Source organism: Drosophila biarmipes, chromosome 3L, assembly GCF_025231255.1.
Source record: "Drosophila biarmipes strain raj3 chromosome 3L, RU_DBia_V1.1, whole genome shotgun sequence".
NCBI classification, from domain to species: domain Eukaryota; kingdom Metazoa; phylum Arthropoda; class Insecta; order Diptera; family Drosophilidae; genus Drosophila; species Drosophila biarmipes.
Window position 1 is genome coordinate 24,830,732 of NC_066613.1, and position 283,440 is coordinate 25,114,171.

The 283,440-nt window shown below is 41.6% G+C and overlaps 22 protein-coding genes and 1 long non-coding RNA gene across 58 annotated transcripts; 11 read left to right on the forward strand and 12 right to left on the reverse strand.

Annotated features, from left to right (window-relative positions):
- The first annotated feature begins 5,263 nt into the window (after positions 1 to 5,263).
- LOC108035296 (uncharacterized) lies at positions 5,264 to 6,687 on the forward strand. Its single transcript, XM_017110864.3, has 2 exons — positions 5,264 to 5,419; positions 5,493 to 6,687. The coding sequence occupies exon 2, from the start codon at positions 5,543 to 5,545 to the stop codon at positions 6,281 to 6,283; it is 741 nt and encodes a 246-aa protein (XP_016966353.1). The 5' UTR covers positions 5,264 to 5,419; positions 5,493 to 5,542; the 3' UTR covers positions 6,284 to 6,687.
- A 58-nt stretch (positions 6,688 to 6,745) lies between these two features.
- On the reverse strand, positions 6,746 to 11,089 carry LOC108035295 (adenosylhomocysteinase-like 1). Its single transcript, XM_017110863.3, has 4 exons — positions 10,779 to 11,089; positions 10,019 to 10,717; positions 8,357 to 8,806; positions 6,746 to 8,294 (listed from the first exon to the last, which is right to left on the reverse strand). The coding sequence occupies exons 2-4, from the start codon at positions 10,538 to 10,540 to the stop codon at positions 7,701 to 7,703; spliced, it is 1,566 nt and encodes a 521-aa protein (XP_016966352.1). The 5' UTR covers positions 10,541 to 10,717; positions 10,779 to 11,089; the 3' UTR covers positions 6,746 to 7,700.
- A 299-nt stretch (positions 11,090 to 11,388) lies between these two features.
- On the reverse strand, positions 11,389 to 12,887 carry LOC108034538 (uncharacterized). The gene is made up of 3 exons (XM_017109464.3): positions 12,250 to 12,887; positions 11,936 to 12,135; positions 11,389 to 11,877 (listed from the first exon to the last, which is right to left on the reverse strand). The coding sequence occupies exons 1-3, from the start codon at positions 12,793 to 12,795 to the stop codon at positions 11,439 to 11,441; spliced, it is 1,185 nt and encodes a 394-aa protein (XP_016964953.1). The 5' UTR covers positions 12,796 to 12,887; the 3' UTR covers positions 11,389 to 11,438.
- Positions 12,888 to 13,268: 381 nt separating this feature from the next.
- LOC108035180 (autophagy-related protein 2 homolog A) lies at positions 13,269 to 20,349 on the forward strand. Of its 4 annotated transcripts, none has more exons than XM_050885896.1 (2): positions 13,269 to 13,433; positions 14,236 to 20,349. In XM_050885896.1, the coding sequence occupies exon 2, from the start codon at positions 14,368 to 14,370 to the stop codon at positions 20,080 to 20,082; it is 5,715 nt and encodes a 1,904-aa protein (XP_050741853.1). In that variant the 5' UTR covers positions 13,269 to 13,433; positions 14,236 to 14,367; the 3' UTR covers positions 20,083 to 20,349. The 4 variants fall into 4 exon arrangements, with proteins under 4 accessions (XP_050741853.1, XP_050741854.1, XP_016966140.1 ...); XM_050885897.1 differs by having other exon boundaries at positions 13,275 to 13,440; XM_017110651.3 differs by lacking the exon at positions 13,269 to 13,433 and adding an exon at positions 13,979 to 14,145.
- A 381-nt stretch (positions 20,350 to 20,730) lies between these two features.
- On the forward strand, positions 20,731 to 21,929 carry LOC108034530 (28S ribosomal protein S35, mitochondrial). The gene is made up of 2 exons (XM_017109456.2): positions 20,731 to 20,958; positions 21,025 to 21,929. The coding sequence occupies exons 1-2, from the start codon at positions 20,838 to 20,840 to the stop codon at positions 21,885 to 21,887; spliced, it is 984 nt and encodes a 327-aa protein (XP_016964945.1). The 5' UTR covers positions 20,731 to 20,837; the 3' UTR covers positions 21,888 to 21,929.
- A 199-nt stretch (positions 21,930 to 22,128) lies between these two features.
- On the forward strand, positions 22,129 to 25,990 carry LOC108034791 (N-acetylgalactosaminyltransferase 6). Of its 2 annotated transcripts, none has more exons than XM_044095068.2 (4): positions 22,129 to 22,296; positions 22,665 to 23,407; positions 23,581 to 24,346; positions 24,886 to 25,990. In XM_044095068.2, exons 2-4 carry the CDS (start codon positions 22,833 to 22,835, stop codon positions 25,546 to 25,548), a joined length of 2,004 nt encoding a protein of 667 aa, XP_043951003.1. In that variant the 5' UTR covers positions 22,129 to 22,296; positions 22,665 to 22,832; the 3' UTR covers positions 25,549 to 25,990. The 2 variants fall into 2 exon arrangements, with proteins under 2 accessions (XP_043951003.1, XP_016965264.1); XM_017109775.3 differs by having other exon boundaries at positions 22,129 to 22,286.
- LOC108034792 (DNA N6-methyl adenine demethylase) lies at positions 25,977 to 125,513 on the reverse strand. 4 transcript variants are annotated; one of them, XM_044095066.2, is made up of 11 exons: positions 124,923 to 125,513; positions 115,841 to 118,657; positions 115,302 to 115,442; positions 109,763 to 109,780; positions 96,043 to 96,180; positions 36,864 to 37,250; positions 32,823 to 35,436; positions 32,490 to 32,694; positions 32,258 to 32,421; positions 31,631 to 32,144; positions 25,977 to 31,299 (listed from the first exon to the last, which is right to left on the reverse strand). In XM_044095066.2, exons 2-11 carry the CDS (start codon positions 117,602 to 117,604, stop codon positions 28,560 to 28,562), a joined length of 8,685 nt encoding a protein of 2,894 aa, XP_043951001.1. In that variant the 5' UTR covers positions 117,605 to 118,657; positions 124,923 to 125,513; the 3' UTR covers positions 25,977 to 28,559. The 4 variants fall into 4 exon arrangements, with proteins under 4 accessions (XP_043951001.1, XP_016965265.1, XP_043951002.1 ...); XM_017109776.3 differs by having other exon boundaries at positions 36,864 to 37,247; positions 115,302 to 115,592; XM_044095067.2 differs by lacking the exon at positions 109,763 to 109,780.
- A 4,183-nt stretch (positions 125,514 to 129,696) lies between these two features.
- On the reverse strand, positions 129,697 to 131,166 carry LOC127010841 (uncharacterized). The gene is made up of 3 exons (XR_007763661.1): positions 131,078 to 131,166; positions 130,573 to 131,021; positions 129,697 to 130,061 (listed from the first exon to the last, which is right to left on the reverse strand). It is a non-coding gene; the product is annotated as an uncharacterized LOC127010841 (long non-coding RNA).
- A 1,219-nt stretch (positions 131,167 to 132,385) lies between these two features.
- On the reverse strand, positions 132,386 to 149,055 carry LOC108034804 (protein spaetzle 5). Of its 2 annotated transcripts, none has more exons than XM_050886111.1 (6): positions 149,035 to 149,055; positions 140,234 to 140,380; positions 140,023 to 140,177; positions 135,465 to 135,728; positions 134,558 to 135,085; positions 132,386 to 132,699 (listed from the first exon to the last, which is right to left on the reverse strand). In XM_050886111.1, exons 2-6 carry the CDS (start codon positions 140,294 to 140,296, stop codon positions 132,531 to 132,533), a joined length of 1,179 nt encoding a protein of 392 aa, XP_050742068.1. In that variant the 5' UTR covers positions 140,297 to 140,380; positions 149,035 to 149,055; the 3' UTR covers positions 132,386 to 132,530. The 2 variants fall into 2 exon arrangements, with proteins under 2 accessions (XP_050742068.1, XP_043951093.1); XM_044095158.2 differs by lacking the exon at positions 149,035 to 149,055 and adding an exon at positions 142,958 to 143,261.
- On the forward strand, positions 139,113 to 139,812 carry LOC127010840 (probable G-protein coupled receptor Mth-like 7). Its single transcript, XM_050886113.1, has 4 exons — positions 139,113 to 139,230; positions 139,287 to 139,461; positions 139,526 to 139,720; positions 139,777 to 139,812. The coding sequence occupies exons 1-4, from the start codon at positions 139,152 to 139,154 to the stop codon at positions 139,793 to 139,795; spliced, it is 468 nt and encodes a 155-aa protein (XP_050742070.1). The 5' UTR covers positions 139,113 to 139,151; the 3' UTR covers positions 139,796 to 139,812.
- LOC108034802 (potassium voltage-gated channel protein Shab) lies at positions 146,267 to 204,772 on the forward strand. Of its 26 annotated transcripts, XR_007763660.1 has the most exons (15): positions 146,663 to 146,794; positions 148,557 to 148,754; positions 175,622 to 175,990; positions 176,143 to 177,571; positions 184,681 to 185,524; positions 186,536 to 186,619; positions 192,147 to 192,283; positions 193,118 to 193,549; positions 194,038 to 194,061; positions 196,848 to 196,961; positions 199,518 to 200,667; positions 200,760 to 200,953; positions 201,012 to 201,288; positions 201,685 to 201,824; positions 202,267 to 202,320. XR_007763660.1 is itself a non-coding variant. In XM_017109803.3 (14 exons), exons 4-14 carry the CDS (start codon positions 176,150 to 176,152, stop codon positions 202,467 to 202,469), a joined length of 4,881 nt encoding a protein of 1,626 aa, XP_016965292.1. In that variant the 5' UTR covers positions 146,267 to 146,328; positions 148,557 to 148,754; positions 175,622 to 175,990; positions 176,143 to 176,149; the 3' UTR covers positions 202,470 to 204,772. The 26 variants fall into 26 exon arrangements, 25 of the variants coding, with proteins under 25 accessions (XP_016965292.1, XP_050742049.1, XP_016965298.1 ...); XM_017109803.3 differs by lacking the exons at positions 146,663 to 146,794; positions 201,685 to 201,824 and adding an exon at positions 146,267 to 146,328 and having other exon boundaries at positions 202,267 to 204,772; XM_050886092.1 differs by lacking the exons at positions 146,663 to 146,794; positions 201,685 to 201,824 and adding an exon at positions 146,439 to 146,456 and having other exon boundaries at positions 202,267 to 204,772.
- Positions 195,053 to 196,787, reverse strand: LOC108034805 (uncharacterized). Its single transcript, XM_017109831.3, has 3 exons — positions 196,332 to 196,787; positions 196,099 to 196,275; positions 195,053 to 196,042 (listed from the first exon to the last, which is right to left on the reverse strand). Exons 1-3 carry the CDS (start codon positions 196,357 to 196,359, stop codon positions 195,174 to 195,176), a joined length of 1,074 nt encoding a protein of 357 aa, XP_016965320.1. The 5' UTR covers positions 196,360 to 196,787; the 3' UTR covers positions 195,053 to 195,173.
- Positions 204,773 to 205,929, reverse strand: LOC108034472 (uncharacterized). Its single transcript, XM_017109356.3, has 3 exons — positions 205,515 to 205,929; positions 204,931 to 205,457; positions 204,773 to 204,868 (listed from the first exon to the last, which is right to left on the reverse strand). The coding sequence occupies exons 1-3, from the start codon at positions 205,915 to 205,917 to the stop codon at positions 204,821 to 204,823; spliced, it is 978 nt and encodes a 325-aa protein (XP_016964845.1). The 5' UTR covers positions 205,918 to 205,929; the 3' UTR covers positions 204,773 to 204,820.
- Positions 205,930 to 206,666: 737 nt separating this feature from the next.
- LOC108034695 (odorant receptor 63a) lies at positions 206,667 to 208,537 on the forward strand. Its single transcript, XM_017109635.1, has 10 exons — positions 206,667 to 206,797; positions 206,857 to 206,953; positions 207,007 to 207,151; positions 207,213 to 207,407; positions 207,486 to 207,590; positions 207,649 to 207,814; positions 207,901 to 208,006; positions 208,079 to 208,183; positions 208,260 to 208,415; positions 208,481 to 208,537. Exons 1-10 carry the CDS (start codon positions 206,667 to 206,669, stop codon positions 208,535 to 208,537), a joined length of 1,263 nt encoding a protein of 420 aa, XP_016965124.1.
- An 11,962-nt stretch (positions 208,538 to 220,499) lies between these two features.
- Positions 220,500 to 223,199, forward strand: LOC108035554 (carnitine O-palmitoyltransferase 2, mitochondrial). Its single transcript, XM_017111223.3, has 3 exons — positions 220,500 to 221,681; positions 221,742 to 222,536; positions 222,654 to 223,199. Exons 1-3 carry the CDS (start codon positions 220,618 to 220,620, stop codon positions 222,796 to 222,798), a joined length of 2,004 nt encoding a protein of 667 aa, XP_016966712.1. The 5' UTR covers positions 220,500 to 220,617; the 3' UTR covers positions 222,799 to 223,199.
- A 4,639-nt stretch (positions 223,200 to 227,838) lies between these two features.
- On the reverse strand, positions 227,839 to 229,186 carry LOC108034730 (probable G-protein coupled receptor Mth-like 7). The gene is made up of 6 exons (XM_017109669.3): positions 229,122 to 229,186; positions 228,827 to 229,000; positions 228,519 to 228,767; positions 228,288 to 228,444; positions 228,028 to 228,222; positions 227,839 to 227,967 (listed from the first exon to the last, which is right to left on the reverse strand). The coding sequence occupies exons 1-6, from the start codon at positions 229,144 to 229,146 to the stop codon at positions 227,907 to 227,909; spliced, it is 861 nt and encodes a 286-aa protein (XP_016965158.1). The 5' UTR covers positions 229,147 to 229,186; the 3' UTR covers positions 227,839 to 227,906.
- A 7,785-nt stretch (positions 229,187 to 236,971) lies between these two features.
- LOC108034667 (actin-binding Rho-activating protein) lies at positions 236,972 to 237,989 on the forward strand. The gene is made up of 2 exons (XM_017109605.3): positions 236,972 to 237,110; positions 237,173 to 237,989. Exons 1-2 carry the CDS (start codon positions 237,096 to 237,098, stop codon positions 237,695 to 237,697), a joined length of 540 nt encoding a protein of 179 aa, XP_016965094.1. The 5' UTR covers positions 236,972 to 237,095; the 3' UTR covers positions 237,698 to 237,989.
- A 5,907-nt stretch (positions 237,990 to 243,896) lies between these two features.
- On the forward strand, positions 243,897 to 254,687 carry LOC108035612 (FMRFamide receptor). The gene is made up of 2 exons (XM_017111298.3): positions 243,897 to 244,446; positions 251,297 to 254,687. The coding sequence occupies exon 2, from the start codon at positions 251,549 to 251,551 to the stop codon at positions 253,196 to 253,198; it is 1,650 nt and encodes a 549-aa protein (XP_016966787.1). The 5' UTR covers positions 243,897 to 244,446; positions 251,297 to 251,548; the 3' UTR covers positions 253,199 to 254,687.
- A 3,024-nt stretch (positions 254,688 to 257,711) lies between these two features.
- LOC108034553 (prominin-like protein) lies at positions 257,712 to 261,764 on the reverse strand. Its single transcript, XM_017109481.3, has 12 exons — positions 261,657 to 261,764; positions 261,204 to 261,604; positions 261,001 to 261,148; positions 260,809 to 260,937; positions 260,562 to 260,749; positions 260,315 to 260,479; positions 260,131 to 260,261; positions 259,731 to 260,066; positions 259,553 to 259,662; positions 258,487 to 259,417; positions 258,120 to 258,259; positions 257,712 to 258,055 (listed from the first exon to the last, which is right to left on the reverse strand). The coding sequence occupies exons 2-12, from the start codon at positions 261,478 to 261,480 to the stop codon at positions 257,845 to 257,847; spliced, it is 2,766 nt and encodes a 921-aa protein (XP_016964970.1). The 5' UTR covers positions 261,481 to 261,604; positions 261,657 to 261,764; the 3' UTR covers positions 257,712 to 257,844.
- A 987-nt stretch (positions 261,765 to 262,751) lies between these two features.
- On the reverse strand, positions 262,752 to 263,920 carry LOC108034657 (glycerol-3-phosphate phosphatase). The gene is made up of 2 exons (XM_017109595.3): positions 263,133 to 263,920; positions 262,752 to 263,023 (listed from the first exon to the last, which is right to left on the reverse strand). Exons 1-2 carry the CDS (start codon positions 263,873 to 263,875, stop codon positions 262,843 to 262,845), a joined length of 924 nt encoding a protein of 307 aa, XP_016965084.1. The 5' UTR covers positions 263,876 to 263,920; the 3' UTR covers positions 262,752 to 262,842.
- A 154-nt stretch (positions 263,921 to 264,074) lies between these two features.
- Positions 264,075 to 265,219, reverse strand: LOC108034684 (glycerol-3-phosphate phosphatase). The gene is made up of 2 exons (XM_017109624.1): positions 264,393 to 265,219; positions 264,075 to 264,313 (listed from the first exon to the last, which is right to left on the reverse strand). Exons 1-2 carry the CDS (start codon positions 265,160 to 265,162, stop codon positions 264,121 to 264,123), a joined length of 963 nt encoding a protein of 320 aa, XP_016965113.1. The 5' UTR covers positions 265,163 to 265,219; the 3' UTR covers positions 264,075 to 264,120.
- A 407-nt stretch (positions 265,220 to 265,626) lies between these two features.
- On the forward strand, positions 265,627 to 266,913 carry LOC127010854 (probable G-protein coupled receptor Mth-like 12). 3 transcript variants are annotated; one of them, XR_007763678.1, is made up of 6 exons: positions 265,627 to 265,685; positions 265,779 to 265,955; positions 266,017 to 266,214; positions 266,269 to 266,457; positions 266,520 to 266,714; positions 266,770 to 266,913. XR_007763678.1 is itself a non-coding variant. In XM_050886164.1 (6 exons), exons 1-6 carry the CDS (start codon positions 265,661 to 265,663, stop codon positions 266,807 to 266,809), a joined length of 792 nt encoding a protein of 263 aa, XP_050742121.1. In that variant the 5' UTR covers positions 265,633 to 265,660; the 3' UTR covers positions 266,810 to 266,913. The 3 variants fall into 3 exon arrangements, 2 of the variants coding, with proteins under 2 accessions (XP_050742121.1, XP_050742122.1); XM_050886164.1 differs by having other exon boundaries at positions 265,633 to 265,685; positions 266,301 to 266,457; XM_050886165.1 differs by having other exon boundaries at positions 265,633 to 265,685; positions 266,319 to 266,457.
- A 7,654-nt stretch (positions 266,914 to 274,567) lies between these two features.
- Positions 274,568 to 276,516, reverse strand: LOC108034621 (protein lin-9 homolog). Its single transcript, XM_017109557.3, has 3 exons — positions 276,346 to 276,516; positions 276,035 to 276,250; positions 274,568 to 275,971 (listed from the first exon to the last, which is right to left on the reverse strand). The coding sequence occupies exons 1-3, from the start codon at positions 276,444 to 276,446 to the stop codon at positions 274,642 to 274,644; spliced, it is 1,647 nt and encodes a 548-aa protein (XP_016965046.1). The 5' UTR covers positions 276,447 to 276,516; the 3' UTR covers positions 274,568 to 274,641.
- Between the last annotated feature and the right edge of the window lie 6,924 nt (positions 276,517 to 283,440).

The window sequence follows — 283,440 nt, forward strand, 5'->3', positions numbered from 1 at the left end:
GGAGAGTTGCTCATTGGTCAGGTATTACGGGTTCTACGATCGTTTGGGTTTCGTTTCTAAGTGGGTTTCTGGGTCAAGGCGTGTGCCTGCACTTAGTCTATTATTTTTTATGGGTTCAGTTACGAAGAAATGCGTGAAGGTCTCTCAAAGGTTAAAGATGATTAGAAAGTAAGCCTTGGCTGTCACAAGACAACAATTAATGGCTTTTTAAGTGGTACATAGTATATTTTCCGGCGAATATTAAATAGTAAATTAAATATTATATAAATATAAAAATAAAATATATTACACCACTAAAAGTAGGTAAACTTATAGTTTAAGGACTGAAAACCCTAGGATCTTGGCCTTCTTAATAATGTTTCTTACCAAACAAAAACATTTCATTAGAAAGTTTTTACTTAAAAGAACATATTTAATAAGTTGGAAAATTTAAAGCATCGTTAAAAAATAAAAACCAATTTGTCTCAAGCTTGTTCGCTTATATAAAATAGGTGAACAAAAGAAAACCTCTTAGAGTTCAACGCATCCTAAACGAATTCGAATTCCCGAATAAATATAGCCTTAGCACTTTAAATGTATTTTATTTATGACTGACTTCCTAAAATATATTTGCCCATTTCATTTTTCCAGTCCCCGCGACACCTTTCTTTTATTTTCGCTGCCCACATATCAACATATCAGGAGGAGCAACAAAAAGATATGCCAAATGAAAAATGCGAAAAAAATAATATTTATTATTTGGCCAACATCCAAAGCAGAGATCTTAACTGCAAAAATCCTTTGCAAACAATCCGACGACCTTGAAAAGCAACGTCTCTGAAATAACTTTCGCCAGATCGCAGCATAATTTTTTGCCAATAAACAATTTCACAAATTGGGCAATTGGACGTTGGGGAATCGATTCAAGATATAAAATCTAATTTATGATGGCTGTAGAATATCTAAACACAAGCCGAACTGTGAATTGATTCGATGTCGATCCTGGTGCTAAGAGAACCACCTGCATGACTAATCCCCGATCCGTAACCCCTCCGAATTTGCTCTTTCGATTGATTTTGCGGCCGAGGAATGCAGGCAGAGGAAAATCAAAGTAAATTGCAAATATAAATTTAGAACACCGACAACACTAATTGGGGTAAATTTAGCACAAACATATATATATATTTTTTATTATTCGCAAATAGAAATAAACATTTAGAGGAATAACATAAAAGCACATACCAAAAGCAGCAACTAAAAATAAGAATATTGACTCAGCACGGAATTCGGTGGTCGTTCGTTTCAATTTAGCGACACAAAGTTCTTGCTCTGCCCGACTGACGAGTGCAGAAAATGTTGTAGAAAATCATTTTTCAAATTTATGGCCAAATTGGGCGCAAACGTCAAAAGACTTTTCAGCCCCCCAGGGGAAAATGGGGCGAATGGGCGGCAGATTACCAGGCATCGTCTTCGATTGTGTCATGGCTGTGGGCGTGATTTTATGACGCCTTCCGTCCACAACTATTCCCAGCCCCCGATTACAGTGGGTATTAGACATAGTCTATAGATATGCCTCTCACTAACATAGTACCATTTATCATAATATCATGATAGAGGTTATATTAGCCCATAACACACGAAGAACATGACATTTATTTAACACTTAAGTTATTCATCTTATAATAGGAAAGTTTTTTTAGGTACGCTTATTATTTCAACGCACTGTACTTGTAGTTGAAACTTGTTTGCCTTCGATTCCTCAATTCTTGGCCTTTTTGTGCAGTCTTCAATTTAGAAATTGTCATAAACAAAGCGAACCGTTTTTCTAGGGAAAATATCGCCCATTTGAATTTTCCATTTGCTGCGTGTGCAGTCTTGCCATTTTCCCATTTTCCATGCTGCAAGTGCAATGTCAGGGCCAAACAAATGCACCGAAAAAAAGGGAATTTATTTGCGAATTTCGGCATTCACACACTTTTATAGTGCACATGCTAGAAACATAAAAAGATATGTGTGCACTTCCATCCAAATTTAATTGTTGCCACTGTCAAGCACCTCGCCCAGGGTCACAGCCGAATAGTTGGGCCTGTGAGTTATGAGTGGGCTGACTTTTATGGCCCACTGTGCACCCACTTTCCGGCAGAAATGCTGCGAAAAACCATTCCATTCCCGATCGTCTTAGTGCAGGCATTGCTTATTTATTTGTTGGATTTTTTGTGCATAAATTATAAAGCGGGTAGCATAAAAAATATGGGAACAAGGCACCAAGACAAACACAAATCGAGCGCGTCAGAATTTTTGGCGTGGGCGAGAAAAGTTCTTCTTCTTCTTTTTTCGGGGCAGCAGCAGCGGCGGAAAATTGAAAAACATTTTTCACCGTGCGAAAGTTTCTGGTGCTTTTACTTTGACGTCGTTTCATAATGACGAAACGGCATAGCGAGCATTTAGTTTTAAAGCAGCTATAAACAAAGATCATTCGAAGACAGCGGGAAATCTCAAGAGATATTCTTCGTCAAATCGGAAAATTGTATTAAAAAATATGGAAACATAAAGTCAAAAAAAAATGTGCACTTTCTAATCTAAGTTATATTTATTTTTAAATTTTGCATTTATTTTGTATTACCTTTTAAATATTAATACCACTTTTTTTTAGTTTATATAGTAAAAATTATCAATACAAAACCTAAGACTTTTAAACTGTTGATTCTTTAAATATTCTGAAGTTGATGATATGCCTTTTCTCTCTCTTATTAGATATGAAAAAGAGCGATAACCGCCAATATTTTTCATCTGTCATTAATAAAAAGACCTTTCCCCAAGGAGTCAAGTTTAATACAAAAAACAACTTGAGAAATAGCAGCCAATTTCATAGGCTGATTTCATAATCATGGATAATTTATGTGATTACTTAAATGAGCAATGTTAGATCGGTCAAAATAAGAAAAAACTATGCCAAGAACATCTAATTGGTTGGAAAGAAGACAAAAACGCTGAAATATTAAATCTGTCTCGCACACTGCCAGCGAAAAGTATGCTTTTACTTTGTGGGTGGCACGTAGCAACAGGTAGAGGGAGTAGACTTTCGGCCGGCACTGTGGGGCGACAGCAAGCCACAAAATAAATAAAAAGGCAAACAAAAAATACGAAATGAATGCCTGACAACACGGAGCACAGCCGCTGCAATAAATAAATATTCAAATCGGCTAATAAAATTACAAAATACACACCACTCTGTGTAAAAACAGCTTTGGAAATAAACGAATAATGCTTACACTTTCTTAAGTGGACCAATTTTTAAGGGGCAACTAATTCACTATTGAAAGATACAGAAAAAACATTCGAAATAAATGTAATTTTTTGTTATACAACAAATTCTCGCCCTTCTTATCTTGAAGTACAGTGAGTTGAAAGACATTTCTTATCAAGTTCTTATATGTACATATGTAAATACAGCTCGGAACACATTTTTATCGAATCAACGGGGTCTTTTTACAGAACTTATAGAACTGATGCCTATTTGTGGTTTTCAGATGAAAAACACAAATCCATAAAATGTAATGGGGAGACTGAAACCTCAACCGACGCCCACTTTATAGGTATTGTATGATGTTTCATAAGACAGGTGGGCAAGTCTGTTTTTATTGTTACAGACAAACCTCTATAAATCGAACCATTATGTGCTTTTATCTTATGAATACTATAACCTGTTTATAATTGGGTGTTGCTTATATATAGAATAAATAAAGACATCTTTAGAAAGACATTATTTTTTTTAGTTTAATTTAGATTTTTGTATTATTTTTAATGTATTGGTTTTGAACTCTATCATTGTTGAATATTTTTTTTAAATGTTGATCATAGCAAGGTTTTACTGTAGTTTCGCTAATAAAATCAGGAAAATAGAGGGACACCCCACGATTGCTTTGCAATATTTAGGTGCAACTTACATTTATTATATTATTTCCGTTTATCAATCAGAAATCTTTGAAATTCGGGGGAGAAAGAGACAGAGAAGTTCCAATTGGAAAAAGGGCGTTGCAATTTCGAACAAAAGGAGACAACAAAATCGAAACGCCGGCAAAACAAAGACGCGAAGCAGCGGCACAAAGCGGAGAAGCGAAAAGCGACGAAGAAGAGCCACAGAGAGATGCGAAAACTTTGTGAATCTCTCGCAAAAAAGCGGATTAAAAGCAGCCAAATAGATATACATAAATGCAATTAACTAAAGGGGCCTGCATGAAAATTGCAGCAGAACTCAAATTTAGACGGGAATCTCACGCACCCCACACGCACACCACCTCTCAAGCACGCACATTTATATAAATAAACAAAAATGAGCATAAAAAATAGCAAAATTACCTCAGCGCACGTTGTTGTTTTTGTTGCTGCTATGTGAGTGTGTAGTTGCTGGTATTTTTTATAAGATATTGTTATTGTTGCTGCAGCTGCTGAAATATCAGTGATTTTCGCGACACGTAGACGGCCGACGAAGACGCGACGAACTTATTGCACATTGGAAAAGCGTTTCGAGGCGCGGGGCGAGTTCTAAACAGTTGTTAAATAATGTTTATATATGTTTAACAATTTTTAAGAAATACGCGACGTTTTGCTTGTTCTTTCTTATTTACACGAAAATACCGAAACACCAAACGGTCACACTCAGAAATACGTTCTTGGTCGTGGGATTTCATTATCGATAAGTTATATCGTCCGGTACTAAGAAATACCATTTTCAGTTACCCAAAAATACTGAACAATTTCAAACGGTCATACTGTATAAGCAACGATTTGAAAAGTTTATTACATAACTATAGAAACGCAGTCCATATTTACGGGCACTTTTCGAGCAGAGTAGAAGAAGAGACCTCGTGGTGTGTACTGACTTTAAGGTTATTGTACTGTCACAATACAAACATTTCCGGGGTAGCAGATTATGTTCCTTAAATTTGAATGTAAATCGGCTTCCCGCCAAACTCGCTGCACTGAGCCTATCTCTGTCTCACTCTTGCCGCAGAGGGGTCCGCACCTGTGCACCTTAATTTTAAGGGTGACCAGAATTTAACAGGTTCCAATCATTACATCGATTTTAAATGCATTTTTGAAATGTTTTAATATTAGTTAAATGGAAAAATGTAACAATTATAAACGACATATGGTTAATTATATATACTCAATATTAAGTAAAATAGTAAATACATGTTAAGTCGCATCTTAACATTTCCGCTAACAGCGAGCGACAGAGAGCAGCGACGCCGTTAGTGATGGCCTATCCCGCGATAGTCGATACACCATACACATTGCAAAGATTTCAAATCGACGTCCCCCCACCCCTGTCATCAAGTTGCAACCCTAGAGACGCCGGACTTGGTGTAGAAAAAATTCTTTTAGCCTGTAAAGTTACCCCGAAAACGTGAGAAGACCGCTGAAAACGGAGCCCCTGGTAAGTGTAAGGTGGCGCCGAGCGCCTGGGTTCAGAGCTTGATAACCGAGAAACCCCTTGCTGTGACCCCCAGGCCGAACGACCTACGTGTACCGCAGGAAAACGAGGAATACTACGAACAAGATGTCGGACATCTCCAGCGAGGACCTGCGACGCGAGATCCAGGCGGTGTTAAAGGACGCCGACTTGGCCACCATTTCCGCGAAGAGGGTGCGCGAGCAGGTGGAGGGCAAGCTGAACTGCTCCCTGCTGAGCCGCAAGAAGGAGTTCGACAAGATCGTGATGGAGGTGATCAACGAGCAGCAGGACGAGGAGGATGAGGACGATGACGAGGGCAAGGACCCGGACGCCGAGCCCGACGAGGAGAGCGAGCCCAGCGAGGAGGAGGATCCCAGCAGCAGCGAGGAGGAGGCTCAGAAAAAGAAGAAGCCGGGTCCCAAGAAGAGGCCACAGCCCACCAAGCACAAGGCCCCCAAGAAGAAGCGCAAGACCCTGAATGCCGACGATTCCGGCACCGAGAGCGATGCCGGCTCGGACTCCGACTACGAGGTGGTCAAGAAGCCGGCGGCCAAGAAGAAGGCCGGCAAGGCAGGCGGTGCAGGTGGCGGCACCGGGCGCAAGAGCACCGGCTTCACGCGAGCCTACAATCTCTCACCCGAACTGAGCGCCCTCATGGGCGAGTCCTCGCTGCCGCGTCACGAAGTGGTCAAGAAGGTGTGGGCCATCATCAAGGAGCGGGATCTGTACGACCCCAAGAACAAGCAGTTCGCCATCTGCGACGATGAGCTGATGAAGGTGATGAAGATCCGCCGGTTCCGCACCTTCGGCATGCTGAAGCACCTCAAGCCGCACTTTCTCGACTAAGTCCGCCCGCCGATCCTCTCCAGATGCAAATATATATGTGTACGCCTCTCAGCCCAGCCTGGTTTACTGATCCACTGTAACTTTCGGCTCCGCTTGGATTTGTTTGTTCTCACACACACACACCTTTGATTAAGATTTAGTTGACGCATGTGTTTAGCATTAACCTAATTAGGATGGGTTTGATATGCACTTTACGGCATTTTAAGATGAAGTTCATACCGGAAGCGGTAGATGAACGCAAAAATTATATAAAAAACGATTGTAAAACATAAAGTGTATGATTTTTTATAACAAACTCGTGTAGTTTACATTTTATAAAGTATCAAAGAAAAACATAACAAGTTTAAGGCAAAGTATCGAGTAATAAAAGAGAAATAGACGAGTGATGCATCTGAATACAAGAAGTGTGGCTTTCTCTGGGTTTGCTGATGGGTGAAGAAAAATCAGTCATTCGAACGTCGCTTATTGCTCAATAAAGAATTCTTTTTTTATTGTTTTGCGTTTCTCACAATTTCTTACAAACATTTTTCACTTTTCTCTAATATACATATTAGGTGTATATGCAGTGTATATATATATAATTCTCGATCTGATATATATGCCAGCGTGTATATAATTGAAAAAATGGAATTACTTTGCACTGCATTTCAATCAACACTCTCCGGACGAAACGAAAGTACAAAAGTGCCATAATCAAAAGCGGGGGCATAAACGATTAACAAATTAAGTACGTAAACAATACGAGAGGTTAGGTCGATCTCTTTGACGCTGCTATAGCTCAAAAAAGGGATTAATGAGAAAGTTTAGATTAAAAGGAGCACTGATTTTTTATAAAAAAGTGGAAGAACTTTCATGCATAGATTGTACAAATATGTTTAAGCTCGCATTCGAGAACAAACGTAGCTCTCACAGGTTAAAAATATTAAATACGACATTATAAAAGGAACAACTAAAGTAAAGATATCAAGAATTCCTTGAGCTAATCGCATCTTTTGAGCCATAACAGTCTGAGCAATCGAAATGTGTAAAATAAATTCAAGTAACCGGCTATAAAAACATTTTAAGGGGATAAATTCTTGGGGCAAGATTAGTTAGGGCTTAGAGAGTCATGGGGGTTAGTTAACAGAGAGAATACTCCGGCGGCTAAAGCGAGTGCTAAATACTATATCGAAGACGTTAAATGCTAACGAAAAGCAACCAAGAATTCCGCTCGAGCTAAACTAAGCAGTACAATGGTAATAGTAACTTTGTGTTCTCCTTTCCATGTCCTTTTGTGTGACCTCTGTGTGTCTGCGCGTGTGTGTGTGTCAACAATTGTTTTAAATAGTTTTACTTCTTCGCAAAGACAATACTTTCGTTGGCGTTGTTGTTTCTCCTAATTGCTGGTGTTATTGTCCGCATCCGCGCACCCTCCATCCTAGTAGCGGTAGTAGTTGGGCTTGAAAGGACCGGCCTTGTTCAGCCCCATGTACTTGGCCTGCTCGTCGCTCAGCTCCGTCAAATGGGCATCGAAGGTGGGCAGGTGCAGGCTGGCCACATACTCGTCCATCTTCTTGGGCAGCAAGTAGACGTCCGACTTGTAGCGTCCGGGCGGGGCATTAAAAAGCTCAATGAGGGCCAACGCCTGGGTGGCCGAGGTGATGGACACGGCGAACGAGGGGATGCTGGAGCAGCTCAGGTTAACCAGCCTACCCTCGGCCAGCAGGATGATGTACTTGCCCTCCGGCCAGATAATGTGGTCCACCTGGGAACGCACCTTCTCCCAGGTCAGGTCCGGCGTGCGCAGCCCATTAACATCGATCTCAGTGTTGGAGTGGCCCATGTTGCACACGATGCAGCCACTCTTCATCTTGTCCATGTGCTCGCGCACCACCACGTTCTTGTTGCCCGTCGCCGTCACCACAATGTCTACGTTGCGGATCACCTCGTTCAGCTTCACCACGCGGAAACCGTCCATGCTGGCCTGCAGGGCGCAGATGGGATCGATCTCCGTGATGTACACAATGCAGCCCTGTGGGAAGAGGGTGACAAGTTAGTTAGGGTAGTGGCTTCATGCTTGAATGAGATCCATACTTGACCCTTTAGAGCTTGAGCGCAGCCCTTGCCCACATCTCCATAGCCGCAGACCACCACCTGCTTTCCGCCGAACATCACGTCCGTGGAGCGCTTGAGGCTGTCCAGGATGGACTCCTTGCAGCTGTACAGGTTGTCGAACTTGGTCTTGGTCACCGAATCGTTCACATTCATCGCCGGCACCGTCAGCTTGCCGGCCTTGGAGAGCTGATAGAGTCTGTGGACTCCGGTGACGCTCTCCTCCACGATTCCCTTGACCAGCTTGAACATGGTCGGGTACTTCTTCAGCATCAGGTGCGTGGCATCGCCCCCGTCGTCCAGGATCATGTTTGGCTGCCAGTTCTCCGCGTTCACGCAGCGATCTATGCACCACCAGAAGTCTTCCTCCGTCTCCCCGCGCCAGGCAAAGATCGGGATTCCGGACTCGGCCAAAGCAGCGGCCACTTCGTTCTGAAAAATAATGGAACATTAGTGAGTTTAAAGCATAAAAAAGAACAGCTCATTTTATAAGAAATCTCTAGACTTTTGTTAAATTTATTCCCTAAAACGTCATTGGTTGTTTCTTTATAAGCCTTTTAATTGTTTTTCCACTAAATATTTTGGTATTATAGTTAATAAATAGCAAAAGTCATTGTTTTTGCATGACAACCATTACACAAAAACGTAAATGAGTTTTTTCTCCTAAAGCTGTGAATAATCATCACTTCTAAATTGCTGTTCAGCTTATAATAAAACAGGTTGATAGCCTAAAATATATTAAGGTGGTAACAATTTTCAGTATTGAAGGGAACTAAAATATGGTTTTTATATGATCAGTTTTCAGAGGTTTTGAAAAGTTCTAATGGAGTGAAAATGCTAGAGCACTGGAAGGTTATTACACCTATTCCTAAACATTTTAAACCCCTAAAGAGCCGTGATAAATCGAGCCACCCTAATGCGGTGTAAACATTTGGTAATATCTGACTTATATCGGGCTGATAGGGAATCGGGCTGCACCCTCGCTAAGCACGGCACTCGGAGCTCGGCTGATAAGCCCCAGGTGATACAGGTGAATCAGCGTGACAGGCTGTCGGGGGCCCATGGGCGATAAAAGTTTCGACGGCTGGGTGCATAAATGGGCAGGGTGGTGCCCGCGCACTCGGATCGCTTCATTAGAGATGCCATAAAGTGTTCAGAGTCAGCAGACTCGTGATAATTGCATCAGCTACGCCGCAGGACTGGGCAAACAGCCGAATCGATGCTGGAACTGAACATGAAACTGCGTCTACGAGTACAACTTCCACTCCGCAGCGATGTGGCGACCCAATTCAGGGCACATCAATTACTCAGCGATTGCCAAACACTTGAGCCGCGGGCGCTTAATTGATTAACATGGCTTGATTGATCATTTGTTTGCGCCGCCTGGCGTGCCAACAATTGTCTCCAAGCGAGCAGCCAGATCAAGTGACCGAAGTCGAATATAAATGTGAATTTAAATAAATACTGGGAAATTAGTTTAGATATAAACTCGGGAAAATTCGACTCAGTGCATTTAGCACTTCATAAAGTGTGGTTTTCGGCACATGACATGGAGTAATCAATGTATAATACAAAAGATGGAAAAGATTAAAGCTTAATAATAGATAGATAGATAGCTTAAAATCCTTAAATACGTGGACTCACCTGCGTGGAGTAGATGTTGCAGGCGGCCCAGCGCACACTGGCGCCCAGCTCCACCAGCGTCTCGATGAGCACCGCCGTCTGGGCGTTGATGTGTGTGCATCCCACGATCTTGGCGTCCTTCAGCGGCTTGTCCTCGGCGGCCCTTTTCTTCAGCGCAATGATGCCCGGCATTTCCTGCTCGGCAATCTCGATTTCCCGCCGTCCGAACGCATGTTGGGCGGCAATGTTCCTCACACAGAAATCGGAGCTGCCCTTGGTGTTCTTCTGAACCTTCTCGCGCGGCGGCACATCATCGCCATCTTCGCTGCTGCCCGTATAGCTGGCGGAGCTGAAGGAGTCCGTGGAGGAGGCACTTAGCGAGCGGCTCCTGTAGCGGCTGGTCTTCTTCAGGGCCGAGGATTGCTTGGTGGCCGGCGGGGGAACCACCACGCTGGCATCCTGCGGCGCGGGTCCGGCCTGCTGCTGCTTGTCGCCGCCTCCGAATCCAGGATCCACTACCACGGTGTCGGCCAGGTTGTTCATGTTGGAGGTAGGGGGTTATCTGGGGATTTCCCTGGGATCCTGAGAAGATGAGATGCTCTCTGGCTGCTCCTGTACTCCAACTGCTGCTCCAACTTCTCCAGCTGCTGAATTTCCACTCCAAAAGCAATCCTTAGCAGCTCCTCCTTCGAAACGCCCGCCTTGGATGTTATGTAAAGCCTGAAATCCAAGCAGGATAAGCCGAAAGTAGTTGAATCCCTGGTTGGGGGACTATGCTAACCAGAGAATCACGTGATATATGGACGTTGTGTCGCCCACAAATTGCCAATTTAATTGTTCTTGGGCTGCGTCTCCTTTGTTTCACCTCTCCACTATTGTTGTTGTTCTTCTTCTTCGACTTTTTGCGGGGGCTACGCACTTTGGATCCGGGCTTTCCTGGGCTCTCCGGGAAGGGGTAAATGATATAGCCGTCGGCTCTCGGGCGACGTTGTTTGTGTGGCGACCAAGTGGGGATCGTTTGGCGATCGTTTGTTGAATTTGATTTTTATCTGGATAAAAAAAACCGAACCGAACTGAGGGCAGTAAGCGAGAAACGCGAAAATACCACAGGAAGCAAAAAGGCGTTATGCTTTTAGTGTGTTGCGTTCACACTGAAAAACTAAAAAAGTAACGTCTTTTTAAATATTCGTATACAAATTTGTTATTTATTTGTTAATCTGTATACATATGGACATGCAAAATAATTTTCCACCTACTACGAAAAAATATATAAATACACATTATGTTTTATTAAAAACGTTGTGCCAAGTAAGGATTTTCACACACTGGTGTATCACTCGTTAAATTTCTCCGGAACAATAACCAACGAGTTATATTTAAAATAAAGCAGATTCTTAGATAATTCGAGTTTTATTTAAAACAAATAGTTAACATGTTGTCCCTACATTTCCTCCTGCAGGTAGCCGCACACCTCGTAGTCATCCGCCGTGGTGACCAAGTGGGCTTCCGTGAGCAGACCCTCCTTGTAGGTCTGCCTTTTGTCCACCACCCGCGACATTTCCTCCGGAGCAAGGGGTCCCCGCTTGGCGTGTTTCTGAATGAAGTCAGCCGCCAGTCGCCGATCCACGACGGACATCTCCAGGCTGCGACTCCAGGCCAGCAGGGCCAGGGGACGCTCCGGACTCAGAGTCTGCGAGGGAGAGATCAAATGGCGATACAGGCAGCCGCCCAAGATGTCCTGCAGCTGCTTCACTTGGCCGGAAAAAGCGCAGGGATGGTAGAGCATCACAATGGCACCTTCGGCCAGGCTGCGAAGGTATCGCTGTGGCGGCAAATAGGTGTAAGATCCATATTCAGCGGGTATGGGACGATAGGGGCCACTGAAAAAGAGGCTCAGGTTTATCTCACTGCGGGAAGTTATAATAGCAATCAGCTCACTTAGTGACAGGCAGGTGGGAGTAACTTATGGGCTCATTAAGGCATTTGGCCGGTGGCAAATAGGCGCTGGGCAGGAAGTGTTCCGTGAGAATGGCCTCCCTGGTCGGGTCCGGCTGGTACGAGCTGCGATTGCTGCTGATGCACAAGTAGTTCAGGCTATCACGGATGTCGGTTGGATCGAAATCCACTGCAAGGTTGCTCTGAAAAAAGAGTAATGGAAATTACATATATAATAGGTCGAATCATAATCATGATCAAGCGGTAATCCCTAATTCCTAAATACTCTTTTATTGGGATTGCATTGGTACACTCACCTTGCCATCATCGCAAATGCTTTGTTTGCCCTGCGAAGTATTCTCCGATTTCTTCCCATCAATGGGCTTCTTTTTTACCAAGTGGGGTTCTCCAGGAGCTTGGGGAAACCACTTGCCCCGCCAATTATCCTTCGTTGTGGAGTTGTCCGATTGGTTCTGGTCCTTTGGAGTCATCATAGCCCGGTGTGGTTCCCCAGGGGCTTGGGGAAACCACTTGCCCTGCCAATTATCCTTGGTTGTGGACTCTACCGGAGGAACTCCCTCTGTGGTGCTCTTTTCATTAGATTCCGCCGTAGCCTGCTTTTCCCCTGGAACATGCGGAAACCACTTGCCCTGCCAGTCATCTTCTCCGGGAGCAGCCCCCAAGGGCACCTGCACACGTTGCACACCATTGGAAATGTCTGGCGGGGGCTTCCCCATCCTCCCCAGCTTCTCATCCAGATCAAAAGTGGGCTCCAAGAGGTTAACATGCGATTTCTTGATGGATTTCGCCTCGTTGGAGGCGAACCACAGGCACATGAGTGTGAAGTATTGCCAAATAAACATAATAATAGTTAATCAAAGGAAAACAAAAGAGGAAAACAAGCAACAAAAATATAATTAAGAACTTAGCAAACAGCTGTGGAGTTGCGTTTCCCAACACTGGGCAAAGTATGACTTATTTTAGCAGGGTATCAACAGGTGGTTTTGGTTTTAGGGCGTATTCGACCACAATTAAAGCGATTTTTTTTTTAAATTGCGTAATAAAGCGCATTTAAAATGGATAAGTGCGTAAGGAAAAACCAAAGAAAACTAATTATTTAAAATAGGTAAAGAACGATGGTATAGTTTCTGGGTTTTAAAAAACAACTTTATACTTTATTTATTAAATGTGTTCTTCTTAATTTTTTCATATAGTTTCTGACTATAATTGGATATTAAAAGTAGCTGAAAGTATAAAGTTAAATTCATTTTAAATTTAATTTTTGAAACCCACCTTTTCGAACCTCCCCTGCAGGGCCCTAAGCAGGCGTTATTTTTCGCCCACTACGCACCTGGTCACACTGCGCAGAGAAACAGAAAAGAGGAAGAACAAGGGCCAACTTGATGGTCACCTAACTGCGCTTTATTAATTCATTATTTTCCAAAATAATGCACACTTACGCCCGCCCCCAGCCGCCCTCCGCCCCCGCCAATCATAAAATGTGAGTGGTAAGCACTTTCCCCCGCGTCTTATCAACAATTTCAGCCCCAATTCTCAACTCTTCCGTTTCCTTGTTTCTTCGCCCACCCAGAAAACAATAACAAAGGTCTGTTATTGTTGTTGCTGCTAATTAAGAACTTAGCAAACAGCTGTGGAGTTGCGTTTCCCAACACTGGGCAAAGTATGACTTATTTTAGCAGGGTATCAACAGGTGGTTTTGGTTTTAGGGCGTATTCGACCACAATTAAAGCGATTTTTTTTTAAATTGCGTAATAAAGCGCATTTAAAATGGATAAGTGCGTAAGGAAAAACCAAAGAAAACTAATTATTTAAAATAGGTAAAGAACGATGGTATAGTTTCTGGGTTTTAAAAAACAACTTTATACTTTATTTATTAAATGTGTTCTTCTTAATTTTTTCATATAGTTTCTGACTATAATTGGATATTAAAAGTAGCTGAAAGTATAAAGTTAAATTCATTTTAAATTTAATTTTTGAAACCCACCTTTTCGAACCTCCCCTGCAGGGCCCTAAGCAGGCGTTATTTTTCGCCCACTACGCACCTGGTCACACTGCGCAGAGAAACAGAAAAGAGGAAGAACAAGGGCCAACTTGATGGTCACCTAACTGCGCTTTATTAATTCATTATTTTCCAAAATAATGCACACTTACGCCCGCCCCCAGCCGCCCTCCGCCCCCGCCAATCATAAAATGTGAGTGGTAAGCACTTTCCCCCGCGTCTTATCAACAATTTCAGCCCCAATTCTCAACTCTTCCGTTTCCTTGTTTCTTCGCCCACCCAGAAAACAATAACAAAGGTCTGTTATTGTTGTTGCTGCTGCTGCGCTGCGCTGGAAAAAACAGATTCACGAGGAAATTTAAAACGCACAAAGGAAAAATCGGAAATTTCGGAATTGGCGAACCACCCGGGCAAGATGTCGTGGTTCAATCCCTGGGATGGCCTCAAGACGAAAATGTGTCGCTACCTGCTGCAGCGATATTTGGGCCAGTTTTTCGAGAATAACCTGAACCTGGAGCAGCTGAAGGTTGATCTCTACAATGGCAAGGCGGTGGTGGAGGACATATTCCTGAAGGTCAACGCGTTCAATGACCTCTTCGAGGATCAGGGCTGGGCCTTCGAGGTGGTTTCGGGCCACATTGGTCGCCTCACAGTGGTTGTGCCCTGGAACGCCCTGATGACCAACGACAGCAGTCTGGAGATCCACAATCTTACGATCACCTTGAGGCCAGTTACCCGCTTTCAAAGCGGCACCACCATGCTGGAGTCCATGTGGTCCTCAGTAAGCAGCTCCATGCAAATGGCCGAGGAGTGCATGAAGCAGGTGGACGAAGATGTGCCCTTTCTGAATCACAATAACGCCCTGATTGGCCTGGAGAAGTTTGCCGAAACCATTGACAACGTGCTCAATCGCATACGGGCCAAGCTGACGAATACCACTTTAAACATAGAGTACCTGCTGCCCAGATCGGACAGGAAACTGGTGCTGTCCTTCCAGGCCAGCCATGTGGAGTACAAGAACAAAACGGGCTACGAGATGCCCATGTCCACCTCCCAGGACACCGAAACCGAAGAAGATCCCAACAGCAGCTTCAATGCCCTGCCCATGATAGCCAAGCACAATCTGGTGATCGAGGGACTCAGCTTGCACACCTCCGAGGTGCTCGATGTGATGGACCACCAGTTTGGACCCACTCCCTACGAGCAGCTCTGCAAGATTGTGGAGCTCAAAGGCGCGCAGAACATACAGATCAACATCAAGCAGACGGAGAACATTGTGGGGCCGAAAGTCAGTCTGGAACTGAGTCTGGATGACATATACTTCATGATCACGCCGCGGCAAATACACCTGCTCATCGAGCTCTCCAAGGGCTTCAACAGCGGAGGCCAGCAGGAGAGACCCAAAAAGGGCAGGAGCCTCAAGTCGGCTCCACCCAGTGAGTATCAGATGCAAAATCAGCAGCAGCCCACCAGAATGACCGGAATTCTGGGTCAGAATGCAGATTGGTGTACCGGAATGTCCGATCCAGAGCCCTCCGAATACTCTGGCTATGGGAATGCACCGAGGAGCGCTTACTCACGCAGTCGGAAGATGAGCGAGTCCACCAACAGCATGCTCACCTCCTGCACAAATACCCTCCAGCAGGAATTGGGCTACACAGAGAAGTCCGGCGAGATACTCAAGTTTAAGGTACAAATCTCCAAGATCTATGGAGTTGCTCTGCATCAGGATATTCTCATTCAAAACACGGCCAGCATCGACAGCGGCTGCACGGTTTTCGATCACGCCAGCTACCTTCGCTACTCGGACACTGCCAGTGGTTTCTTTCTGGGCACCCTCCTCGATAACCACATGCCCCTGCAGCAGCAGCAGTATCTGCTGCTGCGAGCGGCCCCCATCATCGTTGGTGGAAGCCAGCAGCGCTACTTCCAGGAGCTCACGTCTAGAACTACACTCTCCGCCACCGCGGTGGATCTCTGCGAGGTTTTGGACAACTCCATGGAGCACCTGCTGCAGTTCGATCGCCAGCGCAACTGCCCGGATGGCTACCACATCCGACCGGAAATTGTGATCACCCAGAGCTCCTCGTTTATGTTCAAACAGAACCACAATCGTTGCACCAACAAAATCGAATGCAGTTTGGACGAGTGCACGGCGGAGTTGGATATATCTATATACGACCGCTTGGGAGCACTCTTTGGTAGCTCACCTTTTTCCAGGGATTCGGCTCCTTCAAATCCCTATCCAGATGATCCCAGCCAAACGGAGTTCAGCGTAAAGTGCGAGAATCTGCGTCTTCACTTGCGCTTTCCCGTTGTCGATGGCAGGGCCGCTAACGATCCGCAGAAGATTCCCTGGTGGAAGAAGAACGTGCGACGGGATTTCTTGGCCTTGGAGTTCCGGTCCTTGGTGGTCAGTTCAAGGTCTCAGATCAGCATCGTTTCGGATGAACTGGATGCGTTTTACTGTGATGCAGATAAACAGAGTGCGGTGCACCTCGTGAAGTGCCAGCAAAGAATGCAGTCGAATAAGAAGATCCAAATTGACATACTCCAGCTGAAGGACACCAGTGATAGCCAGAAGAAGCCCCCAAGGAAATCGCCCTTTAGCTCAAAATGTACCTTTGGCTACACTTCCCATGTGGAGGGACTCGATAGGAGTGTGGACAAAACTGATTCCCTTCTGCCGGGCGAAACGGAGGAAATCAATGAGTTCTGCGATAGTTGCACCCAATCCTCAAAGCTGAAAATCTTTGTCTTTATCCCACTCGTAAAGGTTGTGCTGGAATCCAAGAGCATGTATGAACTGATATACAACCGGCTGAATGGAGATCTCTTCATGTGGGAGCCACGTTCCCCGCATTATGACAACAATCCGGAGGAGGAAACTGGAGAGTCGAAGACCCTGGACGCGGAGCCCCAGTTGGAGGAGTTCAGGAGGAACCTGCTCCTCAGCACCAGTGCAATGGAGAGCAGTATTTACTTCTCGATGGCGGAGCCAACGGTTTCTGCCGCACCGGTGCCACCTGTCCGAAATGAAGCCTTCTCCTTTGAGCTATTCGTGGAGCAGGGATCCTTAATTCTGTTCTCCCACTTTCTGGATCCCGAGAGCAATCAGCGCTCCAAGGAGTGCGGCAAGTTCCAGGTGAATGTCAAGGAGCTGCGATTGTTTACAGTGAATGGTTTGGATAATGATTCGACCAGGAGTTTCTTCTGCATCCAACTGGGCGAAATTGAGGCTTTGCATTGCGGAAATACTCTTCAGGATTTGGTGCTAGCCTGGAGTGATTTGCCTGACGAGAACCTGCTGCCCACCATCTATAATTTTTCGAATGGACAGCAGCAGCAGGATAGAAAAAGAGCGGAGGTATTATCGCTTGTGGCCGAGATAAAGAAGCAACCGGAGCAGCGCATCAAGAGGATGAAGATGTCCTTTGGAATAAGTGGCGCCATTCTGCAGCATCACTCCTGCCACTCTGAGCACACGTGGCTGAATCAATTAATGGACTTTATGGACGTAGCTGATTTTCCCATCGAAGAGTACGAACCCTTCGCCCTGGTTTCCGAGTTGCAACTGCATGTGTGGAATGCTGGGATCGACTATCGCCCGAAGTTTTTCCCTCAGCGCGCCTTTGTCGATCTGGGTTACTGCACCCTGAGCAGCAATATCATATCATCCATGAGCGGCTGCACCCTGCGACTCCTGGCCGAGGATTGTGTTCTCCAGCTGGGTCTGGTTAACGAATCCAACGACTCTTTGATACCTGTGTTGAATCTTGGACTGCTGAACATATCGTTCAGGTTGAATGCGGAAGGAAGCGGACAACCGCGAGTGGATCTACGTTCATCCATCCACGACATGCATCTGAAGACCTGCTACGATTCGGCGGCAGCTCTGGCCCAACTGATAGCCTATGTGGCCAACGACAGGGACTTGTGCCCGCCCGAGGAGCCCATCTTAAATGAGGAAATCAAGCCCGCAGAACCGAAAGCGAGTGAGGAGCAGGAGGTGAGCGATCACACCCAGAACCATGTGAGCAAACTGATGGCCGACGCTGTGATGGATGTACAATGCTCACCCAATCCCAAAGCTGTCAAATCTCCGGGCGGAAGGGAGGAGGGCATCGAGATCTTTTACTTTCCGGATGAGCCGAAGGAGAAGCGAAAATCCACACCAGCCAAACAACAGACCAAATCCCTGATGGTGGAGAGCCCCTCGGTCATCGGGGACATCCTGGATTTTGAGTCGAATGTGATCTTGCAGTCTTACTATCAACAGAGTCAAGTGCACCCGCCGGCAACATTGGTCTCCGAAGTGCAGCTGGAGCTGGGATCTCTGGGTACCGTGGAGGAGCGTGATTTTGACATTATCCACGACGAGGAAATATCACGCATGGACAAGTTTGGCATCAAGCAGATCTACATCTCGGAGGATCCGCTCCAGATTGTGGATAACCACTTTGAACTGCCTCACGAGAAGGTGGATCTGCTGAGGCCTCCAGCTAATTTCCCAGTGGCCGAGAGCAGTTACACTCTCTGTGAGATGACCTTCACCTGGCACCTTTATGGAGGCCGGGATTTTCCGGATGAACCTCTCAAGAAATCCTCTTCATCTACTACCAGTGGTTTTGGCATGTCGGATACATACAAGTATGGAGTGTCCCAAGCTCAAGAACAGGAGAAACAGGACAGAAAGGGCTCCAAGAAAACTGAGCCCAATCAGCCAAAGGGTTCCAAGCGCAACTTGGAGGTTCTAGTGGAGATACAGCTGTCCAAGATTCGATTCTCCTACGAAACCTATCCATTGACCTCCATGTACTCCTCCCGCCAGGTGCTGCTTGTCTCGGAAATCGAAATAAGAGACAGGCTGCGCTCCTCGGACATCAACAAGTTTCTGTATCACCCAACGGGCAACAATTTGTCCCACAAGCCGGACGAGAACATGGTGATAGTGAAGGCCCTGAATGTGCGCCCTAATCCACAGAAGAGCTCCGCGGAGGAGTGTTCCTTGAGAGTTTCCATTCTGCCCATAAAACTCAACATTGACCAGGACACGCTGCTCTTTCTGGAGGACTTCTTCTCGGGCATGTTCCGGAATTCTGCAGGAGCTACAGGTAGCAGCAAAACGGAGAGCAGCGGCTCGTCCGCAGCGGATATGCCGGTCATGTCGGTAAGCAAATTACCGGAAGATCTGTCCGACGAACTGCCCGACTCCGAGGTCAAGGAGATGGTGGAAAGGAATCTAAATGTGCTGATTGAAGAGAACAGCGTGGATATCGAGTTGGAAGAGGATCCGGCCACGGCTCCACCTGTGTTCTTCCGCGAGGTAATATTCAGTCCAGCGCTGCCCATTTGCTTCGACTATCATGGCAGGCGCATTGAGCTCTCCCGAGGACCAGTCACCGGCTTGATCATGGGTCTGGCCCAGCTGCAAGGATCCGGAATTAATCTGAAGGAAATTGTCAACCGCAGGGGCATCCTGGGGTGGAATAAACTCTTCGAGTTTCTGGCCAAGGAGTGGCTCAAGGACATCAAGCGGAATCAACTGCCCAATATACTGAGCGGCATTGGTCCCACAAATGCAGTGTTGCAGCTTTTCCAGGGTGTCTACGATCTTTTCCGGCTGCCCATCGAGCAGTACAACAAGGATGGTCGGATTATCAGAGGCTTCCAGCTGGGAGCGCAGAGTTTCACGGCCCGCACAGCACTGGCTGCCTTGGAGATCACCTCCAGGATCATACACCTGCTGCAATTCACGGCTGAGACTACTTTCGATATGCTTTCTGCAGGTCCGTCCATGAAGAAGCGGAAGGGCGGCCGGCAGGGCAAGAGGAGGCGCCAGGGGCGACCCAAGGACCTTCGGGAGGGCGTGGCCAACGCCTACACCATCGTGAGGGAGGGCATCAACGAATCGGCCAACACACTCATCGAAGCGGCCATCACGGAGCACGACCAGAAGGGCTACAGCGGAGCAGTGGGCGCCGTGGTGCGCCAGATACCGCAGCTCGTCGTCTGCCCAGCGGTGCTGGCCACCCAAGCCACCACCAACATCCTGGGCGGCGCTAAGAGCTCACTGGTTCCGGAGGCAAAGCTGGAGGCGCGCGACAAGTGGAAGCAGGAGATCCACTAAGGACGCTGCTTCCCCAGATCGGTTAGGTTTACGGTAGCTTTAGTTCGAGGGGCTTATAACATAACGTAATGTTTTCTATTGTTTTACTAATAATAAACAATGTACATAAAAGGAGCACATACACAACGAGGGGAGACGAGGGATGTGGGATCCCGAACGGCGATTCCGGAAAGGGTGTGATTGAACTTATCCTTTTTAGCCATACTACAGTACATGAAAGTTATATTTTTTATTATTTTACCCAAATAAAAATGTATATAAAATGAATTTGCAGTTGTATTTGTTTATTTAGTAACAAACGGCATTAGGTATGTATCGCTGTCGAGTTTTGGACACGTCCTTTTAAGTATAAATACTCAAATGTTTTTAAAAAATATACTTTTTACTTAGTTCACTATAAAGCAAATAGCATATTTTTCATATTCAATCCGTGTCACAAACTTGCAAATAGTAAGTGTGTAAAATGCTAGGATGTACAAGTGTCAGTATTTCTTTATTGAAAAATGTTCCTCAAAATAAAGATTTAAATTCAATATTTTTACCGATTCAAATAAATTCTAACCGTTATTATTTAACGGGATTTTCGACTACCGATAAGTCATCATGTGTGAATGGCAGCTGTGGGGACAGCTGATATGGACTGCTGTTCGGGGCGAATGCCAGTTAGTTGGCGCATGGTTTACGTAAAAGCCGCACAAATTGCTTGGTTTTTTAATAAAAAATACATTTCTAAGTAGAAATTAAAGTGCAAAACCATGTCTGCCGGCTTGACTCGCTTGTGGGAGCGCCTGCCGCTCAAAAAACAGGCGGCCCAGAGCAGTATCCGAGTTTTTTCCAACCAGGAGCAGCAGCAGCCAGAAGTGGAAGACGATGAAGGTAAACAATAGGGTGTTCCTCAGAAAATGCAGACATTAATGGATTCGTCTTCTCCTACGCTTATAGAATTCCGGGTGCTGAGTCTGCGGACAATGAAGCAGCAGTTCCAGCGGCGCCAGCAGGTGCGCAGGGATCCCATCACACCTCCTCGTACCGGTCGCATGGCGGTGGATCAGGATTGGTCGGCCGTTTGGCCAGGACCACGCTCCTTCCACCCGGCCAGTGTGCCTCTGCCACTTCGCCAGGGATTCACCGAGCGAGGAGCAGCCGCCCCGTCGAAATACGCCAACGCCGAGCTGATGAAGATACCCAACTTTTTGCACTTGACGCCACCGGCCATCCGGCAACAGTGCGAGGCCATCAAGAAATTCTGCACGCCGTGGCCAAAGGGTCTGGAGACGGAGGCCAAGTGGCAGCGCCACTTCCCCGTGGAGGTCACCACCACGGACTTTTGTCACAGCTTGCCCACGATCAGAAATCCGGAGGCCAGACGAGTCACCATTTCCCTGAAGCTATCTGATCTAAAGTTCGATGCGCATGCCCGGGATAAGTTCCTGCGCCTGGTGGGCGATCGTTACAACAAGGATACGGACATCCTCACCTTCGTCACGGATCGGTGTCCGCAAAAGAAGCAGAACTACGACTACGCCCTGTATTTACTGACGGCTTGTTACCACGAATCCTTTGTGACCGAGCCCTGGGAGGCAACCAAGTCGGAGGCCGACATGGAGGTCTATCTGTTCGAGAGGAACCGGTCCAAGCTCTCCGCCGAGGCAATCCTCAACTGGAACGCCAAAGAGGGTGCTCCCAAGGTGGCTCCGAGTAAATCATATGCCAATTGTGTGGAGCAACTGATCAACGAGGGGGAAAACGAGTACAACTTGGGCAAATACAAGGAGGAGGTCAAGAAAATGTTGAACATTGCCTAGAGAAGAGTTGTTGAAAGCAATAAAGCGAGATGTTATAGATGGGACTACCCTAATTTTCTTTTTGAATACCACATAAAGACATTTTTAGTAGACACCATAATTGATTGTAATTATTTTTGAATATTGCATTTAAAAATCAATTTTAAATTTAAGGAAACCATAATATACGGCCCCTTTAAACAACGCCCTTTATTCCGGGCGAATGCCCGAACAGCTGTTCTTGCGGATGGTGAAGGCGTTTCCCTGTGACTGGCATCAGAACAGCGCCAAGAACTGCCAAAAAAAACCGAACTTCAGCGGACGTGGAAGCAATCTTTTGTTTCGCTATGCTAATTAGTAGTTATTAGTTTATTCAACCCAGCTCGGATGGACGTTTGAGGGGAGTATACCTTACACCAGGTGAGAATAAGTAAGCTGCCAAAAAACAAGGTAAACCTCTGATAAGAATTCGCCCGCTGATGACGTTTCACCTGATTAAAAGTCATAAAATCTGATTTTATAAACAAACACAGTCAATTGGTAAATAATAGGCTGCGGTAATCCTAATTCTTGTATCGTACATCGTAAATCTTTATAGAAATACGAGAGATAAATGTAAATGTCCAGCGGAAGTTCTTCTACCATACTTGTGTAATTTCTTTATCTCAACTTTCAATTCGGAGAAATTGTCCCCTTATCTTTTGGTTCTTTTTTGTATGTGACACTCACAAAGTATATGTATGCATATGTGCTTACGTTCTGAATTTTACTACTTTTCTTCTTTTCCTTTCGTCGTAGGCAAGGTTCTTGAGAAAACCACGTTGCAGCGCTAGATAAAGAGACAACCCAGCAAACACTGCAAAACACCTGAGCCAACAATCCAATATCACCGAGGTGTTCTACCCACTTTAATGGTCCACATAGAGACCCTTAGAGCGGACACGTAGCCACGGATTTCCGACAAATATGCGGCGACCCAATCTCAAATGGATAGTGAAGGCCTCACTGCTGCTGTTGGTCTCGCTGACTCTCTTCATACTGATAACCAGCTGGATCTCCTCCAGCCCGTACACCAACAAACCCGTCCATCTTGGCGGCGTGGAACCTATGCCTGAAAAGGCTGGCCTTTCCGGCGATGTTCAGCCAAGGATGCCAGCTCTTAGACAACCAGAGGCTAGGAAACCGCCGGAAGCCGACTTTGAAGAGGAGCCCGAGCTGCAAAAGGTCGATGAGCCGGAACCGGACGATCAGGAGGTCCACAACCCGCGACCGGCGAACGATGAGCCGGAGCAGCAGCCCCAAGAGGAGCTGCAGATGGCTCCGCCAGCGGATACATCGGTGAAGAAGGATTGGCACGACTACACGGCCATGGAAAAGGACGCGAAGCGAGTGGGTCTCGGAGAGAGGGGAAAGGCCGCCTCGCTGGACGATGAATCCCAGCGGGATCTGGAGAAACAAATGTCCCTGGAAAACGGATTTAATGCCCTGCTCTCGGATTCCATATCGGTCAACCGTTCGCTGCCCGACATCCGCCACCCTCTGTGAGTTCACATATTTTCGGGTAACAGCAAAAAAGATAAGGCAGTGGGTGTAGCTTTCTTATTATGTGGCTTGAGCATGCTCCGCATCACGTTTATTGTGATAATAATTTAGAGCCTTTATAACACTATGGGATTTTAAAACTTATATTTTATTCATTTATCTATTTTTAAAGATGTCGCAAGAAGGAGTATGTGGCCAAGCTGCCCACTGTCAGTGTTATCATCATTTTTTACAACGAGTACTTGAGCGTGCTGATGCGCTCAGTTCACAGCCTGATCAACCGCTCGCCGCCGGAGCTGCTCAAGGAAATCATTCTGGTGGACGACCACAGCGACCGAGCTTATTTGGGTCACGATCTGGAGGCCTACATTGCGGAACACTTCAAGTGGGTCCGCGTGGTGAGATTGCCAAGGCGCACGGGTTTGATTGGAGCCCGAGCGGCTGGAGCTAGGAATGCGACTGCCGAGGTGCTCATCTTCCTGGACTCGCACGTGGAGGCCAACTACAACTGGCTGCCACCGCTGTTGGAACCCATTGCCTTGAACAAGAGGACGGCGGTGTGTCCCTTTATCGATGTGATTGATCACTCCAACTTCAATTATCGTGCGCAAGATGAGGGAGCCCGTGGAGCCTTCGATTGGGAGTTCTTCTACAAGCGGTTGCCTCTGCTGGAGGAGGACCTTAAGCACCCAGCCGATCCCTTCAAGAGTCCTGTAATGGCTGGCGGCCTGTTTGCCATATCCTCGGAGTTCTTCTGGGAACTGGGCGGCTACGATGAGGGTCTGGACATCTGGGGCGGCGAGCAGTACGAGCTGAGCTTCAAGATCTGGATGTGCGGCGGCGAAATGTACGATGCACCCTGCTCTCGCATTGGTCATATATACCGAGGACCTCGCAACCATCAGCCGAGTCCGAGGAAGGGCGACTATCTGCATAAGGTGAGTAGAAGAAGGGTGATAAAATTGAGGCATCAACTGTATGAAAAATACAGGTGGTTAGTATAACTTCTAACCAAGCTAATAAAAAACCCGTTCTTGTAAAAAAGCAATATATTTATAGCCAGCATTAAGAGTTGCGAGCATAATTCTTACTTTTGTCAGAAAAACAAGTTTCCTCTTTTTATTACGAGCCTTGTTAAGGTTCATTGCTCTGTAGACATGGCTTTTATCAGATCCTATTCTCGTAAATAGTTTGCTTTAGTTAATGTCTTCAACTGCAAGATTTCAAAAATTTTTAACCACAAAACTTGACGTGTTACTGCTAAATACAAAAGCATATATTAACTTCAATATAGTCTTGGAGAAATATCTTTATTTGTTGGTAAAGTTTACTCGAACATTTGGGTCAACAAACTTGGCACTGAGTTGTTAAAAGTTATTTTAAACAATGCAGAAAGATTCCTCACCATAAAACATTCTACAAACCACAATTTGAATAACAAAATCAATAAAATAATAAACTTTTTATCATTTTGCAGAACTACAAGAGGGTGGCGGAGGTTTGGATGGACGAGTACAAGAACTACCTGTACAGCCACGGCGATGGACTTTACGAGAGTGTGGATCCCGGAGATCTGACCGCGCAGAAGGCAATCCGCACCAAGTTGAAGTGCAAGTCCTTCAAGTGGTTCATGGAGGAGGTGGCCTTTGATCTGATGAAGACCTACCCGCCCATAGATCCGCCGGCATACGCCCTGGGCGCCATTCAGAATGTGGGGAATGCGAACCTTTGCCTGGACACCATGGGCAGGAAGAAGCACAACAAAATGGGCATGTACGCGTGTGCCAACGACATTAAGATCCCGCAGAAAACACAATTCTGGGAGCTGAGCTGGAAACGAGACTTGCGACTGCGGCGGAAGAAGGAGTGCCTTGACGTCCAGATCTGGGATGCCAATGCGCCCGTGTGGCTGTGGGACTGTCACAACCAGGGTGGCAACCAGTACTGGTACTACGACTACCACAGGAAGTTGCTCAAGCACGGCACGGAGGGCAGGAGATGCCTGGAGCTGCTGCCCTTCACGCACGAGGTGGTGGCCAACAAATGCGACCCAAACAATCGCTTCCAGCAATGGAACTTCGGCACCTTCAACCAAACCGCACTGGACAACTACTCCCAAGACCTTGTCCTCAGCCTTTAACCGCTGCACAGCGATAGTATCACTTGCCATGTACTTAAAAAGCTTCGATGTAAATAACTAGGCTAGATAGGTTGTACGGCCATTGGGCCAATTTACAATTTACCCCGACTCAAGCGCACATTTCCAATGCTATATTAGGGACTTTAAATGCATCTCTTAAAATGGTGCATCTCAAAGCAATTCCGAATGATTTGTGACATACTTTTGGAATTTTGTTTGGTTTTAAACAAAATTCTAAGTTAACATATTATTAATAACAAATTTATAGGGAGCGTAAGCCTTGAAATTGTCGTAAGTTTTGTATGACTTGTACTCCAAAAAGTTTGTTTTCATTAAACTTAAAAAAATAATATTGGGGTTCCTAACTTCACTGAGTTTGTTAACCCCCAATGATAGACCCATTTTTGAACCGTAAAAGAAAAAAGCAGTTTGGCGATTTTAACTTTGTTTTCGTTTTATTTAATATTAATATCTGGTTGCTTTCCATGCGCGTACTTTAAATAAATATAATTTATGTTTTTCTCATCCATCGACCTTCGTGCTTCACAATCTGTATATACGTTCTCGGTTTGTGTGTATCGTTTTACAATATGTATGTATCATCGCAATATCGTATCTCGCTGATTTCGCACCTGAAAGTCGCTAGGTCAGGTGCGTTATCTTTGTTCTCTTTTCTGATTTCTAATTTCTGATTTGCGCTTATTACTTATGCTGCTCAGTGTTACTTGGTTTTTGTTTCTGCTTTATCATATGCCAATACGTATAGTTTATATATAAGGTGCACGCCGGGCGCCCCGCGAAACTCAAAAGTCGTTTGGGGTGTGTAACTTAATGATGGCAAAGGATTTGCTTTTATTTGAAAATGATAAAAAAGCATTTACAAACTATAATAGTTGTTGGCTTGCGTAATCAGTTAATCAATTATCATAAGTTATATTAATATATATATTTATATAAACATTTAAATATTTATCAAAACATGTTTTTTCTTGTTGCTCAAAAGTCTTCTTCGCTGCCTTACATTTACATTACATTACGTACAGTTTCGTCAAATTAAAAATCGTATTATCAATAACCGTTTTTGCTTAACCTTTCCTTGTTTTATTTTGTTTTTATTTTTGTTTTGTGCAAAATATATTTATATGTAGACTAATTTGATTTGAAATTCAGTTGCGCTGCCACATTTGCATTCTAATCTTTATTTTTTATTTTAACTTTTGGATGGATGCAAATTATTAATTGAGTTTTATACAACAATTACAAATGGTAGGCAAATAAGTTTAGTATTAGTTGTTGGTTGTTTAGTGCTTAATACTTGATTGGTTTCGAGTCTTTTTGGGTTTTTCAAACTAAATCTTGCAGAAATAATAATAACTAGAATTAACCCCTTATTTGCCGTCGATTTGCGCATAAATAAATATATTTAACTTTCGTTTGTGTTGCATGTGTGTGTGTTGCTTAAACTTAGTTTAAATTATGATTAAAGTTTAAAAAATGTCTTGCTGCCTTACATTTTCATCGGTTCGTCTCTTTCTCACCGAGCGTGTGCCGCTCTGCTTGTCTCTTTCTCACTTGCTCAAAAATATTCAAATCTTCTCTAGTTGTAGTTCTAGTTGTCCTGCTCGCACCATTTTCAACTGTCTTGTTTGTGGTCTGGTTTATCTGTATATCAGCTGAGCATATGGAAAATTTCTTTCAGTGTAAAAATCCTTTTCGACCTTTTTCGTGATAAAAATTTCTCATTTGCTCCTTTAATCAATTTAAATTCGTTTGGCACTGCCACTCAATTTCGAGCCAATCCCAAAGGACAGTCAAATTGTTGGAAAAATTGGGTATTTAACTAAATTTAAACTCTTGTAGTGTAGTGTAGTTCTTTTGTAAAAACTGTTTTCCTTTGTTACCAACTATTTTCTTTTGTTGTCTTGCGAAATTCTTTACGTTTTTCTAGTTGCTTGTTAAAAAATGGTTTATTTGTACTTTTGGCAATGATCTTTCTTTTTTCAACTTCCACTAACTCTTAATATGACTTTTTGTTTTTAAGCAAAAATTTCTTTATTAGTTTTTGTTTTAGTAGTATTCGTTTTTGTTGTTCTGTAGTTTTGCATTTTGCTTGTCTTTAAAAAATATGTAACTCATTTAACAGAAATTGTTTTGTTGCTGGCTCTTAAGAAACTAAAGTTAATAGTTGATTTTAAACTAACTGCATTATCAGTTTAGAAACTTGTTATTTTTCTGGTTGATTTTTGCTGAGTGAAAGGTGTGATGTGTCTGGGCGTTCTTTTTTTGTGGAATGGTGACAACTCTGGCCTGGCAGCGTCAACTGTACTTTTTTCAACTGCAACTCCTTTTCCGGAATTTTCATACTCTCCTCCTATGGCACACGAAATCAAACGCATTTACAAAAATAATTAATTCTTCTGTCTCCGTTTCATTTTCTTTGCTTTGAGTGAATTTTCAGTCATACAACCCTGCTCTTTGATTTCACTTTGATTTTTATGGGTGGTTTTCAATTTGTTTAATGGATTTGTTCTGTTTTTCTTAATATTCAAGAACAATTAAAATATATTGGCGTTAGAATTTTTTTGAAATTTTTTGGTGCTCGAAATTAGGCTGATAATTTCGAAAAACAACCTACCACATTGAAATATTAAAAAAAAATTTTTGGTTTTTAATCTAGCTTTTTGGGAGAACTCTATAACAAAAGATCCAGAATATCTTGGTTTTAAATCCGTTTAAAAAAATTATTTAATGGTTTCCAATTTATTGGAAACTATGTTTTTGAACTTCAAATCCTCATAACTCCTTGTTGGGGCATTACTGCAATATTTATTCTTTCCAAAACCATTGCTAAATATTTTTGAAACACAATCCATTGAATACTCTTGGAACCACCTTATCCCAACGAATGTGAAATTCGGAACAGGGCTGATTTGTGTGGGTGCTTAAGATTAGGGCTATCCAGCGGACTCCGGCGGTCGGTTACCAGTAGTAGCCCCTCAGCCTGAAGAGATTCAGGTCTGCTGCTGCTGCGGCAGCGGCAGCTGCTGCTGTTGCGGAGTGGGCGGTGGCGCTGCTCCGGTGCCAGTGGGCGTGCCCGGCGGCGGGTGGGTGTGGATGAGCCCACTGCCAGGCGGAGGAGGCGGCTGCTGCTGCTGTTGGGCGGGGCAACCACCACCGTTGGGCGCGTTGTTCGTGGACGAGGTCGGACTGCTATTGCCCTCCGGATATTTCCCCGAAACCACGCACGGATGCATGGGGAACAGGGTCGTCCACGACGTGGTCGTCAGTGTTGGTGCGTGGAGGGCAACCTTCTCGTTTTTTGACTGCTCGCTGGCATTTTGGGATTTTTTGGAATCACTGCTCTTCTTCTTTTTACTGCCGCTGGCTCCGTTCTTCAGCTGCTGGCCATTGGCGGAGGACTCCTTCTTCACGGGCGGCGGGTCGTCCATGAGGGCATCCTCATCCAGATCGTCCAGATCCTCACCAGCCGCCTTCTTGATCAGTCGCTCGCGTTCCTCTTTGGCTTTGTTGTCCAGATCCGTGTTGATCTTCTTCACCCGCATCTTCTCCTCCCACTCATCGATGCCATGGCGACACCGATTGAGGTTTCGGTGCTGGTAGAATATCAGGGTCATCCGCGTGGGATGATGACGGTCTGGCCTTCGCACCGCCGTCGTGGCGTGCATCTCGTGTTTGGCACACTCGATCAGGACACTTCCGTGATTCAGGGCAATGGCCACACCGCCCATTTGGGGATCCTGGAAGGCCTCGATGTTCTCATTGATCTCCGCCACCTCGCCAATGGGTTCGATCTTGCTGGTATTCGTGCTTCCCGGCGAGGCAGCAGGCGGTGCCGTGGAGGCTGCACTGGCCCCACCCGTGGGTGTTTGGTTTCCTGCGGGATTGCCTGAGCCGGCATCGTTGCTAGAGGATTCGCCAGTGGGCGTGGGTGTGGCTACTGTATCGGAGGTGGTTTGGCCATTACTCAGGTCGGGTAATATCGTTTGCGGCGCTTCCTGTTGCTGCTGCTGCACCTGCTGCACCTGTTGCACTTGCTGTTGCTGCAGCACCTGCTGCTGCTGATGCAGTGGTCCTGGCATAGGAACAATGGGCTTCTGAAGGCCCACGCCCGCCGGAGCCACTGCACCATGGGTGGCTATCAGGGAACCGGCTCCCGCTGCAGGATTGGCACTACCATATCCAGAATTCACAGACCCCGTTTGATGGTGACCATACATATTCCAATTGGCCGAGGGTGGAGGAGGCGTCGGCGGCGGCGTCTGCTGGGGATACATCCCGTAGGGTGAGTAGGCCTGGTGATACCCATAGTTGTAGTTCATATTCTGATAGGCATCGTAGGCGGAGTATGCCGAGTGCGGTGGCGGCGGTGGAGGCGGGTACATCTGGTAGTTGTTCGGATACTGAGCCGTATACTGGGCCGTATAGTCGCTGGGCGGTGGCTTCGGCTTCACGAATCCCTCCTGCGGATGATGATGCGAGGTGGTGAGCGGTGCGAGGTTCGTCATCGGTTGCATGGCCGTCAGGGCGGTTAACTTGGTCTCCGCGAGATTGTGATGGTGATGATGATGGTTCACCAGGGTGGTTGAGTCCGGGTTCTCCTCGCCGCTGATCAGCCGGCTCTTGAGGTCACCGGGAGCTCCTCCTCCGCCCACCGCGGGCAGGCCACCGGGTAGGGATCCTCCCGCTAGGGCTCCCTGTTGCTGTTGGGTTTGCTGATGCTGCTGTTGCACCTCCGTGTTCACTCCACCGGGATTGGCTAGATTCGAGGCGGGATTACTGACCAGGGTTTGATAGCTTCCCGGTCCGTAGCCATTGCTCGTCTCCAGTTGGGTAGGAGTGGACGAAGGAGGTGCTGTGGCGGGAAGTGCTCCTGTCGCTCCTGCACCAGTGGTGGTTCCACCAGGCACCGAAGTCGCCGGTGGAACGCCCAGTTGTGGCTGAGCCGTGGGCGTGGTGGGTGTCAGTGGTGGCACTCCGGCCACCGCCGCTCCTCCAGGACCTCCTGCTGCGCCGCCTCCTGGTCCGCCCACCTGCGCCTGCATACCCATCGCAGCGTGGGGCGTTGGCCATTGGCCATAGTAGTTTCTGGAGTCTATGTAGGAGCCCGTCTGGTAGTCATAGGAGTACGGGGAATCCAGGACAGTGCTTGAGATCTGGTTGGACTGCAGTTGGGCATCCGTGAACGTGTCGATCATGGTGGCCATGTTCATCAGACTGGAGTTGGAGCTCATCAGTTGACCGGGCTGATTGCCCGTGCCCGCGGCTTGGCCTCCATTGCTCTGGGGATTGGCATTGGAGCCATGGACCGGTGGTGTGCTGAAAGCACTGCCCGCCGGACTGGGATTGTTCGTCACGGGAGTCTGACACCTGGGCGAGGGCGTCGACGGGGGCGCTGACCCCGGCGTGGAAGCACTGGAGTTATTGGACTGGTTGGATTTTCCCTTGCCCTTTGACTTGCCACTCGCTCCGTTGGCGGCCACTCCTCCTCCTCCGCCGCTGCCGTTTTCCTTCTTGATGTGGGCCGTACCCATGGCTGGCGGACTACTCTGCTGGTTGTTGGCCTGCGTCTGGGACTGGGCGCCATTGCTGGAGCTGCTCTGGCTATTGGCATCCCCGACCGCATCCTGGTCTCCGTCCGGGGGCACCGCATCGTCGCCATCCTTTCGCTTCTTGCCATGCCTTCTGCAGGGTATCAACGGTGTCGATCGCACGCGTACTTCGCAGGGGAATCTAAGGAATTGGGTTGATAAATTGGGGGAATATATTAGCAAAGTTCGGGAATACATACACTCGGAACCAAAATCGAGGTTCAATTGGGGAACTCGTTAAAAAACATATGATAGTAAAACAATTTGAAAATGGAAAATATAGTTAAAGCAAACATTTGTCATATTTATTCTAGTTTCTGATCTTATTCCTTTTTAGGCTGTACGTTGACTCTCTGCATTTTAAATAGATTTTTAAATGTAAAAAATGTTTTTTTTACGATTTCCCTATTTTAGGGTCGATTTCCCTTCCAAGTGCCTGGGAGCTGCTGCTCAAAACTCAACGGTACACTCACTTGTCCAGCATTTGCACCGCCCCGGTGCGGTGCTTGTCCCTCTGACCCTCGACGCTCTCGAACTCGTCCGTGCCGTCCATCGTGTAGAGCGGCAGGACGTGGAACTGCTCGTCGTCTGGGAGGCGGGTGTCGCGATTTCCGGGCTTCAGCAGCGCCACATGGACCGTGCAGCCATCCTGCATATTGTGCAGATCCCTGTGCGAGTGGGCGCAAAAGTCCAGGCAGGCGGTGACTCCGGAGAAGGGTTTGCCCGGCTCCAGACCCAAGCGACAATCGCTGGCCTCGTGCTCGTACTTCGTCTGGTTGTCGTAGGAGCGCGGACACACCTGCTTGAAGACCGGCGCCAACAGGGTGGCGATGAGGTTCATGTGATCCTCGATGGCCGCCTCCTCGCTCTTCACCGACAACCGGAACTTCCTCACCGTCTTGGAGCGGGCGTACTTGCAGCCATTGTAGTACATCGACCAGGAGCAGCCGAAGGAGTACGAGGCACCCGACGATTCCGGATCGAGTCCTGAAAAATATTGTAATATACATTCGATATAAATATTACGGATAAAACAATAAATGAATTTTTTGTAAGCTGTTGGTGGCCGAAGTCCATTCTTAGTGGAAATGTATATATACCTTGACAGGCACAAGTGCGATTCTCATTGGTGGCACATCTTCGCGTCGTGGGCAGACCGTACTTGTTGAGTTTCGGGATCAGATTCTTGTAGGCATTATCTGCCTCCAGACGAGGCATTCCGTCCCAGGCCACCATGCAGACTACAATATAGGCAGCTATGCATCTGGAAATAGTATGTTAAGAGAGTTATAAAACCATGATAGAAATTAAAAAGTAACTTTAAAACCTCACCTGTGACCTGGTCGTTTCTTGACCACCACCAGAATCTTCTCTTCGAGATCAGCTCTTCGGATTACCCACTTGGCCACCGGACATCCCTGCGAGGTCTTGCCCTCCTTGCCCGTGTAGACAATCTTCTCGATCCTCAACTGGCGACCCGTGAGATTGCAACGCTCCTCGAATTCTCTTCGCAAGTCCATGAGGGAAGAAGCCGTGCCTGAAAATGCAATTTATTATAATTAGAAGATTTATAATTAGAGGATTTAATATATGTACTTCCTCATTCATAATTTTAAACCACATTTAATATAATAAATTTGAGATTTTTTGATAAGGATGACTCACCTAGATGCGTGTAGTAAGTACCCGGTTCCGGCGGATTCTTGTCGGACTGGAAGCACTCGCACTCGGGGATCTCTGTCTTGTTGCCCTTCTCCAAACGATCCGTGGTGTCGAACATGGGATTGATCTTCTCGTGCTTGACCACAATCTCTGGGATTTCATCCGGTTTCTGCTTTCCCTTGGCCTTGCCCACTCCCACCAGGGGTTTGAGGCCATTGCCATGGGAGTCGATCAGCTCATCCTCGTCGATGAGTTCCTCCTTGGGCTGAATGCCCAATCCCAGGCACGTTCCGTCCTTTAAGTGCTCGGCGGTGGGAGGACGAGTGCCTCCCTGTCGGCAGCAGGAGAAGCCATTGTTCAAGGGCTTTCCCTCACCACCCAGATAGGCGTATCCGCCGCCGTGCCCCAGCATTCCCATGTCCTCGATCTTGGGCTCCAGCATCCCGTGGTGACTCAAATGTGGTGGAGCTCCGTGTCCCAAGGCATAGCGGTGCGGCGGAATGGGATATGCGGGTATATCCTTCTCGTAGTTCGTGGGCAGTGGTATGATGCTGTTGGTGTCCGGCTTGCGGTCCAGTTCCATCAAACTCTGACCATGTCCGTGGATCTGATTGGCTGGGGGCTTCCCCCTTCCCCCATAGGTGGAGTGCTGATAGCCGGGGACAAAGTTCTGCTGGAAATTCTGCTGAAAACTACTGGCTCCGGCGCCGTAATAGGCGGAATTGTGATGATAGCCGGCGTAATCCTGCTGCCCGTGACCATGATGCTGCTGCACCGGCTGTCCCTGACCATCGTTTTGGCAGAAGTCCGCATACTGAATGAAGTTCTGGTAGTTCCGCTCGTAGCCCTCCATTTTGTTGGGCTGCGGAGGTCCCAGCAGGCCCGGCTCAGTTTTTATGTACTGCGAGTGGTAGTCCTGACCAGGTGGCCCTCCGGGACCGGCATGTGGATGCGGGGGATAGTGGGCACCCAGCGGTTTGAGACTACCGCCTCCTGGATCCGTGGAGTTTCGATCGCGATCGATCTCCGCCGCTGCCTCCGCGGCCGCCGCTGCTGCCGCGGCTGCTCTGCTGGCTTTGCTGCGACTCCTGGACTTCTTGGGCTGAGCGGTTGGAACTGGAGGATGTTGTTGTTGCTGTTGTTGTGGTGGCACCACCACCGGTGGCTCCACCGAGTGGCTGATGGTCGTGTGCTGTCCTGGCTGGTGTTGCTGCAACTGCAGCTGCAATTGGGCATCTTGACCCACTGCTGCTCCTCCTACTCCTGGGTAGCCACTAACCACGCTGGGCTTCTTGAACGAGTTGGCATGGTGTGGCTTCCAGATGTGATCGCCACCACCTCCGATCGGCTCGGCGGCCACTGACCCACCAACCGCCTGCTGTTGCTGCTGCTGTTGTTGTTGTACCTGCTGTTGCACTTGCTGCTGCTGTTGCTGCTGCACTTGTTGCTGCTGCAGGTTGGGCAATGGGTGGGTGGGCGTGGCACTGCTCGGTCCGTTGGCGCTCAGCGCCGCTTCGGGCCGGAGATGGTGGCTATACGATAAAAAATGACCGGTCTGCTGTTGCTGCTGCTGCACCGCCGACTGCTGCTGCTGTTGCACCTGCTGCTGCTGCCCAGGCTGCTGTTGCTGCTGCAGGTCCGGCGGCGGATCCTTGGGATCGCTCTTGCGCATGATCATCGACTTGATGCGGGTGTTGAGATGGAGTCTCTCACCCTGGGGATAACCGTCTGCACCCAAAGATTGCTGCTGCTGTTGCTGCTGCTGCTGCCAATTCCAATCCTGCATGGGTGGCGAGGCAAGGTGTTGCTGTTGCTGCTGCTGCTGCTGGGGTGCCACATAGGGCTGCAGCCCATTGCCCGTGGGCGACTGATGCTGCTGCTGCTGCAACATGTTGCTGCGCGTGGGCGACTGGGGCACCGCCTGAATGGGTGGCTGCATGGGCGAGGAGGCGGGCTGGGCCACAGCAGTGGGTGGTGGAGCTGGTGTGGTGGTGCCACCACTGACCACTGTGCTGGCGTTCGTGGGATTGCTGTTGCTGGTGTTGCTGGGGTTGCTACTGGTGTTGCTGTTGTTGTTGTTGTTGCTGTTGGTGGCTTGGGAACCGCTGTAATCGCCTGAATACCCGTTACAGTTGAGTGAGCGCGGCGGCACGCTGCTCACCCGCGGATATCCAGGCGTGTCGTTTCCCGACGACATCGTCTTGTTGAGGTCCGCTCCCAGATGTTGCTGCTGTTGCTGTTGCTGCTGCTGCTGTTGTTGCTGCTGCTGCGACGGCGGCACTGGAGCAGCGGACACCTGTCCGGCGTAGCTCGGAGCGAATCCCGCCACACTCTGCAGACCCACCTGGTTGATGGCCGACGGAGCCGTGGACAACTGCTGGCTCTGGAAGTCGTAGCGCTGCACTGGCGCCGCATATGGCGACCGGCCGTAGTTCGGATCGAATCCCAGTCCCGACTGGACGTAGCCGTTCGAGGGATACGCGTAGGACTGCGTCTGGAAGTCCAGCGAGTTCAGCGACGTTATGGCCGGTGTGTTCTGTGGTATCTGCTGGATGAACTGGTTCTGCCAGCCCTGCGACGGATCCGCCTGCCATGTGGGGTAAAAGGCCATGGGAGCCTGGAAAAGAGGATACAGTCTTAGATTAGTAATTGCACAAATATGGTTGTCAAAGACTGAGTCACAAACCATGCATTTTATAGGGAATCTTAAGGATACAGATGATTTATTGTAAACGAAAAAGTTCTCTCACTAAACTGCATTTCTGTTAAATAATTTACCCACCTAATTTGTCCTACCTTTTTATAACCTTATTAGGCCCATATCCCATATCCTTCCCATAATTCCTGGTCTAGACTCTAGACTCAACCCAAACCAAGCTCTATGCCACTAAGTACTCCACCCCCTACCACACCATACATAAATAAACATTTTGGTCGTAAAAACAGTTCAGAAACTGACATGAATTATGTACCCAAAGCCGGGCTGAATTGGCCAGCAGTCGTAAATCATATTTTGTGTGCCCTAATTAGGCTCAGTCTAATTGGTGGCGGGCTCCAGACCCCAGAGCAGAAATTTCCTTTTTGCCCAGAGTTACAACTTCCGCGGCGTGTACACAAAACACCACTGTTAATTAACGCGCCTCAAATTATGCAACATTTTTTGTGCGCTGAATAAACAGGAAAACCCCATGAAAAGAAATAAAACGAAAAATATAATGGAAAACAAGCCAGGAAAACAAAGCCAGACTGTCGGCCAGACCCAAAACTCAACCCGTTTTCATTTGCATTTTTACGAGCGTCCGAAAAAGTTATGAAAGTGAAAGTGAGGAGCACTGGAAGGGGGCTACAATAAAATCCAAATAAAATGAAAATAAAATTCAAATAAAAACTCAAACCGTTTGTACACTAAGAAATAAAAATATTGCTTTTCTGAAGTTAATAAAAATGTTTCTTGATTTAAAAAAAAATTAATTGATTTTAAAAAAGTAAAAATGAATGCTTTGGTTGTATAACAATTGATGGTCTATATACTCCGTTGCCTTGCATTTTTTTTTAGAGAAGGTTATCCTACAATCTATAAAGCGATGCTCGTTTAACCACACTTTTTTCGCAGTGCAGGCCATTTCAGTTGCCAGGCAGCTGGCTTCCTGGTCTGGAATTTATCTGCACCTGGCTCACGTGTGTGCGTGGTGTGTGGTTTTGTTTTCAAAAGCATTTAGCAATCATTGATAAAAATCGACAAAATCTTTATGAATGAATGGGGGACTATATCTACTATATATACATGCGATGTCTGGCTCGAGTGTGTGTGTTTGCACAGCTGCAATTGATTGGGCCCGGGGCCACGTGACGTATACGCAATGTGGCCGTGCGGATTTATGGGTTTGTGTTGTGTTTTGTATTTTGTATTTTGCATTTTGCAATTGGCTGCCTTGAAACGGAAAATGAAATGAAAAGCAAAGCGGATTGACTAGCAGGGGCGGGGGGAAAAAATGGGAAAGGTCAATGGCATTTGAGGGGGGAAATCGAAACCGATTGACTCACCATGGGCTGCTGCGGTTGATCCTTCATGGTTTGGATTTGTGCGGTTATCTGATGTTGCTGCTGTGGCAAATGTTGCTGCTGTGCGTGCTGCTGCTGCTGCTGCAAGTGCTGCTGCTGCTGGAAGTGCTGCTGTTGCTGCTGCGGCTGCTGATATTGCTGTTGCTGCTGCGACAGGAGTTGCTGCTGCGACAGAAGTTGCTGATGCTGCTGGAACTGCTGCTGCTGCTGTTGCTGCTGCTGCAGGTTGCCTGTTGCTGTTGTGGTATTTGGCGATTGCTGCGGCAACAGTGTTGCTGCCGGCACTGGACTTAGACGAGGCGATGTTGCTGATGCAGCGGCTGCATTCAGTTTGTTTGCTTTGGTGGAGTTTTTGCGGGGGCGTGACTGCTGGAAAACAGGCCAGAAATAAAAAGAATCTCCAGTTAGTTGGGGTTATTTATGAAACAATCTGTAAACTTATGATAAACTGGCTTGAGGATAGTAAAGGCTCTAAATCAAATTCAATAGCTAAAATCTTACTTGTGTTTCTGCTATTTTTTCAGGATTATATTAAAAATTTATAATATTTTCATATTTATATTTGTTAAGTTAATTCTTTTTCGTTGCGTTTTGTGTTATTATAGGTTTATTTGTGGTTGTATGGCCTTATCGGAGCTTTATTATTTAAACACCGATAACTGCCCATTAAATATGACCCACTCTTGTTTGCTCGTTTATTACAAACTTTACATTCTGTTGATTTCACTTTTGCCCAGTCGTAATTGCACAGTTTAAAATATTTTTTAATTAAGGAAATTTGTTAGTTGGCACAAATATTTTAATTGCCTCCCCATCCGATCGCATAAATTATGCCCGCTTCGCTCACATAATTTCAACTTGTTTTCAGTCTGCAAACGCCGGGGCAACATGTAAAATTTATGTTGCCCACGATTTATGCGCAATTTATTTGTGCAGCCAAATCCGAAAACAGAGGAAAAATGTTGCAAAAATTCGTAGCAACAGCTGCGGTTGCCATTTGTTGTTGTCGTTGTGGCCGCTCGCCATTAAAGGCTTTCAAAATTTATGTTCATAAAAGAGTTGCCGTCGTTTCTTCTCGTCGTTTATAAGTTTTATTTTTGGCATTTTTTTAGTTTTTTCCTTGGCCAAAGGTTGCAAAGTCTAATAGAAAAGGCAGAAATAGTTTTCCGCTGCTCTTGGCAGGTCAATCGATAATGTCAGGTCAGATATTTTTGCATAATGCTAGAGAGTTTTCTTTGTGGGCAAACCGCACACAACTTTTGCATTAGAGAAGCCCAGAAAATTTATTTTTGATTACCTATTTTCTAATAAAGATTTAAGTATTTACTTTTTTCTTGCATTACATTTTATTTATTGCTTCATAAACGTATTCACCCAATTAATGAAGCATTGCTGTTCAAATATTTAAAATGCTGGCTGTGCAAATATGAATTTCCACAAACTGTACAACTTTTATCGAGTAAATCCCAGGAAGAGGAAGGCGTATAAGTAAACATTGTGTCTGTCGTAAATTTCTTGCAATAAATCAACAAAACTCCTTGGGTCCAGGGCAAACAAATATTTCTCGAAACATTTCTGCTAATTGCGAAAGGCACAAATCAAAAATGGCCCAAAAAGGCAGCATCCAATTAAAGTGGCTTATGTGGCAGGGAGTTTTGTGCAGACAATAAACACAATTTGCATACATGGCCAACAAAATGGCAGTCAAAGCAAATCGTTTGTGCAAATTGGCTGCAATAAAGTGATTTATATTTTACACATGTGTGAAATAATATTTGCCACCTTGGCTGGGCATTCCCCTCCCTCTACACATATGTATCTACATATTTTGTATGGAGTATGTGTGGTATGTGTCGCATAATGCTATGCAAATAAATCCAACAATGCGAGCTGGTAAATTCGAATTCCTCTCCTTATCTCAGGGACCAGGTGGCAACGAAGCAGCCAAATAACTTGGACAAACACCGGCCTGGAAAAAAGGTGAGGGGCGGCGATGGGCTTCCCTCTTTTTGCTTTCTAAAAATATTTGCATTGCAAACATCGATGGAGCCGGCGAACGCAGGTGCAAAATTAAAATAAATTTGCACGCAATTTCCAATTGAAAATTGCCAATTATTTTTGCTCACATTTCCTTTTTTGCATTCTAAGTGCAAACAATCTCAAAATAAATAAAGCTACAGATGTGGGCATAGTAATAGGGCGGCAGTAAACCTGTTGGTGAACAAAGTCGACATGAAAATAAATTTTTTTCAGCACATAAAATTATTTCGCAAGCAAATTTCAATGATTTTAAAAATGTACCTAAAAATACAATTTATGTAAAAATAATTTTAAAGAAAATTATATTGTATTATTTGTAAACATAAAAGTCCCATTTAACCATTAAAAAATGCAATCTGACCATATTTTTGCCCACCTAAGTCCATGCCAAATCCAGTTATACTATTTTCCTAACCTCCGCTGTATATTAGTTCACCATAAATATTAGCATTGAAGTATTAATTAAACTTTTGCAAACACTGGCGAAAAACATTTGCTTATACATCGGCAAACAAATAAGCAAACACGGCGCAAATGAAAAATCGTAAAGAAAGTAAATAGAATGTATTTTCAGACCCGAGGTCTTGTGTAAATGTTTTTCTAGTTTTTCTGCGCTGCGTTTAATGCATTTTCTCCACTATTTACCCAGTTCATAAAAGTTAATTAAATTTTTATGATCGTCCGTTTGCATCGCGGCAACTATTTGTTTCTTGGTAAAATAAATAAACGTTAAGGAAAGATGGCACCGCCAGAGATATAGTTTGTGTGTATAAGTGAGTATCTTTGAGAGTGTGAGATAGTGAGAGATTAGTGAGTTGCAGTTGACACAGCTACAACGACAGCAAAAACAACGAGAGCCGCGGGCAATGGCCCTGAGCGTTCTGTGTTTTCCCCCCCACTTTTTCTCTGAGTGTTGAAAAGAAAATTGCGCGCTGAGTAAACAGCAATTAGTTGTGTCCCTGTGTGCGTTTATCTCCGAGTGTGGTTGTGAGTTTTATTTTAATGTGTGTTTTTTATGCCTGTGTGCGTTACATCGCCTTGATAAGCAGCAAACGAAACGCAGCGAAATAAGGTTAAGTAAAGGTAAAATCAGTGCTAAGACAGCCTTAAGATACTCTACCTTAAAAACATTCTTCTGCTTTGATCGTTGCATACTATTAGGCACCTTTTTAGACGACTTTAAGTCTTGATGTATTTGAAAATTTTTCAGTTTTTCAGCGTGTTTTCTTTTTATATACAAGTGTACAACTGTCAAAATAGTTTAAGTTCATTAAAAGAATTTCAGAATTTCCATGAAGCATTTTTAATAACACAGATTATATGCTTTTTATAAACAAATTTTCACCCTACTTTTTATATGCTAATTTCGCTATTAACCCGGCCTAATATTGTTGCCGAGCACTAACTATTTTACTAGCTCCTCGTCCGCCCGTCCCACATTGACGCTGATAAGAGCCGTATAACACCTCTCTCGCTATTTGCTTTTTATAGTGTGCCAGCACGGCCGTCATAAATTACACACATAACAGAGTATACAATATAAATTATTTACATGTCCCCAAAGTCAAAGTCTGCTGATAAGGCGTAGGTACGGAGAGGAATAAAAAACAAATCAACAACCAAGGAAAGGAAAACAAGGTAAAAGACAGCGAAAAAATAAAGAAAAATGCAGCGGGTAAATTGTAAATAAATCAAATATTAGTTATCGTTAGCGCTGGTGTGGGCTCTTATTTACTTTTTGGTTTATCAGTAGGTTATTTATCTACAGTCATGACGGGTGTATTTTTGGAAAATGAAAAAATATGTATGGTAAAAGTTCTTGAGCTTCGAGAAAATTCTAAAATAAATGTAAAAAGATAGATAGATTTTAAGAGTTCCTTTTTAATTATTCCTTCCATATCATTAAACAGAATAGAAGAATGGTCCTTATGTCAGAAGAATGTATGAAGTTATACCTATACGATTATCCATCACTTCTTACTGAAGAATCTGATTAAATGTCTACAGTTCGGAGTTCAAGAGTACGGATACACATCTCCCATTTTGGAGTAATGGCCAGCAATTAAAGCAAATCCTTATCGACCACATTTTGCTTATGCGGCAGTATACTTCATTTTGGACTCGCAAGCACCATTTGCTCTAACGGCAAATGCAATTTCTATGATTGCATCCAGACATCTCGTACTCGCCTGCATTTTCCATTTTCCTGGCACTGGTTTTTCGGTTTCGCCCCGCTCTTAATGCTCTATTCTTATGCTCGTTCCGTCTCTCGCTCGCTTGAAACACCTTTGGGCTGCTCAAATATTTAACTTGTATTTCGTATTCATGCTAATTTTGCATTTTCCACAATTTTCCCGCCCACCTCCACCATCGCCTTGGCCCTCTTTTTATGTGCACAGAATGTTTCTTCGCCTGCCCGTCGTTCTCTCCTCCGTGTCCTGCTTTATTCCATTCCATTATCCTGCAGCATTTTGGAATGGCTATGCTGGTACAGAGCGAGAAAAGAATCCTTTATATGCTTTTTACCATTCTAACCATTTTTAAAATGGTATATTTCACATAATTATTTTTTTCAAAAGGTGCCTAAAATATGCGGTGAAAAACAGAAAAGCATTTTATTGCCTACTTTTAGACAGATATTTAATTGGTTTAAAAACTCAATACTTTAACATATTTCTCCAAGTGTTCTACAGTTTCAAGCTCTTGAGATTCTTGCGGACTGTCTGGCTATCTCCTCTCAAACACACACACACCGTCGTATAAGTAATTGCAACTGCATATGTGTGTGCGCTGTTCAGTAATTGTACGTGTCGAGTGTGCGCCGTTGAGCAGGCTACACTTTTTTCTCCCTTTTTTGCTGCTGCCTTGTTAGCATGTGTCCGTGTGTCGAGGGCTTGTCCTCGGATCTGTGTCCGGCTGTGTGTGTGTTTTATTCAATTTAGCTTTCAATTAGGCTGCAATTGTTCGTCCATCGCACGGACAGTTGCATTCTTAAGCAGCTCGCTTCTGCGGCAGCTTAACTAAAATCGAAATAATCCACTGGCATGACATTTGCCCCCAAGAAATGCCTGACTAATTCAATTTACGCCTCCTGAATTATTAAAGTTTCAGTTAGTCAATCGAGGGGGCCTTTCATCGGGCCTTCATTGATTGCATTCACTTCCTCTCACATCATCATTTTGATTGCATATTTGCGATAAATTAAATTGGAAAAGGGCGGTGGCAATGCACAATTACTGGGGGTTTGAGTGGGCGGGCAGTTTATAATCAGTGATTGAAAAGGTACTGTTTATATTTGACGTTGTGAGGTAAAAGGTAAATATGTACAAACAAATTAAACTAGGTAAGGTACTTGTTAGGCATCAAACAGTGCTTAAGGGCTTGGGGGTTTTACTTTATTAGAATAAACTTGTTTATAATTTTAAATAGTGCAGGGGAGTGGTATAAGATGAGATGTAGAAAACGTATAGTACAAAAAAGTGCCCCAATATATATGTAAAGGTACGTTAACCTACAGAATTTCCATCACTGGAAATAAAATGACTGGCTGGTAATCAATAGAGCAAATGTTTGCAAATCGCATCCGAAAAAGCAGGTAAGCAGACTTTACATTTCGGAAAGTCATTTGGAAATGGATGGAAATGCTTGTTATATAATACATTTCGCTTCACTCCGCCCCCGCTGCTTTTTTTGTCAGAAAAACTTGTTTGGATGCTCTGTCCCTGTCTCTTTCTTATTGCCTCCATCTGTCTCTGTCTGCTCTTTTTTGCAGCGTCAGCTTCGTGCTGCCTTGTTTTTGTTTTAATTATTGCCAGGCATGCCATTAATTTTGGCATGTCGAGTCGTTAACGAATTCCTTGGCAATTCTTTTTTGCTCTCCTCTCTTTTCTCTTCCTTTCCTTTCCTTTATTTTATTTTATTTTTATTCTTATTTTTTGGCACGCCATGAAACCTCTATTGTTCTCCTTTTGGCTTTAATTTCTGTTGCTGGCTTTAATAGGTTTTTAAGCTGGCGTTGCTAATTGTTGCATATTTAAGAAATATTTGCTGTCATCTCGCAAATAAATAATTACTTATGCATGTTCACCTCACAGAATGCAGTTTCCTTCGTTTGTGTTTGTTTCACATTCGGTCGAGAGTCCTCGAAAGACTTTGGCATCGTCGTGACAAAAGTTAATTACAAAGTTTGCAGCGCGGAAACTGCCAAATGAACACGAACAAAGCGAAGCCCCCAAAACGGGGATAGCATGCAACATAGCAACACTGTAAGAGAAATTGCAACTGCAACAGCAACACATTGGAAACGATACTTAAGCATAGGTGCACGGGGAAAAATTTGTTTTTGATTTTGATTTTTACTGTATAAATACAAAGCCTCTTGCCCTATAAAGCTTTAAATAATTATGAAGCTAAAGAATTCGCGCAAATAACATTTTGGCGCCCAACGTGGGATGTAGGGGTTCTAATACTGGCCTGGTACACGTAAATTCGTATTGTATTTTAAAATATGAATACAAAATGTAATGGGCATTATGCAACTTGAAAGGAATATGATACTGAAGAATTCGCGGGTACAAATTTTTTGGCGCCCAACGTGGGATGATTAGGATTTTTTCTGAGTGCAGTACCAAAGAATTCCCAACACCAACAACGTCACAGGCAGTTAGGCATCGCAAACACACACACACGGGCGGCAATTGGCACACACGCATACACACTCTGCCATTCGGACCAAAAACAAGTGACTGGATCGCATTGTACAATAGAAAGTTAGCACAGCTCGTTGAAACTCGACTTTGAGGCAGGAATGGGAAATGGAAAATGGGTTTTGGGAATGGGAATGGGCACTCCACTCTACTTGTTGGATTCACAGGGAAGATTGTGTACATCCGACAGCCGAAAGCGATCGTACTTGTCGGCATTTGACACTAGTGTGAGAAATTTGTCAAGAGCCAGTCTGAAATGCAGTTAAAAAGGTGGGAAAAATGATCACATAGAGGGAAAGAGGTGTGAATAACGTTTAAAATGTATCCAATTTATAGATGCAATATTGTAGAGAATATAAGTTATTTGATATACGCTTCTCTCTCTATCTCAAACTTTTGCTCGATTATTAATATTCCACCACTTGTGCCCAATTTACCTAAATATTTTGGCTGCCAAATTCATGCTAATACTGTCTTAACGCAAAGCTTGAATGGCAAATTTGAATTGTCTTTGATTAGCCATTTGTTTGAATAGAAAACTCATTAAGTGCGCTCGAGTCGAGTGGAATATTACAATTTATGTGCCGAAATGCTTTTGGCTTAATTACTTGGCTTACTAAATACTGAGATACAAAGTAGCCGAACTGCGAAGAGGCGTTGCTTTCGTTTGGCAGCTGCTGCGAAGTATAAACAATTATGCTAAAATGCAATATTTACGGCCTCGTCGACTGTTATGCTAATCACGTTGTTTATGCTGCGAGTGTGTGTGTTGTGTGTGGCAGTATTGTCGATTGCATTTGCATACAAATTGCAATGTAGACGAAGAAGCAGCAACAAAAGCTGCAAAAACAGCAGCCACAATGCAGAACAAGTCTCGCATAATTACAAGCAGAAGGAGAAGATTTTTCGCAGGCCGCCACACTGAAGCGAAAATATGTCTGCCGTTGCACTTTATATTTGCATCATTATTGGGATTTTAAACCATATTTTTATGCACTTAATTGGGCACTGAGAAACGATCGTAAGGCTCTTGAAGTGTATACTTAACATAAATATGCTTGTTAGAATTGGTCAATCATAAATGGATGTTTGTTTATGCATATTCAGGCAGTCCAAAAATTATTATTTATGCGATGTAAATATGAAATATATTTTAAAAAATTAAAATGAATACATGCCACCTTTTCAGATACTGTTGCTAATAGGGAATTCGATTATCGTAATTTTTAATATATAATAATTTAAAATATATAAAAAATAAAAATATATTTTTAGACAGATATCATTTATGGTTTGTTGCTAATATATCTTCGTAATTTAAAACTATTTGTTGAGCACCATCATTTTGTAAAATCAATTTTTTAAAATGGTAAAATTTAGGGTTGTCATGTATTTTTCTTCATGTGCCCTTTGTGTTCCCAGATAAACCATTTTAACCGAGTGTTGTCTGCGATAAGTAAGCCAACAGAAATGGATTCAATTCGTGTGATTGGAAAAAGTAAATTGCAGGCAGCAGTGGCTGTTTTTCCTCACTCGATTATTTATCCTTTTTAGCTGCACGCGATGATTTAATTCCGTGTGCCACTTCATATTCAGCCTGTCCTGTCCTGGCCATATTTAAATTATTATTATGCCAGGCCATAACAGACACAACAACGACAACAACAGAAAAAACAACGGCAAAAACATAATTAAAAACTTGTCTTCAATTGCCATAAATTCACGTCAAAGAATCTCGTTACTAAAGTTGCCAAATACAATTTTTTTCCGAGCTGCTCTACTCTGCTTTCGTTATTACTTTTTTACAACAATCTCTTTGCCAGGCCGTCCTGAAAATTGAAGTCATTATTATAATACTAGTTTGTGTTAGTTTTTCTTTATTTTTTTTAAGCAAACTAGTTTTGTGGCTTGGCCGCGATTTAGCCAAGTGGAAATGTAAGTATTTGCAACAGTTTCCCCGCGGATTTCCCACTTGGGTTATTAGATCAACTTGGCTAATTGCCGGCAAATAAAGATACATATGTATCTACAAAGATACATTCGTGAGTCATGAATGGGGAAGCTTTTAACTCATTGGATACTTTTCTTCGAACGGAAATACCAAGCTGGCAGCACTGTGTGAACGTTTCTTTTTTCTAGAGGTAACTAAAATTTTATTTTATACCCCGACTGCTGAGCAATTTGACACCATGAATCATTTTTATCTGATTTGTTTATTTATTTTGCGTGTATCTATTTTTTACTGCTTCGGCGAATGGCATTTATATTTTGATGAGCTGCGAGCGTTTAGTCACTTAATGAGTTAATTGCTTGGCACATCAATTGGAAGTCAAACTAAGTGTTTTTCTAATGAATCGAGTCATTTGCATATTTTAATCAATTAAAGTTGCCGGTCCAAGAACATAATATGTTATTTTATGCTCGAAAATTGCTAACAAGTCATAAAGTTGTTCTAGATTCTTTAAGTTGTTTCCAAGTTTTATATATGTTTTCTGTTTATGATTGTAAATGCGTCGTAATAATATTTCATTACTGGGTTTAGAGTTTTTAACTAAAAATAAAACTAACAACTAACGTTTTGATGGTTTATTTACATTTTTACCAGGTAGTCTTGTTTAATATTTACTGGGCTGCTTTTAAAGACTTGTTCCAGTTTTATTTTTACTTTCCCAGCATTTCCTCATTCGTTTTTAGCTTTTGCCAACAATTTTGCCAGTAATAAACTGTTCAAACAAATTTTGCCCAATTTGTCTTCATTTATTTAGCATTTTTGCACTTCCCTCTGCTCGATTATTGATTTACACTCGCTTTTACCCCACTCAACATTCATTTTGCACACCTGTGTGCCGCCCTCGATTGGCAACGTCATCGGTTACCAGGCTGGGCCATAAAAAATAAACAACGAAATCAAAATAAACTTTTTCCCTCGCTTTTTTGCTTGGCAACGCGAGAACGTTGAAAAAAATGACCACAAAAAAGACTACAATTAATTTGTATGGGCAAAAAAATGACAGAACCCAAAAAAAAAAAACTAAACAAATAAATATCAAAAATTTAATACAAAAAAAAAGGGGAGAACGAGCTCTGAAAAAATAACAAGAACGGCACGCGAGTTGGTGTATCAATGGCCAGGGGGCTTCAAAGCCCCCCAAACCCCTCTCGAAAAGCAGTGGCCTTAGGCTAGGCAAATACAACAAAAAATGGAAAACAAAAAATATCTCTAAAGGGTGAAAAAAGTGCTTTGAAAGTGTTGATGAATGAGTTTTTGGTTGATATTGCTGCCGTTGTTCATATGTTGTCGTTGTCAAGTGCATAACAAAAAATAACAATAACAAAAAAAAGAGTGAGAAACAACGACAACTGGCAACTACAACCAAATGACTCAATTTACAATTGTAAAAAAATGAAAAAAAAAGTTGTAAAAATCCGCGTAGCGCTGTTGTTCTCGTTGTTGCTGTTGTAAAATGTGCAAAATGTCAACGACAACAACGACGTCACAACACAGCTTTTTGCATTCTTTTTTTGCCATTTTTTCCCCTCTTTTTATGTGAATGTTAAATTTTTGCAGTGTGCGAGTGTGTAGTTTAAAGTTTTGCTTGTATTTTGTATTTGGCGCGCTGTGTGTGCGTTGCGTTTATTGAACTCGCGACGCGGCATGAGGTTAATTGACCTCGTGCTTAATGCAAAAATAAATATAATTTTGTGCGGCAACAAAAGCAAAAAGCAGAAAAAAGCAGGCAACGACAACGAAAACGAAGTCAAATGAAAAAGGGTCGCAGTTGCCGTGTAGTTTGTGTAGTAAGAAGTTTAAAAAAGAAGGTAAAGAGCAAAGCAAACAAGTCAAAATGAAAACACGTTTAAAGTGTTTAACATACAAAGTGATATGCGCCAGTGTGTGAGCAGTGATATGGGCCTGACGAGTCTAAAAATAGGGGGTAGTATGGGGTTAATGGGGCAGGCAAAGAGTCTTGATGTTGGCGTAGTATCTTCAAGTAGGTATTTCGATTTTTGTTTAAATTTTGTCATGTATAACAGGTGAAATATAATGAATAAAATCGAATAAAGGGGTAACAAATAGTCTACTCTCTCAAAAACAAGGTACAATGTAAAAATAAGGGAGGGTAATGGAAAATGCAACGAACCCTGATGTTCGGATAATATCATTAAGCACTACTTTAGATATATTGGCATTAAGTCTTGGAAATAGTGGGTAATAAATAGTCTATTCTTTCCAAAACAAAGCCCAATGTAATATCTTGAAGCCGAATTTGTTCCTCCATTTCAATTGCATTTACATAGATATAATAATTCCAACACTTGAGACTACTTAACATGCAAGTCACACCGCCACCCACACACAAATTCACTGAATGGATATTTGAAAAATTTCATTAACTCCAAGTCTATGCAAATGACAGCAACAACCAATAATAATATCCAATCATTCGCCACACCCAAAATCATTGAACAATTTATTCTAAAGAGCGGAGCAAAAGCTAAATTGTTTGGCATTATTCGCCTGCGTTCGTTTCTTTTACTCAAGTATTTATTTATTTTAAAACTGTTGCCTACTTTTGGTTCATTGAACTGCGGCTAAATTAGAAACTTTTCGAAAATATTGATGAATAATTTATAATTGATATTTATGACCTAATAAAATGTGGCATATTTTATGGGGAATTCACAGGTGATATCATCTTTTCGGTTAATTCAATTCGATTCAATTGAGTTTGCTTTATAACCCAAACGAGATGATGGGATATAATAAATCTAAGTGATATTTTACCCATATGACATGCATAATTTATTTTGCTTCAGTTTAATGCCGTAAATTCGCTTTAAAAATGCTAAACAGCTTTTAATTATGCATAATTATTTTGGGTTGGCCGAGAGTCTAATTAAACACAATTAAAATGCTTCTTTGCTTTTCTACAAAATGCAAATGAGGAAGAAGTGGCCAAAGACGGAGGTTCACTGACCGCCGAATAAGTGAATTTTAGGCCAAGAGTTTTGAGGCTCTCAAAGAAAAAAGGTCTTAAAATTGAAGTTAAGAGGCGGATCAACTTAAGATCTAAATGAAGAGGCTCGCACTTGAAGTTGGGGACCCAAATCCTGGACTTATGTAGTATCTTTTTGGGATTACACCCGGAATCGGGTTCTAGCTATCCAGCCATCCCCTAAGCCTGCTCATTTCGTGGCTTATCCCACGTCATTAAGTTACTTAATCACTGTATTTAATTTCCTTACGGCTCGGCTCATTATCTCGTCGAGTTGCTGGAGAGTAAAGTGGATCTGGGGTTTGGGGCATGGTTATGGGTAGGGGAAACCCGATGTGAGTTGGAGCGTACTAAGAGATACTCGTACTCGCATGAATCACTCATACCTCCGATTCGGCCAGCTGGTTTTGGCCTTTTCTCTCTGTCTCTTTACCACACTTCACTTTACTTTACTTTATTTATTTTGCGGAAATGTTTTTCTTTCCTCGGCGTTTACACCAGAAACTCGTTTCGCTAATTGGCCCCAAAAACAAAGAGCGGCACAAAAAATGCGAATAAATTGGCGACAGACATTAAGTGACTTGTCTTGTTAGCCCGATTCCGATTCCAAGTCCAATTCCGATTCCCATCCCCACTCGATTTGGGTTAAGCACAACGCAAATGTCCAGAACTTACCTGCAAGGGAAAGCGAAAAAAGTGTTAATTAGTAAAAGTCGTCTGCTGGCCAAGTGAAATCAATAAAAGGTGCTTATCAAATATGGATACTTAAGTGCAATTGGTGTAGTGAGAGAAAAGGGGTTCACTACATTTTTAAAGATATGATATAATTAATTAATATAATTCTTAATATGCCAAAATTTCAGATTGTAAAGAAAGCAAATATTTGTTGTGTAAATTTATCATCAAGGATCTGTTGTATCTTATAGATATATCTTGTTGTTATCTTTTAGAATCCTATATTAGTTTTTTAATGATTTTTGGATGTTCTATAAATGCAATATCATTGCTTAGTATTTCCCCGTGTGGATTTAGCTTGGGGGTTATGTTCCCCCGTAATTATACCAATCGATTGCAATTTATAGGAAAATACTCTACAGATCCGAAGGCCAGCTTTAGATGGGACAAAGGAGAACCTCGGGTTAGTGGTTATCCTTGAAATAGTACAATGCCTGCTGTCCGTGGAGGCTGCGACGTCGGCTGCGACTGCGCGCGGCCAAGGTAAACAGTGTCGTAAGGTCGCACTGGTGTGAGAGAGAGGCCGCGAGGCGGACAGAAAGAGACGGCACGCGAGGGAGTGAAAGAGAGAGGGAGGCAGCATAAACAGGCTTCAGAAAGAGAGGGCGAGTGCACATTAAAAAACGGGAAGAAGACAAACTGCTTTCAGATTGAGAATCAGATTCTTTTCTTCTCCTCCTTCATCTCTTTTTGCTCTTTGTTCGTTTGCAGAAGAATACAAAAAGGAAGGAAAAAGGGAGAACAAAGAGAAAGAAACTGAGCAGCAACAACAAAACTCGATTAACTCGACATTAATTTTAATTCGACATTTGCCTGTTCCTTAGTTTACTTTTTTATTGTCCTCTTTTTAGCCCTATTTTATGTGGAATTTCTTCTCATTTTTTGTCGGTTTTTTTCTTTGTTTCCCCGCAATTAAATGTTGGTTTTTGTTTCAATTTTTATTTTTTCCGTTTGGCCCTCTCCATTTGCCCTCGAGTGTCTGCCAAAATGCAAAGTGTTTTTATTAAACGAGTTCTATTTCCGTTTTTGACTGACTTTAACGAGGGATCATAAATCATCGAGGTTCTGTATTTCCACCTCTCAAACGAATGGATCTCTTTTTCAGTCCGCAGCAGATGCAATCAATGGAGTCGTAAAAACATATTTAAAACCAATTCATATTTATATTAACGACTTCCCTTTTAAGGCGAAGGAAATATTGTAATCGAATCCACTAATTAGGTAATTTATCTCAGGCCCGCCGGTTGTTCCAAGATATTAATAACTCCGGAAACATTAAGAATATGACAACTTTGTCTATTTTATAATGGGAACTAAGAGAGTGTGGACTTATGTTTGGGGAAATTACACGTTTAATGCCTAGAAACCTTATAATAAAAATTAAGTGTGATTAATTAATTCTCCAGACAACACAATTCTCAAAAAAATAATACAAATGGCCAATGATTCAATGGAACCCCAGCTAAAGATTCCTTAGCTAAAACTGCAGTTAAACGATGCAGGAATAATTGATTCGCTCATCGGCCGCGGCGAATGTGGCCATAAAAGTGGCCAAGTGTTTGGGCCAGGGTCTCGGACTCCGACACCTTCTTCTTGTGCATTCCCAGGTTCCGAAGAGGTTAAGAAGGGGGTTTACGAACGAGCCTAGAGAAGACATGGGGCTGTCGAGGCTGTGTCGGGGTCACGTAGACCCCATTTATATCAAATTATCTTACCATAATAATGAATTGTTGGCAATTATAGGCATTATCGTTATTTATGGCCCTCGAAGAAGTCGTATTCCAATCTCTTTGCATTTCCAACGTCCCAAGGGAGCCCTTAAGCCCTGGCAGACATTAAAGTAAATCTAATTAAACGAGAATGTCTTGCGATCCGATGTCTAGGAATAGAACCTGTGTGTAAATGCTCTATGGTTGTAGAGGGAATTTCATGCGATTCACTCTGCGCTGTGACTCATTGTAATTGGCAACATCCGCTGTGTAGGGCGGAATTAATGAAATGTCTTCCCAAATCGACATCGAACAACTAATTGAGTGAAACATTAATTGCCCTAGATTTTCGCCCGAATGCGAAACAAAAACAAACCGAATGATGATAAGGGGGTAGGGTGCCATAAAAACATTCAGTTGAAGGCAATTTCGGGACTGATAAGCCTTCTCTATTTAGTAATATGATGTATGATATGCCGAATTCCAAGGAGAATTGTTGAAATATGACGGAAGATTTCGGCAGAGTAGCAGGGAAATTTTCACAGAGATATCTCAGGTGTTTTTATGGACTTTTTGGGGGTACCCTGAGACTGTCACTATCATATTTTTATGGCCATTATAAAAACAAGTTATTTACCTAAGTATTGACAGACGCGATGGAATTTACTGAAAACCCAAACCTAATTGTTTTGAAAATATTTACCTAAATAATAAAGCAATTCAGCCCATGGCATTTCCTGTTTCGATTTAGTTGCCATCAAGCGATGACTTGTACTTTTTCCCTGCACTTTTGTTTAATTTAATTCAACAGGGTCTGTATTTTTCCATTTCCACCCAGGACACACCCCACTTTAAGGCTTAATTAGAGTTTGCGCTTTTATATCCCATTTCCTGTGTGTTGACTTACTCGGCAACAAAGAAAAATCAATCAGCAAACGAGGAAAGATACAAAGGGAGAGGAAAATGTTAATCAAACAGTCTATTTCGATGATAAAGAGAAAAAGAGTGCAAGGGAAAAATAAACATAAATAAATGTAAATAGTAAAATGACCAGCATTTAAGTATTTTAGAAACATCATAAACAAAATTGTTTTGTTCTGCAGTCAAACTTAAATAGAAACAACCCAAATCAAGTATGCAAAGTAGGCAAAAAGTAGTCAATGAAATTTAACATTTTGGGGGATTTTTGTGCACCTCTTAGATATTCAAACTAACTAGCTATTCTGAGGTAAATGTGGTTTTTATATCCGTTAAAATTTGGTACTATTGGTTTGAAGGAAATATGTTTTTACTAGCAGCCTAATTATTACACTTATTTTCAACAACTTAAGAGGTATTTGCACAGCCTCGACTTCATTTGGTGGCCATTTTTATCGCCACTTGAATTTAATTAAAATGAATGCAAATGCAGAAACCATAAAGTTGAAAGTTTATTTGCATTGTTATTGCAGTTTTGTGATTGTCACTTGAATTGTTTAGTGTTGTTACTGCATTTTTGCTGGCAATTTTCATAGCAGCATTTTTGTTGGATTGGTAGTGCGGGCATTTGTTATTTTTTCGACTTGGCTGCGGTCTTGTGGTCCCCTTGGCATTAAATGAAAATTTATTTCGCAAGTTGAGTATGTGAAAATTGTTGCTCATGTGGAAAACTATTTTTGCACGACCAAATACAAAAAATAAATGAAATTAAACAAATGTAGGAAATGGCCAAAGAAATGTGTCAATTAAATTTGAAGTCCAACAGCAGTTGGCGATTGACTACAAAGTATCTAGTAGATGTATCTTCGTATCTCAACATCTTATCCACTCTCTTTTTTTTTTGTACAAGCAATTTGCATTTCTGTTGGCCATATTTGTGGAAAATAAAATTAAACTGCAGTTTAAACAAAGCAAAAATTAAAAGCAAATATTGCCCGGCCATGAAGAAGAGGAGAAGAGCAAGACACATTTACATATGCAAACATGACATAAAATCTTGCCCCTGCCCCCAACCCCATGCCACGCCCCTTTCTACATATCTCTACATATGTGTGTCTCAATGGTTTGAGCATCTTCTCTGGAGTTTGCACCCCATGCCGACTGAAATCTTCGGGTCTCTGCAGGAATTTTAATAAACGAATGTCAATATTTGCCCAACATAAAGCAGAAAATACAACGCCGGCTCCACAATTGTAGTTGTCGAGTGAAAGCGGAAGAAAAGCGGAGGGAAAGCGGGCGGCGGCGGTAACTCCGGATAGCAAAAGTCAGAATTTTCTGTGTCTCCTGGTGTTTGCTTAAATTTTGTATATTTTTTCTGCTGGTCAGTAGTGGGCAGCTCCTCGATTTGGGCAATTCAATTAATCTGCAATTGAAATGCAATTGCTGTCACAGGTGTTTGGAATCGATAAGCTAGGTGAAAATGGGAGTCGAAGGCATTTTGATAGTCTGCAGAGTATTTTTGGCCATAAAATGTTGATGGCTTTAAATATCCAATGGGTAGGTGTTAAATTGCGGCAATAAAATTGGTAATGTTATTTTCTTGCTTTTCATTTTTAGTTTTCTTTTTTTTAATTTATTTTTTATAGTACTAAATAATTTGTATTGGATAATTGCTTGAATATACTGTATTGCCAATAAATGTATTGAACACCAAGGCACTCGAGGCTTAATAAACATGAGTTTCTAATAATGTAGAAGGAAATTTTCGCAAAGTATGTGCAAATTAATCAGAAGCAATTGCCTGTAACCTATTTGCAAATGATGGGGAAATGTGAATCCCATTTTAGGTAAATTGCTCTGCGCGCCGGCAGAAACTATTCCTGATAATCTGCGTTGAGTAAATAAGCAAACAAATGCCAGGCAGTTGTGTTTCCATATCGATGTATCTGTGCAGTCCATCGGAAAGGAGAAGAAAAGGAGCAAACATGGCCGTGTATAGATTACAAGGCAATCGCCAACACCTGAGCCAAGTCACTGATAAGGCCAAAACCCATCTCGATCCACCTTCCGCACTTATCGATATGTGTATCTATGGGCAAACACACGACGTTCGCCAGTTTTGTATCTTTTCTGCCTCAACTCCCCCTCCCCTCGAACGCAGCACTCGATAATCGTTAGCAGTTATCATGGGTTTTGGCACTACACGACAGCTAAAAAGTGCAAAAAATACAACAAAAAATAGAAAAACTGGAGGATTGCTTTGGCAACACTCTGCGGGCCAAGAAAAGGGCACTTGAATCTCCGCTTCCTTGCCATGCAAAACACTTAACTATAATTTTTCACCATTTTTTTATGCTGCCATTTGCCGAGCCATCTTGTTGCTTTATCAATTTGACATATTGACGTCCAGCGCTGAAAGTGCATTAAAGTAGCTGGCAGATGCATAGATACAAATGTATCTGGAAAGCCAGTTTTCCTGTGGATTCTTCTTTATAGCCTTTTCGGTATTGACACCTGACCCGATTCATGGTCACCACCGATGACAAATTGTACTCCAGGCCAAAAGAGGGAGAGGGAGCGATGGAAAGAGAGAGACAGATAGATGGCTGGGCGATAGAGATAGCCTGCAAGTGCTTGTTAGCGCTTTTGGCATTGTTTGTGCACTATTCTGGCCCAAACCATTCCTTTTAGCCTCTTCTCCCTCTGCATACACTCAGTTCACTTGGCTTTTTTGCCTTGCACGCTTTTTCGGTTTTTAGCAAAGTCATGGAGCCGCATTTCTCACATCAAAAGTGGGGATCCCGAGGGTCGGGGTTGTCGTACTCAGACTATAGTCTATATGGAGGGCCCCAGACCCAGACAGGATATGAAAAAGTGTCGGTGTATAATGGCAAAAGTCTAAGATATACTGGCAACAAGAAAACAAATACCAAAGTGCAAATAAAGATGGAAAAATGCACTTAAACCCAAGTGAACTCTGGCCGCAAAAAGTCAGAGGGAAAAAGGGTTTCCATTCGCCAAGAACTTCCAGTGAAAAAAAGTAGAGGAGTTTGATTTCATTTCAATTTTGCTTCGATAATATTGTAGTTTTCTTCGAACTCATGGTTAGCGGGAATATTTCAATCGCATGTCATAAATTTCATAAATTTTGGACTTTCGACGAGTTGTTTGGATGGTGACTCAAGTCAATTGTGGGTAATTTTATTCCCTTTTTATTTCCTTATAAAGACTAGTTTATCGGCTTTGGTATCTGGTTGGAGATAAGAACACTTCGTTATCTGATTTATGGGTTCTTCACTGCTGAAGTGGGAATTACGAAAGGCTTTCAAATACCTACGCTATAAACGGGGCTATGATGAAATTAAATATCTTTAAAAATATAATTGTACCTTATCTGCTTAATTCCGATTAAAGATTACGAAAGTTAGATTATTTGGAAAGCTAGCCAGGGTTGCCAATAGTTAAAGAATCTGTTTAATATATCAATTGGAATTAAACATCCTGTTAAGGATTTTAAACTAATTATATTGTTATATAACCTTTTTCAGTGAGATAATTTGGTAAGAAAATGTCAACTTGGCTTTGAGGCCTTTAGTGGAGCACTAAAGCTATCTCTATAAGGTCCACTGGGCCAAATTGCTGGCCATAATAACCAAAAGGCAGCGTAATAAATTTTAAATAATTACCTATTAAGGCTTTACTTGGTCGTTGGCTGTTACTTATACATGAATCATCCATTCGTATATGTACATTACTGGCTCTGTCTGTATGAACGTGGCCATAATGGTCTGAAGCAAAGAGGAAGAAACACGAAAATGGCTCTCGAAATTGCTGTAATTTATGATGATGTCCTAGATTACATGAAAATTGTTTTCTTTCGATTACAGTTTGCCACAAATAGAGATATATATTTATAGTAATACATTTAACGCTGCTCGTAGTACGGACATTTGTCACCGCAATTTAAAAGGCCTTTGAAAGAGTTAAATTAAATGTAAATATAAATATAATAAACGTGTAGCATAAATCCATGCCATGACAGTTTGCCCCTAAAACCCTCGTCTCGCCAACAAACTGGCAAACTGGTTGCGACAACTTTCTATAGATACTTAGATACATCTGACGGCTTCCTTGAGCGTGTTTGCTTTTCGTAAAAAAAGCAAAAATGGTAAAAAAATTAAATGCAAAACTAAACCTAAATATTTGATCTAAACTATGCCAACCTGGTTTCGTTTCTAAAACCGTATATAAAGTTTCTTTTATATCTTGGGAAGCTAAGCAGTTGATTTACTGCCTCTGGTGAGTACTTTTTTTATGTATGTGGGTTTATCTGCCAGAACCTTGCCGCATACATATATATACATTTTTTTGAGGGGGAGAAGTTGGGGGTTCAACTATCGCATTATTTATGAGTTTGTTTGTTGCTCTTGCTCGTCTCTCGTATCAGCTCATTACAATGATTTATATTGGGCATTAGATAAATGCTATTGTGAAAGTTGTAAATGCTCTATACATTTCAGACGCTGGCAAATAGATATTTTTATCAAATTTCCCCTTTCTAAAATTAGTCTAGGAAAATTGCCAAGAAATACATTTTACAGGCCAATTTATAATGCTGAATGCAACAGTTTCTTGTGGGCAACTGACAGAAAATTCAATTTTCATTTAGAGCAGCGAGTAGTTTTGCCTACAACATTGTTGGAATGGCTTTCGAATGCTAATTGAATTCGCCATGGTCGGGCATAATGGCCTAATGAGTATTATTAGAGGCTAAATGCTTTGGCCAGCTGTCTGAGTACTTCCTTTCAATTTTCGTACTATTTTAACATACTCAATTGTTAAATTTATATTGATACCTTTCTGATTTGTCAAATATTATGTTAAGTTGATGAGCACTTACACTTTTTTCTGCTAATTATTTTCACCCAATCAAATGCCTTTATTTTTCAAAATTACCTATTTACAAATTTAGTCAATTTTGTGTACATTTCCTGCATTTTCTTTCTCCCAGTCATGCAACAACATTTTTGGTTGTTATCTAACTGCAACATGCAGCTGCCACAGCTGACTTTCTCACATGAAATTTTTTGTTTTTATTTCTCTTGTAGTGCCCCTAATGATCTGCACGAAGTAAAACTTTAATTTATGTATAAATTTAATTTAATGCCGGAAAATGCATGGTTTTTTGTTCGCTTGGCTATTTTGTAATGAAAATTTGGCAATAAGCAAAAAAATAATCGAGGGAAAGGCAGAGGCGCAAAAACTTTTGCCCAAATGTCAGGCAGTCATTTTTCAATTGCTAAAGTTTTCTTTGGCTATTTATTGATTGTTGATTTTACTTTACTTATTCTCTTTGCCGAGTTTTGTTATTTAGTTTTTGCAATTCTTTTAAGATTTAGTTTCATATTTCTTTGATCAATTTGGGGTTGGCCGATTCAATTGTTCGAAAAAGTTTTTGAACCGAATTCCGTTTATTTTACTTGGCATTCTGATATTTTTAGATAAAAAGTGTTTAGTCATTGACTCTTAAAGTTTGTTTGCTTTAGTATTTTATGATGAATATGTTTATTGTTGTTTACTTAACCTAAACTATACTGTATTCATCTAGCTGAAAGATATAAATGTATATTATCTATCTGACTTGCTGTTTATAAATGGAAAGTATTTTATTATAATCGTATGCCATTTTCCTGAGAGAGCATATAATGAAGTAGTTAAGAAATGGGAACACCTATCCCCAAATCACTTACCCTAGGCCAATCAATTAAGATTACACATCCCAACTAGCACTCAACTGGATTTATGAACCTTAGCCCAAGGTAAAACCTAATAGATACGAGGGGAAATTTCCCCTGGAAAAAGCAGCTGCAATACCTGAGATTAATGAGGGTAGGGGCACAAAGAAGACAGCCCGTAAAAAAGGGTAGATAAGGAATTTTCGATTAGAACCTGAAAACAACTCTCCCTAAGGGTTAGATAACTTTTGCCCCTTTTTTTAAATTCCTTAAACAGAAATAAAAAAAATTTAATGAGTTTTTGCCGGGGAAATAGAGGGGGGTTCTTATGAAGACATGTGAACTTGATTGCCAAATTTGTTTTTGCTCTCATAATTGTTTGTTGCCATGTACTTTTCGTGTATGGGAAGAGCAAAAGTTGAGAAATTGCGTGTGTATGCAAAACTTTTACATGGATTTATAAGCTGGGAAAACTTTTTCCCAGGCGACTCAAAGTTTTGTGCAGCATTGGAAAAAAATTTATGACAGTTTGGGAAAAGTTTTTTGTTCACTTTTCGTTCTTGCTGCTGTTGTTGTTGTACCCGGCCAGAAGAGAAGAACAAAAATTACTTAAAAAATGACAAAAGAAGGAGGAGTAGTCGTCGTACACAAATTGAAGGCGTGGCAGCAAGTACAAATGCGTAGTAAAAAAAATGTTAAAAAAACTGAGAAAGAGAGAGCAACTTTCATGAATTGAATTGCATAAATCATGTGGGGAAAAGTTTTGTTCTTCGGGAGGATGGAAGGCGGAGAGATCTCAAGGTAGCGCCTATGGCCGGGCAGATAAATTCACAGAGACATGCGGAAATGCAGGGGTTACAGCAGGGGGTTCACCAGGCGTATACTTGATATGGTAATTTATTATGTTTTTATTGCCTTTTGTTGGGTGCGATGAGCCAAAGCGGAGCGGCCTGCAGCCCTTGCCTGGTCATTAATCTTGGTTATGCCGCTCGCTCGCACACATGCATGCCTGGCATATATCCCCGGCTCACACACACAGGAACACACTATGAGTTATCCTTTTGCTTTTGTTCGCAACTTGAGCCGCGGCCAAAATGCCGCCACGCATAAATACGAGTCTATTTAAGAGCTCCATAGAAGGGTATCTTCAAACTCTCGACAGGGGCTGGGAAAAACGAGTACTACAGCTTGCATAAAATAAAATAAATATTCAAAAATGTCTCTGTAAAATACTTTTGGAATTAGAAAGAATCAAATTTTAAATTTTATATCTGTTATAAGAAGTTTTAAGACACGTGAGCATTTCATTTTAAATTTTGCAAACACTTTAGATATGATATGTAGTATATTAGAAATTGAAGAACCATTTTATTCTTGGCAACAAAATGTAGAATATTTCAATGTTGAACTAGAGGTCGTAATGAAAACAATGCGAGAAGAATGTATCAAATCATTTTTGGCAGCAGAGTGCAGGTCTAATTTGTAGATCAAAAATTCTTAAAGTGTGGGTAGATCCAGAAAGCAGAGTAATGTGTAGGGCATTATTAAGTCGACTCCAACCCACCGCCACATTACTTTCTTCCTGCTTTTTGGTAGTGTGCGCTATGGGCACGTGTGTGCTTGTGTGAGTGTAGCGCAAAAAAATTAAATTGCGCAGATAAATTTGCGCAACGCTAATAAATTAATATTTATGGTTGCCTGCCCTGCATAATTGTAATTCTGGCTTTCCATCGCCCCTTTTGCGCTCAACTCCCCTAACTCGTGTGTTTATTTCGGTATTTCTGTAAATTGTATCTCGCAGTTTGTATTTCCTTCTTGTTTATTTTGTGTTACTTTTGCACATTTGGCTCTTGGCCATCGGAAAATTAGTGCAATGGTTGTTTTAGTAAGTGTATCTTCAAGATGCACATCATATAAATCTCTATATATATACACACACGATCTCGTTATTGTGCGCCGTAGTTTATATAGCATGTTTTTCTTTTATTTTTTGGTGAGTGAGTGTATGGTTTTTTTCTTACTGTTTTTTATGTCGTGCCATTTCAGCGAAGCTCGGCAACAAAGCATAATAAAACTAATTGTCTGCGCTTCGCTCTCACACACAGATACACCCATACAGGCACACACAATCGCAGATAGTTTCGCGAAGAGAGAGACGGCAAAAAATGAGGAGAAACGGACCACATGTTTGCCATTCTGAGTGTTTCCTTCGCCTGGAGAAACAACAATGATTCTCCCATCTCTGGAACAATATTCCTTTTCTTTTACTTTTATTTCACCCCCTTCCTCTGCCTCCTTTTTGGGCCTTTTCCTTGACACTCACCAAATTTATGCTACCCGCCATTTTGCATTACTCGATTCGGGGGGCCTAAAAAATCTTGTATTATTGTTGCAGTTGCATTTTGTCTTCATTAGATTTCCTTTTCCAATTCGGGAAATCTATTCTTTCCGATCTTCGACAAGAAAAGTTCAGTTAAGGAATTTCCCAAATTTGGGAGATCTAAAAATTCCCTGAAGATCAGGTTTTGCCTCAAAAGAATTTAGTTAGACCATTGAGGAAAATTGCTTATTAGCCTTGATAAAAAATTGCGAAAACCTTCCATTATAAAGTTTAAATAGCTTGGCGTAACAAAAAATTCTCTAGCCTTTTTCAGTATTATATATGGGTCAATAAATAAGTAAAATATGGTATTATAAACTTTGTTTCCCATATAATAGAAACTTATAAAGACCTTTAACACAGCGCTATCAATCATATGAAGTTTATGATATGAAGACCAATTAAATTAATGATGATGATAAAATAGAGGCGCGAAATCATATTTATCTGCCAACTATGTAGTAAAATACTTAATTATTATTTTGTTATGTTCACATGATGTTTATATAATTTGTCATATATATATTATATTATATTATGTTTCAGTTTTTGTGCTTCTAAATGAAAATTTAGTAAAACTCGCCTTCCTACTACTGCTAATGTCTATACATTCTAGATTTTCCAACCATGTGTTCCCCATTGGCCAACTAGAAGGAAATCCAATTTCTCGCTCCGCTGCGGCGATGTATTGCAGACACACAAACTTTTCGCGCGGTGCACGCCTCATCGACGTCATGCAATGTGCAGATACAAAGTAACACAATGTGTACAAGTATCTGGCGGATCTGTGGGCTATTTTTTTTGGATTTTTGGCCAACCTATTCCAAGCGGGAAACTTAATTAACTCATTAAAAATGTAGGAATTGCATGCTTTGCTCGCTTTAAGAAAATGAATTATTAATAGAAAAAAGAGCTACAGGGCAGCGTATCTATATCTATTTATTCATAAAAAGGTTCTCCCGGATGTCGAGCAGCGCTTTGTACGATTTTTGCAAGTGTAATCAATGCCAGAGAGCTTTTCCCTCGATTTCGTTTATTTGCTTCTTTCATTTATCTTGTCTTCAATTCAATTCCGATTCGTTACGCTTTGATTTTAATGCAAAAAAGCTGTTGTTGTCTTTTTTTCTTTGATTTGTTTGTTCTCCAACTCTCCACTCGAGTACATTTATTGATTATATCGTCTCTGAGTGATTGAAGTTCCATCGACCGAGTCTGCGATGACAGACAGAATGTGATTTCTCAGCTGGGTTAGTCAGCGTTATCCCCTCGGAGAATCCGACTCCGGAGTCATAACCTTCGACATCCCGAAGCGGAATTATTTTGGGGATTCGATCGGAAAAAAAAACCATTGTCACGACCTGCCATGACTTTTGGTATTCTCCCTTTCTCAGGCGGATAAAGAAATGTATTTTATATTTTGATTTATGATAAGTACTGGTTTTAATTACAAACCTTGCTATAAAAACGAATTAAAATTTGCAAATATTTCTAATATTGCAGATTGGGTTTCAATCTCATCTCTCAATTTTCTCATATTTCCGTACAACTTTTAAAGACTATTTGGATTATCGTTACCTGGGAAAGTCTACATTAAAAAACGTATTATAAATTCCTTACAATTATACGATTCCAATTACTCGAGTTTCTTTGCTATTTTCAAGGGTTGTTTGTCCCCTTCAATCGCTTGTTTATATGCTGCCCTTTGGGGTGGGAAATTCGATCAATAATAATCTACATAAGTTCACTTAAGTCGCTGAGGTGAACGTGGAAAAAACCAAAGAAAATCCTGCCATGATTGATGTCTTTTTTCGCTGGGAGTGTCCGATTTAAATGGGTTTTTAATATCGTTCGATAATCGACGGGAGATCACTTACTTTTTATCACGATTTAAAGCTGCTGGGGATATATCTTTCAGTCGCTGTATGGCAAGTCTGGGTTGTATTTTACGATTTCGTTATTTAAGATGCACGTTTGAGTTTTAAGTTCTAACGCTGCTTATTATTCAATTTGATTCTGGCTCTTATCGGGTTTGGTTCTTGAGTTATTAATATACTTTTATGGCTGTGATGGTTGTTGGTGTGTTGTTATTTTAGAAATAGATTGCACGGAATTATCAGATTTTTTTTATTTATTATTATCCTACTACGTATTCATTGAATATTTATTATGTATAATTAAATTTAATTTTGCTGCACAACACAATTAAACAATTAAATTGTTTATGCTGGATACTATTTACACAATTACTTGTTAGTTGTTGAACAATATTTTGTTTCGTTTTTATTTTTTCGTATTTATTCACTTAAGGATGCTGTTGTTGTTGATGTTTTTTTTTCGCTGTGCACTTGGAATGACATTTTGAATTTGATTTCGAAGCGCGCGTAAATTGATTCTTATTTACTCGCTGGCCTAATACATATATTATATATTGCTCGTATGTGTGTGTTGTGGTGCTGGTGTTGTTGATAAGGAAATCACATTTTTCAATTGGCAACTGGCCCAAATTTCATTAGTTGCTTGTGTTTGTTATCTTTTTGCTCGTGCTGCTGCTTCTGCTGCTGCTGCTGCAGCGGAAATAAACAATCAATTTTAGTTAAAGAATTTACGCAGGCACACCAGTAAATACAATCAGCAATACGCTCTCGTCCCGCACACACAATTCGTATTTGTTGGATTACTTCTTATACTTTTGTTAATTTTCTGAATAATTTCCCCGCTTATTTATCTTTGAATTACTTTTGTATCTTTGAGATGCACAAGCGCGGGGGGAGGGGTGTATTTCGTTTGGCGTTGCCGCTGGTGTTAGTGAGTGTGAGTGGGTGGTGGGCGCGTAACCGTTGAATAGCTTTAGCTGCTCAAAAACCGGGCTGATCGGCCGACGTTTCACGTTACGTCCTCGAGGAATCGCGTTTACAGAATGAATCTGAATCTGAACGTGGAGTGTAAGCAGCGTAAAAGATACAGATACAACGGCGACGACTTCGGCAGCGCCGTTTGTCTTTGGCTGTGTGCGTGTGTGCGGCCGTTGGTGTGAGCGTGTGGTGGTGGAGCCGAGAGCGCATGCGAGAGAGCCGAGCGTCGCCGAAGAAACGTGTTTGCCGCCATTGTGGTGGCCGCGAGAGAGAGCAGAGAAAGAGCGGCGCTCTCTCGCCGGCATTCGCCGACTGCGCTGCCGACGCCGCCGTCTTGCATCTTGGTGTGGGTGTATCTGTGTGCGGTTGCTACGGCAAAAAGGTAGTAAAAAATAACTGCGGTAAACCGAAAAAGGCACAAAAAAATTAAAGGAAAGGCGGGGAACGACCGAAAAGAAAACAAAAACTGAAAACGAAAACGGGGAACAAAGCCACCCACTAACCCCCTGGAAAATCCCACCCCCCGGAAAGCCCCCCACCAAATTCGCAGTTCTTAAGTTCTTTTCAATTTCTTCAGCCATTTCTGACAGTGAAATGTGCAATGTCTTGGGAATTGGCTTTCCCGATAACCGATCTCCACCTTTGTTGCATATTTTTAGGCTACTTACAGCGCACTAGGACTATATATTTTAGGCCATTCGACCTGGCATCTTGATAAGCAGTCACTTACCTGGAACGGGAGAGAAGAAAAGATCGATTAGATAACGAGAATAAGCTGAAATGGAGGAGCAGGCGAAAATAGACGGGGTCAATTTAAATCTAGATAGGCTCTCAGTTTGGTGATTGCTTTGGGGAAACAAATTATAGTGCAGAACAAAGAATATCGAGATAATAAAAGTTAAGAAAAATTCAAATTTATTTGAATTTTGTAAGATATTTTTAAATATTTTGAAGATTAATATGACATAAGAGCCAAGCAAAGGAACGTCTTTATAGAAATAAACAACCATCATACAATAGAGACAAATCGAATTAGAAATATAAAATACCAGTTTCAATTGAAACAATCGACGAGTGTGGTATATTCTAATTGGCATTGTAGCTGCACAGAATCAAGATCGAGTGATTCTGAATTAACGCCGAAAGTCCAACGAGGCAACTTTATATTGTGCCATTTGTATTGATTTTGGGTGGGATATACGCATATCGTTATGGCAGCTGGGACGATGATCAAACTCAATTTAAATTGGTTTCCTTGAATTGCCATTCCCCCCACAGTTTGCAACTTCAACTTCCTCTGTTTTTGCCCATTTCTATCTCGCTTTTTGTTTTGCTTTTGCTCTTTGCCACGCAACTCATTTTCGAAAAAAAACTTTAGCCGGCAATATTTCATGCCACCCATTAAGCTATAGCTATATAGCCACCCACAACTCCACTGCCCCTCGCCTCCTCCCCACCTCTGTTGGCAATTTCCGCCCCCTCACACAGATACTAATGCGTGTGCGCCTGTGTGTGCGATTGTGTTGTTGGGGAGTGAAAAAGTGGCTTCATTACAAATTTCAATTTTGTTTTATTATTATTTTCCTTGGCCTTTTGCCATTTTCTTTGTATTATTATTATTATTATATTTTGCAAAGTTTTGAGACCCAGGAAAATGCCTTTATAATTTTCACAGGCACACACACAAAAACAAGCTTGCAAAAGGCAGCTGTTGTCTTGCATTTATTTATTTTGATTTGGCTTTTCTTTTTCCTTTACTGCCTTTTGCATTTTCCTTGCTTTTTTTTGTATTTCTCGTTGTGGCATTTCTTGCTGTTTATTTTTTGTTCGATTTTCGCCTTTGTTGTCTTCGCTGACTGCCCCATAAGTATTTTCTTTTTTCCTCGCTTTTTTTGCATCTTTCCATTTTATCTGCCCAGGGTTCTGGCCTCACCGCCCCCTCGTATCCGCCCCTAAGGCCCCCTCTCCTCGTTTTTGCCTGTGTCTACGCCTTTCAAAAGCCGAAACTTCTAGCCCTATCACTTAGAAAAAAGTGTCTTAGGCACTTAAGCTGATAAGTAATACTTTGTATAGTACTAAAGTACTTTGTATAGTACTAATTAAGCAATATATAATAGCTTTTAAGACCTTATCAGCATTAACTATTTCTAAAAGAATAAAATTGAAAAGGTGAACCGTGATTTTTTGATACGATTAAAAAATTTCTTATAGAAATATTGTTGCATAGTTTAGGACACCATTGGAAATGGTTTTAAGTTTCTACAGATTGGACACTGTTTTAAGTTTTGTAGGTAGAATAATTCAGAGCATACTTTTAGGTCAAATTTGTAAGTGCTTTTAAGGTCCCAAGAAAAATGTTTTTAAATATCAAGTAAAATATATTTAAAATTAAATTGCCAAATCACTATTTATATTAAATGGTTGTTTTCCGCAGTGCAGTCACCATCATCGACCTCTTTTCCGCAGCTGCAGGGGGAGTAGCGACGTGGGGAGGGGGCTGGCCAAATGAGGGGGAGTGGGTGTGTTTTAGGGGGCGGTGGGGCGTTGTGTTTTTGGGCTTGGGGCAGCATATGCCGGCTTCTTCTGCTTCTTCTTCCACTGCTTCTGCTGCTGCTGCTTGCTCTTCTGCCAGCGAAAGCAACAACAAAAACTGCAACACTCTCGCACACACACATACAGTGCCGCTGAGCGGGAGAGCGAAAATAGCAGTCAATAAAAGCAGGAAAAGCAACAACAATCGACAAGCCTTTGGGGTCATTATTCTCTTCGAGTCGCGTCGCTGCAGTATGTGCGAGTGTGTGTGCAGCCTTGGTGGTTGCACACGCACACTTCTGCATTTGGGGAGACTCTCTCCGTCTCTCTTTCACAACCCCACCGCCCCCCACTCGGCCCCTCTCTTTCCCTCTGGCAGCTCTTGTTGTTGTGCCTCTCCAAACAATGTAATAAAATTCAATTATTCCCGTGTGCGTCTTGCACTTTGTTTCGTCTTTTGTCTGCCCCTGCATATGTTTGTGTGTGTGTGTGTGAGTGCTGCGCGTATTTCGCGAATATCGCCGCAAAATGCCAAAAGCAAAAAGTACAGGCAGCAAGGCTTTGGATTATTTTGGGGGTGGGGGCAGCACAGCAACAGAGCAACATCGGAAACAACAACAATGTGCCTCCTGCGCCACCAACGCGCCATCACACACACACACCGGCAAACGCCATAACACCGAACACTTACACCACTGCAACTCGTGCTCTTGCACTTTCTTAGCCTGCACGGTGGGTCAAGCGATCGTTGGTGGGAGTGATAGATCTTAGAGGATGATTACGTATACGTATGTATACGTAATACAAGGTAATGTTTATGGAATGCTCCTTAGAATGTCTAGGTGAAAACTTTAGAATTTTGAGGTTAAATAAGTTGTTCTAAAATAAGAGTTCGTGCTTTATGATAAATTCATATGCTGATAAAACTTTATAAGCTCGACTACTTTTTAAATAATTTTAGGCAAATGCATCGTTCTCATATAAAAATGTTTTGCAACTAGATCATGTTACTTTTTTTGTAAGAAACACAATGAAACATTTTTTCTTCTTAGACTTTCATTTCCCCCCTTTTGACCCCACTGTGCACTGTCGCCGAGCAGCTGCTTTAGCTTCTTCTCCTTCTGCCTGGGCTGCTGCTGCTGCGCTGCCTTCGTCGCAGTCGCTGCATTTTGGCGTTCTTTTTGCGCTTTGCCTTTTGGCTTTTCCTTCACATGCGCTGCGCTGCTTCCTCTTGCTCGTGCTCCACCTGCTCCCCTTCACCCCTCCTGCTCCCTTTTGTTGCTGTCTCTGTTGGTCTTCTTTGTTGTCTCGTCTGCTTTCGTTGTTGTTGTTTGGGTTTTAGCCCTTTGCGGCGAGTTTTGCATAAGCAGCATCGCCTCTTATTTTCCCTTTTGTTTTCCCCTACTTTCGCAGCTTTTAGCTCTTCTTGTGTCGCCTTGCCAATTTTCTTATTTTGCTAATTTCGTGTTGTGCTTATTTTAGACTTGTTGTTGCATTCCCTGCGCCCCCCTCTTCGCCTGCTCCTCCCACTTTCTTCGTGGCGAAGAAGAGTTAATATGCAGCTGCTCTCTCTCTCCCACCTCTCTCCACTTTCCGGCCCTCTCTTTCGCGCTCCCTTCGGCGCATGCGTTGCATTTGATTGTTTGTGTAATGTAAAAGCGTTGTAAGCCGCCTTCCGCCTGCCCCGCCCCCTTTTTCTCAGCGATCCTTGCTTTTCCGCTTTTCAAGGCTCTCCTTCCCCTTCCTTATTTCCCCTTTCCTTTTCGCGTCCAACCTCAACTTTTATTTCACCAAAAATGACAAAATAAAATTACGAAAAAAAAAATTTTAAGAGAAGCAGCAGACAAAGAAAAAATGCAAAAACAGCTTGCAGTCGCTCCGCCGACGCCGCCGCCTGCGTCGCTGTCGACGTCTCTGTTTTCCATTTGCCTGCAGCGTATTTTGTAAATTACATTTCCGGCAATAAATTTGCATACCTCTGGCATCTTCTAAATTGCTATCGTTTGTTAAAAGCGCCACCCGAAAATTTCACCCCCTTTTGGGTGGGGGAGGTGGTTTAAAAGTGGGTGGGGTGAAGGCTTTGGGGTGGGAGTGTGTATCAGCGGACGGGTGTGTGTGCACCTTGCCACCCCCAGACATTCTTGGAAAAATTCCTAACCTGGGCCGCACCTTCTTTTCGCTGAAAATGGGGATGAGTACACGGGAAAAATAAGAAGTTTCGTAGAACTGAACAAATTTGCCTTGTATGGATGTGGATTTTTAAATTCCTAAGATAAAATTTAAAAAGAGGCCATAAGAAAACCATGTATTTTGTATTTAAATATGATCCTAGGGGTTTCAAGTCAGAACCAAAAATATTGCATACTTCAAGGACCATTCATAAGCTTTCTAGGTGTTCACAATTTTCTTTAAGATTAATGAATTTTTTTAAAATATCATATGTGTATACAAAAAAGAAATACATCTTAGTTTATCTAAAGCTCTTTCGTAGCATTATTAAAATAATAATTAACCCATATTGACTTTTACTATATTTCGTAAAATCTGGAACCGTAACTATCTAATTTCATAAAAAGTATACAACTTTTTCGCGTGCACACGTGATTGGACGAATGAATAGAGAACTTTGGATGGAGGGTGAAAAGTGGTGGAGAATGGGAGTGTGGTTGGGTGGGTGGGGGCGAAATGGGGTGGGGCTCTGAAATCCTCCGGAGGGTGACTTCCCACCACTCCTTGCCGTATTCGATATTGATTGTCCTGCAATTAGAAAAGTTCTCGGGCCGTGTCTCATCGAATCGACTTTCACTGCTCGGCAAATGCTCAAGGATATGCAGGAAGTCCAGGCTAACAAGAATTTCCAGCGAGAACTTTTCCACCCCCCGCGCCCTGTATCTTGCAGCCAAAGTCTGGCATTGGATTTTTCCCACAACAGGTTGTTGCATTTCGAATACGTGACGCCCCAAATAGTTGGAGTTTCTGTTGCTGCTGCTCCCGCTGCTTTGAACTTGCATTACACGTATCCGCCGGAGAACCGGGATGATGGAGGGGAATTCAGGATCAGGGGATCCGAGCTCGGGGTCCAGGCGGCACCAGGGACCATGGCATTCCAGCGAGGGTGTCGGCAGCCAACGCTTATATAGGTCGACAAACTTTTGCGGCACGCTCCTTGTTGCTGCTCTTGTTGCTGCCGCTGCATAAAAATTCAAATTTCGCGTCTGGCCAAAGCCAAAGCAACAATGGGCCAGGTCTTTCCGGAAGTCGACTGACTGATACCCAGGAAAAATTAAATGCGGCCTAGCTAATCACGATTTTGATCAGAAAATGTTCAAAAACTGATATATTTAAATACAATATTTGTATTTTTTGAATAATTGAAAACGATTCTAGATTCCAGTCTGGTATGATTTTGATTTTTTTTAAAAAACTGATATATAATATGATATATAATATAATCTCAGCTGAGATCCTCAAAGATCAAGTTCCACATGAATTTGAAAACTGAAGTCTTTCGGAAACAATCTAGATCCCATGGAGATTTATAGTTCAAAAAAATTACGATACCTTCCAGGAACCACCCCTCAGTTGACTAAAAACGCGAATAGTGGTTGCATTTGCCATGCCAGTGCCAGGCGACCGTGGGCAACCCTGGAAACGCATTGCTCACTGGCCGTGACTGAAAATAAAAGTGCAAATGTCCTCGCCAGTCGGGGAATTGGACAAGGTTTTAGCGGCAAAGGCAGGAGTGGCGGGACCATCAGGACCAACAGGACTACCGGGAGCCGGCAGCAGGTCAGGGAGTCATAGTCACCGAGAGCCGGTTGCATTCCCATCGAGCATGGTTGCAAAACAAAAAAAGCAGGCATAAGGTCCTCGCGCTTGGCCCAAAAAACGTTTCTCTTTCGGTGGCCAAAACTTCTTTTTTATGGCTCGCCCGCTGCTGCACCACGCGGCGTATGAGTGATGCTGTATGGGGCTATGTGAGTGTGAATGAATCTGTGGGACTGCAGGCTGCTGCACATGTGTGCGTTCCCTGTGCGTGGCACAGTGAAAGTGTGTGTGTGTGTGTGTGAGTGTGGTTCATTCATCGCTCAATCGGCAGGTGCTTTGTTTTGTGAATTTTCCACCGATTTTCCGCCAACCACCCGCCACCGATTCCCCCGCGAATTTTTGTGTTTGCCGATAGTTTTGACCTCGTTTCAACCCGCGATTGCGATTGCATGCGTAATTGATGGCCGGCCAACAGCTGACATTTGTTTATATGCCCGGCGTCGGGGCCAAAAACAAACAATAAATACTTGGCGGTTGGCATGGCAATGCAGGTGTGTGTGTTTTTTTTTGTGCTTCCGCCGACACCACCCCCACCACCGCCTACATGCATTCATTCATAACAATTTCCACGCTGCTGCTGTCGCTTTTTTATGTACAACTTTCAAGTTCATAATGTCAACCTTCAGACTCACACTCGCACACCCTCGCACACACTCGCACAGCGGGGGGAAAAGCGGCTAGCACAGACAGCGTGAAAGCGTTTAGCTGGCAGGTTTGAGGTCCCCGAAGTCCCAGACACGAGATTGCCGGATTCCTTTGTGCCCGGCGGGGGGTTTTGGGTTCCCGGTTTTTACTTTCGCACGCGCTGCCATGACGTTGCATCTACATCCTGGCCGGGAAAATCCACAGCTCCTGCTGCTGCTGCTGCTGCTGCTGCTGCTGCTGCTGCTTTTCCTCGGTCCTCCGCTTGATGAGCAACTTTTTTTGCTCCTTCCTCCTTGGGTTTGCAACAATTGCCCTGCCTTCGTTGCTGGAGCTGCCCTGAATTTCCCCAGTTTGCCACGCGCCTTTCGCCCTTTGTTATGCAATTTCTTTGGGGCGACAAAATGGAAACTTCTTGTCTGCAGCGGAAGCGGCCACTTAAAGACAAAAGTGGCCAAGTACTACTTTTTTCGAAATTCTTTTTTCCCATTTAAGTTTTTAAACTTTTTCCACTTTCTTTATTAAGTCATTGTAATATTCCTTGAGGCGCATTCTCTAAATTCTTTATTAAGATTTGCCACTGTTTATCTTCTTTTACTTAATTCATTTATTTATTTAAATTACTTTTTGGCACCTACAGTTTAATTATTTCATTACAAAAATTGCATTAAATATCTGTTAAGCTGGTATTTTATCCATTCCCCTCTATATTTTAAACTACTTTAATAAACAAATTGTCTGTACTTACTAATCATGTCTGCACTTATCAACTTTTTTACATTTCCCTAATTAGAAACATTCCTTTTGACATTTTACTTCGAAGCTGGCCATTAATTAAGCTCAGCTGATTAAGTAAATGCAATCATTCAGGTTCATTGACATCCCTCGCCCCTCGCTATAAATAGAAATCAAAACAAGTCAACTTTTCGCCACGAATGAAAAGCGTGTTTCCTGGGAGACGCGCCCAAGGAAAAACCTAAAAAAAGAAAAGAGGAGGAAAAAAGCGTCGGAAAAGCCCGTGGAAGGCGGAAAAAATCGATATGCCTCAGACATAGACAGCAGCCGCGTGGAAATTGTGGAAAGTTGGGGGTTGTCAGCCAGCAAGGGTAGCAAAATGTTGTGCAAACTCACACAGGCACACTCGAGCACACACACACACGCTCAGCTGCCTCGTCATGTCATCGTCCCTTTTTGGCACTTGCTTTCGCCTTTCTCCACCTCGCCTTTCTCCGCTTTTTGGCGTTACTTCCGCTTTGGCGTTCTCTTCCGCTTTTCCCTTGAGTTTGCGCTCAATTTTCGCTACTTTTCCGTCTTACGCTGTCTCTTTCGGTTCCGTTCTTGCCAATTTTTTGCCCATTGATTTTCGTGGTAATTATTTTCTGGAGGGGGTTTGTGGGGGAATGATTTCTAGGTGGAGGGTTTTCTGGTTTTGTTTTTATCTGGGGTCCCTTTTATGGCGCTTCCTCTTCCGGTTGCCTGCCCGCCCTTCTTCTTCCTCTTCCGGCCTTTCCCCCCCACACACACACACTCACATTCCTGCGGCTTAAATTGCTCTTATTGTTCGGTTTTCGTCCTTCGCCCTTCGCCCTCCGCCCCTCGCCGCTGCCATCCCGGCGTATACGTTATTTTATTACATCAAATGCTTTACGGCCACTTCTCCGCTCTTCTCTCCTTTCTCTCTCTTCGCTTCGCCTTTCTCGGCTCGCCTTTCTCTCGCGCTGCCGCAGTCGCAGTCGCTGCCGCCGTCGACGCCGCTGTCCTGTCTGCTTCTTCTTCCTGTTCTTAATTGAAATTTGCGGCTTGCATCAATATTTGCTTTTTCCTTGTGTTTTCCACGTTATTAAAAACCTTGTGCAAGTTTTCCTTTCTCTTTTTTTTCCTCCAGTTCTCCTGCGTTGTGTTGTCTTTGTTTTTGGTACAATATTATATTGCAGGATGGGTGGGATATGGCCAGGACCTTTCACTCCCCCGACTTTCCCGATCTTTTCACCGTCTTGCGGCTTTAGTGTTGTGCTCACTAATTTGTTTCGCTTGCGGGGAGCGTTTTTATGTGCATTCGCATTAAAGTTTCAGCGATTCGGAAACGGAGATGTGTTAAGGAATTCCCAGGCTAGTGGATTTAAATGAGGTGTGTAAAAGTATGCAATGCATTTCTTTATTCTAATTTCTTCTTTTGCTGCATACTTTTAGACACTCATTTTAAAGATTATTACCTTGATTCGACAGTCCAATCTAGGGTTCTTTAAGAACCACATTACAATCAAATCAAAACCGACACAAAGTCATATTCAATATTTCACAATTGATAAGCAAATACCGAAGTCAATTACGGAAAATATTCCAATCACTCTTTGAACACAATATGGATTGGATAGGCCTTAACTAATTCCGAAATGAGCCGAATCAAAGCCCTTGGCCTCAACGCACATCACGTTCAAATGGATATGTTTTCACACATCATTGGGTTGGGGATTTAAAAGGGGCAAGTTGGGGGTGTTTGAGGGGCTAAATGCATGCGGAGCTGTCAAAATTATGCCTAATTGAAAATGCATTTTAAAGCAGTTGCCGGGCGACTGCAGCTCCTTCCGCTCTCCTGAATCCCAGGCACTCCGACAATGCCACGGCCAAGCGGAGCCCGGCTTCCTTCTGCAATAATTGCCATTGGCCCGGGCCACTCCCACCACTCCCGCCGCCCATCCTGGCCCCGCCCCTCGCCTCCCCGTTCCCCGCCCGCCTGTCTGGCACTCGAGAGGAGCGGAGCCAAAGGCTGCAAGCTGCCAGCTGAAGGCTGCCACTGAAGGCCGCATTCTGCACACTCCAACTTCAGTTGCACACCGAAAAAAATTACTAATAATTATTACTATTAGAAAAAAAAAAAACTAATAAAATGGTTAAGACTTATGACTAGAATCTTATGTTTTTATAAAGAATATAGCAGGCCCGTATATACATATTTTTTTTTTTTTAATACTCCGAAGTATCTTTTGTATGGTTGAGATTGAGCTACATTAAATCCTCGACTATAAAAAGTTGTTAGAAACAAAAATTCTTAAAAACTTTTCGAGTGCATTGCCAACTTCACAGCATCGACCCATGTGGCTGCTGATGCTGCTGCATTCTGCATGGGGGAATTTGCAACTGAAATGCATTAATCAATCATTCATTAAATCAATCAATCAATTTATGTATTCCTCGCGGTTTTTTATTTCACTCCCCCGCCCCACTCTTTTGTTCTCCTGGACGCTTTGTTGTTTAGCTTGAGCGTTTTGCCAGTTTTTGATTGATTGCCATTAATAACTCATTTTTTTCCTCGTGGCTTAGCTTTGTTTTCCTACGTTTTTTCTGCTTTCGAAAATTTATTTGTTTTGCTGGCTTTGAGTTGAGTCGCTTTTGATGAGTGTGCCGTTGTCGGTGGAGAAAAACTATAGAGTTTTGGCCACGGTAATTGGATGGGGACCTGGGGAGCCGAATGTGCTCCAGTTGAAAAGAACATTGAAGTCGAAAGGAAGTGCCTAGCTTTTCTGATCGGGATTGCAAATAATTGCTACAGGTTTAAATTAGCTTCAGTTTAAATTATGTGATTGTAGCTTTATTAATAGTAAAGTAATGTTTTAGTGATTTTTACAACACTATATTGTAATTAATCTTCTTTCCAACCCTGTTCATCTTCTCTTGATTGCCTGCTCTTCAATTATTTGCATACCATAATGCAAATACCTTACATTACCGATATTATTGTCAATTACGATAAAAGCCTATCTCTCATTGCCATCATGGTTTTTCTTTCCCTTTATAATTTTTCTTTACAATTCCATTCACATTTGCAATTTGCAACACTGTTCGATGTTCAGAAATCGGTAAATGCATTTTGCTGCTTATTTGCATATTTGAGTGAGCATTTTCTCTCATTCTCTTGCCATCTCTCTAGCCTGATTGTTCTCTCCAATGTTAAGGATGCGCAGAATGTCCTGCGGCAACTTTTCACAAAGGAGGAAGGAGCTACGAGGATTGCATGTAGTGAAATGCATTGCAAATTGCATGCAATATCCTCGCTTAAATGCTAACGATACTTTAAACGCGCGAAACGTGATATTTGTATGGTCCTACCAATTTCCTTATAACTTTAACGTTTACAAAACCACTTGAAGAATAACAAAAGCCTTGCACAACACTAGAATTTAAGCTTTAAAGTTTTTTTTTTTTTTTTAAAAAAAGTGATTTCCTAATTAGAAACTATCTAAAAGCTGTTTAAAAGTATGCTGTAAATATTTTGTTGCATACTTTAAGAGATGCCTTAAAATGATTTCTAATTTGAAATGGTTTTTGTATACAATCACTCTTAAGAAATAATCCGATTTTGTTGTTACTTACTGCTCTGCAACTTCAATTAGCATCCCAAAAAGGAAAGGCGACTTACCTGGAATGAGAAGAGCAATTAAGATAATGATTAGTCAAATGTGAGATATTGAAGCAGATGGAACTAATTTCATGGGGGTTGGGATGGGGATCGGATCAGACAGAGAAGGAAAACAGTTCCAGAGCGACAGGTAGTTTAATTTATGTGAATGCTCGATGCGATCCCACTCCTTTTCCTCTTATTTTTCCCTGCTGCATTTTCGCTTTTTGTCTCGTCCGCTGTTCCCTGCCATTATGCTGCGTCGTTTTAATGGCCAGAAAAAGCAGAAAAAAATAAAAGAAAAATACGGCAGGGGGAAAAAACAGGCAAGTCACGAGCTTCAACAATGGCGATGCCGTCGGCAGAAGAGGCAGCTCCAGAAAAAAGGATAAAAGGCAAATAAATAAATAAATAAACATTTTGCCAGAGCCCGGGAAAAAACAATTTCGTCTGCGAAGTTGGCCCAAAAGGAGAACAACAAAAATTATGCGCTCTAAAAATAAAACGAAACGAAATCAAACCAAACGCCAACTAAAAAATAAAACGAAAAAATGCGAAAAAACGTGACCGCGCATTTTTCAATGTCAGACGAAAAGGTTTTCATTGCTCTGCTGATTACTTGAACATTGTTTTTTATTTTAGGGTCAGCCTGTTATATGAGAACACAGAACTGAACTCTATAGTTGTATTTACATGTCGCATATGTGGCCCAAAAACAAAGTGGGGTAAGTGTGAAAATACCTTTCAAATAGCTCATGTGTAAGGAAATTGTTGGTTATTATTTTTTGTGTGCTGCCATAAAGAATTTACGCTACATAAAATTTAATAATTTCATTTTTTATAGTCACACACATGGCCCCCAATCGACTCGTCTTTGTGCGTGTGTGTGGGTACTGAATTATAGCATACTTTTAGGCGTGTGCCAGGGCAGGCATTATTTCAGCTTTTATGGCTTACATAACGAGCCAAGCGGAAATAGAGAAAGAAAGGCCAAAAAATATGTGAGAGCAGAGAACCGGCGTAGAAGAAATGCGGAAAAGGGGGCGGGGCCGGTGGAAACTGTGCGGGAAATAGGGAAAAGTGGTTGCCTTCTGGTGGGGAAGCGTCTAAAGAAACTTCGTAGATCCCATTAATGTAATGGTGCTATCCAGAATTACTTCAAGAGCTTCATATTTAAATTGGAATCTGCCTGGAATTTAAAATGGGAAGGTTCTCAAGATTGTTCAAAGCCCTAAGATATTTTAAGGTACTTTTTCTTTTGTCATTCTATGAAAGAAATTTTTGATAACATTTGGTTTTCGTTACCCAAAATGAAACGAAAAAAAAATATTTTAAAATAAGAAATGACTATTGCTGTTTCACTATAGTAATTGATAATAATATTGTGCTCAATAAATAATTTAATAAATATAAATAAGTTATGTTTTTATAAAAGTAAGTATTAATATATTTTCGCAAAATACCCCCAATAATTTTCGGCAAAACTGCAGTACTCAAAGGTTTATCAATTTTTCCAGATCCCCCTGCTTAAATCATAATTTATCCAGCGGCTTTTTCTCATCGCCTGGATATTTGCTTGATTTTTCTCCTCGCGTTTGCGCTATTTTTTTCATCGTGCTGCTCTTTTTGCTGCGTTAATATTTCACTAATGGCATTGGCTGGCGAAATTGCATTACGCTCAAGTTGACTCATTTTAATTGAATTTTAACTTCAGTTCGAAATTGAATTACGTGCCATGGGCCAGGATGGGCGTGGTGTGAAGGGGGTGGGGAGGGGCATTTTCCTGGTGAGCGTGTTCATGTGTGTGTATTGGACGATGGCGAAAATGCCCGCCGCTGGTAATGAAAATTCATGGCGCGATCTGAGAGCGAAAAGCGAGAAATTGCATTAAGTCAGTTGCCATCATTTTGGGCGAAACGAAAGAGGTTAAACGCAGCTCACCACCATTTTCATTTTTGCCCCAGCGCACTACACACATTTTCCCCAGTCAAGAACTTAGTTCCAGCTCGTGCCAGAGAGTGACCAAATTCACTTTCATTTGGTTCGCGCGCAAAAAAAATTTCATTATTTTGCACTTAATTAAAAACACTCGCATATCCATAAAAAAAAGCGCCGCACAAATATCAGACTTTCAGCCAGGATCCACAGACCACACCAGACACTTTTTCCCATTTATTCCCTACCCTTTTCGCGCTTTTAGCCTTGCTTTATTGGCTCTTTTTTGGCCTCACTGTTGCCGCGAGCCTGGTCAACTGGAAAAAAGGCAACAGCAATAACAGAGAGCCTGTCTGGATGTTGGCCATATAACTCCCCGAAACTCAAACCCCCTTTCGCCCCTCTTGTTTTCGCATTGCCGCGTCGCTAAAAATGTTTTGCTGTTTGATTTTGGACTTTGGCAAAATCCTTTCGCTTTCATCCATTTAAATGCCGGGCGAGAGAGGCGGAAAATGTGAAGTACTGGCGTGTGGAGTGTGGTAACTATGGCCAGACAGTTTGGCCAAAAGGACACCAAACGGGTAACACCATTTGCACGTGCTCCACTGGGGGAAAAAATTAAGAATTATGAAAATGTTCAAGGGAAATATGAAGGTTTGAAAATGTATTTGATGGCCAGAAAATAAATTCGTTGGTACTTTTAAAAATGTTATACATAATTAAATTAGTTTTGAACTTCAAGAAAAACGTTCAGGGTTAATATGAGTCTTCGAAAGTTGATTCGATGCTAGAAGTAATATTTTATTTTAAATTAATTTCTTTTTAAAATCTCATGAATATGAAATCACCTTGACTTTCCTTTGAATTACAAATATCTTTAAGCCAAGGCTAGTAACTCCCTCCTGCCACTCCCACTGTCAACCGATTTTTTAATTGCCTGTCTCGTCTGAGTTTCGCCTTCGGTTTTATATCAAAGGCATAAGAAAGAAACTAATTTTCCATTTCGTTTCTGACACCGACTCAAATGCAGATGAGATGGGAATCTTTTGCCGGGAGACGAGGGGCAGGGGGCCACCACTTTTGCCACTATTTTATTTATATGCCTCAAAAAGCAGAAGGAAACGAGAAATGGCAACAAAAACGATGCAAAATGCGGCCATAAACTACAAATCATGCCAAGAAGAGGCGGGGGAGGGGCAGGGTTAGGGGGGCTCAGCAGACGGTCGGCAACAACAAAAATTGTCTAAAAATTCAACATAACCTCGAATGATTTATGGATGCCTGCGAAAATTTAAAAGGTACAAGGAGGCAGCACAGCCACAACCAAACAGGCAACAGAATCGAGCGGGATGGGCAAAAAACAAAGGGAATACAAGAGCAAAGAGTGGGGGGTGGGGGCAGAGGGCGGGGATGCAGCATCTTTTTGCCCCTGGAGCTTAAGTGCATTTTACAGCGAACAGCAGAAAGGACATAAAAGCTCGAAAAGGGCATGCAACAACACCAACAGCCGGGCAGAAGCTAAGAAATGTGCGAAAAAATTGAAAAAACAAGCCAATGCACAGTGCCTAAAAAGCACATAAATGATAACTTAAATAAAAAATAATTTTTTAATTTAAAATGAACCTATTGTGATGTTAAAAAAATATTTTAAAGGTTTAACTGTTCGAGAATACCAAAAATGCATTATTTTTGCAGTTCTGTATAAGTATCTTTTCTTCAGAGTATTGTAATATTAGAAGATATTTTAGAAAACTATATAAAAAGTTTGAATATTATTTTGTTTAATATTTTACTTTTGCTTTGATACCACTGTTCTTAGTGGCGGAATTCAGAAAGAACTTGTGCAAAAATGTACTACAAAAGGGCGTTAAGCCTGTTGTAGTTACTGTTTCTTTGGTTTGCGAGGAGACAATGGACACATAAATTTCATTTTCACTTTTAATATTTCCCGATGGTCAATTAAATGAAGAGAGCGCACAAAAAAATAAATTATACTACTCTTATGAAGCCCTATAACCATATAAGAGATTTTTATAAACGTTGATTTAATATATTTTTTTGTTGGCAAGAATCTTAATAATAAATACAATTTTTGGGTTTCTAAAAATGGATTATCGGCTTATATGATTATTATTTTATGATATCTCAGCCATCTCAGTTTAATCTAAGGTATTTAAAATGCAAAAAACATTTACGCTATTTGCCGGTCAGGTGAATTTCCGCCCAGGGCCGCAGCAAAGCTCCTTGTCTATCGATCCTGGAGCCCAGTATTTGGCACTACTCCCCGACTTCGACCCAAAAGACCAGTCCAACGAGTGCTGGGGGTCAGCCTATCTTTATCTCATGAGTCTGCGGCTGCAACCCCAAGGCGCATTCTTTTTCCTTTATTTAATATGCATGCAATTGTTGTCTGTCTGTGTGCGAGGCTAAAAATATGTTTAAATCGCGCCCAGAGCCAAAAAGGCAACAAAAAGCTGCAGAAGCCAGGAACATTTGGCGGGGGACTGAGGGCAAATCAAAAACTCGTTTTTAGTTTGTTGCTGCTGCTGCTGCTGCTGCTGCTGCTGTGGCATTGTTGCCAGTTTCAAGGCGAGTTGCGAGTTGTGAGTTGCAGCTGGCCAACTTGTTGTTGCTGCCGCTTTTAGCTGGTTTTCAGAACTTGGCTCGCTTACATTTTGGCCGTGACCTTTGGTAGTTACTCTGCTGCCTGGCAGCCAGCTCCATTAAAACGCGCATAAATATTAATTAAATGATAATCCAGCGCAAAGCTGCATACTTTGTGGCGCCTAATGATCAAAAAACACTCGCACACACACACACACCTCTTAATAATAGCATTAAAAACGTGTTTATCTTCCTCACACAAGGGGGAAATCGGCAAAAGAAAATCGCTTGGAAAATCCACACAAAAGCGAACAGTTCAGCTTTCCCCGCCCACAAAAAGCTCTCAAAAAAATAGCACGAAAAGAACTTGAAAAAAATAAAAGAAACGCCAGCGAAGGCAAGCAAATTGAATTTTCCCTGAGCAAAATTAAATTTTCCAAGGAAATTGAATTTTTTGATTAGTTTGCTTTTTGCATCTCCCTCCAACACACATACACGAAAGAGTAGGGCGGGGAAAACAAAAGTAAAAACTGAAAAGCGTAAGGAAAAGCCAGCAGCAGAAGAAGCAGACGACGAAGGAGCTGCCAGCAAGCTTTTGATTTAAAAGTAAAATGAAATTAAAAAACACGCTTTGGCCAAAGAAAACAGAGTTGAGGAAAATTTACAACATTCTGTGAAGGAAATAAATGGTGATGAATTTCCCAGAATTATTATGTTGGCCCCTCTGCTTGAGTTTCATTACTATTTGACTACATATATTTAACGCTTTTAGAGCGGGAACACATTTTCATGGAGGATTTATTTCTGGAACAGTGGCTGAAATAATATCGACCTAGAGTTATTTTTATTTTTTTATGTGGCATAAATGTATATATATATTAATACCAAACAATCTATTTTTATATCTTAAATCTTTTAAAAGATATTCCATTTTTTACTTAATATTCCATTTTATATAATATAGTATGATACCACCCAATGTAGATATTGTCTTCAATGAAGTTAAAATCAATTTCAAATATTTATAAAATATTTGTATTTTGATAATATCGGATCTTTTTTAAGATATACTTCTGGCCTATCCATTTCTTCTTGCACATTCTTGGGTTCGCAAAGATTTTGTTTGGGGAAACCCATATCTTGGGATCGAAACCTTATCGGGGGCACTAAGAACAGCCACAATTGTTGCCTTTTTTGGGTGACAACAAAGGGAATGCCAAAGAGTCGCTTGTTTGTTTGTTGCCTTCGACTCAAGTTTCGATGCTGTTCTTTTTGTTTGCCTTTGTTTTCGATTTGGCCTTGTGTTTGCTTATTGAATAATTTGATTGCAAGAGTTGATTGCATTTGTGAAATTGTGTTTTGGCAAATAAAACTTGGCGGCGGGCAAATAAATCAAGCTGGATATAAAAAGGGCCCAGCACAGCGGGCAGCCAAAGGTAGGACCGCGCTCGGTTTTATTTTCATATACATTTGCGCGCTTTTTACTTTTTGCTCTCATTCTCCTTTTTAATGACGTTACGCCCGCTTCCTTTTGGGGCCACGAAGATGGGGGATATTTCTTATTTTTATTTTAACTCCTCCGATCCATTTCAATTGAATTCGCTTTGCGAAGAAGCAGCCCGCGTCTTCTTCACGTTTTTTCCATTTCGTGTGTTCCCCTTTTTATTTTTTTATTATTTTCGCTGGTTTCGCATCGAAGAAGTATTTTTAATTTTCTGCCTTTTGCACTTTTCTCAGCGTTTTTACCGGGCCATAAAAATCATAAAAATAAAACTTAAACTCGAACCAGCGAACGAAAAGCAAAGGAAAACGAAAATGGAAACGTGTACGAAATTTTGCGATTTTAATTAAATGATATGAAAATTGCAAGCAGTTATGGAAGAACAGAAACAAAAACAGCACGAAACACAAAAAAGTAATGTGGCAGAGGGTGTATCTATATGTGTGGGCGTAGGTGTGGCCGCGCCCAGTTCCTCCTTTTTCGGGGGAGTGTCCCTTTTGAGCGTGTTTCGTGTTTGGCAATTATCTGGAACTTTGTTTTTCGCCCCATCTTCCTCCTTTTGGCCCTTTTGCGACACTTGAACTGCAATGGCTTTGAGGAGCATTCCGTAGAGCGTACTATAGATGGGGCCCCGAGAAGCTGCATAAAGGAGCCTCGACATTGAATTATACGATGTACGCGTATGTACATATTGAAACCCATAAAAACAACCGACAATTCTCTGGTAGAAAAACCCGCTGAAGAAAGCATTCGACGGGTGGAGGTGGGTGAAGCAACATTCGCAGCGAAAAACAAACAACACACAGACACAAACAGTTGGCAATATTAAAAATGTGGCTGTCTTTGTGGGGCACTGAGAAGAAACAGGTACTCCAATACAAGAAAATAATATTTTTTATTTTAAAAAAATGTTGAGAAGGATTTTTAGCAGATATTTTTATAAGACCCCATGCTAATAGATTTAGAATTAAAATATAAAAGCGGAAAAAAATAGTTTCAGGGAAAAAAGTTCACTTTAAAATACCTACAAATACCATCTATGATATCTTGTCTATATTAAAGATAAATTTAAAATTTCTCTATGCCTTTGTAGAAAAATTATACAAAAATAAGAGTAATAATAATAATAATACACTATAATTAAAAGAAATTTTATTTTCAAATATTTATAAAATATTTCAATGACATCTTGTCTTAATAAAATGTATGATTTTGTATATTATGGATTCGACATTGGTATACATCCTTAATACTTTTCCGTGCTTTCAAGGGAAAATACACAAAAATAATAATAATATAAAATGGCGGGCAATGTGCAGTTTGTTTGGTGTGCTTTTTTTATGCCATTTTGTTTGTGATTTTTCTCTTTGCTCTTCAGCTTCAGAACGCAATATATTCCGGCTTGGTGTTGTTGCTGTCGCTTTTATGGCTTTAGTTTTGCTGTGTTGTGTGTTGTTGCTGTCGTTGCCTCTGACCCAGCAGCAACACCAACAACCAGAGCAGGCAGCAACATCCAGGGGCAACAACAGTATCAGCCAGCAACGCTGCCACGTTTTAATGGAACATTAAAAGCAGCTTGCGCTGGCTGCTTAACTGCCCGCCCCCTCACATAACCCCTTCTATGGCAGCCCCCTCTTCAGAACCAGCCCGTTGAAAACCCACAAAATGTTGCACAGCTCGACGAAACTTTGAAATTAAAAGCGAAAACTGTTTATATCTGTTGGCGCTTGTTTGCGTGCCACGTTTTGTGCAACAAGATGTTGCATTTGGAGAGATACAAAAATGTTAATATTCCACTTGATGGTTAATTGTCTGGGCCTCGGGCAACAAAGGAACCTGAAATACTGCTCTTGGTTATGGCCGTCTAATGGAAAGTCTAAGCCGTTGTGTTGCGGCTAAGGCTTTGGAAATTATGGTTTTCAGGTAATTAAATTACGCGTTAAGGAAAATTTAACAGCTTTAACTTTACTGGCAAAATCAGTGTACTGTATTCTCTTTTATGTAGCGCATTTCGTTCTGCTTTTAAGGTATATATTATATTTAAATCTGAATAAAAGCTTTTATTAAAAAAGAAGAGCTAACTTTTCAAGTCCCAAAAATGTATCTTAAAGATGCATTTCCCTGATGCTTGTTTCATAATTATTTTTGCTACACGAGCAATAAATATCGCTTTAAATTGGCTTTTCTTCCACTTATTTTCCGCCTCAAAGCTGCCAGCTTAAAATTGACAGAAAAGCGAGTAGTCACTTAGCACGATTATTTGACAACTTCCGGCATCCGGTTTTAATCAGCTCTCTCGCTCGCTCCCACCGCCACTGATAATTGCACATGAAAATTGCCCTGGAAAAATGTGAGCGAAGTACGGAAAACCTAAATAAACATAAAGTATGCCAGTTTTTATCAGCGTGGCTGGGGCAAACATTATTTACTCGTAATATCTTTCTCCTGGCCAGTGTGCCTCTCTTTCTGGCTCTATTTGGACCGACTTTTGTTAGTTTTGCGGCTGTCGTTGTGGACATTGTTGTTGTAGTTGGTAGTGCTGCTGCTGCTTCTGCTGCTATTATTGTTGTAAACTTTATGCATTAATTTTACATTTTCCTGGACCAACATTGCCATTTCCCCCGCGCCGCCCGCTCCTCCCCGAAAACACATCCAAAAGGTTGTATCTGTGTATATCTTGTGTGAGTCTGTGTTTGCATTAACTCGCCACATGCAAAATTTACGTTTATTTATTATGTGCCCCCCTTGCCGCCACGCCACTGCTGCTATATGACATCACGCCCCCTTTTGGACTGCAGCCTGTGGCAAAAATGTGCAGCCAAACATTTTGCGAGATTTCATATACATAAAAGTTATGTAATTATCAAAGTTTTAATGCACCTACAGCCAGAGATCCGAAGGGTTGTGGGTTTTTTTGGGGGGCAGAAATAGGGGTCCGTGCACCCCGTAGCCCATATATCACTTAGCTTATATCACATGTTTCATATTCCCCTCTTTTTATGGCCCCACAGTTCTGACCTTTTCTCTAGTTTCTTTGGCTCTTTTATGGATATTTTTCTTTGGTCGCACAAAGTTTTCGGGAATTAGCTTTTGGGAGTAGTTTTGGAACAGGAAATTGCAGTTGTCCGAGTTGAAAATGTTGATTGAAACAGAAAAGTTTACAAAATATATGGTGAAAAAATTGGATTTTTAAGATAATAGCAAGAGCTTTGCTTGGTTATTTTTATGAGAAATATTGGAAGGCTTGAAGGCCATAATTAGTTGCTCAATTTCCTGAACTTCGATTGCATTTCGCATTTGCCAGCTTTTTTCCTGATGTTTTTCCGTCTTATCTCGTCTATAAATATATCTCATTTGCATAAAATTCTAATTTAACTGCTGCTGCTGCCGCTTTTTCTTCTTGTTTTTCCTCCAACTTGTCTTCCTCTTCTGGCTATTTATTTTTCCAGCCATCCCGCTCTGTCTTATGGCTCCTACTTTCGGCCCGTTTTTATGATGCAATTTATTTTATTTTCTCTTCGGTTCGTTTTCCAGCAGAAATTTTCCTTTTTCCCTGCTCTTCTTTTCTGCTTGTTATTTTTCTTGATTTCAAGATGGTAAAAGGGGGGTTAAGGTGGTGGGGTTTTTGGGGGTAAAGAGAAGTAGAAACAATTTTCGTTTATTTATTTTTGTTTCCCTACTTCTTATTGTTTTTCTTTCCTCTGTGAAGCTCCGCTTCGATTATTTTCCTTTTTGTTTATTTTGTTGTGAAGTTTTCTCGATTGTTTTTCCTGTCGTACTTTTTGTTGTTGTGGTTTATTATTATTATTCTGGTTTTTGTTGTAACTGTGGCAACACACATTATTTATATTTATATGTTTATTTTATAGTTCATTCATGCAAATTGCAATAAAAATTGCCTTTATTTTTACATTTTTATTGGGCCGAGGCGAGGCCTTTAAAAGGGGGTTGGCAATATACCGCTATATATGGCTTAAATATATATACAGACACGTAAGAAAATCAATAAACTTCCTCAAAGTTTTGAGTTGTCTTCTCTGCGCATTTTTCATTTTTTAATTTCGTGTACGCGCAATTCGTATGAATTATTTATAAGCCTGAGGAAAACCCCCTCCATCGACATAAGCAACAATTTTTATGGCCGCCAAACAGCATTATTTGCTTTTTATATTTTTTATTATTAGCTGCTGGAATTTCTGGCACAAAAAGTGGCCGGTTTTTTTTCCAGCAATTTTCCTTAATGCAAAATACAAAAAAAAAAAAACAACAAATAAGCATCTAAAAAATGTTCCGCACATACACACATAAAATATGCAAAATATTCAAATTTTCGTTTTTCAAGTGAATTGGAATTTTAAGCAAATGAAATGAGTGCGGCATTTGGGGTGGCGGTTGGCTAAAAGGGTTGTTCAAGGGGTTCTTTTTTAAATGTTAATGGCAAACTGGGAGTTGGCTTCTTCATGGCAGGGCAACCAAAAACAAAACAGCATTTGTTTGTTCGGGGAGGCAGGAAGGAATAACTGCGGTCTGTGGGCTTCACCCTCCATAAAGAAAGTGATTATAATCGTTACCGAGAATTCGAATTCGAATTCAGTCATGTATTAAAGTACTTTAAATGGGGCGCATTCGCCTGCAAACTTTAAATATTTATGAGGGAAAAATTGAATAAGGAAATCGGTATTTATAGAAAATTAAATTACTTCAAAAGTTGTTGCCCCGAATTAAGGTGAAAAAAGTTTTTCAAGTCAAATGTTTTCCAGGGGAATAAATGAAAGAAAAAACGTAGTGAGGAATTTCCTCCTGGATGTGATGAAGAAAATGTAATAAAAAGTTGGGAGTCTTACACAATTCGTTTTTTAAGGATTTAATTTCAGGAAAGTTATTGAAATGTTATACAAATAAAATATAGCTTGCAAGAAAAGACAATGTAGGAATTTTAATGGATTTCAAGGAAGACAATAATAAAAAATGAAAAACCTGGTAATTTCTTAATCAAAAGGAATATCAAAACGCGCAAGCCCCTTGATTTAGAAACGATTGTCCAGGCCAACACCCCTTGCGGCTGTCTTTAAGAACATGTCAATCTGGGCGATCGGCTCTGGGCCTCACCCCTGCCACGCCCACTTTGGCCATCGCCCTGCAATTTACTGCAATTTGCTGAACGTCCCTGCCACGCCCCCTGTTTGGACAGAACGGGACAGCTGCCTTCGCTCTTTGCCGCTGCTCAATTATGAAAAATAATTTTTTAATTTGTTTGTTTTCTGTTTTCACGCCGCCGTTGAGGCCCTTACATATTTGTTTATTTTTAGTGAGGCTTCAGACAGCGTGCAGCAAAATGGGAATTTCGTTTAATGAATTTACTCTTGCCACTTTATTTGTTGTGGCATTATTTTTATTTATTTCCCTGCATCGACGTCTTGCCGGCCTTCTCCCTGGGTGCGCTGGTGTGCTTTAAATATATAAATTATTAATTTTAATTTTCTGCATGCATACTTCAGTGCACAGCCAGGACATTCGCACACACACAGATACACCCGCACACTAGCAACGCCCTCGCAAAACTTGCTCGCCTTTTTCCCACCCCCTTTGGCCATTTTTCCCACTTTTCCCGCCTTGTCATCATCATTTTGCCAGTGTTCTTTTGTGTCTGGCAATTAATTTTAAATTGGGCGTGCATACGAAAAATATTCGTAGTTTTCTTTCCATTTACACCCACACACACACATACACACACTGGCAATGTACACTTTTCCTCTGTTCCTGTGTGTGCGTGCAGGGCAAGCAAATGGCGGATAAAAGTAGAAATAATTCTGCATTAAATGAATTTCTCTGGTGTTTTCACCGATTAATGCGATTTCGCTGCAGGACTTTACTTTTGGCCTGCATTGGCCGTGATGTTGACTATTTGTGCCGCATGTAATTAAATTCTTAAGAACTACAGGGGTAAAATAAATATTACTTTTATTTAAATTTTATCTTCAGCATTGGAAAAACTTAAATTTCAAGATTATTTATTGTTCGTATAACTTGAAAATGCATTACTGGAATTTTTTATTGGGTAATTATTGTCACCCGACAATAAGAGTTTATATATCCTTCTGGATACAATAAAAAACAAGAATAATTAAAAAATTTGACAACCCTTACAAACATCTACATTTTTTTTAGATATGCGTATATCTTGGGGGTTGCGTAAAGTATCCTTGTTTTGTATTCGCATTTACATTTGGTGCAACCGCAAAAACAATGCCATCAGTGGCAACAATCAGGGCCAAACAATCGGCAAAGTCCAGTAAGTTTCGCTGTTGCATTTATTTGCAGCTCCTTTATTTATGCGAATTTTTCCATGTTTTTTTTCTGTAGACCATTTCCCTTTAGCTGTTGGTTTTGGCTTGGTTTTTGCCCGGGCAAGTTGGCCCAGCCCAGGCAATAATAATAATAACAACTACAGCCAAACAACAAAACGAGGAATGTACAACGTACTACAACGTCGAACTTTAATTGCATAATTATGTGCAGTTTGCAATTTATCATTTTCATTTTTCCATGTTGTTGGCTTTTTTCATCTTCCTCAACTTCAACTTCAGCTCTTTGCTTTTCTTGTTGTTGCTCGTCTGTAATTTATGTGTTCACTTCTCAGCTTTTTCTTCTTCCCTTTTTTGTGCCCTGAATGTTTGGTTTTCTTTTTGTAGCTTTTGTGGCGGAAAAAGGCCACAAAAAGTGCGAGATACAATGCAGCTAAAGTAAAAGGAATCGTAATGCAGCGCAAATATTGAGAGAATTTTTCAGACATCTTGAAGTTCCTGGGTTTTCTTGTATTTTTGTAATTGTTTGTTAATTGTTTTGTAAGTAGTTTCATATATTTTCTTTTACTAGAATTTTTTGAAATATTTGTATATTAATTTTTAGTTTCTTAAACGTTGTTCGGCAGTTTCATGTTTAATTTACATTGCTCGCCATAAATTTTTATTGTACCTTTTATTACCCAGCCAGTGATTGTTAAGTTAAGTTTAAAGATCTCTGGCATTTTTTAATTGATTTTCTTTTTGCCTCGGTTGTTCTCCATATTTGCAGATCTTACAGATATTGCCCTTGATGTTTAATTTATTTCTCGGCTGGGCTTAACCCCTTCGGATATTGCTTTTGCCTTTTATATATATCTTTTTTACGCTGTCACGCCCTTTGGTCGTGATCTCGGGGTGTGTATCTTGTATCCTCATCTCCGGTTCTTGCGTGTTGCCTATATTAATTATAATTTATGTTGAACTCTGGTCGGGATCATCGCCGGATCGTTTGAAGTTTTGCGGACTGTTTGGGTGTGCGGGGGCCTGGGAACCGCATTGCTAATCAAGCAATTAGCGAGTGCCATCAAATGTGCATTAGACAGACGAGACAGCTCCAGGACCAGACAGCTTTTCACCCTTTTCCCTCCCGGCCATGCATTTTCGATTATGTCTATGACCGCTTTGGCAGTTTCGTCGAATTTCGGGGTAAGATATACAGATATATAGGGGGCTTTTATATATAGAGAGCGGGTGGCCAGACAAAGAGCATCGCCGGAATATTGAAAAACAAAGAAAATTAGTTGCAGTAGTGTGTACGTGGCAAAAAGTTGACTCCGCCAGAAGACGCAGACGGGCAAAACAAAGCAGAATGGCCGGCAAAAAGCGTTCAACGGGTCGTATGAGCAATGCAGGCATTTTAAGGGTTGCAACTAATCGCAGACAAAAGCCATTCGTTGTGTGGGTGTATCTGTGTGAGTCTGTCTGGCAGACTTCACATGTGAGCAGAAGGATAAATTCCCATATAGATATAGACAGCAAGACTCGCAGAGAGAGTGAGATGGAGATAGGGAGAGGGAGGGCATTATGAGGCGGTGGGGTTGCCATTGGCCAACATCAATTAGCCAAAATGCCCGCGTAAGTAGGCAATGAAAAATTTAAAGCCCTACACTGCAACTTCAAGGCAAATATATTGCACACCCAAAAAATAATATCTACGGAATAATAACGGGAAACAACCCCCAGGAGCGCACTTAATGCATGCCAAAATTAAAGCGAGAGACCCCACCCCCTCGCAAAACCACCCAACCTCAACACCACTGAGCTGAGCACTCAGACAGACACACAGATACACACGCACACACACCCGGGGTGGGGGTGTTGGTGGGCGGAGAGAGTTGGTTTATATAAGGCATTATAGACGCGCATTTGTGTGGGGGTGGCAATTGAAAAGCTTTACTGCTGCCATCGTCATCGCCATCGCCACCTCCATCTCCATCTACAACTTGCGGAATACCTCTTGTGTTTGACAGGGGTATGCTGAGATTTCCCCAGCAACTTTTCCCTAGCTTCTTTGTATTAAAAGATTCCTATTAATTGATTTTAATATTAAACTAGTATACATCAATGTCTTTGTTGTTTTGATTTATATAATTCTTTGATATTCTTTAAATTATACTAAGTATATCGAAAAAAAAGGTATTGGATATGTACCTTAATTTTATTCTTTAACATAAAATGGTTCATTATATATAATAAGAAGTTTGTTTGTCTATATACCTTAGTGATTTTATAATTACAACCTCGCAACTGAAGAAATGTAATCTTTGAATTGATATTATTTAATATAGAATATAAATTTTACAAATTTCACAGTTTGATTTTTTTAAGTAGCCATGAAACATTAAAATACATATCCCTAGTACCAACCCAGAAAACCCATCGCATGCTGTGCGAAAAATTCAGCTGGGTATCAATTGAGTTCAATTTTCTTGCCAGTGTTTTGCCTTCATTTTCTTCGCTTACTTTTTGTCCAATATAGCTATAGGTATACACATTTATACACATAGATATCTATATATATTTGTGTATATGTATCCTTGAATGTGTGCGTGGTGCTTTGTGAGTATGTGTCGCTGCCATGCACATTTATCAAGTGTATGTATATAGCAGGAAGCTGGAGCTGAAGCTGGCCGCCATTATGTACGGTGGAAAGCCGGGGAAATGGCGGGGAAAATGGGGAAATGGGGGGTGGCTGTGGGTGGCTGGGGACGCGTAAGACAAGGCAGTAAACAACAAAAAATACAGCACGCACACAAATACACAAGAAATTAACGAGCAAACGATTTTTATGGCAGTATTTTGTGCCTTAAAGCGCTTAATGCGATTTATGTGTGTGTTCGTTCGTTGTGTTGTGCTTGTGCCTGTGCCTGTGTGTTAGTTGAAAAATGTTTTTTAAAAATGACAAGCTTCGAAAGTTGAAGCAATTTATGTTCATTTTAAATTGAATTTCAAATTTATTGCAGCAATTTAGCCTCTGTGTAAGTCGGTGCCTTCGAGTGTGCTTGTCTGTGTGCGTGTGAGTGTGTGTAAGCAGGAAACGGAAGTGCTCTTCCTCTTTTGAGTGCTAGAGTGTGCGTTAAAAGTTGTAAATTTCATTGTAGCAGCCAAGAAAATTAATTAAGCAAAACGACAAGTCAAACAAACGAAAATATTAAAGCGCAAATTGAACCTGGAAATTGAGTAGAAGTTTTCATTTGCCAAATGTCACAGGCACACACACACGCCAGAGCACAAGAATGTCCTTAAATAATTAAAAAGGAGATGCGAAAGAGAGACTAAAGAGAAGGACGAGTGGAAATGAGGAAGGGCAAAGGGACAAGTGGAAATCCTTTGAAGAAGGTCAATCAACTGGTTGGCCAAAAAGGAAACCTTTCGGGGCAGACGCCCGGCAGACTTGTCTGGCCGGGAAAAAAGGATACCCCGGCAGAGAAAGGACATGCAAATGCCGCCCCGAGCAACAGTTGATAAAGTGGCTAAGGAGACGCACAAAAACAGAGAAAAAAACAGTCCAGAGAAAGCAGAAAGTTGCGAGTCAGCGGCTCACAAAAGGTTGACGACACCAGCAAGGATGCGGTGGCAAGGACCTTTTTATTTTTTTATGATTCCCTTTTTTTGGGTTGACTGGATTTGGCTCTCAAGGATGTTCGAGCAACAGCGGTCGGGCCGAAAAGGGTCAAGGGCCCCGGCGCGTGCCAAAGGACGAGCCACTGGAAAGGACATCAACCCGGAAAAGGGTTAAATTAAGCTCAATGCCCTTTTTATTATTAGACGAGGGCGTGCGCTTCCGCTTTTTGAGGGTATTTTCATGGCCTTTCGCCCACGACCTTGACCCACAACAAACCGAGCAACCTTGACATTGGATCATGGGTCCGGGTCTGTGTCCGCTGGGTCTGCTTTCCCTGGGCTCCTTTGCCTTTGCCTTGTCCTTTTTTATTTATTCCATTTCGGCCTTTTTCCCCGGCCCCCTTGGCTTGGGTTTCAATGAAGGTGCCGCAGGCGTGTCCCGTTTGCAGCAACAGCAGCTGAAGCCGCAAGAGCAACAGTTGCGTGGCCGCTTTCAGCGCTTTCATTGTTCGACTTAAGACCCACACGGAATCGCCTGCAAGTCCGTCCGTCCTTTTGGTCTTTCATAAACGGAAAAGCGAGACCGGGGAAGCAGCGGGGATGGTATGGCATGCCAGCAGGACAGGCGGACGGAACGGCAGGAGCCACCGCAGACAGGTTGCCCGGCTCACGTGCTGCGTGTGCCAAAAGTCGCCCTGTTCTGTCGCCCGTCTCCTCTTACAGTTTGGGACACCAGCCAATGCACGGCGAGAAATTAGGAGGAATATCCAGAAGCACGAGGGGAGGTATCAACGCATGAGCTCCCATTCATTTTAAATAATAATTGAAACAATGTGATATTGAAAAACAATATAAATATAAATCAATTTTTGGAAAAAGATACATTTTCCTAATGACTTTTAAGATCCTCCAGTTTGGTGTTTTCTCTGAACATATCTGTGATTATGTTTTATATTTATACTTCATTATAATTTTTTTTTAAATTTTCTTTTTAGCTACTTCTTTAAAAACATCTACTACTACTCCTACTTCTGTTTGTTTCGGGTTAGAACTGTGTGACCATGCCCATTTTTTCTCTCGGTGTAGCAAGTGTTGCTGCTGGTTAGCTGCTGCTATCCCTGGTGTTGCCGGTGCCGGTGCCGGTGCCTCCATTGCGGACAGTTGGACGACAAATTGTCTGCCTGCCGCCTGCTGCTGCTGCTGGTGGAGCCAAAGCTGAATCTGAAGCCGGTGCTGATGCCACGGGCCGTGGGTCTGCTTCTCTGTTTTTTACGAGCTGTTTGTAAGCTCTTGTATCGCCATCGCACGTAGGAGTCCCCTTGGTGCTTCATGTTGCTGCTGCTGCTGTTGCCGTAGATGTTGCTGCTGTCACGGTTGGTGGTACTGTGCCACTGAGGTAGCCATGCCAGCCAACTTGGCGCCGACATGTTGGCATTTACGATTATGTCTGCCCCACAGACTGCAACTTCTGTTTGCTTTTTCTGCGTTTTTTCTGCCTTTTTTCACATTTTGAGTGATGGCCAAGGTGTGGCCAAAGTCTTAAAAAGCCTTCGCTTTGACATTGCCAACCGGAGGAAGGAACCCGTTGAGCGGCTTTCAGCAGGCGCCGCCTAATTAGACGTTAAGTGCACGAGTCGGCTGCCAATTGAAGTGGCCCCTCCTCACTTCTCAAGCCTCTGCCCCCAGCCCCAGCCCCAGACCCAGCCCCCTTTGCGTGCCATGTCCATGTCCAAACATTGTGACAGCCTGATTGCATCGCCGGGCATGTGTTGACTAATTGCCAGGGGCGCTGGTCGGTGGTCGGGCGTCTCTGGTCTTTGGTCGCCGGTCGGCAGTCGGTAGTCGGCATTCGGTAGCTGGAATGGCCCCATTCCCAGCTAGAAAACGCCAACGCAATAAAAAAAGAAACAAAAGCACCACTCGCAACAAGAATGGTTGGTGGCTGTGGGCTGAGCGGGGGCGAAAGGAGGTGCAGTTTTAAAAAAATGCATCGTAAATGTGCAGAGCACTGAGCTACAAAAATGGGTTTTATTATGTGTGCTTTGGGAATTATTGAACACTGAAACTACCAAGGGTGGGAAAGATTTCTTTACTTACAGTATTTTTTAAAGATCCTACACCGTTAAGTTAGGGTAACTGTCCTAATCTTCTTTAATCTTTAATCATCTTTAGAATTAATTGGATTTTTTAACAGAGCAACCCATTTACTGCAGCAGAGTGTTGTCCCCATTGGCCGGGATGACAAACTCCAGCCGCATTCCGCATAAGCCCATGTATATGCAGATTCGATGGAGCCAGATGGAGTGGGATAAACCTTGGTAAAAAATGGGGGAGCGAGGTGGGAGTGCGGGAAGTGCAACAAGTCGCTGTCGCTGATGTTGCCGTTGGCCAAAGGACAGGGCCGACGTGGCCGACATGGCGACCCTGAATCGCCGAGTGCGGAGCTGGACTATCGAGGCCATCAAAGCCAAAAAACCCAACTCAACTCGGCGCGGCTCCATTGCAACCCAATGCGACCCAATCCGCGACCCGGTTGGCCTGAACAATGGCTAACTGGCTGACTGCCTGGCCAAAAATGTTGGTAACTGCAGGCAAACATGAACACGAAGGCCAAAAGGTGCACGGCAAAAAGGAATGATCTCTGAATATCTGTTGGGGAGATTTCAGGAATTTCAGACCAATAAAGTTTACTAATTTGTAAGCCACTCCTTCCTATAATAGTCATGTGATTAAATGTAAAAGCTTTTTTAAATGTGTTTAATGTGGGAAAATGGTTAGAAATAAATATTTCTTCGCTATTTCCTTAATTATTCCCTAAAAATTAAAAAAATTAGGAGAAAGTGCAGTAATAACCATACGAATTTCTCTTTCACAAATTTAAATCCTATCAACTAAAAATCGTCCAGAATTCTTCGCAGTGCAGGATGCGATGTCCAGGTCCGCGTTGCAGGCGTCAAAGCGTGCCGCCAGAGGAGTTCTGCGGAGTGGGCCTTCGGGCAGGATGGAATGGCAGTGGCCCTGACCATGGAAATGCAGCAGCTCTCCGGGCTCGTCCTTGGCCAAATCCCAATGCCCCGTGTGCTGCCAATGGATTTGCCTCTGCCGGCTCCTCTATTGCTGCTTTTTTTGCCCCATCGTGTGCACGTTGAAAGGTCGCGAGGGGGTGGGAAAGTGGGGGGCAAAGGTGGGGCAGCAGGATGTCCTGGCAACTGCAACGCGACCTGAATTCGGTGGCAGCAGCAACAGGAGCAGCAGCAGCGGCAGCAGGAAAAAATGAAGTAGTAGCCGTGTTTCTGGTTCTGTGTCCGTGTCACTGGGCCACCAAAAACTTCACTTCACTTTCCCCCTGCTGGAACATTTGCCAAAGGAAAACTTTGCAAGTGTTGCACTCGGCGGGGGAAAATGAAGAGAAAAAGACAGGCAAGTGCCGCAAAACTTGAGGAAATTTTCTAGTGGTTTCCCCCAGCTCGGGCGAATCGCAGCCAAAGGACCAGGACGACAACCTGTTGCTGGTTTTATGGCCACCGGAGCCACACGTGATTCAGATTCCGAGCTGGATGAGGAAGTCTGCTTGCCTTTTTTATGGGCTTCTGTGTGTGTGTGGCTCCACGGGGAGTCTCGATGTCTCAGGCGCTGTGACGACATAATCAACGCTCCATTGGAGGAGAGTCGCCTCCAGACGCAGATGTTGCCACCAGCCACTTGCCACTTGCCAAACAAATCGTTGGCTTAGACTGATGGCAGGGGTATGGGCCTTCCCTCCACTCCACTCCGCATAAAATGACTTGAGTGATGCGCCGGATAGACGAGCTGCCTGTACGGGGTAGCTCCTTGTGTGGAGCGGGATTTCATTAAGGAATCACAAGTGTCACAAGTAGAGGAGGGTGGATGTAAAGTGTTTCATTAAACATGTAAAGGGATAGCTCTCATCTGACAAGTAACCTAATGCTATTCCGAAAAACGTTTACATTAGATTTTCTAATTTAATTTAAATTAACAATAAATTTAAGATTAACACATAGACATTTCTTACAGAATATTGTTTAAAGGCCCTATTGGATTCTCCTGATTTTACACTAACTGCCTTGATTGATTTTAAAGAGTCATCACAACCCGAAGATGTTCTAATAAATCACTATATTATTACCCATTCTTCTCTATGTTGTGAAAAATCAAGCAAATGTCAAAGGCGCTTTACCTCAAGTTAGCTTTATTATCCTGTTGGAAATATGTTTCCCTTTTGTGTGGGAGTGCCAAAGGAAGGTATCCCTTATTTAAATGCCGCTGTCACCGAACCTCAAGACCCTTGTGGCTGGCACTCACTGTATTATGTAACACTCATACACAGTATTAGCTTGTGTCATGTTTTTACGACGCTGCCGACCTTGAAATCGCAACGACATCGAGGACTGACACCGAGGAGCTGTTGCGTGAGCTGCTGAAAGGGAAATCCCCCGGCCGATCCGTCCCATCAAAGGTCAAAGTCACTGGCGGTGGCAGTGGCAGTGGCAGTGGCAGCCAGTGGCGCTTTCCCGGGCTTCCCCAAGAAGGAAAAAGTCAGTGAGGTGGTGGTCCCACAGAGGGTTTCCCAGGGCGACGGATGCGGAGACGGGCGAAAAAGAGACCCAGACCCTGGCAACAATAAGTAGCCATCCTCTGGGCTGCGGGCTCTTGGCTCTTGGCTCTTGCCTCTTGGCTGTTGCCGGTTGCCGGTTGCCTGTTGGCTGTTGGCTCCTGGGTCTTTCGCCTCTGGCTGCTGGCTGCTACGTGCGACTTGTGGCTGCCACATCCACATCCACATCCGCAGCAATCCGCAGCACAAGTGGCACGGCACCAGCTCGCCTTTGAGCAAGTCAACACAGAAGGCGCAACTTTGTCTGCCCCCGTTCGGCTGTTATTTTTTCCCTCTGCTGGCAGGTTTTTATGGTGGTGACCCCCAGCTACGTGCGGTCGGTTGCCTGCGGCGGAGATTATGTCTGGGATGTCGGGGATTGCCTTTCGGGGAAGCCGGCGCGACCCTGGTTGCTATGACTACCCTGCACAGGGAACAATTTGGTGATGCTTCCGCAAGTTTCATTGTGAGAGCAGCATAAAATATATTTTATATTTGGCCTTTCATATAATTTATAACAATTTATAACATCTTTCTTATTTTTAAAAATAATTTTTTTAATAATTTTTTAAAAAGATTTGACATATTTTTAAAATTCTTACGCTTCAGCTATTATTTAAATATGTATTTAAAATATATAATAGGACAAAAAGAAAGCTGAAAGTCCGGTAGCCATTTATTTTTAAAGTTAAATTCAAAATATGTAAGGCTCTTTTGAATATAAATTCCAACTAATCTTCACAATTTTGGAGGCTAGTTTGAAAAAGAAGAAAATCTTAAACACATTTGGGCAAGATTCGGCTTGCACATAGTCAATTTCTCAGTGTATTTGCCTGAGCAAACAAAGCAAGTGGCGACGGGCGTGATGACGTGGAAAACGTTGCTGCGGCATGCCGCGAAAAAAGACTGGTGGTCCGTGAAGGGGTCTGGGTATCTGGAATCTGGGGTTTGGGGCTCGAGGCTTGCGGATTGGGGATTGGGGATTGGGGGTCTGGATGTGGGCCTGGGCAATCCCTCGACCGCAGACAGTCTGTCTGCGAGTGTCGTCGCGTGACTTAATTAGTTCCCATGAATAAAATGTGGAGAGGTGGGCTTCTGGTTGGGCAATAAAGGCGAGTTGACGTCACTTACCCCAGTTGTTGGTGTTCCATTGCCGGCGGCGATACCTGTGGCGTTAACTGATCCATTTCCGGAAGCAGAGGACTTTCCCTTGCCCCGGCCGCGTTTCGAATCGGTTCGAACGGGCTGACCATCGGCTCCGAAGACGATCTGGAAAGAAAAAAAAACACGTAAAGTTATCATTTTCAATTATATTCCTAGATTTTTAAGTTCAAAATGAATACCCTTAATAATATCTATCAAAATTGTAAATCTTTTTTTTTGAGTGGCCTGAATAAAACTAGGTAAGTCTTGACAGCGTCCTGCTAAAAAGTCCTATATTAGGTCATTTTTTAATTTGTAAATAATTTTAATAAATACTCTTTACTCTTTTCGTCAGCATTTATCAGTTGATGAAGTCCTCGTCCCCTGGGGTCAATGGTTAGTCATTTATTCCGTCAATTTAATTTAAACATTATCTGTTGTTCATTTTATTTATAACACCCTCCCAATAATTTAATTTTCGTTTAAATTTGCTATAATTTGCGCGCCAAATTGACTGTAATTTTAGGGTGACCGTCGGTATCGTCTATAAGATAAAATACCAAAACTACCGAAAATACCGGTAGATCTACTCGACATCAGGAGGCCTTTGTCGTGTAATGTAAAATTACTACGTTTCTTCTACATGGGAAATTTTGCACTGCTTGCGCCTAATAATTCAGACACAAACCAAACATGGTTCAAGATCCACACGCTAGGTGGCGCTACGCATGGTTCAAGTCAGAGGAATTCGCTGTGGAAGCAGCGGCCTGGAACGCAGCGAATTCGAGGAGACTTGAAAGACCGGAAGGGCAGATTTTTATTTTCTGATTTGACCGCTAGGGGCGCTTGGCGCCAATTCAAATTGAAATGCAAGCAGTGCATTCTAGCAGCGAAAGGAATTTACTTTGGCTTATCTATTATAAAAAAAAATCATTTAAAACTAAGATAGCAAAGGTAAACAATGGTAAAAGTGGTATTATAAAGTCGTTAGATTTGCCATAAGACTTTATATCAGCCGATTGCTCTGCTGAGAGTGTAATTGTCATTACTTATATCATATATATATATATATCAGAAGTTTTTTCTGCTACTTCTTCTATTACTTTCAATATTGGGGTACCTCCCATAGGAACGATCCATAAATCTTTTGTTCTTTCTCGTCCTTCCTAATTCGAGTTACTACAATTCTTTTTTTCTGTATCGAACTTTCCCGATTTTTAAAGATAAAAACTTATAATTATAGAACAAATGTTTCTTTGCAACAAAAACATTTATGTAAAATATAAAAACGATGAAAGTCCAAAAATGACATTAATTCTCTTCCGCCCAATAAATCAAAGTTACTTTTCCTTTGGATCATACAACACAGATGAGTATGGCATCCTGATCCCCAAACATTAATTTTCCGCTCTCACAGGCTCAAAACCATGCAGTTGAATAACGACACTTAACCTCTGAGGAAACTGGCTGCCATATTAAATTACTTCAATGGAACAAGGAACATATGGATATCGAAACCATAGATAATTCCAATAAGCATGGAGAGGGCGGCTTACAGCCTGTTGGGCCGAATTCGAAGACTATTTCCGGCGCAGGGTCGTAAATACCAGAGCCGCGGAGAAAAGAGCCTGAGACGCGATCGGGTCTCAGAAGAACCATTAGGCAAAGTGCTGGGAAAGCGGGGAAACAAACGGTGAGGTTGGAGAGCTAAAATTGAAAATGGAAATTATGGCTGTGCATGTGCACATTAGAGTGTGTGCGCAGGCGTGCCGAGAGCTCCACAGTTGTTCAAAAATAGATCGAACAGTGGAAGAGTGGTGTAGGGGAGGGCGGAGGCGACATATGGATCCCAATCGGATCCAGACAGCTTCGCAGGAGTGCCTGTGGAATGCCCTTGTCTGAGGGTTGAGTCTTTTCGGTGGCTGATTGACAGCCACTGCATCTTAACGGTAAATAAGCGACGCCATCATAGACACTGCGAGAAATTTATGAGTAAGCTGTGACTGGAGTTTTGTATTCTCCGTTTGGGTCTCCCAAATTTCGATTTATGTAGTGAAAAAGTTTTTTCAAGGCTCGAATTTTACATTGCTTTGTATAATTAATGTTCAGGATAGGATGTTTGCAATTCTGTTACACATTTCCAATAAATAGAATAAGAAAACTTGATGGAATTTTTCCAAGTGCTCCTTTTTCTCCCCAAACCAACCCCAAACGGTATACACACCATCTCCATCGCCAAGCTGCATTTACATTGTTGGCACGCGCAGGCGCGCACACATGTTGCCAGAACGTCAACCTTTTGGGGGCGATCAGGGAAGTGGGAACCCGGGAATCGTGAATCGGGAGCCGGGAGCCGGCGATCGGGGAACTGGGAACAAAATGCGTCTGCGTACAGGGCACTTTTCAATTTTAGCAGCAGTTGTCATTTCGGAAGCAATTATTTTAATGCAGAGCCAAAGTAAAAGTCACACAGTTGCATTCACAGTCGCAGTTGAGAGCGTGCCAGTTGCAGCCCCCCAATGATGAAAAGACTGCCACAAGATGGAAAATGGAAGATGGAGACGATGTCACTGGGCCTGGAGACTGTAGTCTGGGGATCTAGTATCTGGGATTACTGCGACTTGGGGTTGGCTCTCGGTGGCGTCTAAATTTAGTAGCAGCCTTCGGGAGATCTTGAGGTGTTTTCGGGTGATACCGATACGACAATGGCACGCAGCGAGTGCAGTCGGTACAGTTGTGCTCGGTATGGATGAGTATTCCGAGTTTAAAATGGAAGGAAATATTTTAGAGGTGACTGTGGAGGATTTAAATTGGAAATCAAGTTGGCTTAAGATGTTGATTGTGCTCAGGGCTTTAGTTGTGTATGTCTTAATTAAGGCATTACACAAAAACTTTTTATACGGGTTGTATTTTTATTGGGGCTGACTTATATAGACAAAATTTGGGTAATTAATCATTAAGCGTAATGGTATTTGATTTTATTGTGAAGTAAATAGCTTATGATAGTTAAGGGGTATTAATTAAGGAAATATTAATAGAAAGCCTACAATAATAAAGGAAATATAACTCATTGTCTGAAACACAAAATAAAGTATTTATTAAACTACACACAATAACACCAGCCTATTCCCTAATCAAATAAACATGACGTTCCTTAACGCCTCATAATTCAAGCTAGAAAGCTCCCTTAGCAAGGCTAAAAGAGGAGAAATACAGACAATCGTCTTAAAGAAGCCCCCAAAAAGCCGTAAAAACGAGGCCAACGACCTATAAAAGTAGGGCCAAAAGTAGGCAACCCAGAAAGCACACAAAACAGGCAACAAAAAGAAAAACAACCCTGCAGACGGCGAAAAAACACATGCACAAGTCCTGTGATGAAAGCTTCGTCATTTCCTCGCCAAAAAAATCGATGACAGCTTATAAACCTCGAGACGAAACCTTCCTTAAATCAATTTTTTCGTAGCTTCCTGTTGAAAGGCTCACAAAGCCTGGTGCCCGGCTTTTTTCCATTAACTACAGCCTGTTTTTTGTGTTGACTTTATTAGCGCCAACAATGCAAGAGCACAAAACGCATGTCGACTTAATTGGGGCTATTAGTTTTTATTAAAAGGCAGGCAGGTGGCAGCTGCTGCGATGGCATAATGAGCTGCTCAAAAAGCCCGCCGGCGGTTCACTTGTTTCGATGGACGGCAGCGAGGTCCTGGGGCTCTCGAAACAACGGGAGTCGAGCAACAGGTAGCCCCCAATTCGAATTTGAGTCTCGGTTTGCGGTTGCCAGAAGAGGCCACACGCACACAAATGGGCCAAAGCCGAGCACTGACCTAGGCCAATTGGGTTTGTGGTAGGATCCGGAATCCGGGTCCCAACAACACGTTGGGAAAAGCCAGCGGGGCGGGTTCGGCTCGGGCTCGGCTTCGCTTTTTATGACACAATTTGGGGGGAAGCGAAGCCACTGGAGAATAACCACAACAACAACACACAATCAGCAACCCCTCGACATTTCCTACCCCTCCTAATGAGCCATAAAAAGTTCGGTTTATGTGTGTGCCACAGCCACAGTTTTGGCAACCCTTCGTCGAGGCTGATGTATTATAAAGCCCCTACATCGAACCCCCCCAAACAGCTCCACTTTTGGCAGACACTGTGGGAAAGGAATAGTTAAATCAGGTTTGTAAATATTGTTGGTCAGTTTTAATAACCCCATTTAGCCGGTTTATTAATAATAAATTCGGGAATAAGATCTATAGGTTCCGTAATCATACTCAGAGAGGTAAAATAGTTTTCAAAATATATTTTTGAATTGAATTAGGAATCACCTACCTATGCTTCTAAATACGTAAGAAAAGAAATAATAAAATAGACACTAAAATACATTTACTTGTTATTTTATTTTCAGTGCTTGATGTTGATTTGAAAAGGTGGGAGAAGAACAGAATATAAAGTACCCAACGACACAACCTTGACCTGAGCCAAAATAAAGCCTTAATTATTTCCACGTCAAGGACAACCCTTTTTTGGGCGCAACCAGCCTCCCAGAAAGGGAAATCGATTTTCGTAGGCAAAACATTTCAAGGTTGTCGCACTGGGAATAGCACCCGGAAGCCGAAGCCCCCCAACATGCGCCACCTTGAGCCCTGTTTATTTTGATTATCACTTTCGTGGGGGAGGCGGGCTTCCTGATTAGCCCCGGCGTCCTTGAAGGATGCCGAAAACGCCGTCTGGAGAAATTCTGGACGACGAGGACGACGACGACGGCGATGATGATGATTCACCAGGGCCAAGGCCTGTTGGATTTGCTTTTTATGGCTTATATCCCGTTTTGATTGCGGCTGTCAGACCTCGCTCTGCCCTTCTGTTTTCGGGGGTTGACTTCCTCCGCATATATATATCCCTATACATTTAGACACGAGGGTGAGTTTCGTTTCATTTGGCATTGTAATTGCAGCCACCCCTATATGTGTTATGTATCTGAGGGATACACAGCTACGTATCTGCTTTCTCTGTGGGGCGGTGAGAGCGAGCAGAGATGCGTCATCCGACGATTTGTTACACGTAATTTAGATGCGAAATTTTCAATGTCAATCTCTCCCCCGTTTTGGTGTGCGCTATGTGGCGTGCCCCCTTGAGATGTAACCGTTTTGATATGTGCTAAAAAGCTCACTTCACAAATTTATCAAGGTCAAGTTCAGAGGGGGGAGCGTTTTATTGTTTGTTGAGGTAGCGGAAAAAGCGGAAAAGCATCGGCGAAAGTCACAGGCCACGAAATGAGTGATAAAAGGGGTAAAGCACAACAAAGGGCATTCGGCTGCCTTGTGACACAATTCGAGGGTCTGCTTTTGGCTGGGGTTGGGTTTATTATACCACCAAGATGGGGGAAGCAGCATCGGCATCTCGGTGTTAATTGAGCGGCTTTATGCGATTGCAAAACAATTGAAAAGGGAAACAATTGCAGATGGAGAGGAGGGTACTCAAAGGCTTCTCAGGATTACTGGTGCATGGGGACAAAGGAACAGGATTTTTGACTCTGCAAAAGTTACAAGTAGATTTTCTGATTTGGTTCTGTGTTGCCTTTGTTTTTGTATTATAAGAACATATATATTTTACATCTGTTTTAGGTTTTTATGTAGATATACTCCTTCAATAACTTTTTCCTACACACATATAAGAAATATATCTAAAGATTAGTGATTATGAGTTAGTATATTAGCTTTAACTATGGGCAGATTTAACCCTTTATTTAAGTAAAAAAATTCAGAATAATCATTCTTTTGTCAAAACATTTAAGAAGCTGCTAAATTTAATAACAAAAGAGCATTAAGCCAATCGCCTTTATTATTAAAATTAAAAATTTCCCAATCAAGCCAAGCACCTTTATGCCAAGTTATCAAGGACAGCTGTGCCATTCGACCGAAAATCCCAGGAGGGCAAAGGGATGCAGGACAATGGAACGGAACTTAATTAGTTATATTTGGCTCGGTTGGGATTGCAGATGCGTGCTAATGAAAGTGCATTAGCACTGGGAGTCGAAGCCGGTCCTGGTGGCAGGACTAACCAAGGATAATGGACTGGATACCGGCTACGGCCATTGCTGCGGGGCTAATACTGCCACTGAAAGTGAGCAAGAGCAAAGTGAGGCGGGCGGGCAGAAAAGAATTAATTCGAAATTCCATTTCGTAGATTTAATTGAGTTGAAATCAAATTAAAAGCAATTTATTTTCAACCCTCATTGCGAATTTTTTTCCTTGTCTCCCTTCTGCGATGCTTCCACGCACACGCACGCACTATCATCCCACACTCCTCCCACGCCCTTCCTCGCCATTCTCCTGTCCTGCCTTTCTCCTTTATATTTTTTCTCAGTTTTCCCATCGTTTCTGGTATTTTCTAAAAGTGCGTGGTCCATCGACAGGGCGGGGGGTGAAAAAGTGGAAAAAATTCAGACTGGTTTTTGGGGTTGCAAAATTTCATCGCCTGCATTGCAAGAGGAAAATCGATAAAAATGTTCCGGAGCTGTGTGCAAAAAGCGAATTCATCCTCTATCCTGGAAATCAAGGATACATGAGACCGGCCCATCTCTCTAGCTTCGACTGATTGCATTTTTCGGTAGCCCCTGCAATGTGGCATTAATTTTTAATTCGTCGCATGAAGTCCAAAAATGATTTATGTCCAGCTCGAATCGCAAATTAAAAAGCCATTCCAGCTGCATATTCAAACGGCAAATAAAAAAGAGCTGGTGAAATGCGGGCTGCAAACTTTTCGCATCCACTGTGGACCAAACGAGAAATGCAAATAATGCGCTCGAGTTGACAGAGTCCAAGTGGGTGGGCTGGGGGCGGCGGCTGATGAGGGGGCGTGGCACAGCGCTTCAAATTGCATTTGATAGAGCCGCAAAAACTCGGTTCGTGTTGCTCCTAACCACCACCGCCGAGGAGTGACCATTAAAATGCATTAAATGGAAGAGGAGTCATTTTTTAAGTTCCGAAAATCTAAATACCCTGAAGAGCGGGCACAAAACAACTTAATTAGAACGAGAAATATTGAGGGTGGTTTAACAGCTTCTAGATTTCAAGGCACTAAGTTACTAACCTCGTATATATACAAATAATATTAAATATTTATGTAGAGGCAAATACCATGTTATCCATGTTATGGTTAAAAAAGCGAATTTTGTGAAATATATAAATAAAATTTGTGAAGAAAACTCACCAAAAAGAAACAAGGTTCTTAATGACTTCAGAGTCTCCTCTTTTATCTTTTCATCAATAAATCCCAATTATCTATTCGCAGCTCCTGCTGCATAATTAATAAATTTTCCCCAGTTGGCGGCCGCACCTGGCAATCGCCTGATGGAATTTATGGACTCCTTTCAGGGCATAGAAATTGAAAATAAAATTCAACAGCGCGCTTTGGCAGCAGCAATGTTGTTTAATTTGGCAGCAGCGCAAAGTTTCGAGGCAGCAGCAAATTCAGTGGCAGTGGCAGCTGCAGTAAAAGTGGCTTTTGTACGTGCAATGACCTACCAACACATAAAAAATGCAACGCGAAGGCACGAATCGCGCGCTAAAATATGCAAAGGATGCGAAAGGACGAGGACGAGGACGAGCGAGGAGGATGTCAGAATGCCAGGATGCCAGGATGCCACGATGCCAGGATGCTGCCAGAATGGCAGTGCCAAAGATGTTGCCTTTGCTTTTCGCAGGCCCCAAGGCAAAAGTTTCTACGGCAGCAGCAGCTCTATTTGCAAGGACAAACTTGGGGCTCGGGGTCCTGGTCCCTGGTCCTTGGTCCTGCGTCCTTTTGGCTCCAACTTCAATAATAGTCAAGTGCAGTGAAGCGTTTTGCGAACTGCAAACCTTCGTCTCTCTCCAGCGAGATGAAATCAAAGCGCAGCTTCCTCCATTTTATTTGGCATTTTCTTCACTTTTTCTTTTTCTTCACGACTTCTCCCCGTTTCTCCCCTTTCCTGCAACATCCTTTTGGCCAACACGCATTTCCCCCCTTGTTTTTTGCTTTTTTCGCCACTGCCACTTTCTCAATGTGTGAGAGTGTGTGCGAACTTTGCATTTACCCTTGGCAAGGACTTTTGCAGCGGGTGGAAAGCCAACGAAAGCAAAAAGTTTTATTTGCACAGTTTTCTTTTTCTTAAACTTTTGTTGTGAAAATCTCCCCTCCCCTTCCCCTCGCCCTGCTGCCGTCACGAACTGCCAGCTTGCAATTTGCTCAAAGAAGTCTAAAAATATGTATAAATGTATGTGCTTATGTACTATGTAGTAGATCTATATATGTATATTCCCGCTCGACAAAAGCTGCCGCAAAGTGCGGGGGAAAATTGTAGCATGCTTTTGAGCGCTCGCTTAGAAAATTTCCTCCACTTGCCAGCTAAAACGAGGGAAAATGGAAAATTTTTATAATTAACAGCGACAAAGTAGCACAGCAGATGCAGATGCATCACAGCGTCGCAGCCGCATCTCAAACATGGCAAACATCGGCTGTTTATCAGATGGGGCAAGATGCCAACGAAGGCTATGGTAATTTTTCCATATTTTTCCCTCGTTTTCCTGACAGATTTTTCTCGTTTCCCTCTCTTTTTGGAGGGTGCCAGTCGAAGCAAGACTTCTGGTTTTTCCCCCATTTTCCTTCAGCGGGCGGCCCGTGAAATGCAAATATTTATACCAACTACTTGAAAAACGCTGGGGAAAATGGCCAAGTGCCTCACGCGCAAAAGTGCGTCACCCTGGGCCACAGTGAATATCAATTAAGTGCAATTCGGTTTCTTGACACTTCAGTGAATCAAAAGGGCAAAGGATGTGGGCTTAAATTAGCTGGCTTTGGAAGGGTTCACACCGCTTTGATGTGCGTTTGATGTTCGGATTTGGAGAGTGGCTTAATTGGGGAGTACAATGCTAATATTCGGGGTGAGGTCCTTGAATGCCATAGCATTTTTTATAGTGGGTGCCATTATATAGAGAGTGCTATTATATCTGAAGTACTATCATATCAATTATCAAAATCCAATTTGTTAAAATTTTAATACATAATGTAATAGTTATCCAAAATCTGGATTTCTTATCACTGGTTCACTGTAATACCGATAGGGTTATGCTCTGAAGATCTTGGAAAAAGTGAGGAAAGGTAGGGAGTTCAGGGAGTTTAGCCAAGAGCCAAGAAGCCATTGCAGTGCGTTCTTTTCTTCCATTTTTTTTGCAGCCCTCTTCTAGTTAGTGTTGCTGTTGTTGTGTTCGCAATGTGCGTAAGGAGAAAGCTTGAAAGGAGCGCAAAAAAGGAAAGTGGAGAGTGGGAAAGGTTATGTATGTGTGCGTCTATTTGCACATGTACCGCTCACTCTAGCTGCTGTGTGCGTGTTGAGTTTGTTATTTTCCCTCTGCTCGAGCTTCCTCTTATTCATCCCCCTCCCCAATGTTCCTCCTCGTTTTTTGCATAAAGCCGTGGGTGGGTGTGTGCGTGCATATTTATGCGTATTTGTTTGCATAGCTGATGATGTGCCAGCAGCAGCAGCAACGACAACAACAACACTTTACGAGTGCGTGCGCGCCCCATTTCCCCATAGGTCCACCTCCCCTTAACCCCTGCTTAACCCCCGGCTGAGCCCTGCTTTCGAGCCCCCCTTATCTGCACTCCTAATATCCTTTGGGGGCGCCATTGCAATTAGAAAACTTGCATCGCAACTTTTTTTTGCGCCAACAACTTGTAATGCAATGCGCTAAATTGTTTGATATCGCACGAACATTCGCACACTGCGAAATGCTAAGTGCAAAGTCCTGCTCACAAGTTTTGGTCCTGCACACGAAAAAATGGGGACTTCTTATGGATAATTTTTTAACAAAATTATTATTAGAATATAATTTTCAAAGGGAGGACAATTCCAAAAAGATAGCTTGTATTAACAGTCAATTCTGGTTACAATTCATTTTTAAAATTCCAATCTAAAGACTCCTTTTAAAAGAAATAATCTGTTTTCAGAATTCCGAAATAAGATCCTAATATAGATTCTGCCTACAGATATTTTTGTGGCTTAGATAAAATTTATTGTTGAAAACACAATAAACTAGATACGTTTCATACATTTCTCTAAAATGAAGTTAATAAAATTGCCAATTTCTGCCTGTGTACTTTACAACTGCCAGCTACGTGCTGTGAAATTTTTTCAGCGCATTCATGTTGCACGTACGGCTCATTGTTGTTGCTGCTGATTCTGCGGAGTTTTTTACTTTATTTTATTTTTTGTTGTTTGAAAAACATTTCTTTAATTCTTTCTTTTTGCGTTTCTTTCGTCGCTTGGTGTCTTGACTGCAAACCACCCCCGCGTTAGGGGATGTTTATGCGCGGCAGGACCTTCGTTCTTTGGCAAATGACTTGACTTTGGTCAGAGCACTGAGACTGAGACCAACTTTTAGTTGTTAGCCGGAGTCGGGAAAAAAACCTGAAATTAAATTGATTTTTTCGTCCTCTTTGGCAGGAGGAAACGCAGGTCGAGCGAAAACGAACAAATACACATAATCCCCGGCAACTCTTTCAGTGCTCGACAACATAACAATTTATTGTTTCAATTATATTTTTCAATTTGCGCCGACAAACAAAAGTCCGCCAAATGCAAAAAAGGCTCTCAGCTATAAATAAAATAAATAGCGAGCGAACTGAAATTTGTTTTCCACAGCGCGGTGATGGTTTTCCTTTTTTTCTGTCGCTGTGTTTGCCAGGTTTATGCGCTGAATGGGGGATATATATGAAAGTTATTGAAAGTAAACATGATATAAAATAAACTCCGCAGAAAGAGCGACGAAAAAATGGTGTGCCACTTTTTTCCCGCTTGTAATGCTGGTGAAATTGTCTCAAATAATATTTAAAGAAAATTAAATTGAATTTACGGCGGTTCCTTGTTGTTTTTCCAAGGAGGAGGCAACGAGAAAATCGAAAGGAGGAAGGAGCAAACAGAATGATAAGCAAAAATAATCAAAAATCGATTTGGAAAGTGCGTCCCCGTTTTTTGCTCTTTCTCCTGCTCCCCGTTTTTGTTGTAACAATATGCCAGAATTTTCCATTTCCCATTTGTTGTCAAAATGCAATCATTTCGCTTTTGCTGTTGTTGTTACAGCTTGATAGGCACTTTGTAAGCAGAGCACAACAAAAAATGGAATAAGGAAAAACAAGCAACAACTTTCTCCGGGAAACATTTGGAAATTGAAATTGTAAGGCGACGGGCCTGGCCTTACGTTTTGTAAATTCTGTGATTTTGTTTGATTCACTTGACTTAAACGGATTTGGCCAAAAAGGGATCCAGCCGAAAGCAGGAAACGGAAAATTGGCAGGCAGTACAGGAAATGTTACATATTGAAATTCGAAAAATTGAGCCTGCCTTAGGAAAATCTAACCATAAAAATTCTACAAAAATGAAAACGCCTTTTCAACACATACCAAAATTAAAGCAAAGTAGTTGAAACAATTAAAACTTAATAAACTGATAGGTAAATTGTACCCTTAATTATGTAATTATATTTAAATCCTTCTCACACCCCCGCCAGAACTTCAGGCCACGTTTAGTGCCCCATTTAGTTGACTTTTCCACCACTCTGTGCCGAAGGCCGTCAGCAATTAGTAAGTTTTGTAACCTGCTGACCCTCTAAGCCATTACAGTTAAGTATTCTCGTGCAAATAGGCGTGTGTATGTATCTGTATCTGTCCGCCTATGGCTGCATTTAACCCCTTGGAAACTCGGAAACTGGACTAAATGACAACCGTTTCCTCCGACTCCGCCCCACATTTTCATTTTCCTGCCAGTTTTGCCTTTCGCTGGGGTGCGAATTTGCTTAGTTTGTCGCGCAGTTAGGAATAAGCTGTGAAAAGGGTCCGCCAACGACGACGACGACGAGTCGGTCAAGCTGAAAAATGCACTGCAATTGCACCTTGCACACAGATACACATGCACAGCAAATGCTGCACTGCGAGAAATTGGATAAGGAAAAAGAAATGAGCCTATAAAATGTGTTTCTTGAGTTTTTATACATTTGAGAACAAGCAAGACAGTTAAAGATATATTATTTCAATGTTAAATTACTGATAAGTATACCTCTTTAAAGATTTTTCGATCTTCTATTCTTAATTTTAGGTTTTGAAAATATTTTTATATTATTTAGGTAAAGGTTTGGGAACACATATGCATTTTTTTTGTAATATGTTATAAAATAAATATTTATTAAATATTTCTCGCCGTGCAACTTTAACCCCTTTTTGGCCATGCATCGCTGATATTTAAATTGAGCCAGCGGGCAGTGAAAAGTTCTGAGGGGACCGGCATCGGGTAGAATGCACTTCAAAAATAGAAAAAAAGGGTTCTGTGGGTTCCACGCTCCCAGGACTCTGCGTGTGCAGGGATAAACTTGATCCATTTGAGCTCTAACTGACTGCTTTCTCTGTACCTCTGTACCTTTCCTGTTTTTTCCCCGGCCGGTTGCTGTGGCAATTAGCGCCAGAGTTCGGTGTCTCGCTTTGTTGTTTGTTTATTAATAAACAATAACAGCCAACAAATTGCTTAATTGCTGGATTGCACCTGCCTAGGTCCAAGGATGCCGGCTTAATGCTTCAACAGCCAAGGACCTCATTACGGAATGGATATTTGTGTGTCATTAAAAGAAGCAGAGAGAGAGGAAGGGCAACTGATTTTGCACTCATTACCGAAGGAACAGCGGTGCATTAAGACTGGCAATGCGGCACTTTTGTCCTTTAACTATTACAAGGATAAGTACACACCAAAGTCCCGCTCCTTTGCTCAGCCTTGCCCTTATGCAAATTGCCATCAAGTATACGCAGCGTACTCCCTTCCATGCGTAATTATATAACATTAATTTGCATTTCTCGCTTCTTTCCGCGGTGCCGTTCTGTTGTCTGCTGTTCTGTTCTGTGCTAATGCAATCAATGCAAATGTTCGCCCTGCTGGCAACTTAACAAGGATGTGAACATTTATTTATTAAAATTTAACAACGCTTTACGATCGGCGCGCAGATTTATATAAATGTGAAATGTGTGCAGCCCAACGCGACTGATTGCCATCAGACAGAACCAGAGCCAGATTCAGAACCACCACCAGAATCAGAATGAGATTCGGAGCCATCAGATCAACCCAACCATCCCATCATCATCGTCCGCATGAGCGGTAAATCTGTTCCATAAATACAGCAACAAAAGCATTCAATTGCGCAGACTGGCAAACACTCACACACAGACAGAGTCAAGCATTTTATTATTTAATTTATGCGGAGACAACAGAACAAAAAAAATGTGCTGGTAAAAAAAGAGCACCGAAACTACCACACAATAGTTTCCTCTACATAGATGTAAAGATACATTTGTATCTGCAGGGTAAACAATAGAATTTCTGCAAGTAAAACATCGCAAAAAAAATATTGAGCACTGAACAGGCGGAAAATAGCTTAAATAATTGGTATAAACAATAAGGGAGAGCAGATCAAAGAATTTTCATGCTTTCAATAATTAAAACCCACAATCCCCTTACAACCCAACACCCTAATAAAATCCTTTCGGAGCTCTTAAAACTTATCTGCTTGGTATTTGAGAAACCCCATTATTTTCCGGATTAAATGATAAAAATAAATTAACGCACCCATTTAATTATTAAATAATAATTACTTAATGCCCCCGCAAGTGCAAATATAATTACATGAAAATATATACGTACGGTTTTGGCTTTGGGTTCCTGAAAGGAAAAAAGATAGAAAATGAAAATAAATCAACTGTAAATACGAATAAGCTGTGATGCATAAAATAATTAGCAATAATTTTAAATTAAATAAATCTGCGCACCAGGGAGGTTGGCCAACCAAAAATTACTCAATGCGGGAGGGAAAAACCTATATGTGTTGTACATATATACATATATGTGCTTTATGGTCCAAGTGTACATAGACCGACTGTCGCGCTATCAAAAAATAAGCCCACTAATTGGCTGTCATGGCGGCAATTTGCGCGCCCAAACAGCCTCACCAATGAGAACCCATTAAAATGAAAAAGGCAGAGCGCAAAAAACAATGCAAATTTAAATTATGGTTTTCAAAGTTATGGCTTAAATTTTGGCAATTAAAAGGCGCACACACAAATCCCCGCAAAGCCTAAGCTGCTTAAAATAAAATAATACACAGAAAAATCATTCATCAATGCCATTTTAATGGACGTGCGTGCATGTGTGTTCCCACTGAACGGGGCTTAAGTTCCGCTCTTAGGACTCTCTGCTGGCTTAGGATTCCGACTATAATTCCAATTCCTATTCCGATTCCTATTCCTACTCCAAAGAGCACAATGCGAACAGATGTGCAGGCAAGCGGGCTCTGCAGATGGTCCACGAATAATAGTGTGTGCTCCCTGCAACAGATGAATATGCAATCCTTCGGAGAGGAAATAAAACAACGGAAGCTGCCTGGAATTTTCAATGGGATTTTGTGGCCAGGCGGCCTCAGGACACGAGCTCGGATACAGAGAAAAGGTTGTGATTTTTTAAGATAGACGCTTGCATCTTTAGAATAATTTAAAACCGGAATGTAATTTTGGGTTCTATTGTTGAAGAAGTATTCAAAATATATGGAATATAAACGTATTATAAATCTGCTAGTTATGAGGCTTAGGTAATTTCTTATAAATATATATTACAAAAAATTGAATAATATATTTGGGGGCTATATGATGTAAAATTAGAATCTACCCCCAATTTTCTTCCGTGCAACTTAGCTGAATCCTAAAACAAAACTTTATCTGCCAGCTGAGTTCAGAGCATTGAACTCAAACTGAAACTGAAAAACTCAAACCCAAAATGAAACCCGAAATTCGGGGAGACATGCCTGGCAGCATCTTTTGGGACTTATCGAATGACAAACGCACATATTGCAGCCAATAGATTGAATGATTGAATCACTGGCGGACGACAAGGACGGTGGTTTTTGGGGGGGCAGAAGAGGGCGGCGGTCGTGTGCCTGGCCACAAGCGACAATTAACCGAGAGACAGCAAAATTTCGGCCAACATATTTTCCCATTTTTCGGCAAAAAGCTGAGTCAGAAAGAGCCAAGTAATATCCAGGGGACAGAGATAGCTGGGCAGGATGAAAGAGGATGCCCAAGTGCAACTGGATATCCGAGGAGCACGACCACGACCGAGTATCAGATTGCACAACATGTTCATAATGAAGCACATCCAGAGCATTATCGCCAGCGTCATCGTCATCATCATCATTACCACCACCACGGTGCGTTGCAGTTGTGGCTCAAGTATCCAGCGGAGAGTGTGTGTATGGGTATTATCCTGTTTTCCAGGAGCTGGCAAGCCAACGTGCCAAAAACTGGGCACTGACAAAAACTTTCGTTTTAATTCTTAAAGCCATCTCTTCAGAATTCCTAATATTTTGAATGGTTTTTCTTCATACTAATTTTAACAAGTAACAGAACTTTATATTTTCTTCCTTCCATTTAATAATTTTACACTTTAACATTCAAGTATCAGGCCATGATAATCATTTTCTCTCAGTGCGCGAGCCACCTTGGCAAGTGCTCTCCCTTTTCGCCCCTCTCTATCTGCTAGTGTGTGTTTGCCGAGAGTATGTCACGAACGGGGAGTGCTGGTGTGCGAGTGTGTATGTGGCCTCAAGTAGGAGCAATGCACTCGTCCTGGCCCAAAGAAGGACTAAGGATAAGGATACGGCGAGTGGTTCGCCTGAGTTCCATTCCATATGAGCATATGCATGCTTCCGAGCATTTTGTATGCATGAAGCAAGAACCTTTAAGTTGTTATGGCTGTACGTTGGTTTTTAGTGACTCCAGTGCATTTGCCTCAATGAAGTTGGAGCGAAACGTGAATTGAAAATAAGAGTCGGTAAAGAAAAGGGGGCTGGTCTTAGAGGATGCTAGAAAAGCATCCTTGGACAGCAGCCCAATGAAGTCAATCACTCAAACCCCGCCGAACAGACTCCAAATGGACTTTCGGGGTTGATTCCTTTGGCTTTCGGTTACTTTCCTTTCACTCCAGACACTTTCAATATTTGCCTCGGCTTGTTGTTGATTTTCTTTTATTTGTGAATGCGGAAAAAAACGTAGAAAAAATGTTCAAATTTTAATGAGAAAATTCCTAAGAAAAACTGCATATTTAAAGAAGAAAAAAATACCCCAGACAAATTGAGCGACACAGGAAATATCCTCTTAGATAGGCCTGTCCAGAGATTTCTCTTTTTTTCTTTTTTTTTGGGGGAAAGATGGAAAACCGCGGTGGGAGTGAGTTCGCTGAGCAATTCAAATAGCCAAGTTAATGACTAAGCCCGAAGGTCTTTTCAGCTGATTTGGGAAAGTAAAAAAAGAAATTACAAAAAATATTAAACGAAAAATCCAAGAGGGTGAGCTGACCAAGGGACTTGAGTACACCTTAAAGTATGAGTTATTCAAAAAAAGTCGAAAAGTGCATGATCTGCCTTCGATGGGAAACTGAAGAATGAAATAATTCACGTACAAAATTTATCACCATTAAGAATGAAACCGGACCAAAGCAGCTCGACAGACGGGACCAGCTGTGAGTTTTAGCTGAGAACTTCCAGGCAGAAAAAAAACCGCGAAAGCCTTGTCATTATAAAGTCCATGGACAAAGGCATAAATATATGAGCATATGAGTAATTTTGAGATACACTAGACTACATAAAAGTGGAAATTTCAACAGAACATTAGTACTATAAATGTTCAATAAAAAAGGAGGTTTTCAATCTTCATGAGAAAGAACTAAAATATAAAAAACATTTTCCTAATGTTATTTTTTTTATTTTCTATTATTTTTCTATTATAAATAGTAACCTTTACTGTCTATATAAAAAACCATTTGTTGATTAACAAATTATGTAAAATTGAACAGACTCTTAGGGACTTCCCTTTCGCTTTTCACGGAAAACCCCAACCCAGTGACATAGTGTTCCAGTATCTCAGCCAACATGTGAGGCAGTTGGACAATGAAAACCCTGATAATGATGTTGCGGATGCCGATGATAAAGCAAAGGAAGATATAAAACTAAAGCGTCAATTGTCCAGGCCCAGGAGGAGCCAGGGAGCCAGGAACCGCGGAATCAGGGGATGAGGAAGAAGAGCCGGGGGAGCTACACCAAATTGGCGTTGCACTATCGCGTCGCGCATCTTGTAGATACCCTGTCCATATTGACATGTCAACTGTTGCTCTTTTTCTCGGTGAAACTGCGAAATTTACAACTTTATCTATGTGTGCCGTCTGAAGTAAAGGGGCGTAGAGGGGGGTGGATCATATGGAGCGGGGAGTTTTGTATAGGGGTATATAGTATAGTAGAGATCTCTGCGTGCCATTTTCTCGTTTGACGGCCTTTTGTATAGCGCCCGTTCTCCTCGCTCCTGTCAACCTTAATTGTCCATTGATGCCGTCTCTTTCTTGCCGCCTATACCGCTCTCTTTCGCACACTCTCATATAGTTTTTTTGTTTCCTGTTTGCAGTCCGCTGATCGCGACTGAGAGACAAAACGCTGCGCACTCGCTTATTTATTTATCTCTGTCTGTCTGCGTGTATCTGTGTGTGCCGCTTTGTTTGCCGCTGTGTGAGTATCTCTATCTGTGTGCGAGTGTGCGATCAAAAGCCGCGTTTGTAACTTGTGAACATCTGCTCCTTTCCTTTCCTTTTATTGTTGTTTTCGTTGCCTTCGTTATTATCGTTATTTTTATTGTTGTTCTTATTTTATTTATATGGCATACTGGCCATTTGTTGCTGTTGTTCTTGCTGTTGCTCTTGGACGTCTGTATTTGTCTTCCGAGGCCCCGAGAAAATAGCGCCGCAATATGGGAGCGTCTGTCAATATTGGAATTACTCCAAATACCCTGACTATTCGACGGGGTTTTGAGATTTGGCAAGCTGGTGGGGGAAATTGGAACAAGACCTTGAACAACTGACAAGCGAAAGAAATTCTTTAGATAGTCTAATCACTTGATTGGGGTTACTGCACTAGGATTGTTATAAAGATACTTTTAATTTCATAAATTTCTTGAAAGAATCATTTAATTATTACTTACAGAAATACCCTTTCTTAACCAAGAAGTTATCATATTTATATTACGATTATTTTTTCATCACCTTTCTTTACTATCATAACTTTTTCTTCTTAAATAAATTTTATTATATCAAAAGAAACCCCTGCTAAGTCGCCTTAAAACTACTTAGATACTCTGAAAATCCCCATACCAGTCTAATTTACCCATCCTCAATTTTCCCCCATTTTAAAACGAAGAAAATTGAGTTGTAGACATGCATATCCTTGGCAACGGATCACTTGAAACTCCTTAGTGGTCCTTGGGCCGTTGAACTTGTTCCCGAGATGCCTCCACTTCACCTCGAATCCACCCAGTCCAGAATTCGAGTGACGACATGCAGCGCAATTTGAGATCCCAGATTCGGGGACCTCTCGCGCACACATGGGCAACCTGAATTCCGACCGCTCAAAGGACACGCTCCGCCTGCGGCATCTTAAGTGATTTCGAAAAGGAGCTGGGAAGCGGCATAATAAAGTATCTGGAGGATGCGCGGATGTCGGATCACTCAGCTCAGATACTCGAGTGCACCTCGTACGCAGGCACTTGGGCACACACACACTCCTCTCATTGTAGGTTACTAGTTAAATCTTAAATCGAGGCAGCTGGAGAAAGAGACGGCAGAGGCTGCCGCAGAAAGAGACGGGACGAGGCACTTGGCCGAAGAACATCTGTTGCGCTGACATAAATCCTGAGTGACTGACCGCTGGTGCGAAAGACCGCGAATCTTGAATGCGAATGTTCATGTGGATGCGACTTGCCCGCCGGCTCTCTTTTGAGGACCAAAACCAGTTTCATCCGATTCCCAGCTGCCCGTTTGGGCACAGTGCTTCGGAATAGGTAAGTTCTGGGCGAAAATTTGATTTCTAATTTTATTTTAGGGTCTTCTGTATTACTTAAAAGATGTTACCTAATGAAACTTGGATATTAATGCTGCTCTATATTGTTTTCTAGTTATAATCATAAGCTATTTATTGATATTTTGGTAAAGAACAAATCCGTTTCGAAAAATGTTCTCCCTCTTGACTGTGGTATCCCCAGAAACCCACTGTGATCGCCAACTTCATTGAGTAACTTTTGCGCTGCCCGTGAATGAATCTGTGGGATACTCCACACCGATGCGGTGGGTTAGGATCTGAGAACGGAGGACTCACCTTCTTCTCGGTGAGCTTCTCGCAGCGGCGCTGCTTGCAGATCTGGTGGCTCTTGTCGTTCCTGCAGGGGGCGCACTCCCCACAGTTGTCCTTGCGCTGGCATCCCACGCATTCGCCGCACCGCTTGCGCTTCTTCTTCGACTGGAAGAGAGAGCAGGAAGAGGAGTTGTTGTCGTTGGAGTGGTTGTGGTTGTGGTTATGGTGTGGGTGGTGGTTGTGGGTGGCGGGTGTGATTGTGTTCGTGGGTCGTGGCAGTGTGGGTGGCGGAAGATGGTGGCGACGACCGTAGTCCTGTTAATCGCAGCGGTTGCCAGTTCGCCCCGTTTCGCTCGTTAAGCGGCAGGGCTGTTGAGTATTTATCGGAATGTATCGGTTTTATCGATAAGTATCGATCGGTTAGATTTTTGCTTTAAAAGTCAGCAATATGTTTATTTATCGTTTTTTTTTTTTTTAATTCAAAAAGAATTCTATTCAAACTATTTATCAATATTTCCGATACCTCCCGTAAATTTCAACAGCCCCGCCCACCGATCACTTACCTGCTTGTCGCATCCGCTGGCATTGGCATCGTTGCTGTCCCCCATTCCCAGGGCACTCAGTGGACTCTTGAAGTTGGCCGTGCTGGAGACGGCGTCCACTTGGCCAGGATTGCTGGGGTCTACGTCCATGCCGCTGGCCTCGCTCTCGGCACTGGACTCCAGCGAGTTGGGCCGCTGTTTCCGGCGCTCCTTCTTCCGCGCCTCCAGTCGGGCTATCGGCGACTGCAGGAGCTTCTCGACCTTGACCGGCGTGGTAGTCGTGGGCGTGGGCTGGTGTTGCTGCTGTTGTTGCTGGGAGGTGGTGTGCGGCGTGTGGCTGCCACTCCCACTGCCAGCCGTGGCCTGCGGGTAGCTGTTGTTGCTGTTGTTGCCATCGTACGAGGTGGGCGTGTGCATGCCCATGGGAATGGGATGCACTGGCTGGCCGTGCTGCAGCGGATGGTGGATCAGTCCGCCGGCGCCACCTCCGCTGTGGCTGAGATCAAAGTCCTCCTTCTTGAGCAGCATCTCAAAGTCGCTGGCTCCCGAACTTGGTTCCTTCTTGACACCCAACGGGGTGAATCCCGGATAGAGTGGTAACTCGGCATAGGGCGTGGGATACCCGGTGACTGCTGTGCCTCCTCCTCGATGATGGTGGTGCGGATTGAGGGCGTGGTGGTGCGCAAAGGCATTGGGCGGCGGTGGGGCCGGAAAACTGCCCGCCGATGGCGGTGTGATGCTGGTCTGCAGACTGGATAGTTGGGTCAACGGAGAGCCCACACTCATCATTCCCGGCGAGCTAACTGAGATGCTAGCCGGGGACATGGCCACCGTTTGCAGGGAGCTCATGGCTGAGCCTGGTACCACCTGGGATCCTGGCACAGGAGGCACAGATCCTGCTGCTGCTGCTGGCGGCACTCCTATTCCTGCTCCCACTGGCACCGGCATGGGTGTTCCATCCGGTAGTAATTGCTCGTTGAAGCCATGGAACTGGCTCTGAAAGGAGGGCAGCTTCGAGAAGGGTTCGAAGCCGCTCTTTAGCTGCAGATGATGGGGCTGCGCCTGGGGTTGTTGGGGGCCATTGTCCTTGGACTCCATTTCCCAGGGACGCGTGTAGCTGCCGTTCGAGTTGGAATTGGAGTTCGAATTCGAGTTGGCCGTCGAGTTCTGGGGATTACCCGGATTCCCTACTGCGGCGGAGGCGGCGGAAAGGGCATTGGCATTGGCATCGCCGTGCCGCTGGCCAGTGTTGCTGCTGCCACCAGTTGCAACATTAGCATGATTGCTGCTGCTGTTGCTGCTGCCCAGGGGAGCTGGAACCGTGGTATTGCTGCCGTCGGTATTGCTGTTGCTGTTGCCGTTGCTGCTACTGCTGCTGCTGTTGCCGTTGGTACTGCTGGTGGCGGCCGCTGGCTGTTGCTGTTGCTGCTGCTGCTGCTGATGTTGCTGCTGCTGCCTGGCATAGTAGTCCCAGTGCTGCTGCTGCTGTTGTTGTTGCTGTTGCTGCTGCTGATGTTGCTGCTGCTGTTGCTGCTGCTGTTGCTGCTGCTGCTGGAGATGTTGCTGCTGCGGATAGTGGTGCTGCTGGTAGTGGTGATGAGAATGCGGATGATGGTACGGCGTGGTGTAGTGCTGGCTCAGGCTGCTCAGCTGATTCAGATGGGTGTTGTGCAGGCTGGACACAGTGGCCTCCACGGATGTTGCTGCTGCTGCTGCAGTTGATCCCAAAGTGCTGCTGTCGACGGTAGAGCCCGTGCTGCTCTGGGCTAAAATTGAAGACGCCATTTAAGCTCAAACACTGGCATGGCTATGCAGTTGTCTTCCTAAACTGCGGGGGCTTTGTACTGATTTTTTAAAGATTTTTTTACTGATTTTTTGTACACTTTTCGGTTCACTTCTCGTTCGATTTTCTGCTTTTTGAGGTAGTTCTTCTTTAAAAAAGTGTCTCTGATATTTGACTGGTTTCGTTTTTCGTTTTGTTGGCTAGTGTAAAACACTCTGATTATATCCGTATAATATATTTGTATACTATCATATAAGTTGAAGCTACTCCAAGATTTGTATTTCGTTTATTTTGAACTCACTGGTTTGGTTTTTAATGCAAAGTTGAATATTTATTTTATTTAAGTGTGTTCCTCTTTTGTAAAGTGCGTTTATTAAATTGTTGTTTAAAAATTGTTTAAGATTTGTTGTTGGTTGTTTTGTACTTTATTCTTTTGTTTGTTTGTAAAACGGCAGCTAGGCAAAAATTTGTATTTGATATTTGACTTTAATTTGTAGCAGACTTGGTTTAATTTTCTTTCTTTTAAAAATCTTTGTAAATTTGTAATTTGTAAAATTTGTATTTTGTATGCGTTGTTGTTGTTGTATTTACGTTATTAATTACTTGCTGTTTTGTTGTTGTTGATAATATTTGATGCTTGCTTGTTGTAAATTGATTAAGTTTTTGTACTCTGGTTTTTGCTTCGTTTTTCAATTGAATTTGCTTGTTAATATGTCGTCGGATATAAAAATAATTTAAGTGATTTATTCTAGTAAATTGTACTTAATGTGTAGGCTTAAAAATCTTTGTCTTCCGTTTGTTTGTTTGTTTGGGTTTTGCTCTTAACAATTAATTAAACATTAGCGCGTTACTTGTTATTGGCTTTAATAGTAATAATATTTTATATTTCATATAAGTTGTGTGTGTCTAGCTTAATTCATTTTATGCTTTTTGTTGGCTTGCTTTTTTAATTTTGATTGTGGGCCGAAAGGGGTTTTTTTTGTAAGTTGCTTTAAAGATTTCCAAATTGTTTTTTTGTTGTTGTGGCCGTTGCTCTCAAATCCTTTGATAAAAATCTGTAAGAATGAGGAGAAGAAATAAAATTCAGTTAGTACAGTTTCAAACGGAGATGTTCTACAGTTTCTTATAGAAATATCCTTGCTGAAGAGTTTTCTTGTACTTTTTCTTGCGTTTTCTGTTTCTCATTCCCTTGCTGGCCTTAAACATCTACAAACTTCAACACATAATTATGGTCTTTGACTATATAATGAGCGGCCAAGTCAGCGAGGCAGGAAGCGGCGAAAAAAAATAATAAAAAACGAACAGCGAACAAAAAATGAGCTAAAGGACACTCACTTCAGGCTTTTTATTGCCGCTGCTGTTGTTGTTTTTTCTCGTTTTTTTTTTTGGCTTGTAAGTTATGCTGCCAAGTTGGTTTTGGCTTTGTAAGGCTCACACACACACGCTGGCGAAACACACTTATACCATCGCATAAGCGTATTTCAGTTGCCTTCAACGCCGTTGTCATTTTCTTGCCTTTTTTCGCCATTTTTTCGCCCCGCTCTTGTATCTTTTCGCTTATTTTTATTTTTATTATTTTTTCTGCGGCACAGGTGTACTTTTGGTTTCTTTTTTTGTTGCCGTGCGCGTCCTTTGGCTTTTTGCATTTGGCCAGCGAACATTTCCTTGCGCTTCAGAAAGTTCATTGGGCTCGGAACCTGGGCTTTTTCATCAGCCCGGTGATGATGATGATGATGAGGATGGGATGATTGTAATGCATGCACTGAAAGCGCCTCCAGCTGCACTAGTTTTTTAATGCCGGCAAAGATGCATGAATTCAGGGCTTTTGAGGTGTTTAAGTGAGTGCAAATGTGGTATTAATAAGCTCGGGATAATTAGAGAGCAATGCATTATTTAACATATTTTTTAAGGTTCCCATAAGTTTTAAAGCAAAATTTTTGCAAATAGGTTTAATGATAGATATTAGATACCTTGAAATACTTGACTTGAGTGTTGAGGTTCTAAGACCTTGAGATACATTGTTCTTCAGATACATTGGTCTTGAGATACTCTGGTCTTGAGATACTTGGGTATTGAGATGCTTTGGTCTTAAGATACTTTGGTCTTAAGCTACATTGGTTTTGAGATACTTTGGTATTGAGGTACTTCGGTCTTGAGATACTCTGGTCCTGAGATACTTTGGTCTTGATACATTTAGGGGCAAAAGAATTTATGAGACAATATATTTAAGGTAAAAAATATCACCAGAAATTTAAGTTGCTGTATAACTTTTTCTAATTTCTTAAGGCACATATGACCATAAATCAAATCATAACGATATGCCCGTTTCGCTTCTTACATAGTCACATCCCGAGGTACCTTAGATGCTTCCCATAAGATTTCCCACACTAAAATGAAACATTTCGCATCTTTATGCACTTTGCACCCCCGAGTTTTGAAATTGCGAAACTTTTCGCCTGATTTCGGTTGACAACTGAGTCATCTGCCCCATTGTTTGCGCTCTCCTTAATTTCGCTTTGGGTTCCTTGAGGTTCTGTTCCTCTGCACATTGTTGCAGAACGACAATTAAAGTCTGATTATTTTGTCGACTGCAATTTGCGTGCTGCAATTGCCCCTCTCGCTCCCTCCCCGCCTGCCATCTCGCTCACATTATCTTTGTGGCAGTGCCTTCAATAAAAACGGTAAAAGGCCAACGGCCAAGCGAAGCAAACCAAAAAAAAAAAAACTGAGGAGGAAAGGCAACGAAGAGAACCTGCAGCGAGGAAAAAACACACACACAAAATGTTGCAGCTGCCACAATTTGCTGCACTTTCCGTTTTATGCGATTCCGTTTCGCGTTTCCACTTCTGGCCTTTCATCCTGTCCTGTTCTGCAGCTGTAACTTCGGACTCCTTCTGCTCCCTAAGCCCCCCTTGGTCCTCCATTTCCTGGGAGAGTTACGAGTCTTACGCTCGACAGGGCGCGATAAAGATCCCGATCCCAGCGATCCCGAACCATCGACCATCGCGATTTGCCGAAATTGGGCCACGGAGTTGGGAAAATGGCATCATGTGCTGTCTGCAATTAGCGCTTCCTTTTTCCTTGACCCAAGCAAAATCCTGGCTGCCCAGAGAAAGTTGCTGGTATTATATCTTATCTAGGGATTTTCATAAAAATATATCTCGAAGAAATGCAAAAATGGAATGGAATGCTACTGAAATTAAGAAACATTTTATATATCATCCATATTACCCATGAACTTTTCGTATTACACTGCATTATCACCTACTTAAGTGTGTTACCTATCTATGAACTCAATTGCGATGAGAAAAATTAGATTTCAAGATAAGAAAACTTTATTTCCCAGCACGGTATCGATTCCTACGGCGTTTCCGTTGCCAGCAAATGATATAACATCCAAATTATATAAAGTGTTTGCCAAACCCTTCCTTGCACCTAAGCAAGCCCTGATCGAAACTCAAACTTCGTATCTAATCTTATCTTATCTTGGCAAGCTCCCAGGCCAAGTTTCAATGTTATTCATATGCGGGATGGTCTATATAAACAGGGATTTCTATTTCCAACTGGAGAAGTATTGGTGTATGTTCAAAAAGGAAAAAAAAAACCCAGAAAAATAAACGAAAGCAGAAACAATGACCGCAATTCACTTAAATTTCTTGTTTGCTGCTCGCGCTTAATGCAGCACATTTTTGCAACATGTATGTACAATGTACGTACAACATTCCTTATTTTTTCGCATTCTGAATTTGCAAATTAAACACGCAGACCAGACGCACACAAAAGTTCCATATATGAGTGTACCACACATGTGTATGTGGCTGAACAATGCGTCATTTAAAAAACAAAGTCGCTATGGAGTCGTGGAGTGAAAATGGCATAGAATCTAGGTGACTGCGAGGGCTGTTTTTTGGCAGTATATATAGTAGTATAGTACAGAGGGGTAGGGGGTAGGGAGTGTCTCGGGATGAAGAACTAGGCTACACACGCACACATGGAAGGGAGTTGCATGTGCAAAAAGAGGAGCGCACGCGAAGCCGCAGGACGAAAAACAGGAACAGAGCCAGAAAACAGAAGCCGAATCTGGAGGTTCAGGTGTATCCAGAGGGAAACCATCTACCGGTGCTACCTGTGCGTTGTTTGACTTCGCATTTGTTTGAACCGAGCCGGGGCCCCAGAAATGGGAGAGAAAAGTGGAAAATATGCTGTGAATTCGAGATGGGGATGTGGAATTTGAGATACCCTTGTTCCCTATATATTTTCTATGATATGTATAAGGTGGGACTTATCATTGGCAATCCACTTACTATGCCTAACAAACTAATATCTTCTAAGAAACTTAAATACAAGCATATAATAAAACCCCCTTTGGAACCCCCCTGTGAATATTTTGATATTTGATTTATTGTCAAAATTTAATTAAATAATAATTTTAACATCCCATGTTTCCAATTTCAAGGAATCCCAGTTAACCACTCGAATCTGGATACCCCTTGCCCGCAGCAACCCATTTTAATAACAAGTGCAACCAACGACAGTTGGGCTGGAGCATGTTCCGGGTATCCCATCGCAGAATCCTGCAGGATGCCTCCGCCCGCCTGTCTGTCTGTCAGTCAGTGAGTCTCTCAAGCTGACGCTCCATTTGTGCAAATGAAGTGCTCCTCTCCCATCCTGAAAGCCCCCCTCCTCATAGCCACTCTCCCAGCTCATACGCTCCAATGTAATATTTTAATATGTTATCCGAACATTCTGGCGCTTGTTTACAACTTTTGCTCATATGAGGATTGTTCAAAAGCAGTTGGGCTAAATATTTATTAACATTTTTCCCCAGCATTTCAACTATTCCGCAACTACTTTTCGGGGGCATAATAAGTTTGCATATTTATGCATGTTATACAATTGCCAAATGTGCAACGCAGCAAGTTAATGAATAAAATTCCAGTTTCGGTGGGGTGGCATCATTTTGGATGGGTTGCATTTCAAGAAGCCCTACCAACCGGTTCAGAGGGTAGGGAACTAACTTCGTTATACGTTAATGAAACGAACTAGACGGCTGAAATTGCATTTCTTGTGAAGGTGGTGGAAGTACTCGATCGAGTTGATATTGTGGAAGGAAGGAAGTGTTTCAAGACACCTGATAAGGTGGTGAGGGAAGTTTAATTGAAGTTGCTAAAAGCGGTCTTAAGGGTTTTTAAAAATATACCATTTGAATAAGTATTAATGTAAAAGTATATATTCAATTTAAGAAATATTTTGATCACTCTATTAGCAAATTAATTTATCTTTAACTCTCTGTGGAATGTTTATGCTGCGAAATGTGTTTTGTTTTGAAGGGTGCAAAGTACTTAAAATATGCTCAATAATGTCTAAAGTCTATCTTTGCCTTACCCTATATCTTTTATTCCAAATTCCGTATTAGAAAATCCCGGGCCCGTATAATATATTTTTTTAACATGCCTCTCGTGGGTTAATTCGCCTGGTGCCTGCTCCACATCTCGTTCCTCTGTGTGTCACGTGCAAATTGAGTTGTGCCGAAGGTATGGCAATATGTATGTATGTATGTGGAATGGGTGGTGCGCGGAGTGGGGCGGTGGTGCAGGTGTGGATGAAATGAAACGTGCTGTGCGGCCCAATGAAGCCATGCAAGGAGCTCATGGACAGGCATACGCGGCTCAGTATTAAGCGTATATGAATAGGAGCAAGGGTACTTATGCCTCGCATTCGCCCACCCAAAATAAAGCACCACCCACTTCCCGTGAGTGTGTTGAGATTTACGAGTTTGTCATTTGCCTTGCATGCTTTCAAAGTCACGCACGTTACCGTTAACGAGTGTGGGAGGGGCGGAGGAGGGGGCTTTTATGTCCTGGCTGTTGTTTATTTTTCTCTAGGTCAAAGCCTTAATTTGCCTGCGTGTCCTTTTGCCAACTTTTATTTTCGGCCGGTGCTGGTATTTTATGAATGAACCTGCCGTTCATTCGGGCGGGCCAAATTGTAAACAAAATGAAAAGCTAAATATAGAGCGTATCTGTAGAATTCATTGGGGGTATGGCAGTCATAAACTTGCAGGCGGCCGACAAATTGCATCCAGCAGATACATCTACAGATACACAGATACCATCCGCTGAACTTGAACTTCTTTCGCGGCCTGCGCCTCAATTTGTTTGGTCTTATTATTTATCTTTCCTTAAATTCTCTTTATTGCCATGTCAAGGCGGGCTGAGTAAATGTATCTGTATCTTGTAGGAGCACAAGTATCTTCTTCTGTATCTTTAGCTTTTCGCTTTCTGTTGTGCTTCTCGTTCCCTTGTATTTTTCTTGTCTTTTTGTTTTTTGGCGCTTCTGTTCTGAGCGCGCCAAAAAAAAGTATCTTGAAGATGTACGCACGTTACTGTTAGTTACGAGTATCTGTATCTTTGTGTCCCTCTTTGTCTCTCCTCTGGCACGTTTGCAGGGCTTTAACTCAACTCTTCACAGGCAGAAGAACTTCAGAGTCCGCTGCTTTTTAATTTAAGTTGGCGCAAAGCAAACACAAACGCCAAATGTATCTATCAGCAACAGTTCTCCTTTTGCTGGTCGTCATTACTCATTTCGAGTCATTTCGCGAGCCAAAATAAAAAACTTTGCCTTCTGCCTCCACTTTAATATTATTTTTATTTTGTTTATTCGACTTGCACAAATAAAGCTCCTTAGCCTCCGAAATTGCCTGTGTAGGTGATTCTCATTTTTTGAGGCTCCCTTTGAGCCTGCACTTATTGTAATTTGATCCTCGGATGACCAATAACAATTGTTATCTGTTTGTTTACGTGTTTACGCTCGGAAAGTATTTCCTGTGGCCCAAATGCAAATTTCAATTGGAAATTTGTTTTTCTTCGGCTTTCGCTCGAGAGGTGAGTTTAATTGGGGGATTAGGAGGGGGCATAGTGTTTTATATAGCTGAATGAGGCAAAATACTCCTCAATTGGCTTAATTAATTGGAGTCGGTTTTATGAAAGGGATATTGTGTTTCTTGGAACCGCTGCTTGGGCTAACTTCTCAAAGAGTTAATTATTCTTGGGATTGTGCTTGTTGCGTTTAACCAGTTTAAATACGTGAAAACAGACAGACAGAAAACAATTTCAAATTGTGTTTTTAGTTTTTATATTCTAGGTAATTAAGAAATTTGTTATAAAAATATTATAGTTCTGTAACAAAGACATATTCAATATATGATAGTTAAAAGATTTTCAACTTTTCATTCCTATTATTTCTTAAAGTTCCTGCTCTTAATTTGAAAATAAATTTTTGTGAATTTTCAATCCTGCTTGCAGAACTGATCGTACAAACCTTTGTTGTTAATCCATTTCCTTCGGCCTCCTCGAGTTGTTTCCCTCGGAAAATGCTCAGTATTTTGAAGCTATTGGAAATCCAGGCCAGCTTTACTGCCCATTTGCCGCCCGTTGTTGGACCGTTAGAAAAGCCGCGAAAACCGCACGAAAACGAAAGTTGACAATAACAAACCGCGACGCGAAAACGAACCGAAGGGAACGCAAAAGAAAGAAAATGCAGGGAAAACCAGAAAGCCGAGCGCGAAACTGGAACTGCAGATTAAAATCGGGAACGGGAATCAGATGAAAAACTGAAAAACTTAGAACGGCAGATGCGGCATCTGCAGTAGTTTTTGATGTTTATTTTGGTTTTGATTATTTTATTTCACTGGTCACATTGGCAAATGATTTTGGTTTTCCCGTTTCTCGAAACTGGAACAAGTTAGTAGCAAGTCCTTGAACTCGATCACACCGAAGGGATAGTATTTCCCGAAATTAGTTAGTTAGCTGGCTAGTTAGTGGGCTTCTCTCGCACTCGCACTCGTTTCTTTTCTAGCGCTCGAACGGCGACGGCGGTGCAAAATTTCGTGTTTTGTAGGAAACTTTTCACCCGAAGGATACACAACAACTGATTGCGCCGTGCAGCGCACGAAACGAAAGATGCGAATGAAAACCAAAAGATACGCAACATGTTCGAACCGACGCTGGCAACATCGAACCACATCACTATGGGAAATTTCACCACTCTTCTGGGTGAAATTAAGATCTGAAGCACGGAGTGACAAACGTATCTTGTATGTAGTCTATTGGCAAACCTCGTTGGGGGAAATAGCTCTATAACTTCAGTTGTTGGGTTCCAATTTATACGTGGGATACCTCTATGAGTTCGTGGTTGAATTCCCTATTATAAGATACTCAAATATTTCTTTTAGCAGAGGTTCGAATTTGTAGTCTATTTTCATGTTCGATTTTTTCGTATTTCCAATGGTTTTCAGAATGGGACCCTAAAACTGAACTTCTAGTTTGCATAACTTGGTTTATTGTAGCGCGATTTAGTCGTGGGATACCTCTATGAGTTCGTGGTTGAATTCCCTATTTTAAGACACTCAAATATTTCTTTTAGCAGAGGTTCGAATTTTTAGTCGATTTTCATGTTTGATTTTTTGATATTTCCAATGGTTTTCAGAATGGGACCCCAAAACTGAACTTCTAGTTTGCATAACTTGGTTTATTGTAGCGCGATTTAGTCGTGGGATACCTCTATGAGTTCGTGGTTGAATTCCCTATTTTAAGTCACTCAAATATTTCTTTTAGCAGAGGTTCGAATTTTTAGTCGATTTTCATGTTTGATTTTTTGATATTTCCAATGGTTTTCAGAATGGGACCCCAAAACTGAACTTCTAGTTTGCATAACTTGGTTTATTGTAGTCCGATTTTGTCGTGGGATACCTTTATGAGTTCGTGGTTGAATCCCCTATTATAAGACACTCAAATATTTCTTTTAACAGAGGTTCGAATTTTTAGTCGATTTTCATGTTCTATTTTTTGATATTTCCAATGGTTTTCAGAATGGAACCCCAAAACTGAACTTCTAGTTTGCATAACTTGGTTTATTGTAGCGCGATTTAGTCGTGGGATACCTCTATGAGTTCGTGGTTGAATTCCCTATTTTAAGACACTCAAATATTTCTTTTAGCAGAGGTTCGAATTTTTAGTCGATTTTCATGTTTGATTTTTTGATATTTCCAATGGTTTTCAGAATGGGACCCCAAAACTGAACTTCTAGTTTGCATAACTTGGTTTATTGTAGTCCGATTTTGTCGTGGGATACCTTTATGAGTTCGTGGTTGAATCCCCTATTATAAGACACTCAAATATTTCTTTTAACAGAGGTTCGAATTTTTAGTCGATTTTCATGTTCTATTTTTTGATATTTCCAATGGTTTTCAGAATGGAACCCCAAAACTGAACTTCTAGTTTGCATAACTTGGTTTATTCTAGTCCGATTTAGTCGTGGGATACCTTTATGAGTTCGTGGTTGAATCCCCTATTATAAGACACTCAAATATTTCTTTTAGCAGAGGTTCGAATTTTTGGTCCATTTTCATGTTCGATTTTTTCGTATTTCCAATGGTCTTCAGAATGGGACCCCAAAACTGAACTTCTAGTTTGCATAACTTGGTTTATTGTAGCGCGATTTAGTCGTGGTTGAATTCCCTATTATAAAACACTCAAATATTTCTTTTAGCAGAGTTTTAAAATTTTAACCCATTTTTTTTTTTGTTCATATATTACTGCGCAAAAACACTAAAGTATTATTAATTAATTAATAAATTAACAGCATCCTTTAAGCTATTTAGGTTTAATTTTACTTATACCCATATTGCTCAACAAACCTTCCCGAAATAAAGTATGTTTTTTTGAGTGTAATGATTTATGTTCGATCCTTTCCTTCAAACCGTTTAATGTTGCACTTGCAACGTTTGGTCTGAGAGAGTCCTGGCACACACACATTGGTATTTAGGCAACGAGACACGGATACGAACATGCGGCGTTTGAAGTGCGCTTTTGTTGTTGTTTCTGCTGTTGCTGCGCCGCTGTACAGTTGTTGTTCCAATTAAAAATTTTTTTCCCTAGTTTCGCGCTCACAATGCGAACTTGCAATCTATGTGCACTACGAGATATTTTCCGCTGCTTTTATTTTGCCACCCTAACAGAGGCTATTATCATTTTGCTAAGGGATTTGTAAAGCAGCGAAAGAGACAGTTATGCCATTTTAAAGGTTACGATCAACAAGTTCAATCAGTCGTTACTGGCGTATCCTTTAGCTTTACGATTTAGCGACTTAGTCTATGCTATCATCGTTTGTCCCAAATATCTATTTAAAGAACAAAACCATTTATACATCACTAGATTTTATTTTATTTCAAATATTTTTTCTTTTATGATAATATTACTTCTGTATAGGTATATAGGTACAGCTCTTAAAAAATAGTTTTCGACCTTTGAAAGATATATATATTTATTTAAATAAAAGTACAATACCTTAGGTACCGAGGGCATTCAAGCTTCGTCCTGCCAGAACGAACTTTCCTTCTGGCTGTTGATGTTGCTGCTGCTGTTGCTGCGGTGCTGTTGCTGCTGCGCTGGACGCAGGACACGGAGGCAGGACCTTGTGGGCATGTGCCATATATCCTGGCATTGCACTGGCTGCCGTTGCGGGATTTTGGTACAATTTGCCTTCTGTGTTTTGCCCTTTTTTGTTTTTGCGCAAAGAGCGAGGGGGCCGCTCTATATGTCAGTTGATTTCATTTCACTTTTTTTTCTGGTGGTCCTTTTGCAACCTCGTTTCATGCCAACTATTAGTGGAGCTGCCATTTTTTCGCCTTTTGATACAGAGAGCAATCCACGACGGAAAATGGAAACCTTGACAGTTGCATTGTTTCCTGGCGCTGACAGAAAAAATAACAATACAAAGCGAAATACGCGGAACGGGGCTACCTATTTGCATTGCGTAATGGAAAATCGTTCAACCTACGGGCCCAACCCTTATCCGAATAGGAAAACGAGTCCCGGTCCTCGGAACACTGACCTGTCCCATACACATAAAACATACCCATAAAATCCCAGGAGAAACCTTAAGAAACATCTGCACAAACATCAAGATGCAGCCGGCTTTTGGCCCATCATTTTCTCTTAGATAGTTTTAAGTTCGCGATCCGCAGACACGTTCTTCATGGTTGGGATTTCTAGACTCGAAAGCTGCTGCAAGTTTCTCTTCTCTCATGTGCATTCTGCTCTGCGCTTTTTTCGTATTTTTTCGCTCTTGTTTGCTTTTTGCGTGTCCTTTGTGAGGACAGCAAAGGACATTCACACTGCTAGCAGCCACAATAAAAAGGCGAACGGCAAAGGAAACCAGAAATGTATCTGACAGTTGGTGCTGCAAAAGTATTTGAAAAATGAATGAAATGTGCGCAAAAATATGAGCAGAGAATACAAGGTTTATTAAATATGAAAAATTTAGTACACTGCAATTGGTGCTAGGTAAAATATTAAAATCTAACCAAACATCACAAAATATTCTTCCCTTTAATAAAGTGTTAAATATGCTAGCAGCATTTCCAGATTTAAGGGCCTTAAGCATGTACAAATATTTTATTAAGCTTCTTTCTGAAATAAAGTTAAGACTACATATATCTAAAATTATATTTAGAAAGAAAGAAATACCGAAATGAAAAAGTAATTAAAAGCAATTTATTAAAATTACCCCATTTCAATAAACTTCATGTGATTTAATGTACCCTTCGTATATGCAGACTTACTCCAAGGGCAAACGCTAAAGGAAGAGTGAAAATCTGTTACGTGAAGTTGAATGCACCAGAAGATGCATGGCACATCCGCCAGGACCAAAAGTATCCTGTGGATAAATGTGTGCTTGTGGATGCAGCCTCACCACGTTTTAATTTATTTCATTTCGTTCAAGATCCGCCAGTTGGCCGCTGCTTGTTTTACCATCTCGCAGCTCCAAAGGAGCCTGGCCAGAGTATCTTAGTATCTCAGCATCCGAGTATCTGCGTATCTCGATTTTTCGTGTTTTTTTTCGTTGTATCTCAGAGTGGCAAATGCACACGTAATACGAGTAAAGCAAGCCAAATGCATTAACGGCTAGAAAGAGAGGGGTGTATGCCGAGTGAAAGAGAGAGGGATACACACCCAAACACACTCGCACATACCCATATATATATGTATATATTTTTATTTGTGCCATTACAGCCCTCGTTGTTGTACGAGTTTTGAGTTTTCCGAAACTGAAATCATGAAAGGAGCAGATGTTAAATTTTTATACACAACGACGACGTCGGCAGCGCTGCCGCTGCATTGTAGCTGTTGCTGCTGCCGCAGCCTTCTTGTTGTTGTTGTTCTCGATGCCTTATTCTGCACTGCTCTTCATCGCAGCCCATCTCTTTTGCTCTCGACTCGGTTGCCAGGCAGCCGCAAATGTTGCCCTCTCTTTCTCCTGGCCAGAAACTTCAGCTGCTCACTGTTGTTGTTGGGTTTTCAGGGGGAGGGGGTTGCCAAATCCAGGGGCAGGGGGATCTGGATATTGACCGTCCTTAGAGGAGCCTGCAGCTCCAAAAGTTTCACTGGCCAAATCAAACTTTTACCCAAGGAAATCATATAAGAAAGGTTAATTAAAGAGTTACTAATTTGTTGTTATTTTTTTAATATTATAAAATTTAATTTTATATTTTAAAAACACATTCATTATTACTACAACTTTTACTAGGTAGATCTGCATTAAATGAAAGCTATAAAAATATGGTAAACTTTTCACATTGTGTAATGAATCTATATTAGATTTCCAGATAGAGTATTGATTAAAAAAATGTATATTTAAAAAAAAATTAAACAATTATCTTAGTTCTACATACTTCTTTATTTGTATTATTTATGACATTTAAATTAAATGAATATTAGAGGATGGTAACTTTGAGAGGTCTTTAAAATTCATTATTGCAAAGTTGAAGATCGCATGGTAACTAAGTATTTTAATTTTTTCTTCCTGCCTTAATCTTTAATTGCAACAATTTCACCGCTCCATCCCATGTGAGTTGGATGTATTTTGTTTTGTGGAATTATCCTTACCTGATTTGTCAATGCCTTTTTACCTGGTTGTCGACTGCGTATTGGAACAATAGTTTTCCATTTCGTGATGCTAATCATTGCTAAAACTCGGCACAATACCGGCAGGCATCTCTCTCACTCTTCGGTTTTTGCCCTCGCTCGCATACGTATCCTTATAGAGGACAAATTAACCCTCGGCAGAGTCACGGGGTGTGAGAAGAGCCTCAATAGCGCTCGGTGGGTGGGTTCCGTCCCACTGTGCCAGTTTGAAGCGCTGCCAGTTGAAAATTCCCACTGTGTGTAGGTTGGTCGAGTTGAATTTTCCACAACAGGTACAAAACACAAAGTACGATATACAAAATACAAGCTGCAGCCGAACGAGGCTGTTGCACCTTTGGCTTAATTGAGATTTTCGGCCATGCAACCACTCGAACTCTGACTTATCAATATATATTTTCCATTGGTTATGCAATGAGTAATATTGCACAACGGCCTGCAAGTATCAGTGATTATTCACGTGTGTTTATATTTGGGTGCTTAACAGGACACCTGGGATGACTGTGATATAGGTAAATGGGGTGTGCTAAAGGGGGTCCTTTTATTTATTCTCAAGAATTTTGGGTAAATATAGATGTAGCTTATGAGTTTTCTAATAAAGAGTCTTTTCATCTAACTTGCCTATTAGAAAGGGGAAATTTAAGGCAATGTACAGTAGATTATTTAAAATATGAACATTCAGTAAGTATTCAATATAATTCAGGATCTTCATGTATTCCTCGTTTTCTAATTAAGGGTCCTTTAATCAAACAACCAATATACAAATGTGTATGATTTATGTATAATTTAACATAAAAACATCCAAGTAAAACCACTAGATGTCTCATGGAGGATCCTTAAACTTCAGCTGCTTCCGTCCATACTTTCCCTGCTGTCACCAACTGGGGACATCTGGAGCACTTTGGGTGTCACAGATGTACGGATACTGGGGCATACATCATCGGGTAATAATATCGGCCATCAATACTTCCATTCCATATCCTCTGTCAGGCCGTGCCGCCATATCCTCGGAGAGTCCTCATCCGTATCCTCAGCCCCAAGCTCCCTTCCCCAACAACAGGCCATGCATGAGTGGCCCCCTTTTTTGAGCCGCGATTCGTGCGCGTGACACCTGATGTTATTTTACGATTATTGTTTCTGGATTTATGGAACGCAATTGCATTTGCAGCACGGCAGGTGTTGTTGTTGCCGCTTGTTTGTGCTCCGGAAATTCTCATTTCGCCATTTTACAATTAAAAGTTGCCAATCCTTTGGGGCTTTGCTGGCATAGCCGGCAAAAGGAATAACTATATTAATTAAAAACCACAAAATCCGATTTGCACTATGCCCAGGGCTTAATAAAATTGTTTGTTGGCAATCTTCCTGTATCATTACGAGTATTTTCAGGGATTGAAATGTGTGTGTGCAGGGTTTTGATTTAAAACATGGGGCGTAATCGAATATAAATATTTAAATAAAAGGGAGAACCATTAAATTGTATAAAATAATGTATAAAATTAAAATAATTAAGTCTTGCCTATATTTCGTATTAATATTATGGACTTGATATGGTACCATATATAAACTTACCACAGAACACCGTAGCTCCAAAATAAAGCCACACCTTTAACTAGAAAAAAGCATCGCTTCGAATATTTGTTTATTTGATATCCTTTACATCGCTCACAGGGTAAGACTAATGCTACTATGCAAAACGCAAAGGGACTGTGCGGGCATAAATACAATTTTGCATGCCTCACTCGATGTTTTCGATTTTAAATTACATTTTTAAGAACTACATTGTGTGTTTGTGTAACTACATGAGAGAGAGATATTGAGTGTTTTTTGTGTTTTGTGTTTTTGTGGGGGTGTTGTGTGTGTGTGCTTTCGTATCATTTAGTTATCAGATATGAATTTGCCAAAATGAATAGCCGCCGAGGATGTGGTGTCCTGCTTCCTCGTCCGTTTAATTGGCGGCTATCGTGCAGACACAGCAACTGGGAAACCAGAACGTGTCCTGGTACAGATTCTGCCCGTTGCCCTGGAGCGCAATTAGGCGTTTTTGCACAAACTTCTGCTCGCATCTCGAGTTGTAGCCGTTGGGCAATTCGCACAGGTTCGAGCAGGTGTTCGAGCTGAAAAATAAACGATATGAGTGCCGGATCGAATGCGAAGTGCCCGAGCCAAATGCTAAAAATCAACAATTGTCGGGAATTTAGTTGTGGGTTGCTGGGCATAAATAAGGAGCGCCGGCTGCGACTCGCACTCGCGACTCCTGCGAAAGGAGCAAACGCGGAGATGCCAAGTCGCAGGCGGACCAGAACCAGAGTTGAAAGTTTAACGAACTCGTTAAAACGGGAATCGTTCGTAATTGATAAGGAGTCGCAGTCCGAGCGGAAGCGAAAAACGGCAAATCCCTGCACAGCAAATAAATATTGTCGAATGATTGGTCCTTCCTAAAGCTACATATGTGATTTTAACAAAAATATAGTTAACTATTTTAGCACGTTTGTTCATAAAAAATTCAAAAATCCTATGATGGAAATATTACAACAGTTCAAGGATTTTAATATCCTAACGCAACTTTTAATGCTGAAATATTAATTAGAGAATAATAATTATTAAAATCTATAACATTCATTTCAGCTAAGATGGACGTAAGGGTTCTCGAGTAAAATTGTCTATATGCAGCTCAGAAGATGCTCTTGCATTTCTCTCTCTGTAGCCCTGCTCCCAGCTGTTCCTTGGCCAAGATTTATGCGCGCCTGCGTAGGTACTCCATTTGGTTAAACAAATTGCGCCAAGTACCGGGTTCAGTGCTAACAACAAGTGGCCGTGGCAGTGGGCAGGGAAGCCGTGCATCCAGAAGGGAAAAGGGACTCGATTTGAGACTGGGAGGAGCGGGACAAACGGGCAGCAATTAGGGCAACGCGATGACCCAACCCGAAGAACCAGCAGAGAACCACCTCACCCCAATTTCTGCTCCTGCTCCTGGCATTTGTTTGCGCTTTTTCCGGGCGAGTGTGGAAAGGTTTTCGAGCAGCGCACGCATCCAAAAAAAGGGGAAGGACCAATGAGAGGGGAACTCAAAGGAAAAGGGGACAAGGATATGGCCTAATGGCGGAATGTGCCCTGCTTTTGGTGTTGCTCTCTCGTTTTCGGGGTGTGATAATTCGTTTAACCGCAATTATGACACCGTGTAAACGGTCCTTAGTTCGACCTGCACTAACCACGTGCCCAGCGATGGTAAGAGCGCGCGGGATTTCCCCTAGTTTCCACAAAAAATAAATAAAAGAGGGGGAAACCTTGGGCGTCCCGCTGCGAATTATTAACATTGGAAGGGGGTTGGCATGACACCTCGGCCACTGATTACAAGTGCTGAAAACGGCAAGGGGTGTGCAATCAGAACCAGGGGAAGGGACTCGAAATAATGAGGAAGGCTTCAGAACGGCTGGATGGACAGGTCACTCATATAATCCCCTAATGCTACAAAATTAATTATGAAGCACATTAGCAAATAAAAGAATTCAAGTGACATCTGGTTAATAATGACAATAACAATAGGTTAAACTTTTAAAGGTTAACGGTGCTCGCGGTTTTATGGTAAGCAAAAATATTTGTTTTCCAATTTTTACTTCCTCTTGAAACCTTGTTTCAGAAAATGTGTTTAAAAATCTTTATTATTAACGAATAAGTTTTTATAATTTTGAACATTGGTTTTAACAAAATAAGTACTGCATCGAAGTTAAAGGAAATTTTATTTTTAATTAGCTATTGAACTGTATTATATATTACTATAGTCTTTCCAAAAAGAAATATATTTCCGCCATTGTTGAATTCTATAAAATACCTTTAAAAATAATTTGAAGTGGCAACTGCCCGAGTCTTAGCTACCAACCATCCAAGCAGTGCACTGCTTGCTGAGCTCTTAGTCGAGACACAACCCGCTGTAAAATGCATGTAGAATGATTTCGAACTGAATTTTGTACTTACGCACAGAGCTCCGCCTTGACCATTTGGCGGGCAGTGTTCTGCTCGTTGACCACGAACATCCAGTTTCCGCGGCTATTCAGCGCCGCCTGAGGGGTGATGAACTGCGAGGTCGTCTGGCAGAGAGTGGAGCGCCCCGGACTCTGGCGCTTCGTCCTCGAGCGCTTCTTAAGCGGATTGGGGGCATCAACGCCTATAATATCCAAGAGATCCATGTTGAGTGAGATATCGCGCTTGCTCTGCGGATGATCCTGGGCCGGCTCATCCTCCGCCTCTTCCTCCTCCTTATCCTCCTCCTGAGCCTGCTCGTCCTCCTCCACCACCTCCTCCTCCACCTCCTCTTCGACTTGCCTTTGCTTCCGACTGAGATCCCTGACCAACCGCTTCAGCCAGAGCGTGGCGTTGTAGGGAGTCGACTTGCCGGCCTGATTGAAGAACAAGTGTCCGCCGGAGGATGAGGTGCCACCTCCATGGGAATTGTAACGCTGACCGGAGCGATGACCTCCACCCGAAGAGGTGTAGAGCAGATACCTAAGAAATACCAGGGGTATTAATAGATTAAAATCGGAGGGGCATAAGCATGTTAGTTAATTAATAATTTTTTGTGTGGCATATGTAATTGTAATTAGCTTTTTAAAAAACATTTGTGGCTGTACTATTATTACAGTACAGCCACAAATGTTTTTTTCCTTCATATCATAATTTTAAATAGCTTTTTTGAGCCCAAAGCCCATTCATGGGTGCTTAATACTTCTTCGAAGGTCAATAATCAAGTGGTGGTTGGTATAAAGTTTTCTATTTTCTGGTGTGCTATAAACAAAAATAATCTTAATAAAGACCCTCAATTCAAGTTTAAATTGCTTGTTATGCTCTAAAAACATATCTGCTAAAAATGTTTCATTTTACTCACGTTGGCGCTTCCGTAGAGGGACTGCTGACGAATAGGGGGTTGCCCCCGCCACTCACCCTCTGGGGATTCCCCCCAAATGGGGTCTGATAACTATATCCATTAAAGTCCTGGGCACTGGGATCGCGGGGCGGGAAAATGGACTTGGGATCGTAGAAGACGGGAGTATCGTGCCACGCCACAGCCGCGAAATCCTCCCAGGTTTCATCCACCAGCAATGTGCTGGCCTCATAGCCCCACTTTCGGACGAGGCTCTTGATGAGATACCTTAAAATAATAAAAAAAATACAGTAAATACATTTGTAGGTAACAGGAAGGTTGATAAAAAATCCTCAATAGTTTTATGGAAGTGAAAGTTCATAAGTTTTAACACACCTTCCCCAAAATATTTATGTATTATGAAATACTTTTGAATTGTTTGAAATTCACATCAATTGTTCGATCTCAAAGATGTTGTTTTCTGTGAAGTGTGTACCACTTGTATCTGTTATTAACGAGTGGAAAACGACCTCATTTTTTCAGATCTTTTTCCTGCGTGTAAGAGGAATACAATGAGTGATGCAAGCTGCGATGGCTAACGGGCTGGGAAAGCGTGTACTGGAGTAGCAGCCACTTGTCGGAGCCAGCAAATTATGCAAGTCACAGACCGACTGACTGACAAGTGCCAGAAATTGCTATGGAAATGGTAATTGCGGCGTTGCCCAAGCCAAATCAAATATGAGTATCATAATTAATATGCGGCCGCCGGCAAGACAGCCGAAATGAAATGGGGAGGCGCAGACATCGTAAATAATAAATTGGCAGTGTAGCAGTTTTGCTTTTATTTTGCTTCTCTTATCAACAGGCATCGCATGCCCGTCACGTGCCGCCGAAAAACAAAAACAAGTCAGAGAAAGGTAGGGGTTAAGGGGCGGGAAAGACCCCACCTATATACGAATTTATAGTAAAAACCCGCATGGGGCTTTCCCGTATCATATCTTTTATTTTTTGAGAATTATGCAACGCACAGGAATTCCAATGCAAGCGTTGTAATAAAAATGCCTATTTAATTGCCGCGTCGGCGCCGAGGGCTTATCAAGCCATTCGCATTACCCTTACCAACTAACGCACATTTTATTTAAATCCGAAGAAATGGTCTAAAAATAGACCCAGCAAACATGGCCAACCAGTCGAGCGAAGGCGGGTGATAAACAAACAAACAAAACAACAAATTCGAGTGCCATCTTTGGTGGACGTAAGACAAAAGCTGCACTCTGGGGGTCAAGTGGTGAATAATGAATGCTCTATCATTGAATTTTACATTTAACTAAATTGATTGTGTATTCATTTGAGTTTATTGTTCGTTGTCAACAAGATAGTGGCTAGATAAAACATGTTTCAAACTATAAAAGATCTGGCAAAATTAACAAATATATTGTTGAATTAATTCTAAATTATTATTTCTAAAACCCCGTACTTTTTTATCCCTGAATTTAAGTTTTCAACTAAGTGGTGTCTTATCTGGTATTTAATAAAACTATATTTTAAACATCCAAGCCTTAGTAACCAAAATGTTTTATTCATTTAAAAAATCATGTTGTTCTCCAAAAATAATCTAAAGCACACCCAAAATACCACAGCTCACGCGCCAAAGTGCCGGTCTAAGCAACTTATGGTGCCCCGAAGCCACGATTATTCATTGGAGGCATTCATAAATATTCGAGAAGCACGCGGCCAGTCGTCGGATAGTCGCCAAACCTATACTACATATGTATACTTGCTAGTTGGAGCCAAACAAAAGTGTCTTGAACTGTCAATTCAAGTTTATTGGGTCAAGGAATTCCCCCAGCTGGCGGAGAGCAGAAGCACCCAAAACAGCATCAGTTCGAGTATCTGAGTATCTGAGAGATATCTTGTCGCGGAAGCAGCCAGAAGAGATACTCGCTCGATACTCGTATGCTAATGCGAAGCCAGCGAACAAGTTTCTGGTTTCGATGGCGAATTAAACTGAAACCGAAATTGCCTCGTGGCCAAACATTTGTTTGAACTGCATTTGAATGAAGTGAATATTGATTGGAGTCAGTGGCGCAGGCATCAGGGGTTCCTTGTTCTTTTTGTTTTTGGCTTAGCGATAAAGCCTACTTTTATAAATATTACTTATTAAAATGATGTATTACTCTGACCATAGCCTTACATTCTCCAGAGAATCTAATTAAATTTTACCATTTCTCGGAAAGCTGAAATTCTCATTGCAAGAAGCGGTTATAAGGCCTAATAGGTCTCTCGGGTATGTTCTAGCGTTCCCCGAACGTGAATTTAGTGTATAGTATTATTTCAATAGCAGTGATAAGGTTTTTTGGGACCTCGGCTATAATTCTCTGCTGTCGCAGGGTTTCTATTTAAGCTGCGTACTAGTTTTCTTGGGACTCATTTGAATTGCACTGCCTCGCAGAAGTTTCCTAAACAAATAAAATACAAAAATAAATTGAATAAAAAATGTTTCTATACTTTAAATTGTCCTGCGCAATGCTTATTTTAGCAATAGTAAAGAATTTAAATGCTGATATCCCAAACTGTGACTATTTTAATACCGTCGATATTTCGCATTTAAAGGGAGTCAACGATACGTATTTATACCATGGACTTAAAGTGAGTGCTTACAGGACTGGATATTACAATTACACAAAGTTGATAACCGGACCCAAAGAGCCTGTGAAAAACCATTTAAGAGCCTGCGTCTGCGAACTTAGGACTTGTGTGAGGATCTGTTGTCCCCGCAAAGATATGTTGGAACATGGAAAGTGTAATAATAAAGGTTTTAAGGAGGATATTGGCCTAACAATGCTAAATCTAAGCTTAAATGAGGCGAATGACGTGTATCTTACTGATGAGGAGCTGCAGATGGCACCGCTGTCCAATTTTACCGACATGCTCGTCCTCAGCGACCAGTTCCATATGTGTGACGAGGTGGTCAGTTTGGGGGAAGATGAGTACGTGATATTCAAGGTTTGTCCTACAATATCCCAAAACTTTCTCCATTGCTAAGAAATATCTTATAGGACGGTACCCTATATCAATACAGCACCAGCGAGGTATTATACAAGCAAAACTACTGCCTCTATCCTCAGTTTCATTCGGATTTTCCAAAGTCCATAGCGGTTGTTTAGCATAGGTGTGTTAAAACGTGGCCGACAGCTTACATCGAAAGTATGAAAGTATTTTATTGGTAATAATCTTCCACATTAACTAATCGATCCCATTTTATGCTTGCAATCATGGCAATATCCCTCCTATGCTATATCCTCACACTGTTGGTGTATCTTTACGTTAAGCAACTGCGGAACGCGCTGGGCAAGTGTCTTATCTGTTGCTTTTTCAGCAAGTCCATGGTGGACCTTCTCAACATACTGTCTAAAATGAACTGGTTAAACCAATTTTGCTTAATAACAGGTTAGTTGTTGAAGTTTAATTCTGCATATATAGTTTAAGCAGGCAATAGGATTATAAAATGTTGTTGATGATATAAGGCTGTTCCTAGGTTATGGATTTCACTTCTTCACGACGGTGGCCAATCACTGGGATGCTGTTATCTGCTTTCATTTATGGAAATTATTGACGTCCATGAGTCGGGAAAAACCTCGTTATCAGTTTCTGAAATACTCTGCCTTCGTCTTGGGCACATCTGTTATTCCAACAGTAATCATTTTTGTAATGAATCTGTTCTGGGAGAAGGATCTTCATAAATGGAACTGGATGCCATTAGTTGGTTATTCTGAATGCGCGGTCAAAGGTTCAAAAAAGGATACACTTATCTATGCATTTACGATATACTTTTTTCGTTCACAGTTTTGGGCCCCTCCTCCTGGATATACTTAGAAGGACCAGTTCTGATCCTTACCACCTTCAATGTGATCATGTTTATCCTGACGTTCTTACACATTTGGAAAACAAAGAGCGAACTAAAAACTTTTAAACGAGATAGGGAAAGGACTACAAGCTGCTTCAATATTGACACTGAGACGTAATATCCAACCTAACATACACTTGAAAGCAATCATGATATTTATTCTGAACTCCGATCCTAGCTACCTAATGTTTATGCGGATTTCCGTCATCATGGGAGTGATTTGGATCTTGGAATTAGTTACGTTTTTCGACATTGGGAAGCGTTACTTGGGGCCGCTAGACGACTTTCTCTCTTATTTCGAACGCAGTTATGGAATTATAGTTTTTGTGATGCTTATCCTTAAGCGCAGTACCCTACAGCTGCTTAAGGAGAGGTGAGTGCATTGTGATTAAGACAGATTTATGATAAATCAGTTCTCTGTTTCTGCAGAATTAAAGGAAAACGTTAAAATCACAGCACCGATCAGTAAACTTACTATATCAAAGTTTTCATATATTTAAAGACTTAAACGTACATTTAAAATAAGTATTATAATAAAGACTTTTTTGTCTACCCAAGAATGTGCTTTGTTCTTGTTGAAAGTTCATCTTGTAAGTTTGCTTAAATCATTTTAATTTATGTTCGTTAATATATATATTAATATGTTTGAGTATCTCCCTGAATTTTTATACTTACGTGGGATAGTTATCGGCGTGTTCGCAGTACGTCTTCCCAGGACGGGCACAGGTGGGCGTTTGTCCAGGTGGCGCCGGGAGGAACTGGCAAGGCGGCGCTCCATAGAGGCCACATGGCGGGGGCGAACTGTGGGCGGCTACTGTATAAGCTAATATCTGTAGGAAATACACTGTTAATTATATCAAGCACTTCTGCGATAAGGAATACTCACCACATAGGTAAGGAGAACTCGTTTACAACTAAAAGGGGGCGGACGTTTAATACTCTTTGTCATTGTCAATTCATTCGCCGTCGATTTGCATTTGCATTTGACTCGATTGCGATTCAGCAACTGTCTTCAAGTCGCCAACTCTGAAATCTGAAGCGAAAGAGAAACTGCCATGAATTATTTGGCCAAATATTAGTCGCAAAAAAACGGCAAATACGAGGCAATTTTTCGCACCATTTCCAGGGGGACACAAAACAGACAATAACTGATGGTTTTTCCGCAGCGGAAATGCCACAAAGTGCTTATTTGTTGTGCAGAGTTCACTTGGGCTTATTGTTGAGTCGAACAATCAACAACTAAAACAATAACATAAATACGAACTACACAACCGACAACCTCTAAGGCAAACAGCACCCAAGCAACTCGAACAACTCCCGTAAATAGCGAAAATAAATTGCCAAAAGTGAAAGTGACGAGCAAGCTCAAGACAACAAGATTAAGTATACGTAGATTAAGTATACGATGCGAAGATAATGGACTGGTCACGCCCACCGCCATTGAGGGGGCGTTCTCAATTGGCAACCCGAGCTGTCGGCTAATGACAATATTTATAAAGTCTAATGATTTATTAGCGCTTCTAAATGGGATGTTTACCAGTCTACTTAAGATTAGATCGAAATGTTTAAAGGAATGCAAATTATCACTGACATAATAATTATCTTTGTTAAAATGGAATCTTAATTGCGGAAACCGAAAGGCAGCTATTAATATTATTTACTCTTTAATTTATTATTTAATAAATATCTAATGCATATAGTATGCGTAATTAAAATGAAAACTTCCCAAAAATAATCACATTTATACAATCTGAAAGTGGAACTTCCCCCATTCATTTATAATGAACTACACACAATACACAGGTAGTTAGGTTAAAAATAACCCGAATATGTAATATATTTTAATTATTCCAAGCCAGGGTTACAAGTGATCCAATCAAAAGCGGTCACTGTCAATGCTAAAAACCGGATTCCGTGTCAAGTTCTGCTTTAGTTTTAATAAAAATGTGTACCACAATTATTTATATCAACAACGGGCTGTCATGGGGACTGTAAAAGCAATGGGCATTCAAGAATTAATAGGAATTTATGCTGATAGAAAAACACCTGCCACAAGTGTGATAGGATTTCCGGGATCACAGGCTCTTTTGCACAAGCCAAGCAAAACAAATCAGTCAACAATCAAGCGCCAATGACAAAGTGATTGGCCAATTACAGAGAAAATAACAAAATGTAAAGGTTTCATAATAATCATAAAAAAAAACAAATTTGTCGATGCAAAATTATTGTGTTTAATTAGTTTTATTTTTTAAAAAAGATTACTCTTTTTGTTTTAAACAATATGTCCAAAGTCATGATAAGTAAGCTACCCTCCCAATACTTTTTGCAAAGTATATTTTTTCTCTCTGTGCATGGACCAGCTTTGTTTGGTGCCTGCGATCTGCTAATGGAGGCTTGCACATGGCTACACCCACGTATTGGTGGTATTTCCCCGATGCCAAAGTTGCGCCAGGCGATCACCTCATAAATCACAGAGCGGCCAAAAAGAAGTTGGACATGGTCTCTGGCATTGTTTCCCTTAGCAACTTTAGTGGCTGCGTGTTTTATGGTGTGTTTTGGGCCATTTGCACATCATTAGGCCGACGGGTCAAGAGTTAATGAAATTGTTAAAGATCTTTGACCAAGCTTTAGCGGCTAATCCATTGGCTGCGGCTCCATTTTCGAAATTGAGAGCCCAAAACCGCTGGGCTCCATTCAATTTATTTGAATGATTTGGCCGCAAAATCATCTATCTATATTTAATTGATTATACCCCGCCTGAGTAATGATCGATTGTCGGATCTTTATCTTTGTCTCGCCCAGACAATCTCACTTATTCAGCCGATTGGAACTTATTCAGGGGATGAGTCTAGATACTTTGTTGGCAGCTAATTGAAGTATTAGCGGGCTACAAAATGAGTTGAACTCTTATTGATAATTGATATACATAAATAAATATTTAATGGCTATTTAAGAAAAAAAATTCTTTTAATCTTGAGAAATTTTAAGTAAACAATTTTAGTTTCCTCTTTGCGGAAAATAAATACTATGAAATAAACTTTTTTACAGTCTTACAGTGGAAGTCTAAAGATATTGAAAGACTTTTAGACTTAAATATACATTTTTTTTTATATAAATCCGTAACATCATCTTTTTCAAATGTGGGCAAGGTTTGGTTATTTTTAAAAGCCTGACCCCTGACTTATTTTTGGTTTTTTCGTGGCTCAATGGCTTATTTGTTACCAATTTAGGGACTAAAACAATGGTTTCGATTTGAGCCAGACAAATAGCTGGGCTTCATTATAATTTTTTAAACATATATTTTATGCCTGCATTTAGCTGAGAAATTAAGCACGACTTTTCAAGGCTACGGCCAGGTTTTTTTCTCCCCACTTTGATTATATTTTGTTTTTATTTACCCAAAGTGTTGTCTGCATTTTTTGTGGATTTTGTTTTGTGATCGCTTTGTTTTAATTTGTGTTTGCTGGTTTCCTAACATTTCGGTTACAAGTATATATACGAAAAAAAAAAAACAATAAAATGTTATAATAAATCAGAGCTGCGATGACAGATTAATTAAATTTATTAATTTATGGCAGGGGTTTAAATATTCGCTTTATTAATTACTCACCTACTGAGGGGTTTAATGTTTGCTTTTATCTTTTGCTCCACGGGTTTTTTGTTAACCTTTTTGTGCACTACCCTAGGGTGTTGAGCTTTGCTTTTTGTATTTTTGTGAATTATTTTCTCTTTTTGCCACCGCACTCACTTGAAAACTTGACTAATTAAAAAACTTAACACGTACCGAAGAGCAGCGCGGAGATTTCAAATTATATTTTTCGGCTTGGGGTTTGGGGTTTTCGAGTTCGGTTTCGTTTTTTCCGTTTCACGCGTTTGCCAATGCTCACGGCGGCAGCTCGTAGCCAACTGAGCGGTCTTAGCCAAGTTAACAGCGGCCCAGAGCCGCGAACTCGGGGCAGAGAAAAGCAGAGCTTGGGTCAGAGCAGCGCTATATGGCCAAAGATATGACCAGCCGGCTCCGATCTACCCAGTTAATCTCTCAATTTAGCCCGCCCCGCTCAACTTTGAACTTTTTGGCCCGTGATTCATGTCGTTGGCCACATACTATAATACGATATGTGCGGTTTGTTCGGGTTTTTCGCCTTTTTGGCCCGATTCAAGACCGGAAGTCCAGCGGTTCGGGCCATTCAATATGACGTGGGCCTTATTTATTGACAACTTTTATTGTTTGCTTTACATTGTCGCCAATATGCGAACTGCAATAAAGTGAATTTATTTAAATTGTTAATTTTCTGACGCCGCTCGCCAATTGTTGTTCGGCGTTGCCGTTGCCGCCGGTTTTGGCCCATAGAAACGATTCATTGTTCGGGCGATGATTTTGGATTTTTATGGCCAATGAAGGTCATTTAACAGCTTTTATCTGTCGCAGATTTGTGACTGCTGCCGTTGATTCGATTTGATTTGATTTGGCGTTGCCCCCGGCGCAGACATTGAATGTTGGCAAGAAAAGGCTTTAATGGCCAAGACCACGCACAATTGTAGGAGTTAGGGACGTTTATGCCTCTTGGCAAAGGCATTTAAATCAATTTTTGTGCCTTGCCAAAGTGGGAATTGGGATTATTGCATCAGCGGTATATCAGCTTAAAGGTATACCACTTCTATACATCTTTAATTTTGCTTTGGATTATAAAATACCTTAAGACATAACTACTTATAACATTTTTGAATAATGGCCATTAATGCTATATTTCTTTATTTTTATATTTACCTAGAAAGCGATGAGAATTGTCTTACACTGGATAATATTTCTTTGAATTGCAAAATCAAGGATTAGTATTCAAAATGATTGGAGATAGGCATATGTCTTTTAAAAATATTATTATATCTATTTATAATTATCTTTTTTTGAAACTTTACTTTCATTTGTGGGACATAACAAATAAAACATTCCTAATTAATTCAAAGAGTATCCTTTAGTCCACCTCGCGAATTTCCATTCATTTACAATAGGCAAGGGCCCATAAAGCAAGAGATTTGCACTCTCAAATCTTGCGAGGCGTTTTTGGAATTTTTTCCGTCGCCATGCTGGTTTCATCGTTCAATTTTGGTTTTTTCGGGTTTGGTTTTATTTTGGCACAACTTTCACAAAGACGAGACCTAGACCGCGAGGCAGAAAAGTACGGGAAAACCCTTGCCGAAATCACGGTATGGGGAGCTCCGCTACTCTTATCGAAAATGGTTTTTAATGCGTTTTTAAGTCAAATTAGTGACTTCATCAGTCTGCCGGCCGAGCAGGCTCAGATTCGATTTGAGATTCACTTAAGCCGCTCATTAATCAAACTCCGAGTCCAAGGTATCGGGACTAAAGTCATTTTATAACTAAAACTAACACGTGTTTGTGTAGATGTAACCCGTGTTAGGGCCAATCCCCCCAAACTGCCCACCGCCTCCGCCGTTTTAGGGCTTAGCTGCAATTGCGAAAGGGTTAATTAGAGGCTGGGCCCGGCCATCTCAATGCCATCTCAATCGGTTGGCCAACGAAACCATTAAATCCGTCTTTTGCCCCGGGCCAATTTCATACCAATTCGTACCTCTGCGACTGTCTTTTTGGCCCACTCACCCGCCGAGCATCACCCGCTGCCCGTGACGTAATGGTAATAGGTGTTTCAGACAGCCAGTTTTTAATTTCGATTTATTTTATGAGTTCGCTCCTCCAACAAACAAAACCGCACCGAAAACGCTAGAAAAACGCGCGAAAAACGCCTCTTTGGTTGTGATCTTCGATTAGTGACTGACAAAAGCTTTACTGAGTATTATTTTACATTTTCATTTAAACAAAAAAAATATATATAAAAAGATCTAAAAGCTATTTATACAAAATTTGTAGATTTAATGTTAAGTTTTATCCAATTTTAATTAATATTAATACCAACACTCAAAAACTGAAAGGCTAAGTTAAAAGTTTCCCTCATTTTATTGGCCACCTTACATCTTTAAACAGTTATTAAAAAGAGAAAATTATGTTTTCGTTTATATTCAAACGCTATTCTTATCCTACCTATTTTTTGCTTATGGCACATTATAAAAATCTGAAAACAATTCGTGCCGGGTGTTCTTTATGATTGTTTAGCCATAACAGCCTCCTCCTGTCACTTAGGGCATAATTTATATTCATGACTGGTCAAGGCGGCCAAGAAAAAAATAAGGTGGGGGAAAAGACAAAAGGAGAGCAGGAACTTTTCACCACATGTCCTTCAGATAAACAGCATAGCACAAGAAAAGACCATATGTCTTGGATTTCAGCACCACAAGCGGTCCTGTTACGCCCTCGTCTACGCCTGTCATTTAAACTAAATGGCCATAAATAATCAGAACTTAATAAGTCTCAATGGCTGTCATACAAAACATTTTCCTTAAAACCTAAAAAATGGTGTGTGAATAGAGGAGAGTATTATCATACGATTAGAGTTGTATTATCAAATAGGCAGTATGAGATATTGTAAGATGCGGGCGTTTTCTGAAAGCCTTTTTTTAAATAGCTAATATTTATATTATTATTATTATTTATTCATTTAAATGGGAGAATAATATTATTTCAGTCAAACAATTTGCAAGGCAATATAAAAACTCCATAAATACATTCTGATAAATCACATTTTTAATGGCAAAAAGAATTAAAAAATAATGTATATCTTCCTTAGAAGAGAGTATTCCCTCGTGAGTTTTTCCGCCTGAAAACCCAAACAAACTTTGAGGTATTTAGTCTTTCAACCCCCTTGACGTACGCGCTTTCCCAACGCCTCCGCCCCTGCTGGCGTTTCGAAACGCCGAGCGCCAAACGCCCATCCGCCATCAGCTGGCCGCAAACTCACCACGACGCCGCCGTCGGCAGAGCCGGATCCGGCTGCAGTGGCTCCGGCGGAACAGAACAGCACGGAACGCTCTCAAAAGCGCTGGGCCACAGCTGAGAACGGACGTGTGGTGGGTGCCTGTGCCTGTGCCTGTGCCTCCGGTCGTGTGTGCCACGGCGTATACTTGATACTAAGCACTGGGCGCCTCGGATTTTCCGTCGTGTTTTCCACTCCGACAGTCTGTCGGTTGGCTACTTGGTCAGTTGGCCAGCTAGTCGGCAGCTGGCCATCAACTGTTACCAATCCAAATGCAACTCCTGGCCAAGAAAAAGAATAATAAAAACGCAAACAAAAAGTGTGTGTGCGCGGAAACTCGTGAAAAAATGCCACGAAGTCAATGAGGAAAAATTAAAAATTTCGAAAATAAATCAAGTGTGACAAGAGAGAGATTTACACAGAGAGAGAAAGCAAAAGAAAGCGCAAATACCGAAACGTATAATCTCAAAATCTAAATTTCTAGTGACGCGTTTAAAAGTGCAGAAAATGTGGCCATCGCAGTCAATCAATTGATTTTTCTTTCCTTCGGCCAGCAGTTGGTGCGGGAAACTCTAAGATATTTGTGTCTCCGTTTTATTTTTTTTTTTTTGGGTCACAGGACATTAATAATGCCAAGGCAGCACGTTTTTGGGGAAGTTGTAGCGTGGAAGCGCAAAAACTACCAACAAGATATGTTTATCTGGGTAACGAAACAAATTGCCAAACGGAAGCCCAAAAACCAGATCGCCGAAGCCCCAAAAACCGGGTCATATGATTGACAATGGTTAAATGGGGGTTGCTACTTAGCTGGCGTCAGGCGGGAAATGTCGGAGAAGTCGGAAAATTCGGAAAGGCCAGACAACAGACGCGGCGTCGCAATAATCATAAAGGCAATAACAACACGGCCAAAGAAATCATAAATTCATGTGTCAGCGATTCGGGCTTCCTAGGGGGTGTTCGTTTTCCAGGGGGTTCAGTTTCGGTTTCGTTTTCCCTTTCTTGGGGGCTAGCGTCTCCCCTTGATTATTCATTCATGGGTCGTAATTAGCCGAGTAGTTGCAGTTGCCTGAATTATTTGGCAGCCGCAACGCAACTTGGCCAATTAGGCGCTTAAAAGATACACACACTCACACAGAAACAAAAACAAAGACAGGTGGGCTGAGCACACAGAACGCACAGAACACCGCACACTTTTCGCTTGACTAAGGTCAAAAGTTGTCGCTCAGTCTCCATAAAGATGGTCCCCCAAAAAATAGAACCCATCTGAACTTGGAGCTGTCGCTGAGGCTGCCGACGCATCGCGAGGCTGATTCGGCTATTTTTAACAAAAAAGCACGCCCGCACGGCCAATAAATTTACCCAGAAACTGAAAAGCCAAAAAAATGAAAGCCAAACACAAAGAAAAAGGAAAACACAGAGATCGGAAAACTATATCTAGTATAGTATGTAGCCCACAAGCGAGGCATTCATATTAATTAAACTTTGCAAGTGGAAATCTACTTTGAAAACTTCAAAACTCATTTCTTTCGGGGCGGAATGTAGTTGTCAAAACGCACGCACAACTGGGAAAACAAACCAGCGGGAGAGAGGAAAATCCCAAATACTCTTGCACAGAGAGCGAGGGAATTTTCCGAGAGAGAGCGCCGGAGAGAGAGCGATGGTTTTCCAGGAGGTTTTGGCTTGGTTCTGGTTTGGGCCTTCCAAAATAACACATTTCTCGTACAAAGGATTGGCTTCGCATTGACATTGGAAGCCTCTCGGTTTTCCGCTTTTCCTGCTGCTCGAGTTTGGAGTTGCCCCGACGCTTTCAGTTCGTGGCTAGACTTTGGAGCGTGCTGTGCTTGGGAAAAACAGTGTGCGTGAGCAGCGGAAAATCGGAAAAGCCTCCCGTGCCCCCCACCCCTTTTACACACACACACCGTACCTACACACGGCACACACTTTTACACACCGCATTTTCCACAGGCCAGGGCAAATGTGTAATAAAATCGAAACAATGGAACAGCAAACAAAACAACAGAGAATATAATACCGAATTGAAGTTCATTTGAATTGTGAGTGTCGGGGGCCGCAAGAAAAAGTGTTTTCCCTCGGCGAAGCAAGGCGTGTACCACCCATAAACGTACGAATACAAATACAGTGGGGAAAAAGTGGAAAAGGAAGGCCCAAAAGGCAGACAGATAGGCTGGCGGAAAAGGAAAATCCTCACTAGTACTGGCATTACCATAACGCTAACTCGCCGTATACGTTTTCCTTTTCAAATTAAAATAAAAAGTTTCCCCAAAACAGTGCAGCTTAAGATTCGTTTTCTTTGTTTTCCAGCGCGTGTGTCTGTGACAAGTATTTTCCTAAAGATAAGAAGATAAATGCAAATTCCCCCGTAATACAATTGGAAAATGTAAAGTAAATATATTCCTACGCTATAACAAACAAAACACAAAATCAAAAAACTTAATCAACGCTTAAACAAAACTCCCCAAATAAATCTTAAACGCAAGTGAAGTTAATACTTCTTAGTTGGTGAGTAGAACTAAAATAATTGATAGTATTATATTAGCGGTTTTTATTATAATTAGTAATTATTAAATTACTTTTTTTTTCACATATAATAAATTTTAAAACATAATTTTGTTAAAAGCAATATACCTTACTTAAGTTTGGGAAATTAAGAAGTTTTTTGTGTATTTTCTGCATACCTTTCATTATGAACTTATGCTAATGCAATCGATATTTCGACTCGTGCCGCACTTTTGGCAACTTTACGAGTCAATTAGCGTTTGTAATTTGACATGCTACTTACTCAGGCTTTCCACAGTTTCCCGGAGCCCTTTTCGCATTCGAGCTGCGGTTTTTATCGGGCACAATTACCCGAGCTGCGCAAACACATTTCCCAAGTTGTCAAACGGCCTTAATGGCACCTCTGAGGGACTGGGACCCGGCCCGCCCCCAAGCCAGATAAGGAATAAAAATAATATAATACTCATGCTAGTTGACAGACAAGCCAATAATCAAGTGATGTGCCGCAAATATTGTGATAAGGCGGTGCTATCCACCTCGGCACTCTCGCCCCTTTTCCCACCTGCAGCTGGAGCTGGGAAAAGCGGGAAAGTTTTGGGGAATTTATGGGGGAAATTCGGCTGGGCGAGGCTGGGCCATAAAATATACTTAGTCCAAACATTGTTCGCAGGTGATAAAATTGCTTTAGATGTGTAAACAACAACAGTGCACGCTTCTTAATGGCTTGCCAATTTTGGTTCTGTGCTTTTGGGGGGCGTGGCCCACATCCAGAGCAATTTTCTCCAAAGTGAAAGGTTTCCGAAGGGATTGATGGGATTGTCGGGAGCAAGTGAGGCGGAAAAGCCTGTTAGAAATATGGAAAAACCAGTAAGTGCTCTCGAACACGCTCATGTTATCTATAAATCAGATTGTGCCAAATTGCAAGTAGGTAAATATTTGAGGCCCTTCTACTCTCAACATTAAGAAAAATCAAAAACTATTTGCTTAACCTACTGAAATTTGGGATACAAACTTCTTTTGAAAAAGAATACTGATTTTTAAGATGAATTTTAATTATTTCTACATATTCCTTATGATGTATTATAATCATTGCAAAAGCATAAGCAAATGTAATGGAGTTATAAGCAAAAAAATAAATCCCCACATAAGTCAAAAATGAATGCTCGAAAACTAAAATAGATTCGGAACTAAGAGAGCTATTTCCGCACATTTTGTATTTGTTTGGCTTTACAATAATCCAGTTTGCTTCCCCATGCGAATATCTTTAGCTGCCATTCAGCCAAAAGTTGGTCCTGAAGGTTGTCCATAAATTTGGTCTTCGGTCTGCGCGTTTGTACTTATTTATCTTTGCACAGTTGCCAGTTAAAAGCTATGAATTGTGTTGGCTGTCGAAATAAATACCAGACCGTTGCAGTCTGACATTTTTATGGCAGTTCCAAATTATTCAGCACTAGGAAAAAGGGCAATGCGAACGTAGATGCTGAATGAAAATTCCGAACGGCATTTGTTCGTCTTTTCCCATCATTTTTTTCCTTGCGGTTCCGAGTAAATTGCGGCTTTCGAATTGACAGATATTTGTTGTGGATTTAAATGATTTGTCAACTCATTGAACACATGGTATTTTGGCAAACAATGATTAAAGAAATGTGAAGGAAAGTTGTCCTTTATGCTGCAAGAATTTGTTAATGTTCATGGCCCATTAGGCGGCCAAGTTGGGCTTTTATTCGAGTTTGCCAAGTGTGGCATCGCTTATTTGGGCCATTTAAGTTGTTAACTGGATTTGAGGCCACCATGAAATCCCGATCCCCTATCCCAGCCAACCGCCTGCCACGGCTATGGGTTTTTCTGCCTGCACATTACTTATCCCGGATGTGCTTTTTTCGCCCTGATGACGTGCATACGTCGAAGTTCGGGCTTATCTTGCCCCTTTTTCTATACTCTAGACCTCCGGATTGGATCGGTGCCCCTGCCCTGTCCCCCGGCTTCTACCACCACTTGAGCGGAGTCAGCGAAGCGCGCTTCCATTCATGTTTGAGGGCACATAATCAATATTTGGCAAGCAGCCGAATCGCATATGACAAACAGCGACAGGCCCGAGAACTACGCGATATATGCACGGGTGGTATGGTATGGGAATATATGGTATATGGGTTATAAGTGCCACGGTATAAGGGAGTGGGGGGGAGGTCCAAGGCGGAGGCCCATTGCCATCCCATCAGCAAAGTGCATCAGCCCATTGAATCCTGGCTGAGTGGGCTTTTGATGATTTACAAAAACGGATTTGGTTTTTGCCAGCGATACTCGTTTGCATAAATAAACCGGAGTTGATTTGCTGCTAAGTTCTGCAGTTGGAAAGTTGGTAAAAGTAGGTTGAGTCCTTAGAAAACTGTTGTATTTAGTCATAGGATCAGATATTTAATTTGAAGGAATCTGAAGATCCTTTTTTGAAAATTTTAAACGATAGAAATTTATGTTCCGTGGTTTCAGATATTTTATAAGGGAGTATTTTTCATTCCTCATTGAAATTCCGCCGTTTAAATCCGCTTTGAGCTGGCAAATCAACTTCTTGTCGGAGTCGCTGGTTGAGCTTTGTGCAGCTCCCCGAGGCGATAAAAATCAATGGCAGTGGCAGTCAGCGAGTCGCAGGCTACGGATATTATTGCCCCGCAGTTTTTGGCACACATGCAATGCCACGCTGCCTACTCCACCGCCTACTCCGCCCACTTTCTCTTCTCATTTCTCCCTTTCCCGCAGCGTGGGAGTTCAAAAGTCGCCGCTTGGCTGACATGGGCTGCAAAGTGCATTCTGCATTCTGCAGGTGCAAGATTCTGGCGTGGGCGTTACCCGGCGCACAGACGACAACACAATTGGATTTAAGGCAAGATGACAGCGAACAGCGGAGAAAATCGGGGAAAATCGTGGAAAAGCAGCCTGAGCAGTCAAAACTTTGGGGCTTGTGGTCCCCCCTTTTTTTTGTTCCGCCGAGCCTTGTTTGTCAAGGCAGAACTGCCAAGAAATCGGGAGCGCGCCACAAATTTTCCCTTTCATTTGGACAACTAGAGCGGCAAAGGGGGTCAAGACGAGTAAACACTTGTGCAGTGAGAGAAATATTGTTAAGATATTTTTAAAACTGAAAAGAGACAATATTCAAGACTCAGTTTAACGCTCATAAATGTAAGAAAGATGTAAGAAATACTTGTGCTATTTGTATTGCTCACATTCTTTTCATGAATTATGTACATTATCTAATAATATTAAAGAAAATTGTGTTCATAATTTTTTCTTTATTTTACATCATAGTTTTTACATTACTCCTATCATTTTATTTTTGTCCAAAATTGAGTACCCGAATTTCGCCCGGTGCATAGAATCTCCTCCCAGGCTGTCACAGACTTCTGGAGCCTTCTCGGATCTTCGATTCGCCGCCTGCTGGCTTACTTATTCACGAACTTCGAGGGGATTGCATTTGCCTGAGCGATGGAGTGCCAATTGCTCACGCCCAGGGCATTCCGCTTCGATTTGCTGCGCAACGCGGCGTATACGCAATGCGATTAATCTTGGCCGCCCAAAACGAAGCTCATTAGCATGGAAGTGTTGTAGAAAAAGAAACAGCAAACAGAAGGCATAAAAACAGTGCAAGATTAATTGTGGGTCGTGTGCTCATCCCAGCTCCTCTTTTCGGCCACTTTGGAGGCAGCCGCTCGTTTTGGCCTAAGTGCCAGCACATTTATGCTAAATGGCCAGCCAAGAATTGTCTGCGGCAACAACTTGAAACTAATTGCCTCTTGACTTTCCTTTCCTTGCCCTCCATGCGGATGACTTCCCACCCACTCTGCCATCGCATTTTGTCCTGGCCGGGTAATTGTTCACGGAGAACTGCACTTAAACACACAACATTACCGGGAATGTGTGGCAAAATGCTCAAATGCAATTGCTGTTGCGGCTGCGGGCCGATGTGCGATGTGGTACACCTCTAATGACACAGCAATGGACGGAGCAATACTGGAAAAGCCACAGGCAAAATAAATAAAACACGGAATGTAGGATGGAATGGAGGGGATAAACTTGGTCATGGGTCGGGATAAGTAAAACAACACTTAGCACACACCGAAAGATGCATTAAAGTTTATGGTTTATGAGTTAGTTTAAACTATTTGGGGTGTAGAGAAAATGAAATGAAGCAAAACTATGTTGTATAAAAAAACAACTTATATTTTAGAATATTTTATAAACCAAGTCCATTGATAGCCTTTTTTTTATTGACAGCAAATTATTATTTCCATTAGCTAATTAAATGCGCTGCTAATTAAATATAATGGATTTGATGACCTTAAGCACAATTCCAAGCAATCCTTTGAGGAACTCTCCCCAAAACTAACTAATTACAGGCCAAGAAAGTAATTATCGTGATAATCAATCACCGCGCACTTCCAGCAAGTTTCATTACGAAATTAAACTCAGTTTCATGGAGTGTGATTCGCGGAAATCTTTTAGCTGCATCCGAGTTTCTACGCAGCTGCCACGAAGAGTTTTCCGCCAGCAAAACCACGCTTTTCCGCTTTTCTTGGTCAAAGGGTGTGAGGGAAAATGGGAGCAAATGCCAAGGCTGTTGCAGCCACCATTAGCGTCATCATTACTAGGGGAATGATCACGAAACTTCATGATTGCCTGGGTTTTCTCTTCTTACCCAAGTGATAAGTACCTAAACATGAGTTTCCTCTACCCCAAGCTCACATACTGGCATAAATCTTTTATAATGGCGTTGAGATTCAATTAAGTGAAACCCTTTCTCTTTTCATTCCTTCAAATTAAATGAAAATTCAGCTGGTGTGTGTGCTCGGAAAAGTGGGCGTGGCACGCCTTGCGTATGTTTGTGATATCTTAATAAAGTTAAAAGCGCTGGCGCTTTTTGTTCCAACTTGTTACTGTCAGCTGCACACGGATTGGGAGTGGAAAAGTGTGGAAAAGCGGCGGGGGAAAGCTCGGGGAAAACCGAAACCGAGGCAGAGGGAGAGGCTTCGAGGACTCGGCGGAAACTTTTCGTCGCTTTTTGCTGGCGACATCCTGGCCTGCGCGGCAGATCAAAGCTGCTCAAGGAAATTGAAAAATAAAATTTTGCACTCCCAGGGAAAGAACAAGATTTGGGTTTGGGTGCACCAGAAAAAGCAAAAAAGGCACAAATCTGTGAGGCTAAAACAAGGCTTAAATTTCGTGTTAAGAATCCGCCTTTCTCCATCGCTTTTTGTCCTTCTGGGATAATGGTCACGCTTTGTGTCGCTGCCACTTTTATCTGCACCGCCGTTGTTGCTCTTGCTACATGTCTCCTGCGGCGCAAAAACGGAGGAGTTTCGCTGTGAAAGCAATGGAAATGTCTACGGCGCTGGCTTTTACTCCACGGACTCTGTTCCTACGGTCTTGGTTTATTTATGGCACATCTGCTGCCACTGCCTTTCCACAGGAATCTTTTACAGCAGGACCTGCACCCAGCGGATGTGCAGCGTCATGTGCTCCACGGGACGTACAGGTTGGCCTGGCCAAGCAGTAAAGTTTTGACAAAAGCTTAAAAAGAGATAACTAAAAATATATAACATAATATTTAAATGTGTTTAAACAATTTGAAATACTTATTTAAGTAGCTTCTTATACTTATGAATATTTCATTTGAGAAATTACTCCCATTATAAGAGGAAATGGGTATAATTATGAAGGCACAAATTGCGTATATTCATTATTAATAATTTTGCTTCTGAGGGAGGCTCGAACAACTTGTGTCTAACTATATTAAATTACCAACTTTGCGGTAAAGGCTGCAATGTGTCTTTCAATTTATAATTATTTAATAGGGTTAGCAGCAAGGAACTATTTATGTCATTAAAATTTAAAGGAAAGCTTAAGGGCCTAATAGCACCATAAGCTGAAAGACCACACTTCTTATTGTTTTTGAAATAAGGAATAATATATTTTCCAAAAAGTATTACTTTTGATCGTTTCTTCACTGCTTCACTGTTCGGGCAGTTACTTTGCATACACATGAGCATGTTGCAAGTGAGTTCTGTTGGAATATATGGCTGCACTTTAACTGAAAGGACGACGGCGAAAACTAAAAGGGAAAAGCGCCTCGGGCAGCCCGAAAAACAAACACACACAAGCACGCGCCCGCAGGTGACTGCGAGTATCTGTGTGTGTGTTGCACGGAGAAGTGACATCTGTATCTTGTATCTGGCAATATTTGCACTCAAGGTGCGGCACCACGGATGCAGATACAAGGATACGGGATGCTTCCTGTTGCTGGATGGCCGGGGAAAAAACTGGTGGGGGTTCCCACGAATAATTAATAGTGTCTGGGCCCGGTCAATGTGTGCTAACGATTCCAGTTGGCTGCCTGCAACGGTAACTCGAGCTTTTCCCACACGCTTTCCACCTGTCCCTGTGTCTGTGTGTGCATGTCCTTTACTATTTAATGAGCACTCAGCCGCAGGTTTCTGTGGGCGTGTAGAGACGAATATATATTCCCATCCTGCGGAGGATTCTGCCAGTCACCGTTAAAATGGGAATTGCAGAGAGATGTGAGAGAGAGGGGAAGAGCGGGAAAATCCTTGCCTATTTTCAGGCGCCTTGAGTGGAAAACTTGGCTGCTTTACGATGCCCCTTCTCTAGTAATTTTCTAAATTTACCTTTTGGGTGCATTTACGGCCATGCGCTATAAATAACTCCCGCAGACGTATCCTTTTTGTTTTCCAAGTTTTTGAATTAATTTCGCTAAGAGCCTTGTCATTTTAGCCTTTTTGTTTTCAGCTAAAGCCACCCGCTGAAAATCGATTTGAATCATATGGATTTGCTGCCAATAAAATTCGAGAAAAAATCAACATAGGCTCTCGGAGCGATTGCAAACAAATCAATAAAATTGAAAAGTTTATTTGAATTATAAATATACAAATCAGTTTTTACGAGCCTTTCCATTGCAGCCAGTACTTATCGTAAAAATTATGAAATTATGTTTATAAGAGGGCCAGAAAAGCGATCGCATTCCCGAGTCGAGTAATTTCTCATGATGAAAAACTTCCGCCCCAAAAAATTCTCCATTGATTTGTTTGTTTGATCAGTGCGATGGGATGCATGGGCCAAAAGCTACAAAGATAAATATTAATATTACGATACACACATAAAACACGGCCAATTGCTCATAAATTGCTCGGGTATTCCTTGTATTTATTTACGGCTTCATCATCATTAACCGATGTATACATTGCCAATGCCTCGATATGCAAATGTGCTCCCGGGCAAATGGCAAATTACCGCCACTAGACATAAGTTGGCTTAGCCGCACAACGAGTGAATTTAAGCCAAATCCCAAATGGCATTAGGCCTAATAGGCCCACTACTGAAAAATCCAATTGAAATGGCTTAGCCAAGCACTTAAGGCGGGGGTCGCAAAACTTTCTATTCGGTGGATAGCTAGTGAAATGTTTATGCGTCATTCTTGTTCGGGATCAGCGGTTCTTGATGTTGAAAAACATTTTTTTATTGTTGATAATGATATTAATAAAGAATAATATCAACACTTACAACCTTTAACTTTATCTGAACATTTAAAAAATAATCAATTTCCTTTTAGGAACTTATTTCAATAGCTTCCTCCGCATAAACGTATTTTTATTAAAGCATAGGATCCGTATTTGCTTACTACAGATGCGTTCGCCTCTCTCTGTGGTTGTGAGTTGTTTGAGTGTGTGAGTGCCTGATGTTTATGCTACTGCGGTGGCTGAGTGTGTGTGGGGGTGTATCTGTGTGCACCGCTCAAGAACTCTTGAGGCTTGAAGCTGGTGCCATATAATCACACTCGACACAGTCATCAACAACATTGACGTACTCATCATTGCCGTCATTCGTGACGCTTGAAAATTGTCTTCAAATTTCTGAAATTTTTTTCTGCCATATTTTCCATTTTCTTTTTTATTTTTCTCCAAGTGTTTGGCACTCGAGTGAGAGATTATCAAAAACTGTTTACTCGACTCGAGACTCGAGTGTGGTGGAGCTGCCAGTTGGCAGTGGCGAGGTTTTTCTCCGCTTTTCCCAATCTTTTTGCTGTTTGCCTGTGGATTTCAGCCACATGTCCTGACACTTTTTTCTGCTCACTTGCCACTGACAGGCGCCCTTCAACGCTCGGCCCTGCCCCACACCCGCTTTGGACATAATTTCCATGAAATTGATTGACAATTGCCGCATTTTGTGGCACATTTGCAAAACAGGCGGCCGCCCGTGGCGCGCTGTATCGATTAGGCCACGGCAGGATGCACGATGTACCACCGGACACGGCGCTGAGTTGAGACCTGACAACTGCCCACCCCGGGAAAATGAAAGGGCCCCCGATTTGAAGCCCCCGGGGTCTGGAGAGCCCGGCCCTTTCTCTGAAGTTTAATTAAATTGCCTGGAACATTGTGGGAGACCAGCAAGTGCAAGGGCATTTTTTCAGTTCCTGGAAAACTCACTCAAACTGAATTCGTAATTGAAATCAATAGTTCGGGAGCTGGTGTTGTGAAGTATGGAAAAACTTAACATATAACTACAATTAAAAACTAAAACTTGCATATTAACTGAATTTATATTCCATAATGGGTATTTACTGTGGATATAAATACTGTTTTAGTAAAATGCTTGTGAAAAACACAATTCAGCTTCCTTATTTCAACAAAAATATTTCTCTTTCGCACATGCTTATTTGTTTTTCAATTTCTCAGTTCTAGTTCATTCTGGTTCCAGTTTTCCTGCCTCTTCTGCTGCTGTTTCTTATTTCATTTGCAATGTTTTCCCCAGAGGAATGTCACAAATTTGTGTAATTTGCGCCTGCTTGTAGGCAACACTTTTTGCGCTGCGGCTGGCGCTGAAACTCGTGGCCTGAGATGTGCGACTAGGACTCTATTCTCCAGTCTCCCCTCTGCAGATTGCTGCAGATTATCTCGTTGTACTCGGGCTGTCAAAGGACTCAGCCAGGCAAGAGGCAAAAAAAAAAACGGGAAATGAAAACAATTACGTGCAGCGAGTGTGTGTTTCTGAGCCTCTTGCATGGATGCACTCGCAGCTTGACTTTGGCCCATTGTCTTGTTGTTTTTGCCAGGGTCCCTGGGAATCCAGCGACAAGTTGCATCCTGGGGATCTGGGAAACATCTTGATACTCGCATGCAAAATTCCCTCCATTGTTAGCCGCTTCAACGCTCTCGGCGGCAACAAAAGGCATTTAATTGTGCAGTCGCCAGATGACAGATGCACTCCAAAGTAAACTGCATCCACAGGAAAAAAGTCAAATAAATCGCAAAATGAAGAGAGTACGGAGGCAGTGGGAAAATGGGTTGCACCAAATTGAAAATTCTTTGGCCATTGTAAACAAACTGAAATAGTTTGCTTTTCTCCCTTTTTACTGGAAAATTTGTTTCTGGTCCATTGAAGTTGGGTTTCATGTGCTTGATTTAGTCACACAAACAGGGGGCTCTTTTGAAATAGGGATAGAGACAGAGTGTTTGCTAGTGTAAAATAATTAAAATAATTTATTTTAAAAATTTAATTTTACATTGAATTCTTGGGAAGTATTAAGTATTGAAAAAGTTTGTGTTAGAAAACCTTTCAGACGACGACTAAGCACTTAACTGAGTGTTTTGTTATAAATTCCCAGTTAATCCTAGACTTTTTCTTTAAAATACACACAACCAGGAAAAAATAAATAATGGGAAAAGGAGCTAAGCACTTGGAATCTAAAACAAACATTTTCGGTATCGGCTCGTACTCTAGGCATTGCGTGTGTCTTTCGGGGCGTCTGGCAGAGAATTTCCATTTATCAGGTGGTTTCCCAAAGGCCTAAAAATAGCGATTGTTTTCAATGAGATTCCGCTGGCTCTCTTCTTCTCTCGGTCGGGGCTATGTGGGCCACAAAAAATTATATATATAGATATAGCCGGTATATTCAGCGTTGTCCGAGCTGCAGTCCCACTCTCATGCTCTTTCGCCTTCTCCGTGTGGGTTTTATTTTTGATTTAGCGAAATTGAACAAAACGCTGGCCACCAAAATAAACTGTTACTCATGTCGCCTTCGGTGTGCTTTTTTAATTATTTACAAGACATGTGTATAAATAATTTCGCATATTTAATTCCATGGCTGTCAACGCTGCGTATGCGCAATGACCGAAGTGCACTTTGTTGTCCGTTTCGTTTGCTCGCTTTTCCTCGGTTTCCCCACTGTTGTTATTGTTATTATTCTGGGCCATTCACGCTCTACGACTTGAGTATAAACAATTTCCCGAGTTTGTTTATGTACAAACACATCGATGAAAACGCCGGGACGTGAGTGTAGATAATTTTCCATAATGCAATGAAAAGTGTTTATGGCTAACATATGCTCCGTGCCCAAATCAGGGGCTCTTCCGATATATATCCGCACTTGTGTACCTATATACTTTTTTGTATAATTGTTTATTGCGATATTTCGCGCCGTTCCTTTTTGGCAAACGTTTTGAGATAAAAATTTCATTTCGCCAACGAGGAAAAGCTCATTTTCAAATTTTCACATTGCCGCAACAACAATAAAGGCGAATGCAACGGTTTGTTCTGGTCCGATGTGGTTTTCCTTGCTTTTCCAACGCTGGCGTCATCAATTTAAAAATGTGCAGCTGATAAGAAGTCGGTGCAGGGAGCAAGGCGGCGGAAAAGTGAGTGCCTCGCCCGTGAGTTTTCCGCGGGCGCGTTTTCCATTAATTCCCCGGCAGGCGGGGAAGGTCATTGTATTCGCTGGCTGCAGTTTATTTTTGGGCGACACACCTACTCGCCGGATTTCTACCCCTTCCCCACCCCCAGCACACGAAATTTGCACTTTGCCGCATGCGTCTGCGAATTTATTTCCGTTTAGATTGTGTCATTTCGGTAATTTTGGCCCGCGCGGCGTATACGCAATTTGTGCAAGTGCGCGGGCGGAAATTCGCACCTCGCAAATGTGTGCACAGGAAAAAAATAATGTTAAATATTATGCAAATGGGAAACATATATAAACCTGAAATGTTAATTAAATTGATTTTTCGTAATATTAAAAATAAAATCCAAAAGATCTTTATTTTTTTTACACTACACAATTACCCTCAACTTCATTATACCCAAATGAAGCATTCATAATATTTCGAATATTTTACACATTTAATTTAATTTTTCTAACTAATAGAACCAATTAGACCCTGACATGACCCGACTTACCCGCATTTCGCAAAACATGATTATGGCTTGAAATAGCACTTATTGCCAGTGTCGGAATGGTGAAAATGCCGCTAGAAAGGCGAAGGTGAGAGGCTTATGGAATGCCCCGTTAATGGCACCTGCCAACAGTCATCTTCTGGCCAACTGACACCTGTTCAATGCTCAACGCATTGTTGGGGCTTTATTGATTTATGTGGTTCAAACACTAATGACGTCATCAGTGGCTTCTATAAATGACAAATAAATTGAGTGGCAGAAAGGTATTCTTTCATTTCAGGCAAGAATTTCTGTCAGCTTATAGGCCACATCAACGTAATGAAATGCGAAAGCACTTCAATGGTTTTTAAAATCTGTTTGTGAAAAGTTAAGCAGGCAGAAAGGCTATACAAGAGTGGGTAAAATGATAAATAATCAAATTTCAAGGGAAAGGAATAGGGCCTGGCCTTTATAAGATAATATTTAAGGCCAAAGTAAAGGATGCAGAATGCCAATTAAACGGAAAGTCCGATTGCAATTCCTTTGTTCCGCCAAACAACTTTCCATTTCGGAACCGCGTAGCCCAGAAAATCTTTTGTTGTTCGAAAGACAAACACCCTGCCACCCCGAAAAAGCCCGGGAACCCCACTGACAAGCATTTACGCTGAATGGAAGCGGACACTGGGCGAAAACGCGTTTAAACATAAAAACTTAATTATGTGTCAAAAATTGTTGCCGGCTCGTTAACGCAGTGTTCAACATTGCGGCCACGGGCGTTTCATGTTTGTGCATACATTGACGCCCCCCTCTTGCCATTTTCCACCCTGAATTTCCCGCATGTGAGTGCGGCGCTGGGAGAGGAGGAAAAGCCCAAGCTGGGCCAGGGAAATCGGCGAACGACCGCAAACACAAACAAAATAAAGCGAAAAACACAAAACTGAGCGAGGACAAAAATGAACGGAAAATCGCATGGGTGTCGGGTGATATAGGGGCAAAAGGGTTGAAGGGGGGCTGGGGCTTAAGGGATGTGCGGGCCAATAAAAAGTAGCTGTAAACTGGCCTTTACGGCATCCAACTACACGAATTTATGGCCCTGTTTTTGCCGGGTAATGCGCAATTAAAACTGCCAAGTGCATTACATTAAATTAAAATTAAAAATGAAAATGCAATGACAACAGAAACCCGTGTCCATGATAAATTGCCCCGGCCATGGCAGATTCAAGTGCCCTGAAATAAGGCATATTAAATCGAGTATACGAGTATGTGGAAAATCTCAAAGCGTCCGTTATTTGAAAGATTTTCCCACTCGCCTATCGCATGCCAATAAAAGCGGCATTCATCTTACCAGTTTGCACCACAATTTGGGAACATTTTTGAATTAGCTACTCATAGTTATATGAATTTGAATTTATAATATTAATTAGCCTGCATTCGCTGCAAGGCACAGTCATATTTAAGTAGCTCATGAATAAAAAGTTTAAGCAAATGGCTTTCATAATTTAAATTAAAACGTGGCAATTGGGCCATAATATGATTATAATTATAGAAAAACAGGCGTTATGAGAAAAGTTGGGGAAAATTGTCAAAAAATATAGTTTTACAGTTTTAAATGCCAATCGGTCGGTAATTTTTTTACTAGTTCACCAAAGTATGACATTCCATGATTGGAGATTTACTTTTGTTGTTATGGCAAATATACTTCATTTTTTTGGGCCCAAAAGTTTATATTTGGTTTTTAGTAAAAAATCAACTTTTTACTTCATTTTTTTGGGCCCAAAAGTTTATATTTGGTTTTTAGTAAAAAATTTTCGATTCGCTTTTTGCTGTATTTTGGCCAAAACTGGTCTCACATCCAAAAGACGCACTGCTATGGACAGCCAACAAGCTAAGTAATCAAAATACATCACTTTCCGGGTGATTTACAAAAATTAAAATTTTAACCATTTTTTGAATTTTTTATAAGGGGTAACATCGTCATTTTTTGCGAAAATTGGCCAAAAATAAAGTTTTTCGGATTTAAATGCCAATTAATCGGGAATTTCATTACGAGTTCAGCAAGGTATGACACTCCATGATTGGACTGTTAGTTGTATTCTTTTGGCCAAAAAACTGCGTTTTAAACCACACTTTCTAAGGCCTTCAAAGTCTTTTTATCTTATGACCTCAAAACAAAGCTTTCTCTCCTAAAATTTGCCGCCGAGGCCAACGCCGCGAATGCGTTATTCATGCAATTCATTCATTGCTAGCATCAGCTGTTCCCCCATCGATTCGCCATAAACAATCGAAACGAGAGGAAAAACCAATTAAAATCATGCGTCGAAATGCGCGACCACTTCGGGAGTGCGAGTGCCACGGGGGGTGGCGGGAGGTGGGTGCTCAGTGGGTGGGTGGCTGGCAAGGGAGGTAGTGCGACAACACCACAAATAGCTGGCATCGAGCCTCGTCAGCTGGTCCATAAAGTATTTGGCCTGCCTACGCGACCATTAATGCTGTAAAAGCAGTGCGACGACGTCGAGATATGCAAAAAAAGCAGAAAACACAAGACGGAACGAAAATAAAACTGAAATTGGTTCATTACTAGGGGGTTTTTTGGGGGGCGGTGATGGCGATGGGGCGGGGGTCCCGAGGGGGCTGCCACCTTGACGTTGCTGCTTGAACTCGAGCCAGAGAACTATTGAAGGGTGTTGCGAAGGCCTACGGAGCCGGCGGTGATTTGCACTTATTACTAATGGCCGAATTTCCGATTCCAAAAGGAACAGTTTCTTATGCTTTCGGGCCTTACTAATCCATTTACACGTAAACAAATTGAGTTGCCCTTGAGTTGCGATGTATTCCTAATTAAATGACAGCTATCTGTCTGTCTATCTGCAACTTGGAACATGTTGTTTCAGTTAGTTTACTGAGCAAATGTTTCCATTAAGATTAGCTGGGTATAGATTATATACACATAAGGATTGTAGTAGTTTTCTGTATTTAACTAATTAGAGAAATATAATAAGCTTCGTTAAATGAGCTTTATACTTTTTGACTATGTATCTGCAACTGGATATATTTTTAATAGGTTGGCTTACATGAACCTCTTCTTGTCATAACCTATTTCAAGAGTAATCATAAAATGATTGCAAATAGCTATTACATATACCAGTTTTATTTGCTCATAATTTTATACCGCAACATTTTCCATTTCGCCTTAATGATTAAGAATTTTGCTCAGCGATTTCATGGAATAATTCCATGAAAAGTCGCTACAAAGTACCCAAGGTCCATAATACATTTTCACTGGAATTTGTTTTGTTCCACGGCTGTTTGCACGTTTGCTAAATAGTGTTCCCGATGTATTTGCCACTCGAGTGGGCCACAAAATGTGATTGATTAGAAACGAATTTGGCCTGAACGGCCGTACGTACACATGAATCACTTTTGAGAGTGCTGAGTATTTGCATCTGGCCGCCTGGCGAAAAGTTGCGGAAAACTTTTTCCCGCCCGGGCATGTGACGTCTACGTCATGAGTGCGGAAAACGGAGACCCCCCGAAGATGTATCCCCACTTCTGACGGGACTTCAAAAGCCAAAAGCCAGTGGGCAATGTCGAGGCGACTGTGGGACTTAAATGTTTGGCGCATTCATGTTGTCAGTGCGGACATGTCACATCCAAACAACAATGTGTACCGCACATTAAAAACAATATTCGGATCCCAAATATCTGTGGGGCGGCTCTCCTTGGCAATTGGCCCAGTTTTTGTGGGAAATGCGACAAGCCAAGGGCCTGGATATGTGGGACTCGGAGGACGCCATAGAACATCTTGTCCACAATTAGGTGTGTCAGCTGCAATTAGAAATGATGTCTGAAGTACAGTCTACAGATATATAGATACGCAGTGCGGGAAAATACGAGGTGAATCACAAGGCTTTCTCGCAATAAAGGTTCCCAAGAAAAATAATCATTATTCTTATTTTTCTCCCGAACCAAATTTCACGTTACTTGTTTTCCGTTTAATCCGAAAAATCTTTTCAACTATCAAAATCCGTTTCCAAGCTGCCAGCCAATTGCTATTCAATGCTCTATTTAATTTGGCTAAAAGCCATTGCCAAAAAGTGAAACCGCCATCTTCCCACAGTTCTGAATATTAAAAGGAAAAGGTGGCAATACAAGGTCGATTAAGCGGAATTGTCAATAAAGAGAAAGGTTATAAAAACTAAGTAGACAGGTTAGAAAAACAAATTTTATCACCTTTTAAATGTTATCTGTTATTAATGGATTAACTAAGTAATTAAGATTTATCTTAAAAATTTTAATTTTCAGCACAAAACATTCAATTATGTTTTCTAAAATATCTAGGACATAGTTATGCATCGACGCTTTTATAATTCCCACCCATTTCCACTTTCTATAAAAAGTGTTTTTAAAAGCATAACTTTTTTCACCACATTCTGTATTTATTTATATTCATTAGCAAATCCCCTAAAAATGTTCATTAAGCTAATTTAAGAGCTTAATATTTCACTTCCACTTGGCATTTAAATAACGGATTCATCGATAAATTCGCACATTGTTTTAGTGATTATTTAGTGTTGGGAGTGTGTTTACAGAAGTGTTAAATAGTCGTAAATAATTTAAAATGTTCTCCTCTTTTTCATTCGACTTATTTTATGTGGCACTAATGGCTAATGGCTGAATATATTTTGCTAACAACAATTATTTTGTTGTATGTTTGTACTCAAGAAGGTTTTCCATTGTTTAAGGGATGCTTAGGAAACACACTTATATTGTCCCTTATTTCATTATTCATTTTACGTGGGTGCGCTTAAACAAGTGATTCGCCTTCAGGCATTTAAGTAGATACTTTGGTCATAAAATTGATTGGTTTTCGTCATTATTGAAAAGCCAAAAGTGCTCTTCATTTCCGTCAACAGCCAGTGACGAAGTTATATCCCCCACGAGCCACCTCTGACCCCTGATAATATATAATATGGTATGTATGTGGTTTTTGCTGATCCATCGCCGGCTCCAGCCAGTCCAGCTCAGTGCCAAAAATAGCAAAACGATATTAATTTTTGTTTGCTTTGTTTTGGTTTCTGTTTCTTGGGCCACCGGAGCCGCAAACAGGCAGGAAATGAGAATTGAATACAATAAAAATCATTCGATAGTATCACTCGGCCCCATTGTTGTTCCGAATTAATAATAGATAACAATGCCAATGGAAAGCGGAAGCCCAAAGAGGAAGAGCCGAAGGACTCAGCACACACAATGGGCGAAATAAAAGGGCAGAAACAAGGAGGAGACAAGTGGATTATGAGGACCCGAAATCCATCCCCGGTTTAATTAACTCTCGACGTGATTTTCCCTGCTCTTCCAGCGCTGAGAAATGGCCAGAAGTAGTAGTGCCGGAGCGGGCCATTCAATTCCGGTGGTCAGGGGCTCGTAATTTGAAGTTATGTGCGGTCTGATGTAACCAACAGCACAACAAGCCACATCGAGGTCCTGCGAGAAATTTCCATTTAATCCTGGACAAGCATAACGAACTGAGTTCTCCCTTCTTGGCCATAAATCATAAACAAAAGGAAAAATTTTTGGATAACAAAGGCTGGGGAAAAAGTTTGCAAATTCGGCTTTAAAAATGTTTCTAGTTGAAAAAGAAATTCGTAGAAGAGTTGGGGAGTTTCAAAAAATGTTCGTCTACTGCTCAAATGCAAAGAAGAAACTTTCTGCAGAAAATTCATAAACAACGGGCATTAATATTGAGGGAAAAAAGGCAAAAGAAAAAGTTCCGAAAAGCAGCTTTAAAAAGAAAAAAATTGGCTGCTCAGTTATAAAACTAAGACGTAAGTTACCAAAATTAAAGGAACAATAAATCTAAACAAAGTTTTTAACTTTGTGCAGCAATGCCATTCCAATTATCTTTTACAATCTGGTAAAATCCTTTAAAGAATGATAATATTTTTTTCGTCTAAGAACTTTTTCTTTTACGATCATTGCAATAAATATGCTGCCTGGCTGCGAATTCTCTCCTGAAACTGACCAACTCGCAGACAAATCTCCTTGGCAGGGAAGAGTATAAATGACAGGTCATAGGTGGTGGAACAGGATACAGAACGAGATTCTAGCCTGGCAATGTGGTTGAGTGGGCCTCCTTGCCAGTGTCCTTGAATCAGACACTCGAACTCGACCACAGGCAACGGGAACGGCAGTAACTTCCCGCTGCGGGGTGGCTCTAAATGGGTGAAAGGTGGTGGAGATGGTGACCTCGTGGAGTGACTGCACCTTCACCTGTCACACGGGCGGGGAAACGAAAGCCAACCCGGGTGCACGCGTACCCAGCTGCGAAAATGAAAAGGGGGCCTCCGAGATTGCCAACTAACCAAGTTTCGTGGCATTGGTCACAGCAGCAGCAAAGGCAGCCGCAAAAGTAGAAGGTACATGGCACAAACAGCTAAAGAGGTCACTGAGGAAAAATATCGAGAAAAGTAACAAGGTTCTAAAAAGAAATCTAAAAAAAAACTATTGTTTTTATTTAAATGTTTAAAACCTGATATATTCAGATGAAGACACAAGGTAGTAATTTAAAGATCCTTTTGGGCTGAACCTACATACATATATCTTCAGCTTTATATGTTTTTCAGGTAAATGTATAACATCAATTTATTGTTAAATATTATATATATATTTTTTTTTAAATAAAATCTCCAAGCACTCAAGGTATTTTTTAATTTGTATTTTTCTCCAAGTTTAAGGGTTGCGAAAACGGCGAAAACAGCGCTCGTTCAGCAGAGTTGTATCCTGTTTCCAATTTTCATTCAGTATCCCACTTACACGCGCACTTCGTGTGCCCCGCGTGCCACCCACTGGCCACCACGCACCACCTGCCACCCACCGACTTACAACCCAAAGTAGGTCGTCGCGTCTGTCCTTGCCGCGGAGCGAAGGCAGGCACAAAGACCAGCACGACGAACAAGGAGCTGCAAAAAGGACGAAAAACTTCACCTAACCTCATTATGAGTTTCCCTAGGCACACACACACGCACACGAGTCCTTGCTGGTGACGTCATTGGTTGTGCTGTGCGCCTTCGCCTGCTCATTCGGTTGTAAAGGCTGCGCACGATGTGGGTGGCATTCAGCGGGAGGTGGAAATGTCAAAGGTTAACTGAGCAAAGCAAAAACTACCTGTAAAGCAATTATAAATTTGGAAAAAATACTTATATTAAAAAACAGAAAAGTAAACGTATTTGAATACCCGTAAATTGGTCGTAAAACTCTCATAGATGTATTCACGGGCGGATCAAAGGATCTAAGCAAATGAATGGAGCAATTTCCCTTTTTGGGCTGGAAAGGACCTGCGCAGTGAATAGAGAGACCGGGAGAGAGTTATTGGAGTCGTCGGCTTTGGGTTTTCTGGAATAACCAAAGGGACAACAACAAATTGCAGTAAACAGTAGAAGAAGTAGCCAAAAGTTGGGAGGTGGGCGGGATTAATGGGCGGTATAACAAGCGGGCCGATGAGGGGGCGGGGTAGAAGGGTAACATGCGTAGCGGCAACTGAGACATTGGAATTATTATTACATTTTACTGGCTTTTATTGCGTTTGGGCTACGGCTTCCATTTGCGCCCCTCTTTCAATTTGTTTGCATTTTCTTTCCCAAGATATATGTACATTTTCATACTGTTTTTTTTTTAATAATATTTTTACAATTCGCACAGGAGAGAAATGGAAACTGGCCAAAGTGGATGGCAAAATCTTCACTAATCCCATTTGAATTTCATTCGGTTGCCAAATGGATTTCATTTTAATTTCGTATTAAGCAAAGACAAATCCCTGCAACGGCTTTCGGCTACCGAATTGAAATGCGTTCGCAGCTGATTTGCATGCAAATAAGCCAGATTTTCCAATCCCACCTCATCCGCAGGATGAATATCCCTCACATGCTGGCTGAAACTGCCAGATTTGGCAAGCAAATATGCGGGAATGTCACGGCCCATCGCTTCGTCGCTCAAATAAAATAGATAATTAACATATCCATGGGTTATGCGGGAATATTTGAGTTTGCCGATGGGGTTTTCATCTGACTGATCTGGACCAATTGAGTATCCGTTCAAGCGGAACTAATTGAAGTTTGTATTTACTATTTGGCAAAGTTTTTCGAACGGAAAATGTGGCATCTTTTTGATGAATAAAAAATAAATGTTCTGCATAAATTAATGTTAATTAAAATGTGTAAATATTAAAATCTGCCAGGTGCTGTAAATATTTAAAAAAAATGTTTGTGTATTTACTTAAAGAAAATGCATTATTTTTTCTGAACAAACAATTTCGGTAAATTGACTGCAGTTTCTTTAAAAATCCATGAATTGACTTCCGCCCGAAGGGGTCAAATTGGCATTTCCCCATGTTAAGTAGCCGCCACTTGAAACGCCTGCTTAGTCAGCCAATTGTGCTGGCTTTCTCGGCCGCTTGTTATTATTTTTATTGTTATGAATTTCAATTTCGGTATCCCAAGGACGTTGCTTGAAATTAAAGACCCGAAATATGCGCAACACTTTCGCGCTACTTGCGCACGTTTACCAACCGCATTAAAGTGTGTGTGCACCGTCCTTGGTGTGTGTGTGGTGTGCGGCAGTGTGTGTGAGTTGTACGCGGCGTATACGTGATGTGTGTTCTAAGCAATCCCTGGCCACTTCTCGAGCTCTTCCGATTTCTGGGGTTTTTCAATTTCCTGTTGCTTTCGTGCATTAAGCCCCTTGGAAAAGCACGAGCCCGAAAACTAATCTGCAAAAGGTACATTTCATTTTTGTATATTAATATACGGTTTTTTATTTTCTGAATGGAAACAGCTTTAAAGATGAATCTGTGAACCGAGCTTGCGCTTCTTTGAGGCCGTCAGTGTCCTTGGCATTATATACAATTTGTATTTGGCTTTATGTATTCTCTTTTGGCATTCCCCTCTTTTTTGTTCGGCTTGCAGTTTCCCCGGCGGCGGCGAGATTTTCTCTCCTCCGCCCCGTTGCGTGTTCTGGTTTTTCCAGATCAGTGCCTCGCAGCTTGAGCCATATTTTCCCCTGGCATAATTGCAAGAGGCAAAAGCCCCTAAGTGGCAGGATATGGGATATGGCAGGGTGAGCAAAGGATGTCGCCGTCTGAAGGCAATTTCTTTGGGTGTTTGGCTGGCCAAATGCCAGGGGCCATAAGTCAGATTGAAAATGTAAAGATTTTGAATTTTTCGATGACATGGTCACATTTCTACATTGCCATTTGAGTACATGGAATATACGCTAATATTATAAGCTACATATTCCAGCTTAAATTAAGAAAAACAAATTACCATGTTGCTTGGCTTGCCTAAATATTCAGTATATGTTGCAGGAAGAGTGAAAAACATCCCTGCCTTCAAGAAATCTATTACACCTTTAGCTGGCCAAATGCCAGAGTATAAATTTCCATTTGAGTGGCAAGTCAAAACTGCCAATAACCCACGAAAAACTCACCTGCTTTTCAATTAATTTCCCTAATATTTTGTAAACACCAGTGATCTGTATTCCATGACGTCACCTGAGTGAGAAATCAAGAAAAGCCGAACGGAGACGTAGAAAATGGTTTCGTATCTCTGCATCTGATGGATAAACAAATCGCCTGCGTGCGCTCATCGATTTTTATGAGTTCAAAGATTTACTTTCTGCCGCATTCCGACGCAGAAATCCCTGCACCGAAAATCCAATGTGCATTCGCATGCCAGAAAAGCGGGGAAACAAAGGCATAAACCAGTGAGAAAAACAAAGAGCAAAACAAAAATATTAATGGCGTCATTTGTCGAACACAGAAAAAGGCCCCCAAACGAAGTGCAGAAGAAAATTTGTTGCTCGCCAGGGAAATATACGGAAAAAATAACAAATAAAATGAAAATATTTGCCACAACGAATGCGAGGTGCTCTAAAGTGTAGGTGTACGTGGAAAATAAACAAACAACTTTACATAATTATTAAATATATGCCTCATCGTTATTAAAGGCAAGTTAAAATGTGTCATATTCCTATATTTTAACACTCCTTCCAAAATAGGATAGAGTATGCAAATGCTTTCTTCATATTTCTTATACGATTCCTTGTAATTTGCAAACAATAGATTACAAATATTCGAAAAATGACGCCAGGAAGTGCCAATAAATCTGCAATTTAAAAGCTTTCAGCCAGAAAATCTGTTTCTGTTTAGGCGCATTTATATTTTTCCTCCCAAACAGACCCTTAAAAACTCCCAGAGATGGAATGCTTTTGGGGTCAAAAGCCAAACACGTGCTTCGGCAAAGCATTTGACTTTGGCTTTAATTGCGAAAAGGCACGCGAATTCGCCGACGATTCAGAAACGCCCCCAGGAACTCAATCTCAGTCTCAGCGGGTTCCGGCCAACTATTTTGGGATGGCCAATTAATCTTTGAGCAGAATTTTCACTGCGTGCGGTGGTGTGGAATTTTAAGCGATTTGCTAGTCATTATTTATTTTCCTCGAGATCGCCGAGAAAAATAAACCGAGCTAAAAATAAGACCAAAACAAGAACTTGGCCAGCAATGAACTTACATCGTCGTGTGAGGTGAGCCGTACCGAAATCATTTATCATTATCAGGGGACAGCGGACATTTGAAACATTCATGAGTCGGTTAATGCCACCGACTTGATAAATGCTCCGAGCCTTCGAATAAATAACGAAATTGGGTGCAAGTCAGCAGAAGTTTTATATATGCTTTCCATAAAGTTCCATATATGCTTTCCCTGGAGATTTGAAAACTAAAACTAGAATGCTGAAAAGAATGTCAAGATATGTTGCAAAAAGACATATCTCGTTTATTTATTTTACTACTCATTCAAATATATATCAAAATGTATAGCCACTGAACATACTTATTTTTATCGATTTCGGTAACTCAAAGTTTAGTGGAATTTTCAAATCACTTATGTGCCTATCTTGTGGGTGGTAAACTTTTGTAAAAGTAATAGGCCCCGTTGCAATAGGCCAATCGAAGACACCATCAATACTCGATTCGAATTGGTATAGCATGCATTATTTAGCTCCCCTCCCTGCAAAAATCTATGACTTATTAGGGCAAACACGCACGGCTAACAGGTTGGCGAATGCACTTAAAGAAAAAGTTTAGATGAAATTATGCCTGACCTAAACTTATAGTAAGATGTTAATTAAATTTTGAAATGTTTTTGCCAAAAAACGTAAAAATGTCAGATTTATTAGATTATAATTCAACATTTTAATCTAAATTTTCTTTAACACCGTATTTCCCATTGTGCACCCATTGAAGGGCTGTGCAGCGACCATAATCGAAAATCAATAAGGCGGCTGGCTCATGTGAGGAATATGGTCGCCGATGGCAGACCGTTAACGCTAACGGGCAATGGCCCAAAGTTGATTATGAATATTTGATGCGGTCCGTCCAACTGCGCAGTTGACATGGCCGACAGATGAGGGCCGTAAAGGTAGCGGACCCATTGCAGCTATTAACCATGGTTTGCGGCAGACAGAATAGCAATTTGTGCCGGGTTAATGACACCTACCACTTGAATAATAGTATATACGGTGCCTGGCACACCCTGCTGCCATCGATTTTGGCCAAGGGATCCCGGGATCGAGATGACGCCATGTCGGAATGCAGGACCTCGGGGCCATAAAGCCGCGTAATACCCAATAAAAACAATTAAGTTAATACACGAATGCCCCGGAAAGTGTGCTCTCTTCTGGTCCCCCTTTCAGCGGGCTGCCAAGTGCAACAATTGAGCGAAAGTGAGAACGGGCACCCACACACAAAGAGGGACGCTAAATGTTAGCCAAGGCCAAGTCAAGTTGGTCAAGAGGCAGAGGAAGAAGAAGAGAAGCAGCAGCAGTAGCAGAAACCGCTTGCATGCCAATGGCCAATAAGTCGCTGTGGCACGCAAAAGAAAACCCCGAAAATACGGGGAAAAGGCAGGGAAAGCGGCAAACACAATTAGAGTAACTTGCTTAAATTTTCAGAAAATGGAAAGTGTGCTACAGAGACGTGCGAGTTGCTTCCACACTAAGTTTGCTTGAACGCCCTTCGCACACATTTTTGTAAGCCGAATAAAATTAGAACACGGCACTGGAAGAAAAAAACCAACTGAAAAACTACATCTCTCTATAACTGGATTCACCGTTCTGTAAGAAGAAGTTTTTGAACGCAAACATATTTTAATGTGACCAGGCTTCGAAATTTGATTAACAAAAGCCAGTGTGAACCTGCTTCTCATAAAATGGTAAAAATTAGATGAGCATTCAAAAGCAAATTTAAAATATTTGTTTGGTAGGCAATTTTCTCGCCATGCAGCTGCTGGCGGATGTGGATGTGGCCGGAAGTCGATGGCGTCGAATTGGGGAAGACCCGCCAGCGCAAGGAAGTCGGCCACACCGACACAGATAGAACGCGGCCCAAGTGTTGAGGTTGCCGCTGACGCACTCTGTGCAGACGCCCTTCGCGGCCCTTGTCGAGCATTTAAAAATAAATGCACTTGACTTGCAAAATGCTTGCACCAAACAAAACAAAATGGCGCCCATAAATTTAGACAATGGCAATGGCGACGCTGGAGAGTCGGCAATAAATGTTTGCCACTCGCAAGCGGAACAACAATTGGCATAACAAGAACTACGGCCTAGGCAGCATTGACACGCTTTTCGTACATATTTGTATTTGCATTGGCTTGTTGTTGCCACGGGCCTTAGATTTAGTTTAGTTTTGTTTCAGTTTAGTCCTGGCTATTTTTCTTTCCCTTTTGCCGGCGAAAAGCAGGAAACATTCCGCCATGCAATATGCAAATGGAAAGAGTTTGGAGTTGGCTGCTTTTAGCACTTAAGTGGATTTTTGGCATTTGATGCCATGTATCTTGTCTAAAAGGGGGTTTGGGTGTGAAGGAGAATCCTTAAAGTCCAAAGTTATCCAAATTCGTTCTTAATAAAATGCTTGGAAGTCTGTCAAAGTTAGTGTTGAGGATTTATTGAAATCTGATAGATATGGATGTCTTATATAACTTGTAATGAATTTCGATATTTGTTTAAAGTGATTAAGACATCTTTAAAGATTAGTTTATTTTTCAATTCCTTCATTACTTATTATCTTATACACATCCCATCTTCTACTTAATTGATTGCCTCTCGTGCGTCAGATTTTGAAATTTCAATCATTCCTACCCCCTATTTCCCCTAAGTAACCAACGTTTCTAATTATTTTCGCTAATGTTTGCCCAACATTTTTCAATTAGCGTCAACAAAGCAAAGAAATCATTAATCACACATGAGGCTGCTCTGACTTTCGGCTTTGTCATCCAATTTTGCAAGCAACTTTATAACGTATCCCCATGGCTATACGGTTGTATGGATGTTGTTTTAGCCCAGTTTAGTAACCCGAGAAGCCTCGTTTGAGGGAAAATGTCTGGGAAAAGTCAAGGCTGCTCGGCGATGGACAGTGTCAAACCATTTGAGGCCAATTAAGGGGCCATTTTGTAATGTTCTGCATACGTGTTAGCAAATTATGTTTGCGGATTTATGGGCTTCACTAAATGTATGTGTGGGCGTGTGGGTGTTGCCATAAATTTGAGCAGCCATTATCTGGCCGAGTTTTTATGACAAGGCCAGAAGCAGTCTAAAGAAATGGCTTTGGCCCTCTCTCACGCTTCCAACCAAGTTTCGCTGGGAACAACGAAAAGGTCTCACCTCATTAAAATGGGAAATTAATTGCATTCTGCCACGGCCTCAAGGCAATTCAACAGGTTCCAAGGTGAAGTTGCCCACTTCTCGCACACACAGATACCCACTCACACAATCAAAGAATTAATTGTCGAGCTGCGGGGCTAACATGTTGCATGCATCCTTGGCAAAAAAAAAAAGAAAATATTGCAAGAATATATAAAAGCCAGCTGCAAAAACAAGAGCGGCGAGTTTGCATGCAGTTTAGTTTCATTTTGCGCCAGAAATAATTGCAATAAAAATGGAGGAAAAAACTTTTGCTTTTCGTCTGCACGCGATTAAAATAAATGGAAAATTCAAGCAGTGCGAGGAAAAGCTTTCAATTTAATCAAAAATAATGGCTATAAACGCAATTAGTACCTGGTGGATAAGGTACTCGTAGAATGCGGTTAAGTAAATGAAAATATTATTAAAATGTGCTAATTCTAGCGCATAAAAATAAAAAAGAAATACGGCTTTAGAGAGTATATAGTTGGAAATTAACTAAACTAAATACAAATTAAATAATTTTTAATGTCCAGTGATATTGTTATTTTACGTTAAGTAAATACCGCTAGCAAGGTTAGAAAAAGTTATATTACCAACTATCATTACCTTACTACATATTCTTTATAAAATACTTATTTTCTAACTATTCCATCATATCCTGCTTAAAAGCACTCCCCTTGAGCTCAAACTCTCTGTCAAAAATGCGACTGCTCGAGCTTTGGCATTGCCATTCGGCAATTACATAACTCGCAGTACGAGTACCCACTTGGAGTTGGATGGAGCTAATAAACAACAATTTAGTCGGACTAAAATGCAACAAAACTATATAATTTGCCTCGCTGCCATAACTCGCGAACTCTGACCCCTGGCACGCGAGGTGAAAGGGCAGCGAGAGTGACAGGTGGCGCACAAATCAGCAATCTGCATGCGAATGGGTATTCACATGGGCCGAAATGTGAATATGTGAATACGAATGCGGGAATGAATACGAAATGAAGACGTTTCGAGCGACTATAGCTGTAACTGGAGTCCGAGGTCAGTTAACATTTTTCAGGCCGCTACGCATGGCAATCCATTTGAGAAATCCGCGGACCCTTAGGCATATTACTTGCCATTTCCGGCGGGGCGTAAAAATTCAAATTTGATTGCAATGCGGCAGAAACTGAATCATAGGGCTGAAATCTGGGCAAAGGCCAAATAAGCAAAGGGAAACCGAAAATAGGCATTTAAATGCAAAGGCCCAGCCTTTGGCGATTGCAAATTAACGCTAATAAATAAGGGAGAGCGGCCTCGATTCTTCTGCCCAGGAATTTACTAACAATTGCATTCATTTGCATACGCAATTATGCGATAATTGCCACCAAGTTTCCCGGCCCCGAAATGTATGCTACAAATAAAGCGGAGTCGGTGTGGAAATAAATACGGAATGAAGAGTGGAATGCCAGGGGGAAAACCCCACCCACTGATTGCTTTCCAATCTTATCAGTTGTCCGCAACTATTGATTCATTACCCAAAGGCACAGTGGGCGTGGCTGCCTTAAATTGTAGGGTTCAATAAAGAAGTTCTGGGTGCTTGATTTATAGGTAAAACGAATGACGGTGACCTCGAAATGAAAGTTGGGCTATGATTTAGCTATTTTGTGTTCAGAAGAACAATTACTTCGTATTTTAAAATTATCATTTCTCACAAGAACATATTTCTGAAAATTTTCATATATCATATTTCATAATTAATTAATTTATTTATTTTTATGATTTCATACATTAATGCTCCACTGTGCCCCCTTGTGTTTGATTACTCGGCACGCATAATTAAGGTGCTTGGTATTGACGCGGCTTATCAGCCATCGATACGCGGTTAGATATAATTGCTATCCAATAAGCGACTTTTACTGATTGCCCCCCTTTTATCTCTGGTCATAAATTGCAGCTATTGCCCCCACAAAATGCTGCCAAACCACGCCTGAGCCTCAATCTCAAACTCAACCTGAACAAGGGCCAGAACCAGAACACAACTGTGATCATAGACATAACAACGAGAGTGGCCAGAAGCCAGGGAAAACCGGGGGAAGCCAGAGCCACAGCCAAGGATGAGGGAGTCCGGGGACACAGCCAGCAGCCTGCCAGACAGCAACTGAGCGATTTATAGATCCGCAGATAATACCGGGCCCGGAAGTCGGAATCAATTGCCCCGGCGATAGCAATCCGAAGGGGAAAGAGGAAAGGAGCGGACGTCGCACACAGGAGAAGGACATTCGCCATCGCAGGCTGTAATGACGACAATTGACGCGATGTAGCGGTGAGTCCCCAAAGCGCTTTACATTTAATCCTCAAACCCAGAAAATGTTACGGCTTTACGCTTGCTTTTTAATTCATATAAAACATTTGTTGTCTTGAGGAATTAGCCCACTTTATTTTCAAGGATACTAAGTCACGGCTTTCCACTTGCAGCAGACTTATGGTCGGCGAACGCGACAGGGACCGTGAGGCGGTACGCTGGGCAACGGGTGAATCAACACCGCTTCAAACCAATAATGGAGTATTACAAATGGTCGGGCAATTGCAAGGTGGACAGGCTGCTGGCCAGCAACAGCAACAGCAACAAGCGACTCAGCAACAGCAACTCTCGAAGCAGCAGCAGCAGCAGCAACTGCAACACAAGCAGCAGCAGCAACAGCAACAGCAGCAGCAGCAACAGGACATCCTGTATCAGCAACATAACGAGGCAATTGCAATTGCACGCGGACTGCAGGCTGCAACACCTGCCGACCTCGGCGATAATCAGCCCTACTACGATACAAGCGGTAATGTCGATTGGGAGCGGGCGATGGGAGCCGGTGGAGCTGGTGCATATGGTGGCATCGGCATCGGATCTCTACCAGCAGCTGGCGGTGCTGCTTATCACCTTGGGCCAGCTAATCCCGCAGGCCTCGTTTCTCGTCACCTGGATTACGCTGATGGCGGCCACCTTGCTGGCCCATCCCCCGGTCTTCCTCTTGCCGCTATATCAGGATCGGGAGCGGGAGGTGGAGCGGTATCGGTATCGGGAGCACCAGGACCCGGATCAGGAGCAGGAGGAGCTGGAGCTGGAGCTGGAGCTGGAGCAGGAGCGGGAGCAGTCACAGGATCTGGTCCAGCCGCAGCAGGCAAGGAAGTTCGCTACGCCCCATTCCCAGTCGCATCACCAACACACTCGATTCCCACAACCTCCCAGCAGATCGTTGGCAGCGTCGGTGGCGGGGGCGTCGGTGGTGGTGGAGGTGGCAGCCAATCCATCTCGGGCGGTGGACCCACCCACAGCCAGAGCAACACCACCGGCGCCCTGCAGCGGACACATTCCAGATCCATGTCCTCCATACCGCCGCCCGAGCCGTTCATGATAGCCCAGTCGAAGGCGGTCAATAGCCGCGTGTCCATCAACGTGGGCGGGGTGAGGCACGAGGTGCTGTGGCGGACGCTGGAGCGGCTGCCCCACACGCGGCTCGGGCGGCTGAGGGAGTGCACCACCCACGAGGCCATCGTGGAGCTGTGCGACGACTACTCGTTGGCGGACAACGAGTACTTCTTCGACCGCCATCCGAAGAGCTTCAGCTCGATCCTGAACTTCTATCGCACCGGCAAGCTGCACATCGTCGACGAGATGTGCGTGCTGGCGTTTAGTGATGACCTGGAGTACTGGGGCGTCGACGAACTGTACCTGGAGTCCTGCTGCCAGCACAAGTACCACCAGCGCAAGGAGAACGTCCACGAGGAGATGCGCAAGGAGGCCGAGTCCCTGAGGCAACGCGACGAGGAGGAGTTCGGCGAAGGTAAATGCGCCGAGTACCAGAAGTATCTCTGGGAGCTGCTGGAGAAGCCCAACACCAGTTTCGCCGCCCGGGTAAGTCCAGTCGGTTGCCCCGGCCTTAAGGTAGTCTATAGTGTCCTGAATCCAATGCCCAAAAAATACCCTCGGACAAAAGAGATATCAATTCTGATTTTTGGTACTAACATTGATATTTTTCTTGATGTAATATTATAAATATTTCTTGATTGAATTTAAGAAATCTTAAATTGATTTGTTTTGATAATGTTATGGAAACTATAGTATATACCTTCAAGAAACACAGCTCATCAATAATCAAATGTATACATCTTGAAGTCCATTTTGGATTATCTAAGCCACGATAATAACTTGAATATCTCTTTTCTCCGCATCCTCCCCAATCCCACCCACCGTTACCCAAAGATTCTCATAGATGTGTTCGTATTGTGTTTCTAACCGTTGAACTGTGAACCGTGTCAATGTCAAGCGTAAGAAACCCTCTTAAGTTCTCGATAACCAGACTACCGATAATAAATAATCCCCCTCCTCCCACTTATATTCAACCTTTTGAGTTCTTGATTAACTCCTGAGTTACTCTTATGTAGTTGAACTTTGGTTCTGTGCAAAGTCACTATTATTTTTACACTATCGCCAGCTCCTGCACTCTGTAATATAACTCAGCCGTCGAGCAGATCAGAGTACTATATAGTGTAAGAATAAATGCAACGTATCTATCTCTACTCTCTAATCTCTACAAATAAAATAAGCCCACTCTCAGTGCTGTACAAATCTTGCCAATTCATCACTTGCTTTGCGATCAAACCGATATGCTTGCACTCCGAAAAAAGATATATAATCGATACTTTAATCGTTACTCGTTACTGGTTACTCGCTACTCGTTTCGAATGTCCGCCAGTTATCTGTACCATATGATGTGATATCGCCTATCTACTATATATATCCCGCTGCTTGGCGCGCAGATCCCCTGGGATCCACATCGGTCTTTGTACATACGGCTGATCTCATGTGTAAATCCCATATCGAAGTGCTTCAAGCTTTTGTGTCATGTATCGTACAGATCGGACAGGACAGTCTTCCTCCCTCGAACGGAACTTGGAAGTCCCCAGAGATTTGTGAAGAGTAACCTATATAAAATCTAACGAAAGATGAGGAGTTTACGGCACCATTATGGATTGAGTTTCCTTAAGTTCACCCCATAATTTTCGCTTTCGCCTAACCACTTCCTCACCCCCTCTTAGGCTAAGATGCATTCTGTGTTTTAGTTTGAGTTTTAGTTTTAGTTCGAGTCTTAGTTAACGAAACACGCGACGACACCCAGAGAGTTCCAATTAGCTAAAAGATCAAGCCAGTACTGATCGAGCAATCGAATCTGCCGAAATTGTTTACTAATCGTTTCTCTAATCCAGTCTTTTTTACATCACACACAGTATAATTGCGAAATTGACAAGCCCTGTATACATACAACTATATATAAAATATTTATATCTACTCTGAATATTATTAATACGTATATCTCTTAATTGTTGATGATGATGGTGAAGTAATCTCTCTGTTTATCTCTAATGTTATCTCCCCAATACCCCCAAACACCCCACTGTAACCATGTTTGGGAATGGGCAATAAGCGATATGACCAGGCGGCAGGTGTGCTGTAGAAATCCTCGAAAATATTGTAACGAAAAAGGACTCTGGGGAGAAGTGGCCAAAGCGGTGTTGTAATACATTTCCATTTTCCATGTGCTAGGGGGAAAATTCGATTAGGATCAGGATGAGCTCAGAATATTTTAGAGGATTCATAGTCCTTGATTCTGGCCGACCTTGTACCATACCATATCTATATGGCCCCAAGTTTAGCTTTAAAGACCCGGGCACACAACCACACACATCTATAAATATCACCATCGAACCACTCGCTCAAAACGACCTCAGTTTGGCTTTAGCTTGTATTATACAGCCGATAATTTGCCCCGATTTATTGCGTTAGCTTTGGCTTTAACCAAGAATATTGGTGGGAGAATGGAAATAATTACAACATTTTTGGGTGCATCTCCTACAATTTTTCATTCGATTTTTGGTTCTATTTTTGGTTGACTTATGTACTTTTTATTTAAAACTCACTTAGGGTTAAAACTCTTTATTTGTTTTTAGTTTATTAAATATATGGAATGAATTCTAAGAAATGTCTGAAACTTTATTTGGATTTTCCAAAGAATGTAATCGTTCCATATAATTTATTATTTGATCCTTAAACTTTTATTTTAAACTTTTCTGTTCCATTTAAAAGGTAATGAAAAATTTCCAGAGCCCTTTGCCAGTTGTACTTTTATCGTATTTTCATTTATGATTTTTCTTCAACAACTAACTCGATTTTCCGTCAGAGAGAAAGAAGAAACTAACCACGATTTTTAGTTCTGTACTTTTTTAGTTTATTTTTAATACCACGCCTAAACACATCCTTTTTTCAACGAAATGATAAATATGAGAACCAACAAATCTAGCTCTGATCTAATAACCAAAGCAGTTAGAAAACTCAGTTGATATCTTCGCCTCGTTGAAAGCGACAAACAACTCAGCAAGAAACCAAAGCGCGCTCACAAGACAAACAAAAAACAGAAAATACCCAAAAAATACTCCAAAAATATTCAAAAACGTTTATTTTATTTGTTATATCTACACCACCGAAACAACAATAACGAAAATGGACAAATATGAATCCAAATTGTTGTTCAGTTGTTTGCCTTTTGTGTTGATCTTTTCCTTTCCATTGGCGATAATATATGTACATATCTGTATGTCGTATATAAACCCTAGTATTCTTTTCCTATATATTTGATGTCATGTTGTAATCTCGTGTGTATTGCATAAGGAAGAAATTTATTTAACTCTCGTTGTTATTGTGTTTTAACCTAATTCCTTTGTATACTATTGGACCTTTGATTACCTACAATTTCCGACACTTCAACAAAAACACAAACACTTACACACACACAAACACAAAGAGTGATACACTTGGAGAAACGTCTACGGTGCCTTCGAAGTCTTAGTCCCCTCTTCAAATCAGCATTAAATCAGAGAACTATTTCCCATGCAAAGCCCCAATAGTATAAATGCAAATTTCATTGTCTCTGTTTGGTTTTCACTTTAAGTTTAGACTTTTGATTTCGGTAAACGAGACCCGTAACCAAACTATATATCGATCGAACAAAATCTCCTACTTGAAATATTAACCCACCAAATTTGCTGCATTTGAATGCCACTAGTATAGAATTTCGTAGTCGATTCGTACTGAATTCTATAGCCGTTTGTATCGAATTTTGTTTGTTTTTTAGTGAGTCGAACAAAGTATGCGAACCAACTCATGCACCCACCGAAAACCACCCACTCCACCACCTCCTCCACCCTAAGAGAAAACCCAACAAACCACCGAAAAACCGAAAACCGAAACCACAAAACGTACAACCCGTAAAAAAACACTCCACGTGAACCAAATGCAAACCAGATCAAATATTTTAGCCGGAACTCAGTTCCCATCGACACACAGATACACACAAACACACACCAAAACACGCCGACACTGAGCAAAAACACTCAATGTTTTGCACTCCCCTATTTTAAATTAAAATTGAATGTGACTTTTAGTTTTGGTATTCATCTGACCTGAAGTTACCCTTTTTGATATAGATTTAGTTTTGTATGTACAGCGATTGCGATGAGTGCCCTTTGTAAACCTTTGTAAATTTGTATACATATCATATTTATATATATATCTCTTTATCCTTAAGACAAAACTCTTTTGCCCCGATTTTCTTGTCGCATGAATTGTTTTTTGACTGTTTCTTGTCCTTATTTTTTCACCACCTCAGCTCATCACTTCTCGTTCACTGGTCACCTTTACCTTTTCTCCTCACTTTGCTTCAACCCTGAGATCTTGTCCTGTTATCCATCGACTTTTCATTACTTGTAATTCAAGTGGATTTCAGCCAGGTTCAGGGAAGTTAATTCAAATTTGTTCTCCTTTTTGATGCGATTGCAAAGACTCCGTGATTTCCGTTAAAAATATACTTCAATTCACCAAAAATATAATCAGAGTTTCAATTTCAAAATAATTATTAACAATACTTATGTTGGAAAACCTTAATAATTCTATAACACTTTAAAAATATTTCAAGTATCTGATCTGATTTTTCTAAATCTTCCTACTTTGCAAAAGAATCCAAAACGGTCGGACCACCGGCTTTCAGCTTCCTTTCTCGCTTTACATTTTTTGTACATCTTGTGGCTCTGTTGTCAGCGGCTTTATAGAAAGAATTTTGATTTTTGTAGTCCTCAAGCAGAGAGAACTGCTTTCGGCGACTCGCTACGCTTTGAACTTTGTAGTGGCTGTGAGTTAAGTGCATTTTCAGTTACCTCTTGAGTTGATTTTCCCCCGGAGACTGTGATCATGTAAGCCAGCTAGGAGTATTGCGATATCATGTTTAGTTTTCAACCCAGCGAACCCTCTCCATACCCCGAAACCCCCAACCACCTTCATGACTGAGCAGCAATGGTAGCAGTTCCAAAATCCAAAACTACAGTATGCCAAAGTGATAATTCGCACACAAAATTTTTTGTTTACGAAACTATACTCCAATGCATTCTGTTCAATCGAAAGCGAAATAAGAATCGAAAAGTAAATTCGTTTGTAAAGCCTCACCACCATCTCAAGTAGATTGTTGAAAACCTTGCCCTGCCCTGCCCTGCCCCGCCCCGCTCAATCCCGAATCCCCCACAAAACTATGGAAATTTAATTAACTTTCCCGAAGTTTGACAGTCCAAGACCAGGACCACTTCAATGCAAGAACATCTCCCCCTCTAGCTCTATGAACCCCTATCTGTATATCAAAGCCCCCTCTATCTCTATTTCTGAGCCCCTTCGCGTGCCCTCTCGCACATCTATCTAACTATATAGTATCTAGTATCTGTACTTTGACTTTATTCCACTCCTTCTACTTCTCATCGTTGCTAACTAGCACCATCCAAATGTTTTCTCTCTTTTTTGATTTTCTTTCCTATCTTTTTGGTTCACTTAGTTTGTGTATCCTTTAGTGCGTTTCGTTTATCCTTACGTAATGACTCCTTCTTGACTATGTATCTTTTGTCTAATAACTGCATAATGTGTATCTTTAACTTTTGTATCTATACGTAGCAAGCCATAATGCCATATATAGAGAAGTCAGCTCATCCAACGAAGCAAAACTATGAAATTCAGCTTTCCCAATCCACGAACCCCCATGTCCAAGATCCATGATCCATAAACCATGATCCAAGATCCATGATCCCGTTCCGAATCCGATTCCGAAACCAGAACTGCGTGGTTGCGTACAGTGGCCTACTATGGTAGATCTGGACACTCTCAGAGTTATCTATGCATACCACTTTGGGGCGTGGCATGTCCAAGATGTTTAACCTATCTCTCTATCTCTATCTCTGACCCCTATCGAATGTCAGTCACACGCACACCACCCAACATTCCACCCAACACTCAGAGCCCCCCATAGCATACGATACGAAGCCATTTGACCTAATGTGGCAATGGCAATCCATCTGGCATTGAAATCGCAATTTAAATTTTGCATTTCTGACAGGCCTCCTGTCCCGGCCCCCCAAGAATCCATTTTCTCCCCCCCTTCCGAACACTTCAATCTAATCTCTGCAATTGGCAGTTTTTGGTAAATTAAATGTATTATTTAGAGCCAGGCAATTAAAATTGTTTAAGCGTGTTTGTTTACAGAGTGGAATCCATCCAACTGGCACGCAAATAAATGCATAATTTCACGGCGTACTTGCGTTTCCGTGACAGATGCAATTATTTGATGGCCTGCCTGGCGATTTCGAATTTCTAATTTGATTTCTTTTTCATTTGATTTGGAATCCCTACCTCGTAATTGTAATTCCTAGCTCGTTTGGTACGAAAGTTATGCATTTGGATTTGAATTTGAATTAGATTTGGATTTCTTCCTTTTGTCATTTGCTAGAACTATCATAAATTTGAACCACTTCAGTTTCCAAACATTATTTTCCAAGAGAAAACAAGTCAGACCCAAAACAAATACACAAACAGCGAAAGAGCGTAACAATCGGTGATTAGTGAGGATATATAGAAAATAAGGTTATGACGTAATAATGATAATGTCGACTGCAGACCCCAAGGGTAGCGTCTCTTATTTAACGACGGAGTGCCCCCCCTGGTTCACCCTCATACCATAATAGAACCAATTAGACACACACACGTATAGCTGATATGTATGTAGGTGTGTTATGTCCTTGTGTTGCGTCATGTGATCTGTCCCCACAACAAACTCTCACATACAGTAACCCAACAACAAGAACTATAACCACAGCCACACGCACACCACCAACCACTAGCCACCGAGCCACTAACCACAGAACCACTTGCCACAGAACCACTTACCTCAGAACCACTTACCACTTACACCACACACACACCTTCCAGAGAAAGAGTTGATCTAGACTAGAGACCCCAGAAACTTCGAGACCTAGGATCAAAATAATACCCAACCCATGTTTTACGTTCTTGTGTGTTTTCGTTTTTTGCCAACCTTTGATTTCACTTTATGGTTTGTTTGATGAAGAAGGATTCACGACGAATAAATATATACTTCACATATAGTACAGCAGCCTTTGAAAAGTACAAAAAATGCGTTTAGGAAAGCCAACCTACCAAGACCCCAAATGAAACGAAACCCCTGTCCCAATGAAACGAAAATGGTTACCATCAATTAACAGACCCGATTTCGACTAACAACCCCCAGATAAAGCTTGATTCGAGACCAGAACTCTAACAGAATGTTTGCTTACCTCAATAAAAAATACAGATAGTCAAACAGAATCAAAGAGAACTCGCTGAGAACTTTGCTGATTGTTGTAACCGTGTTTTTCGATTAATTAAAAACCAAAACCTAGATGTGTATTAAAGACAGACTTGATATTGAATGAACGTAACGTGTTATGTGCCTACCAAAAAAAAAAAAAACAAAAAAAACAAATATCAAATACCAAATACCTTACAAATACCTATTATCGTTGTGATTTGATTGCATTGAAATTGAATCGTTGCTGAATCATGGTCTCGACAAAGTCTCGATTGTTCTTTACCGTTCGCAGGTTATCGCAGTGATATCCATACTATTCATAGTCCTGTCTACCATAGCCCTGACGTTGAACACCCTACCACAACTACAACACATTGACAACGGTACACCACAGGATAATCCGCAATTGGCAATGGTTGAGGCCGTGTGTATCACGTGGTTCACTCTAGAGTACATACTTAGGTTTAGCGCCTCGCCGGACAAGTGGAAGTTCTTTAAGGGCGGCCTTAACATAATCGATCTATTGGCAATACTCCCATACTTTGTTTCGTTATTTCTATTGGAAACGAATAAGAATGCAACGGACCAGTTCCAGGATGTGCGTCGGGTGGTGCAGGTCTTTCGCATCATGCGCATCCTGCGAATCCTTAAGCTGGCCCGTCACTCAACGGGCCTGCAGTCGTTAGGCTTTACGCTGCGTAACTCATATAAGGAACTCGGTCTACTAATGCTGTTCCTGGCCATGGGCGTTCTCATATTTTCTTCGCTGGCATATTTTGCCGAAAAGGATGAAAAGGATACAAAATTCGTTTCAATACCGGAAACATTTTGGTGGGCGGGTATTACAATGACAACTGTTGGCTACGGGGACATCTATCCCACAACTGCACTGGGAAAGGTTATTGGTACTGTGTGTTGCATATGCGGTGTTCTGGTAATCGCTTTGCCTATTCCCATCATCGTTAACAATTTTGCTGAATTTTATAAGAATCAGATGCGACGCGAAAAGGCCCTCAAGCGTCGCGAGGCACTCGATCGTGCCAAGCGCGAGGGCAGCATTGTCTCCTTCCATCATATCAATCTGAAAGATGCCTTCGCCAAGTCCATGGATCTCATCGATGTGATTGTCGACACAGGTAAGATCTATTCCTAGCCTAACTACCCATAAGGAATGTGCCTTGCTTACGTATCTACTAAACTAGCCGACTGAACGGATCTTCTAACTCGATCCTTCCGCCTCATGCTATGCTTACTATCCACCTATCTATAGTGAAGTACACAGAAAAATATATGATGTGATGATATGATATTTCAGAATGCAGTATGAATCGTTAAAAGAATATTTATCAAAAATTAGTACATTTACTTCTAACCATTTATTAAATTAATTTTTGATAATATTAATGATGATTCCTCTTAATAAATATTATATCTACATATCTACTACAATCCTATAGCCTATGCTACTATTTCTGTGTACATCCTTATAAATCCCCTAATATCCCTTTCCTTTTAACTTTGCTTACTCTTGTGTAGTCTTGTGCGTTAGCTGTCTAAATACTCATTTAAATATTTTTTTACTTTTGGCATGAACTTTTTGTATCTGGCTTTTTCTTACTATCGGTTCAGATCGGTTTAACTTATTTTCCGTTACCAAGCTGTATCTAAAATCCAGCCTAGAGGCGTGTAAATAGCAATCACGGAAGTCGGACGCGAGTCCTGCGACTGATGAGCCGTAAGATGATAGAAATTGTTGAACCGTTGATTATTCCGAGCTCAGACTTACGTTCGATTGATCAATTGTAAACTAGTTAAGCGATTTGAGTTACTCTTAAGTTCCCTTAAGTAGCCCTTAGACCCACAGTACCCCTACAAAACAGAAAACACCCCAAGCGTCACACGATAATGGTCAATTAGGCAAATGCTTTTGTACTTAGCGCATTAAACGGGAAATTAGTGGGGTTTTCACTTGTACAAAGCACACACACCCCGAACCCCCGAACGCCCCAAATCGACACCCTCTGCTGTACAAAAGCCCGCGCGCCTAGAAGTAGGCAATGGAATCTCTCACGGCCCTTTAAAGCCGACGAAAGCCCCCTTTGACAAACCCTAACCCTCTCAACCCTCCGACCTGTGTTTTATTTTAGGCAAGCAAACAAATGTCGTGCATCCGAAGGGTAAAAGACAAAGCACCCCCAATATAGGCAGGCTCGATGTGCAAAGCGCCCCAGGTGACTACATTGCGTATACGTAGCCTAGTCCACTCTTTGCCACCAACAACTCGTATTATTCAACTCTATAAATCCGCAGCCGTAGCCTTTGACAATCGCTTTCAATAATAGCCCCTAGAAAAACACACGGATACGAAACACAGATACACACACTCACACGCGCCAACTACAGCCACACACTATTGTACCTTGTATATTTTAGCACACTCTCTCCCTCCCTTCCTTTGGAGCTTTCTCTTTTTCTCTTAGTGTATTTTGGAATACTTATCCAGTTATAGTCAAGATATATGCATATACATATAGTGCAGGGAGCGAATCCACACAGCTTCAGCTTTATTCTAGCTTTTGCTAAGTGGAAAATAGGCAATTGCAGCTGTCCAGGAAAAACAATTTTAAAACGTTGGGGAAATCCTAAAAAAAATCAGTAAACCAATCCAATTAATTTGGTAAGAGCGAAATACTGTTTTTGCTCTTTTAAAATTAAAAGTTGAAATATTAATTTGCAATAGATCAAACCTGATAAATTGCATTGAATTTATTCATTAAGTACTATTTTTTATTTTGTTTAAAGATCATCATATCAACTTTAAATGAATTTTTTATTGAATTGTAAAACCATTTAAGATGATTATGCTTGTATTGTTAAATAGTCTTCTTAATAGTAATTCAAAACATAATAAGGCCTTTTTTGTACTCATATATAAATTTCGTACACTAAACTTACAACTTCTTACAAGTAGTTACAACTAGAATATTTTTATCGCAGTACTGAAATATAAAATGCAAAGTCGAAACTCGATAACCATAAGCCATCATTGTATTTACAAAACCCCCGAATATCTCGCCCCGCACAGCTGCAATCCAAAGGATAAATAAAGCCCCAGAGTCGTCCTGTATATAAAGCGAAGTATCTAGTGTTAGCTAGGCAATTGCTGTTGCAATTTGTTGCGTTGTTCGGTTTTAGTTTGCCTTCAGTTAAATTGAGTTTGCCTAATTGCTGACTTCAGTTGGACATTTGCCCAGAATTGCGAATTATGATGATGACATTTTGCTACTCATTGCTTGATTCTTGTTTTCATTCCGCCACAACCATAGCAAATTTGAATGCTCAACATAGAGTTACCATTTCGAACTTAATAACCAGTGTCAAAAAGAAAAAAATAATTATAAATACAACAAACATTTTTAGAAAATTTTCAAGTGCTGATTACATACAATTATATATATATAAAAAAAAAAACACGAAAACACATGAAACCATACGATGTATATGCTCATTCTCTTAGCCAAATGTAGTTGTAATTTAGCGAGTCGAGATCGTAATGGGGCCTATGCCTAGAAATACTAGTCTCCAAATATCTACCTACAACGTGTTCTTTTCTCTGCTCTTCTTTTTCTACTTTCTGCTCACGACATTCTTTGAAAACATAACCTTTCAAACATTTCAAATCATTACACACAAACATATACAAATATTGAAAATTTGCAAAAAAAATTGAAAATTAAATACACTGAATAAAAAAACGTTAATTAAATTAAATGCGGCTGATTTTGACCTAGGCGAGAAAAATACGCTGATCGAGGCGCCACCGCCGCCCTCCTTTGGCACGCCTCGGCGCCGCGCCCTCTCCGCCAGAATCCAGGAGCTGAATCGCAGCCTGCTGGAGGAGCGGGATGCCCAGCAGCAGAACAGCTCCAGCGACAATGAAGACAGCCGTTAGGAAACCGACCCGAGATCGCCCCGAAATCACCACGAAATCGCTGGCAAACCGCTGCAACCACAGCAACAACAACCCGACCCCAAAACAACCTACAACAATCTACACTAAGCGAAATTAGCTAAGAGAATGACAGGCGATTGTTATATTGTATATGTAAATTAGTGGAGCAACAAATGCAATTTGTTACAAATACACCCACACACACACAAACACACACGAATCCATCACACACACATAAGAGTCCTAGACTTAAGCGAAAGTACTTCCAAAGCAAAAAAAAGAGAAATGAATAACATTTGGTTAGCAGTTATCCCAAATGCGTAGGCTTGCTTTGAAGCTTCGAATCAATCAGAAATCAAATGAGTTGTGTACTTCCATTTTTGATTTGTTTTCCAATTGAATGTTGTGATTAAATGTAACTGCTTTTAGGCGCCCCATACACACACGCACACGAGACACTCACACTCACACAGACATGCTGTCATACACACACGCGCTGCTGCTAAATACCCGTAATTGTGCATTGCGCATACGCCACGTTGCCTTGGTTTATTTTAATTTTTGTTAAATCTCCTGTAATAGTTAGATTTAATAAGGGCAAATATTGAATATACCTATATTTAACCCTTTATTTTATCTATAATTGGTAATCATTTTGTTTCTTCAATTAAAGGCAACCAAATGATATTATTTTATGATTTCATCATAAACTTTAATTGTGTGTAAGATCTAGTTGCAAAAAAAACAAAGGCGTATGCTTCATCGTACTATCGTATATTGAAAGTTTTGCTAATGTCCATCAGCACTTGAAAATAAATCTAAAATGAAATTAAAAGCCGAAAACCAAATGAAGATCCGCTCAAATTTGCTGATGTTCTCCTCAGTTTTATTGTAACTTTTGTTGATAACCGATTGCCTGGCCATGCTATATGCTATATCCATCCAACGCCAATTCGTCTGCGAGCAAAACTTTCAAGTACCCAAATGTGATTTGCAGTAGTTGTGGGTGTGGCAGCATGTGTGTGATCGAACTATCTTCCAGGGATTACCGTATTCCATCCCATGTAACCCAATCCAAAATATGAGAAATGCTAACAAAACACGCCATTCGTGAGAGGCAAAACTCTGAAAATACAATCCGCGTAAGCACAATTTTGATTTAGTCTAAATCTTAGCGATTAACTAGGCCTAACCTCTATGTAAACTCCAAGAAGGCATTTATCGAGCGCATTAGTCAAAAGAAAAAGAATTCCCTCCATGGACATAAACGCACTTCGCAAGTGGTCGCCATGAGGTGGCGAACCAAACCCAAATCGAAATCATATTCGAAATCGATGTAGAAACACCCAAGAGATGTGAAAATCCAAAACGAACAACAACAGAGCAAGCCTTATTTATGAAATTAGTTGTTGTAGCTGTGAGAGGGTAAGCTTAGTTTTTAATTTAGAGAGCGCATCGGCGACATAGCGTGCAGTAGGTAATACCAATGAAATATACATATACTCGTTCCATATGTAGAGACCAGAGAACTTAGCAAACGATGGCGATACGTTCCTAAAAAACGCAAAAAGCACAACGGAAAACAAAAGAAATTGCCTTATTTAAAGCAAATTGCTCCTAGTTTGCAGCCATATATAAATACTTTAAGATAGAGCAGGCCACACAACCGAAGCTGAACTTTTGTTACATTGTAAGCCCAACAGATATATCGATATAAATAAGCGAGCTGAGCGGTTCGAAGTTCGAACGAACTAAATTATATACAAATTATATACAGATTTTGAAATCCTTTTTTGTGTGTGATATTCGAACGATTACCTATGATTTGCCTTGAGTTCCACATAGTTCAAAGATTTCTATCATTGCGCTCAAAGAAGCTAGAGTCCTGAAAAAAGAACAATCCCTGAACAAAAATCAAACGGACTGACATTCCAAAAAGCCTTTACGTGCCTTTTACTTGATATTTTTCCATTTCCCCTAATTTTTCTTACCTATAACCTACTTATATATATATGTGTGTGTGTCCTCGACTTTCGTTTTCACATTATTAACGCTTCTGTTCCGAAATTAAATCCAATCTAACGCGCTGCATGCTCTAATCCTATGAACTAATCTATAGAAACTGTGTACGCTCTCTTTATGCTCAAGCCATGTATGATCGAACAAGAACATATAGTGAATATGAATACTCACTCGTACCCGTACTCGTACTCGTACTAACCCAAATGAATAACTGTGTACTGTACTCGTACATTTGTGTACTACTGTTAAAGCCGTAAACAACTTTGTGTGTCTGTGAAATTAGCAATAAAACCAAAACCCAACTGCGCTGTATTATTTCATTGTACCAGCTAACCCAAACATTCCGCCAACCCATGACTGTCTAAGTATATATATCCGTATATATTTGGTGTTTAAAGCCTGACCAGATTTTACTTAAGCCTTGAATGCAGAGAAGGCCAGAGTAAGGGGTGTATTTTACCCGCAATTCATGAGTCAGTCATCAGGAGAAGGTGTTCTTTTCCATATCACCCATTAATATTTTTTTTCGTATTTAACTATACAAGATCACACACCTGAACATGAATGGCGTAAATGACCATGAATTGGAATTTTGTCTATTTGAGAAAAATAGCTAAGGGAAGAAGGTTTCGCACATTTGTTTTGCCGCGTCCATTTAAAGCACTTGACATTTCAGACACTCACAAAATTCACATATAGTTCCAAGTTTTGGTAATATTTTGTATTAAATGTTTAATATAAATATGTTTTCACTTGGGATTTAACCGAACAAAAGATTCAACTGATTAATAAATGAAATAGTCCATTTTACAAGACCTTCTCTTTACTTCAATCTAATTCTTTCTTATAAAACTTTGTAATATATCCAATCTAAGTATTTTTCACAGAAATTTCTTTCTTCACTTAACTTTATATGAAGCTAATAATTATTCCGAGTTTTTTACCCAAAGAACGTTAAGGTCAAAACTAATTTTTTCAAGCAGGACTTCCTTTTCCGTTTCCATGTAATATCTACTATTTTCAATAGAACTGTAACTTAGCTACTAACTTTATTAATAATCAAACTATAAATTAGAGTTCTTATAGTGTTTATAAGCCATTAGCATCACCAAATAACTAAATGTCGTTCTAACCCATTTAATCACACTCAAGAGTAAGCCCTAAAACTAACACTGAACTATAGACGTCGTTCTTCAATGTTGTTCTTACCGTATCCCACTAAACTAAAATAAACCAATCTCAACTTAGTCCCCAACGTTGTTGTGGTCGCCGTCGTCATCGTCGTCGTAACAATTATTAACCGAAATATAGCGAAAAATAAATACATTCATGGAACTCATTTTTCTTTCTTTTTTCCCTCTTTTGATTTGAAACGAAAACCGAAACCAAACCACAAATAAAACACCTTCATTTGCGGTCCGAACAAACCTCAAACAATCCAAAACCCGCTCTAATTCATTCAAAACTATATATGCGAAATATATAACCCTGTGTATATACCACCACTGGCGTCTGTCGGCTAAACAAATGCGAAACGAAACTGGCGACAAAATGCATTCATGGCTTCTTTGCGCGAAACCAAACAAACAAACCAACCGATCGTGAATCTGAACATATAACCTGATAACCCGATAACCCGATAACACGATAACACCCATCCACACTGAAACACCCACCACACGATACACCCACACACGAATGCCCAGCAGAAAAGCGCGAGAGTCACACACGATCACTCAAAAATTGGCACCGTTTAACCCACGCGCTCCGCCGATCGCCCACAGGCCACAATCTCTCGCAAACGGACGGCAACAGCACCGAGGGCGAGTCCACCAGCGGACGCAACCCGGCCACCACCGGGACCGGGTGCTACAAGAACTACGACCACGTAGCCAACCTGCGCAACTCCAACCTGCACAACGTAAGTCCTGCTAGAGGGATGTCGGTGATGGGGTATATGACCGTCGGGGTCACCTTTGTTTTACAACGCTGTGGAACACCTAAAGATATAGTGCTACTTTAAGCGCTGTTGGGGTCACCCTGGTTTTATACCACTGATTCCGTGGAAGACCTGAAGATACTGTATTATATTATAAACACACAACTTTAAAGCATAGAGAGAAATGTAGTTGTTGGGGTCACCTTTGTTAAAAAATTATAAGGTAAACCTTTAACAAATTATCTCAATTTTTATTAATAATAAAATGTATTATTATTTAATTATGGACATTTGTCAAAGAGATACAAGATAAATAACGTTAAAAATATAGTCGTAGGGGTCACCACTGTTTTAAAACCCAGATTTCTAAAAAAAAAGTCAATTAGGGTGTGATCTTACGATATTTCATCAAATTACAAGGAAATATTATTAAAAATACTATTGTCGGGGTCACCTCTATTAAAAAATTAAAATGTAGCCCAAAAAATAAGTGGTCTTTATTTTATTACAATTTTAAAAAGGACTTATTGACTGAGAAATTCATGAAATCGGATAAACTCCCGCGTTTACTTTTTAGGGCTTTATATATTGGGTTTTTATGGCCTGTTCTCTCTCTATGCAAAAAATTGTCCTACATATTACCACTTCCCATAAAAAATTCAATCGAATAACCTTGGTTCCACATTCAAAAAGAAACTGCAATCGTGTGTTGTAAGTACGTCTTGCCTTTAAGGACCCTCAAAGTAGTTTGCATTCATGTATGCTTTGTTTGGTGACTAGAAAGCGCACTAACCTTCTCCCATCTCCTTTGACCAGCGTCGCGGATCCAGCTCTGAGCAGGATGCAGTGCCGCCCTACAGCTTCGACAATCCCAATGCCCGCCAGACCTCGATGATGGCCATGGAGAGCTATCGCCGCGAGCAGCAGGCATTGCTGCTGCAGCAGCAACAGCAGCAGCAGCAGCAACAAAATCAGCCTCAGATGATGCAGATGCAACAGATTCAGCAAAAGGCCCCCAACGGAGGTGGATCCGGATCGGGAGTGGCCAATAACCTGGCCTTGGTGGCCGCCTCCAGTGCGGCAACAGCTGTGGCCACCGCCACAAATACCGCCAATACCAGTAATACCGCCCAGGGGTCAGAGGGCGCCGAGGGAGGCAGTGGTGCCGGAGGCGATGGGGGCGGGGTCGACGACGACAACCTGTCCCAGGCCAAGGGACTGCCCATTCAGATGATGATCACGCCCGGGGTAAGTCTGCGAATTAGGGGGAGATACCTAATCATTGCCATACTCGCAATCGTATTTCTTGAATATCTTAATGTTTTCAAAGTTCCTAAATCGTAATCCTATGTATTAGTAAATGTGAAGCCGTTGAACTGGATCGAAATATATTCAAATAATTCTAATTATATCCCAATTATATTACTCACGTTTGGTTCCTTCTCATTTGCCAACTGTTAGTCGGGTAAATTTGTTTTGAGTTTCAGTTATCCTCAAGTTATATACCACATATATCCCCGGTGTCCCTTGGTTAAGTATCCTGAGTTTCCTCCATTGGCGGCCTCTTTGGTAGTTTTTAGTATCCCTAGTCTGTTTAGCTTCATGTTCTCTTTTGATTTTAATCAAACAAATTCCAATCACCACAAAAATTGTACCAGAAAAAAAATAGATAAGAACTAAAACTCCTGAGAACAATACCAAGTTCTTTAACAACATTCACACATTTCAACTTTTAGATTTTACGGGGACGCAGTAAGGAGGTACATTCAAAGTATACACAAAGAACTCAACCTACTCTAATACTCTGCTCTACTCAACTCGAATGCATTTGTGCCACAGCTATATATCTTTAATGTGTATTCGATTTTTGCCAACTGATTAATTTTGAATGGATTTGCGGATTGATTGTCTTCTTTGCAGTGGCTGAACCAATGCTACAAGTATTTTATTTTTTGGGCGAACTTGCAATTGCATTTATGGATTTGCCACATCTACATGAATGCCTTATCGAATGCCCAATAAAAACTACATAGAACCGATGATTTTTAACCAGTTTATTTGTGAATATTTTCCAATTCTCGACATATGGCTAAAAGTGTTTTAAATCCTTTTACTTTCGATTTAAGTTGGTTTGCTATAGGTGCTGGTTTACTCAACGAATGACCAGGAATGGATTTCGTTTATATTTTCCATATTGGAAATGTCTGTCAGTCAAAAAACACCTATGAAATTGAATAACTATAGATTCAAAACAGTTTTAGTTACTTCTGCCGCCTTGAAAGAAGTGTCTTACGTGTACATTGTAGATATAATTTTTTATTTAAGAAAAAATATATGCAGACTTAATTATTGTCATCTTGCCTTTAACATTTTCTCAGTCTGTAAGCCAATAATTTTGCTCTGCTAATCTCATAACTTTTACTACAAAATAAAATTCGTCTGCAAAAAAGCTATTTCATTTTTAAAATTTTTAAAATTTCTAACAAAAGTAGAATGCCTCTACATTTGGTAATTTTATAAAATTTTACAAAAAGTTTTGTTCGCCAAACAACACACTCACATTTCGTCACAAACAATAAATACTTATACATTTTTTTAAGAAATTACCTGGGTTTAATATAAGTAGAGAGCAATTATTTAATGATCCATCTATTGATTAACTATCTTAACTATAGATTTCACACAGATGAAAGACAAGCAAATAAGACAAGTTAAATATTTTTAAACTAAATATTATGAACCCTATGAAAGATAAACATGTACGTGGGAGCATTAATATTTAAGGGAAATATATAATTTTATGGAAAGAGATAATGCTAAAGAAAGCTTTTACAAAATATAGAAAAAAAAGTTCTTAGTCATGGAAGTAAAGCTAGGTGTATTCCGAGTTGGCATAGGAATTAACCCTCGGCAGGTTGATGAAATCGCTGGAACCTCCTCCGCTTGTAGGGTTCGTAGGACCGTGACCCTGACCTTGTCCCTGGCCTTGGCCCTGTCCCTGTCCCAGACTGTGTCCTTGTCCCAGCTGCTGCTGCTGCTGCAGAAGCAACTGTTGCTGATGTGCCAGCGTTCCCGGAAGACTAGCAGCAATGACGGGCACCGCAGTGGGGCGATCATATTGCTGCAGAGGTTGCTTCAGCTTGTCCAGCAGGGCATGCAGATCCACAGTGAGTTTCGGCTGGACAATGCCCTCGGCCGCCTGGAGGCCCACCATTTGCGAGGACAGTGCATCCACATCCTGGCGAGCGGCGAACAGCAGCTGATCGTGAGCCGCCAGCTGGAGCTGGGCGATCTGGGCCCGTATTGCCGAGGCGGCCACTTCCTGCTGGGCGGTGTGCAGGGAGGCGGTGATGCTGCGCACATGGTTGGCCGACTCCTCCAGCTGCGCCTGCGCCGAGGAGGCCACAGACTGCGCCTTCCTGATCTCGGTGGCCTCCAGTTGTACCCTCGCCTGGGCCACGTACAAGTGCTGGACAAGATTGCGCAGCTCCTGGCGCCTCTGCTCCGTCTCATCCTGTTCAGCATAGGCATTCGGTGTTCCCTGGCTGATCCTGTTTAAGGGACACGGTTGCTGCTGCTGCGGCAGAGCCTGCAACTCCTGCTGGGGCTGCCAGTTGGCTTGGTACAGGTCGGAAACAGGCGCACCTGGGCCAGCAGGGGCTGCTGGAGCAGCCACATTCGGAACCATTTGGCAGGTGTTTAGCGCATTTTGATCCGAGGCCTGAGTGTCCGTGCCGGAAGCTGGAGAGGGGCCAGAGATGGACAGACTTCAAAAACAGAATAAAAACTCCACTTACCAATCGGATCTGCATCAAGAAGTCCTTCAGAACTAGACCGCTCCATCCTCCGCTCCTCATTTGCATATTTATTCGCCGCGTAATCACTGCTCAGGCAGGTTTTTGTCTTTTCCCGATTTTTCATACCGCTGGGTTGAGCTTCTATGCCGATTGCGCAGATAATTATAGATAGTTGAACTGTACGGACATCGGATTTTGGTATATATGCTTTCCGCAACAAGATTTCAACTCACCGATCCAATGGAGATTGCTTAGGCGCATTTAGAGCACATTTAGACCAATTTGAGCCGGGTTCTGCGGCAGCAACCATTGAGCTGGGTATTAGATTCTCGGCAGTATCTCTTTCATAGGTTTTTTTTTTAATTTTTCACCCGAATTAAAACGAGGCGGTTATGACTTTTAGGACTTCACTTACTGGATTTACATGTGATGGGGAAGTACACTTGAAGAAAAATATTCTTATTACTTGGGGTCATAAAATAGTAGGCCTAAAGTCACCAACCACCAACACCCTCACACAGCTTGAGCCGCATGCACACAGGTTTTCTTCTTGCTAACCTTATTCGAATCGAAAAATCTTAACTACTCCTAATCCCGAGACTTACTCTGCATGCGGCATGACCTGCATCCGGTGATCCTACTGTACATAAGCCTAGAATCTAGATATATATTCCGATTGTTTGCGATCGATGCGAAACGAAACGAAACACTCACGTGGTGCCAACATCCCAACACCCAACTATTTATAGGAAGTGGCCGAGCTGCGTCGCCAGGTGGCTCTGGAGAACCTGCAGAACCAGCGGATGGACAACCTGGAGCAGGACGTGCCCGTGGAATTCGAGTGCTGTTTCTGCACAACCAAGGTAACCGGGGGAATGGATTCTACTTGAGTAGAAATCAAATCCCCAAGCCCGTAGCTGTGACCACTCGGTGTTCCCGTTTGCAATGTTCGAGCCGCTTTTCCGTGTAATGTGCTATGTGTTAGTCGCATGTCTGCACCCTGATTATCCTTATCATTGCTCTTTTTTTTTGCGTTTCTTACTGATCTCTATTAAACCGAACTAAAATCATGCTCAGCCTGTACATAGCGCCGCTTAACCGCCATTGGCAGACTGTGAAATTGTTAACCCCAGCATATTGAACTCCGATCCAGACGAGACTTTTGATTCGGGGGTGTCACAGATTGTTTACACTTTGTAAACCAAATTATTTTTAAAATATTTGTTTTGATTTAATATGTTATTTATACGTTTCTGTGGCACCTCTCTTATAAATTAGTAGAGACTTGAGCTTCTTGCATAGGTCCTCCTAAACAATAGGCGACCCCGTACTCGACCCGAAGTAGTTGGATTGGTAGAGCAGCGATTATCGTATCTACCAAATACCGATACCGATACCGATACCGAAACCAAACGATCGTTGTTGCAGGATCGCATTTGTGTTTTCCACGATAAGGAGTATAGCATCAAGCGGCTGGCCCGACCGCCGCCCTCGCCCAAGAACTATATGGCCCTCAAGCGGATGCTCGAGGAGGGCACCATCGACATATACTATCTATGAGGCGGTAACACACCCAGAGATGGTAACACCCCGTGTTGTCCCACTTTAAGATCGTTTCGTTTCACTTTTGATTTATTTTCGTTTTGTTTCGCTTCCTGTGAGATTGGAATTGGATTGGAAATGGAAATTTTATGTTGACCTTGTTTCTTTTTCGTTTCTTTTCTTAAAGGGTTTGCCGGGATGTCATGGCGAGTGTATTCCATTGCGCGCGAATAGCGTTTAGCCAGATTCTCAAGACCCCGACACGAGTTCGATATAGAAATCGAGAAATACTTAGTGTGTGCCGGACGCATCGAATGCGTGACCGGAACAGCGAATTACGATTAGACGTTAACTAGCTTTAAAACTACCAACAAATTACAACTAAATGTTATTATTACTGCTACGATTATTATTGTACTGGTATCAACGGGCCTGGCGTGACGTGACGTGAAAGCTAAAGAAAGACATAGCGAATTCTAAGAATTTAATTAAATTAACTAAAGCCTAATCTACCATCTAAAACGCAACCAGGAGAGGAGAGAGCAAAGCAAAGCAGCATGTGTTATTATTTAATTTAATTTAATTTAAAGTCTGTACCAAGTGACCGGCGCTTGAGGGCTTGACGAAAGTTTAAATCGATTATTTTTATTTACACTAAGCACGTAATTACAACTAGCCTAATACCTATTTATATCCTAGCAAAATGGCCTGAGCCTTAAGTATAGTAGCTGCAACTTGCAAACGCCAAAAAACCGACAACAGAAAACCAGCAAAACATCGAAAATAATTAAGAAAACCAAAACAAAAATTTAATTGTTTATTTACTTGAAAAAAAAAAAACATGTTACCGCTCTCTTCATATTAGTTGTTTATTTCCTGTTATCACTAAACCAAACCGATACAAAGAAAACCACAAGTCGAATGAACAAATTCTGCAAATAAAAATACAAAACATACAAACGAGTCTATTTTTGTTTACCTATTCGCACTCTACTTTTTGGCACTCCACTTCTTCTACTGATTGTTTCCGTATTGCTCGCCTAGAATTTTTGGTTTTTAGTTTCGGTAATATAAAGTCGATTAGAGTACGTCACTATATTTAACGTTCGAGTAATGGAACCACTTCAAAGGCAACTCCTAGCGGTTTGGTAAGTAAGACGTTCTAACGTCTGAATATCGAAACACTAAACTATATGCGTGTGCTCAACTTGGGGACTCTTCAGGTCTACTAGGAAAAAAAATACAACATATAATTTCCAAGCTAATCCTAATTGAAACTAATGTATTTTCTTTTCTTATGCATTTTTCATATATGGTAATCACAATTTTCTCTCTCTCTCTCTGCCTCGAATAACAAGTTGAGAACTCGCACTGCTCTTGTTTTAATTTACTGAATATGACTAAATGTTAACAATAAATAGCGCTGCACGTTTGAGTTTTACTTGGCGCCTCCTAGTTGCATGTTAATTTTTGTTCTCCAAGCGAATAATAAAGAAACAAATCGCACACAATAAAAAGCTAACTACAGACAACAGGTACACCAAACTAAATCAGACACTAACAAGCAGCCAGAAAACAACCCGAAACACGCAAATGTATTATTGAAAAAAAGATCTAAAAGATCATATATCATGTTAAGATAAAGCCGATATGATAAGAAAAATAAGAACATTGGAAAAATTATTTTTAAGTTTTAAAAATGATAAAGATTAAATTAAATATAGTACCCTGGGAAAATATTACAACAATTGTAAGACATGAAGAAAATAGAGAGAACAAATGTACTCCCCTACCATATCAGCTTTATCTTTGGACTTTGGCTTGCCTGTTCCGATTGTATCTAAAACCATACCCCCTCCCAAACCCCCTCTTTGCAGGACTTCAAGGAGTACACCGACGCAGAGGGCGTGATCTCGCTGCCCACTTCCGACTTCCACAAGCCGATCTGCCTGGAGATGCGACTGGCGGCGGCGGGTCGCCAGGCGGGAGCTTTTGGCCTCCTGTCCCCCCTGCCAGCCCCTCTGCCACCGCTCCAGGGTCCGCTTCTGGCCCTGCCCCCGCCGCCCCCACTGCCGCAAGCGTCCTGCGCCGCCGTCCTCCTGCCCGCCATCTCGCAATCCTCGTCCACATCCTCGTCGTATGGCACCACCACCTCCACCACCATCGCGTTGCCCCTGGATGTATCTCTGAGATACGGGGCCACCATCTGCAGTTCGTCCAACTTCAATCACAACTTCAACAACAACTTCAACACCACCACAGTGGGCGGAGTGGGTGCGAACGGGTCGCTGCTGTTCGGTGGCAACTACAATGGAAGCAATAACAACAATGCCGACCTGGCCAGCGTGGACAGCTCGGACACCTATGCCAGCTGTCAGACCCACCCCTTCCTCTCCCAAGGAGATCTCACCGCGGACTTCAATGACGAGGCCTGTGCCCTGGACATCGATATGGATAATCTGTACATAAATCCCCTGGAACGGGAGCAGCATCAGGGGATCAGCAGCTCCACGGGCTTCATTGTGGGCCTGCCCAGCACCACATCCTCGGGTGGACTACGTGCCCAGGTGAAGAAGAGCGCCTCCGGCGATACGGCCTTGCGGAACTTGGCCGCTGGAGGCGGAGGAGCCGGCGGTCTGAGTCCGCTGGACGATGTCTACCAGAGCTTCGATGTCCAGGAAAGGGGCAGCCGGGTGAGCTTGAACGAGAACTCAGTGCCAAAGCATAGGAAGACGCGGTTCCAGCAGAGCTTCACCGCCATGCGACCAAGTGGCGCCACCGGCGTCCTGGGAGGCATTCGTCCACGTGCCCGCTTCGAGGACACCAAGCTGGACGACGAGGCGGCCGCCCGGCCGGAGGGCGGTCTGGCGGGCGGAACGGGCAGCCCGGCGGCCAGCGGATCCGCCGGATTCGGCGGCCAGGGACAGAAGAAGAAGCGCTCGGGCTTCATGCCGGGCAAGAGCTTAGCCACTGCCACCAAACTGATCAACCAGCATTTGTTTGGCATACAGAATGTGGGCGCCAAAGGTGCGTAAAACTAATAGGAATTAAGAATCTTCAAGGGTTATATTTACACAACCCGATACTCCAATACTAATCAATTCCTTCTCGATTCACAGCCAAGTTCGAGAGCAAGCATTCCTCATCGATAGACTCGATTGACGCCTCGCCCAATCTGGAGCATCACCGGCGCTCCAAGTCGATCCTGAAAAACAAGTCTGATATCTCGCGCGTCCTGTCCGATCCGGAGAGCGAGCGTCTCCTGGCGGACAACATGTCCGGCTCCGGCGTCTCCGACAACGGCACCGTAATGGTTCGTGAATCCCCAGCAAATATATACTTTTTACGAATATTAACTATGTCTATTACAGGGCGAATCCGGCAGCGATTACTCACCGAATAAATTACCTCATTCAGTTTTAGCTAAGTCTATATCCCCACCACCCCTCAGGCACCGCACCCTAATGCACCAGCGCTCAGGACCAGCGACCTTGCAATCGAAGCCCACGAAGTTCCAGACCCCGCGGTATCCCGAGGAGCAGGCGCTGCGCCAGGTCAAGCCGCTCCTCTCGCGAGGACCTCCATCCACATCCGCGTCCGCGTCCGCAGGATCCGCGGATGGTCAGCAGACCAGGGACAGCAGCCTGGGTAGGTGGTGGTCGAACGAGGTGATCCGCTGGCAGTGATGGGTACTACCATAAGAAATGTGTTAACTAACCCTAACGTAAAATTCAAATGAAGATATTTAAGAAATTAATACTATTATATGTTCATCAGAGATGTTTATGCAGATCATTGTACTTTCCTGTATCGTTTTTAGAAAACGCAAGCTAGATTATTATTCGGGGTAGGGTATACCTGCCGTCACTGCCAGCTCGGTCTTCTCCCTTCCCCATCTCTTTCCCTCTTTCTTTCTTTCTCTCTACCTGTCTCATCCTGTAAGTGCGTCCTGGGGTTTCTTTCGGCCATGACGAAACCAGAAATCATCTACTACCCTCTTTTTATCTCTCCCGTTTCCCTCCGCTTGCTTGCTGGCTGTGTCAGTCACCGTCTTCGATGCCGCCTTCTGAATCCCCGAACAACACCCATCGCCACCCACATCCGCATGACCCCATGAACCCACAGATACACACACCGACACACTGCCACTCCACGGAGAGCGGAGGCCGTCGGGCGGGCGATCTGTTAGTATTACCGTTCCGATCTATATAGTGCCTACTAAGAGCGATCCGAAGGATCGTGCCGCACCAATCTCACCGTTCGAATATCCTGATTTCGTTTAGCACTCAGCTGGGATTAGCATCCGAGCCGCAGATCGATGTAAACAGCTTTAGAAGTCGAGCTCACACAGCCATCACTTACACACCTCACACACATGATCACCCACAAGCCGCTTTATGTTTAGCACCTTGATAAGGACTAACCCATTTTATGATGCCAGAGAGTAAAATATTACATTATATCTTTTATCTCAGGACAAACTGATAAACAAACTATATTATACCTTAGAAAACCGATACTCTGCATAAAGTGGGTTAGGTACCCTTATCGCTTATCCTGTGTAATCGGTTGTTATGATATATCTGCCTAACCAAGTGACTAATCCTTACCCCTCTTGCCATACAGACTCGGAGACGACCTTCACATCGCCAGTGAGCAGTCGAGCCGGCGAGGATCTGCCGACTGCCGCCGCCAGCCAGGTTCCAGCGGCTCCTGGCCAGGAGGATCGCGAGGAGGAGGGCGAGGCGGAGGCCAACGACGAGCAGAGGGCCCTTCTCCAAGGACGCGACGCCGAGGAGGCGAAGAGGGCGGGGAACGAGGGCACGTAGCAATTAGGGACCCACACACAAACTGACACCCCAAAAATGTAAAAAATGAAGACCCACTCCAAAGGGAAACCCTCACACAACTCACACCCCGCACAACACACACCCCACACAACACACAACACACACACACACATAACATACAAAGAGAAAACTCAAAGTGATAGCAAAGTTAGCAAACATGGAATGTGAATTATATAAAAGCAATGAACAGTATCCTAGTCTAGAGATGGTGGCACGGTCCCTGGCAGATCCCCGGAATTCGATCTGCGTATTTTTACAAATAGGAAAGCGGAAAAACGAAATGGAAAGAGCTACCCGAACTGCAATGAACTCGTTGCGGAGCCGCGCAAGTCGTACAAAAAGCCTAACAAAAATAATATTACTATAATATACCCTTAACGTAATGCTACCGTGTAAATAGCAGAGCCCAATCCACTCGTGTACAGAGCAACCTTTATTTACCGCCTTCAGGACACAGCTAACAGACAAAAATATATAGAAGAAATCACCAGAAAAGCCTAAATAGCAACAAATGAAACGGAAATATTCATATTTTGAATGCAACTTATAAATATATACAATATAGAATATACACGCATCGCAATTGCAGCTCGCATATTTACACATTATATATACAAACTAAGCGATAAATAAGTATATAGCTCGAACTATTTTACAAACCGCGCGCTAAACCCCGCAGATCGGAGGCTTGAGGAGGCTATAGACGACGGAGGAGGGGATGCGATGACCCCACCCCATAAATTAGATCCGCATGGCCATATGCATATATCTGTATGTAAATCGTTCGTATCGTTCGCGTATCGTTCAAATTCATAATGTCAAAAAGTCAAAAAGTAGTTGAAAATCGTTGGGCAACCAGTTCGTTTCTAGATCTATAAGTACATGTGCGTGTGAGTAGGGCTTAGGGCTTATCGATAGAGCTTGGCTTGGCATTGTCCCCCGATGAAATCTGATTTGCAGAACAAGTAGTTGAGATCGAGGTTGGTTGGGTAAATGCAATATTGCTTGGATGTAGATGTTGTTATTTATTATGCGGCTGGGACAAGGCCCTTTTCGAGGGGTGCCAACGAAGTCCCCCGAAATGGTATTGTACCCACCCATGTGCTGTTAGTTCGTTATGGAGCGTGTGTGTGTTATGTACGTTAGTTAGTTCAGTTAGTTAGATCTACCCTAGGCAGTTGACTCGATGTTTAGTTCCCTAGTTCCGTTCTCCGAATACGTAAGCAATAAAATTGGAAATCTTCAGCCGAGGGGGCGTTTTCCCCGTTCGAAGAGCGTGCTTAGTCAATTATTGCAACCCAAGTTGTTTGTCCACATTCCATTCTGTGTATGCGTGCGAGAGTGTTTTGGTTTTTGGTGTTCTAGTGTATCCTCCATGGGTTATCCCGATCGATCTGTCCAACTGGCTTGCGTTTGTCCTGTTTAGTTGCCTCTGCTCGGCCAGCGATGAGCCAGGATGCGAGTTAGCCTCTTAGAAACATATCAGTAAAGGGAATACGAACTCACTCACTCACCCACACAGCCACACACCCGACACCTCTCACAGATACACACGCCCACACCCCACACCCCACACCCCACACCACCAAAAATCCACTCACATCACACTGTAAGAAAACTACACAGCTTTTATTACGAGACGATAGTAAAATGTCTCATCGTCCGCTTTTCGAATTGATAAGAGAACACAAGCATTGACACAAAAACAGAACTAAACAAAAAAGAAACATAAAAACGACAGCAAACACTATTCGATAACTAATGTTAAAGCCAAGAACTCGAAGTAATATATAGTTAAACATTTTTAGAAATATGTGTACGTATTAACAAATGCTTGAGGCATCAAAAAATTTTTGTAAGCAATTCATTTAGGATTATCTACACGGTTTTTTGGTGAGCACCGGCCACATTCCGCCACTGCATAATTTTAATTGTACCTTTTGTAAATACTTATTTCATATACAAGCCCCTTGAAACAAGTTTCAGTTCTGTTATTTTTTTAAACCATTTACGCCAGCAGCAAACGAATTGAACTTGAAATAAAACTAACGAGATATATTAAGTAAGTGGGCAGAGCAAATACACGTGCGATCGCGAGATGTTATTAATATTTAAATTATTTACCTACGATACATACATTTTAATGTAGTCTGATGACGACGACGATTGTAAATCAGCTAAATGGAATAACGGAAATCGTTGACAAGCATACAAATTTATTAAAGCGTATTTAAATCTATATGAGCGAAAAGTCATGAAAATATATAAATCATTGAGTAATACTTCACAGTTGATCTTTTTTTGAGGGTTGGCAAAAATAATATCATATCCTAGGGCTGTCGGCGATATTCAAAATAGGCATTGTCGATGAGCTTTTCCTGGATAAAAAAATTAAACATTATAAAATGAAAAAATATATAAGAATATTTGGTACACCTACATTTTCTTCAGACAAAGGTGGATCCAAATATGTATGCAGCTTGAGAGGGCTTTGTAGGCTGGGATCTCGAAGCGATTTGATTCTCCTGAATAGATTTCCAATGGAATCCTGAGGTTGTTGTCCATGATTTATATAGTAACAGTACAGAAACTCCAACTTTTTGCAATTCTGTATGATTTCTATTATTTCTGCTGGCGATATGTAGCTAAAGATACTCTCCACGTACAGAGATCGAAGTTCTGTTAAATTCGCCAAAGGTGCCAGGCAATTCGGCCCACCAACGTTCAGCGAGAGTTTAGTTAATGAACTGATCTGTGATATCAACTCGTAGTCCGATCGAAGTTTGAGGCATGCTCCCCGGATCCACAGTTCCTCCAACTTTGGAAAGGATTTCAAAATAGTTTTAACGCAATCGGAGCATTTGGCAAAACCTGAGAGTCGAAGTTCCTTTAAATCGGGAATAAGTTGGAAAAATTCCTGAAGATAACAAATACATGTCGGAACGTTTATGCTCAGATAGTCACAAGCTGAAAGTATAAATTATTTATTAAAAAATTTCGCTGCGAATCCAATATATTACTTACCATGAGAAGAAAATCGAAACATATCCACAAGTTTGGGTATTTCTCCTAGGCAATGCCGTAAATCGATCTTGTTTTTTGCCTTTGTAAGAACTCGAAAATCTTTGACGGTGTTGCCAAGATCTTCCTTATCGTAGGTGTATCCTTGTATAACTCCCAAAGTTTTCACATTATTCTCAACGATTTTCAAAAGCTTAATGCCAACCGATGAGTAATATAATACTGGCTTGCTGGCATCTGGATAATTTCTATGAAATACTGGAAAAAGTGCAGGCGATCTATCCAAAATAATCCGTCGAAACCTCGTACAGGTTTCTGCTAGACTTACGATGTCTTTGACCCTTACATATTTCAGTATGTGGCGAAGACAATCATCATTTAAATTTAAAATACTTTGGTTTACCATTTTCTAACTAAGGTCTTTCTAACTACACAGATGAATTTGAACTAAAGAGGTCGATCGCAAATACTAGCAATAAATAGGCGCATTACTGATTGAGGAAACCGCAGAACTAGCATGATAAAACAAAGATATCTCATTGATCTTTAACCTATCTCAAAAAGCAGCTGAAGATAGTTATCCGAATTTATTCACAATTGGATAGCTCTAAAGATAAAAAAGGGGATAGCAGCCAGGTCTAAGATATTGATAAGAATTTATAAGGTTCCAGGTAGAATGTATAAGGAGTAAACTAATTTCTACACATTTCTGACACTACAAAGTTTATTTTGTACATCTACATACACCCTTTCTGCCTACGTATTCTGTTTTACAACCTCCACAAAGTTGTTTTTCCTCAAGCTTATTGCACATAGCTTTTATGGGAAATGTTCTTGCCAAAAGAAAAAAGCTTCATGGGTAGTATCAAAAGTCCTTTTAGGCTTTCACAGGATTTAATATTGCCTGAGCTTGGTGTGGATCTAATTACTGGTCTGGCTAATTAACCACAGGACATGTCGAGAATCGCATCGTTCACCCTTTTTTCTCCTGCCAGCGCCAAGTATTTCAATTATTTAGTGAAACTTGTTCCACGTAATGGGGCGTGGTTTCTTGCCTCTGCTACTGAACTATCTAATTAAGGCCCGCCCCGGGACACGCCCCCTCATAGACCCTATAAATGGCCGATTAACGCAATTAGTCCTCGATTAGGCAACATGTACTCACCGGAAGAGGAGGTCGAGCTGAGAAGGCGCAACTATCGCAGCATCAGGGAGATGATCCGGCTCTCCTACACGGTGGGCTTCAACCTGATGGATCCCTCGCGATGCGGACAGGTGCTCAGAATGTGCGTATTTCGGATGGAGAGAGAGGGGGACTAATGCATCCGCTTTATAAACCTATTAGCTGGACCATTATCCTAAGCCTGAGTAGCTTGGCCTCACTGTACGGCCATTGGCAAATGTTTCTGCGATATATTCAGGATATCCCACGAATTATCGAGGTGGGCTACTACAAAACATATCACTGTATCAAACATTATATACATTATTTTAGACCGTTAGCACTGCCCTGCAGTTCCTCACTTCGATAGCAAAGATGTGGTATTATCTTTTTGCCCATCGACAGATTTACGATCTTTTACGAAGAGCCCGGTGTCACGAATTACTCCAAAAGTGCGAGCTCTTCGGCAGAATGTCAGGTTGGGATTTTGTAGTAGGAATTACATCTACTTTCATTTTATTTCCATTTAACTTTCGTAGATCTACCTGTAATCAAGCCGCTTCGCCAGCAAGTGGAGTCCATAATGGATCGCCAATGGGCCAGCACTCGAAGGCAACTGCTTATCTACTTGTACTGCTGCATTTGTATTACCTCGAACTACTTCATCAACTCCTTTGCCAGCAACCTCTATCGATATTTCACCCGTCCCAAGGGAACATACGACATTGTGCTGCGTAAGAAGATTAGTTTCATTTGAATTTAAATAAGTTTAAGGCAGACACAGTTTTTAAAAACGACTTTATCGACCTTAGCTTTGCCTTCGCTATATCCAGCTTGGAAGGACAAGGGCCTAACTTTTCCCTACTACCATATACAAATGTACCTGGAGACCTGTTCCCTATACATCTGCGGCATGTGTGAGTAAATATAAACTTTTTCTTCTCAGGAATTAGTTAATCATATTTGCTTCAACAGGCGCTATTAGCTTTGATGGAGTTTTCATTGTCTTATGCCTTCACGGCGTGGGTCTAATGAAGTCCCTTAATCGAATGGTAGAACTATCTACATCGGAGTTAGTTCCCCCAGAACGCAGGGTTGAGTATCTACGATGCTGCATCTATCAGTACCAGCGAGTGGCGGCGTAAGTCTAAGAATTCCTACATTTAATAGGAATTATGGAGATTTATTTCCTAAAACCTGTACATACCCTTTGACCCTTTTCAAAAGCTTTGCGGCTGAGATCAATGACTGCTACCGGCACATCACCTTTTCGCAGTTCATGCTGAGCCTTTTCGGATGGGGCATGGCTTTGTTCCAGATGAGCGTGGGATTCGTAAGGCTTTGATACCCGAGGAATCCTCAAAAGCGATTCACTCAATGGCGAATTCACCGTCCACTTTTGCAGGGCAACAACAGCAGCATCACCATGATCCGGATGACCATGTATCTGGTGGCAAGCGGCTACCAGATAGTCGTGTACTGCTACAATGGCCAGCGATTTACGACGGCTGTGGGTGACGTAACGGGGGAATCCCCATCCCCCCCACTGATTGATGTCTAATTGCGTGACTAATCTCCCTCCGCAGAGCGAGCAGATTGGCGAGGCCTTCTACGAGGTGCGATGGTACGGGGAGTCGCGGGAGTTCCGCCACCTCATCCGCATGATGCTGATGCGCACGAACCGGGGCTTCAGGCTGGACGTGTCCTGGTTCATGCAAATGTCCCTGCCCACGCTGATGGCGGTGAGTAGAGTCCCGGACTCCAAAAAGACCCCTCCTCCAGCGCATTCCACTTGATTGATTCGCAGATGGTCCGGACAAGTGGACAGTACTTCCTGCTGCTGCAGAATGTCAACCAAAAATAGGGCTCAAAGTTGAATAAAATCACTGTGTGTGCAGTGGCAAAAATGCGTATTTTTTAAGAACCGAATACGTGTGGTATTTGTGACAGTTCAAAATGCCAGAGCAGAATATCAGGGAGATGGAACAAAATGTATGTGCACTGAAAGAAACATGAAGATACAACACCTTGAACTTTTCCTTAAAATCTCTTATAAAATTTAAAAACAAAACTATACTTTTATAAACTCATTTTCAAAATCTAATTTCAATTAAACATTTCTTAACACTAACTATTTATTTACTAAATATTAGGGTAAGACTTAAAATTGGGATTATAAAACAAGATCTACGAGGCCTTCGATTACGTTATTGCATTACATAAGTTCAACAAAAAACTCTTTTATTTTGTATAGATTTTTTGTAATTTTTAATACAGTTAAGAAAGTGAACTTCTTCAAAAGGATGAAGTCCAAATTTGAGCTATTGTTAACTGCTTATTTCTGATGGTGTGCCCTCAGAGGTCTGGCAGAAACCGTTGACAGGATGCCGAGACCGGTCAATCAATACCCGAATGTCCGTTGTCCGGGGCCCAGTGTCCTGGCCCGTCCTGTCAGTCAGATTGCTTCGCCCATAAGTTTTGATGGTCGTGTGGCGCATTAAAATAATGAAATTGCCGGCAGATAAGGAGCATCAAAGCCCCTGCCATTGCCGTTTCTAATCAATTTTATTTGTTTGGCCGGGCGTCCAGCGGACCGAAAAAGCGAAATTCATCGATTGTCTTTATGCGGTCTATGTACATAAATAAATACATTTATATGCCGCTTTAAATGCCTTTCTTGCCGGCAAATCGCGCCTTTAATTGTTAGTTTCGCTTTTATTCCCATGCCGGGGACTCCCAGACTCTCGATATTTTTAATGCACGTTTGCTGTTTGCGCTTCCTTTGTTTGCTTTCTTTATTTTCCTCCCCACTTTTATCATCCTTGCCTCACTTTAGTGCCTTGCGCAAAAAGGACATCTTTTCTTCTCGGTTTATTGAGGCACATGAATATTCTTTAGCTGCTTATATCCCGTTCCCTCGGCGAGAACGCTTTTTCAGGCATTTATTTTTCGCATTATGTTTTATATTTGTCCAAGGACAACAATACTTTATGCATCGTGGGAAGGCTGTTATCCAGTTTGTGTTTCGTTTTCTTTTCTAAGACCATTACCGGAGAGTGAAATATTGAAACTCGACACTGGCCAAATAAAACGTCCGAATTTATTATAGTATTAAAGGCAGGGCTTAAATAAATTTGAAAATTCTTCTGTGAAAAATATTTCAAAAATCCCTAAATATTTGAAAACAATTAGTTTTAAGCTTTTATTTTCTGCTAGTGTAGGATCTTTTCACGTGACACTCGCAACCTTAAATTAAAATGCGGCGCCTTTTCTTGTTTGTTTATTTATTATCACTTTTTTTCACACTTCTCAGTCCCTTGGTAATTGTCCAATTAGAGCGAGAATAAAATAAAAGTTGTGGACTCACTGGCCACCGCTCATTAAGGGCATCTGCACCTTCAATGTTTGCTCTTTTGCCTTTTTGTTTTACCGGGAAAATGGATTCGTTCGCGTGGGAAATGGGGAAATGGGGAAAAGGCGACTCAAAGACTGGCATGATAAATGAGCTGCACTCGAATGCACACGTGGGAAAAGCGGGACTCCCAGGACATCGTACCCCCACTCCAACTTCCAGAGCCTTAAATACCCTTTTTATAATGCTGTACATTTGTTTGTCTAGCACACAATTGAGCGGGTGCGTATGCGTGTGTGTCAGTCCCATGGACTGGAGCCACAGGGCGTATGCGCAATGCAACGTATATTGAGCGCTTCACAGGAAATACAGCAATTGCTGTAAACGAGAATCTCGTTATATGAAAACCAAATGTTTTCATTAGCACTTGGGTGCCTTTGCTTGTTGAGCAAATTAAGTGCGAAAATATACAATGTTAGGCGAAGCTACCGGAGTGAAAGGAACTAAAGAGAACAATGGCCCTTGTCTGAAAAGCTTAGAAATATTATCTCTACCATCAATCTATAGACTTTAAACTTTTTAAATAGTATAAACATGGACCAGTGGCCAGCAGTCCCATAGGAAATAGTTCTGCTTAGGTCCTGCCGCAACACCAAGAACATAAAGAAGTGTGCAACTAATCAATCGAATAAAAGACAAAATGATTAATATCCTTACTATTATACTGACTTCATATGCATACAATAAGAAACTTTAAGGAAGGTGATGTTTATGTTCATGGAAATAAAATGATTTATTCAGAAGTTCATTGAACTCAAATTAGTCTGAAGACCTACATTTCCTGTACCTCGGTCATAAAATGTCTTACCTTGAATACAAATGGAAAATTTCCTTGCTCGGGCAGGCAGAAAAGACCAAAAATAAATCACTTATATTTACTTCCGCCAACGGCTGTCCACACGTTCTGCATATGGACGTATTTTATTTTATTTTAGTTCCAAGTTCCTTTGTGTTTGCCCACGTAACTCCGAGTATCCTGCTCACATGTTGACCAATGCGAAGAATGGCAAACAATATTCCTGTTTACTGTTTGTCCCACCGGAATTCAGAGTGCCCCGCTCGTCTTTTTTACCATTTGTCCACAATTTGCTTATGCCCTGTGTGCTCTTTTTTTGTCCCTATGGCACTTGATGCGTAATCAGTGGGACAAACAGAATTCATCTACGACCATCTGCCCGGACATTGCTGACAAATCCGATTGGGTGTCGCATTAGAAATGGGGGGTACATTCGGAGCACCCGACCAAGGACCCAAAAGGAAGGACCCTTCTTCTGTTTCGGCTCTATTAGCTGGATTGTCTTGGCCATAATGGAGTTAATATGTATGTATATGTATGCAGGAGCTGTCTTTGATCCCACCACTCGAAAATGACGAAAATGGACGAGTGTGGGCGGCGAGCACGTGCTGGGGAAATATATGTCGACTTTAGGTCTTCATTCGGCAGTGCCAGGAATATTAGTCAGTTGTATGATAGCCCCAAAAGTGCGACATAAATGCTAACAGAGTTCTATGAAAACAAGCTGGAACAGGGGGATGAATAAGCTCTTAAATGACTCCTAAAGGGCTATCTGCAATCGACTGGGAGGCAATCTAGTGTTTTTGAAGGGAAACCCTTTAAAGCTTATATTAAGCTTAGCTATGGTTATAATAAATTCCAAGGAATTTCGATTAGTTTTGCATCCAGTGGCTCTCAAGCTCATCATGTTTTTCTGATTTATTTGAGGCATAAAATTTATCAAGTTATTGCAGCATATAAGCACCTTTATTGTACTTTAGAATCCTGCAAAAGAAGACTGCATTTTGGAATTTCCCACAGGCACAGGAAAACCATTTTGGCTAAATGAAATTGAGAAAAACGCCGGTGCACAGACAAAAGAAATGCCAAAAGCGTTCAAGATCTGAGCACACAAAAAATCAAGATAGGATGGATGCAACAATTCGGTTCGGATACGTGCCACTTTCCTGAAAATTGCAAGGAGCCTTTTTTCGTTTTATTTGCAATGGAAAAGTGCGAGGCCGGGCACTTTCGAAGGCCTACAACCGGAAGTGTCCCTTAGCCGTGAAACAATGTCCTAGGCCCTCTAAGCCCTGTTAACCTGTGAGCCGTAACTACACTTAAAAAATTATACAAATATATAAATAGATTAAAAAAATAATGAATTCAGTTCTAAGAAGTCGTTTTATATTTTAAAGTTCCAATTAGGAATCTTATTTATCATTTTCAACCTTAACCCGAAAATACAAGATAGGATTAATGTTTTGCTTACAAAAAGTTGTGATCAGTTGTTAAAAATAAAATATAAGCAATATTTGTTTAAATTAAATAAGTTGAAAATAAAAAGAATTTTCTGAAGTGGCACTTTTTAATTTTCAGTGTGCAAGCACTTTTGAGGCTGTAGCCACTTGCGAATGCGGCCAAGAAAGGCTGTGGAAAATGTGGCTTAAACTTTTCCGGGGTTGCAATTTAATTTGCTGCACTTTAAGCTGCAGGCGCCACTTTGGCGTTTTCCTTTTCCCTTGCCAGTTTTTCCGCGTTTTCTTGTATTCTTTATTTTTTTGACTCCTCCGCGGGCAGCTTTTCATTTTATCCAGTTGGTGGCATTGTGTGTGCGAGTTTTCATGCAATTTCTTTTTTAATTTCGCTCAACTTAGTCATGCGAAATGGCACTTGATGCTCCTTGGCAATGCGTGTGTATGGGTATCCTTAAGTGGGTGTGTGTATTTGTATGCGTATCTGTATCTGTGTGTGCGTGCCACTCTGCACATCCGTTTGAGTTTCATGGGAATTAACGCTAAGCTGCAGGATCCGCGTTTCCATCTCCATCGCCATCTTTTCCCGGAAAACCCACCAGCCATATTCAGCAGCTCCCATTTTCCCGCCTTTCCCGCTTTCCTCGAGCATTTGCAGTGCAAAAGAAGAGCGAAAACAGCAACTACAACAAGGACAAAAAGTACAAGGACGAGCCGGCAACAGTCAATTGTTGTTCTTAAGTCGTTGGCAACAAGAAGGTAATGCAAATACTCTGGCCATCTCCCTTGCAGACACACACAAAAACCTTTGCCACTTTATGCGATATGCCGCGCCCCCTGGCATAACTTAAATTCACACAGGCGAAGTTTGCAGATTATAATTCAAACAGTTTTGAATACATAAATAACAAGGGAACAAGAAAACTTTTCTGTTTAAATATAACAATTTTTTATATTAATATATATTTTTTTTTTACTTACTTATTTAAATGAATTGTATTCAAGCTCCTTTGTATAAGCAAATCAATTATAAATATATTTCAATGTATTAAAACCCTTTTTTTGTTCAATATGCAAATTTACCAGTATAAATGACCTTCGCAGCCACTTTGAAGCCAAAAAAGCATTTTCATGTTGCCCTAAAATGAAGGCAGTTATGGCCAAATAGTTTGTTTTTAAGTTGCGCTTGGGTTTTAACTGCCCGTCAATCAAATGCTTATTCAAAGTTTTGAAATAATATCCACTGAAAAGGCGTTAAACCTCCAAAACAGTTTAAAATTGTTGAAGCGAAATGCAAATTAGGATAAAAGCCACTTATATAAAGATGACAAAAATGTAGCTGAAAGAGCAATGGATACTTCTATTTCTACGGAATAGTTGGAAACCCACCAGCATCTGTGCCGGATGTTAAGATTCAAATCACTGTGTTCAATTTCGATTGACTGCACTAAACAATGCCGATGATCAACTATTTGTCTGAGGAAATTATTGCACAGCATTCCGTTTAACCAGATTGATTGCTGTCCCATAGGTAAGCCCCTGTATATAAAGCATGTAGTTCAGGTTCAGTTGAGTTGACAACTGTCTGGCTGAAGACATTTGCATTCTGAGCCTGGCCAAGAGAACCGGCATTCCGACATGTGCAAGTGGATGGATGCTGGCCTGCAATCTCGGAGTCAATGCAAATGCAGTAAGTGAATGTAGAGTAAATGCAGCAGCGTCTGTCGTGGCGGTAAATATGCAAATAAATGCATGGGACCGGGCCAGTGCAATCACGTGCCCTCAAAAAAGGGGAAAAATGTGGCAGGGACAGGGTCCAGAGTCCTGCCATCCTTGGCATACATAATTCAGTGCCACAACCACTCGGTTGTGTTCTCCATTTTGTTTGATTGCATTTCAATTTGTAGGGTCTTTCTCTTCGATTTTCTACCCACGCGGAAATTAAGCTGCAATGGAGCGAAAAGGGAATATACATTTCTTTTTATACCCATGCAACTTACCACAGTTCGTGCCTAGATTTGATTTATATCTGCTTATTTATGTTCAGCGGCAATGAAGAACATAAAGTCTATTTAAATGTTATAACAACAATATTAAATTTTAAAATTTATATTCTCTTGAGATTTACTTATTTAGTTAAGAACAAGAGGGGCATGCTTTCTAAATTCCATTTAATCTTATCTCTTAATCTTATTCGCTGGACCCACATTTATCAAGACATATATGATATTTTTCATCCGCTTAGAAAATTTGTTTGTACAGAGGCTTATGCCGCATTTTAATTAAGATAAAACATTCTTCCTTTCATATCATTGCAACATTCTTAACAAATAAGAATTTAATATTTTTAATCTAGATTGAAGAAATTAAAGGCAAATTTATATCGGTTCAAAACAGTGTAAAATAAAATCTGACTACTGTTTTCATACTCGCTTTCCGACTAATTTAAAAAATTTAATTTTCCACAAATTCTTTTTTCGTAAAGTGCTTGGCATCGTAATTTTTTGCGAAAATTGACCAACAATTATGTTTGTCTAACTTTACTGCCAATCGATCGGGAATTTCATTACGAGCTCAGCAAGGTATAGAATTTCATGTTTGGAGCTCAACTTTTGTTGTTTTGGCCAAAATACTAATTTTCTTGGGTTTAAAAGTGTATTTTCCTTTTTTTGTAAAAATTGAACATTTTTCGGTGAATTTTTGGATGTAACTTTTTCAAACCTGATCTCACATCTAAAAGACGCACAGCTATGGATAGCTAACGAGCTAAGAAATCAAGATCCATCACTTTCCTAGTGATTTTAAAAAATTAAAAATTTTATAAAATTTTTAGTTTTTCATAAGGGGTGACATCGTAATTTTTTGCGAAAATTGGCCAAAAAATATGTTTTCCAGGTTTTAATGCCAATCGATCGGGAATTTCATTACGAGCTCAGCAAGGTATGGCATTTCATGTTTGGATCTCTACTTTTGTTGTTTTGGCCAAAATACTATATTTTTTTGGGTTCAAAAGTGTATTTTCCGTTTTTTTTTTTAATTCAACATTTCTCGGTGAATTTTTGGATGTAACTTTTTCAAACCTGATCTCACATCTAAAAGACGCACAGCTATGGATAGCTAACGAGCTAAGAAATCAAGATCCATCACTTTCCGGGCGATTTCTCGCTTTTATTTTGCTTATTCTTAAACACAGCACCCTTAAAATGTTGGTTACTACAAACGGCTAAAAAATATATAATGGCTTAAAAAATAAGTAACAATGTATGTAAAACAAACAGCAGATAACGAAACTTAATAAATTAGCAAAAATACTACCCTTACTTTGTCAGAAATTCGGCGTTCAAAACAAATCCCATTAAATGATCACCTAATTGCTCCTTTTGTAGCAAAATAAATTCCATTACAACTCACATTTAAACAAATTGTTGGGCCATTCAAAAACCAGCCGCAATAACACTTTCGAAAATGGCCCTGTCCAAAAGAACTCGCGTAAATTCATCCCTTTTCCTATTGACTTCCACTCAATTGAGCATTTTCAGCTTTGGCAAATGAAAATCGTTTCGAAAACGTTCGCAATTGCAATGTTGGGCCATTGAAATTCGTTTACAAACGGATTCCACACATGTCCTCCGAAATCACAAAATCCTCGCAGAGGGACAGTGCTGACGTCATGTCAGCATTCCGCCCGAAGTGAAGAGGGGAAAAAGGGAGAGAATATTGCAAAAATAATTCGGAATATTTTGAGTGATCAACGAAAAGCCGCGAATAAATAACAACAGCATGACGCAGGACCTGAGAAATGGTTTTCCCTTGTGGGTGACGCAAATAGTGGGCCATTTTCTGTTATTTTTAGCCAATGGTCCGGCGGATGTTTTCATAATTTATGTGAACTTGATTTATTTCTGCGCATTTCCGCTCGTTTCGATTCCATTACGATTGCCGGAACGCTCCCTGGCCGTTCTCCGCACAAAATCCCCATAAACTTCAACCTGATTAATGGACGCCAGCACGACATGTGAAAAGTGTTGCCTACTTCGGCGGACCTGTTAATTGCCGCCCATAAAATTGGCCAAAACGCTCGCCGGCACGCGAACCAGAGGGTCCTCGTCCTCGGAAAGAAGAAATCAAACAATTCAATCTGCTCGCAATTCCTAAAAACAGGATGAAAGCCAAGCAGTCAGGACTCTAAGCGTGGCCTAACGAGCTGCAAGGAGCACAAGGAGCAATTTCCACGGTTTCCCCGTTTTCGGCCCACTCAGCCAGGGAAAATTAAATTTACAACAAACAACACCAGTTACATGTCGTCACGACGGCACTGGGACTAAGGCCACCCAAAGGCCAAGAGCAGGAATCAGAGGTCAGGGATGGGGTGACTGGAAATTACACTTCAGAAAACTTCTACAAAAATCTGAAAAAAATCTGAGAAAAGTGCACAAAAATCTTAAACTTAATTTGTATAATGAATTAAATTCAGCTCTGTAAAGTTAAGGAAACATTTATAATGAATACAGCCTAATAAAATAGTTGTATTCTTATATTTTTTAATATTTTATATTTTTATGAACCTTTTCTCAGTGCAGAGACGATGGACGTTAGGCGGGAGCTCACATGTGGACGCCGCTTCCCTTTCGAGGAGTCCTGGGACCTGGCGATGGCTTTATAGCAATTTAATGTGTTCGTGTTGCTGCTCTTGTTCTGGTAGCTGTTGTTTCCACTCTTGTGAAAAATGATTTCGCTTTGCTCTCAGCCAAAAAAAAAAGCATATAAAATTCCGAAAAAAAACACGAAGCGAGCAATTTGTCTGGCCTGCTAGGAAAATCATTACAATGGCGGTTGCAAAGTAGGCGGAATCCTTGATTTGGCTTCTCTAAAAGTTAAAGGAATCTCGCGTTCATTTACATACATGCGTGCTATTACATACATCTGGTAATTGGGCTCGCCATTACTTTTTTGTGGCTCGTAGGCCTTGATTTTAAAGGAGGCGTTTAGCCACATGTGTGGCATCATTACTTTATTTTCGTACCCCTTAACCGACTTGGGATTATCTGGGCATTGGTTTTTGAGGGTCTTTGGGTTACATTTAAATGGCTGCTTGAGTATTTAGGGTAAAGAGCCCCATTTAGTGGCCTAGCAATGAAACATTTCTATTTGTTTCGATGTATTTAATTAACTAAGCCTTATGGAAAAGTCTATTTTGGACATTTTTTAAATAAAGAAAATAAACACGCCCATCCACAACATTTAATCTAACGTTATATTTTCCTTTTACTCAAATTTGGCCTTAATAATTGACAGACAGGTCACATCCGACATCCTGGAAAACCACCTTACGCATACCACACTGCATACCACACCCAGGGATATCAATAAACCTTGTGGCCTGCAGCTATTGATTGCGGGTGACATTGAACCTTGACATTGTTGCCTCGGAAAAGGGGATTCCCCAGTGCCTGTGCCTGTGGCATATTAATTATGCTGCTGGTCATCGCTCGTGGCTGGCCATTAATTGATGACAGCGAGTTCAGTGTACCCTAAAATTGCTGCAATTATACGCATTATTTTCTTGGGGGAATGGAAGGCAATTATGAAAATTAACGTGTTTGTCCATAATTGCACACAAGAGCCGCAAATTGTAGCCCCAAAAAAAGCTTTTACATATTCATCACCCCATGAATATCTTTCAAGACCTCAAAAAGTGGGTGGTATCTTGTTTTTTGTTATACCCACACGAAGGTCTTGACTTAATCTGCTTGCTTTATTTGTCATGCACGTCCAGGTTGGTGAATTAAATTTGAATTTTCGCCGACTGCCTGCGGGGCGCAAACTCGGGAAAGCCAGAGCTACAACAAGTCGGAAATTCCCAGACTTTTCCCAGCTTCCTCCTTCGTTTCCCAGCTTCCTGGCCTTGGCTCAGTCTTTGGTTACATTTGATTTAGCGTTTTAATCTGCCTGCGTTGACGCAGTACTGTGGAAATTGTTTTCCAAGCTCATCCAAGTATAAAATAATAAGCCAATAAAGAATTTGCATAAGTAAATTTTTATTATAACGAAGGAGGTCTATAATTAACTTAAGTTAAATAACTTAATAAAAAATCATTACTATATGTGGTCAGTGACAATTGCGCCATGAGTTCGTTACCTAATAAAAACATATAATTTTTTTATATTACCCTGAAAATTATAGCTTTAAATAATTCAACCCCTTAATTATTGCACCGACCTTCCCACAGTGCGACCTCCTACAGTGAGGCCTGAGTTATTGCCTCCATTTCTTGGCCCTGTCAACGCGGCCATTCGAGAGCCATTTCCGATCTCCGGGCCATGTCAATGATTTGCTCGACTGGAATGCGGCGTTTCTGCTGAGCCATCTATGCAAATCTGTGTCTGCCCGAAGGACTGGCAACCCATTTGCCATTGTCATCATGGGGCAAATTCCATTTGCCCCTTAACTCTTCCATCTTGTCACCTTTTGCTGCTGCCTGATTTTTACGCAGTTGTCGACCCGTCGAAAGCGACTTATTTGCCACACCTTTCAGGTGCAAAGAATCAGTACAAAAAGATACGAATTCGGACCCCCAGTCTCGCTGTGCGTGTTGGAATGGTCATCGGTTTTATTCTCCGGCAATGGACTCTCGACACAAATGTTGATTTTCCTACACAAAAAAAAGGATTTTCAGATGTTTTTATGTCCCTTTGCATCTGGCTGCGACAGTTGAAGTTTTATGCCACCGTTCGTTGTTAATGAGTGTCGAGATTGTTTGCTTTTTTAACTTATTCAGGTGCCCTTGAATAGATTATATTATTAACAGCGAAAAAAGGGGAAAATAATTTGCAAAAGTGCTCTTGAAAATGCGGCTGGCTTCAGGTTGTGTAAACTTAATTTATTTTTCACACATTTAACACCTGAGTTAAAGCAAATAAATTAATTAAATCTGTAAAGGCAAAATTCGTTCTGGCTTGTGCTTTTAATTGTTTAATAGTTTTAACTTCTAAAAATACCTGCTTGAAAGAAAATGTTCTATATTCCAATAAAAAGGCAATTTTCTCACCTCAGTTGATTTAAAGCCGCCATGGGTCTTTAAAATCCACACGGCAATAGCAGGGGCAAGGGCAATTACCCATCGATTTGTTCGATTTGAAGGTGCTCAAGTGCTTAGGCGTCCTTTCACCTTTTCGGAAAAGGCATCCTGCGATGGCGATTGGTCCGTGGATAAACAGCGTTTTCTTTGCATTTAGGTGGCGTTTATTTGCTTGCGCGCTGTTGATGTCTGCTGGCTTTCGGGGAGCTTTTTTTCGGGGCAGAAAGGAATCCTCGTAGGGGTCAGGACATCCTGCAGACGTGTGGGTCAAAGGATCCTGCTGGGTATTCCGACGGTCCTGCCGGTCACTGTTCCCAGGTGCGCCAAATAAATAAACGGCTTACTAAAATTACGTTGCTAAGAAAGAAATGAAAATTCGCATACAATTTTTATACCTTGTCGAATTTAACGAGGCTCTTTCCCCCATCAATTCATCTTTTGCATTCTGCACTCGAAGTCGCCGGCCCCTGAATTTCTCAAATTAAGTAAAGTGGTTGGGGGAATGCCCCTTTCCTTTTAAATTTGCATAAGAGGCATCGACGGATGCGGATGTGGATGCGGATGGGTTGCAGTGTAATTGGGCAAAGTGAAATTGCGTTAATATTTAACAAGCCAGCGAAAGTGCAAAAGCGAAGCGCATTAAATGTGGAAAAGGGATACGGAAACTGAGTCCTTCGGAGCCCAAAGAGAGAATTTATGCGGAGTTCAGGGAGATTCGCCAAACCCTTTTCTTTTGAATCTAAACCCCCAAGTGTTAAATGTTAGCCATGAGGTCACACGAATGTGAAAGTGAAATGTTTGACTCCGAAGGGCGGCTATTATTTTCGTGGAAATTAAATTTCTCATTTGTTCCGGGTGAGATTTTTTTTAACATTTTGTTAACATTTTAGTTGCTTGCATACAGTTATGTTTCTGATCATCGAATAAGCGTTTTAAACATCTGTATGTAATAAATCTTTCGTCTTTAGGGTTCAACAATATTTGAATTTTTGGCGCCAATGGGTGCAACGTTAAAATACCGAAAAAATACCGCACTCGCCTATCGGTAACGGCGATCAGCTGTGATCATCGGCGGCGAACAGCTGATGTGGCTCGCGAATTGGTTGTTGTTGCTTGCACTTTCTTATTTTGGACTTTGAAACGCTGCTCTTGAGTTTAAACACCAATAGTTACCCAATTTGGAAAGTTAACGAGTGGAGAGCCATGTTCCGGACCCGGGTGCACCGCAATCTGTCGTGGATCTCGACGAACTCGTCGCGGACGACGACCACTCATGGCCAGCACTACCAATATCTGCAGTGCTCCAAGCTGCCAACGCTGTATTTCCAGCGCTCGCTGCCGAGATTGCCCATTCCGCTGCTGGAGAACACTTGCCGGCGGTTCTTGGAAGCCACCCAGCCGCTGCTCTCGCCGGCGGAGCAGGCGACGACCCAGCAAACGGTGGAGCAGTTCCGCCAGGGAATCGGCATGGAGCTGCACGCAAAGCTAAAGAATCACGACGCGGAAAACAAGCACACCAGCTACATATCGCAGCCCTGGTTCGACATGTACCTGGCCGATCGGGCACCGCTGCCGCTTAACTATAATCCCCTGCTGGTGATGAAGAGCGACTCGCGGCCAGAGTACCAAAACCAGGTGGTGAGAGCCACCAACCTGATCATCAGCTCGCTGAGGTTTTGGAGGTCCCTACAAGCGGATCTCCTGGAGCCGGAGGTGTACCACATGAACGCCAAGAAGAGCGACACGGCCAGCTACCGCAGATGGATGAAGGTGGCCCCAAAGGCCTTTGCCACCTACGCCTCGTATGCCTTCAAGGCATTCCCCCTGGACATGAGCCAGTACAACCGGTTGTTCGGCACCTCCAGGATTCCCAGGATAGGCAAGGACGAGCTGGTTCAGTCGCCCGACGCCAAGCACATCCTTATCATGCGACGCGGTAACATGTACGCAGTGAATGTGCTAGACTCCAGTGGCTACATCGAGAGTCCCAGTGTGATTCTGGGCAGGCTAAGGGCTGTGCTTAAGCTGGATGCAGAGCGCGAGGCAGCCAGTGTTCCGCTGGGTGTCCTGACCTCTGGTCAGCGCGATGAGTGGGCCAAGAGCAGGCAACAGTTTGTCAGTAACCCCAAAAACGCCGATCTTCTGCAGAGCGAGGTGGATGCGGCTCTGTTCTGCGTTTGTCTAGATAGCGAGGAGGATGGCGTCTTCGATGAGAACAGGCAAGAGCCACTCCTCAAGCATCTGCTGGCGGGGAAGGCGCAGAATCGGTAAGCAATATAGGACTGAGTACGTATTCGTGTATCACCAACATTCATCTCCATCCACAGTTGGTTCGACAAATCGATTTCCCTGCTAATCAGCGCGGATGGCACCACGGCCATAAACTTCGAACACTCGTGGGGCGATGGCGTGGCGGTGCTGCGCTACTTCAACGAGCTCTACAAGGACACTCTGACGCAACCCTTTGTGTCCACAGAGACGGTGCACACTCCCGCCGAGGGAGATTTCAGCAATGTGCGACCCATCAACTTCGAGATCGACGAAGCCACCAAGTCGGCCGTTTCCGAGGCTTATAATAAGAACGCCAGCATTGTTGATAGCTTGGACATGAATGTACTGAAGTATCCTCACATCAACAAGCCCACGTGCAAACAGTACGGCCTGAGTCCCGACTCCATTATTCAGCTGTCCTTCCAACTCGCCTACCGCCAGGCCCACAGTGGCTATGTGGGCAGCTACGAGTCCTGCAGCACCTCCGCCTTTCGACATGGACGCACGGAAACGATGCGGCCCTGCACAAATGCCACAAGGGACTTTTGTGAGGCTATCCTGCAGCCGGAGAGAAGCAAACCCAGTGCCGGGGAGCTGCGAGCAATGATCGACAAGTGCAGCAAGGTGCATGGTCAGCTTACTAAGGAGGCGGCCATGGGTCAGGGCTTCGATCGGCATCTCTTCGCCCTGCGGCACACTGCCCAAAAGGAGGGCATACCCCTGCCCGATCTCTACGAGACTGAGGCTTATAAGCGCATTAATAACAATATCATTAGTACCTCCACCCTGGGATCCGATGCCCTGCTGGCGGGTTCCTTCGGTCCGGTGGTCAGAAATGGCTTTGGAATTGGGTAAGCCGTCCGTCTACCAAGGTTCATTGCCTGGTACACAAATATTGTAACCATTTTTCAAGTCTCCCCCGACAAATTGTTCAATTGCTGACAGTTGATAACCTATTTTTCTTTTAGCTATTCGATTCAGAACGATTTCGCCGGCGCCATTGTCACCACGTACAAAAACCAAGCCGATGGGAAGGTGTTCATAGACAGTCTGGAATCGGCATTTGATAAAATTTGCGCTGTCATCCAGCAGAGCAGCAGTGGCAAGAAGTAGAAGGGAACGCAGTCCCCCATGAACAAGGCTTTAACGAAACAAGGATATTTATTTTGATGCTTTTACACTGTATCCCATGTGTCTGAATTGCAATATCTTATTTCTAGCTCTACAATTTATAGATTATACACTGAAAACATTCTACCCCATCTAAAGCATCTGTGTCTGTGCCTTTATCCCGGCAGCTTTTATGGCTTTGCGGCTGATGGGATAATAAATTGGCCAACATATTGTAGGGCTGCAGCAGACTTGACAATTGGAATTGAAATCGAGAAATAATTTACGTCTTAAAACACACAAATAGCTGCAGAAGGCATTGAAGTAAAGAATTCGAATTCGATAAAAATTAAAGAATCTCTTAAGAAGAAACTCAATAAATTAGCTTAATTGCAAAAAACGAACTCAAGTAAAGAAGGGAGCACGTAATTCTAAGCATTTAAGGTTCTTTGGGCCCAAGATAATATTTTCTTTGGGGAACAACTTTCCATTCTTTGTTTTCTTAAGTAGAATCAACAAAACCAGCCATGTATTGCATCGACCTTTTTGATATGTAAACTTTGACCCTCCATTGTCACTTAACTTTAACAAGAAGTGTGCCCACGCATACACTCGCCCCGCTTCCCAGCTTGTTTACCCCGAAGGAAATGGAGGGAAAACCCTTGCATTAAGCAGTTTCTGATTAAAGGTTTTCCGCACGCTGACCCAGAAAACTGCTGGCAACCCTTCGGGCCAAGTTGTTGGCTTTTGATTGGCGCCCGCACACGTCAATCGCGAACTCCGCCTATGGATGGCTAAAAGTCTATCGCAACTCTGCCTTTTGGCCTGCGAAAGTGGATGTCGCTAAATGTGCTGACATTATCAGTTGATTTATCGCCAAATTTTGTTGCCAACTGGCGTGGCGTTGTAAAAATTAATTAACTTGCTCGGAGAGCTCCTCCTGATATATACACGATATCGCCTTAATGGGCGGCATTAAAAATTAAAAAGGAGACATTCCGGCAGCGGAGAGGTCATTAAAGCCAAGTAGATTCTCCCTGCCAGCGGCGGACAATTAAAAACATATTAAACTGACGTGCTGGAAAGGATGTGGATGTGGATGTGCCGTCTGTGTGTGCGAGGATGTGGCTCCATGATAAATGTGCGGTCGCCAGGATTTAATATTGCGCATACGCCGTCGCCAGGCAGCTCATTAAATTATTCAAAAATGAGACTCCACTGCCCGTCCAGCTGGCTACATAGTTGTGGCTACATATATATTATACATACATCCATGTACCTCATCCTGTGGGTCCATTGTGTTGAGGACATGCGACATGTGGCCGTAATAAAACGTCCTAACGTGCCCTGCCTGCAGATGAGCTTCACGTCTATCTGGCGGTTTAACTTTTTACTTTTTAATCTGAACTCCGTTGTAAGGATGGCCGGGTTAGAAATCAATAATTGTTCTTCTAATTGAATATTAATATTTAATTTATGCCCTCCCTTTGGCGGCGAACGCATCATTAGGCCCGGGCATCTGTTGCCAAACTTTTTCCGGCCAAGGGCTAAGGGCCATCCGCAAACTGATTTATGACCCCTGGACTTTAGCACTTGTCTTCGGTTCGTGGCAGGCAGCTTCAATTTGTGGCAGCAATAATATTTGCTCGACCACAGCAACCGCAGGACCGCAAAGCTGTTAGCAACTTCTCAGTGAGCCACACCATCGGCCACACTGCGTATGCGTAATCTTGGTCAACCGATTGCCGCATGTTAATGCACTAGGGGGCCAAAGGCGAGTACCACTTCCGCAGTACCGCACCAGAGGCTAATGAGCAATTAATATGGAAATCAGTTTTGGCCATTACAAGGTGCCGACCAATTATGATGCGAACCGGCCGAATTAATGGCCAGAACATGTGGCAACGTGTCGGGAAATTACAATTCCCCGTTGGTCATCGGACGGGAAGGAAAGTTCAGGAGTGCTAGCTTCTCGGGAATTTATGCCTCAATTTGTGATGAATTACTGCTGGTCTCTGTTGCTGGTAACTCCTTGTTATTTAATAAACAACAATTATTCTGATGGCGCCACGTAGTTCCTTTATGATGTTTTATTTAGTTATTAAAGAGTATTTAATATAAGGAACTTTAAAATTGAAGAAGCCTTTACTTGTTTCTTATAAGATTATATTCCTGTGTTTAAGACTTACATTAATTTGTTCTATTTTTATTCAAACTAGTACCTTGTAAGGTAATAATTAAAACTTTTTGTTTGAATTTTCAATAACAGGTCATCGTCTTAAAGGCCCTCAAAAGTCAAAGTGTCAGCCACGGAGTAGACGGCTTAAGCCCGGCCACGTGTTTTCCCAAACGGGTCCTCGGCGCCCGTCCTGGGGTAATTAACATCAAATTTATGAGCAATTCATGGAAAATGTCTGCACAGGTGGCTGAAAAAGTACTTGAAACTCAATTTAACGCAGCTCGTGCCTGTATTTTGCATTCAAGTTAATTGATATTGCCGCAGGACATTTGGTGAGACATGAGCAAAAACAAAGCGCCAGCCTTGTAAAAGCCGAAAGCAAGGCGGAATAATCATTTCTAATTGCCGGCAATTATTTATGAAATTAACAAATAGTCAATGAGCCAGCAGCGGAAACGAAAGCCAACAGAAAATTAGCAAAACAAAATGGGGAAAAACAAACTATTCGTTTCGGGGGAAAACAAGAAAAAGAATTGTGCCAAAATGAGGTAAAGACTATTTGAGTTGGATTTCTGGCGATTGATTCACTGTCCCACGGTTGGAAGCCAGCCAGTTTTTCCGAAGGGAAAGGCGAACATTCAATTGAGGTAGTCGGAAACATTGTTTATAAACAAGAGTGTTTATATGGGTTTATATATGTGTATTGTTTCTTAGGGAAACTTTTTTTATTTTGCCTTAAACTAAACAAGAGCAAGTCATCAAAATACAAAATAAGTGAAATTAAATGTGTATGAGCCTGTAATTATGGGCATAAAATGGACTGTGCAGATGTGTTAATGAGGTGGAAACTACTTGAGCCCTAAAAGGGCTCATTTTAATTTACCTAAGTCTTAAACGGAATTATGGTTCCACACCTTAATTTAAAAAGATTCCGAGTATGAGAAAAAAAGAACAAAATTATACTTTGCACACATTTCCTTTATCATTATCAACATGTTGCCAAGACACTTGTTGTGTGCGCAGTGAAATGTTGCAGGGGCCAACGGCGCGTATGAGTCATTTTTAATTAAGATGTCAGTCACACAATGGTCCTTGGGCTTAGGCTCGTGCCCTATCTGCCTGGCAACTGGAGCACATATTTGCCGCATCCTGGACGATTAACCCCATGCAGCCAAAGGGCCAAGTCAATTAACTCGAGCCACAAAGCCGGCCATTGTTACGCAACTCGAGTCAAGTCGAGTCAATTGTGGCTCGTCACACATGCGGCACAGTTGTTTGTATTGCCGCACTTTTATTATCATCGTGGTGCCATCACTCAGAGGAACTGGAGTCCCATCCCGCTGGAGCCAAGGAAGCGGAAGGATGCCACACACTCTCTGGATATTCCCGCTCCTTTTTACCGGGGGTTAATTCAATTTACTGCCTCGTAGGCCTCCGAATTTCGTGATTGTCCCGGCACATATACACGTCCAATTGGAGCAGTCATTCGGAAATGCAATTTACCACGAAACGCGGAAAAGTTTTGAATTTTCCAGCCTGCCCCGGAACACTCGCAGATTGGCGCCAAAAAGTTTCACAATTCACTGGGGCAAAAGTGCTCAGCGCTCTGGCTCATAGAGTATTCATGAAATTTTAGTTGCCATTTGTTCTTCCACAAAAAATGTATTTTCTTTTGCCGGCACCCTGTAATTCAAACTTTTGAGGCTCATACGAATGACACAAGATTGTCGCATTGCATTCTTTACATTAACAGATTTACTTTGCAACCAATAAAATATGGACGACATACCACAAGATAGACAAATACTTTTGAAGTAAACAATTGTTTTACTTTATTAATTTATTCAAATTTATAGTATTTATCGTTAAATTTAGTTTAAGAACTTAAAGATTAAGTTGTTTTTTCCAATATTCAGTAGTTTCAGGACGGAATAGTGCACGGAGTACCATCAAGTGGCCAACTCATCTCAGTCCATTCCTATATTTCCGCCACAGCTATACTCGTATATAGTTTCATTTATCTGGGGCCACAGCAAACAAGCGGCAACTTCAAAGCAACATTTGATTTATGGGCAATGGAAATGTCTGAGCCCAAGAACAGGCGACAGCCAAATGGGAGTTGGCCTGGCTTGGAGCAGAAGTTATGATGGGTCGAAGCGACGTCACCACTTCCCCTTAAAGTGCGTAACTTTCCATTTGGAGGCCCAGAATACAGAGAAAACAAATTGTGGCAATTCTTTACTAGACGTTTTTTATTTGCACAAATTCTTTACAAAACATATTTAAGTATTATAGCTTTCATCAATGAAAAATGGTGATGTACACCAACATTTTTGTCCATAATAAATGTTTTAAATTTAAAAACCGTTAATAATGAATTAAAATTAAATATAATATATTTTTTAAGCATTAAACTAACATATATGAATAAGATAGGCAATACTTTTAGGCCCTGAGCATGGACTCGACTAGTAGTTACAAAAAAAATTTGATTTAGATTTAATTCCAAAATGTACCGAAATGTGACCAAGTGGAGTGCATTTTAAATATACGGCGTGCTGCACTTGAGGCCAAACTCGACTGAACCTCGATTTGCTTGGTGTGGTCGCAGAGCAGTGTTTTAAAATCAACAGCTGAGAAACTAACCCGATAAAAGTGTTCCCAAAGCACAAAAAGCGAAATAGCTATATAACCTTTACTCTGGGGAACCCTTCGAAATGCTGATTAAAACAACAACTTGACTTTTTACTTCTTTCTGTACAGAAGTTAAAATTGCATCAGCAATTTTAATACTTCTTTGTTGTTTTTAAGTAATTCAGTATAAAAAAGCAAAACCTTTATTTAGTGGTGTATTTAATTTTATGTTTTTCAATTTTAATTGTTATAAAAATGATCCACACTTTTGGAGCGCGACAGGAGACACGAGACTGTATCAAGGCAGGTCTCTTTCCATTTGAGCACGAACACGCCGCTTAATTTGTCTTTCGCGAATGCTGAAGGATAGAGTTTAGGTTAATAATTTTTTATTTAAGTTTCTTTCCCATAAATATTACCTTTCCATGATTAAGTTTATGGTGCTGCGCTTAACAATCAGCAGGATAAAAACGTATATAACAAAAGCGTGATGTAAATCGATTATGAATTGCAAATGGTTAAAGCTTGAAAAAAAGTTATTAAATACATAAACAACAATAACAAAACTCCAAGACAAGCCCATCATAATGGACATTCGTAGGAACTGTAAATAACTATAATTGGAGTGCAAAGAAAGGATTATGCTTCGAAAGAACCTAAGAATATATATAATGCTTACGTTTCGGTGTCAAAATTAAAGCAGGTCGTTGTCTTGTCCTTCCTTCTAGTAAATCTTTTCATTTCTCCTTTTACTTTCCATATACTAATGGTTGTCAGGATAAACATTATTAAGTTAAAGATATGGAAGATCAGCGATCCCAGTAACATGCACAAAACTGAAAGTACAATCATCGTGCAAAGTAATACATATTTTAGGCGATCAGTATTATTAGGCTATTTAATTTTTTACCTGTCAATCTCTCATCATCTTGAGCATTCAAAAAAAAGAAAAACCCTGTTATAATACCAGCCGTGATCCAGACAAATGCACTATAGGCCAAAAATGATCTTGAATGGTCATCGCTCCTGGGCGATTTGAAGACTTGCCACAAGTGGTAACTAATGACAGAGAGCCAAATGAAGTACGCATACTGGAAAAAGTTCCGAGTCCATTCAAAAGCGATGGAGAAAAGAAATACCTTTCCATTAATTATGCAATCTGAAAATAAAAAATTTGTTTAAAAATCCCTACAATCCAAACCGAGTTTCAACACTAACATGTTGCGAAGAGATGAAACAAAAAATTTAATGAATTTTGTATAAAAATAACTTGCACCATCACCATACTCAAAAGGCAGCTGACAATGCACTTGCCGAGCGTGTTTCGCAGCATCTTAACGTAAAGATATACTGCAATCGTCAGGATAAGACATATGGTCGAAATTGTGGCGACTGGAAAAAGAAGAATTAAAAAAAGTTAAAAGCAAAATTATAAAGCCATGACCATTTTCCACTACTATAAACGAAACAATTAAATATCATAAATTAAGAATAAATATTTAAACAAATTCACCGATCCATTCAGCGTGCCTATGCATTTTGGATATACAAGCTGCTACACTCAAAGGCAAAACTCGACTGGCCGTAGAAGTGGTTACATCGAATAAAGTGAGTGAGAATTAGAACTATTAACAGTCTTCAGGGAGCCATTCAATTTGATTAGATTTTGAGAGCAATGCGTTTTTATAAATCTACAATATAGCCTTCACAATTCAACGGCCCCGAAGTCATATCTAGTGTCGAAACATTTCTACATTATGAAAATATAAAAAAAGGTAGTTTGAAAAGATTTAAAAAATGTTGTCTTGAATGAATTAAGTTTAGTGCTTATGCCTAAGAACTGGAGGCCCAGTATGGAGGCATTTTTCCACTGTGTATCCGGCTAAGTTGCACGTAAAGCGCTCCCCTTCTCGTTGGCTGCCAACTTTACGGCGCAATAAGAGGGGCGTGGCACGGCGTGGCGGCGGGCCGGCGTATAAACAAAAAATACATTGACCTCGCCCGAGAATATTGCAAGCCATGCAATAATTCAGCTCCTGCCCTTTATGAGGCAGTTGTGTTTCGTCTGGCCGGGATTTCATTACTCCAGCGTATCCTCTGTGGCGGGGGAAAGCCTTTCACCCTGGAGTCCCACCAAACGTGCGGAAGTCACATTTTCTCGAAGGTGCCAGGGGTGGCAATCTGGGTCAAGTGACTCGTATTTCATTGTTGTAATTACATTTCGCTTTGCCTTTGGCTGCGTTACACCCAGAGATCTGGAATTCCACTGCTTGTGGCCTTGTCAATGCTGGGAAAATGCGATTTAGCCATCGCTCAATGCAATGGAAATGCAGCTGACAGGAAAACTGGGCGAAGGGCCATGGTGATGCCGCTGGGAATTGATTTTACAACCGCGGCGACCGAAATCCGCAAACATTTTCGCATCGAAGTCACAATTTCCACACACTCGTGGCGCGCGGGTATATTGACCTTCGGCTCGAAGGACCCCCGCTCTTTTGGCCACGTCATCATGGACTGGCTCCGTTGTTGGCCAAGAAAATGGCGACTAGCATGTTTTCACCATAAAGCAGCAAAGCGGTTATTCCTGTAAGCCATCAACAACCCGTCCCCCTTCTCGGCTCCGTTCCAATCAAGCGTTCTGCCATTGTTGTCGTCCCGACTCGCTGGCAAGTGATGTGTGCAAAGTGGAGGTGACGTATACGCCCCGTCCGCCACTCGGGGAACGAGGCCAACTGCAGCCAAATGTTGCAAGCAATTAACCATTTAATTTGAAGGCAGCTCCTAACCCGTTTTTGGAGAACGGAAACTTGAATTTGAAGGAAAGCTAGTTAAGGGCCTTGCCTTAATGTCTTACAGAGAAGAAAAGTATATTTCGGAAAAAAAATTAATTAATTAAAACAAATTAAAATTCATTAAAAAGAGATTAGTTTTCTACCATTTAGAAGTATTTTGCAAAAGTGATGATGATGAAAAATTTAAAGGTTTGAATATTATTTATTAAATTACCTTAGGAACGTTTCTTATTATGTTAATAATAATAATAGGAGCTAACAACGACTATTTGAATAATTGTTTATGCTGCACAGCCTGTATTGATTGATATTTATTAACCCCTCCGAATCCAGCTGGCCTACCGTTGTGACATTGTTATATTTCGCTAATTTTTCCCTTTGTGTAGACTATTTTTAGAAGCGAATTGGTGTGGAAGAGCCTTATCCGTGCAGTCGGAATACTAGGCAATTTGCATAAATTTAACATGAATCAATGCTGCGCGGGGGAAAACCGGAACGGAAGGAAAAGTGAGGAGGGAAAAGTAGAGGGGGGCCATAAAACGGCGAAAGCAGGAAAATGCGTGAGCGAACAATGAATGACTCAAACATACAGATACGCCGCACATACACTCCGATATAGGGCAGTTATGAGAGGGCGTGAATGGCCTACGCCTAAATAAATCAATAGGGAAACCAGCCACAGCGCGTAAATTAAGCTGGGGAAAATTGAAGGAAAATTGCAGTGCGCCACATAAAAGCAGGCAACAATTTTCAGAGCCAGCGAAAATTTATGCCGATGCGATGAGGTATCCCTAATGCCTGTGTAATGCCGGCTAATTTCAAATGTGTCTGGCTGGGTGTGGATTCGTACCCCAAGGAAGCATATAAAATTACGCAATTGCAGGAAATAAAGTCGCTTGTAAAATGGGCTAAGTAAATGTACATAAAATATTTTATGATCATGGATATGGTATAAGCTACCTAATTTCAGCCAATTTAAATTAATTTCTATTTTAAAGCTTCTCTAAAATGTGACATAAAACTGTTGAAATGCCCTTTGAATTATTCAGGAACTATGGCAACATTAATTAAAATAAAAACCATTTGATCAATTATTTAACAAATACACCATTGTGCAAACAAAAAAACATCAATTAATTTATAGAAATGAACCAAATTTTAATTACACAAACACACAGAAAGTGGTTTAATGACGCACAGTTGATTATTAAATAATTTCGTTTCAGACATTTTTTGTCAAGCATTTTAATTGGTTGACGGTTATTAATTGTAATTTGACAAATGCTTTCAAATAAAATGAAACTCTAAAATATTTAACAATTTTAATTGAAACTATTACCTTGTTCTGGTAGTAAAAAGGATTTAAACGTGAACGGAAATAAAAGGAAGTGCCAAATTTTAATAAACTAATTTATTTTGCCTATAAATTATATATACAACAGCATCCTTATGATTATTGCCTACTTACATATTTTCGCATGTTTTATTTTTCAGTTTTTTCTAAGATTATTCCCTTGGAAAGTATAATGCCACTTTCTTCTGAAACATTTCAATGCTGCTTAAAATTCATTTGTGGTTCAGTTACATAACTATAAAGTATGCTCTTTTTTATTATTATGGCCAAATCCAGTTGATAGCCACTTAAGAGTTACAGTAGACATGACCTTGAGCATGGTTTTACTCTAACCGAAAAGGATATAATGTTTTTTAAAACAGTTTAACATTAATTAAACATTTTATATAACTAATTTAAAATTTCAAAGGTATTTTAAAGCACAAATCAATAGTTGAAAATTTAAAATAAATATTTAGGCTTCACTTTAGGTCAGCGAACTTCAAGAGTATTCGAAGATTTCACTCCAAAGGACTTTCTATTTTTGGTTTGTTTTGACGTCATGTTGTTTACGGTATCTCATAACTACGGCCTGCAAGTTGGGGCCCAGAATATTCATATTATTTCTCGGCTGTTATTTTTCGCTGCTATTTCTTGGCTATTGAGAGGCGGCGCAGTTGGAATTTAAATATGTAATTAGGTCCGCGGGACGAGGGGCTCGCAAAATGGCCCAGGAAAAGCGGTCGCTGCTGGGCAACGCATATTAAAATGAGTTTTTGTTTCAATCTTCCGTCGTCCCGACCAAGGGCCAAAAATAATTTGACGCTCGCCGATGACCGCATGGTAGTGGGCTAATGAAAATTAAATTGAATAAGCGGCTGCCTGATATAATGGAATCTAATGGCCACATGATTGGGCCGCCGTTGCGTGCAAATCATGGCCGCGATTAAGTGCAAATGAAGCCTGATTAATTGCCAGCCGATTGCAGCTCCCGCCCGGCCTTATAGCCGCAAAGATCCGTTGGCCAGTGCAAACAAAAGGCCAGCAAATGTCATATTTTATGGCCACTTTCCCTGGCCTTGGAACGCCTTTGTTCCGGTGGCACGCATAAAAAAGCAGAGTTGCGACCATGAAAATTCATGGCGAGACCGACATTATACTAGCTGCTGCTGGCAATATTAGTGCAGGATCGTGGGGATCGAGTACAGACGCTCCTGGGGTGAAATAAGCTGGGCATTTTAATAACCTTCAACGTAAACGTTAGTTTGTCATAACCAATTTTCACGCTTCCTTATATCTAGAATAGACTTTAATTTATTATGAATGCATTCAACGGTTGAAGACCCTTTATAGAGGGATCTATCAAATAAACCCAAAAAATAGTCCTGTAATTTCTAAAAGTAATCAGTCTTTTATGCTGAGCCTTAATAATGCATTTTAAAAATCATTTCTGGATATATGTTGTATACTTATTTATTTCCGGCACTTCAGGGTATATATACTAAAAAAGGAAGGGATGTATATATATTTTCACATAACTTATACATTTGTTCGGCTACAGTAATTTAGTACCAGTTTTTATTGCTCTTCCCTAATTCGAATTGATGTAACGTATTAAAAAATCAAGTTTGAATGGCCCATAAAAATATGAAAATACAAATTTCTATATGGATGGCTTCACAGTTGAAGAGCTACAAAAGCTGCAAACTACCCGTATACAAGCCCATTGGATGCCGTCGATTGGCTTAAAGGCTTTCGCGTTCATTGGCAGGTCATAAAACCCTTGGCAACAACAAGGGCAACACTGTGTCAATAAAAGTGTCAATCAAATCAATGCGACAGGCTAGCAATTTTTCAGGCTCCCAAGCACATACACTATGCAGTAAAAAAAATTGAGGTTCATTAAGTATACGTATATGCCTTAAGAAACTTAAAAAAAAAATAGAAAAACATAACATAGTTTGATACCTTTGTATACCAATTCAGAATTACTATCTACAAGAAGAAAACTATCAACCATTATAACAAGTAGTATATATTCAATAGCCCATGTATTATAAGTAACTAGGTTTATTTAGAATTTGTTTAAAATTATGAAAACAAAACAATTCATTGAATTTTGGTTAAACAATAATTTTCAGAGAAATACATTTTTTGTTTTTCAAAATAGATTTTTGCAGTGTATTTCCCGTACACTTACCCATTCGTGGCACCGGCTGTTGCATATTTTTTGGAAAAAACGAGGAGCTGTGACAACAAAAGGACATAAAAACATTGTGGGAGCGCTTCTCCCCTTTTTTCCCCACTTCATGTTGACTTGACTAATTTTTTGTGATCGAAGTTTGGTTTATTTCGATCCGGCTTTTTGTTTTTTTTCGAGGTCATCAGCTGTCTGTTGCCCTGGGAAGCGTTGATTTGATTTTTGGCGACCATTCAGTGCACATCGGTGATATTAAACGCTCTGATTATGACAGACTAGGCCAAAAAGGCCATAAACCAGACCCTGGCAGCTGCCCAGTGAAGCTGAAAAAATGCAACTGCCAGATGTCCCTTTCGGGCTTTTCATATGCAAAGGGAAAATCTGGAGCGAAATGCGTTCATTTATCAAACTTTGACTGGAGCCAGACCGAGGGAAAACACAAAATAAATCGCTTTGTCGTTTTGGCCAAAAGTTATAAATGACACAAATTTGAGGGCCAAGTCAAAAAGCTTTGTCTTTCTTGGGGTGAACAATGAAATGGGTTAGAGAAAGGATACACGAGTATGTGTGTGGCTGAAGCAAACTGAAGCAAAGTGCTGAGCAATGATCAGCGGATATTAAACAAGTTAAGGGTTTGCTTTCCCAAGGGAAAACCGAAAACAGGTGTTAACCGCAGACCAAATAAATTTGTCTCGCGCTCAATGAAAACGCCGGATTAAGCAGCAATTTGTAAATCCAATACTCAACCCCGCAAATTTATTGCCAAACGTGCCACACATAAAATTCACCCAGGCGAGACAGTTTTCCTTCATTCCGCCCTTTCTTTCTTTTTTTTTGTTGCATTTGCGGGAAATTGTTTTACATTACAGCCAGCTCCAAATTGAATAATGCGTCGGGGATTTTCCGAGGGCCAATACAAACAAGCCATAAATATTTGGGGGCCATATGCAGACATGGTAGGATCTTAAGTGGCCCTTGACAAAGGGCGGGGCCATTCCAACTGCCACTGACACTGCCTTTGGTCGGAAAATGCAGCTTCAAATAACTGGGGAAATGGGAAAACGTATGGTGAAGTGGCGGAAGTCGCAGCATCTTGGCTCTCTGACAGCTGGCGAGGCTTAGTTACAACTAGTGATGAGAAAGGATCCCTTTTTATGTGAGACATAGATCTCAAATAAAGCTAGATAAAAGAATTTAATGTCTTTAAAGTATTCTACCTCGAGTATAGTTAAAGAACAACGTGTCTTGATATTCATGAATAAGACTTTAAGAAAGGGATGTATTTTATAGTGTTAAATTCATTTAATATACTTCAGGATATAAACATTTTATCCCTAGTGACAAGATGTCGCCCCTCGAACATATTGAACAATCCGTCATTCTTTGAGGTCGTAAGCTGCTCTCCAAATATTTTCCTGGTTACTCCATCACTTGGAAAGTTGGTGGGTGAGCAAACACAGACTTCAAAGCGAAAGGAAGTCGCTGTTCTGGACCGGCCCAAAGTAAGCTGCTTTGCATTAAGTTTGCCCTGTGCCCACTTGATTTCATTTGTCATGCTGGCCCATAAATAACTAAAGGCTAAGACGAGGCGCCAAACGTTAATCACAGCAAGTGGAGGAAATCAACAACAGACAACGGACCTGTGCCAAAATCGGGGAGGGAAAATCGGGGAAAAATCAAGGGGAAAGCCCGGAAACACCCAACCAACACCACTGACCAAAGTCAACGTCTGACACCAGCATTAATTGCGCATTAATGTTTATTGCTTAACGGATGTGGTAGTGGCGCCATTTTGCCATTTGTCTGTTTTGTTTCTTGTCCTTTCCGCTCTGCCATCCCCCTCCCAGCGCCCAACTAAAAGGAAAATGAAACAGAAAAACAGCCGGAATACAGTTTTGATACCCTTCGAATAATGTTCTTGCTTAAAGCGTGATTTAACTTAATGCTCATTGAGTGGAACTATTGGTTCGTGCCCTCGAAAAGAAAATAATTGGATTGGCAGATTGTGTGACAGCATATAATTGGAGGTTCCCGAGGGGCAGGATATTATAGATTTTATTGGTTTGACTTGGGGCCGCAATCTGGCAGGCTTTAACTAATGGAAATCTTAATCTTAATGCTTTTTTCACTTGAGGCTGAGAAATTGGAAAAGACAACTGTTTAACAGGGAAATTGAGTCTGGTTTCATTAATCTTAAGTCTTGAATACCAAAAATGTTCTATATAAGTCTATATTTTCTGACTAAATAATTTCAAAAGCATATTAAAGTCTCGACTTGTGCAACTTCTTGGACTGCGTTTCATTATCCTCCGGCTTTCAATTCCTCGTTTTGTTTCATTAATTTCTCCGCTCCCCCAGCTTTTTGCTCCAACACTCGGTTTTTCTGTCTCTGGGAAATTTGTTTTGTATTTCCGGCTGCACTGAGCTCCAAATACTTCCGGTGACTTGCGCGCCATTCGAGGCTTAAATTTATGGAGCTAGTTTGCGAGCTGTTTCCGCCGCATTTGCCACATGGCTGCCACTGCCTGTGGAGCTGGCTTAAAGCCGCACTAAAATCCACTGAGTGGGTGGGTTGTTAATGTAAATGTGGAAGTGGTAGTCAGGGGGGAGTGGTATTTCAAGCGACACTTTGATTGATTATCCCTGGGCAAACTCGCGCCTTTTCTGAGACCTGATGCGGTGGCTTTGATGCGGCCTGGGAACCTACAGATCCCTAATGAGATGCGTGCGATTGCATCCGTGTGGCGCCGACAATCATTAATGGGTTGATTGAGCGCTTTAATTAAAATAGCTGATAATTACTGAACATGAAAATAAGTTAGTTTAAAAAATTAAACTAGAAATAAGATGTCCAAAATGATATGTGTCTTTCAAAAATAAATAAAATATTATTTTTAATAAATAGGAAGGAACTTTGTACTTTAATAAACCCATAGATATATAAATGTAATGTGGTGCATTTTTTTTATTTGAAGGCCTTTTTTTTAATTTTTCGGATTTACAAATTGAAGGCGACCCACAAAATACCCAAGTTGGCCCCACCATTTGACACCTGGCTGAGTTGTTTGTGGCCCAGCTGGACAAACAGCAGGCTTGGCTCTGTTCTGATATCGACAAATATTTTCGGCAAACAACCAATCAAAATTCCGGCGAAATTTTAAAATGGCTGCAAACCAGGTGAGTGTGGTCGGGAATTTAATAACCGAATGACCTTTCACCCTCTGGATGAATCCGTGCAGGACTCGTCCGTCTCTTCGCGCATCACGCTTTTCAACCAGCATGCTGAGCACCACAAGAACTGGATGATGATAAACCCATTTGCCCATTACAACGTGAGCGAGATGCCCAAGAGGAGCTTTCCACAGGAGGAATATGGCCGAGCTCCTGCGGGAAGTCTCTCCGAGCAGAGATCCCTGCAGGCCAGTGTCCGTGCTCTGGAGGAGATCCTGCAGCTGTGTGAAACGGTTCATAAGTCCGGTCAAGACGATCACAAAGATGGTCTTAAAACCTTGGCATTCGGACCACTTTTCGAACTGTACAACGACATATCCGACAAGTTGTTGGCAACGCTGCTGGGTGCCCGAAAGCATGGATTCGTGGACTTTAGCGGGGAAACCCTTTTCCAGGGACGCGATGAGGAGGTTCCCGTACGCCTGCTCCGCCCCTTTGAGCAGCTCAAAACCGAAATACTGGCCAAGGTAGCCGATCTGCGCTGCGATTTTACCGAAAAACCCGAGGATTCAACTGTCCTGCGCCAGGATTAGCTAATGTTTTCCGCCCAAAAGTGGCCACAACACTGTCACCTAATCCCTGACCCGTGTCAAAAAAGCGCGCGTGTGCACCTCCCAGCCCTTTCTCAGTTAATTGAATTTAGGTCTGGCTGCCTGGGCAAAAGGCGTTTTCGATCCAACAACGAGCAACAAGCCGGGAAACCACCAATCCCGTCACGTATACGACAGGAGGGCCCGCTCATAAACACCTGTCGCCGGGGTCCTTTCAACCCCACACCACCACTGCGATTGTATCACCTGTAGGAAATAAACAAATTACAGCCGACTTAGTTGAATTCATGTGCCAGGCCAGCGACTTCAAAGCCCCGCAGTCGCTCAGCTGACAAATTATGTCGAATTATTCTTGTAGATGGCAAACCCGTAAGTCATTCCAAGATGTGTACTTGATGGTCTATTAAAGCGGTAACACCTTGGTATAACACAATTTATTTGGATTTTATAATTTTTTAACAATTTAATATCGTTTTGTAATACCTTATTTACTATATTTCCTAACCGTCCTATCCATTTTGCCATGCCTACTTATTATTCTTTAAATTCATCTTGGAAAACCACTCTTTTTACTAAATTATTATTATTTTCCAAAACCATAATAAATCATATTTTGTTTAGGATAAAAAATGCAATGTAAATTTAAAATATTTTTGTGTGTTGAATTTTCTTGTTATTAACGTTCCATTTTGATATTATATTTCTCCTTTTTTCCCTTGCTTAAATTTATTCTAATTTGCGATTGACATGGTGTTTCCGCCCACTGTTGGCAGGCCTAAAATTCCGCAGGAGCGTGGGTGGTGGAGTAATGTACCGCTGATTTGATTTAACGACGAACTGAACACGCCCCCGTCCTTTGCCATTGATTCCTCACCTCAATCCTGGCCAAAGGTCCCCCAGTTCCGTGCTTTAAAGACCCAATAAATTCGCACACAGGCCTCAAATGATTGAATAATGAAGAGCGAATGGCTGAGTCCTCTGTATTTGTGACACATAATTATGATGGAGCGCCTGAATGAAATGATCTAAAATAAACATGTTTCCATGATTAGGGGTTGTGGCCAAAGGGGCGGCGTGTCGAGCGGGGGCTAAATGGAATTTGTTATGCAAATGTCATGACTCGGCTCGTTGCGCACAACATCCGTTTGCCATTTTTCCTCTTGCCAACTCGTGGCGGAAGGCCAACATTTGGAGTCAGAAAAGGCCCGAAGCCCCTCCAGTGGGTGACTCAGAAAATTTAGCTATGTAGGCGCTGATTGTTCGGCTCGAAAACGGCTTCAGTCCTGCGGGTGAACTATATATTGTTCAGGTTAAATCACAGCACACACACGGCCAATTGTCGCAGACAAACCTAAATGAATCCAGGCCAAAAAAATGCAAAAAATCATTTGGTCACAGGGTTAACTATTCGCTTAAACTTGGCTTGCCGCGGCACTCGAACAGTATTTATTATGTGCATATTTTTTGGGATTACTAAAGGTTTATGAATTATTGAATTGTTTGGTCCCTTGTGTGTAAGAAAAAGCATACTATAGAGCTTGATACAAATATTTATTCATGAAATTTTAACACCCCTTTGCAAAAAATTTGAAAATATCGTAAATTTATCGAGCAAATTTAATCAACTCTTAATGACTTGAATTTTAGCACCACTCCAAAAAACAAGGCAAGTAAAATTCCAGCAAAACCGTTTTCAAGCCCCTTAATCCTAGCTTGCTTGTAATTGTTATGGGCCACTTCTGGTAATTGCAGTTCCGTAAAAATAAATTCCGTATAAATTCTCCCGGCCATCTTCAGGGATGCAGCTTAAGTTTCCCAGCTCATTTCAGTCATCGCCACAGCGGAAACTCTTTTAAGCTGGTGGATTTCCCGCTGCGCGACTCCTGACGTCTTGAATTTCCGTCAAAACTTGTGGCTGATTTATGGCCAAGTCTGTGGCCGTCAAAGGACACGCTGTTGGCCGGGTAAACTGAGCCACATCCGCTTCCGCCAGCGTCGGCTGCTGCCTGCTGGGTCCCAAAGGAATCGCCCACAACAAGGTAGTAAGCTCTTCTTGATTAGCCACCAAAGGTCGCATCGCAATAATGCAGCAGTTGATAAGCGACCGTATCGTAAAACTGCCATTCGCCAGTTGATAAGAGCGGCGCGTGCGGCACCAGCTGGTCACCAGCCAAGAGGTCAATCCGGGGTTATTTCTGGGTCAAGCGCCATTTCGCCATTCGAACGGCCACGAGCCACCTGAAAAAAGCGGGGTAATATGAGCTGTTTACCTTAATAAAATCAATGGAAATTAGAAAAGGAAAATAATTCTAAGGTAACTGCACAACAATTTTTTATTAAATGATAGAGCCATGACCTGAAGAAATAGAAATACATTTTTCCACCTTATGTTTAGCGCAATTAATAATATTCTCTTTAAAATAGCTAGAACAAAAAGCCTAACGTTTTTTAAAATTATAAAAATTATTACATAAAATACATTAATATATATGTTTCATATAATGTTTTAAAATTACCGCAATAAAGTTTATTGATTAGGCTAAAAGGCTTTGCAACTTGAATACCTGCTAAGCCAACAGGGTAACCTCAAGGCCCATTGCTTGGTGTCGCTCGTGTAATATTCAAAATCGCCTGGGGACGTAATAAACATAAAAATTATACATACCTACACAGACATTTTTATGCATATTAGTGCTAATGTCTGGAGCTGGAGCGATGGCGTCGTCGAGATAAAACTAAAGTGGGTGCCTTCTGTGTTTTTCCCCCTCACGAAGGCGGCGAAAACTTTTCAGACGCACTGCAAACAATGACGTAGCTGCTCCTTAGTCCCTCATTTATGCAAATGGCCGCCATTTGCAGCAGCACAATGGAAAAGGACATGGAAACAGTACTCGCATGGAGGATTTATAGCAGCAAATGCGTTATTTATTGGCTGTGTTATTGTTTATGATTGTCGGCACTTTATGGCATGCCACATATACTACACAAGTAGTCCGACATTTATATTTAATTATGTGCAGGCATTCAGACAGATGGTTTTTCATTTTTCACTCATTATTTTGCCGAGACAATTCTGTTGATGTGCCAAGTTTTTATGGTATTTTTTGTCGTTTTCAATTTACTACCCGGAGCTTTCGAGTGGAGCTGCCAGACCAACGGCAGCCAAGTGGAAAGGTCACTGCGGATTGGATGAGTCACTACTGATGGGCAATCGTGCCTCCTGAGAACCGACTCATGATGGAGCACTTGGCAAGGCCCTGGTTCTGCAGCAGGATATTTATAAAAAAGAGTCCATTGACAGGCCAGTTGAACGGGGTGTTCAATCAAAACAGGATAAAGCGGCTTTCCCTTTTCCCAGGAGGTCAAAGGTAAACCGCTCGGCAGAGACTACTTTTCAGTTTATGCAAATGTCAAGCACCAGAAAATGGAAGTGCATTGGGGAGCGCTTGATCTTAAACTAAGTTACACTTCGTTAAATAACATTCTTTCTCACCTTTAAATAAAAGTAATAATGTATTCACTATAGGTAAAGTTACCTAAGACATTTGAGTTACCAAAACTAAACCATCTGAGTAAAAGCTCTTTGTAGAACGTTTTCACTTCATTAACTGAAGGCTGAACGAAAGTACATTACTAATTATAGCTATCAATCTTTTTTTTATATTTTTTTATGTTTTGGGAAGATATAATAGAAATATCCATTCCGTTCCAATTATTTAATAGTGTATTTTTGTTTCACTTCAAACTTTGTCAATCTCAATTTATTTTAGTTTATGACTGAAAGTCGATTTCGAATCAATTTCCACCTGTCACGGCCCCAGCTTGCAGAACCATGGCGAATCTTCGAGATATCCATCTTGAGCCGCACATGGTTGTGGCACTCGGAATCTCCGTGCTCCATTCTCCGGTCCTGAAAAGCGCATCGCAATTGGAAAATACGGTATAAGCCAATTTGAATGTGGCACGAGCTGTCGCACAGTGTCGACATTTCCAAGAGCTTCTGTTTTCTTGGCCTAAAAAAAAGGCAAATAAGCAAAAAACCAGATACTCCACAGCTGCATCTTCCAATGCAATTCAGCAAACTGAATCGAAAATGAAATTATTTGAATTTTGCGTTAAAGTCACTTTTCCACTTTCCTTCTTCCTGTTATTTTAACTTAATGTAACATGTTGAAGTTGGGGCCGACTTTAATATGAGCGACCAGCCTTTGAGTGCGTGTTACGACCGTAAATCTGTCTCTAAATCCGTATGAAGTTCCCTTTTTATTTTGCTGACCACTGGTCAGCTGCCAATAAATCGGTTGGCAGTGGGCGGTCTCTTTGGTCGCCGGGTTTGCTGTGTAATTGTGCGAGTCAAGTGAGCCCGCAGTGGGACGGGTCATGAAGGTTAAGCCAAGTGGAAATGTCGGGTGATTAATCGGAAAGTACCCCAAAAAGGTTACGTTCCGCTGGTCAGCGGCGATTCTATTAGAAAACTTTTGGATCGCCGGGCGGTTAAAGTGTCAACAGCGAGGCAAATACATGAAAACTCTTTGGCGCGTCATGCCATTGATTGGCGTGGCCACCCACGAGCGCCCAGACTTGGTTTCCGAAATTGTTGTCTTTCGGGGCGAACGGAAGGAAACATCATCTGTCAGCCAGCCTGGCAGCCTGGCAGCCGTCTTATTGGGAAATGAAAATATTAAAAATATATTCCGACTGTCGGGCCAGAGCAAAGCCATCGTACTGACAGGTGCAGGAAGGGAAAAGGAGCAACCCACGGGGAAAATAAATCAGCGAGCCGTAATCCGCCGCGTTGTCTCTGAACTGGGCTTTGCAAGTTTCGCCGCCTTTCCTATGGCTTTTCAGCCGAAGAAAAAGCCTAAAAACTCAGGCACATGCCACCAACGGATCAAGTTTGAGGGCTTCTGCAAAAAGCCCAGAAATTAATGTACAAGATGTATTCAAAGAGATATTACGCGGGGGACAGAGCTGGAATTTAATTTAGTTTTTTCCAGGTCCGCGAAGAGTTTAGCAGCTGAAGCCTTAGAAAAGAAGTACAATATGTGTGGGTGGATAATTTATTGTCAAGTTTGATAAACGCATTTTTGCCAGCAGATAGTATCAATCATAGAATAGCAAAGTTCGAAATGTCAGTGGAGAAAATGTTGGAGTTCAATTGGTCTTCAAAGAGCATGTACTCAAGGAAATAAATCAAAAGGAAATTTACTTAATACTTGAAAATACATTCCTGATAAATAATGATAAATACGATGAATCATTTAATTTATATTTCTAAGAAATAAATTGTTTTTAAAAAAGAATACATTTTTGTTGTTGATAAATCATAATAAAAAGAATAAGTGATGAATAAATTATTTTATGAATACATACAATACAATAATAAATATCGTACATTTACTTTAAAGAAGCATTTACAAAAACTAAAAATTTCGTATTACAATTAATTATTTTTTTTAACTTACCAAAAGACTTCACCAAAAACAACCAAAAATTTGAGTTTTGGTTGCTTTTGATAATGTTTTTTATCAGAACTTTTGAACATTGCTCAATGTAAGTCATCAATGCAATTAAAAACGATAATGACTTGTGACCGCTGACAAAAAACTTTGCTATACTTGGACATGGCAGTGCCAAAAGCACTTGGCTTATCCTTCGCCCACTTCCGCTGGAAACAATGCTCGTTCGTCTGCTGCCCAAACAATAAACATTAAATTAATTTCCTCGAGCGCTCTCCACCCACGCAGCGAGTAAATTTCACTTATGCCCACCCATCGGAGTTTAGTGGTGCATTTCCGGCGGGCATGGGCATGGGGAAATCGGCGAGTATACGGGTGCCTGGGCGTTCCTCAATTGCACAAACACAAACTGGGTCGTTGTGGTCATTATAGAGGGCATAAAACTTGATTGCTCGCCTTACGACATTTGGCTGCCTTATAAATAGACAGGCAGACACTTTCACTGGGTGCAATGGTTATTGCAGTGTTGCGGCAACATGCAGCTTGCAGTAATGACGGCGCCAATTTTCTTTATGAATGAATTTTCCCCGCGACAGAGGCAACATTTCCGCGGCGCAGGCGCCCTGCTGATCTGCAACAATGTTGCGGCGCGTTGTTGGCAACACGGCGGAAAGCCGGAAAATCTAAGCGAAAAATTCGGCGGCACAGTTGGCAGACAGCTTTCAACGCGTTCGCGCCGCAAAAAGCGTTCGGCAAGCGAATTTCGAAATATTTAAAAATATCACTCATACGCACGGGAGAGCGAGTGTGTGAAACGAGAGTGAGAGTGCACCGATATTCACCGAATAAATAAATAGAAACCAAGTTTTGTTTATCCCATTCGAAACGGAGAAAGTGTTTAAATAATACCTGCTGTAGTATATAATCAAGTGAAATGGCCTGCCAGCAGCGCTTTAATTTATAAATAAATATATTAAATATATTCTGGCGTGTGTGAGTGAGCAGCATCGATAAAAAGCTCCCCAAAGAATTTTTTTCGGAGGCACAACGTGAAAATTATCTCCCCCGAAAACCGGGGAAGCCAAAGAACTCTCAGCCCCGGAAAAAACGAAAACAACAAATCGAATTGTAGATCATTCCATTCCAATTTAACTAACCCCATCGCGCCGAAAATCCCTTGGCATTGATTGTTGACATTCTCGCCGCCAAGATATGCAAATCGGAATATGCGAATATCTTGCGCACCCTCGAGTTGTAAATTAAATTCCCAAGGTAAGCAAATAACTCTTAATAAGCCTATTAAAAAGCACCCAGTGGAAACAAAAACAAAGCGGAAAACGTGCGTCGTAAAACATGCGTTTTCCTTAAGAAAGCAAAATGTCAAGTGGCTTTTTTTATTAGCATCCTTGGGTGTGGAAAATCCTCGTGATTTTCATGTCGATAAGCCGCAGCATGTTGAATATTAAAAAGATTAATTTATGGCTGTGGGAACCCCTCATGTGTCTTGTCGCACGAATATATTTCACAAAGGCATTTTATATCATTGTCTGGGCATTACTAGGGACGAGGACTCTCTGCCAGTGACGGGTCATCCGTGAGATGCAATCGCTCCAACATATTCGATTTGCATGAATGTTTTTCATCGAAAGTGGCTTCCTCGGCTTCTGGCTTTTATTATGACATGATTTCTAAGGGAAAACATCTTGAAAAGAATTCTTTATTGCATAAGGGTAACAAGCAGTGCAGGAGGAAACACAGGCCCCTATCGAATTCTATAAAATTGTGATAACAATACAGGAAAAGTGGTAGTTTCTTTCTCAACAAGAACACATTTTACAAATTGGATTTGTGTAAGAAGAAAAGCAATTCAATTCGAGCAAACTCATGAGCCATTTATAAGTTGACTCTTTCTTTTGCCAAACCTTAAAAAATATATTTTTTATTTAATTCCAACGGCAATTTTCTAGAACAGTTTTAATACCAATGCATCGCAACAAGAATTTCAAAGTATTTATACAAAGACTACATTTCCTTTGAGGGCAAAACTTACATATTTCATATTACTTTATTCGCCGTATTTAATATGAAAACAAAGTAACCGGTAAACGCATAAAACTTGGTTTCATTTTAGCTGACATTAAATTAAATAAAGTAGCCTCGGGCTTAGATTGTCGTACTAAACTACTATTTTGTTTTTCCATAGGATGTTTGCAGTCACTTTTGGGCAGATAAGGCTTCTTGCCTTACATTTTAATTAAAAGTAGAAACCTAATAAGAGATGATAGATAGATTAAAGCGAGAAATACTTCAGGAATGCCCACGAAAAAGTTTTCGCTAGAATTTCTTGGCCTTAAACAAATAAGAGAATACTTGTAAAGTAAATTTACATGCCACATCTTTTTGCTGGCTATATATACATTTTCGTCCAGGTGCTGCTATTCAAATTTATTCACATGCATTTCTCTTATCCACAAACTGCATATTAATTAAGTAAATGCTGCAAGTTTATTTATACGCGAGCTGAAATAAAAAACAAGGAGAAGCTTGTGGGTGAACTAAGGAAAAACTCAGACTCAGCTGAAAACTGGAAACCAGCCGCAATGGATTTTTTTGGCCTTGGTTTAAGTTCTGCAGGCAAACAGATCTTGAGCCTTTTCATCCTTCGCTGCTACTTAATGTCGCAATGATTAAGTATACCACGCGTGGTACTTTGCAGGAAACAATGCAGCGATTATTTACCCTAAACGCAGCCATTCAGGAAAACAACCATGTGCACCATTAAATAAAAAAGTAGAAGACTACACAGAAACAAAAGTATAACATGCTCATACTCTTGGTTAAAGCACATAAAAAATAAAAAGGATTAAAACATTTTTATATGAAATTAGTATATGAGTGGAACGCACCTGACGAAATTAAGCTAATAGAAGTTACAAATAAAAGAGCTTAAAATATTAGTATGAATATACAAAAACATTATTATTTTTTCATTTTTATAATTATTTATTGGCTTGTCAGTACTTAAGCTAACTTCAATTGATAGTCCCTTTTCTTTTTCATTAAAAAGAAATGTAAGTTTTATTATAGGTAATAATGTGTAAATTCCTTAAGCAATATTCTGAGGGAAAGTCCAGTTCTTGTCAGTGCAAAAAGAGTGACAAAGACGAACGCGTTGGGGCATAAATCACTTGCTTTTTGGAGAGAGTCGAGCACCTGGCCATTGAGCAATCAAATGGTGCGAATTTCGACAATTAGTGAAGCTGGATGCCGAATGCCCCTGGTTTCCTCTGGAGCTGGCCAGGATGCTCATTAAAACCGAAATTGCAACAGAAATATGCAAGTGACAGCGGGGCAGGCCGAACAAAAACCGGGCTGGACATTCAGAGCCATTCGAGCCATCCCTCGTTTTGGCCAAAGTCGCATTTCTTTATTTCTTAGCGTTTGCCTTTGGTTCCGACTGCCAGAGTGTCGAGAGCAAAAGCCTTGAAACTGTCAACTAAAAATAAATCGCAAAGAGCTCGCTTTCTGCTCTTTCGCTTCGAGATATAATAATTATAATTTTGTGTTTTCATTTCATGCCGCCAACCAGATTCTTTCACTTTTATATGTTTTATATTTTATTTGGCTTTATATGCTCAACATGCGGCTGAGCACTCTCTATTCTATTCATTTTGCGTTCAGAAAGCACTAAATCCAATGCTATATGTCTATAAGTAAAGCGAATTCCGCAGGCACATGGAATCACAATGGAAAAGTGGATGGCAAACATAAGTTAATATACTTAAGCTGCTTAATTAAATAAATTCAGCAAAAAATGACAGGCACGGAGTGATATATGGCACAGGCATAGGTGTCGATTTTAGGGGTTCTTGTGGGGTTTTTCACTTACCAGTAAGAAATATTTAATGAATTTAAAATGCAATATAATATATTTTAAAAGTTTTTCTGTTAGTAATTTTTATATACAATCTGGCATCGATCTTCGTGTTTTTCGACACTTAACGTAAGCCTCTAATTTATTATGGCCCTAATTAATAGCTACCACCTGTTAAGCAATCAATAACGTTTTCATATCCGTTTCATCAACTCGAGAACTCTCGCTTGCTTCCCACTTAAGTAAGGAAAACAAATCTGCTCGACACATGCCAGAAATCCCAGCCAAACGAGAATGACACAATCCAGACAATCCGGCGCCCAAACTAAACATGGATTCTCCACACCGAGCCAACTGCACTCATGAAAATCCAACAAAGGAAAAGTACGGAAAATGGGAAAACAAAGAGGAGAGTGAATGGCGAAGAAGCATTCCACATGCAAATTGCTTTCTGAATAATTAAGCTTAATGTCGTTCACAGAATGAAACATTAATTGAAACTATTTGCGGTTCACCATGAAAAGTGAAAGGATGCGACGTGTCTGTTCTAATTATCCCGGCATTGATTTGGCCATAACACACTCGGCTGTAAATAAAATTCCATTTAATTATCCACATTCACTTTAATTGCATCGGCACTTGAAAGTGCAATTAGCACTACGGGGTGCACGGCCAGCACTTTATTCATAAAGAATTTATGGGGAAAAAACGCGAAAACCCGTTTAAGCCCTAACGGGAAAAATTGTACGGCTCAGCCAAAGTTCACACGACTCATGCCCTTTGAATGCCCTTTTTTCCGAAAGAGTTTAAAGGCTTAAAGTTTTCCGGTTGGCTTGCATGTTGATTTCAGACAGCTTTTAGTGGTTAAGCCGCGTAATCCGAGCTGTATTTATGGTTCATTCAGCCGCTCAGAAGGCTGTAAAAAGCGGTTTCCCAAAAACTGGAGATTGTTTAATGGTTTCGGGAATGCCAGTTAGTGTCGCGCTGATTTTTAGTTTAGTTGACGGCAAATACTATTACAAAATAAAACATTTAATATTTTTTTGCCAATTAATATTTTAAAGCACCCTAAAAAAATTGAAATTAATCACTTTCTGAATTACATATATTACATGTCTTCTTAACAGTTTAGTTTACATTTTGCTGCCCAATAGGGCAGTCCAAAAATATGGAAAGCTCATTCAAAAGGACACTCATCATCCCCGAACCCGTCTTTAATCTTTGTTGTTTTTCCAGGAAACATGTGAAACAACAAAAGCCGAGAAAAACCCCATGCCCAAGTAACAAAGACCGATAAGGCAGAGAAACCAAAAAGCCTCTGTTTTCCTTTTTCTTCCGCGTGACAAAAAGGAAGTGGTGGGGAATTCCGAATGCCAGAACTGCCGCAATAAAGCCAGCTGTGGGGAAAAAATTGCCAGCTAGGATCGAGTGTTTGTTTCTTTTTTTTAGCCAAGCCAGGCTGGGAAAAAGCAATTTTGGGACTGGTCGTGTGGGCGATTTACCAATGTCAGGGCCGTAAAAAGTAAATGTATGAGTCACACGCAGGCAAAGCAACTAAAACAGGACACGTGCAGGCCGTCAAGGGGGGCAAAAAGGGTCAGAGGCATTAAAGATAATTGCTCTTATAATTGCCCGTAGAAGGTCCCTACCGAAAGCACTTCTATTCTCGCCTCTAATTGAGATAATCGCATTAGGACCCCAGGGTCGAAACAATGAAACTCGTTGGCGGACAGGATGGCTCAACGACGCTCTGCGACACCTGCAGTCCAATGACCGCAAATCGCTGACCACTTAACATGCAAACAACTGCAGCGGGCACTGCCAGTTAATCAAAATGCTGCTGCTGCACAGATAACGAATGCAATTTCACCAAATATCACGAATACGCAGCGTGTGACCCGGCGCCCTTTGTCCTGCATTTGTTCCGGTGTCCTGCACTCTGTGGTTAACTGAGCAAAACCGCAAACATCGCATACACCCACGGCCACAATTACATGTACTATATAATCAACAGCAGCAGTTGCCGGACTCTTTGTTTCACTAACCTGGCCGTAAATTACGTCAGCATAGATCCACAATCGCATTCGACAAGGGTATATATATTGATTTCATTGCCCAATCTATTCCCTTGATTGGTCACAAGCAGTCCTGAATTGGCTCACTGAGGAAAACATATATCATAACAATATCAAAACGTAAAAATAATAAAATATATAACATAAATAATTTAGATATAATTTTCCCTCCGGCTTTTAAATTATGGTTTGGTACTATCTCTATAAATCGCGGTAAATATAAACATTGGCAGCTCTCTGAATTTATCTCTATTTTCTCATGAGTTCGCCACTGCAGCTGCCCGTTTTATCTTATCTAAAATTCAGTTGCTCGCCTGTCACGCTTGTCGTAAGCCGCTTAAATTCTCGCAAACCTGAAATCTAATAATCTTGTAAAGTAATTTCAACCGCCGTGTGTGTCCCGAATCTCAACCTCTTGTTGACCGATACGACATAAACAATCTACAGAAAACAAACTGGTGTACCATTATGTGGAAGAACTTAAAGCTGCGTACAAAATTCAGCAACTCAGCACTTTAATTGACTCGTTTAATACAATTTTAATTAACGTATCCAATGCCACTTAATTATAAGTAATTTCTTTGCAGTTATTATATAAATAACTTAAATTTAACTAGCTGAAATTTGTTCAAGAGTTTCTCATTCGTTTTTTAAATTGTTTATGTAATTAAGTCCTTTTCTAGGATCTATATATTTTTCCCTGTAACTATATAGTCCCCGATACAACACGACTAACTGATTGATTTGCTTGGCCACTTGACGAGCCATCAGTCGGTGCTCAAATTTGGGCCCCATTCCGTTTGTATCTGCGCCTTTGTTTGTTGGTCAAATGGATCGTGGATGTGGGGGTGTGTGTGGTTCGTTTTGGCTTTGGCCACTTAAGCTTGATTGATGTGTCAAAATTGTGACATTCGAGGGGCGCGGCGGTGTGAGAATCCGTGATATTTACACGTGGCAGCGACATGTTTAGTGCGAGCCGAAACCCTTAAATGATTTAGTGGCCACACTTGTTGCCAGACAATTCGATAGGGGCCGAGAACAAATAAAGTGAATTAAATCATTAGAGTGTGACAAACACAGGACCTTCATTAAGGGATAATGGCCAATAGAAATGGAAATAGTCCATTCAGCAAAAACCAATTTCATTGGCAATTAGGGCCAATCCTTTTTGGGACACGAAAATGTTTCCGACTAATTTGGTGTTAGTTTCTGTTTCCGTTTATAATGGAGATTGCGGGTTGTGGGTTCTACATATAGAACATACATATATTCGAACTAACATACTATCTAGATTGACAGACTGATAGCAAAACTTGTTTATATACGATCTAGGAATAGATAGGAGAATATAAATAAACGTGCTGAGTGTTTGCAGTATCTGAGGGCTGATTAAATGCCTCTCCATAAAAATATGATATTAAATTATGGCAGTAATAAAATGGTTTAATCCCTTTCAAATTACAATAGACAGAAAACTGCTTAATTTTGCTTAAAGATTATAGAATTCCCTGAGAGCTTACTGAAATTCACATTCAACGGAATGTAATAAGATATTCCTTAGGAAGCTGCTAACACGCCCATCCGTCGGCATCTTGGAATAGTTAATTTCCAGAAAATTAAACTTCTGGCGAGGGCAAGAGGAGAACAAATAGGCAAATCATTTTGAAACGTAATAACCTTGTCCTAATTATAGAACTAATTGTTACAAATTTACCTGTGAAAGCAGGCATCAATTAGGCTTCCTTTTAAGCAAGGACAAGCAGAACGCCAGCAATTGACACCAAAGGTCCTTATAATGCGCAGGGAAAATGTTTTGGTCTCCGGCAAACACACATATATCTTACTTATTTCCCCACCAATTGCCAAGCAAACAAGTTTGTTTGGGGGGCACTGGGAAGAAGATTCTGGTTGCTAATCGATATAACCTACGTTACCTGTCCAAAGACACTTAAAAGAATTGTAATAAAGTTATTTTTAAATATTTTTGTAATCGCTCCATAAATGTAAAATAAAAAAAAAATGTGGAATTATTTATAATATAAATATATACAATAGTTATATGGTGTCCTTATATATTTCAATATGTGTGATATCTTTTAGAAATATATTTATTTCAGTGCCACCTGTAAGCTTGTTTTAAACGACCTTCCATTTTTCATTTCCTATTTTGCAGCTTAAAGTGTCGACGACGCCGGCTGAAAGCCAGGACAAAGGACACCGTCATCAGGTGCTCGTGACCCCTGGTCCGTGACCAAAGAGGCAGGTGGCGGAACAATAAGTACCCGACCTGTGGCCGCAGAATTGATGTTCGTGCGAAAGTTTCCCGTCAGCTACCCAAATGTTACGCCCACGCTTCGAGTAGGGTTAGGCCTGCGGATCGGGGAGGAGGGTCCCCAGTAGACCGCAGACCCAGACCCCCGCCACCATGAGTGGTGCTTCGGTTGCGAGGCTACTGCTCCGCCTGGAGCTCCCCTCGCCGGGAGTAATGCCACCACCGCCCACCGACTACGACTACGGAGGCGCCATCAGCGAGGATGAGTTCCTGGCCAGTGTGATGGCCACCGAGGGGCCAACGGTTCGGTATGATCTGTACCCCCAAAACCACACCCAACCCAACCTGCAGCGCGTCTTCAACCACACGGAGGTGCAAACGGATCTGCAGTATCCCCACTATGACGATTTGGGTCTGGAAATTGATCCGAATTGGACGCGAATCTGCGAGGACGTGTACAATCCACTGCTGGAAAACAATCGAATTGAGTTCTGGGTCTGTGGCGTGCTGATAAATATCGTTGGTGTCCTCGGCATCCTGGGCAATATAATCTCCATGATAATCCTCTCGCGACCCCAGATGAGATCGAGTATCAACTATCTGCTCACTGGCCTGGCCCGCTGCGATACCGTACTTATCATCACCTCAATATTGCTCTTCGGCATACCCTCTATATATCCGTATACGGGCCATCTCTTTGGCTACTACAACTACGTTTATCCGTTCATATCGCCGGCGGTATTTCCCATAGGCATGATAGCCCAGACAGCCAGTATATATATGACATTTACGGTGACGCTGGAAAGATATGTGGCCGTTTGCCATCCCTTGAAAGCGAGAGCGCTCTGTACCTACGGAAGAGCCAAAATATACTTTATAGTATGCGTCTGCTTCTCCCTGGCCTATAATATGCCTCGATTCTGGGAGGTCCTGACTGTAACCTATCCCGAGCCCGGGAAAGATGTAATACTCCACTGCGTGAGACCCTCGAGACTGAGGAGATCGGAGGCCTACATCAATATATACATACACTGGTGTTACCTGATCGTGAACTATATAATACCCTTTCTTACCCTGGCCATACTGAATTGCCTGATATATAGACAGGTGAAGAGGGCCAATAGGGAGCGTCAGCGACTGTCGAGATCGGAGAAGAGGGAAATTGGTCTGGCCACAATGCTGCTGTGCGTGGTGATAGTGTTCTTCATGCTGAACTTTCTGCCCCTGGTACTCAATATATCGGAGGCCTTCTACAGCACCATCGATCACAAGATCACGAAGATCTCGAATCTATTGATCACCATCAACAGCAGCGTCAACTTTCTAATATACATCATCTTTGGCGAGAAGTTCAAGCGCATTTTTTTACTCATTTTTTTCAAGCGCCGCCTGAGTCGTGACCAACCGGATCTTATCCACTACGAGAGCTCCATATCGAACAACGGCGATGGGACGCTGAACCACCGATCCTCCGGCCGCTTCTCGAGGCACGGAACCCAGCGGAGCACCACCACCACCTATCTGGTGGCCACCGGAGGGCCAGGCGGTGGGGGATGCGTTGGTGGCGGTGGCAATAATTCCCTCAACAATGTTCGCCTGACCCAGGTGTCGGGGTCACCCGGACTGGTCAAGATCAAGCGGAACAGAGCTCCGTCCCCAGGCCCTGTGGTCTACTTTCCCGCCCGCGAGATGCAGAGGTCCGCATCCACCACGAATTCGACAACCAATAATAACACATCCATTGGTTACGACTGGACGCTGCCGGACAGCAAGAAACTGGGACACGTCTCGTCCGGATTTTGAGACTGCCTCCGGGTGAAATCGATGGGAGTGAGTCAAACGGAAGGGGTTACTCTAGTCCACTAGTCTTGTAAATAAGAATAGTCAAAGAGCAGGGCTTAGCAGACAGCTGTGGTCAAAATAATAGCTAGAATGAGATCCTTCAATAAATGGGAAACGTTACGTTTTGAAAATGTTCTCGATTTTTAAAATTGATCCAGAAAATGATTTTAATTGTATGAACTTTCAATGTAAAAATAAATATACTCAGAAAAAAATTCAAATCTCAGAAGGTAGTGATAATATGTTGACCACAGTTGTAACTAATATATACTGACCTGTACAGAAGGCATAAACTAAACGCTCCAAGCGTTGCGTTACTTTGTGATAAGCGTTAAGTGTTTCCTTCCCCAATTTCTCTACTACTCCTCCAAAACTTTACTCGTTGATATAGCTCTTAGGACAGTTAGAATTGCCATCGATCAGGCTGAAGAAAATAGTCTCTTAGACTGAGAATTTAATATTGCTTTTCCCTGACTTCATCCCTTTATATTCCCCTATAAAATCAATTGAATTTGTATCAATTTCGCAGTAAATTAGTCATCGAAACTTCTTCGAACACAATATCGTTTCACTTTCCACTGGCCTTTGGTCAAAGTTTTATTTATTAGCGTAAACTTTGACTGCCTTTAATTAAATACCCTTTACAACGCATTTTACGGCCGAACTTGATGAATGATTTTCCTTTTCCTTGGCTGATTTGGGTGGTCCGAACTTTTCGATTTTCTCACACTTTTCCGGAAACTGGCGTTCTTTGGGTTCAAAATAAGAGGGCCGGCAATCTGTCAACTTGTCAGAAAGTTTTGAAAACGCCGCTCAAAGTTTAGTCAGCTCAAAAGTTTGCCAGCATTATTTAGTCGCCCAAAAAACTCAAGTAGCTCAATTTAACAGCAAATGCAACAATAATAAATAACAAAAGAAAAAGACATTTTCAGGTGTTCACAAAAGAATTATATTTACTGCTCCTTGGCCCTCAACAACAAATATAATCCCCTCTATTGTGTAAATACATTTAAGACTTCTGTAAATACCTATTAATTAGCAAGTATGCAAAGCATAAACGAATACCAAAGATATGAAATTTAGATTTCAATTAAGATTACTGAAGTCCAGGAAAGGGGATTCTGAGTTATTGTAAAAAATGAGGAGGATACAGATTTAAAGAAATTTTCAAGAAAAATTATTTATTTCACCATGTTTCGATGTTTTTTATATGTTCTTAACTATTATTACATTTTGATTTAATTAAGCATCAGTCAATTTTATCACTCGTAAACAATTATTTAAATACTCAAATTTAAAACAATAAGTTAGGATTCCCTTCTCCTAGCCGAAATACGCCCTAATTTATTTAGGTCTAGCTTAGCTTTAATATTGTATAGTCATAGCAAATACGTAATCGAAACTAATATAAATAAATTCAACGATTGTGCGAATAAATGATGATGACACACCCGAAATACTTTTAGTGTGCGAATAATTTACCCAATTTTTGGGGGGCCTGATCTGAATTGATTTTCAGATTTTGCACCGCAATTACCACAGCCGCCATAATAGCCGAAGTTTACTAGCCAGACGCAGTTTGGAAAATGATAACGAGCACTTAAGACGGCCACTTGCAATTCAATTGTGCCGGGTCCTGTCGGATAATTGCCAGCGCAGTGTCAGGCCGATGGGAAAATCTCGGTCCTCTTCTCGGCAGAATCTAAACTGGGGAGATGTTGGGGATGGGTAAGGATGAGTAGGGATAAGGCGGATGGAGGAGGAGGTCCTGGCGCATTTGCGTATCTTATGCTAAGCACGTTGGCAGGATGTCGACTTTAGCCAAGACAGTCGTGAAGCCGGTAATAATGCTCCACAGCCCCACAAAGGAATTTAAATAATAATAACCATAACAATAAGATACAAACACACACGCACAAAGGAGGAGGTTGTGGGGGTGGCAAGGTCGGATCGCCCAGGTGGCAGCCTGCCGGAGTGAATTACCGCCCGCACGTGAGCCCCAAGCTAATAATGGGGATATACACCGATCTAAGATAACAGCAAATAATTGGAACAAGGGGAGCCAGCAAAAGCACAGCCCATTTGGACTGGATATTATTGCATGTTTCCTGAAACTGTCAACCCACATACCTGTGTGTGCTGGTAATATATGCTTTTAATATCCCCAAAATGAAAGGTCGAGAGCTTCGTTTTAATTGAGAAAATTGCCGGTTGAGCTGACAAGTCAAAATATTTTATAAAGTACCATTGTGCTACAAATTAATATTCTTCAGGCGAAGAAAATATATATAAATATATCAATTATATAATATGTTAGCTGTCCAAAACAGCGCGCTTTTAGCCTTCTGACCATTTTGGACAAAGTAAAGTCAAAAAAGGTCAAGGAAAAACATGGGTTTTTAGGCAAAACCCAATAGTCGGAATTTACACCCAAAAGAAGCCCGTATTTTGGGCGAAACTTTTAAAGCAATGGTCCAAAAGAATGTCATACCTTGCCGAACTCGTAATAAAATTTCCAATCGATTGGCATCCCACCTAAAAATTTAATTTTTGTCAAAAATTTTCAAAAAAAGAACAATGCTACCCCTTGTAAAAAAGTCAAAATTATTTAATTTTTTTAATTTTTAGAATCAGCTAGAAAAGGACATTAATCTATTATCTATCTTTTTAGTTCTCGAAATCAGTGCGTCTTTTAGGTTTCCGGCCATTTTTGACCACGTTATGCCAAAAAAGGTCAAGGAAAAACATGGGTTTTTAGACAAAACCCAATAGTCGTAATTTACACCCAAAAGAAACCCGTATTTTGGGCGAAACTATTAAAGTAGTGGTCCAAAAGTGGAATGTCATACCTTGCCGAACTCGTAATAAAATTTCCAATCGATTGACATGCACACCAAGAAATTTTAATTTTTAGAATCAGCCAGAAAATGACATAAATCTATTATCAATCTTTTTAGCTGTCCAAATCAGTGCGTCTTTAAGGTTTCCGACCATTTTTGACCAAGTTACGCCAAAAAGGGTCGAAGAAAAATATCGGTTTTTAGCGTAAAAAGAAAAGTCGTCATATAAAAAAAACTATTAAAGGGACAGCAAATATGACTTTATTTGTTAGTGGCATTCTTATTCAATAGAGTTATTTAATGCTGTTTCCATCCTCTGTTCGTTTTTCAAACCATATTTATCTTCCTGCTCGTTAAGTAACCCAACAATAAGCACATAATTAAAGGTGTGCATATCTGGGAACCTGGCAGACCTCATGAAATACTTTAATGCCTCGGGTTTAGTGATTTGAATCTTTTTGTCGCTGCCAAAAACAAAAGCGTCAAGGGAACTCCATTGTTCCTGCCAGCACTGAAGTGTCACCACGCTGGGCGATAATAAATCAGCCCCGGATAATGTCAACACCAAGGCCCCGCCGACCCCGAGTAAATATTTCTGCTGATGACTTTGTCGGCAGTGTCGTCCTAACAGTTTGATGCGTTTTTGATGCTACAAGGATTATCATTACTCGGGCTTCAAGTGGCGAATGGGGATGGTGATGGTGATGGTGCTGGGGCCTTGGATTGAGTCTTTGACAAACGACAAACAGTTTTTGGCTTTTTGCGTGGCGAGCATCGATGACAAAGTGTTGACCCTGTCAAGCTGTTTGCTAATTAATTAGCAGCCTTTTGTCCGAAACTTCGAAGCTGTGTAGCATCAAAAATTTAATTAATGTTGGCCATGTGAATCGCCGGAATTCCAAGTCTTCAAACTTCGCACTTGCTTTCTCCCGACGACGAAACGAGGGGCGGAGACAATGGCAAACAATGCCTAACATCGGGCATTGTGATGTCGCGTAACAAGGAGCACTTGTTCTCCATTTAATACACAACTAAATTCCCCAGGCCCCACTTCATCCGGCGGAATGACAATGAAGTAGGGAGCCGGAGGCGTCCTGACAGCTATCCACACTTGGGATCTGAACGTTAGTGCCAAGTGAACCCAACCACGGAAATTTCGCTTCATTTCGAACTTTTTTTCCAGCCCACGCAATCTATGTACACGGAAAAAAAATGATATAATACGAAATTAAATCTTCAATTTATGCAGATTTAAAAAAGAGTATGCATTTAGGCCTTAAGTAAGCTGTAACAATTTTATTGATATTTTTTCCCTGTTGTGCAGAATTTTTCGCAGTGATTCTGTTTGCCTCTGTACGCCAAAACACTCGCATAATTAGCTTTGAACGGCCCTCAATTACAGGGCAACGCAATCTCATCCCTTCGCAGGATAGTTGACAATTGGATGGGCAGATGCCACAAGCAGAAAATAAACAGGGCCCTGTAAACAACACCCGGCATTTCGAATTGACAATAAAACCAACGAAGGCCAAAGAAAACAATCGAATATAAATTACTCGCTTCATAAAACCGTATTGGTGGACTATTCAATGCCCTTACTTCTACTGGTACTAGAGCTAAAAAATGCATAACAATACATTTAGAAGTGGTTTTTATTTACCACTAAAAATAAATTATTTTCTACTCTCACATGCAAAATGTTGTAAAACCAGGTACGAAGAAATTTGGAAAAACTCGATAAAAATGGTAAAAATCCTTGCAGATTTGCTAGTTGTCCTTTTTCATTTCGTCGTCGGAAGTTATCATCAGTAAGCTATCCGAGGATCTTTCGGTGCCCGTCTCTTGGATCTCCATCTCGAATACCTTGGTTCCGGCACCCGACATTCTGCATCCACAATATGCCTGCTGACCACCACCGCAGGATATGATCGGAGGGGGTACGTACGGCTCCCCAGTACAAATAGGGCAATTTCGAGCTCTAAACGTGGCGATACAAAAGATGGTATTCCTTACCTTTAAAGATAACTTTAAGGGCAACTTACCCAGCTGCAGCTGCAAAGCCACCGATTGCCACAATCGGAACTATCATGATTTTCGTGTACAGGCACATGAGAAAGTGGGCCAGGATCAGCACGGGAATCAGGAAAAGGCCGCAAAGTAGGATTCCCACCCAGTAGCCGTTCTGCAAGTATATACATTATTAATTATAATACATTAAAAAATTAAAGTAAATATCTAAATGTTATTGTACTTCTTTCAAAAACTTTGAGACGTAATATATTCTTAATCATGCTTGAATAATTCTATAAAATTTGTTAGATTCTAGGTTTAGGTATTGAATTAAAAGTACTTTACTTTTCACCTTTTCTTAGTCGGAATCTAGTTTTTCAATAACCAGATACTACTTACTATCGGATCGACCAGTCGTCGGCACACCAGCTGGACGCTGCGATCGTAGATGTAGCTGAGGGGTCGGCAGTGGCCCACGTTCTGGTTGCACTGGGCCATCAGGTAGCCGATGTACTCCTCCGCCTGCTCGTCCACCACCAGGCTGAGGTTCTGGCCCAGAGTGTTGATGAACTGCACGCCACGGTGCTGGATGAAGTCCTCCGACCTGGCCACTGCCTGGAGCAGTATGTGGATGCTGGTGGCGAAGTTGTAGTTCTCGTACAGGATCAGCTTGTCGATGGTATTCAGCAGGCGGGTTATCTTCTTATAGTGCGACTGAAGTTTGCTCTCAAAGTGTTCGACGTAGGCCTTGAGGTGCAGGTGCTGGTTTTGGAAATTAATGACCGCCTCCTTGAAGCTCTTAGAGGATAGGGTTTCAGCCAGGTTCTTATACCTATCGGCCAACGTGTCCAGGCTGATTGGGGCGAACTGGTTGCACAGGATCTTTGTGTAGAGAGTGCTGTGATAGTCCGACAACTTCTCGTTTCGCATATCATTGAGTTTGCCCTTCTCCTCCGTATCCAGCAACACCACTTTGGACAGATCACCTTGGAAAACGTGCTTTTGCGGCCGTTCGTTGGTGATCACCTGTACTCGTATCAGATCGTCCACATCGTATATTCCATTTACCCGTAAGTAACTAAATATGGCCTCGTCCGAGCGACAGGCTGCGATGGCAGAGGATACTTTGAGGGGAGCCATTGTCGATGCATCTCCACGGGGCATTGCCTGCATGAGGTTTACCGAGGGTTCCAGGGTTCGGAATAGCGTGTTGTTCGACATATCTCTCAGGGGTGCACAGGCTCCCTCGTAGATCACCACCCCGAGAACAAAGTAGAACAGTCCCACCAGGAAAACAAAGGAGAGGATGCAGAACAACAGGATAATTGCACTGAGAAAAGGATAAAACATTAAAAAGTCAGAAGAAGAAATCAATATTGATAAGAAATTGTAGCACTGTTCATTTTATAAAACCTATCTTATTAAAACACTTTAAAAATCTATTTAATGATTGCTTCGTACTTACATTAGCAGAAACCAAGAACCAGTTACTTTGCTGCAAACACCATTCCCTGGACCTGTAGAGGTACTGCCCAGGCAACCGAAAAGCAGAGCAAATAACAAAAGCACCAGTACCTGAGGAATATTTATAATATTTATAATATTATAAATATTTGCCAAGGTAACGAAATAAAACAACTTACAATTATAATCAGTATGCAGACGACCAAGTTGAGTGTGGAACGGCTTTCGTTGAACCTTTCGTAGACATCGTCAAAGGACTTGGAGGAATTTAAAGTGGCCAAGTGAACTTGGCTGATGACGGCATCAATGGCATTGGTTATGAACTTCGCCTGCGACCTGAATGTTTCCTTGGCCAGGGAAATATCCCTTAAAATGGGCGGCGAAACGCGATCCAATTCCGACTTGATCTTCGCCTGGACTTCCCTCAGTCGAGCCAAACCCCTCTGAGGAAGATCTTGTAACCCGGCTGAAACGATCTTATCCAAGGCGTCAACATAAACTTTGCTGTCTGGCAGCTAAACGGGTAGACAATTTCCATATATTCGAATTTCAACGGAGCACCATCTTGGCCAGACTCACCCCCTCCATATTCAGACAGGTGGATGTGTCTAAGAACTGGATGTCGTTTTGGACCAAAAAACGTCTGCACTCGTCCACTCGACAAAGAACTGCCACCGCAAAGTTTGTCTCACGCTTTACTCCTCGCAAACCTGTTAAAAATAATAATTAATATTTCGGGACTAGAGTAATGTATGCCTTCTACCATCTCTCAATTGGGCGGTGAGGAAACGGATCTCTTTCTCCAAAAAGTTAACCTGCTTCATAAGATTTAATGCTCTTGGTGTATTAGTTAGAACTCGTGCCAGTTCCTCCATGGAATTCGCATCAGATGTGTCGCTCAAGTCCATGAAAACATGTACATGGGCCGCTGGGTACGATTTAAGGGATACAAAATGATAAATTAAATAGGGAAAAATAAATAGTTTGACTTGTAGATGATTTACGCTTACTTCCTAGAAGATCAGTGAGGTGTCTTTGCATTTCCTCGAAATTGTATACAAACAAATGATGGATGTGGTCTGATACGTCCCTCAGAAAGGTACAGGTGTCCTCGCTGCCCATCTTAATGGTCTTCGAGGTGTCCTCCAAACCCAAGTCCAGTGTTCGATTCGATAGGAATGCAATTACAAGGCCAAGACTGGATAAATAAAACAAAAGTTATTTCTAAAGAGTAAAAAGACATATTAAAACTTCTACATGATGGGCAGGATAAGTAGGAACAGGCAGGCCCCACAAATCAGACGTCGTCTCGCATCTCGGTGTTGTTCACAGGGCGGACATCCTTGTTTGCAGCGCCGACAGCAACAGAAACAGCAATAACAGATACTAAACCAAAGAAGAAGATCAGGAATATCGGTGTAAACAGAATTCTCGACCAAGAGAACTAACCCCAAACACGGTATAATGATAATGATGATCATGATACAGATCACCAAAAAAATGAACAACATGTAGCTCCTCAACAAATCGTCCCACTCTTCCTGCTCCGCTTTCGGTCCCAAAACATAGGTGTCATCGTTCCTCAACTTCACGTAGCCTAAAAGGGAATAGTTATAGTGCATAAATTTTTCATTAAAAATGAGGATACTTACCCGGTGGGATTGGTGGATCATCGGTGAAAATGCCACTTAGAATGCTCTCCCCGATTCTATAAGCGGGTTCCATGCCGCCAGTTTGGACTTCCGGTGCCGCCGAGTAGTTAACCACCGACAAATACTGGGTAAACTCCGCCAGGGGCCAATGCACCACCCCCATTTGTTCGTGGGTGGTGCCAAGTCCTTTGTATCCAGTACGCCAAACTTCCGAAGATATACATGGGAGAGAAGTCCCCAAAATCACAATATGAACCAACATCCTAAACAAGACCATTTCAGAGCAAGATTTCGCTTTAGTTTCAACCAATGGCGGAGTTTCAGTGGGCCTTCTGTAACTACTTATCAGTTCATTCAAAGCAGAGCCTTGAAGAACCTTCCCATTTCACGATCCAACAAACCTAAGGTAAAAATTCAAGTTAACCATACTCCTTTTACATTAATTTCACTCACCTTGTAAAAAAAAACTTTAAACTAATTTAATATGCACTTAAAATTTTACAACGCCTAAAATGTCCTTTTTTTTGTTCGAGTAGTTACAACTAAAGTAAAACTAATTTAAAATAACAGATAAGTCAGAAACTATTGTGTCATATAACATTACATATAATCAAAAATAATCCTAAAATTCCAGGAAATCCAAATGAAAACACCATCGAAAATACAATGCCCACTCGAAATGACTGGCACATTATTTTCCCATTGACTCACAAAGAACAGCTGAAAACACACAAATAGGCGAGTATAAATAGACAATATTTACAAATTGTGACATTCAATAACTTGGAAACATGCTGAGCTGACACCTATCGCGACCCACAGAAAGGACCAAGGGGGAAAAAAGGACAACAGATTGCAAAAACACACTTGGCGATGCCGCTAAGTATACCACACGTTTTGTGGGCCATATATTTTATATGCGGCTCCAGAAAATGTCTGGCGACGAAAAGCGCTTTAAACACACCAGAGGCGTGTCCATGGCAGCCATTTCGACAGCCAGCTGACAGGAGATGCACTCAAAAAATAAATTTCACAAAACTCCAAATACGGAGTCTCAGAAAAAAATATGTTAGAATAGCTTATATTACATTTACTGAATGCCACACTAATAAGTAGGGTTTAAATTTATACTTTCTTAATAATATTTTAAGGTGCCCAAAAGTATGCAGTGAACTAAGAATACTCCGTGTTCCAAATTTATAAATTGGGAGATACAATTGTAGTAAAAATTGTTGCATACTTTTAGATACATAAAACATTTGTATTTTTTTCCCTTTAAAATATTTTCAAATATTAGATTTTATTGATTGAAAATGAATTTATTTTGGGTGTGTATATTTTCTAAGTGCATTTACTAAAAAGAGAAGATGCTCGCTGATGAGGAGTAGCATCCCAGACGGCATCTGTCGGTCACGCTCGACGACGATGGCGATGAAGTGACGAACACACCGTGGATATTTTCCGTATTTCTTTTGTTGCTGTTGTTGGGACTGCAAGTGTTCGACTTTTGACAAGGGACCGGCTACCCGACAAAGGAAAGGCCCCAGATTGTGGGTGACATTGAAGGCAGGCCGCTCTTTTGCGGTATTGATTTTATGCAGAAATGGTTGGCAATAATAATTTACAATTTGTATGCGGTCTAGCAGAGGAACTCCAGCAAGTGGCCAAAACTGGGAAGGTAGGTATCCGGTACCAAGACTTTCTTCTTTGGGTCGCCCTCCTCGATGATCTTGTGGACCTCCTTCAGGCTATTTACGCCACTGCCAACCATCAAGGACTGAAAGCCGCAGTTCGCTGAGAAGTGGATATCGGTCTCAAGACTACAGAGAAGGAATAATATTAGCGGAACTTGTTTTTTAATGGGAATAATATGTATACTAAAACAAAGCTTGTTCTTAAAGGTTGTTCCGCTTTCCAAGAAAAACTTACGTATCGCCCACCATTAAGGTGCTCTCCGGCTTTATAAGACCGGATTGCAAGAGTGGAGCCGCCGTCCATGGATTGGGTTTCCCCAAAATCAATGGTTTTCTTCCAGTAAGGGCTTTCATGGCCGCCAAGGTGGCACCGGCTCCCACTATCACCCGATTATTGCCAATGGGATAGGCGGCGTCCAAGCAAGTGCCCAGGAATAAAATCCCCGGATTCAGCAGATAGGTGCCAGCACGCACCAACTTGGCCATGTTGAAGCCCTCATCCCGACCCACAATCACCGCCCCCACATCGGGATCAAGTTTTAAGTCCGCGACAAACTCGTTAATGGGCCTCTGCAGCGTTTCGGAAACTTTCGTAGAACAAACACCAAGTTTCTCCAGTTCTTGATGGATTCCTCTTTCGCCCATGACGAATGCCTTCTTCTGGAACTTCTTCATGAGCAGAAAATTGGCACACGAAAAGGCCGAGGTCAGGACACTATCCTCCTCGATCGTAAAGCCCAGATCCTTTGCCTTGTTGGCCATATCCAATCTCGAAATCTCCGAGTTGTTCGACACAATGAAGGTCTTTCGGCCGGAGGTACTCAGTTGATTAAAGGTATCCACTGCCCCATCGAGGGCCTTCGCAAAGTGCCAAAGGACTCCGTCCGCATCGCAGATCACCGATTCGATGGAGGACAGCCACTGGCGAACCCGCTGCTTCGGCAGCTTGGTCAGGTCGGAACAGGTTTGCTTAAACATACCGATCGGATCCTGTGTTCTTAAATCTGAATATTGACTAAAAACTAGCCGGAACTGTGATCGCTTAAAATATTTTGTAAGCAAAATGGAACAGTAGTAGAATTCCCCCAACCATTTTCTAATACTTAAATATTAGTAAGTTTAAATGCAGAATTATATGAAATAGGTGGCCTTTTAATCCGTTTTCAGTAGACATGAATTGCTAACTTCATAGTTTATTAAGCGAAGACTTTGTTATTGACATTTCATCTATTTCGAGAGGATAAGAAGGGCAAAAGGTTGGAAAGTTTTGGCACATATAGATCGGGGACTTGCTGATATAGAGAGGGAACCTTGGATGCCTGAGCCTCGATGGCATCCTGGTAGCTATTGACCCCTGTGCCCACTAACAGAGTTTGAAAGCCGCAATTGTATCCAAATTGAATATCCGTATTCATGCTGCCGGTAATAAGCATTATTAATATTATTATGCTGTCATGCATATATCTCTTTAATATTTATAGTTATTGAAACTCACGTATCTCCTATGATTAAAGTCCTCTCTGGTCGGATAGCTCCTCGACGCATCAGGTCGATGCACATATAGGGATTGGGTTTCCCGCAGGTGAAGGGCATCCGCTGACTGGCGGCCTGGATGGCGGCCACCACAACCCCTTCGCGGGGAACCATTCTTACAGGAGTGGCGGGAAAGGCCACATCGCGACTTGTGGCCACGAACATGACCTGGGGATCCTTGAGATAGCAACTGGCCTTTGTCAATTTGATCGCATTGAAATCTTTATCATCTCCCACCACCACTGCACCCACATCGGAATCCAGAAGCAGGCTGTGGATGTGTTCTGGCGTCGGAAAAACCTGTGGCGACGATTGATCCAATGGTAGCGATTCGATGCCCACCAACTTAAGTTCATCAACGATTCCCTGGCCGCCCACCACATAAGCTTTCTTCTCGAATTTCTGCTCCTTTATGAATTTGGCTAATGTCTTGCCCGAGGAAAGGATCTCATTTTGGGCCACCAAGAAACCCATTTCCTGGGCCCTCCGGCAGATTCCCGCCACCGAAGTTACTGAGTTATTAGTGCATATATAGGCCTCTTTGCCCATGGCGCGCAGAGCGTTAAAGGTTTCCGGTGCCTTATCAATGGTCTTATCGTTGTTCCATAAAACTCCCTCTCCATCGTATATGATCGTGTCGATGGTCTTCAGCCACTGTTGTATACTGTACTTGTTGAGGCCCAGAATTTGACAAGAGCCCTTCTGGACCCACTTATTCAGGGCCAAATTCATTGTTATTTTTGAAGGATTTACCTTCTTGTGAAAGAAACTATAGAATAAAATTGATTGCTTGATCAAGGCATATTCTCACACAAAAGTGGATGGAAGGTATTTAAACATATTTTCAAAGGAATATGTAAAAATGCAGTAGTTGCTGTTTCCAAAAGCATTCCTATATTGCTTTGTTTTGGTACTCGTTTAAAAAGAATTCAAATAAGAATGAGTCACGTTCTGCGAAGTAAATCAACGATCATTTTCTTATCGCTAACATTGGCGCCATTTTCAGATTTAATTATTTTTATTTTGGCTGGGAGAGTATCGTGTAAATAAAAATCGAGGCTGTCGTGTTAGCGTTCTTGCTTATTACATTTTAAATGTTATCTTAAATTTATTTTTAGTCCAATCAACATGCTGCTGCGACTTCAAAACATTGGACCTCCGTTGAAAGCGTTTTTATCATCCACGGTCAGTCGTGTTTGCTTCTTTGTTAGGAAAAGATATTTTATAAAAATGCAGTTGCCTTTTGAATTTTTCGGTATAATTGTTGTTAAAATTATTCAATTATTGTGGTCACTTACTAGGATTAAAACTAAATGTTATCAAAATTTCATTGCTTCTGTTCTTTCAGTCATGGTGACATCAATGATCTGCAATATCCTTACCATCGCCGTTTATCTTTTCGTAAAGAAACTTCAAAATACACTTGGAAAGTGCATTATGAGCTGCCTTTTCAGCATGGTCATGGCGCACTTTATTTTGGTACTCCATAAGCTGGATGTGCTAGTGGAAGGCGTTTCCTCAAATAGTTGGTTTATGAATTTGTTGTTCGGATAACCAACACTTTCTAACATTTCTATTTTTTGCAGTATTTATTTTCTTTGTGATTGCCTACGTTTTATGGCTTTCTGCCATAAGTTTTCATTTGTGGAAAAGCTTCAAATCGGTCAAGAAGGAAGAAGATTGGTATCAATTTTTGGTCTACAGTGCTCTTGTCTGGATCACGGCTGCTGTCATAATAGGAATTCGTTATTTCATGAATAAATTCGAGTTGGAGAACGCATTCGGTAAATTACATAATATTTTAAAGCTCGTTGATAAAATAATTGTTTAAATTTGAGTTTTGATTGTATTTTGAAACTGACATTGTCAGTTATGTTTCGTTACCTAGGCTGGCTGCTGCTGAGTATCTTCAACTTGATCATGTTCATTTTGACTGCTATTCACATTTGGAAAGTAAAGAGAGATCTGAAGATGTGTACAAGACAGGAAGAGACCACAACAACTTGCCTTGATTTCGACAACCAAACGTAAGACCAATTTTTCTAAATCTATATCGATGTATAATCCTTGATTTGTTTTCCACATAAAGGCTTGCAATTTTTCTGCGATTGTTCGTCATGGTGGATGTCTCTTGGTTAATTTTTTCAATTATTTTAATTGTTACATTTTTTAAAGACGTTAATCCATTTCTTAATCTGATCATTAGTGTTCATTACTTTTTTGGCATTTTCAATTTTATTTTACTTGTTTGTAAGCGTAGTACCATAAAACTGATCGAGGAAAGGTAAGCTCTATTTGATTTAAAAAGACTTTCAATTAACCTCAAACTTTGCTTTCAGCATTCGAGAAAGACGGCCTTCTTTAAAAACCCTATATTAACTATGTGCTCAGTTTCTTATTCTCAGTTTTCTACATTTAAAAAATACCTTTTAAGCTACAACACATATTGTCAAACGAATATTGTGAAAAATAAAAAATATATCCATAGCTTTAAAATTTTTGAGACATAAAGTTCCTAACGAATCGATATAATACTATCATTATCTTTGTTGTAAAGATATAATCTGCCGAGTAATTATAACTCGTTTGCGAAGATCTGATGAAGTAGTACCTTGAACTATTGCCCCATAAGCAAAACCAAAATGTTTTTGGGCGCGGAACTAGATTAGTTTGCAACAGTTTTGGCTGCACGGCTGTCGTAATCAATAGAAAGTTTTCTCCGGGTGTCTGGGAAAACCCAGAACCCGCTTTTCTGCTTTTCAGCTGTCGGCGACGAGTCCCCGGGAAAATGTCATCGGCGACGCATTTAATTCACTAAACTTTGCACATTTGTTATTTGAAATGGAAAGGAAGGGAATGGATCGGTCGAGGACCAAGTTGCAGTTTGGCGGTGTGGCAAACGCCGCGGATAACTTTTAATTGTGCGCAATGAGCGAAGGTCAAGTCAAGCGGTGAATTCAAGGGGAGTTCCATGGTGTTCTTGGGGTCGGTTGAGGGTGAGGGAAACCACCCACTGCTCCCTCCCACTTTTCTGGCCCACCCTCCCAGGGGAGCCGCTTCTGCTGGTGGCGACGAATTTTCGCCTCTTCATGTGGACACAGAAATAAAATAATATATATTTGTTGTTTAAGAGTTATATATGTTAAAATTAAAGAAAAGTTGTTTAGCTTCCTTGCCAATAAGATACCTATTTTATCGTATATAATGTGGAAATTTCACACACGAATCTCGACTTTATGAAGATTTTTTCTGTGTAAATTTAAGTTAAGTAAATATTTTGATCAGTGCACGCCACCGGCTGTCAGCTGGCTTGCCCCGTTGCGCCAATTAAAATGGCATTCGCCTTCATTGTTGATAACGTTGTCGCCTTCGAGGAGCGACTTTCGAGCGGCCTCCAAATCCGACACTTGTCCGGCTGCAAAGCCAAAGTCGGGCCAGAATCCCGGATTCCGTCGCACCTTGACATAAATTCATTAAATCTCTTTTCCCTACGGCCACTTCGCCCCGGGACTGCGAGCATTTAGCGGATTTCTCCAGCTCTCTGAACGGGTCCGTGTTGAATGGCCGGCGGTCAAAAGTGTGCAGAGCACCTACCCCCACCTTCCGGGACTTTAAAAAAGCAACCCAAATTGGCAAACGAGCTGAATTTGCGGCGGAATTTATGGCCGGGCTGCCCGAGGGGTAAATCAAAAGCTAACGAGCGAGTTTTGCGCTTGCCACCAGACCAACAAACGCGATTTTTCAAATTTCCGCTGGTAAATAAGGAAGAGTTTACACGATACTTATGCGAACAAATTGTGGCGGGATTAATTAGCATTCCGAAAGCATTTCCCTTTAAATACTTTAAGTCTTAAGTATTAAATTTACGTTGAGTATAACGTGGAATTTGATTTAATGGAGACAAATAACTTTAAGAACACACCAAACATTCGTTAAAGATCTGGCAATCTGGCAAAATAATATATAGATTTCCCAATTAAATTGTTCTTATACCTCGATACAAAAAAGGCCTTGAAATACTGGTCGCCTGTCTGCCCAAATTGGTTTTAAAAAAATGTTTATGTTTTGTTGTTTTACCTGGGCAGGAGTTTTGGGCAAGTGGGCAGCTGCACACGAAGCCTACTCAATTTGCTCAAGTGGAAAACGCTTTTTCCGTTTGCCTAGATCTCAATTTATTCGAGTATCGGGCTTAAAAGTACATTGACAGATGGGGTGGATTCGAATAGAATGCATTTTCCGAAAAAAATAAGAAAAAAACTAAGAGCTACAGGCGAATTCCAATCGCCAGACATCGAGAGCAACAGTAATAAATGAAATTTTAAGCACAAAGTTTGGTGAACTTTTTCCTTGAGTTTTTGTTTTTTTTTCTTTTGATTCCCGACCCCAAACCAAAAAGAAAACGGAGCGAGACCGAAACAGAAACTTTTTTATTAAGTTTACAAGGCCAAGTTAATTTCCCGGACCCTGGGGCCTCCGCCTGTTTTCCCTAATTAATACCTCGAGACGGGCTGCCCTGAAGTAAGGGATAAGAACAAATCCACTTGATTTATATGCTAATCAAGCTTGGCCTGTGGGCACAACTAACACATCGGGCCATCGACAGTTTCTTAAATCGAATCGAAGTGCAGGAAAAAAGCCCTACTGACAGCGGCCAATAGGGCGAACTTTAAATTATCCGCTATCAGCGAATAAATCATCCACAGATACCATCATCAGCTGGGTCACAAGGCGCAATTATTTGTCCACAATGGATTGCTCTTTGCACGAATGGCTGCCACTTTCGACTCCTTCTGGGGCTCGAGGACTTCCTCGGAATGCTCAAGTCGTTTTCACACAGGAGGATAAATCATTATAAGGCACTTCCCATTAAACAGCCAAAGATATACATTAAGTTAAAGTTTAAAGAATAGATTTTATAAATACAATCATAAATACAAAAATTCGTGTTAAAATACTTTACAACGTTTTTAGAAAGAAATATTTTTAAAAATTTCAATGAATACACATAATAATAATTTTGCAAATCTATTGTTTATTTATTAACCTCTAAAAATAAAATTATAATTTTCATTTATAAACTTGAATAAAAATCCTTTCTAAATTCGTTCAATACCTGCAGTACCTATTCTTCCTCCAACCCATATACCCTCGGTTAACCCTCGAACTCGATCCGAGTCTAATCTTTTTTGAGTGGTGAGTGATGGACAGGCTTGGGGAACAACAAGCCTCGTCTCGAAAGCTTTCTGTTGCATTTCACCGGCTTACGAATGCTAAGCAGAATTGAAACGTTTTGCTGTTTCACAGATAAGGCACTGGGACCGGAAGGAAGGGAAAATCATAAATACGAGGCGCATTCCATTGCCATGGTGATTTCCATAAATGCTACAGACAATTATTCGCTAAAGCTACGAGTTAAACTACTCAGGCCAGATTGAAGAACGATAATGAATCCCGGGATTTTGCAAGCAATGCAAAAAGCGGAAACACGTGTCTGATGCAGGGCAAAAATAAAGCAGATATGTGGATACTTCAGAATGTCCTTCGTTGTTTTGCATCCGTAAAATGTGACAAGAGGATTGGAAATTTGCAAGGATTTATTAACGTTGGTGGCGCCTAATAGAGCGGATTTTTACAAATTTCTTACTTTTTTCCATTTAACTATTTTACATCAAATCAGGAAACAGCTGCTGTTTTCTCAGTTTAATAAGAAATTTATTTGTCCAATTAAACTTACTTAATAAATTAAGCTTTCTTATTTCATATTATATTTTATTATTATGAACCTTTTGCGTGAAAATATGTTTGATTTAATTTAACTATAATATATATTATCAAAAACGTTTCTCTGCGAATTCGAATAATTTTAATTCATTTTGTATGTAATGGAAGGTAATTGCTTTATTGATTGCATCTTTTTGATTTCATTAACTTGTAAATTTCTGATTTCCGTCCTATTTCCCACCTTGCATGCATTTTTAATTGTATTAACTACAATTGGCTGTTCGAATGTAAGGGCCGACTAAATGCCAATCAGTGCACCTTATTCGGTTGCACAAAATGTAAATGCCAACTAGCAGTGGCTTAAAGTGAGGGCCAGCCGTCTGTCGCTGGTCGAAAATGGCCCTGGCCCACGCTGCGTATGAGCAATGCCACAGTTAAAGCCTTGAGGGTGGCAATAAAGGACTTTTGTGCTGGGCGGCGGTTTAGCTCTCACCGAGCGTGCATTAAACCAAATTACAGCACATTATAATTTGTGTGAAAAGTGTCCCCGAAAATTCATTTGCGAGATCCAAGATTTGACAGCCAACCGGCAGACATGAAAATGTACGACAATATATATTTTTATGTACTGCAGATAGCAATGGGCCCAAGGCCAAAGCATTTGGCAGATGAACAAATAAAATGGGCAAGATTGTGGATCTGTGTGCAAGGCTTTCGAATGTGCAGGACTCGATGTTTGTTCACGTCTTAAATTAATCTTAGTCAGCAAAAGTGTATCCCATTTAACAAGATGAGACAGAGAAAGGTGAGTAATAAGGCTGCCATGCTAAGCAATCCAAATAAACATACTTAGGGAATCTTTAAAATCAGATCTTTAAAAAGTATTCAATTAAGATAAGTTGTGGACCTTGTTTGAAGGTTTTATTCTTGAAGCGAAAAAGTAGGAAGTTGATGAGTTTTTTCTTAATAAAGTAAAAAACGGGAAACCAAAGTTCAATACTTCGAGAAGCCCCTCTATGGAATGTTGGTTTTCAATTACTGCCAGCAATATGTATCGCAACCCAGTGGCATTCCACAAAAATGAGAGAACCAATTCGAGACTGAGACTCTGCCATGATGCCATCTAATTTCTGTCGGTTTTGTGCATCTGCGAATGCCTGATTTTGTGAATATGGATATGGGTGTGCGCAGGTTCAGGACCAAGTCAAATATTTTCCCACATCGATTGATGGCTCAACGCTGAACAACAAATAGTCGCACATATTTCAGGCACAATTAAAGCTGAGGCTCCCGCAACACGCGACGTCAATCATTGTAATTTATAACGTAAGCGGAAGCGTAACCAAACTTAAGCCATTATTTCCGCTTTATGGAATAAATGCCGCCGACTGTGCTTCTGTTTTCGTTTTTTTTGCCACAATTTTCCCTTAGTTTTCCGACTGTTTACAGTTACTTTAGCGTTTGTGTTTGTTCTCGCTTTCGTTTCGTTTTTGTTGCACATTTGCATTTCGTGTTCCGCTGACCCCTCACCTCTGACCCCTGTCCGCCAGCTGCCGCCACAAACTGCTGCCCATTTCATAAATCATTTGTTACTCACGCACACATGTGTAAAAAGCACACACACAAATGCACTGAAAACATAAGCCCAGATATAAAAAAACAATAAGAAACTAAATATATTAAATCAAAATTGTATATTATTTTAAAATCTTGTAAATCTTTTTTAGTTACTTGAAAATAATTTTTCTTAATCTGTAATTCATCTTACAGTTTTCGAAATTAAGGTTTGGGTACAACATATTTTTTTAAGGCGTATTGCGAGTAGAGTTTCAGACTGCCGCGCATTGATTTACAGCCGCATAAAATGCTTCACTTACAGCTCTTCTTCACCGAAACTTACACATGCGCTTACATTTCCCAAGTGGGGGAATATTAATTTTATATTTATTATGCAACCGACTGAAAAGGCCAACCATCAATATCAAATAAACCAATTACACAATAATGGCAATAAGCTGATTAAAGTCGGGCTGCCCAGCAAAGTATGCTACATAAATCGTTGCGTTAAACATTTATTTGATATAGCTGGTGTAAAGTGAGCATGAATGCATAACATTTATTGGGCCATTTAACAGCAGTCAAATAATAATTTGAAAGCAATAATCAACTAAGCTTATGCTCATTGGAACATATTGTTATTATCTTTGGAATGTTTCATGATTGTTAGGAACATAAAATAAAAATTTAAATCTTTACAAGCCTTATTTCAAAATTGCCTCAAAATGACAAATATATTTTAAAATATTTAGTAATCTTTTTTTAGGGCTTCCAAAATAAAAGCAATTTTATTAATTGAGGTATGCCCCCCGTCGAGTTTTAGGCAGAATAGTGCCAGGAGTATTCTTAGAACCCACTGCGATAAATGAGCCCATGGCAACAAAACATGGCCAAGACAAGGAGCACGAGTCCTGCCAACGTGCCACGCCCACTTTCACTTTCGCCCCATGGCTTTCTAATCAGCGAGCAATTGCTGACCCAAATTTTTGCTCGCTAGGACTTAACCAAAGCCAAAGGCCAAGCCATAGATGACAATTTAATAAAGCAAATTGAGAGGCTTGCGGCGAAAGTTTCCTTGGTATTTGGATTAATCCATGCCACATCGGCAGCCACACCCGCGCCCACATCCGCACCAGCCTTTGAGAGTCGTTAATCAATTAGGTTGCCGCTCTTATACGATTGCTTTGCTGGCATGTGGATGTGCGATTATATATGTGTTGCCACTTAAGCTGTTATGTATTGATTCAATTCCGTAAAAACGATGCCCCGCCACGCGCAAATATAATTAATGATCGAGTGTCAACAGAACAAAAAACTTTAGTCATCTCGAATGCATTATGTAAGGCGGCGTATTGAATTTCATTTAGCACGCGTAGCCAAGTTTTCCCACTCGAGTTTCCACGGCGGGTACTTGACCGGATAAAGTTGTCCGGCCAACATTTATGTGCTGCCATTTGTTACGTTTCTGTTTGCTGTTTTTCCTCGCAGGGGATCCTTAATGTCAAACTACCAAGTCTGTCCATTTTTCCAGTGGTGTACTTAAAGTTTCGCAGGTTATTGGGATGTTAAAAATAGATGCTTGGAGTACATTAATCAAGGTAATTGTCTGAATGAAAATTTCATATCTTTATTTACTTACTGTGATGTGCCAAATAATATTGTTATTTGAAGTTGATCAACGTGGGTTGGAAAATGTGTATTTACAATTTTAGGAAAATTAACCTTATTAAATAGCACAATAAAAAATTAAATAAAATATTATTTTAAATCGGATAAAAATATTTTCTATATATACCAATTGTGCGGATATCACGTTTTTCTTGGCTAAAAGAAAACGAATTTTGTTGTTAAAATAATTTTATTTATATAAAACCACCTAGGAACTGAAGCTTTCACCACAGTTGTGCATTGCAGGGCATTCTGCTCTCCATAAATTTACAGCCGTAGTCGCCGCCGCCCCTGCAGCTTCAACGCATTATAAATATTTACGAGCCGCCCCGCTCGGCAGGATTCCATGGAGGACACGGACATCTTGGCTAGTGTGCGTCCTCATGACGACACATCCCAGAGCCACATGGCCAGAGTCCATTCCCGCAGGACACACGCCATCAGCTCTCTTGCCGATCCCTTCTCCGCCCCGCGGGAAACCGAGGGACGCAGTGCAGCCGGAGGCATATTAATGATGTCTTTACGGCGGCCTCATGGGCATTGGGAAATTCCTCGGTGCAACTGGCTTACACAAAATTTACGAGCGTAGTGCATCCATCTGGTAATTAAAAAATAGAAAACACTTTACTCGTAAACGCTGATTTATGTGGTTGCAGCAGGCAATACAAATTTTGGCTGCAAAAGGGAATTTTAAATGCCAACTTTTCGTAGGGGAACTCTGGTTTAGTTGATATTTTAGTACTTCATAAGTTTAAAAATCACTAAAAATAAAAAAAAAAATAACAAGCACAATGAGATGAAAAATAATAGTTTGTTTTCTTATTGAATTTTCTGCGAAATAATTGACATTGGGGAACTAAAATCACTAAGTCCTTTCTACGCCCCAGAGAATTTTACTTAAGTTACAGAATTTTAAATTCCCTACGCATTTTTTTTTTTTGAGTGCACTCTTACGCATTACTTACTTGCTTGCCAATCTGTCAACTGTTTTACGGCTGACTGCGTGTGGGACGTGCCCCCGGAAAACTTTTAAGGACGTACCTTTTAAGAAGCCTTTTGAGAGAAATCCTAGAGCCACGTGCTTACCCCTCGAATACCCACCGATACAAATACTTCGAGAGCAGTACAATGTTGCAACTCCAGGAGGAGGAGGTGACTGCCAACTCCCAATGCACATGACAATCCACCTAATTGAGCCATAAATAAGAGCGAGGCTTTATTTCAGGTTTCTAGTTTCTGGTTACCGAGGGTCCAGAAGTGTGGGCCTACAACGGCGGCTCTGGTTGGGCCTCGACCACAAAGTTGAAGACACCATCCTCCGTTTGCATGGGAGCCTGTTGGGTGATTTGGAAGCGCTCCGGGTTTTGGATGACCTTGAACATGGCCACCACTTGCTGACGCAGGGGATTCAAAAACGTCAGGGCGTCCTTGAACTGGCGCCCCAGCGCGGGCGGGATATTGTCCTCCATATGGGATATCAGGTCGGCCAGAATCGCCTCCATATCCGCGCTGTTCTCGCGACCCATCTTGCCATTGAGATAGAGTATGGTCTGTAGGTTGCAGACGAACTCCCGGGTGCGATCCGATTCTATCTTCAGGGATTTCTCACTGCCGGCCGTCTTGAGATCCAGTTCCGCCTGCAAGCGACACTTCTGATAGACTTCGCTGGCTGGACGGCCACCCCTGGCGTCCTGCTCCTCCTCCTGCTTCTGGTACTCGGCCAAGTGCTCGTAAAGGACGTGCAGCGGTTCCAGGACATCCGAGTTGACCCGATGCAGGGTTATCATATTGGCCGCATAGCGACGCTGGAGTTTCTCCCGTTGAGGTGTCATCTTGGCATCGCGACGACTGCCCGAGAGGGCGGAATCCTTGCCGCTCTCGAAATCCTCGTTCATTTGGGTTATTTCCATCACGGTTTTCTGCTTAACGTCCAGTAGTTTCGTCACCTGCAGCACGGATTCGAGCAGCTCCTTGGTATACCTCTTATTGCCAAACGCCTCGTTCTTGGCCGTCTCCGTCTTTAACGGAGCCGATTTAATGCCGTGCATCATAATGGACAATGGCAGAGTCGTGCTTTCCTGATCCGAATAGAGCCGCGAGTCCTGAAGACTGAGCACGGCTGTTGTGCCGTTCTTGGAGAAGCGCACCAGATAGCTACTGTCCTGCGGATCGTAGTCCATGACATGGCCATCGATGATGCCCTTGAGCGAGTGTCCCTGCAGGAACCCGACGACCTTGGCATCCGGGGCCAGGGGCAGGGGAATGCGCTTGGGTATCAGCTCCAAGAAGGGGCCGTCCTCCTTATGGTTGAATCGATACTGCTGCAGCTGCCGGACAATGCGGCGCGAGCGCTCCATCTCCTGGCGCTCCTGTTCGATGAAGGCTGGCGAGAATCGGCGGGCCTTTCCCATGTTCCGGCGCAAGAGCTGCCATCCCCTGCGTGGCAGGTAGCGGGTCTTCAGCATCGGGCAGCACTCGCATATGAAGCGCTCCATGTCGTAGGAGCAGGCCAGAATCGGTTTGTCCAGAAAGGAGTCCACGAACTCGCACCAGATCCACTGATGTGAGCTGAGTTGCTGCAGGAAGTTGTACAATCTACCGGAGGCGATAGGAAAGTTAGGTTACTAAGCAATTCTAGGGGAAATCTACTTCACCAACCTCTTCCCCGGTATGGAGCAAATGGTATGGTGTTCTTCCTTTTCTTCTTCCTCTCCGGAAGAACATCCTTCGCTTTGGTACAACTCTTTTGCTTCATCATCTTTAACCGTGTTCCGCTTGCTGAAATCGGGTCGCTTCACAAACAAATCATCTTCCTCACAGTCTTGCTTGGGTTTTTTTGGTTTCTTCTGCTGACTTTGGCGGATCTCTGTCATACTATAAATAACACCAATATGATTAAATGTTTATTTTATAGCTTACGCATAGTGTGAAATATTAGATTTGCAAAATAGTATATACAATATTCCTACGTTGTCGTGGCCAGCAATCCAATATTAGCAAGAAACTCTTTTTCTTCGTAGTTTTCAGCTTGGTTTTTTGAGAACTTAATAGATTGTGGATCAAATGACATGCTGCAGCAGACTCCTAGGTTTATTTTATTCAAATAATTTCGTCAGCAAATGTTACGGAACTAATAATCAATTTTCATTTGACATTTGGCCCCTGGGCTCCCAGCATATTTTAGTAGATAACAACAAGGTAAGGTCACATTGTGTACAGTGTTATTTAACACTTAACTGATTATTCAAAATCAGTATAATTTTTTATTTGTTGAATAATTAAATGTTATTAAATTGTAATGCCGCAAGCGACTCTTCACAATATTATGTCACAGACCAACAAATACAATCGGATTATGTACACTTTTTGTGCTATGAAAATCGTTATGCATTTTATTGGCCGTTTCTGTTTTCGCCAGCAAACATTGTTTTTCTTGTTTAATTCATTGATTTGATTCTTGTTATTGCACGTGCTGGAGCTGTTGATTTTCCGAATGAAATCTGCTGAATTTTTAATTTGGAAAACTTTTGTTTGATTCTCGCTGCTGGTGCAAATTGCATAGCACGACAATGGGAGGGCGAAACTCAATTTAGGAAAAATAGTAAACAGCCAAAGTTTCGCCGTACTCGCAGAAGATTTCCATGGTCGTACTGGCCATTGGGGCGCGTAATTAATAAAGTTTGCATACGACTGTTGCCCTGGCTAAAACAGCCGCCAACAAATTTGGGATTACGTAAGTGGCACAACATTATTGGCTGCGCACTTTTAGCCTAATTTCTGTGTCTGTAATGTGGTAAGTACTTCTAATTTCGAATATGCACTTAAAACATCTACAAATTGTTATGGGACTCAATAACCCACTGTAAGATCTAGAAAGGTTTTGCCTTGCGGCGAAGAGCTTTATTTTAGATCTTTTACTAAAATAATATCATAATCACAAAAGTCATACGTTCATAGCATACTTTTAGACACCATTTGTTTTTATTTAAGTTTAGAATATATATTGTTGACAGAGAACAGCAACGGTTTTTCCGAGTGCCTCGAAACCACCGGCACGTGTTGCGGTTGGTTTCTGGGAAAAGGAAATTGGATATCCAGACTTAAAGGAACTTAAAGATTCCCGCCACCAGGATATCGATTGCTTCTTCTCACCTCATTCAATTTGCTGTTCACACAGAACTTCCGGAGAACCAGAGGTCTCGGGACCCAACGAGTGAGATACCAATTTTAATTTGCATTCTTTTTGCCTCGAAGGCGCAGCGGGTTGTCCTAATGCAGGACACCTGCAGCTTGTACTCACTTAATCAGCAGACAGGCAAAGGTGAAACAGGTGGCAAAAAGAGCGAAGCTCGAGACCAACAACATTCGCTTAAAATTAAAAACCCAAACCAGACAAATGGGCGGGCACCACATGCTGTCGCCAGTTTTCCAGTTCCAGGATCACACAACAAAACATTGACATTGAACTAATGAAAGCTGCAGGCAACCTGCCACGCCCACACACCGCCCACCCAAGAGATTTTAGCCCGCAGAATGGGCGATGATACTCGTATGTCGTGCCAACGGGTTATTCATGTGCACGACGACAAAATATACGTACATACTCTCTTGTGGCTATATGCTTGCAGCATGGATGGCGAATTTTGGCTTTTGGTCCGACTCGCTTTCAGCCTGCGGGACATTTTTGCACTTGGCCAAAAAAACTGGCTTTTGTTCTGGCTTAACTGTTCAGCAGCGCCTGACATCATGTTCCCAAAAAAAGGCTTAAGCTATGAGCCAAAACAGAAGAGTGCAAATAGCCAAGGGGGAAAAGAAGGTGGTAAGTCACAAACCAGTAGTTTTGAAACAGGCGCCTAAAATCAGGCAACAAAATATTTTATCGTCAATATATTTTTGAATGCATACTTTAAGACACCTTCATAAATAATTACAAAGTTATAGGTACTGGTTATGTAGAATCCACTATATTATGATAAACAATAGTGGTTTGTCTCTTGCAAAAAACATTAAACAAGTTAATAGACTTTCTCATTTATTTCTGTAAAAATTCCTGCTCAGTGTAAGATAGTTTCGCAAGCTTGTCGAACTTAAATTCTTGTGCTGACAGCTTTAGCTTCTTCCTCATCTGCACGACTGAATCTTTCGCAGCAACCCCGCCTTATACTTATGGCATTTACTGTGCATTTACAGTTTATGACAGTTTGAGGACATTAAAATTGAAGCAGTTTGTATCGCCGGCTTTCCATGGCCATATGGAGCGGAGCTGGCTTATCACCAACGGCCATTTCCATGGCCATGGAACATATTAATTGATTCGAGAGTTTGGCCTTTAAAGCGGCATTTTACAACGGACATAACAAAGCCACTTGGGAGTCTGGGTAAGTCATTGACTTTCTGGGGAAAGTCACGTATCAGCCGAAAGAAAAACGCAGACTTGCAAAAAGGAAATACACCCCGGGACAAAGCTCCTTTATATTTATACCATATAGTCTCACATTTGTCGCATTAATTGAAAGCGCGAAAGTGACAGGCGAAAACTTTTTTCGGTCTGGACAAATTTTCGGTTTTTATTCGGTTCTTTTATCAAAACTCATTTGACAAGAGGGGTGCTTTCAACCGTTATCATAAGGCCACAAAAAAGGGTCCGAATCGGCCCTTGAAAATGCCAATAATAATTATAAATATATGCGAATGCTACCCGCATCAAAGTAAAACAACATTTGAACCTGGGGGAAATGTAGGACAAACCGCAATAAAAACCCCAAAATTGGGTAAATAAAAACAAAAATGAATACCATTGACGTGTAAAATATCACCTTTGTGGTTTCGCCGTTTGAACAGTAAAAAAAAGGGAATTTATATATGTACGAGTTTCGGTTGTCTGGAAATTAAAACTGCCTGCCAGTGCGATTCAAAATTTAAAATTTAGATTTTACCCATTCACCTTAAAAATCTTAGCTTTAAGCTTGGCTTCTTTGATGACACAGTCAGAGAAATCGTTAGCTTTCCCCCAAAAATGACAAGAACTTCGTGCAGCGAATTTCCTTGGGTTTTCGATTTCAATTACTATCGCTTTATTTCAATTCATGTTCAATGTTTCCAGTTACTTTACAGCCATTGTCTGCGGCAAGGCGCCTCCGACTTGGACTCGTCCTCCTGCTCCTGCTCCTGCTGCTGACATTGGCTTTTTATCGCAGTTTTCTTTTGGTTCGCCGGCCCGTAAAATGCTCATGTGATTGCATTGTCTCCATCGTGCACAGTTAAAAATCCATAGGATTTCTTCTATGACCAATTGTAGGAGGTAGCTAGATACTCATTGAAATTAATAGGCTTTAATACGTTCTTATGTAGCTTTAGTATCATGTCAAATAAAATATATTTTTATTCAATAACAAATATATATATGAAAATAAAAATACTTAACCGCGATGTTTAATCAAAACTTTAATTTAAGCACTGTAATAAAACATTTTTTGAATTTTTTTCAAGATAATTAGCTTTTCTTCTTTACCAAATTGAATGATAAAGCTTTATACTTAATTACCACAGTTAAATATATTTTTAAATATATTGTTTTATTCCAAAAACATATTTTATACAAATATTTGAAGGTACTTTTCCACTTTACAACGGTGTACCATCGAAATGGCTGATTCAATTGGCAGATCTATTTGGCCGAGTCAACGTAGACAACGGGGCGGTTGGACAATGCAGCAAATCCTCTTATCAAATTGTCATCGTCATTAAATCGCAATTAGCCAACACCGCAGCGAAGGCAGTAACAACAATCTGTCGAGGATTTGGGGCGCCTCAATTGCTGACGACAGCAACTGGAAAAACAGAAAACTTTTAAGCGGAAACACGCGCCTGGCCAGCTGAACTTTGCTGTCCTGCGATGTCCTCAGAAACTGTGAGGCATCCCAAGATGTGCTGGCTGTATCCGCCCGCCGAGTCAAACTCAAATTGACTTAAGCGCTGCTGCTGCTCCCAACAGTCCCTGTCCACTTTCATTAGCCCAAAAAGGGGGAGAAGCTGAGGACCCAGGACTCAAGTTTCAGGATTTCAGGGCCCAGTCATTGACACCACCATTGTTTTCCATTCTATTTCAGTTTCTGCCTTCTGTAGGCAACTTTCAGCGCTCTCCACTCAACCTGAAGTAAATCAGCTTAGCTGATTCCGCCGGATCTTAGCCTGTCAACGAGCTAGAAATACCCAGATGACGGATGACGGCGTCATGTTCTGACCAACTCCATTTGCGGCCTAGATTTTACAGATGCGGTAAAAAAACTATGGGTAAACTCAAATGAAAATGAAGGCAAAGTGTTTCTTTATTCAAAGAGCTGCAACGTGCTACACTTGAAGGCAAAACTGAGCTGATTCTCGATCTGTATAACTTTGCTTCGAAGCCCTGCACTTAAGTTTCCGTACACCCAAGGGAGTTCTGTTTTTACTTATCAAAAAAAGGATAAATCCATCATGGGTTTTTTACGTGGGGAAGTAGTTTTTTAATAATTTTTATACATTTTTGACTGAGCAATTGAAAAACCGCCTGAAGACCAATTTTAGATTGTTTAAAGCAATGCCTTGGGTATTTAGAATGTTTGATAAAGTGATGTATTTTTGTCCATATTCTTAGCTCAACTGAGTTGTTATTTCGACCGCATCTGTGGAAGGCCAGCGGGAACCGGATTTATGTCACGGAAGTTAAAAAAGACTGAGGCGTCTACCAAAATGGATACCACTTGTCATTTGCATACTCAAGAGGCCCTCATATCGCTGGGTTCCTGGTTGTTAAGTGAGGGCTATTCCTGGCAGGAATCAACCCTCAACAGCTTGAAAACTTAAAGTCAATTCTACTTAGGTCTGGTGGGGAAATGCACAACAGCCGTAAGGCATTTGCCATGTTTTTCCATCCGACAAGGAAAGCGCAACAATCGCCACCACACACTGGGATATATAGTATTTATATGTGGAGGGACTGGAGTTGTTAGTGCAAAAGGAGGGTATGTGGGTGGATTTTTGAGAAGCATCCTTGCCGAGCATTTCCGTTGAATTATAAACATTTATTTCGCATCGCACTGCAAGGCTGCTGGGCTAGTTGGCCCAAAAGCCCGGCTTGCCAATTCGATTGCGGAATGCGGTCACATAGAGATGAATACGTGACGGGCGTAATATTGGCCAATCTTTGGGGCGTCCGCGCTGCTCCTGGATATCCAACTCCTCCGCTGAGGCAATTAAACAGAGTACTTGTGCTGCTAAAACACGGAAAAATCGCGGAGAAATAGTGCTGCATGAGTGGTTATATTTTTAATTTATGGGTTTGTAATCCAAAAATAAATCGCACGACCAGGAGTTGAAAACTAATGAATTTTACACATTTTTTAAAAATGAAATAGTACAACCTCTCAAAAGGTAGATTCTTCTAAAAAATTGCTCTTCTAAAATTTTAAAACTTTAAATATTAAATAAGGTAATGAAGATGCGAAAACATTATAAATACTTGATTTTTATTTACATTTTAAAGCAGTTTTTAGTCTGGTTAGTTTCATTTTTATACAATTAAATCTAACTACGAGAATACATAAACAGATTTATTAAAAGTAATTTATAATTGAGATTAAAGTGAGATTCCAATTCTTTAAATGTTTCTATATTATTTCTTTGGTTAAAATAACAGATTCTAAACAGTGTTTTAAAAGATAAATGCCCATTCATTACTAGGGTTTTCTATTGAAATTAGTCATTTAAATATTTTCAGATATTTGCATGATATTCGGTAACTTTTGTGCACTATTCGCGATTATGGTCATCTACGAGTTTTCCCCTCGACTTTTCCACTACTGGCGTATATAAAGTGTTTACCTCACAACAACACACGCAAAAGGATAAGTGGAAATTTTCACGCAAAGAACGTGACCATTTTCAAGTCTGCCATTTCTTTAGCGTCGTTTTTTGTTGTTTCGGAACTTAGCAAAAATAGCAGACTATTGTCGTGGTGCAGAACTGAAAGCAATGCAATACCAAGAAACACTGGAAAAAGATATATATATAATATATAAGATAAAATGTAACATCAAGAAGATAAAAACACTGTTTTCGCTTAAATCTACTTATAATTATATATAATATATTTACTCAAACAAGAAAAAGAAAATCATTTAATTAACAATAATTATAAACGGTAAAAACCACGTCAAAAGTAGGCTTTTTTTACTTAATATTTGTACTCAAACTCCAATTTATATTTATTTCAATAACAATACAATTTTCTTTCTTTCTTGAAGAGAAATTAATAATAATAAATTCTTTTAAATAATTTGTATTATACAAAATAAACTTCAAAGCTTCTTGTTTTCTAAATACGCCTATAACTGTAGACTTATATATTTTTCCAGGAGTTCTGCAAATTTTTAATTTTACGATGTTTGCTACTTAATATCGAATTTGTGCTATTTTTTGCAGTGCATCCACACAGCTGTGGCCGGCGTCATCTTCTGCTCTGCCTTCAGTTTTTTGTTGCGCTGTTTTGGAGTTCTCCCAGCTGCACTTTGTAAATGTCGGGCGAAAGGACTTGGCTCCATCGGCGTGGGCGGTGAGCCGGGCTCGCGGGGCGGGGCGTGTGGGGCCAAAAAAGGTTATGCGGCGCCACATGACATTTGGCAATGCATGCGAACGGGTCCTGCGGCGTCCCAAGGACTTCTCCTATTTGAATCCCCATAAATTATAAGCGGCAGACGAGCTGATAAAACCGAGAGTTCTGTGCAGAGGCGACTTTGCGTTCACTTTATTGATCGCTTTTCATAAAGCTAAAATTAATGAGTGATAGGCAATGTTTGCCAATGCGACGAATTGTGGGCCAACAACAAATCATACTTATCAGCGGAACCGAGTTTCTAGATGAGAAATTATGAGTTTCAATTGCCCAGAAATTTAAATATTATGAGATTAAACAACAACACTATTGGCATTAAATCACGTCAATAACACACTTCTAACTTGCCCAGAAACACAGCCGATTTTCCATGGTACAGGCCTCTTTAAGATTTACCACCTCTTGCGAGGCG

Coding starts and splice junctions, on each gene's coding strand:
- LOC108034538 (XM_017109464.3), bottom strand. CDS start 12,795: ATGTTTATTTGGCAATACTTCACACTCATGTGCCTGTGGTTCGCCTCC. Junction 12,136..12,249: donor GCATTTGCGATGATGGCAAG/GTGAGTGTACCA, acceptor CTCTTTTTTCAG/AGCAACCTTGCAGTGGATTT. Junction 11,878..11,935: donor TCCCACCTGCCTGTCACTAA/GTGAGCTGATTG, acceptor CCTCTTTTTCAG/TGGCCCCTATCGTCCCATAC.
- LOC108034804 (XM_050886111.1), bottom strand. CDS start 140,296: ATGACAAAGAGTATTAAACGTCCGCCCCCTTTTAGTTGTAAACGAGTT. Junction 135,729..140,022: donor CACGCCGATAACTATCCCAC/GTAAGTATAAAA, acceptor TATTATTTTAAG/GTATCTCATCAAGAGCCTCG. Junction 132,700..134,557: donor GTCAAGGCGGAGCTCTGTGC/GTAAGTACAAAA, acceptor TTTATTTTTCAG/CTCGAACACCTGCTCGAACC.
- LOC108035554 (XM_017111223.3), top strand. CDS start 220,618: ATGTTCCGGACCCGGGTGCACCGCAATCTGTCGTGGATCTCGACGAAC. Junction 221,682..221,741: donor GCGGGGAAGGCGCAGAATCG/GTAAGCAATATA, acceptor CTCCATCCACAG/TTGGTTCGACAAATCGATTT. Junction 222,537..222,653: donor AGAAATGGCTTTGGAATTGG/GTAAGCCGTCCG, acceptor TTTTTCTTTTAG/CTATTCGATTCAGAACGATT.
- LOC108034530 (XM_017109456.2), top strand. CDS start 20,838: ATGTCTGCCGGCTTGACTCGCTTGTGGGAGCGCCTGCCGCTCAAAAAA. Junction 20,959..21,024: donor AGAAGTGGAAGACGATGAAG/GTAAACAATAGG, acceptor CTACGCTTATAG/AATTCCGGGTGCTGAGTCTG.
- LOC108034472 (XM_017109356.3), bottom strand. CDS start 205,917: ATGGTAAACCAAAGTATTTTAAATTTAAATGATGATTGTCTTCGCCAC. Junction 205,458..205,514: donor GTTTCGATTTTCTTCTCATG/GTAAGTAATATA, acceptor TTATACTTTCAG/CTTGTGACTATCTGAGCATA. Junction 204,869..204,930: donor CACCTTTGTCTGAAGAAAAT/GTAGGTGTACCA, acceptor TTTTTTATCCAG/GAAAAGCTCATCGACAATGC.
- LOC108034621 (XM_017109557.3), bottom strand. CDS start 276,446: ATGTCATTTGATCCACAATCTATTAAGTTCTCAAAAAACCAAGCTGAA. Junction 276,251..276,345: donor GGATTGCTGGCCACGACAAC/GTAGGAATATTG, acceptor TGTTATTTATAG/TATGACAGAGATCCGCCAAA. Junction 275,972..276,034: donor TGCTCCATACCGGGGAAGAG/GTTGGTGAAGTA, acceptor CGCCTCCGGTAG/ATTGTACAACTTCCTGCAGC.
- LOC108034695 (XM_017109635.1), top strand. CDS start 206,667: ATGTACTCACCGGAAGAGGAGGTCGAGCTGAGAAGGCGCAACTATCGC. Junction 206,954..207,006: donor ATATCCCACGAATTATCGAG/GTGGGCTACTAC, acceptor ACATTATTTTAG/ACCGTTAGCACTGCCCTGCA. Junction 208,416..208,480: donor CCCTGCCCACGCTGATGGCG/GTGAGTAGAGTC, acceptor ATTGATTCGCAG/ATGGTCCGGACAAGTGGACA.
- LOC108034684 (XM_017109624.1), bottom strand. CDS start 265,162: ATGAATTTGGCCCTGAATAAGTGGGTCCAGAAGGGCTCTTGTCAAATT. Junction 264,314..264,392: donor ACTTTAATCATAGGAGATAC/GTGAGTTTCAAT, acceptor TATTACCGGCAG/CATGAATACGGATATTCAAT.
- LOC108034805 (XM_017109831.3), bottom strand. CDS start 196,359: ATGCGCCTAAGCAATCTCCATTGGATCG. Junction 196,276..196,331: donor AAGCAATCTCCATTGGATCG/GTGAGTTGAAAT, acceptor ATGTCCGTACAG/TTCAACTATCTATAATTATC. Junction 196,043..196,098: donor TCTTGATGCAGATCCGATTG/GTAAGTGGAGTT, acceptor GCCCCTCTCCAG/CTTCCGGCACGGACACTCAG.
- LOC108034730 (XM_017109669.3), bottom strand. CDS start 229,146: ATGCATAGGCACGCTGAATGGATCG. Junction 229,001..229,121: donor TAGGCACGCTGAATGGATCG/GTGAATTTGTTT, acceptor TTCTTTTTCCAG/TCGCCACAATTTCGACCATA. Junction 228,445..228,518: donor AGATGATGAGAGATTGACAG/GTAAAAAATTAA, acceptor TTGTACTTTCAG/TTTTGTGCATGTTACTGGGA.
- LOC108034802 (XM_017109803.3), top strand. CDS start 176,150: ATGGTCGGCGAACGCGACAGGGACCGTGAGGCGGTACGCTGGGCAACG. Junction 177,572..184,680: donor ACACCAGTTTCGCCGCCCGG/GTAAGTCCAGTC, acceptor TACCGTTCGCAG/GTTATCGCAGTGATATCCAT. Junction 194,062..196,847: donor TACGGGGACGCAGTAAGGAG/GTACATTCAAAG, acceptor AACTATTTATAG/GAAGTGGCCGAGCTGCGTCG.
- LOC127010854 (XM_050886164.1), top strand. CDS start 265,661: ATGCAGTTGCCTTTTGAATTTTTCG. Junction 265,686..265,778: donor GTTGCCTTTTGAATTTTTCG/GTATAATTGTTG, acceptor CTGTTCTTTCAG/TCATGGTGACATCAATGATC. Junction 265,956..266,016: donor GGAAGGCGTTTCCTCAAATA/GTTGGTTTATGA, acceptor TATTTTTTGCAG/TATTTATTTTCTTTGTGATT.
- LOC108034792 (XM_017109776.3), bottom strand. CDS start 117,604: ATGGCGTCTTCAATTTTAGCCCAGAGCAGCACGGGCTCTACCGTCGAC. Junction 115,593..115,840: donor CCAGCGGATGCGACAAGCAG/GTAAGTGATCGG, acceptor TGCGATTAACAG/GACTACGGTCGTCGCCACCA. Junction 37,248..96,042: donor ATGGAACACCAACAACTGGG/GTAAGTGACGTC, acceptor GTTTTCCAGCAG/TCACGCCCCCGCAAAAACTC.
- LOC108035295 (XM_017110863.3), bottom strand. CDS start 10,540: ATGAACAACCTGGCCGACACCGTGGTAGTGGATCCTGGATTCGGAGGC. Junction 8,807..10,018: donor GCAACATCTACTCCACGCAG/GTGAGTCCACGT, acceptor ATTATTTTTCAG/AACGAAGTGGCCGCTGCTTT. Junction 8,295..8,356: donor CTCAAGCTCTAAAGGGTCAA/GTATGGATCTCA, acceptor CTCTTCCCACAG/GGCTGCATTGTGTACATCAC.
- LOC108034553 (XM_017109481.3), bottom strand. CDS start 261,480: ATGGTCTTGTTTAGGATGTTGGTTCATATTGTGATTTTGGGGACTTCT. Junction 260,750..260,808: donor CTACTTATCCTGCCCATCAT/GTAGAAGTTTTA, acceptor TTATTTATCCAG/TCTTGGCCTTGTAATTGCAT. Junction 260,067..260,130: donor CCTGTCTGAATATGGAGGGG/GTGAGTCTGGCC, acceptor CTACCCGTTTAG/CTGCCAGACAGCAAAGTTTA.
- LOC108035296 (XM_017110864.3), top strand. CDS start 5,543: ATGTCGGACATCTCCAGCGAGGACCTGCGACGCGAGATCCAGGCGGTG.
- LOC108035180 (XM_050885896.1), top strand. CDS start 14,368: ATGTCGTGGTTCAATCCCTGGGATGGCCTCAAGACGAAAATGTGTCGC.
- LOC108034791 (XM_044095068.2), top strand. CDS start 22,833: ATGCGGCGACCCAATCTCAAATGGATAGTGAAGGCCTCACTGCTGCTG. Junction 23,408..23,580: donor CCCGACATCCGCCACCCTCT/GTGAGTTCACAT, acceptor CTATTTTTAAAG/ATGTCGCAAGAAGGAGTATG. Junction 24,347..24,885: donor AGGGCGACTATCTGCATAAG/GTGAGTAGAAGA, acceptor ATCATTTTGCAG/AACTACAAGAGGGTGGCGGA.
- LOC108035612 (XM_017111298.3), top strand. CDS start 251,549: ATGAGTGGTGCTTCGGTTGCGAGGCTACTGCTCCGCCTGGAGCTCCCC.
- LOC108034657 (XM_017109595.3), bottom strand. CDS start 263,875: ATGTTTAAGCAAACCTGTTCCGACCTGACCAAGCTGCCGAAGCAGCGG. Junction 263,024..263,132: donor ACCTTAATGGTGGGCGATAC/GTAAGTTTTTCT, acceptor CCTTCTCTGTAG/TCTTGAGACCGATATCCACT.
- LOC127010840 (XM_050886113.1), top strand. CDS start 139,152: ATGAATCTGTTCTGGGAGAAGGATCTTCATAAATGGAACTGGATGCCA. Junction 139,231..139,286: donor TTCTGAATGCGCGGTCAAAG/GTTCAAAAAAGG, acceptor TTTCGTTCACAG/TTTTGGGCCCCTCCTCCTGG. Junction 139,462..139,525: donor TTCAATATTGACACTGAGAC/GTAATATCCAAC, acceptor CTCCGATCCTAG/CTACCTAATGTTTATGCGGA.